Raw genomic sequence first — 288,358 nt, 5'->3', positions numbered from 1 at the left:
CAACTTCAAGGAGAGCGGTTCAATTGTTGTGAAGAAGGCTTCAGGGCGCCCAAGAAAGTCCAGCAAGCGCCAGTACTGTCTCCTAAAGTTGATTCAGCTGCGGGATCGGGGCACCACCAGTACAGAGCTTGCTCAGGAATGGCAGCAGGCAGGTGTGAGTGTATCTGCACGCACAGTGAGGCGAAGACTTTTGGAGGATGGCCTGGTGTCAAGAAGGGCAGCAAAGAAGCCACTTCTCTCCAAGAAAAACATCAGGGATAGACTGATATTCTGCAAAAGGTACAGGGATTGGACTGCTGAGGACTGGGGTAAAGTCATTTTCTCTGATGAATCCCCTTTCCGATTGTTTGGGGCATCTGGAGAAAAGCTTGTCCGAAGAAGGCAAGGTGAGCACTACCATCAGTCCTGTGTCATGTCAACAATAAAGCATCCTGAGACCATTCATGTGTGGGGTTGCTTCTCAGCCAAGGGAGTTGGCTCACTCACAATTTTCCCTAAGAACACAGCCATGAATAAAGAACGGTACCAACACATCCTCCAAGAGCAACTTCTCCCAACCATCCAGGAACAGTTTGGTGACGAACAATGCCTTTTCCAGCATGATGGAGCACCTTGCCAAAAGGCAAAAGTGATAACTAAGTAGATATATAAACATCGATATTTTGAGTCCATGGCCAGGAAACTCCCCAGACCTTAATCCCATTGAGAACTTGTGGTCAATCCTCAAGAGGTGGGTGGACAAACAAAACCCCACAAATTCTGACAAACTACAAGCATTGACTATGCAAGAATGGGCTGCCATCCGTCAGGATGTGGCCCAGAAGTTAATTGACAGCATGCCAGGGCGGATTGCAGAGGTCTTGAAAAAGAAAGGTCAACACTGCAAATATTGACTCTTTGCGTCAACTTAATATAATTGTCAATAAAAGCCTTTGACACTGATGAAATGCTTGTAATTATACTTCAGTATTCCATAGTAACATCTGACAAAAATATCTAAAGACACTGAAGCAGCAAACTTTGTGAAAATTAATATTTGTGTCATTCTCAAAACGTTTGGCCACGACTGTACACTACCGAAATCTCCTTGTTTTTGGAAGAAAAGCACATTTTGTCCATTAAAATAACATCTAATTGATCAAAGATACAGTGTAGACATTGTTTATGTTGTAAATGACGATTGTAGCTGGAAACAGCATATTTTTTATGGAATATCTACATAGGCGTACAGAGGCCCATTATCAGAAACCATCACTCCTGTGTTCCAATTGCATGTTGTGTTAGCTAATCCAAGTTTATACTTTTTAAAGGCTAATTGATTCTTAGAAAACCCTTTTGCAATTATGTTAGCACAGCTGAAAACTGTTGTCCTGATTAAAGAAGCAATAAAAATGGCCTTCTTCAGACTAGTTGAGTATCTGGAACATCAGCATTTGTGGGTTCGATTACAGGCTCAAAATGGCCAAAAACAAAGAACTTTCTTCTGAAAATCGTCAGTCTATTCTTGTTCTGAGAAATGAAGGCTATTCCATTCGAAAAATTTCCAAGAAACTGAAGATCTCGTACAACGCTGTATAATACTCCCTTCATAGAACAACGCAAATTGGCTCTAACCAGAATAGAAAGAGGAGTGGGAGGCCCCAGTGCACAACTGAGCAAGAGGACAAGTATATTAGAGTGTCTAGTTTGGGAAACAGACGCCTCACAAGTCCTCAACTGGCAGCTTCATTAAATAGTACCGGCAAAACACCAGTCTCAAAGTCAACAGTGGAGGCAACTCTGGGATGCTGGCCTTCTAGGCAGAGTTGCAAAGAAAACGCCATATCTCTGTCCAATGTCTGTGTTCTTTTGCCCATCTTAATCTTTTATTTTTATTGGCCAGTCTGAGACATGGCTTTTCCTTTGCAACTCTGCTGAGAAGTCTAGCATTTCTTCTCTAACATCTGCAAGCAGTGTCTGAACATTAGAAAGGATGGCATTGTCTCCCTCAATTCGTGCAATGGCACTGCTATAGGTTTCAGTAGTTTCAGGCTGCTTACCACTCTCTCCCAAAATACATCATCCAGGAGGATGCTCTTGATGGGGCTGTCCATATCAGCAGACTGTGATATGGCCATTTCTTGGAGAGACTCCTTCCCCTCCTGGAGACCCCAACGGGTGTTGCTGGGCAGCTTCAATATAGTGCTCTTATTCTTCTCACTTTGCTTGGTGAGGTAGATTGCTGGTACACTCAGTTTTTCACAATTCCTGACATTTAATCCTAGTAAAAATGTCAAGTCTTAGGTCAGTTAGGCTCACCATTTAATTTTCAGAATGTGACATTTCAGAGTCATAGTAGAGAATGATTTATTTCAGCTTTTATTTCTGTCATTCCATTCCCAGTTGGTCAGAAGTTTACATACACTCAATTAGTATTTGGTAGCATTGCCTTTAAATTGTTTAACTTGGGTCAAACGTTTTGGGTAGCCTTCCACAAGCTTCCCATAATAATTTGGGTGAATTTTGGCCCATTCCTCCTGACAGAGCTGGTGTAACTGAGTCAGGTTTGTAGGCCTCCTTGCTCGCACACGCTTTTTCAGTTCTGCCCACACATTTTCTACAGGATTTAGGTTAAGGCTTTGTGATGGCCACTCCAATAACTTGACTTTGCTGTCCTTAAGCCATTTTTCCACAACTTTGGAAGTATGCTTGGGGTAACTGTCCATTTGGAAGACCCATTTGCGACCAAGCTTTAACTTCCTGACTGATGTCTTGAGATGTTGCTTCAATATATCCACATAATTTTCCTTCTCATGATGCCATCTATTTTGTGAAGTGCACCAGTCCCTGCTGCAGCAAAGCACCCCCACAACATGATGCTGCCACCCCCGGGCTTCATCGTTGGGATAGTGTTCTACGGCTTGCAAGCCTCCCACTTTTCCCTCCGAACATAACGATGGTCATTATGGCCAAACAGTTCTATTTTTGCTTCATCAGAGCAGAGGACATTTCTCCAAAAAGTACGATCTTTGTCCCCATGTGTAGTTGCAAACCATAGCCTGGCTTTTTAATGGGGGTTTGGAGCAGTGGCTTCTTTGCTGAGCAAAGAAGCTTCTTTGTCGATATAGGACTTGTTTTACTGTGGATATAAATACTTTTGTACTTGTTTCCTCCAGCATCTTCACAAGGTCCTTTGCTGTTGTTCTGGGATTGATTTGCTCTTTTCGCATCAAAGTACATTCATCTCTAGGAGACAGAACACGTCTCCTTCCTGAGCGGTATGACGGCTGTGTGGTCCCATGGTGTTTATACATGCGTACTATTGTTTGTACAGATGAACGTGGTACCTTCAGGTGTTTGGAAATTGCTCCCAAGGATGAACCAGACTTGTGGATGTCTACCATTTTTTTCTGAGGTCTTGGTTGATTTCTTTTGATTTTCCCATGATGCCAAGCAAAGAGGCACTGAGTTTGAAGGTAGGCCTTGAAATACATCCACAGGTACACCTCCAATTGACACAAATGATGTCAATTAGCCTATCAGAAGCTTCTAAAACCATGACATAATTGTCTGGAATTTTCCAAGCTGTTTAAAGGCACAGTCAACTTAATGTATGTTAACTTCTGACCCACTGGAATTGTGATATAAGTTAAATAATCTGTCTGTAAATAACTGTTGGAAAAATTACTTTTGACATGCACAAAGTAGATATCCTAACCGACTATAGTTTGTTAACAAGAATTTAGTGGAGTGGTTGAAAAACGAGTTTTAATGACTCCAACCTAAGTCTATGTAAAGGCAAGGCAATCAAACAAGCAAAATACCGGTACAGGGACAAGGTGGAGTCGCAATTCAACGACTCAGACACGAGACGTATGTGGCAGGGTCTACAGAAAATCACGTACTAAGCCCCCCCTCTCCTTCTCAGTGGCTGACGTGAGTAAAACATTTAAACTTGTTAACCCTAGCAGGGCTGCTGTCCCAAACAGCATCCCTAGCCGTGCCCTCAGAGCTTGAGCAGACCAGCTGGCTGGTGTGTTTACAGACATATTTAATCGCTCCCTATCTCAGTCTGTTGTCCCCACATGCTTCAAGATGGCTACCATTGTTCCTGTACCCAAGAAGGCAAAGATAACTGAACTAAATGACTACCGCCCCATAGCACTCACTTCTGTCATCATGAAGTGCTTTGAGAGGCTAGTCAAAGGATCATATCACCACCACCTTACCGGCCACCCTAGAACCACTTCAGTTTGCATATCGCCCCAACAGGTCCACAAATTATGCAAATGCCATCACACTTCACACTGCCTTATCCCATCTGGACAAAAATAATACCTATGTAAGAATGCTGTTCATTGACTACAGCTCAGCATTCAACCCCATAGTACCCACCAGGCTCATCATCAAGCTGGAGTCCCTGGGTCTCAACCCTTTCCTGTGCAACTGGGTCCTGGACTTTCTGATGGGCCGTCCCCAGGTGGTGAAGGTAGGAAACAACATCTCCACTTCGCTGACCCTCAACACTGGGGCCCCACAAGGGTGTGTGCTCAGCCCTCTCGTGTACTCCCTGTTCACTCACGACTGCGTGGCCATGCACGCCTCTAACTCAATCATGAAGTTTGCAGATGACACAACAGTAGTGGGCTTGATCACCAACAACAACGAGACAGCCAACAGGGAGAAGGTGAGGGCACTCAGAGTGTGGTGTCAGGAAAACAACCTTTCACTCAACATCAATAAAACAAAGGAGGTGATCGTGGACTTCAGGAAACAGCAGAGGGAGCACCTCCCTATTCACATCGAAGGGACAGTAGTGGAGAAGGTGGAAAGTTTTATGTTCCTGGGCATACGCATCACAGACAAACTGAAGTGGTCCACCCACACAGACAGTGTGGTGAAGAAGGCGCAACAGCGCCTCTTCAACCTCAGGAGGCTGAAGGAATTTGGCCTGTCACCCAAAACCCTGACACACTTTTACAGATGCACAATGGAGAGCATCCTGTCGGGCTGTATCACAGCCTGGTATGGCAACTGCACCGCCCTCAACCGCAAGGCTCTTCAGGGGGTGGTGCTGTCTGCACAACTTATCACCGGGGGCAAACTACATGCCCTCCATGAAACCTATAGCACCCGATGTCACAGGAAGGCCAAAAAATATAATCAAGGACAACAACCACCCGAGCCACTGCCTGTTCACACCGCTATCATCCAGAAGGCGAGGTCAGTACAGGTGCATCAATGCTGGGACCGAGAGACTGAAAAACAGCTTCTATCTCAAGGCCATCAGAATGTTAAATAGCAATCACTAACTCAGTGAACCTGGTTCCTACACTGAGACCCAATCACTGGACATTTTAATAAATGGATCACTTTAATAATGTTACATATCTTACATTACTCATATCACATGTATATACTGTATTGAGACCCAATCACTGGACACTTTAATAAATTAATCACTAGTCACTTTAAACAATGTCACTTTAAATAATGCCACTTTAATAATGTTTACATATCTTACATTACTCATATCACATGTATATACTGTAATTTATACCATCTACTGCACCCTGCCTATGCCGCTCGGCCATCGCTCATCAGAATACTTATATGTACATATTCTCATTCACCCCTTTAGATGTGTGTGTATTAGGTAGTTGTTGAGGAATTGTTAGATATTACTGCACTGTTGGAACTAGAAGCACATGCATTTCGCTACACTCGCATTAACATCTGCTAACCATGTGTTTGTGACCAATACATTTTTATTTTATTTTATTTGTTGCACTAAAAATGCAAACATTGATTTGAAATACAATTTAAGATTGTAAACATTGTATAACTTTATGTAAACATTGTCTAACTTCATATAGAACAAATTGCACTTGAAAGTGACATTTCTTTAAAGATATTGCAAATAAATTCATATTTTCACTTTTTTTCTGAGACAATCACTGATTAGATTTCTTCATCTTTAAAAGCAGTATTTGAGATGTTATGTATGTCTATCAAATCAAAACTGGAATTTCTACTCAAAGCAAAGGTTTTAAAAGTATACTAGACATTTATAGAATAAATCATACCCAGTTTGATGATTCGGTCATAATCAGTGAAAACGTTATTGATTTATATAGCTTTAAATGGCATTTTATAGATGTTATGCATTTCTATAAAATCAAAACTGGAATTTTTCCTCAAAACAAATGTTGTAAAAGTATGCTAGCCATTTATAAAATAAATAATACCTAGTTTGATATTTATGTGATAAACGGTGAATGATGTATTGATTTATACCGCTTTAAATGCATTTTATTGATTGTATGCATTTCTATCAAGTCAGAGCTGGAATTTCTACTCAAAACAAACTGTGAATTAGTGGCGAATGATTTTGGCGAATGTCTTGAATGTCTCCTGAATGTCCGAATGTGTGAATATAAAACCAATTTTACCTCGGTCTATAACACGCCAAGACTTGCAGAAAATCGGAAATCCTCTAACATATTGACGAATTGCACAGTGTCTGTTCAAGGAACGAGCCAGAGACAACAGCGTGTATCCTATGTAACTGAAGTTCGTATGTTATGAAAGTCCATAGGTTATATTCAGTTCCCATAAATGACACACATGCATGCAGATATTATTCCCTATCTAAATCCTTTATCTGACACTGTATACGTTTAAATAGCCTACCCCAGCAAAGGGTTCCGTTTGATTTCCCCCAAATCCTCGGCTTGATTTTCACTCCCGGGGAAGCCGCAGTGCGCAGTTCCTCTTCGCGGTTAACGAATGCACACGACGAACACTTAGGATACCCTGTTATGTCTAATAGTAATCGACTGCCAACTGTTGCCAATGGAGATATTATTTCGTGTACAGTCGAAGGCAATTCCTTTCTTCTGGACCTTCACGCTCTCTGTCCTTCGATGTTGAATAATAATGGATACAATATTGCAGTTTCCCGACTCTGTACTCTTATCTCTTGACAGTGTGTCGAGTATTAGACTCTTAATTACGGACAATAATGCGAGTCTCAATATTAATTGACTATATTTCGTATGAAAAAAACGTAGAGTGCGTTCAAGCTGTATTGGGGTGGCAGGGGTTATGGAATTAAATTGTAATCGAGCTTTTCAGTCTTGTCTTACATAAGGGTTACAGCTGCAAAGTTACAGCTTTACTCTATGGCATAATCAACTTTCAAAATAAGGGTCCCTAGGGAGTATTACAAACTCTGCAACATTAGGGAAAAGGTGGACACACCACACCAAAAGCAGGTTTCAGTGCATCTTTTTGTTTATTGGCACTATCAATTCAGAACAATAGGCTAGTTTACAAAATAAATTAAACCATGAAATTGTAGCCATTTCTGCTAATGACAGTATAGCCCGCATTGCAGGTCTCCACCATAGGCAGACTACACTGCTCAAACGGAGTGGATAATGTAACAAACCTTGCCTAACCTGTTACAATCCCCCCTAAAAAGGGTTAACCCAGGGTTTCCTCGGGACCCCAAGGGGTGCACGTTTTGGTTTTTGCCCTAGCACTACACAGCTCATTCAAGTAATCAACTAATCATCTAGCTTTGATAATTTGAATCAAAGCTGGCCTACCTAGGCAAGGTTCGTTATACTACAATAGGCCAAGCATGTCTACTGAAACATAATAACATTATTACACCTAATATTTAGGGCTGGATCTAATCTGTATTGCTGAAGTTTAGCGTTGAAGGGTGATTGAAATGTAAAGGCAATGTTGCAGTGTTAGTTGAGACTGCCTTCATGGTAAATGCTAAATATGTCAGCTCAATTAGAAATTACCTTTACATTTCGATCTGCAGATGTGACGCTTGGCATTCGGGCCAAAGAGTTCAATCTTGGTTTCATCAGACCAGAGAATCTAGTTTCTCATGGTCTGAGAGTACTTAGGTGCCTTTTGACAAACTCTAAGCGGGCTGTTGTGTGCCTTTTACTGAGGAGTGGCTTCTGTTTGGCCACTCTACCGTAAAAGCAGCATCAATGTTAGTGCTGCACCAATGGTAGTCCTTCTGGAAGGTTCTTCCATCTCTAAAGAGGAACTCTAGAGCTCTGTCAGAGTGACCATCGGGATCTTGGTCACCTCCCTGACCAAGGCCCTTCTCCCCAGATTGCTCAGTTTGGCCGGGCGGCCTGCTCTAGGAAGAGTCTTGGTGGTTCTTAACTTCTTCTATTTAAGAATGATGGAGGCCACTGTGTTCTTGGGGACCTTCAATGCTGCAGACATTTTGTGGCACCCTTCCCCAGATCTGTGCCTCGACACAATCCTTTCTCGAAGCTCTACGGACAATTCCTTCAACCTCATGGCTTGGTTTTCGCTCTGACATGCACTGTCAACTGTGGGACCTTGTATAGACAAGTGTGTGCCTTTCCAAATCATGTCCAATCAATTTAATTTACCAGATAATCCGAGATTATAGTCCATAATCTCATAACCGATTTCTCCATTGCAAAGCACATGCTGGGCATGTTTAATAGAGATTGGAAATAATGGTGATGGCAGCTATGCCAATAGTGAGATAAGAGTTGAAGATTCGACTCAGAGGTGTCATGTGCCTAGTTCATTCAGTGGACACCAGGGTTGGGCTCAATTCAGAATTCAATTGAGAATGCCTCATGAATTCCAATTCAATTCTTAAATTTGAATTGAAGTAGTAAACATGATACGGAATTACAATTCTAATTTGAATGAAAGGGAATAGAATTGAATTCAGTGAATTCAAATGCCTAGGGGTAGTCTATACAAATGTACAATACCAGTCAAAAGTTTGGACATACCTACTCATTCCAGGGTTTTTTCTTTACTGTTACCATTTTCTACATTGTAGAATAATAGTAAAGACATCAAAACTATGAAATAACACATATGGAATCATGTTGTAACCAAAAAAGTTTTAAACAAATCAAAATGTGTTATATTTGAGATTCTTCAAAGTAGCCACCCTTTGCCTTGATGACAGCTTTGCACACTCTTGACATTCTCTCAACCAGCTTCATGAGGTAGTCACCTGGAATGCATTTCAATTAACAGGTGTACCTTGTTAAAAGTTCATTTGTGAAATGTCTGTCCTTCTTAATGCATTTGAGCCAATCAGTTGTGTTGTGACAAGGTAGAGGTAGTATACAGAAGATAGCCCTATTTGGTAAAAGACCAAGTCCATATTATGGCAAGAACAGCTCAAATAAGCAAAGAGAAACGACAGTCCATCATTACTTTAAGACATGAAGGTCAGTCAATACGGAACATTTCAAGAACTTTGAGTTTCTTCAAGTGCAGTCGCAAAACCCATCAAGCACTATGATGAAACTGGCTCTCATGAGGACCGCCACAGGAAAGGAAAACCCAGAGTTACCTCTGCTGCAGAGGATAAGTTCATTAGTTACCAGCCTCAGAAATTGCAGCCCAAATAAATGCTTCACAGAGTTCAAGTAACAGACACATCTCAACATCAACTGCTCAGAGGAGACTGCGTGAATCAGGCCTTCATGGTCAAATTACTGCAAAGAAATCACTACTAAAGGACACCAATAATAATAATAATAATAATAAGAGACTTGCTTGGGCCAAGAAACACGAGCAATGGACATTAGACTGGTGGAAATCTGTCCTTTGGTCTGATGAGTCCAAATTTGAGATTTTGGAGGAGGAGTGATGGTGCTTTTCTGGTGACACTGTCTGTGATTTATTTAAATTTCAAGGCACACTTAGCCAGCATGGCTATTTTTGTTTCATCAGACCAGAGGGCATTTCTCCAAAAAGTACGATCTTTGTCCACATGTGCAGTTGCAAACCGTAGTCTGGCTTTTTTATGGCAGTTTTGGAGCAGTGGCTTCTTCCTTGCTGAGCGGTCTTTCAGGTTATGTTGATATAGGACTTGTTTTACTGTGGATATAGATACTTTTGTACCGGTTTCCTCCAGCATCTTCACAAGGTCCTTTGCTGTTGTTCTGGGATTGATTTGCACTTTTCGCACCAAAGTATGTTCATCTCTAGGAGACAGAACGCGTCTCCTTCCTGAGTGGTATGACGGCTGCGTGGTCCCATGGTGTTTATTCTTGCATACTATTGTTTGTACAGATGAACGTGGTACCTTCAGGTGTTTGGAAATTGCTCCCAAGGATGAATCAGACTTGTGGATGTCTACAATTTGTTTCTGAGGTCTTGGCTGATTTGTTTTGATTTTCCCATGATGTCAAGCAAAGAGGCACTGAGTTTGAAGGTAGGCCTTGAAATACATCCACAGGTACACCTCCAATTGGCTCGAATGATGTCAATAAGCCTATCAGAAGCTTCGAAAGTTATGACATCATTTTCTGGTATTTTCCAAGCTGTTTAAAGGCACAGTCAACTTAGTGTATGTAAACTTCTGACCCATTGGAATTGTGATACAGTGAATTGTAAGTGAAATAATCTGTCTGTAAACAATTGTTAGAGTACAGGGCCCATATTTTTCAAGTGTCTCAGAGTAGGAGTGCTGATCTAGGATCAGGCCCTCCCTGTCTGATCCTAGATCTGATTCATTATGATTCATTATGATGTATTAAAGGAAAACTGATTAGAGATCAGCACTACTTTGAGACGCTTGATGAATATGAGCCCAGAACAATCCCTGGACACTACAGGGAGGAACGGAACCTCTCCCACTGTACTATATGTACCATGACAAAGGTCACAGACACTGGGAAGACTATTGAGAAACATTTTTGTCTCAACTCTCAATGGGTGTGGGCTGCACAGAGGCCAAGTCGGGACCACACTGAAATAGTAACAATGTGTTTGATCAACTCTTACAAGACAGTTTGTTCACTCAAAGAGTAGCCATCATCCCATGATTTTTTTTTAGAGTTGATATGAACACATCAATAAGACCACTGCCAGGCTAGGAGCAATTACAATTACATTATGAGGAGAGCTCCATTCATGGGCATGAGGGACAGGCCTGAAGTAAGGACCCGACAAGGCAATTCATTAATTAACCGCTCGATCAAACAAAGATGTGGATGGTGTATGTGTGCGCACATGTAAAATCAACCAGTTAAATGGATTTGGGCATGAATAAAGCATGCAAACACACGCTGACTTGCTGACAAACATGCACATTCTGTTTGAAGTTCAGCTAAATACATTTGCAAATTTAACATACACAGTGTACAAAACATTAGGAACACCTTCCCAATATTGAGTTGCACCCCCTTTTGCCCTCGGAACAGCCTCAATTCGTCAAGGCATGGACTCCAGGCACTTAAATCTTTTGTCTTGGCCATTCACCCTCTGAATGGCACACATACACAATCCATGTCACAGTTGAGTACTACAGTATGAGTCATAATACCCATAAAACCTAGTGGGGAAATGGTTCCAATCATTTTTCCACCATTAATTTTTCCCATGGGGGATTTTAGAAACATGCTGTGTTTAATGTAGGCTTACCCCGGCGTGACGTTTTGATAACTGTGTGAATCTCTCTAAGACAATGTGACTTTTCTCAATATATTCACCTGTATTTACCCCCAACAAATAAAATGCTAATTATCTACTAATGTGGTTATCATCAATAACTACAAATGCCATGATGATCTGGACGGGACTGACGAATCAAGGCAAAGGTAAGAATCAGTCAATCAGTCACCTGTTCCATGTACATGGCTCATTTTATTCGCTTCGGGGTAAAACATTTCATATGTCCCATGTGGCTCAGTTGGTAGAGCGTAGCACTTGCAACACCAGGGTTGTGGATTTGGTTACAATTTGGGGACCAGTGCAAAAATGCATGATTTCACTCCTGTAAATTGCTCTGGATAAGAGTGTCTGCGAAAATGTAAATCTCTGGATTAATTATCTAAATCTAGTAAAGAATCAAATGTATTTAAATTGACAAGTTTGTGAACTGTCTTGTGCAAGTTTTTAATTGGCACAATACCTGTTAGCAAAGGTGTCAGCTAGAGATGATGTGCAGGAGCTTGCAGGGATTTGTAGTTTTGCATGATGTCTACTTTGATGCTTATAAGCATTTTCAAATCTAAGAGTAAATTAAGGTAAATATGTTGATAAAAGTCACCTTGTCCAAGAAAGATTTACATGGTTATAAAAATGTCACGCCAGGGTAAGCATGCACAAAGCACGACCCTTATTTTAAGGTATTCTAAAATCCCCTATGGGAAAAATGTACTGTATGGTGGAAAAACCATTTGAACCATTTCCTTGTTTGACCTCTTTGTTTTATGGGCATTATGACACCTCCACTATTGTCTCAAGGCTTAAAAATCCTTCTTTAACCTTTCTCCTCTTCATCTACACTGATTGAAGTGGATTTAAGTGACATCAATAAACTATCAAAGCTTTCACCTGGTCAGTCTATTCACGGAAAGAGCAGGTGTTCCTAATGTTTTGTACACTATGTACAGTGCCTTGCGAAAGTATTCGGCCCCCTTGAACTTTGCGACCTTTTGCCACATTTCAGGCTTCAAACATAAAGATATAAAACTGTATTTTTTTGTGAAGAATCAACAACAAGTGGGACACAATCATGAAGTGGAACGACATTTATTGGATATTTCAAACTTTTTTAACAAATCAAAAACTGAAAAATTGAGCGTGCAAAATTATTCAGCCCCCTTAAGTTAATACTTTGTAGCGCCACCTTTTGCTGCGATTACAGCTGTAAGTCGCTTGGGGTATGTCTCTATCAGTTTTGCACATCGAGAGACTGAATTCTTTTCCCATTCCTCCTTGCAAAACAGCTCGAGCTCAGTGAGGTTGGATGGAGAGCATTTGTGAACAGCAGTTTTCAGTTCTTTCCACAGATTCTCGATTGGATTCAGGTCTGGACTTTGACTTGGCCATTCTAACACCTGGATATGTTTATTTTTGAACCATTCCATTGTAGATTTTGCTTTATGTTTTGGATCATTGTCTTGTTGGAAGACAAATCTCCGTCCCAGTCTCAGGTCTTTTGCAGACTCCATCAGGTTTTCTTCCAGAATGGTCCTGTATTTGGCTCCATCCATCTTCCCATCAATTTTAACCATCTTCCCTGTCCCTGCTGAAGAAAAGCAGGCCCAAACCATGATGCTGCCACCACCATGTTTGACAGTGGGGATGGTGTGTTCATTGTGATGAGCTGTGTTGCTTTTACGCCAAACATAACGTTTTGCATTGTTGCCAAAAAGTTCAATTTTGGTTTCATCTGACCAGAGCACCTTCTTCCACATGTTTGGTGTGTCTCCCAGGTGGCTTGTGGCAAACTTTAAACAACACTTTTTATGGATATCTTTAAGAAATGGCTTTCTTCTTGCCACTCTTCCATAAAGGCCAGATTTGTGCAATATCCGACTGATTGTTGTCCTATGGACAGAGTCTCCCACCTCAGCTGTAGATCTCTGCAGTTCATCCAGAGTGATCATGAGCCTCTTGGCTGCATCTCTGATCAGTCTTCTCCTTGTATGAGCTGAAAGTTTAGAGGGACGGCCAGGTCTTGGTAGATTTGCAGTGGTCTGATACTCCTTCCATTTCAATATTATCGCTTGCACAGTGCTCCTTGGGATGTTTAAAGCTTGGGAAATATTTTTGTATCCAAATCCGGCTTTAAACTTCTTCACAACAGTATCTAGGACCTGCCTGGTGTGTTCCTTGTTCTTCATGATGCTCTCTGCGCTTTTAACAGACCTCTGAGACTATCACAGTGCAGGTGCATTTATACGGAGACTTGATTACACACAGGTGGATTGTATTTATCATCATTAGTCATTTAGGTCAACATTGGATCATTCAGAGATCCTCACTGAACTTCTGGAGAGAGTTTGCTGCACTGAAAGTAAAGGGGCTGAATAATTTTGCACGCCCAATTTTTCAGTTTTTGATTTGTTAAAAAAGTTTCAAATATCCAATAAATGTTGTTCCACTTCATGATTGTGTCCCACTTGTTGTTGATTCTTCACAAAAAAATACAGTTTTATATCTTTATGTTTGAAGCCTGAAATGTGGCAAAAGGTCGCAAAGTTCAAGGGGGCCGAATACTTTCGCAAGGCACTGTATATGGTTTATTGTTGATTAGCCAATCATTGTTATTTACGGTGTCCTACCTAGCTGAAATGGATCCATTAGAAGGCTACATAATTATGTAGCCAACAGTGGTTAATTAAGACTAATAATGAAATATGTCATTTTAGACAGTGACATAGGAGTCTACTGCCAAGTCTCACAGAAAACCATGTTGGAAATCTGTCTGTTCTCTGCTAGTCTTTGAAGTATATGAGGTGCGTTTGAAGTTGTTTGAAGCTGCTCCAGAGGTAACCCAGTAAGACCTGTGTGACACCAGCAGGCACCTGTTCCATGCACATGGACCATTTGATCCTCACCGGGGTGAAGTTTCCCCTCCCTCAATCCTAACCTTAACCATTAGTGGGTAGAATGCTAATGATTCAAGAAATAACACACAAAAATAAAAAAATGCTGCAAAGTTGCTTAGTAGCTAGAAGCAGAGATGCCATGTCTGTCGGTGTCATCTTGACACTGGCCCAAGATCAGCATCTAGGGGCAACTTCTGCCTACTCCGTTTGATCCACAACAGCACACTACACCAACACCTGGATGCAGAGAAACATTAGAATTAAGACAAGTATACCTGATAGAAGTTCCATAACACAAGTCATAACCAACCTACAAATCACAGCAAATCAAAAGTGTGATTTAATACAGGTTATTATGAAATGCTGCCTTTGTTCTAGGACATTGCACATTTGTTTTAGTTTGTTGATTGTTTTGAGTTTGTTGCTCGTGTATGTGTCATGGGGGTCCATATGTGCAGTATACAGTAGGTTAAAGGTCACAGTACCTTTAGGATAATGAGCTATCTTTATTGTAACCACACACTCATAATACCCTTTTGACAAATGCTGCTTTGCAGAAACAGTTGAGCAACCAAATCTTTGTTACGTCCCAAATGTTACCCTACTCACTATATGGAGAACTACTATTCACCAGAGCCCTATGGGCCATAGTGCACTACTTTTGACCAGGGCTCATACCCAGAGCCCTATAGGGCCTAGTCAATAGCAATGCAGTATATAGGGCTTAGGGTGCCATTTGGAAAGCAACCTGTGTTTTCATTACAGCAATGTTAGCGAGAAAAAATGAGGGGAGATATCGGTGCATTTGGAAAGTATTCAGACCCTTGTACTTTTTCCACATTGTTAAATTACAGCCTTAATCAAAAATTGATTAAATAAAAATAAATCCTCAGCAATCTACACACAATACCCATAATGACAAAGTGAAAACAGGTTTTTAGAAATGTTAGCAAATTTATTAAAAAATAAACAGAAATACCTTATACCTTACATAAGTATTCAGACCCTTTGCTACGAGACTCAAAATTGAGCTCAGATGCCATTGATCATCCTTGAGATGTTTCCACAACTTAATTGGAGTCCACCTGTAGTAAATTCAATTGATTGGACATTATTTGATAAGGCACACATCTGTCTATATAAGGTCCCGTAGTTGACAGTGCATGTCAGAGCAAAAACCAAGCCATGAGGTCGAAGGAATTGTCTTTACTGTTCCGAGGCAGGATTGTGTCGAGGCACAGATCTGGGGAAGGGTGACAGAAAATGTCTGCTGCATTGGAGGTCCCCAAGAATACAGTGGTCTCCATGGAAGAATGGAAGAAATTTGGCACCACCAAGACTCTTCCTAGTGCAGACCACCCGGCCAAATTGAGCAATCTGGGGAGAAGGGCCTTGGTCAGGGAGGTGACCAATAACCCGATGGTCACTATGACAGAGCTCTAGAATTCCTCTGTGGAGATGGGTGTCTTTCTGGAAGGTTTTCCCATCTCTGCAGCACTCCAGGCCTTTATGGTAGTGTGGCCCGACGGAAGCCACTCATCAGTAAAAGGCACATGACAGCCCATGATTAGCATTTTCAACAGTAACATCCTGTCAGAGTTAATAGTGGTGGTGCCCATGCAATGAATTGCTCCACAGGGTGGTTGAGGAACTGTCTTCTTCACAGGGAGTCTGACTGGGACACAACTGCTGCTTGCTCACAGCTCAGCCTGAGTGTTGTGTCTTTACTATCATTAAACTGAAGACTTAGTTTTTAATCAAAGGTTCTCTGTAATTAGTTACTTGATTAAACGGAATAATCATGGAACTGTAATTAACTAGGAAGTTGGGGCACCAAGTATTCAGATTACAAAGTTATATTTTCCCAATATAACCTTTCAGATATTTTCATATCTGATCAATAGTCTTCTGATTAATGATTTATTTAACCTCACGTTAGTCTCATTCCAAACGTTGTAAATTGTTGGTTATTTGCACGAACCCAGTCTTCACTACGAGTCATCCATACATCAATTGTCTTAAATCATTTATTTATTACAAACTAAGTAATTCACAGAAATGCATACACAAACAGTAAATGTGGTTACATGAAATGATAGAATGTGCCCTAGTGGGCTGACTACGCGGCTTGTTTGACAAAAGGGGAGTGGGGGTTTTACCAAGAAGTCACTACAGAGTTAATTATAACAATTTACACATGAACGCTCACTCATTCGGGAACAATTGCAATCAATATATATATATATATTTACGCTCAGTGTGTCGTCTTGATCGCTGGTGAAAAGTCTTTATTTTGTAGAATTGTCCGTCTCCCTCTCTCTCCCTGTCTTGGTTAGAGGGGATAGTTCAAAGTGACGTTCGTTATAGAATGGATGTTTCGGTGGTTGTCGTTCTTCGCGTTCAATGATGCAGAATTCCTAGCTGCAGACTAGTAATCAATATCAAAGACTTGTTCTTATTCTGTCGGTATCGATAGTCTAAGAGTTTAGCCACGTGGTATGGTTAAAACGATTCAGCAATGGTCTACACCTTTAGCCCTCTCGTAATTGAGGTAAGCTTGGTCTGCTGATAATTTCTCAAAGTTGGGTTTTATTCAGAATGGCAGAAGAGGGCTGTCCCAGGATGTCTGACCCTAACTGGGCTCAGGGGCGGTCCTCTGATTTAGTTCAAATCAAAAGGGAATTGTATTTCTCTTCATTCAACAGTCCACAATCATATTACACAATTACACAAACAGTATCATACTCACTCATTCATCTTATGCAACAATTAGATGTAAACCTCATATCTGAGGCTATTATATAAACAGCGTTATGGTAATGTGGCCACACCGTCTCTCTTGAGCTTCCCAAGTTGTGCCAAACGGACCAGTTCGTAGCTGGATTCTTCACCGATCTTTTACACTTTCTCTGGAACATGAAATTTGTTCATACCTCAAGTTCTGTGAGGTGGAAGGATTTCCTTTGTCTCCATGAAAAACTACTCTATAACTGTGTGTCCATGAGGTCTTCTCAGGAATTTACGACCTCTGACCACAGCAGTCTGGTTGTAGAAGCAGAGAGCGGGGGATGGTGCTCGCTGTACTCAAAGAGGGCAACGTCATGACAACAGTGACTGCAGGAACATCAAGTCCCTCACCAATGCTTTTCTCTGCTTTGTGTATTAGGCCTCTTGGTCAATTATGTTCAGTGACATTCTTCTGAAAGTGAGGAATCATTTGTGAAGGAGAGTTCTGGGAAAGTGTGTATGTGAGATTCAAAAAATTATCATGTGTAAATATGAAATGTCAGACTACAAATTGCAAGAATAGATCACTTTGGGGTCATATGTTAACAAAGTGTAATTTATCCTAATAAACAAAAAATATGTTTCAATTGAGAAGGTCTGATGCAGAAAAAGAAAATTATTGCCAAAGTCAACCATATGTTATTTTTTTAAAGTAGTGTGAATGCCAATGTCATCCTCCCCACTTTCATGTTGCCATGAAAGGCAGTGGCGACCCATCATTCAGGGAAAGGGGGATACCTAGTGTCGTAACGTTGGATTGAGTAATGTGACGACTGCTGTTCATCGAATGGTTAACTGTTTATAATTACGTGATTAAATTAATCAGGTAATTATTAACTCAGTAACCTGGGGCATCATGGGAAAGTGTGGTTTTATTGAGTTTCTATTTCCCAAATTAACTAAAAGAATATCAGAATATCGATTTTACAACCGTCGCTAATTAATACATTTCCTCTACAGTCTCATTGTGAACGTCGCATAATCCGTGAATCTGCACAAACCCGAGTTTCACGATATAATGATGTAATTACGTGTCGAAGGTCTCCGATGGGGTATTTCCTCATGGACAGAGTTCCAACTTCTCCTCTGATGGTGACACTTCTGTTGTTTCCGGGTGTAACGTTCTGATTGTCCACACAATGTCCGTGTCCTTTCTCTTAGCATATCTGTTTCCTCGCAGCCATATAGGTGGTTCCAGCGTGGGATTGAAAGCAGTGTAGACACACAATTCCTTGGAGAGTGGTAACCGGGTGGTCCTGCCTGAATTCACCCTCTTAGACACAGCTACTTACTTATATAGCATAGATTGTTAAAAGGTTCCTTTGTCTTCTTCAACCTCATGTTGCGGTTTGGGGTTACAACTAATCGGACCTTGGCTGCAGCTCGTGGTCCCTAGTCATAATGTTTACTCTTAACTTAAATGTTTTATACTCTTGGATCAGAAAAGTGCGTTTCCGCCTTTAGGGCAAGTTATCTGGGCATAGCTAGTTACGAGGCAAGGCTGGATTTGACTCAAATCCAATTTAGACAACTAACTTCACATTTCATCTTGACAAAAACATTCTCTTTGATCTGAACATTTTCCACACAACGCAAACATCAGGTACATATTGCGAAAAAGTTACGATGTTTTTGTTATAATGGTTGCCATTGAATTTTTAATAACATAACAAAAATGACATTCATTTTCATATTGCATCTATCGTCATTACTACCATTTTGGCTGACGAAACATATTGTCCCGAAGTCCATTTATTGCATGTTACTATTGTGAGGTAGGTTTGCCATAGGCCCATCATACATGCCATTCCTCCACAGTAAGAGGACAAAGGGATTTTGTCTGCTGCTTTAAGATTTACAATGGGTGTGAGGTGTCATAAAATGAGAGAAAGATATGTCTCTTGTAGGAGTGTGATCCACGGTAACCTGACCCAAACAGGCCAGTCATGACACAAGTCAGTTGTACAACTGAATGCATGAAATGTGTCTTCCGCATTTAACCCAACCCCTCTGAATCAGTGAGGGGGCTGCCTTAATTGACATCCACGTCTTCGGCACCCAGGGAACAGTGGGTTAACTGCCTTGCTCAGGGGCAGAACGTCAGATTTGACCTTGTCAGCTCAGGGAATCAATCCAGCAACCATTCGGTTACTGGCCCAACACTCTAACCACCAGGCTACCTGCCGGTATGTTTTTATATATGTTTTTTTGGGGGGGGGGGGGGGGGGGGGGGGGGGGTTTGCCTGTTTTCCATATTATTTTGGCACTAACACGTGTCACATACCAGTTTGCAAACAATGTAAAAAATGATTTAATAAAGCCTCTGTACAAACATGGCCTCTTTTTTGCTTTCTTGAGTAAGGCAGCTCCAAAATGCAGGTTTTCAACCTAGCTCTGTGCTTTCTGTGGTGGTAGGGCAGCCAGAGGAAAAAACGGAGCATAGGGGTTGGTAATGTTCTCTAATTGTGCCGTGATTGGCTCAGTTTTCTGTTGCTCATGTGGACACAAATAATAAATATTCAACATTGGCCATGCTATCAATCCAGCATGATTTCTGCCGCACCTCAAAACAACTGCTAACTCAGAACTGGGAAATCTGACTTCCGTGAGTTCAAGACAACTGGGAACTCAGGAAAAAAATGAGCTCCGAATGGGAAAATACGTTTTGAACGGTTGTCCACCTCGGAAATGTAAGTTCGGAACTCAAGCCTCTTTATTGAGCTACGACCTGAAGATCACTGGCGTCATCATGAATCGACTGGGAATATTCCGAGTTCCCAGTTGTCTTGAAAGCACCATCAAATCAGAGAATGCCAGACTTTGATGGCATAGTTTGATGACAAAATTTGCACCTCCTTCCTGTTCAAGTGAGTACAGCACAACAAGGTGAGTCCAAACATTTATTGTATGCTGCTGCATAAATTATGTAATATGCTAGGGAGATATGTATACTGTCGCTAAAAAAGTAATAAGAAGTATATGTTGTGTAGTAAGCTGTTAGTAGCCCATGTGCCTCACCCTAATAATTTGGTCTATTTTCCCCCCTTAATTTAGCCTACTGTTCTGAATTGGTTTTAGAGAAATGTAATTATTGAAAATTACAAGGGCTATGTCCTGGGAATGTATTGTCTGCTTATATGCCCCCTTTATTTATGCTACGATTCTGACTTGGTGTACAGGGAGAACACTGTAGGAACGGCCCATGTTCCAATTCTGTCGATGTACATTTCAAAAGTGCTGAACAAATAGTTATATTAAGCGGGATCGGTGTCCCCCGCGGGACGGTTGAGTCAATGTAGGCTAATGTGATTAGCATGAGGTTGTAAGTAACAAAATAAATTCCCAGGACATAGATATCTCTGATATGGGAAGAAAGCTTAAATTATTGTTAATCTAACTGCAGTGTCCAATTTACAGTAGCTTTTACAGTGAAAGAATACCATGCTATTGTTTGAGGAGAGTGCACAATTAACTTAAATGTATTAATAAACCAATTAGGCACATTTGGGCAGTCTTGATACAACATTTTGAACAGATATGCAATGGTTCATTGGATCAGTCTAAAACTTTGCACATACACGGCTGCCATCTAGTGGCCAAAATCTAAATTACCCATCTGTGACTAAGCTTTAACTTCCTGACCGATGTCTTGAGATGTTGCTTCAATATATCCACACAATTTTCCTACCTCATGATGCCATCTATTTTGCAAAGTGCACCAGTCACTCCTGCAGCAAAGCACCCCCACAACATGATGCTGCCACCCCCACGCTTCACGGTTGGGATGGTGTCCTTCGGCTTGCAAGCATCCCCCTTTTTCCTCCAAACATAACAATGGTCATTATGGCCAAACAGTTCTATTTTTGTTTCATCAGACCAGAGGACATTTCTCCAAAAAGTATAATCTTTGTCCCCATGTGCAGTAGCAAACCGTAGTCAGTCTTTTTTATGGCGGTTTTGGACCAGTGGCTTCTTCCTTGCTGAGCGGTCTTTCAGGTTATGTCGATCTAGGACTCGTTTTACTGTGGATATAAATACTTTTGTAACCATTTCCTCCAACATCTTCACAAGGCCTTTTGCTGTTGTTCTGGGATTGATTCACACTTTTCACACCAAAGTACGTTCATCTCTATGAGACAGAATGCGTCTCCATCCTGAGCGGTATGACGGCTGCGTGGTCCCGTGGTGTTCATACTTGCATACTATTGTTTGTACAGATGAACGTGGTACCTTCAGGCATTTGGAAATTGCTCCCAAGGATGAACCAGACTTGTGGAGGTCTACAATTTTTTTCTGAGTTCTTGGTTAATTTCTTTTGATTTTCCCATGATGTCAAGCAAAGAGGCACGGAGTTTGAAGGTAGGCCTTGAAATACATCCACAGGTACACCTCCAATTGACCTAAATGATGTCAATTCGCCTATCAGAAGCTTCTAAAGTCATGACATCATTTTCTGGAATTTTCCAAACTGTTTAAAGGCACAGTCAACTTAGTGTATGTAAACTTCTGACCCACTGAACTTGTGACAGTGAATTATAAGTGAAATAATCTGTCTGTAAACAATGGTTGGAAAAATTACTTGTGTCATGCACAAAGTAGATGTCCTAACTGACTTGCCAAAACTATAGTTTGTTAACAAGAAATTTGTGGAGTGGTTGAAAAACGAGTTTTAATGACTTCAACTGTATATATTGAACTTCCATCCTCTCAGGCAAGAATACTTGCCAAAATTACAGTTAAAATCATTGGCCAGTATGAAGAATTAAGAAAAACCACATGTCCAAATCCCTAACGCCATCCATGGCTAATTTAGCTTGCTACAACATAACGAGATGCAACAATTACAAATGTTTCTGTCAATGACGTTTGGTTTTGATGTGATGTGATTGGTGTGAAGCCAAATCCAAACTGGAATCCCTTGACACTTTCTTTGATGCGCCAGGACTATTCACAGTTTAGCTCGCTCAGTTTAGCTCAATGCTGATTGTTTTTTTGTGTTTTTTATTTTTATGTATCAAGGGAGGCTAAATGCTCACTGGCTTCCTTTGCATTCAATGCTACTGGCGGCAACAATATCATTTTCTTTTTTACCATGAAAAGATAATGTTTTGGGGAAGCCTGGCTTCCCTTGGCATCCATGAAAACACGTCACTAGTGGCGACGGGACCAAACCGTTGTTTGTAGGGTAGGATGTTTGAAGATTACACGAAGAAGCATTTACTCTGATCAGTTCGGCAAGGTGTCACCCATTCTTTGGAGACTGAAGCTCCACCTGTAACAAGAACAAATTGTTCCAATGATAACCAAGCAATAAAATCGAGGGGGGGGGGGGTTGCTCACACTACAGATGGCTATATCGGTCTGCTAATACGAGTCTAGTAAAGGCCCAGTACACTACTTTTGTGAAGAAATAAATAATGAAATATTTTTTTTATTTCTTATTATTCTGATTTTTCAGTGGGTGCTGCTTCACCCCTTATCACCCCTACTTGCCTGTGACCTTCCCTGTCTGGAACTGCGAGGAACAGCATAGCCTACATTTTTACCATGACAAAGACCAAAGCCAGTGGGAGTACTGTTGAGGACAGTGGTGTCTCTCTATAACAGGTGAAGAATCTTTTAAATTAACAAAAATAGTTGGTTCAAATCATTCCCTAAGTTCTTGACCTCAGCTGAATCTGGTAATGAATGGTGTGGCTGTTGAACAAGTTCAAGAGACTAAACTACTTGGTGCTACCTTAGATTGTAAACTGTCATGGTCAAAACATATAGATTCAATGGTTGTAAAGATGGGGAGAGGTCTGTCAGGAATAAAGAGATGCTCTGCTTTCTTGACACCACATTCCAAAAAGCAAGTTCTGCAGGCTCTAGTTTCATCTTATCTTAATTATTGTCCAGTCAAATGGTCAAGTGCTGCAAAGCTACAGCTGGCCCAGAAAAGAGAGGCACATCTTGCTCTTCATTGGAATCAGAAGGGCTAATATTAATACTATGCATGCCAGTCTCTCTTGGCTAAGAATTGAGGACAGACTGGTTGCATCACTTCTTGTTTTTATTTTAAAAAACTATTTGTTTGAATAGTCAACTTACACACAGCACTGACACACACTTACCCCACCAGACATGCCACCAGGGATCTTTTCACACAAAAATTCAAGGGAATGTACAGTACTATACAGAGCCATGAGTGCATGGAACTCGCTTTCATCTTATATAGCACAAGTAAACAAAAAACACCTCAAGGCACAACGCTTCTCCCTCATGTGACCTACTTGTTGTGTGTATGTACTGAAATGTATGTGTAACTGATAGATGTGCACACACGCACACGACATGTTGATGTTTGTAAATGTATGTAAAGTATTTTGTCTGTAATGTCTATTTCGTTTCGTGTCGGACCACAGTAAGACTTGCTGTCACCATTGGTGTCGACTCATGGGGATCCTAATAAATGAAATAAAAATTTGTAGAGTCCAGTCCTATACAACCAAGTAGCTCTAAACAGCACTTAGCCTGTGAAGATCAGTGCACAGGAGTTCTCACGTCCGGCAGGGCAGAACCATTGATTACATGACATTCCATACATTGAGCCACTACCAACAGCAGAGATGCTCCCCTTTCCCTATAGAGGATAGCTAAATTGCAAAATAATGTTTGACACAAGAAAATGTTGTTTAGCAAACAGCCACATTAAGGCTGGAATATCAGTTTTTTTGGGCTGCCAGACCAAATTCACATAGAAATATGAGTTATAAATCTGTCATTCTCATTGAAAGCAAGTCTAAGAAGTGGTAGATCTGTTCTATGTGCACTATTTTTGTTTTTGCGTCTTTTACTTTCGGTTTTGAACACAAGCTTCAAACAGATGAAAATACAATATTTTTGCATACTCAAGAGATACTTTACAGCGGTTTAGATGGTACAATGATTCTCTACAAATTGCTTGCTTTGTCACAAAATCAAATTTGGCATACTATTAGAATTTTAGCAACCAGGAAATGGCAGAGCAATTTCTGCATATTGCACCTTTAAGATATTTGTTGTAATGGTGTTGATATTTCCCGCCTTGACCGCAGAGGGCGCACTTGTTAATTGTAATGGCCTTTACTGTCACTCCTTTGCTCCGAGTCCACTCATATCCAATCATATAGCTGTGAACAGCATGATGAGAAGGTCAGAGGTCCCTCTCCCCTCACCTTATTCAATGGGTTTTGAGAAGGAGGCGAGGAGAGAGGACGTGAGGAATGAAGGAATGCAATTGTGATTCTCCCCTTGTTTCCTCACCTCCCTCTCAAAGCACATTGGGGGAGAAGAGGGAAGGTTCCACCCCTTCGGGCTCCAATGCACTTTCAAGGAGAGGCAAGGAGTGGAGGAAACAAGGACAGTGTAAGCAAGAATGTGACATAGTTTTCACACATAAACAGACCTGGCTACTAGGCATGACAAAGAAACATACAGTGTCCATGTTTCATTTGACATTTTGAATGACATGTAGATGTTTTGTTGTTGCTCAGAGTTTTTGTCTCATTGTGCCTATCTAGACACTTATTCCTGTAACTTAACATGTGAAGCTGCAGGAAAACCATATCAAACCATTTTTAAAATGTGACCCTGTTGTCACACATTGGGCCCTTTATTTATAGAAAGACCCATGTAAGCCCTGATAGATTTGGATATCTCCGTGCACTTCCTTCAATATGCAATGTGACACAAAACAACATATTGTTTATCAGACTGTCCTAGTGGGTCTAAAAATGCCTCTGAGACTATTTGTAAACATGCATTTACAATGCTCCATCTGGATCTGATAGTTGAAGTGAATTAATTTATATTAACTTTGGGATGAAGGCTAGACATGCGGCCAGCATGATGAGGGAATAAATATGCCGCCAGGGACGAGTGATACTTAAGTGGCAAACGTCGACTGGGCAAGGAGCCAACAGTCTTGTGCTTGACTAAGCTGGGAGATGAGAGCTATCCCCAGCAAATTGAAATACAACAGACAATGATGATTGGTCCGAGTATCCGGGGTCCACCCCTTGCATCGATTTGCGCAAATAATTCTACAGTTACCAGCTCAGCAACAATGAATTCTAAAATAAGCCATCGAAATGAGCAACAATTCCCACACAGAAATGCGATGTGCCATGCTCATAGCCTGAAATTAACAGGGGTATGACATTCCTCACCCTTGCTAATAAGAACAGAGGAAGAGACGTGATGCTAAGCTGATGGCGTAACATGACACTACCCTATAAATACCTGCTATGCTGAAGAGTGAGATAGGAAGCGATGTGAATTATGAGTTTACAAAATGAATAAAAAGATCCATTCAGACCAGCCTTACAGATCAAATTTTCATAACTAGATTACACTATAAATGGGTCTAGTTTTAGCCCGCGGGTGATTTGATTTGGCCCCCCAAGTTCTGAGCAAAAAAAAAACTTGTTTTTATAAAACTTTTTTTTTTATGGTTGTAAATAAAAGACTGTAAAAACACCAACAAATTAGCTCCAAGTGATTTTAATTTTGGAAATTTGTTCCAAACTATTCCCATGCATATTAGAGAGATATACAGTGCCTTGCAAAAGTATTCATCCCCTTGGGGTTTTCCTAATTTGTTGCATTACAACATGTGACATAAACGGATTTTTACTTCTATTTCAGTAAACTAAAAATACACAAAATAGTCCAAATTGGTGAAGTGAAATGAAAAAAATAAATGAACTGAAAAGTGGTGCGTGCATATTTTTTCACCCCCTTTGCTATGAAGCCCCTAAATAAGATCTGGTGCAACCAATTACCTTCAGAAGTCACATAATTAGTTAAATAAAGTCCACCTGTGTGCAATCTAAGTCTCACATGATCTGTCACATGATCTCAGGAAATATACACCTGTTCTGAAAGGCCCCAGAGTCTGCAACACCACTAAACAAAGGGTACCACCAAGCAAGCGGCACCAGGAAGACCAAGGTCGTCTCCAAACAGGTCAGAGACAAAGTTGTGGAGAAGTACAGATCAGGGTTGGGTTCTAAAAATAATATCAGAAACTTTGAACATCCCACGGAGCACCATTACATCTTTTATAAAAAAAAATGGAAAGAATATGGCACCACAATAAACCTGCCAAGAAATGGCCGCCCACCAAAACTTACGGACCAGGCAAGGAGGGAATTAATCAGAGAGGCAACAAAGAGACCAAACATAACCCTGAAGGAGCTGAAAAGCTCCATAGCAGAGCTTGGAGTTTCTGTCCATAGAACCACTTTAATCCGTACACTCCACAGAGCTGGGCTTTATGGGAGAGTGGCAGGAAAAAAGCAATTGCTTAAAGAAAAGAATAAGCAAACACGTTTGGTGTTCGCCAAAAGGCATGTGGGAGACTCCACAAACATATCGAAGAAGGTACTCTGGTCAGATAAGACTAAAATGGAGCTTTTGGGCCATCAAGGAAAATGCTATGTCTGGCGCAAACCCAACACCTCTCATCACCCCGAGAACAACATCCCCACGGTGAAGCATGGTGGTGGCAGTATCATGCTGTGGGGATGTTTTTCATCGGCAGGGACTGGGAAACTGGTCAGAATTGAAGGAAGGATGGATGGTGCTAAATACAGGGAAATACTTGATGGAAACCTGTTTCAGTCTTCCAGAGATTTGAGACTGGGACAGAGGTTCACCTTCCAGCAGGACGATGACCCTAAGAATACTGCTAAAGCAACACTCGAGTGGTTTAAGGGGAAACATTTACATGTCTTGGAATGGCCTAGTCAAAGCCTAGACCTCAATCCAATTGAGAATCTGTGGTATGACTTAAAGATTGCTGTACACCAGTGGAACCGATCCAACTTGAAGGAGCTGGAGAAGTTTTGCCTTGAATGGGCAAAAATCCCAGTGGCTAGATGTGCCAAGATTATAGAGACATACCCCAAGAGACCTGCAGTTGTAATTGCTGCAAAAGGTGGCTTGGGGACTTGGGGAAGTGAATAGTTATGCACGCTCAATTTTTCCGTTTTTTTGTCTTATTTCTGGTTTGTTTCACAATAAAACATATTTTGCATCTTCAAAGCGGTGTACATCAAATGATACCAACCCCCCCCAAAATCTATTTTAATTCCAGGTTGTACGGCAACAAAATAGGAAAAACGCCAAGGGGGGTGAATACTTTCGCAAGCCACTGTATGTGATTGTATACAAATGTAAGCAAGGTTTGAAAGGCTCATGTTTTAGTCAAATATATCCGTTTGGACTTCTTGCGTTCATTTTTAGTCTACAAATGATATGAATGTGAGAAGAACTAGCCTACTGAGATGTCAACCTTCAGCCTTTGCTGTTCCCCCCCATCATCTCAGGGGTCATATTTCAGGGTCTGTTTTCAGCCCAATCATGGCCTTCTCCATCCAGTTCCCCTGCAGTGGACACACCTTCCTGGAATACGCTTTTGTCTACTGGCTGGGACCAGTCATATGTGCTATTTTGCCTACTGTTTGTAGGAAAATGGTAGCCTGGTCTTCATTTTACCTCACTTCGTCATACTTTATATTATGTGAAGTGAAAGAGAATGTGAGCTATCGCGAGATCAGTCTGGTTCCACTAGGATAAAGAAATGGTAGCCTGGTTCCAGATTGGTTTGTGCTGCACAATCTTGGACCAGGCTAGAATTTTTTTTTTAGGGGGGGTAAGATAATTGAGTTTCACCCTTCCCTGGGGCTCAGGACAGGGTTGGTCTATAGAGAAAAACTTGCTCCTAAGTGGACCCTGTCTAATCTCTCTCTGTATTTACAGGCAGGGCAATGTGCATCCTGCTCTTTGACAAAGTCATCCCACTCCTGTCTGGGAAAAGCACAATGGGCCTTGACATCCCTGTTGTCCAGAAGAAAAATGTTCAGTAACACAGATACCTGAGATTGTGGCTTTGGCCCTCTTTCTATGTGGGTTCTGGGGCGGCCATTAGTTTTTGGTTATAGTATGGTCCCCTTTGCCTGACTAGGTCTAAGGGCTTTCACACATACTAAGTCTTAACATTGTGAGAATTTTACTCACCCCAAAAAACTAGTAAGGGGCACCAATATGAAAAATCTATATCTTATCTATTGAATTCTTGATATTGGTGCCCACCATTTAAAAAAACAAACAAATGCAAACCAAACCCAGCATTCTGTCTGTGCTAAGGACTACATGTCGCCCATGCAATTTAAACAGTTTCTACAAATGTTTTAATATTGACACCCTAAACGTGCCATAGTATTAGTTATTTCCAGTGGTTGAAAACTATTTAGGACAATAACGCAAATTAATGTAAAGCTTTACAAATCATGGAAGCTTTTGATATGGGACTGTGTGCTGTAAATGTTCATTATGAGTGGTTTTGTGAATGATTGTGTCCTATCAAAGCTTTTAATATGGGAAAAGTGTCCCTGGACTTTTCCTCACTATGCAAAAGCATTCATTTTAGTCACTAAAATAACCTTTTCCAAAGCTGTCATGAGCACATGAACTCAAATGAACCTTGTACTCTGGATGACTACAGCATTGGCACACCATGTTGTTGCAGTATGAAATGAGATTAACCTTCAGTTACTACATCAATACAACATACTCAAGATGACTGGCGGGACTGAGCAGACTTGAAAGGAAGACCAGACATGTCCCTTATGCCATCAGTCATTGATACAGTGCCTTGCGAAAGTATTCGGCCCCCTTGAACTTTGCGACCTTTTGCCACATTTCAGGCTTCAAACATAAAGACATAAAACTGTATTTTTTTGTGAAGAATCAACAACAAGTGGGACACAATCATGAAGTGGAACAACATTTATTGGATATTTCAAACTTTTTTAACAAATCAAAAACTGAAAAATTGGGCAAGCAAAATTATTCAGCCCCCTTAAGTTAATACTTTGTAGCGCCGACCTTTTGCTGCGATTACAGCTGTAAGTCGCTTGGGGTATGTCTCTATCAGTTTTGCACATCGAGAGACTGAATTTTTTTCCCATTCCTCCTTGCAAAACAGCTCGAGCTCAGTGAGGTTGGATGGAGAGCATTTGTGAACAGCAGTTTTCAGTTCTTTCCACAGATTCTCGATTGGATTCAGGTCTGGACTTTGACTTGGCCATTCTAACACCTGGATATGTTTATTTTTGAACCATTCCATTGTAGATTTTGCTTTATGTTTTGGATCATTGTCTTGTTAGAAGACAAATCTCCGTCCCAGTCTCAGGTCTTTTGCAGACTCCATCAGGTTTTCTTCCAGAATGGTCCTGTATTTGGCTCCATCCATCTTCCCATCAATTTTAACCATCTTCCCTGTCCCTGCTGAAGAAAAGCAGGCCCAAACCATGATGCTGCCACCACCATGTTTGACAGTGGGGATGGTGTGTTCAGCTGTGTTGCTTTTACGCCAAACATAACGTTTTGCATTGTTGCCAAAAAGTTCAATTTTGGTTTCATCTGACCAGAGCACCTTCTTCCACATGTTTGGTGTGTCTCCCAGGTGGCTTTTGGCAAACTTTAAACAACACTTTTTATGGATATCTTTAAGAAATGGCTTTCTTCTTGCCACTCTTCCATAAAGGCCAGATTTGTGCAATATACTTGGATTGTTGTCCTATGGACAGAGTCTCCCACCTCAGCTGTAGATCTCTGCAGTTCATCCAGAGTGATCATGGGCCTCTTGGCTGCATCTCTGATCAGTCTTCTCCTTGTATGAGCTGAAAGTTTAGACAGTATCTCGGACCTGCCTAGTGTGTTCCTTGTTCTTCATGATGCTCTCTGTGCTTTTGACGGACCTCTGAGACTATCACAGTGCAGGTGCATTTATACGGAGACTTGATTACACACAGGTGGATTGTATTTATCATCATTAGTCATTTAGGCCAACATTGGATCATTCAGAGATCCTCACTGAACTTCTGGAGAGAGTTTGCTGCACTGAAAGTAAAGGGGCTGAATAATTTTGCACGCCCAATTTTTCAGTTTTTGATTTGTTAAAAAAGTTTCAAATATCCAATAAATGTCGTTCCACTTCATGATTGTGTCCCACTTGTTGTTGATTCTTCACAAAAAAATACAGTTTTATATCTTTATGTTTGAAGCCTGAAATGTGGCAAAAGGTCGCAAAGTTCAAGGGGGCCGAATACTTTCGCAAGGCACTGTACATACCTCAATAAGGCAGTGTGACATACTGTTCCTTAAAGTAAAAATAATTAATTAATTAAATTTGTGAAGCAAATTTGGAGCCAGGCGTTTGCAGCACCCGAAAAGGTTCTGTAACATATGATGGAGTACCATAGTCTTTGCTTGTGTGCTGGTTTTGGCAGTGCTTCAACTGTCCAGTTTAAGTTGCCATAGGCAGAGGGGAAGAGGCGAAGTGAGGTTTTACTCCGCCCAACATGTGTCCGTGAACATAAGCCCACAAAGTGAGGAATGTTTGTATGGAGGTCAATGAGAGTGTCAAATTTGGTCATCAAAAATGTCATTGCTGGGCCTCCAGGGTGCCGCAGTGGTCTAAGGCACTGCATCGCAGTGCTAGCTGTGCCACCAGAGATTCTGGGTTCGAGCCCTGGCTCTGTCGCAGCCGGCTGGCCCAGTGTTGTCCGGGATAGGGAGGGTTTGGCCAGCAAGGATATCCTTGTCTCATCGCGCACTAGCGACTCCTGTGGCGGACCAAGCAGTGCACACTGACCAGGTCGCCAGGTGAACGGTGTTTCCTCTGACACATTGGTGTTGCTGGCTTCCGGGTTGGATGTGCGTTGTGTCAAGAAGCAGTGCGGCTAGGTTGAGTTGTGTTTCAGAGGACACATGGCTGTCAACCTTCACCTCTCCCGAGTCTGTATGGGAGTTGCAGCGACGAGACGACTGTAACTACTACCAATTGGGGAGAAAAAAGGGGTAAAAAAATATATATATAAAATTGCTAATTTGCTATATCAGGCTTATTTGATCTAATTTTTGTAATGGTTAGGTTTTTATTAATGCACTGTGTCAAGTGGATGCATGTTGCCGCATATGTGGACGCATGTGGTATTTCAGCAACTTTGAAAGAAAGGGATTTATATATCAGTTGTGCCTGTTGTCAGAGCAAGAGGACTCATCATGGATATAACCAGTTTTAGCATGTACATTGCCATTGAGGGCTTCCACCATTTTAAAGTAGTCAACTGGGTGGGGATTCCTATGAGTTGGGAGCAATCAGCCAATGAATAAGAAAATTGAAACTTTAAAATGGAGGTAGCCTCAATGGCGTTGCACATGCTGTCACAGATGCTATAAGGCACAACGATGAGTCTTCTATCTCTATTGCCTGTTCTTCATATGCATATCTGCTCTCTCATTGGCTAGAATGGTCCCACCTGATCTCGAATGGTCCTAACTGATCACGCCACCTCACGCCTGCCTTCCATTTTTGAGGACATGTATTTCCATTGTTAGAGCAGTCACTCGAATATCTTTGCAATAGGTAAACGTTCGCTTTTGCTTTTTGACAAAAGAGCAAGCTCAGAATGTATAGTCAGACCCTGGCATTACCTCACTGCAGTTATACAACAGTGACTGTGTATGGAATGGCATCATATTCCCTATATAGTGCACTGCCCTATGGATCCTGGTCAAAGGTAGTGCACTATACAGTGAATAGGGTGCCATTTCCGACATAGCCATAGACATGCCTCCAGACTTAAATCACTACTCAACTTCTATCTTGTAAATAACAGTTCTATAATGTTGATTCTGTAAGGAATTCCATGGTGTTGTTTGTCTGGCAGCACCTCAGTAGCTTCTCAGGCCAAAAACTAGTATTCAATTTGTTAATGATACATTGGGTTTGGTTTTGTTTTATTCTTTAAGACGGAGCGTGGTGATTGTTTTACATAGTTCAAAAAAATTGTTCAAGCTGCCTCAATTTTCAGTGTTCTGCCGCTATTAAGATGGGTGAATGGTACATTGAATGAATCTACAGAACACATTTCTGCTTGTAGGTACAGTCATTTGAGACAAATATACCTTTTTGATGCTTTAGCTGCACAGAAGCTTATATTAAGTTAAAGAATTGAATTCATGTTCAACATTTTGAAAATAAACATTCCATGTGAAGAGTTGGCCCATTCAATGTAAATGTTTTGCAATTTAATCAAATTATCTGAAATATAGAGAATAGCTCAGAAAACAACATCACAATATTCCCGCATAGCACATATTCGTAACACCCAAAAGGAATAATGGGGATGGGAAAATACAAATGTTTAACCTCTACTGGGCAATTCTTCCACCAGAAAAAAATTAACATGTTAGCCTATAATCAGTATTATAGTCTCTGAGGGAGGCAGTAAACTGTGTATGGATTGTCCGTCCAGTACAGTTGGCCTTACAGATCCCATCTCCATAATTAAGCATGATTAACTAAATAAACAACACAGGAAAACATCCTTCACTGTAGAACTTGTTAGCTTAAACTCTGGTCCTAAAGATGACTAAACAGTGTTTAAACTGTTCACTTTTGTGAGGTGCGAGTCAGAGTCCTTTTGGTGCCTTTTGGAAAAATCCAAGCGGGCTGTCTTGCCTTTTACTGAGGAGTGACTTCCGTCTGGCCACTCTACCATTAAGACCTGATGGGTGGAGTGCTGCAGAGATGGTTGTCCTTCTGGAAAGTTTTCCCATCTCCACACAGAAACTCGGGAACTCTGTTAGAGTGACCATCGGGTTCTTGGTCACCTCCCTGACCAATGCCCTTCTCCCCCAACTGCTCGGTTTGGCCGGCCGGCCGGCTGGCTCTAGGAACAGTCTTGGTGATTCCAAACTTCTTCCATTTAAGAATGATGGAGGCCACTGTGTTCTTGGGGATCTTCAATGCTGCAGACATTTTTTGATACCCTTCCCCAGATCTGTGCCTAGACACAATCCTGTCTCGGAGAACTACGGACAATTCCTCTGACCTCATGGCTTGGTTTTTTGCTCTGATATGCACTGTCAACTGTGGGAGGTTATATAGAAAGGTGTGTACATTTCCAAATCATGTACAATCAATTGAATTTACCACAGGATTGACTTGTCATTTCAATAGGCATGGTCTACATACTAAAATCTGGGCAGTAGCCCAGACAATGTGTAGTAGGCAAGAGGTAAACTCAACGATTTAGTTTGCTTAGCTCAAATTAACAGACATTTATTCAACATGAATAGCAAGGTGATTTCGAGGTAAGAAGTGCTTGTGTTGCCCAATAGCCTGCTGGAATAGGCTACTGAGGATGGGGTGTAATTTCAATCACTGAATTAAATATTAATAATATGTAGATATGCTTGTCAACAACAGCCAGTGTTTATTTTGTCGATTTTTTTTGTTTTACCTGTATCTGTCACGCCCTGACCTTAGAGAGCCTTTTTATTTCTCTATTTGGTTAGGTCAGGGTGTGATTTGGGTGGGCATTCTAGTTTGTATATTTCTTTGTTGGCCGGGTATGGTTCCCAATCAGAGGCAGCTGTCTATCGTTGTCTCTGATTGGGGATCATACTTAGGAAGCCCTTTTTCCCCACATTCAGTTGTGGGATCTTGTCTTTGTTTGTTGCATGTTTTTGCACTACGAAGCTTTACGTTCATTGTGTTGTTTATTATTTTTTTGGTGGAACATTAATAAAGAAAATGTACTCCTACCACGTTGCACCTTGGTCCGGTCATTCTACAAACGAGGAGCGTAACAGTATCCTAATCTGACTAATGTTACCGGCAATCTAATGCGTTCTAACAATTGATTGGCAATTGCGATAGAGCTTTGTTAATTTACAATTTAATCAACTAAACATACCATTAATATTATTTACATAAAAACTACAATAAACTGAATTTATAGGCTATTTATTACATTGGTTTGCCAGCTCCAGGTAGGCTACACAAGTGGCACATTGATTTGTAATGACTCCAGTGATATCATCATTTCAACATGTTTATTGTATAAAATTGGTAGCCTACAATGGCGTATACATTAATAGGCTACTTGATTCTCCACATTTGTCAGTTTCATTGAGGACTTTTCCTCATTAAAAAAACCAGCGCGGGAAATCCATAACTTCCATATCAAATTTCCACACGGGCAGCCCCAGAGAGCCAAGAACTGAGCATGCATAAAGTAATTTGCTTGACACCATTTTCTTTAAGCAAAGTCAACATTAGAATGCAGTTTAAACCACCACTGAGCGAATTTATGTAATGTACTCTAGTGTGCCCAAAGTCATTTTCCAGTGCTCTGTCTCCATTAATATTGATGTTCATATTTTCTAGCATATTAATGTTTAATGGGAAAAAAAAATACAAATAAAAATAAAATATGAGTTAATAATGACAATCTAAGTAGCCTACCTACAACTGGTCTAAATTTGTCACCATGTGCGCACGCTGCTGCCTCTCGCTAACGTGACTCAGTCAATAGCTGTATTGCTCTCTTAACACATATTTATTTTATTTAACCTTTATTTAACTAGGCAAGTCAGTTAAGAACAAATTCTTATTTACAATGACGGCCTACCAAAAGGCCTCCTGCGAGGAAGGGGGCTGGGATTAAAAATAAATAAAAATATAGGACAAAACACACGACAAGAGAGACAACACACAACATACAGTGCCTTGCGAAAGTATTCGGCCCCCTTGAACTTTGCGACCTTTTGCCACATTTCAGGCTTCAAACATAAAGATATAAAACTGTATTTTTTTGTGAAGAATCAACAACAAGTGGGACACAATCATGAAGTGGAACGACATTTATTGGATATTTAAAACTTTTTTAACAAATCAAAAACTGAAAAATTGGGCGTGCAAAATTATTCAGCCCCTTTACTTTCAGTGCAGCAAACTCTCTCCAGAAGTTCAGTGAGGATCTCTGAATGATCCAATGTTGACCTAAATGACTAATGATGATAAATACAATCCACCTGTGTGTAATCAAGTCTCTGTATAAATGCACCTGCACTGTGATAGTCTCAGAGGTCCGTTAAAAGCGCAGAGAGCATCATGAAGAACAAGGAACACACCAGGCAGGTCCGAGATACTGTTGTGAAGAAGTTTAAAGCCGGATTTGGAAACAAAAAGATTTCCCAAGCTTTAAACATCCCAAGGAGCACTGTGCAAGCGATAATATTGAAATGGAAGGAGTATCAGACCACTGCAAATCTACCAAGACCTGGCCGTCCCTCTAAACTTTCAGCTCATACAAGGAGAAGACTGATCAGAGATGCAGCCAAGAGGCCCATGATCACTCTGGATGAACTGCAGAGATCTACAGCTGAGGTGGGAGACTCTGTCCATAGGACAACAATCAGTCGTATATTGCACAAATCTGGCCTTTATGGAAGAGTGGCAAGAAGAAAGCCATTTCTTAAAGATATCCATAAAGTGTTGTTTAAAATTTGCCACAAGCCACCTGGGAGACACACCAAACATGTGGAAGAAGGTGCTCTGGTCAGATGAAACCAAAATTGAACTTTTTGGCAACAATGCAAAACGTTATGTTTGGCGTAAAAGCAACACAGCTGAACACACCATCCCCACTGTCAAACATGGTGGTGGTAGCATCATGGTTTGGGCCTGCTTTTCTTCAGCAGGGACAGGGAAGATGGTTAAAATTGATGGGAAGATGGATGGAGCCAAATACAGGACCATTCTGGAAGAAAACCTGATGGAGTCTGCAAAAGACCTGAGACTGGGACGGAGATTTGTCTTCCAACAAGACAATGATCCAAAACATAAAGCAAAATCTACAATGGAATGGTTCAAAAATAAACATATCCAGGTGTTAGAATGGCCAAGTCAAAGTCCAGACCTGAATCCAATCGAGAATCTGTGGAAAGAACTGAAAACTGCTGTTCACAAATGCTCTCCATCCAACCTCACTGAGCTCGAGCTGTTTTGCAAGGAGGAATGGGAAAAAATGTCAGTCTCTCGATGTGCAAAACTGATAGAGACATACTCCAAGCGACTTACAGCTGTAATGGCAGCAAAAGGTGGCGCTACAAAGTATTAACTTAAGGGGGCTGAATAATTTTGCACGCCCAATTTTTCAGTTTTTGATTTGTTAAAAAAGTTTGAAATATCCAATAAATGTCGTTCCACTTCATGATTGTGTCCCACTTGTTGTTGATTCTTCACAAAAAAATAGTTTTATATCTTTATGTTTGAAGCCTGAAATGTGGCAAAAGGTCGCAAAGTTCAAGGGGGCCGAATACTTTCGCAAGGCACTGTAGCAAGTCAGCAACACATGACAACACAGCATGGTAGCAACACAACATGACGACAACATGGTAGCAAATCAACATGGCAGCAGCACAACATGGTAGCAGCACAAAACATGGTACAAACATTATTGGGCACAGAGAACAGCACAAAGGGCAAGAAGGTAGAGACAACAATACATCATGCAAAGCAGCCACAACTGTCAGTAAGAGCATCCATGATTGAGTCTTTGAATGAAGAGATTGAGATAAAACTGTCCAGTTTGAGTGTTTGTTGCAGCTCGTTCCAGTCTCTAGCTGCAGCGAACTGAAAAGATGAGCGACCCAGGGATGTGTATACCTGGTATAACTAAATAACTGTAACTCTAAATAACTCTAAATCAGTTTACATCTAAATGTTGTAAAACATATGATTAAATACAAAACTATTTGTGAAAAGAAAGCAAGGTTATTTTAGCCTTCTAAATGAGATAATTGTTGTATAAAGTTTTACCCAGTCAGTAACCACGCCCACATGAGCACAGACATTATGCAATTTAAATAGAGACCAGCGTGACCGACAGTGTGAGCTGAATGTTTACGAAATGGTTAGAAACTCAACACGAGTGAAGATGATAAAGACTACATCGGAACATTCAGTCTGCAGTTCTTTAAGTACAATAGTCTAGTAAACTCAGCCGAGGACCACCATGTGTGTACCTTTGGACCCAGTCTAACGAACACTGAGGACATTGTGACCTCTGGTGGACAACCAGAGACTTACATAAGCCAGAGACTTACATCAAACTACTCACCATAGATGGACAAGTGGTTTCAACAGAGAGAAGACAAAGGCATACAAGCGTAAATATATGTGTTGCATTTCTTTTCAAATCAGCGGTTGTTCATGTACGAAGTACTCATTTTTCATAAGCATAGCTTCCACATGTATGTACCAGCCCACTCTCTTTATCTTACCCCTCCCCTTCCATTGTGTAACAAGCCATCATATCAGGTTAGTCCACTAGGGACTTGTGATTGTATTATGTTAGTAATCAAGTCAACGTATACCGTTTGTGTGTTTATGTATTTCTGTGTGGTTATTTAGTTAGTAACTAAATAAGCCAATTAGTGTATTGCTGAATCATCATTTAGACTAGGGTTCATGCAGATATCCAAGAATTTTGCAACGTTCAGAATGAGAATGATATAAGGTAATAATGATTCATGGATGACTGGTACGATAACGATATATTCTGAAATGTGACGACCCTCCCACTCTGTCTGCCAAATTCTCTCTCTTTGCTCATTTTCCTTAACTTCTTGATGCACCCATCCCGTTAGCGGGATCATTTGTCAACCACCGCTGAATTGCAGAGCGCCAAATTCAAATTAAATTACTAAAAATATTACATTTTCATGAAATCACAAGTGCAATATAGCAAAACACAGCTTAGCTTGTTGTTAATCCACCTGGCGGGTCAGATTTCAATAAAGCTTTTTGGCGAAAGCATACCAAGCGTTTATGTAAGCACATCTCGCTCAGTAGACAAAATATTACAAACAGCTAGCAGCCAAGTAAATTGGTCACGAAAGTCAGAAAAGCAATAAATTAAATCGCTTACCTTTGATGATCTTCGGACGTTTGCACTCACGAGACTCCCAGTTACACAATAAATGTTCCTTTTGTTCCATAAAGATGATTTTTAAAAATCCAAAATACCTCAATTTGGTTGGCACGTTATGTTCAGAAATCCACAGGCTCGAGCGGTCACGACATCTGCCGCTTGTAAAAAAACAAACAAATAAAATGTCTGTGTCGCCGCCAAGCTCTCAAATACCGTGCCCGTCCCGCACTCTATGAACAGTCACTGCTATCCTGATTCCTTGGGAAGTCACTACCCTGAACCTTACACTATAACCCTTAACAGTAAACTTAACCATTTTATATTTATACTTAATTGGAGGTAGGGACATCAAGGATTCCGAATAGCAGACACTGAAAGCCATGGACACAACTCTTATTGGTTGTCTGGTGTAGGCTACTGGGAACTGGAAACACAGTCTGTGATTGGCTAACAACATTTAGATCTGTATACAGCGAGATAAGATAAGGGAAAGACAGATGACCTATTAGACTGGACATATTTTCAATGCAATTAGCGATAACAGGAAATACACAAGCCTAAGGCTACACTATAGCTCAAGGTGGCTACTTCGGAATGTTGTCTTGCACGGACAAAAACGGTACGTTTCTAACATTTATGGTTGCTATTTAATTAATATAAACTATGACTTTCATTAACACGCAAACGTTAGTATGACATGTTAGTTACCCGCAGACGTTAGTAAGGCTTTGGTGTCATGTCAGTCAGGTGTTCAATGGTAGACGACAGCCACGCGGTGGTACGGTTGCCTAGGCTTAATTCTGGCATGTATCACCCCCCATACACAGCCCTCCCGCCCTTCCCACCACTCACTCAGCAACAGCCTGCCTCACAGTCAGCAGGTCACAGTGAAATAAATATTTAAGACAAATGCCATGGCTGCCGCGGTGTAACTTTCAAAGTAGCCTAATTTTCAGGAAAACAGCGAACATGGCAACACTGAGCACATTCACTAATTTGTTTGTAAACAATTAACAGGCTAGTTAACTACCACATGTTCTTGTCTAACTGTCAACAGAGTAGCTAGCAAGCAACAAGATACGCCAAATACAGGCACCAGTCTAAAACTGGTGGTAAATGTATCATATTTGTCCATACAGACAAGTCACATGGCCAGGAATCAGATTTGTAGGTGGTTTGAAATGTGACGTGAAATATCAGATTCCACGCGCTTTTTGGCTGTTCAGGCTGCAGGAAAAAGAACAGATTCAAATATGCAAATAAATAGGATTTGAGTTACTTCAAAATGCCAACGTGAACACGGCTTTAACACAGCCTTCTAGTCCTACCTCGCCTTACCTTCCAAACCAGTTTCTGCAGTTGACAGAGTGTAGCCAAATTGAGGTTACCTGGACAGGCATCCCATTTATCCTCTGAGCACTGCAATTGGTGGGTTATAAAAAAAACTATACTGAACATTTACAACTAGGGGTGCTCTTGAGCCGAAAAGGATCCCCTAAATAGACATAAAAAGTACCTGACAGACATTTGATAGAAAGGGGCACACATCTCCACACCCATTCGAAAAAAGAGACTGAATCTGATTTAAGATATCAATATATAATTTGTAAATAAACCATACAGCCAACACGAGTCAACATTTCTGAAATTAAAATAAAAAAAAGCAATTAAACTTCCATGAATGCATCTTTATGGACATCCCTCACCACTTTTTCCAGAGGTTTATGTGGATACGCCTGCATTAGTCATAAAGCTAATAATTTCACATTTATTTGAACAATATTTCACACCACAATGATGTCCTCTCCCTTTCGCCGACAGAAAACAAGTACGCCTACCATACCAGGTAAAAACCTTTTTATTATGACAAATGTACAAGATCGTATTCGTGAAAGAAAATACAGGACAGTTAACAAAAAGGTCTTGAAGAGGAACAGAAAACATAGGCAACCACTCGAGGGGCTTATATTTATACCCCGGACCTGTAGTGGCATCCTCAATCCTCCATATCTACCCGTAATAGACAATAATGAACAAACACTTTTGAATCATTGGCACCAACCCCCAGGCAGAGGACAACCTGTAGTGGCTGACTGACACTGCCCCTCCCAACTACTGTCTTTCTACCATTGATTTAAAAAATGCCCACTAACTATGTCAAACTCATGCATACAGTTAAGAAACTTCATATATTGGGAACATCATACCAGAAATCGTAAATTTCTTCATCCCAAAACAATGGTAAACCAACCCTAGTATTTTTTTGTCAAATTCCCACAATTTAACTGCCAGTAGAAGCAGTACAACTAATCTTGTGGTAACTGTAGTTAATATTACCATGTTGAGTGCATTGCAGGCAGCACAGAAATAGCATTTTGCCTTGGAAATCATCCTTTACTTCAAACTGTATCAAACATTGTGATCAACCAAAAATAATAAGATGAGTTTACCATCAGTGAAGAACACATGCCAAAACTATTTTACAAAACAGGCCTAATTTCTTAATTGGAGCGCATTTATCTTGAACTGTTCCTAGGATTCTGACAAGGGTCTTCTTTATTGGGGCACAACGGAAAACAAAAACAAGCGTTTCTTATTGGACAAGTTCAGTTCGTATCTCCCCAATTCACCACATTTTCTTCCATTTTGTGCCTACTGAACACAACCCAGCAGTCCTCCCAGGTATTGTCCATGCCTCCAATGGTTGGTTTATGCTCTCCTGTCCAGTAGCAGGACTCAATGAACACTGCTGAGCAAAGGAATTTAGAGGTCTGTGGTTATTGAACCTCACAAATTCGTAGGGCGGTCGGCGCATAGGTCTGCACATAACAAAATTATATCCAACAAAACATGCCAGGTCTCCGATTAATTCATTACGAAACAGTTGTGCCAATATCACAACTCCTCTACAAGGAAAACAATTATAAAGAGACAGAATTGTAAAAAATTGCCAAATAGTTTTTTCAATGATAAAAAAAAAAATGCCTCTAAATATCTAGGCCTGTTACAGTAAAAACTACACACAGACACGTCAATTTAGTTCCTACTGAGGTTTTTCTATACCATTTTCCAAACAAAGATCAATCCAGCATGCCTTTAATTCATAATCCTCTTGATTTGAGGCGAGGGCCTGTATTCACAGCCTCAGAAAAGTAGTGCTAATATAGGATCAGTTTTACCTTGTAGATAATAATGAATAAGATATGGACAGCACTCCTATACGGGCCCAGAAAGTCAGTGATTTAAAAAACTGACCTCAAAATGTAACCTTAAAACCAAAATGAGCTCATATTTCAGAACAGACAAAAGGGTAGGCTTTCTGAGATCAGAGAGAGGTTTATTTAGTTGATTCAGTAAGATGTAGAGGGGAGACTAGAGCAAGCGTAGTGTTCTCTACAATCAACACTGCACACTGGTGGTGGCAGAGGGTTACGAAAAGACCAGGGAAGAAAGACAAAAATAATTACTTCAAAATAGTCTGATGAACAAGACAGGTAGTAATCAGTAAGTACATCTAGTTTCCAGGTTTTGAACCTACACACAGTATTGACTAGAAGGTACATAGGAAACATTATGCCACTTGATGGTTTGCTAGGGAGGAAAACAATACACGTGAAGGAGGGTTTGATATAGAAAGAAAAACATTATAAAAATGCAACGCAAGATAATGGTTAAAATGCTGACATGGTTATACTAAAATCTCATGATTTGATGGACAAAGAAAATAGGCAGAGTTTTCTGTAAATACTCAGTGATTTCACACATAACAAATCCCTTTAAATATTAGCATATTAAAACATTTGTCTAAAACATGGGCATTTAATCCATTTATAGTGTTGGCAGCACACACTTTAAAATAATATTTATATATGTATACAGTATACAAAAACTAAACTAGGGTTTTTAGAAACAGGTGCATGCGCACACATTAGATGTGAGAAGACCAGGATTGGTCTACTCTAGTTGGTCACATTATATACAATCAAACTTTTATTTAAAAAGGAAAGTCTTGTAAATGTGGTGGTGAACAGATTTGAATGTTGACTAAATGACACCTGTAATTTGGCATGATGCACTGAGGAGCTGCCTTGATATTGTTTTGTATCAATAATGAATTAATTAAACAGTCAATACCACTTCATGAAAACATTTGATTAAAAACAAACAAACAGGATATACAGTTGAAGTTGGAAGTTTTACATACCCTTAGCCAAATACATTTAAACTCAGTTTCACAATTCCTGACATTTAATCCTAGTAAAAATTCCTTGTCTTAGGTCAATTAGGATCACCACTTTATTTTAAGAATGTGAAATGTCAGAATAATAGTAGAGAGAAAGATTTGTTTCAGCTTTGATTTCTTTCATCACATTCCCGGTGGGTCAGAAGTTTACATACACTCAATTAGTATTTGGTAGCATTGCCTTTAAATGGTTTAACTTGGGTCAAACGTGTCAGGTAGCCTTCCACAAGCTTCCCACAATAAGTTAGGTGAATGTTGGCCCACTCCTCCTGACGGAGCTGGTGTAACTGAGTCAGGTTGGTAGGCCTCCTTGCTCACACACACACCTTTTCAGTTCTGCCCACAATTTTTTTTATAGGCTTGATGTCAGGGCTTTGTGATGGCCACTCCAATACCTTGACAATGTTGTCCTTAAGACATTTTGCCTCAACTTTGAAAGTATGCTTGGGGTCACTGTCCATTTGGAAGACACATTTGCAACCAAGCATTAACTTCCTGACTGAGGTCTTGAGATGCTGCTTCAATATATCCACATAATATTCCTCCCTCATGATGCCATCTATTTTGTGAAGTTCACCAGTCCCTCCTGCAGCAAAGAACACCCACAACATGATGCTGCCACCCCTGTGCTTCACGGTTGGGATGGTGTTCTTCGGCTTGCAAGCATCCCCCTTTTTCCTCCAAACATAACGATGGTCATTATGGCCAAACAGTTCTATTTTTGTTTCATCAGACCAGAGGACATTTCTCCAAAAAGTATGATCTTTGTCCCCATGTGCAGTAGCAAACCGTAGTCTGTCTTTTTTATGGCGGTTTTGGACCTGTGGCTTCTTCCTTGCTGAGCGGCCTTTCAGGTTATGTCGATATAGGACTCGTTTTACTGTGGATATACATACTTTTGTACCGGTTCCCTCCAGCATCTTCACAGGGTCCTTGCTGTTGTTCTGGGATTGATTTGCACTTTTCGCGCCAAAGTACGTTCATCCCAAGGAGACAGAACGTGTGTCCTTCCTGAGCGGTATGACGGCTGCGTGGTCCCATGGTGTTCATACTTGTGTACTATTGTTTGTACAGTTGAACGTGGAACCTTCAGGCGTTTGGAAATTGCTCTCAAGGATGAACCAGACTTGTGGAGGTCTACACATTTTTTTCTGAGGTCTTGGCTGATTTCTTTTGATTTTCTCATGATATCAAGCAAAGAGGCACTGAGTTTGAAGGTAGGCCTTGAAATACATCCACAGGTACGCCTCCAATTGACTCAAATGTCGTCAATTAGCCTATCAGAAACTTCTAAAGCCATGTCATCGTTTTCTAGAATTTTCCAAGCTGTTTAAAGGCACAGTCAACTTAGTGTATGTAAACTTCTGACCCACTGGAATTGTGATACAGTGAATAAGTGAAATAATCTGTCTAAACAATTGTGGGGAAAATGACTTGCGTCATGCACAAAGTAGATGTCCTAACAGACTTGCCAAAACTATAGTTTTTTAACAAAAAATTTGTGGAGTGGTTGAAAAATGAGTTTTAATGACTCACGGAACCCAAACCGACTGTGCGTGTGCGCCATCGTGCCGTAAATGTATTTTGTACACCCACACCAAATGCTATCACGACACGCAGGTTAAAATATCAAAACAAACTCTGAAACAATTACATTAATTTGGAGACAGGTCGAAAAGCATTAAACATTTATGTCAATTTAGCTAGCTAGCTTGCATTTGCTAGCTAACTTGTCCTATTTAGCTAGCTTGCTGTTGCTAGCTAATTTGTCCTGGGATATAAACATAGTTATTTTACCTGAAATGCACAAGGTCCTCTACTCTTCCAATTAATCCACACGTAAAACAGTCAACCGAATCATTTCTAGCCATCTCTCCTCCTTCCAGGCCTTTCCTTCTCTTGATGTTATATTGTGATTGGCAACTTTCATAAATCAGATGCATTAACGACACTGACCTCGTTTGTCAGTTAGTTACCTACGTCGGTATAACCAATTAGGAGATCCCACATGGGTACCTGCTTATATAAACCAATGAGATGGGAGAGGCAGGACTTGCAGTGCGATCTGTTGGCACGAGCGAGCAGTGTGGGTGCAATAATTGAAAAACACATTTCTAAATATATTTTGCAGCGCACGAGACACGAGCGGTGTAATCAGCCTGTTAGTGTATGTAAACTTCCAACTTCAACGCTACGTGACAGTAGAACGTTACAATACTTTGGGTAAAAACAATTGAACAAATCTGTGACAAATACTCTTTTGGAGATTGTAATTACAAGAAAGTATGGGAATGGTTGTGGGTTCTGGTCACCCAATCTGTCTATTAAAAAAAGCTGTTTCTAGCATGATGGTTCTGTGTCCGGTTTTCTCAAGGGAAACTCTGTTGCGCTCATGCTTTTCATCCAATGCTTGTTGTATATGGTCTTAAGGTGGGTGGGAAACCTGTTTAAGGGTTAAGTCAAAAAACTGACTAATAGAATTTAACACACCAAAACAAATCAATTGTTTGAGGATTAAAATGTAGAAATCAAATATCAAAAAAAGTGAAAGACATTGATATTAAATGTTTGGGGAAAAGAGTGGGGGATAAAAACAATGATTGGTTTCCAGCAGCTGATCCACAAAACTAACGTAAATTTAAGTTGTAAATGGAAGCAGTTTGACCCCTTACCTCTGCCATTTTCTATTCTCATATACAAATTTAGAAATCTTACAAGAGGTATACAGACTAAACAATACAAATCTACGAGAATGGCTTACCAATAAAAAAAAAGAATTCGGTCAGCCATTCTCGTGACTTTTGTCGCTGTTGAGCACCCCTCAATTCCTTTGTTTGCTGAAGCTTAGGCCCACCTGAGCTAAAACACATCTACTTCCTACAAACAATTAATTATATCCTACAATAAGACATCCTCTTTCCCAGGCAGGAACACTGAGGAGCTTCTCAAGAGAACAGGTTTTCATGGGTAGTGTTCATTAAGTCACACAACAGAAAACAAAAATGAGTGTTTATTGGACAAGTCTAGTTAGTCCCTCCCAGTTTCTGTCTGCTTTCTTCCGTTTGGGGCCTAATGAACAAAACCATGAAGTTGAGAGATGGATTCTTTGTATGGTGGGGTCATGTGGGGTAGTGGACATACCCCTGAGTAGGAAACCCTGGAAGTTGGCTGGAGAAACAGGTAGGTTCATTTGTAGTCAAGTATCTGACCCGCATGTCCATCGGTGACAGAGTACAGAGGATAAGACAAAGCTAATTCACGTACCACAAAACAACCTTTAGAGTTAGTGCTCTCAATGACTGTACAATCCAACTGCGAGAGGTGCGAAGAGTGAAGAGAATTAACTTCTCCCCGTAAGGCATCCAGTTCATATGGATGGATGGGGCCACACTGAGGAGGGGACAAGGAGGATGAATTGAAAAAAAACTACGAACAAAAAAACACAAGAGGAGAGGACAGGAATAAACGGTGGACGACTTCAGTGGAGAAAAAAACATAATATAAAAAAAATACAATACTACAGAAATGAACAAACGTACAACTTTGTTTTACAACACATCACTATTGCAGACAAAGTCCACTAGGTCTGTGACCCCCAGCAGGTCATCTTCATCATCGTCCTGTGGCGCCAACTCCAGTCCGTTGGGGGCTATGGTGACGGCTGTGGCTCCAGGTTTTTGGGGCCCAATGTGAGCCAGGCCCTCCAAGGCCTTGATGGGACTCTGTCCGTTGGTAGGGGGGTGCAGTTCCACCAGGTTGTAGTCCAATGGGCTGGCTCCCTTCCCCAGCACCCCCCCTTCCTCCTCTTCCTTTGTTTCTTCCTTCTCCTCCTCCTTGTCAGAGTCGTCCGAGTCGATGCGGTTCACACGCTTGCGGACCGGACGCTCTCCCTCCGATGATTCATCGGAATCGTCATCGTCCTCCTCGGAGGCTCGCCTCCGTTTTAGCGAGAGGCGTCTGCGGCGCTGCTGGGACTCTTCCTCAGACGAGTCAGCCCTCCTCTTCAACCTAGTCCTCTCCCTCTTGCCGTCGTCCGAGCCTCTGGAGGAGCTTGCTGAAAGAGCAAGGCATGAAACGGTGGACGTTAGGTAAAACCATATTGTTAATATCAGTTAAAGTAATGGCCAGTGAGGACTTGCTTAAGAATCTAATTCATATGACTTACAGACACACTACAGAAAACATACGCTAATAGCAGTGGCAGTGAGGCAAAGAGTGCGTGTCTAGAAAAAAAAGTCTGGCTGACCTTCGCTGTCGGAGCTGGCGAGGCGCCTCCGCGGTTTGACTTTGTCCCGGTTGGTGCCGGCCTTTGAGCCATCGGAGTCGCCGGACGACTCGCAGTAGTTGACCTGCCTCTTTGTATGACTACGGCGGGATCGGCGTTGGCTACAGTCCAGGTCGCTGTCGCTGAACTCGCTGGAACCCTCTGACACTAGTTAAAAAGGTCAGCAAAGAGAGAGAGAGCCAGTCAACACAGAGAGCCACGTCACAGGGCCGCCAACACATACTTATTGGTCTTTAAAAGGACAATTACAAAATCAATACTTAATGTCATATGTTTTCAGACCTTAAGATTTTTATAATATCAAGATGGATCCATGTCCCACCCAAGCAGCTGTCTAACCACTGTAACAAAGGCCTAAAGCACAAATTAGCCACAAAGGACCTTTTCAAATTATTTTGGGTTGTGGCATAAAGCAGAATCCACAAAACAGATGGCCTGGAACTTGTCTCAGGAAAAGACCACTTTTGAGATCTGAAAACATCTAACAAAGTGTAATTCTGGAGAGTGATGTCCCTTCAAACAACAAAGAGGAATTGACGACACCAACGTACTAATTTCGTCCTCATCTTCATCACTCGTCTCCTCCTCTTCATCGTCTGAGTACCCTCTCGCTCTGCGGCGCCTTCGCGGCCGAGTGCTCCTTTGACATTTGGCCGGCCTCCTTGTCCTGGCAGTTCTGCGTCGCGTGCTGCCGAAGTCACTGTCGTCGTTAGAGTTGACTGCCGCTTCGCTCTCTGCGTCGCTCTTGTCTGACGCCACAAACTCCTCTTCCTCCGTACTACGCATAAAAGTGTGCAGGGGGAGAGAAGAAAATGATAAATTATTTCAACACCCCTTTGTGTCACACCTTTCTGGCTGTAATAGCTGTCAATAAAGTGGTACCTTGGGTTGTGTTCATTATGGCACCCAACAGAAAACATTTTTAAAAAGTGAACGTAGTCACTCCGTGTTTCAGTCTGTCGTCTTCCATTTGGTGCCTTATGAACACAACCCTGTCGTCCTTGTCCTGACTTATGCACCCCTACCTCCCACCCACCTGATGACCCTACCTGTCACTGAGACGGAACTCGTCCTCGCTCTCCTCCTCCTCCACAGTGCTGTCGCTGTCCAGGTCGTTGAGACGCCGGCGCTTCTTCCTGCGCTGGCCGGCGTTGGGCCGTGGCGGGCGTCCATTCTCCTTGCCCTCACCAACCTCGCCTGCTGCCAGGATGGTGGACATGTCCTTCCCCCTGCTATGGCCTGTGATGTTGGCCATGTCCTTGCCCCGACCAGCTCCTGTAGAGGGCAGTATACGTCAACATTTAGACAATCCAACAGGCACACATTAACCCCCTAGAGTCAATTGACAAACCGGTGCATCAATCAAAGTTACATAACAAAATAATTCCCATCAAAATCTGTCAGTTTAAGCTAGAGATCGTACTTCCGCATCTGGGTGAAAGGTAGCAGAGCTAGAGAGGTGTTTGTCAGACCATGAGACATCCCAAAACTATTCTATGGAAAGGAGAGACTCATGAACACGATGGTGTTCTTTCTTTTGCTCTACGACTCCCACACGTGTCACGCAGCACGTCAACGTAACCGGTACAGTTTATTTTTAAAAATGTTTAAAGAATGGAAGCGTGAAGGTAGTTTTGTGCCTACCCCCACACATAAAAGGGGTTAAATGTGCTAAAATAAATAGCTATTCCATCCAGAGTAATGGTTGCTGATAATGGGCCTCTGTACGCCTATGTAGATATTCCATTACAAATCAGCCGTTTCCAGCTACAATAGTTATTTACAACATTAACAATGTCTACACCGTATCTCAGATCAATTTTGTTATTTTAAATGACAAAACAATTGCTTTTCTTTCAAAAACAAGTGACCCCACACTTTTGAACGGTAGTGTACTTTTCTATACCTAAAGGGGTCCTAAAATTCAAAATAGCTAAATTATACATAGTATGACAATCTTAAAACAATTCCAAATGTCAGCTTAGCACCCCCCCCCCTCCCCCAATGTCTTAGACTAAAGAATGAAAGATTGTTTGCAGGCGACATGAGTTAAAAAGGCTCTCAGGCTGTGTTTCATTCAGGGTAGATGTTCCCTCCTTTGCCCTCGTTTACGCTCCTTGACAGATCTAAAATGAAACGCAGCCTCAGACTTGACTCTTCATAACCCTTCTTAAAGCTTGAACAATGCACAATTACCAGGGGGCGCACACGTGAAATGCTGCAGCCAGAAGTCATTTCAGAACAAAACTAAGAGACATTGAATTAAATTCATAATTCTGTGACTTTGTTGCCAGATTCCATAATGTCCAACTGTACCTCCACCATCAGCCTCTCTGATGTCTTCTTCAATTGCCTCCTCGATAGCCTCATCAAATTCATCAAACCTGCAAACAAGATGTCGAAATTATTCAGGGATTTAACAGCCACCATACTGAAACAATAAAGACCAACCACACACACACCACAGGCTTTTCTAATAACCCTGAGTTTAGTACAGACTTCATACCTGTAACTTATGCTTTTCTTTGCCCTTGTCGACCTTCGACCCCAGCTCTTGCTTTTCTCTTTCTTCTCTTTCTTCTCCTTCTTCACTTCTTCCTCCCTTTCTTCCTCCTTTTCTTCCTCTACCTCCAACTGAAATGAGAGTAGGCAACGTGTCAGTACACTATAGGAAGCAATCAGTCTAGGCTGGGCAGTGAACAGTGTGACAGACCATTTTACAAGGACGTCCAACACACACACTGAATTCTGGATGTTTTGCAATGGACTTTCATGATGGTATATAACCATAACAACCAAATTCTACTTACAGAGGGAGTGATGATGTTTTCGACACTTATTCCAACATACACCAAACGTTCTTTTCTGGAGGGAAAAAATACAATCTTATTTAAAACAACTTATGATAGAATAAACAAATAAAAAACAGTTTTCCCATTATCAGAGGCCCACTGCCATTGTACAACAAGAAATGTCAAGCAATGTAAGCTCCATTAAATGTTTGAGATCGATACACAGATCAGGGTGATTGTACCTATTCTATTGTCGAACCAATGCAATTCAGTGTAGAATTGCATGCGTTGTGGACTGAGCCTCATGTTATTTAATAAGAACCACCCAACTAAATGTATTTATCTTCCTGTTGTCATTTGCTGTTTTACACCAAGGGTCATGGTTCAGAGGTTCTCACCTTCGCTCAGCGCGATCCCTCTTTTTCAGGGCAGCATCGAGATTAGCAAGCTGCTCCTCAAGCTTGTCACAGAGTAGCTTCTGCAGGGGGTCACCAGGAGATGGGTAAGAATGACAGAACACCACACATACACTCCCCTACATGTTTATTTGGACAGTGAATCTAAACCTTTTAATTTGGCTCTATACTCCAGCATTTTGGGTTTTAGAAGCGACAGTACAGAATGCCACCTTTTCATACATACAGTGCCTTCAGAAAGTATTCATACCCCTCGACTTATTCCACATTTTGTTGTGTTGTAGCCTGAATTCAAAAGGGATTAAATTATTATTTTTCCCCTCACCCATCTACACACACAATACCCCAATAATGACAGAGTGAAAACATGTTGAGATTTTTTTTTGTTGCACATTTATTGAAAATCAAATCAGAAGAAATCTATTTTACATAAGTATTCACATCCCTGAGTCAACTGTTTGTAGAAGCACCTTTTGACAGCGATTACAGCAGTCAAGTCAAAGACGTTTTCACTCCTGTATTGTGCAACATTTGCCCATAATTCTTTTCAAAATTCTTCAAGGTTGTTGATCATTGCTAGACAACCATTTTCAGGTCTGGTATATATTTTCAAGTAGATTTAAGTCAAAAATATTATTCTTGGTAAACAACTCTAGTGTAGATTTGGCCTTGTGTTTTAGATTATTGTCCTGCTGAAAGGTGAATTTGTCTTCCAGTGTCTGGTGGAAAGCAGCCTGAACCAGGGTTTCCCCTAGGATTTTGCCTGTGCTTATCTCCATTAAATGTTTATCCTGAAAAAGTCCCCTGTCCTCCCATACCCATGATGCAGCCACCACTATGCTTGAAAATATGGTACTCAGCAGTGTGTTGTATTGGATTTGCCCCAAACATAACATTTTGTATCCAGGACAAAAAGATAATTGCTTGGTCACATTTTTAGCAGTATTACTTTAGTGTCTGTCTTGTTGCAAACAGGACACGTTCTTTGGAATATTTTTTATTCTGTTCAGGCGTCTTTCTTTTCACTCTCAATTATGTAAGTATTGTGGAGTAACTGCAATGTTGTTGATCCATCCTCAGTTATCCTATCACAGCCATTGAACTCTGCAACTGTTTTAAAAAGTCACCATTGGCCTCCTGATAAAATTGTGGAGTAATCCCTGAGCGGTTTCCTTCCTCTCCGACAACTGAGTTAGGAAGGACACCTGTATCTTTGTAGTGACCTGGTGTATTGATACGCCATCCAAAGTGTAATTCATAACTTCACCATGCTCAAAGGGATATTCAATGTGTGCTTTCTATTTTATTTTGACCATCTACCAATAGGTGCCTTTCTTTGCAAGGCATTGTAAACCGTCCCTGGTGTTTGTTGCTGAATCTGTGTTTGAAAGTCACTGCTTAACTGAGGGACCTTACAGATAATTGTATGTGTGGGGTACAGAGATGAGCTAGTCATAAACAAATCATTTTAAACGTTATTATTGCACACAGAGTGAGTCCATGTAACTTATTATTTGACTAAAGCATAACAGAAGAACATTTTGAAAAAGTCAAGGGGTGTGAATACTTTCTTTAGGCATTATCTGTTTTACCATTTAGAAATTAAAGCACTTTATTGATCTAATCCCCCAATTTGAAGATGTCCTAAGTATTTGGACAAATTCACTGATAGTGTATAACATTTATTCAAAAGTTGAGTATATTTATATATATATATATATATATATATAGTATAGTATATATAGTATATAGTATATATAGTTGAGTATAGTCCCATATTCCTAACACGCAATGTTGACATCAAGTGACTACATACTTGTTGGATGCAATTTCAGCTTGTTTTGGTTTGTTTTGTCATTCACAAGTCACTTTTATTGTAAATAAGAATAGAATATGTTTCTGAACACATCTACATTAATGTGGATGCTACCATGATTACGGATAATCACGAATGAATCGTGAATAATGATGAGTGAGAAAGTTAAGATGCACAAAGATCAGGGCCCCAAAACATGCTAACCTCTCACCATTACAATTAAAATGACATGACAATCTCAGAAAAAGGCTGTGTCGTTATCTTCGCAAGGGGAGTGCTAGAGTATTGAAAACAGGGGTGCCATCTTTGAGATTTTTTTTATTTATTACTTGGTAAAAAATTAATTTATAATCTCTGCCAATTTTTGGGAGCATACAATATACTGTAGCGCCGTATTTGTATTATTTATTTTATACAGTATTTTCTTGCTCATATTTATCAAGGGTGCCAGTAATTATGGACCGGACTGCATGTATGAAAATACCCTCAAATAAAAGGTGACATTCTGTATTGTCGCCTCATAAAAATTTGATCTCAAATGGAAAAGGTTGGAGTAGAGGCAAATTAAAAGTATTAGCTTCACTGTCCAAATAAATATGATGGGGAGTGCATAATTAAGCCATTAGTTCAAAACATAGTGATGTGGCTAGCATCCAAACTGTAGTGTGAGTACCGATTGTTTAGCATCTGGATGTTACTTACATGTTGGCAGGGTGAACAGAACCACTCCCCATCTGGGATGATCATGAGAGGGGGTCTGAGGCAGGCCGTGTGGTAGCCACTGTCACACGAGTCACATAGCAAGATCTGTGGAGGAAACACATTATATGGTAGGTAGTCTTATCTGTCAGTGGAGATAAATATTATGAATATAGTATATTTTTACAAAAAAAAATGTATTCAACCTTTATTGAACTAGGCAAATCAGTTCAGAACAAATTCTTATTTACAATGATGGCCTACACCGGCCAAACTCGGGCGGCGCTTGGGCCAATTGTGCGCCGCCCTATGAGACCGTGATACAGCCTAGTATAACCATGATTACAGCCCACCAGGGTTGGGGTCAATTCCATTTCAATTAAATGCTTTTCAATGAGGACCCACCAGCTCGGGATGGTTGGGGAGGCCGCAGTGTTTGCAGGGGTCTTCGTTAGGAGGGAGGTCATCATCCGAGGAGGTGTCAGAGTCGTCGCTGTGCCTTTCTCTGTTCCGGTTCCTCCACCTCCTCTTGCCCTTCTCCACCTTAAAGCTCTCATCACTGTCATCCTCCTCACTCTCCTCTTCGCTTGATTCGCTTTCATTGTCATCACCAGAACCATTCTTTTTGCGCCGTCGTGTTCGAGTGTTGGACCACCGGGTCTTTCTCCTCCGTCGCCCCTGAAAACAAAAGAAGACCTCACCTCATTTTTGGATTTCATGAGGCTAATGTAGCACAGCATACACATAAGTTACTGAAGGCTGACACTGTGGATCCCTGATTTAAAAGATACTGTTGATCCAAAAACATGCATTCACAATCCACCTGTAATATTAAATGTAGAAATATCTGCAGTTACTGAAAGAACTTACCTTAGATTTGGACTGTCCATCTTGATCAACCTTTTCTCTCGGTTTCCTCTGAACAGTTTCCTCCTCCTCGTCCTCTTCCTCCTCAGGGGGCGTGGTCTCTTTTTTCTCCAGCCTCCTGTCCTGGAACTCCACCCCCTTAGCGGTTGGCCTGCAAATCCTGGGTGACCTCCTCAGGGATCTCCCAGTCTCACCAGTATCGGACCCCGAGTCCCTCTCCGTTCTCTGGAGCTCAGCTCTCCTTCGATGAGTAATTCCCCGTATTTTCAGGCGAATCCCCTCCTCTTGAATCTCTGATGTTGTTCCTGCATCCTTTTTTTCCTCCTCTTTATTCTCAGACCCTTTACTTGCTTTTGCCTCACCCAGTTTCTCTGCTGCAGTTGAGTTATCTTTCTCAGCACCATCATCCTCCTTTTGGTCGTTTTTCTTAGCCTGATCATCTTCCTTCTCATCCTCTTTAGGGCATCCCTGTGTTGTGGCATCTTCCTTGATTACTTTGACCTGGCTTTTGTCTGTCTCACCTTCAGCATCAGTGAGAGATAATGCCTTCTTGCTGGTAGCCTGTTTTTCTGATGGTGCATTACAGTCCATGCGGTTTGAGTCTTTGATAGGCTCGCTCTCAGAATTCTCTCCACTTTTAACTGACTTCTTTGTCCAGCCTTTATCGGCATGTCCCCTAATAATTACATTGTCATCTGTTGACTTTTCCGAACTTATTTCCATAGGCTCTTCCTGTTTCCTCCCCACTGGGACAGACTCTTTGACAGAAGGTAATTGCTTAGAATCCTCAAAGGCAACATGTTTCTCTCCTTTTGCTGCAGCTGGCATTATGTCTGCCAGTTTCTCAGTTTCTTTAGAGGCATCTGGTTTCTGTCCTTCACAGATTGTGAAATCTTCAATCTTTTTAGAAGCAGTCTCTGTGTTTTTAAGGGTAGCCGATTTCTCAGTGTCTTTAGTGTTAACCGATTTCTCCGCTTCTTCAGGAGTAGCCAATATCTCTGTGTCTTCAGGGATAGGTATAGCTGATTTAGCTGAATTCTCAGCGTCTGTAGGGGTAGCAGATTTCCCAGCATTTTCAGACATAGCCGATTTAGGCAATTTCTCCGCGTCTTTAGGCGTAACCAATTTCTCCGTGTCTTTAGGCGTAGCCAATTTTTCCGCGTCTTTAGGCGTAGCCAATTTCTCCGCGTCTTTAGGCGTAGCCAATTTCTCCGCGTCTTTAGGCGTAGCCAATTTCTCCGCGTCTTTAGGCGTAGCCAATTTCTCTGCGTCTTTAGGCGTAGCCATTTTCTCAGCGTCTTTAGGCGTAGCCATTTTCTCCGCGTCTTTAGGCGTAGCCATTTTCTCCGCGTCTTTAGGCGTAGCCATTTTCTCCGCGTCTTTAGGCGTAGACATTTTCTCCGCGTCTTTAGGCGTAGCCATTTTCTCCGCGTCTTTAGGCGTAGCCATTTTCTCCGCGTCTTTAGGCGTAGCCAATTTCTCTGCGTCTTTAGGAGTAGCCAATTTCTCCGCGTCTTTAGGCGTAGCCAGTTTAGCAGATTTCTCTGCGTATTTAGGCATTATCGATTTCAACGTGTCTTTAGGGATACCCAATTTCTCTACCTTTTTGGGTCCTTCCAGTTGGGATTGGTTTGATTTCTCAAAGATGTCTGCCATCTCCATGTCTTTAGGGCCAGATTGTGTCTCAGTCACTGCTGCAACAGCTCTCGTCTCATCTTTACAGATGGCTGTTTTCTTAGAGTTTTTCTCCAGGACGTTTTTTTTCTTCACCTCAGGGGCAACATTTGTATTTGTGCTTACAGCACTGACAGCAGGTTTCTCCTTGGTGAGAGCTGACATAATGTCTTTAGTGGTATCACATTTCTCTGTATGTTTAGATGCCTCTGGTTTCACTGTCATTTTAATGACCAACGATTTATTAGTCTCTTTAGTGCTCTCCAGTTTCTCTGCTTCTTTATTGGGAACTGGTTTGTCTGCCTTTTTAAGTAATGAGGACGTATTGGTCTCTTTAGAGCTGGCCAGGTTCTTGGCATCTTTACTCTTTTCTGAAATCTCTGTCTTTTTAATGACAGAAGATGTTTTGATATCATTAGAACCATCACATTTCTCTGCGCTCTCTTTGTTAGATGGATTCTCTGTATTTTTTATGACTGCTGGCGACTCAGGGCGTTTTGAGCTTTCTGGTTTATCTGTAATGGGATCAGGTCTCTCGGTTTGTTTAGTGATGACTGATGTTTCTGGGTTTTTAGGGTTCAACAACTTTTCTGTGGCTTTTATGATGGATGTTTTTTCCATCTCTTTCACTACAGAAAGGGGACAACTGTCTTTAGGGACAATTGTTTCCTTAAAGGCAGACAAATTTACCTCTTGAAATGCAATGGATGAATCTGTTCCTTTAGTTTCATCTGGTTTCTGTGACTTACTAGATAAAGGGTTTTTATCTGTTTCTATTGATGTGGATGTCTTGTGTTCTGTACGACGCACTTTCACATCCCACTTGGATACCTTGACTTTTTGTTCCTCTTTAAGATCAGAGGACTTTTCCGGTGTGCATGTTGCATCCTTAGATGAAGTCAATGGCTTTGTCAGAGGGGATGAAGATTTAGCCTCTTTTAGGGATGATTTATTCAGTGCTTCAGTGCTTTCCTTCTCTGCCTTTGGGGCTGGAACAGTTTTCTGTAGGTTAGTTTCATCGGCCATGGCCACCTCCATGGGCTCCTCAGCATTGCTTGCCATCTCCCCTTCCTTTTTGTCCATGTCCAGGGACAGATTTGTTTTCTCTTTTTCACTAGCTTCTGCTGCTTCACATTCTTCCCTAGCAACAGCTTTTGTTTGCTGTTCTTTGCTATCAGCAGATTCTCTCTGTATTCCCATCTCTTTAGGAGATTCTCTCATTCCCTTATTGACACTTTTTTCTGTGACAGGCTGAGCATCACCATTCACTTGATCACTTTTAGTCTCCATCGTCCCCACCAGGGCAACAGAGACCTCTTTACTTGTCTCCTCAACTTTAGGAGCTTCTTTGACAGGAGCAACAGATGGGTTACGCACAATGATTCTACTGCCACCGCCACTACTATTATCAAAATCTTCACTAAGTTTCATCTCTCTCTTTTTCAAGGGGATTTTGGCCTGCTGGTCATTCTTCATCACCCTTTGGAGTTCCTCTGCAGTCTTCCTCTTGGCTTCCTCAGTCTGTTCTGTCTGTGGCGTCACACAATGTTTCTCCGCAAGAGGCTCTGTAGCACTTGTGGCTGTGCTCTCCTTGGATTCTGACACCTCCATCAGCTCTTCTTTGATGGCCTGGGTGTTAATGGTGGCCTTGTCATCCACCATTGGCTTCTCGGATTGTCTTGTTGACTCTGACTCGACTTGGTTGTCTTTGAGGCCATTCGATGGGGATTTGACATCTGATTCGTCCAGCTTCGATTCCTCTTTTGGGGATTTTCTTTCTGTATTATCTGTTTTTGGGGACACTAAAGAAGCTGTATCCTTGGAGAGTTTGTCCTCTTCATCCCCGGAGGTATCCTCTGTCTTTTTAATTTCCCCTAATGGACAAAGGTATTATAAATAGAAAATACAAGTACAACATTTATAACTGCATCTGTCAGTGAAATACATGGATAAAATAGGATAAAATAGATCCAAGGCAAATGACTGAACTCATGCAATATCATAAATATGTCTGAGTAAACAGCAAAAAACAGATGTCATATGACATTGACATAACAAGCATTGTCCATATAACTTTACCTTCTCCGCCAGTCTTCTTGTTCTCATCTTCCTCCTCTCCTTCTTTCTTTGTCAACAGTGCTGGGTCGATTTGAGTCTTCAGCTGTGCCAGGATCTCAGCCAAGCTGTTTCTGTCTCTACATAGAGATGGATAATTAAATTCAATCTTTCCAGTTTGGCAGACAGACATTCTCAGAAGTCTTGTGGTAAAATGACATATGAACCAAGTAATCTATAATCCACATGAAATACAAGACTTGACATTTAGGCTCTGCAGTACAACAGTATGCCTCTTTCATCCCCTAAAGCCCCCCCCACAAAAAAAAAGTTCCATAGTACCTGACAATGCACTTCCAGGAGGACCCGTCCAGGTCGTCCTGCTCCTCCACATAGACCCTCACATTGTTATCCTGGTCAAGTTGGAACCAGTACATTAGGCCATCCTTGTCCTTGCCAATGGGATGGAGCCGCATCTTATCAGGATCCTCCTCATTAATTGCAGTCTTGAACTTGACATTGTCATCAAACTGGCACTCACATAAGTGCTGGACAGAGAAATAAAAAGTATGAGAAAGGTTTCCTTTGGCAAAAACAAAAATCCGATGTTAGTAGGGCTGCAAGATATGGACAATTTTTTTAAATGGAATATTGCGATATGACTAGCAACACAACACACTTGAGTGAACTGAATAAGATCTGTGCCGCCACCACCACTGGTAACCACTATTTTCAGAGAATTAACTTTTGTATCACACATAAAATATGTTGATTTATTTAGGTGAAAAGCGGGGTCCTTTTTACCACCTGCATCTTGTTTGGAAATATATGTTGAAATGTTTGCATGCAGAACTAGCCTAATTATAGCTACAGTGCATTCGGAATGTATTCAAGCCTTTGACCTTTTCTACATTTTGTTACGTTACAGCCTGTTACGTTAATTGTTTTTTTTCACCTCAATCTACACACAATACCCCACGATGACAAAGAAAAAATATTTATTTTTATTTAGCAAAAATAAATACAAAAACAGAAATACCACATTTACATAAGTATTCAACAAAGTACTGAGTAAAAGGTCTGAAAAACTTTTGGTAGCGAATACAGCCTTGAGTCGTTTTGGGCATGACACTACAAGCTTGACATACCTGTATTTGGGGAGTTTCTCACATTCTTCTCTGCAGATCCTCTCAAGCGCTGTCAGGTTGGATGGGGAGTGTTGCAGCACAGCTATTTTCAGGTCTCTCCAGAGATGTTTAATCGGGTTGAAGTCCGGGCTCTGGCTGGGTCACTCAAAGACATTCAGACTTGTCAAGAAGCCACTCCTGCTATGTCTTGGCTGTGTGCTTAGGGTCGTTGTCTTGTTGGAAGGTGAACCTTCACCCCAGTCCGAGGTCCTGAGCAGAGCAGGTTTTCATCAAGGATCTCTGTACTTTGCTCCATTCATCTTTCTACAATCCTGACTAGTCTCCCAGTCCCTGCCACTGAAAAACATCCCCACAGCATGATGCTGCCACCACGCTTCAACCGTAGGGATGGTGCCAGGTTTCCTCCAGACACTTGGTAATCAGGCCAAAGAGCTCAATCTTGGTTTCATCAGACCAGAGAATCTAGTTTCTCATGGTCTGAGAGTCCTTCAGATGCCCTTTTTTTATGCTTCCGTCTGGCCACTCCACCATAAAGTCCTGATTGGTGGAATGCTGCAGAGATGGTTGTCCTTCTGGAAGGAAGGTTCTTCCATCTCCACAGAGGAACTCTGGAGCTCTGTCAGAGTGACCATCGGGTTCTCGGTCACCTCCCTGATCAAGGCCCTTCTCTCCCGATTACCCAGTTTGGCCAGCTCTAGGAAGAGTATTGGTGTTCCCCAAATTCTTCCATTTAAGAATGATGGAGGCTACTGTGTTCTTGGGAACCTTCAATGCTGCAGACATTTTTGGTACCCTTCCCAGATCTTTGCCTCGACACAATCTCGGAGCTTTACAGACAATTCCTTCGACCTCATAGCTTGTTTTTGTCTCTGACATGCACTGTAAACTGTGGGACCTTGTGCAGACAGGTGTGTGCCTTTCCAAATCATGTCCACTCAATTGAATTTACCACAGGTGGAATCCAATCAAGTTGTAGAAACATGTCAAGGATGATCAAGTAAAAAGGATGCACCTGAGCTCAATTTCGAGTCTCGTAGAAAAGGGTCTGAATAATTATGAAAATAATGTATGTTTTTAATAAAAATTTAATACATTTGAAAAAACATTCTAGAAACCTGTTTTCGCTTTGACATTATGGGGTATTTTGTGTAGCTAAAAAAATAAAAAGTTTTTTGAATAAGGCTGTAATGTAACAAAATGTGGAAAAGGTCAAGGGGTCTGAATACTTTCCGAATGCACAGTATATGGCAAACTCTTGCAATATAACGGACATGTCAATATTGAGATTTTGATAGAAAATAAACAGTGCATCCCTAGAGGTTAGGCCTACTAATTACAAAGACTGGCCACTTACTTTGAGGATTCCAGTCTTACACTCCACAGACATGTCTTTGTATCCTTTATTTTCAAGTTCCCATGCCCAGGTACTGTTGAACTCATGGCACACCTGTAAGGAAACACATTCCATCAGCCATTGGTTAACCTCTAAAATATACAGAATCATCTTTCAGAACGCCCAGAGTTATGCTGCTGCCTGTATTTTTATTCAAATTAAATAGATTGATAGTTGAATCAAATCAAACTTTGTCACATGCACCGAATACAACAAGTGCAGAGATTACAAGCCCTTAACCAACAGTGCAGTTCAAGAAGTGTTAAGAAAATATTTACCAAATAAACTAAAGTAAAAAATAATAAAAAGTAACAAAATAATAATACGAGGCTATATACAGGGGGTACTGGTACTGAGTCAGTGTGCAGGGGTACAGCTTAATCATCTATAAAGTTAAGCCTAACTGTATCGGAGTGTGAAGAAAAATGACCAGCCTTGTTGAGCTCTATTTACCTTCACAATGTACTTTTCCCATCTGTCTGCGGACACCGACTTGCCAATCTTCCTCAGCAACTTCACATGAAGGTCCACCAAGAGCTTTGGAACTGAGGGGAGAGGTGGGATAATGGCACAATTTCTCAACAACACATCACATTCAGATATTGTATAGGTAAGGCCAGTTGTTTTTAGTGTTTTTGTTTTGTGTGACCGGTATATCCAGCATTATCCACTAGGTTTGCTGCAGGTAGAAAATCCTAGAAAATGTCATTTAATTGACTCAAGCGGTCTCCAATCAATCAATCGTCTGGTTGCCCATGAGTGTTTTGGTCCCAAACAATCAAAATCATGTTATTTTCTTCAAGGTTGACAATATTTGGATGAATCCAGTTCAAAGTAAGGTGCCCAAGAATGAAAAGTGACTGCAGCTCTTAAAAATAAAAGATCATGTTTGAACATAAAGTTACCGGTCCCCTCCCCCAGTGTCCAAAACTTAGATATAGGAGGCAGGCATTATCAAGGATTTACTTCCGGCTTTGGTAGCATCTTATCTTTACTAATTGAAATATGTACCGCCTAAAAACAGTCATCACATATATACCTTGCTTTGGTTTTGTTTACAGATCGTAAGATAGCTACTAGTGTAAGACCAAAGATACTGGTATTTTTTAACATTTATTTTTACCTTTATTTAACTAGGCAAGTCAGTTAAGAACAAATTCTTATTTTCAATGACGGCCTGTTCAGGGGCAGAACGACAGATTTGTACCTTGTCAGCTTGGGGGTTAACTGACTTGCAACCTTTCGGTTACTAGTCCAACGCGCTAACCACTAGGCTACCCTGCCGCCCCGGTAACCTTTCATCTGTGGTGTGACTTAGCTAGCAAGCCAACAGTCATTTCACTTTCCATCACCTTTTGTCTTTCCACTATCATCAAGCAGTAATGATAGGCATTTTAGAGAAATCAACATCTGTCTGCACAGCTTCTCAGGCAACCACCGCAACAGGAATGCCGTGGTACAAAATCAGCTTTCCCAAAGGCAAAGGGGGGGGATATGCTGTGAAGCCTGTGCAGAAAGACCCAACATAGTTATTCATTTCAAATCTGCATCAATTGAGCATACCAACATTTCCAAATACAAACATTGAGAAGTTTTTAAAAAAAGTGCACAACCAAATATTGCATATTTCAAATTTAGTACTTCAAAAATACATTATCGAATGAGTAGACCACTACAACAGTAACTCAGAACATTAAATAAAAGGAAATTAAATATACTACCCATTTAACAAACATTTCTCTTTTCAAAAACATTACAGGCTACGTGGACAGGCTCCTGGATCTCCTCTTCAATGAGGTCACCCTTGATCCATCGCCGTATGTGGGGAAGCTGTGCGGGCTGTCCATCTCAGGACTCGTCTGCCCAGTGTGAGAACCCTGACAAGGACGCCATAGCTGGATTTGTATCCCGTTTCAACCTTGGGGGTGACTGAAGCCAAGTGGCTGACTGAAGCATACTTGATTGAAGCAAGGTACATGGTTCCCCTTCCTCGCTTGATCAATCTCTGTAATTGGTTGCATTTCCTAAAGACTAAGTAATTCACTTTTACGTAATATGATAATCACATTTTGTTACTTTGTCATTTTTTTCAAGCATTCAGATGGGAGATGAGTTTTAAAAAATGGTAAGAATCAACAGGTCTTGCACACTGCATGGCAGCCAGGTGCCTATATTAGGCTTATGGCTGTAAGAAAAAAAAGTAATGATGTGTGTTCATGTTGATCAATATTTTGGCTATGCTGGCCAATTGTAAATGATCAAATAAAGGTCTGATCAATACACACAATTCTGAACATATGGCCATTTGTAAAATGCTAATGCAGCAGCACCAATAAATTGTCCAGTACACTTATTGTATGCTGTTTTTGTGTACATTCATATCAAAGCGTCTAAGGTGACTGAGACTTTACTAATTATTGTGAAGTGTATCAGTGAACTAACTGTATTCTGTAATTAGTTACAAAACAACAATAATGCAATTGTGTATTGCTGCGGTTTGTCTGATATCCAACAGTCTATGATCCACCCTGCTGAACATGAGAGCATTTTGTAGAAAAAAAAATGGGTTGAGGCATACTATTTAGGGTAAGAATGACATGTGGTCCATTGTTTACCTTGTCGTCAATGACATGTGGCCCATTGTTTACATTGTTACCTGGCAACGACCACAAGGGCATTTCAAAGAGCTTTCAGTCAAGGCGAGCTCATTAACATAAGCTCAGCCTGCTCTTTCAGGCTTTCTGATAGTTAGAGAGAAAAGGTACGATAAATTCAGAGCATTTTAATAACGTAAAAATAATATGGGTGACGTTTTGATAATTCAAAGGCTATTTTTACTTGAAGATGTTTGGTGCAGTATGCATTTTAATAATGTAAAAATACTATGGGTGATGTTTTGATAATTCAAAGGCTATTTTTACTTAAAGATGTTTGGTGCAGTATTTCTCTAGTGAAAAAAAATGTAATAAAAACTAGTAGTCTGTCATTGAATGACAACCCACATTTCAAAAATCCCTAATGTTGATCAATCACCAACGAAGGGGCGTAGGCTTCGGCTACCGAACTTCAACAAGCCCTCAAGATTTTTGTTTTGCTCGAACAGCCGAAAAAAATAAGAAAAACCCCCGCTGAACACCAAAACAAACTTAATAAATGTTGTCATAGTATAAGGCGGAGCCCTACTAATTATTTGACAGAGAATACCATTTGAAGATCAGTGATTATAAACCTCACTTTGCTCAAGCTGATCCTCTCCAACAGACTTGGGTAAATGGGTAAATTAGGGGCAGTTTACATGGGCACAGTATTGTGGGTGGTAGCTCATATCCCTCTTAAGGTCTTATTTGGGATAAGCTGTTTACATACACCTTTGATATCCTGCTCATGAGTATCCCTGTATCCATGAATAAACAGAATATTTAAGTTCATATGGGTTAAATGTAATAGTAACTGAAATACGGACACTGACTAGCTAATATAATATTAACTCCTGCAGAATGATGCAATTCTTGCAGTGAAATTACACAACAAATGTTCATTTTGTCGTCTCGGGAACAGGAGTTAAGAAATATTACATTTCTTTAAGCATTTCTTGAGAAAATGTGAACGCACGTGTAATGTATTATCTTTGACACTGATGGTGCATTCAGATCTCTTCCCCTTTTCGTTACTTTACAGGCATATTATAAAATGATTTCCCTCAATCTACACACAATACCCATAATGACAAAGCAAAAACAGGTTTACAAATAAGACAACAGATATACCTTATTTACATAAGTATTCAGACCCTTTGCTATGAGACTCAAAACTGAGCATAGGTGCAACCTGTTTCCATTGATCATCCTTGAGATGTTTCAACTACTTGGAGTCCACTTGTGGAAAATTCAAATGATTGGACATGACTTGGAAAGGCACACACCTGTCTATAAAAAAAAGGTCAAAGTTGACAGTGCATATCAGAGAAGAAAAAAAATGAAGCCATGAGGTTGAAGGAATTGAGACAGGATTGTGTTGAGGCACAGATCTGGGGAAGGGTACCAAAAATGTCTGCAGCATTGAAGGTCCCCAAGAACACAGTGGCCTCCATTCTTAAAATGGAAGAAGTTTGGAACCACCAAGACTTCTCCTAGAGCCTGGCCAAACTGAGCAATCGGGGGAGGTGACCAAGAACCCGATGGTCACTCTGACAGAGCTCTAGAGTTCTTCTGTGGAGATGGGATAACGTTCCAGAAGGAAAACCATCTCTACAGCACTCCACCAATCAGGTCTTTATGGTGGAGTAGCCAGACGGAAGCCACTCCTTAGTAAAAGGCACATGACAGTCCGCTTAGAGTTTGCTAAAAAGGCACCTAAAGGACCGAAATACCATAAGAAACTAGATCCTCTGGTCTGATGAAACCAAGATTGAACTCTTTGGCCTGAAAGCAAAGCATCACATCTGGAGAAAACCTGGCACCATTCCTACGGTGAAGCATGGTGCTGGCAGCAATATGCTGTGAAGATTTTTTCAGCGGCAGAGACTTAGTGACTAGTCAGGATCGATGGAAAGATGAACGGAGCAAAGTACAGAGAGATGCTTGATGTAAACCTGCTCCAGAGTGCACAGGACCTCAGACTGGGGCGAAGGTTAACCTTCCAACAGGACAACAACCCTAAGCACACAGCCAAGACAATATAGGAGTGGCTTCGGGATAAGTCTCTGAATGTCCTTGAGTGGCCCAGCCAGAGCACGGACTTGAACCAGATTGTACATCTCTGGAGAGACCTGAAAATAGCTATGCAGCGACGCTCCCCATCCAACCTGACAGAGTTTGAGAGGATTTGCAGAGAAGAATGAGAGAAACTCCCCAAATACAGGTGTGCCAAGCTTGCAGCGTCATACCCAAAGAGACCCGAGGCTGTAATCACTGCCAAAGGGGCTTCAACAAAGTACTGAGTAAAGAGTCTCAATACTTATATGTGATCAGTTTTTTACTTTGAATAAATTTGCAAACATTTCTAAAAACAGTTTATTCTTTCTCATTATGTGTGTGTAGATTGATGAGGGGGGGAAACTATTTTATCAATTTTAGAATAAGTTTGTAACGTAACAATGTGGAAAAAGTGATGGGGGCTGAATACTTTCTGAATGCACTGTACGCAAGCAGACAGCATTTCAACCACATAAAATATGCCTCCAAGACGAACGTGTTCATTTACCAGAAACGTGTTCACTCGTTTTCTCAGCTTTCATTTCTTAAAACCGGTCAAACTGATGACATTTGGACATTTTGCACAGGACCAAACTTCCCACTGTTTGGAGTTATTAGGTTCTCTCCCCGGTACCTAAACGGAACATACAACTTTACCAGCGGTAACTAGCCTACTTATGCATTCATTCTATCGATGTTTGACATTATTCTATTCTGGTGAGCACTAATGTAGCCTTCTGGGGCAAACGGGATCTGACGCGATTGTTAAGCCAACACACTGACCGTTACGCAAAGAGGTTTGGATTACTTGGCATAATGGTTAAGGTGTTGGCTTGACAGTTGCGTCAGAAGTGGGATGCCGCCAGTAAGGCCAATGAAGAGGTGGGTAAACACGAGGGACTTGATATAGAGAAACGTGAAGAAGCAATCTTAAGCCAACACATAGTGAGACCTGGTCGGGGCTACCCAGAGTTCGCTACATCATAATTCCATGGTCAGACTCTCCCCTTGAACTGCCCTTAATTTACCAATTTCTGTAGAATCTACAAATAGTATTCCCTGCCAAATAATAGGCTTTGTGCAATGAACGTCTGGCACTGCAGGAGTCCCTGGCGGTGTAGTGTGTTACTGATGGTAGGCTTTGATACTTTGGTCCCAGCTCTCTGCAGGTCATTCACTAGGTGTGTTCTGGGATTTTTGCTCACCGTTCTTGTGATCATTTTGACCCCACGGGGTGAGATCTTGCGTGGAGCCCCAGATCGAGGGAGATTATCAGTGGTCTTGTATGTCTTCCATTTCCTAATAATTGCTCCCACAGTGGATTTCTTCAAACCAAGCTGCTTACCTATTGCACATTCAGTCTTCCCAGCCTGGTGCAGGTCTACAATTTTGTTTCTGGTGTCCTTTGACAGCTCTTTGGTCTTGGCCATAGTGGAGTTTGGAGTGTGACTGTTTGAGGTTGTGGACAGGTGTCTTTTATACTGATAACAAGTTCAAACAGGTGCCATTAATACAGGTAACGAGTGGAGGACAGAGGAGCCTCTTAAAGAAGAAGTTACAGGTCTGTGAGAGCCAGAAATCTTGCTTGTTTGTAGGTGACCAAATACTTATTTTCCACCATAATTTACAAATAAATTCATTAAAAATCCTACAATGTGATTTTCTGGATTTTTTTTTCTCATTTTGTCTGTCATAGTCGAAGTGTACACCTATGATGAAAATTACAGGCCTCTCTCATCTTTTTAAGTGGGAGAACTTCCACAATTGGTGGCTGACTAAATACTTTTTTGCCCCACTGTATGTGTTTGGGTAAAATGAACATTTTTGTTTATTTCTATAAAATACTGAAAACATTTCTCCCAATGAAGGTAGGTAGGTGCTTTACTGCTAACCTACAAAGCATTACATGGGCTTGCTCCTACCTATCTCTCTGATTTGGTCCTGCCGTACATACCTACACGTACGCTACGGTCACAAGACACAGGCCTCCTAATTGTCCCTAGAATTTCTAAGCAAACAGCTGGAGGCAGGGATTTCTCCTATAGAGCTCCATTTTTATGGAACGGTCTGCCTACCCATGTCAGAGACGCAAACTCGGTCTCAACCTTTAAGTCTCTACTGAAGACTCATCTCTTCAGTGGGTCATATGATTGAGTGTAGTCTGGCCCAGGAGTGGGAAGGTGAACGGAAAGGCTCTGGAGCAACGAACCGCCCTTGCTGTCTCTGCCTGGCCGGTTCCCCTCTTTCCACTGGGATTCTCTGCCTCTAACCCTATTACAGGGGCTGAGTCACTGGCTTACTGGGGCTCTCTCATGCCGTCCCTGGAGGGGGTGCGTCACCTGAGTGGGTTGATTCACTGATGTGGTCATCCTGTCTGGGTTGCCCCCCCCCCCCCTCCCCCTTGGGTTGTGCCGTGGCGGAGGTCTTTGTGGGCTATACTCAGCCTTGTCTCAGGATGGTAAGTTGGTGGTTGAAGATATCCCTCTAGTGGTGTGGGGGCTGTGCTTTGGCAAAGTGGGTGGGGTTATATCCTTCCTGTTTGGCCCTGTCCGGGGGTGTCCTCGGATGGGGCCACAGTGTCTCCTGACCCATCCCGTCTCAGCCTCCAGTATTTATGCTGCAGTAGTTTATGTGTCGGGGGGCTAGTGTCAGTTTGTTATATCTGGAGTACTTCTCCTGTCCTATTCGGTGTCCTGTGTGAATCTAAGTGTGCGTTCTCTAATTCTCTCCTTTCTCTCTCTCGGAGGACCTGAGCCCTAGGACCATGCCCCAGGACTACCTGACATGATGACTCCTTGCTGTCCCCAGTCCATCTGACCGTGCTGCTGCTCCAGTTTAAACTGTTCTGCCTTATTATTATTCGACCATGCTGGTCATTTATGAACATTTGAACATCTTTGCCATGTTCTGTTATAATCTCCACCCGGCACAGCCAGAAGAGGACTGGCCACCCCACATAGCCTGGTTCCTCTCTAGGTTTCTTCCTAGGTTTTGGCCTTTCTAGGGAGTTTTTCCTAGCCACCGTGCTTCTACACCTGCATTGCTTGCTGTTTGGGGTTTTAGGCTGGGTTTCTGTACAGCACTTTGAGATATCAGCTGATGTACGAAGGGCTATATAAATAAATTTGATTTGATTTAATGAAAGTAGTCATTGAAAATCAGGGTTATTCTACCAAATATTTATTTCTGAACTCTTCCTACATAAATCATTAGTATTGTGTTTAAAAATGAATATCAACTTATTTTCTTCGCATTATTCAAGGTCTGACAATAATGCATATTTTTTGTTATTTTGACCAGTTGTCATTTTCTGCAAATAAATGCTCTAAATGACAATACTTTTATTTGGAATTTGGGAAAAATGTTTTCAGTAGTTTATAGAAAATAAACAAGAAAAACATTGTTGTACCCAAACACCTACCTATAAATAGTAACCAGAGGAACTGGTCATTTTTCAGTGGTATATATCTTTTTTTATCCTAAAAAAAAACCAACCTCTGTAGTCCTTGCCGATGACAAGAATACTCCTAACATGATGCAGCAACCACCATACTTTAAAATATTGAGTGGTACCAGTGATGTGTTTGCCCCAAATTTAACACATTCTATTCAGGACATGAAGTTCACTTCTTTGCCACATTTTTTGCAGTTGAACTTTTGTGCCTTCTTGCAAACAAAATGCAGGTTTTGGAATCAGTGGCAGTCAGTATTGTTTAAGATAAGGGAGGACAATTTTGTTTTTATGAGCATGGCCTTATTTCTATTACAGCATATTGGATGGCTGTCATTCATATTCCATTCACCCAGCTCAATATAACACCAACATATTTAGGCTACTACACCTTACTCAAAATTTCTTTATAACAATCATGAGGTTACTACAACCTAGCCTATGAATTCAAGTTTACAACGTAGGTGCACAGGTTGAGAGAAACATTTGAGTAATCAAGGTGACAGACAGTGACCCATTTAAAATTGCCTTGCATACATCTAGCTGATTAGTCCAAGAGTTTCTATTGGACAAATTCAGGTGTGTTTATACCCGTTTAAGAAATATTTTTCAACAGAAGAATTGGACGAATTAGTACACCCCTGATCACATGCAAACACTGTTTACTTACATAGCAGCCACATATAAACAGCATGATCACTATGCTCGTTGTATTCCTTCTCACATCTATGCGCTCTCACCTTTTCCCTATGCTTGGGGACTTCAGTGCACAACACATCAGTTGTCTGTGACCAGGCAAAATAAAAATAAGACTTTCCAAGCCAAACCTTCATATCATAATTGCTGCACACAGCCTACATTGTCGTCACCATATTAGAGAACATCATAGTCAACATAGCTACTTGACCTGACATGTTAGTAAACCCGCTACAAGCAAGCCATTTAGCAGTTACACCGGCAGGCCCGGTGACAATAAATGAATAAAACGAAAAGGTTAACTTGAAAGAGTTCCAGTGTTAGACATCTATAGACAGCTAGCTAACATGGCATCCCTCTCTGAGCCGGGTGTTTGAGTAGGCTAAACTAGCTAGCTGCATTCGCTAGCTAAATAAGATAAATTTAGCTAGATCCCTCTCCCTCGCGCTTCTCCTTCATTTTTCAATAAATTAATTTGTTCAAAACTGTTAAACTATTGTCTCGCTCAGAGTCAACTACTCACCAGTTTTGATGAACTACGGTGCTAGCTAGCTGTAGCTTATGCACATTATCTGATCCTTTGATGGGGTGGACAACAGTTCAGGCTGCAAGAGCTCTGATAGGTTGGAGGACGTCCTCTGAAAGTTGTCATAATTACTGTGTAAGTCTATTGAAGGGGGAAGGAACCATGAGCCTACTCGGTTTTGGATTAAAATGTACCCAGAGGACAGACGGAAACTAGCTGTCCTCCAGCTACACCATGGTGCTAACCTACAGAGTGTTATTAAGGTTAATGTCAGGGAAGAAAACTGGTGACACTGTTTTTTTTACACTGAAACCTGCAAAAAAAATCTCTGCTAGGGAGAAATGCAGGTCAACTAATTAAACAACAAAATATTATGATCTACATGATCATTCTGTGTAAAAATAAATAAATACGGGAGGTTAAAGTGAACCTAACTGCTAAAAAATGTTAAGAAAGCAATCCAATGTTATTTGTTGCCTAGACTTCACTGCGAATGACACTCCAGTCTTGAGAAAAAACAATACACCAATATTGCAGTTACCATGACAGCCTTTATTATAGAAATATTGCACTTGGGGGAAAAAGTAGAAATAGAATGAAACAAAACAGGCATTCTATATTTGCTCTATTATAGTGGCCACTACAGTAGACGTCGATCAAGTGCACAAGGCTACATGTGTGCAGAAATAACGTTGAGTATAAAAAAAGAGAGTATCACCTCACTCACACACAAAAGTGTTACTGTCAAGTTCAACACAACAAAAGCAATATCTTTGGGCTACACATCATTACATTACACATTCTGCCTGTGGACATCTGTTTTACAACGTGCCAGCAGAGCATGATACCCTTTGTTGGCATAATTGATCTCTTTCAGGCAGAGTACACCTGGCATACCCCTTTTAATCCACTGTACTGAAAAAGTGAGAAAGAGGGAAGGTTTGTAGTGTTCCTTTCAACTCTATAGTGGCATCCAGCTTAAGCCAGGTCCAGCTACACATTATCCCCGCATCCACTTGCTTAAACTTTTGCGGGTAGGGGGCAGTATTCTTGTTTTTGGCTAAAAAAAAACGTACCCATTTGAAACTGCCTATTTCTCAGCCCCAGAAACTAGAATATGCATATAATTGTCATATTAGGATAGAAAACACTCCAAAGTTTCCAAAACTGTAAAAATATTGTCTGAGTATAACAGAACTGATATTGCTGGCGAAAACCTGAGGAAAATCCAATCAGGAAGTGCCTCTTATTTTGAAACCTCTCTGTTCCTATGCATGCCTATCCTCCATTTAAAGGGATATCAACCAGATTCCTTTTTCTATGGCTTCCCTAAGGTGTCAGTCTTTAGACAGTTTCAGGCTTTTATCTTGAAAAAATTAGCGTGAAAGATCACATTGCGTAAGTGGATAAGTGGGGGCTCTTAGAGTGAGTTTTGCGCTACAGAGTAAAGCGGCCATTATATCTCCCGGTGTTATTGAAAACCCTACACACCCGTTTGATATATTATTGAATATATATTTTAAAAACAACCTGAGGATTGATTATAAAAAACGTTTGATATGTTTCTGTGGACATTATGGATATTATTTGGAATATACGTCTGCGTTGTTGTGACCGCTCTTTCCTGTGGATTTCTGAACATAACGCGACAAACAAACGGAGGTATTTTGGGTATAAAAATAATCTTTATGGAACAAAAGGAACATTTGTTGTGTAACTGGGAGTCTCGTGAGTGAAAACATCTGAAGACCAAAGGTAAACGATCAATTTGGTTATTTTCTGAAGCAATGCCTCATTTTCACCTAATTCTCTCATTCTGAAAATTAACCACATACTTTTGAAAAAAAACAGAAGTTCACTGATAGTAGTTAGTTTGTTAGCTAGTTAACATTTCACAGATTGCCAGGGTCCAGTAAGCACCTAACGCATTATAACTTGAGGAACAGCAAGGAGTCATATACCAGTTAATACTATAGCGAATTGGTTAGGTTACTAATGTTACCTCACCTGATGTTGTAACGTTAGCTGTCTGCCTTCATTAGCCAGCTAATTTTTACACCATAAACTCAATTACTTGATCAGTGAAGTTGGCTAATGTTGTTCAACATTTCTCTGGCTAACTAACAGAGAATTCAATCCAGCTAGCAAGATACTTAACAATGCTTGTTCCACCACACTTTCTCCCTCATCTCAAACTTTCCAAATGCCAGTTGTTTTTCGGTTACAGCTCATGAAGTATGCACCATCACCTTCTCGCCCAGGCCTCCGTGGGCAGGCTTCTCACCTAACTCTTTGTTATTGTTCAGGGGACAAGCTGCTGTAACTGGAAAACGGACTTTACACTCTCCCGCTGTCTTTCCAAAGCGCGCGGTGATGCGGAAATTGGCAAATTGGTTGTCTCTTCAGTCGCGTGCTGCATTCTGTTATATGAACGATTGTCTGAGCCTTGGATACAGCCAGTAGTGATCCAAGCGCCCCACCAAACTTTTCTCATCGGATCTACACGAATCACATAAGCCACCTATTTTAGATTCAAAACTGAGACATTTTGCCAAAAGGTGACTAGTTTGCATCCCCTGTAATGTAGACCTTCATAGTAAAACAGTATGTTTTAAAACATTGTTGGGTGCCCTGAATATACACTGCTCAAAAAAATGAAGGGAACACTAAAATAACACATCCTAGATCTGAATGAATGAAATATTATTATTAAATACTTTTTTCTTTACATAGTTGAATGTGCTGACAACAAAATCACACAAATTATCAATGGAAATCAAATGTATCAACCCATGGAGGTCTGGATTTGGCGTCACACTCAAAATTAAAGTGGAAAACCACACAACAAGCTGATTCAACTTTGATGTAATGTCCTTAAAACAAGTCAAAATGAGGCTCTGTAGTGTGTGTGGCCTCCACGTGCCTGTATGACCTCCCTACAACGCCTGGGCATGCTCCTGATGAGGTGGCGGATGGTCTCCTGAGGGATCTCCTCCCAGACCTGGACTAAAGCATCCGCCAACTCCTGGACAGTCTGTGGTGCAACGTGGTGTTGGTGGATGGAGCGAGACATGATGTCCCAGATGTGCTCAATTGGATTCAGGTCTGGGGAATGGGCGGGCCAGTCCATAGCATCAATGCCTTCCTCTTGCAGGAACTGCTGACACACTCCAGCCACATGAGGTCTAGCATTGTCTTGCATTAGGAGGAACCCAGGGCCAACCGCACCAGCATATGGTCTCACAAGGGGTCTGAGGATCTCATCTCGGTACATAATGGCAGTCAGGCTACCTCTGGCGAGCACATGGAGGGCTGTGCGGCCCCCCCAAAGAAATGCCACCCCACACCATGACTGACCCACCGCCAAACCGGTCATGCTGGAGGATTTTGCAGGCAGCAGAAAGTTCTACACGGCGTCTCCAGACTGTCACGTCTGTCACATGTGCTCAGTGTGAACCTGCTTTCATCTGTGAAGAGCACAGGGCGCCAGTGGGGAATTTGCCAATCTTGGTATTTTCTGGCAAATGCCAAACGGTTGGGCTGTAAGCCCAACCCCCACCTGTGGACGTCGGGCCCTCATACCACCCTCATGGAGTCTGTTTCTGACCGTTTGAGCAGACACATGCACATTTGTGGCCTGCTGGAGGTCATTTTGCAGGGCTCTGGCAGTGCTTCTCCTGCTCCTCTTTGCACAAAGGCGGAGGTAGCGGTCCTGCTGCTGGGTTGTTGCCCTCCTACGGCCTCCTCCTGTGTCTCCTGATGCACTGGCCTGTCTCCTGGTTGCACCTCCATGCTCTGGACAGTGGCTTCCTTTTTTCACTCTGTCATTTAAACTAAAATATAAATATGCAACAATTTCAAAGATTTTACTTAGTTACAGTTCACATAAGGACATCGGGGCTGAATTAATTCATTTCAATTGACTGAACTATGAATTTCACAACTGGGAATACAGATATGCATCGGTTGGTCACAGATACCAAAAACAAAAAAAGGTAGGGGTGTGGATCAGAAAACCAGTCAGTATCTGCTGTGACCACCATTTGCCACATGCAGCGCGACATCATCTCAGAGTTGATCAGGCTGTTGATTGTGGCCTGTGGAATGTTGTCCCACTCCTCTTCAATGGCTGTGCGAAGTTGCTGGATATTGGCGGGAACTGGAACTTGCTGTTGTACATGTTGATCCAGAGCATCCCAAACACGCTCAATTGGTGAGACGCCAGGTGAGTATGCAGGCCATGGAAGAACTGGGACATTTTCAGCTTGCAGGAATTGTGTACAGATCCGTGCGAAATTGGGCTGTGCATTATCCTGCTGAAACATTAGGTGATTGAGGTGAATGAATGGCACGACAATGGGCCTCAGGATCTCGGCACTGTTTCTTTGCGCATTCAAATTTCCATCAATAAAATGCAATTAATGTTAGTTGTCCATAGCTTATGCCTGCCCATACCATAGTGCCCCATGGTGGGGTTTACAATATTGACATCAGCAAACCGCTCACCCACACGACGCCACTGTCTGCCATCTGCCCGGTACAGTTGAAACCAGAATTAATCCGTGAAGAGCACACTTCTCCAGCAAGTCAGTGGCCATCGAAGATGAACATTTGCCCACTGAAGTTGGTTATGAAGCTGAACTGCACAGGTCAAGACCCTGGTGGGGATGACGAGCATACAGATGAGCTTCCCTGAGAAGGTTTCTGACAGTTTGTGCAGAAATTCTTCAGTTGTGCAAACCCAGTTTCACCAACTGTCCGGGTGGCTGGTCTCAGACGATCCCGCAGGTGAAGAAGCCGGATGTGGATGTCCTGGGCTGGCGCCATTTCACATGGTCTGCGGTTGTGAGGCCGGTTGGATGTACTGCCAAATTCTCTAAAACGACGTTGGTTGATAAATGAACAATCAATTCCCTGGCATCCGCTCTGGTGGATATTCCTGCAGTCAGCACACCAATTGCGTGCTACCTCAAAACTTGAGACATCTGTGGCATTGTGACAAAAATGTACATTTTAGTATGGCCTTGTCACCAGCACAAGGTGCACCTGTAATGATCATGCTGTTTAATCAGCTTCCTGATATGCTACACCTGTCAGTTGAATGGATTGTCTTGGCAAAGGAGAAATGCTCACTAACAAATGTAAACCAATTTGTGCAGAAATGCTGAAAAGATTTTGGAGCATTTCTGGGATCTTTTATTTCAGCTCATGAAACATGGGACCAACACTTCACATTGCATTTATTTTTGTTTAGTCTAGGTTAGTATTTGGAGTAACTACAATGTTGTTGATCCATCCTCATGTCTCTCTTATCACTGTCATTAACCTCTTGGATTTAGGGGGCGCTATTTTAAATTTTTGGATGAAAAACGTTCCCGTTTTAAATAAGATACTTTGTCACGAAAAGATGCTCGACTATGCATATAATTGACAGCTTTGGAAAGAAGACACTGACGTTTCCAAAACTGCAAAGATATTGTCTGTGAGTGCCACAGAACTGATGTTACAAGCGAAACCCAGATAAAAATCCCACCAGGAAGTACCGCATTTTTTGAAACCGCCTCATGCCAATGACTCCTTATATGGCTGTGAATGAGCTACGAATGAGCTTACGTTTTCCATGTATTCCCCAAGGTGTCTACAGCATTGTGACGTCTTTTTACGCATTTCCATTGAAGAATAGCCGTAAGGGAGCATACTTAGTAAGTGGTTACATGGTGTCTCCCGCAGAAAATCTTGCGTAAAATAATGAGGTAGCCATTTTTCCAATCGCTTCTTATGAGAAACCAATTGCCTCGACGGATATATTATTGAATATATATATATGTTAAAAACACCTTGAGGATGGATCCTAAACAACGTTTTCTGTGTTTCTGTCGATATTATGGAGTTAATTTTGAAAAAAGTTTGGCGTTGTAATGGTAGCATTTTCCGGTCGATTTCTCAGCCATGCATGATGAACAAACGGGAGCTATTTCGCCTACAAAAATAATATTTTTGGAAAAAAGGAACATTTGCTATCTAACTGGGAGTCTCCTGAGTGAAAGCATCCGAAGTTCTTCAAAAGGTAAATTATTTAATTTGGTTGCTTTTCTTATTTTCGTGAAAATGTTGCCTGCTGCCAGCAGAGCTAGCATAGCATTATGCCATGATAAACTTACACAAATGCTTGTGTAGCGTTGGCTGTAACACATATTTTGAAAATCTGAGATGACAGTGTTGTTAACAAAAGGCTAAGCTTGTGTTTGAATATATTTATTTCATTTGCGATTTTCATGAAAAGTATTTATGTCCGCTGCGTCATGCAAATTCGTTTGAGGCTATGATTACGCTCCCGGATCCGGGAGTGTCACCATTGGCCTCATGGTGAAATCACTGAGCGATTTCCTTAGTCTCTGGCCAATGAGTTAGGAAGGCTGGAAAAACCCTCCCTGGTGTTCATAGTTGAATCTGTGCTTGAAATTCACTGCTCGACTGAGGGACCTTACAGATAATTGTATGTTAAACATTATTATTGCACACAGAGTGTGTCCATGCAACTTGACAAAAGCACATTTTTACTATTGAACTTAAGGCTTGCCATCACAAAGGGGTTGAACATTTGAGTCAAGATATTTCCATTTTTCATTTTTTATTAATTTGTAAAAATTACAGGTGGGTTCTATGTGGGGTTCTTAAAAACACTTATGGGGTTGTCCACTAAATTGACTAGCAACAACAACTGGGACCTAAAAGACACCCACCAAGAGCACCCACTATACCTGCCCAAGAAAAGATAAACAAAATTAAAACCTACACCAAACTTGAAGACAAAGCAAACCAATAAGTAGAGCAAAAATACCACACAAAAAAACAGGAAGGAAGATCAGATTGGGATAGATATATATACATACACAGTGGGGAGAACAAGTATTTGATGCACTGTCGATGTTGCAGGTTTTCAGCCATGCCTCCTTGCCCGTCCAACATTTCCTTATCTCCCACCCCTTCTAAATTGACTAGCCCAAACACTCCTCCCTATTTTTCCCCTGCCCCGCTACAAAGTTTCTCCCTGCAGGCGGGCACTGAGTCCGAGGTGCTAAAGGGGAGCCCCTATCAATGCCAAGTCTACAGTGGGGAGAACAAGTATTTGATAACCTGCAAAATCGGCAGTGTTTCCTACTTACAAAGCATGTAGAGGTCTGTACACTTCAACTGTGAGAGACAGAATCTACAACAAAAATCCAGAAAATCACATTGTATGATTTTTAAGTAATTAATTAGCATTTTACTGCATAAGTATTTGATACATCAGAAAAGCAGAACTTAATATTTGGTACAGAAACCTTTCTGTTGATGGGGCTGTCGATGGGCAATACGGACTTTCAGCTCCCTCCAAATATTTTCTATTGGGTTCAGGTCTGGAGACTGGCTAGACTACTCCAGGACCTTGAGATGCTTCTTACGGAGCCACTCCTTAGTTTCCCTGGCTGTGTGTTTCGGGTCATTGTCATGCTGGAAGACCCAGCCACGACCCATCTTCAATGCTCTTACTGAGGGAAGGAGGTTGTTGGCCAAGATCTCGCGATACATGGCCCCATCCATCCTCCCCTCAATACGGTGCAGTCGTCCCGTCCCTTTTGCAGAAAAGCATCCCCAAAGAATGATGTTTCCACCTCCATGCTTCACGGTTGGGATCGTGTTCTTGGGGTTGTACTCATCCTTCTTCTTCCTCCAAACACAGCGAGTGGAGTTTAGACCAAAAAGCTCTATTTTTGTCTCATCAGACCACATGATCTTCTCCCATTCCTCCTCTGGATCATCCAGATGGTCATTGGCAACCTTCAGACTGGCCTGGACATGCGCCGGCTTGAGCAGGGGGACCTTGCGTGCACTGCAGGATTTTAATCCATGACCACATAGTGTGTTACTAATGGTTTTCTTTGAAACTGTGGTCCCAGCTCTCTTCAGGTCATTGACCAGGTCCTGCCGTGTAGTTCTGGGCTGATCCCTCACCTTCCTCATGATCATTGATGCAAGATCTCACCTCGTGGGGCATGGAGCCCCAGACCGAGGGTGATTGACCGTCATCTTGAACTTCTTCCATTTTCGAATAATTGCGCCAACAGTTGTTGCCTTCTCACCAAGCTGTTTGCCTATTGTCCTGTAGCCCATCCCAGCCTTGTTCAGGTCTACAATTTTAAACCTGACGTCCTTACACAGCTCTCTGGTCTTGGCCATTGTGGAGAGGTTGGACTCTGTTTGATTAAGTGTGTGGACAGGTGTCTTTTATACAGGTAACGAGTTCAAACAGGTGCAGTTAATACAAGTAATGAGTGGAGAACAGGAGGGCTTCTTAAAGAAAAACGAACAGATCTGTGAGAGCCAGAATTCTTACTGGTTGGTAGGTGATCAAATACTTATGTCATGCAATAAAATGCAAATTAATTACTTCATACAATGTGATTTTCTGGATTTTTGTTTTAGATTCCGTCTCTCACAGTTGAAGTGTACCTACGACAAAAAATTAGACCTCTACCTGCTTTGTAAATACTTCCGATTCGCGTTCCTAGGAAACTATGCAGTTTTGTTTTTTTTACGTGTTATTTCTTACATTGGTACCCCAGGTAATCTTAGGTTTCATTACATACAGTCGGGAAGAACTACTGAATATAAGAGCAACGTCAATTCACCATCAGTACGACCAGGAATATGACTTTCACCCAGAACAACGGAATGGATCCCAGCCTGCGACCCAAAACAAAGACGTCGTAAAAGGCTCCGGAGAGGCTCCGAAAAATCCTACAATGTGATTTTCTGGATTTTTTCCCTCATTTTGTCTGTCATAGTTGAAGTATACCTATGATGAAAATTACAGGCCTCTCATCTTTAAGTGGGAGAACTTGCACAATTGGTGGCTGACTAAATACGTTTTTGCCCCACTGTATATTTTTAAGGCCCCCACATGAGGCCCTCACATGTACCACTCGAGGCATAATAAAAAAATACTCATCGGTTTAAGCTTGAGATATGTTCTTTTGCATGGGCTCCGTCTCAATCCATCACATCTGGCAATGTTGACCTTCCACATCTGAGGTGGAAGGCGACCGAGCTACAGCAGTGTTTGTCAGACCAGGAGACATCCAGAATACGGGTCTTCTCACGAAAACATCTGTAGCGTCAGAGCACACTATTATGACCCCTCTATGGAAAGATGAGAACCTCACGAACACGATGTTCTCCATTTTGCTCTACCCCCACAAGAGTCACGGGACTCGTCTGAAGGTAACCTGATAACATACGAAAAATAAATGGAAGTGAACAGGGCATTTCCATGTAAAATATATATGGGTAGTTATACTGTAAAATAACACATTTCAGGTGCTGCTGATAATAGTGCCACCGACACCGAGGCAACGGACATGTGTAGCCCATGTACGGTGCCTATAGAAAGTCTACACCCTCTTGAATTTTTTTCACATTTTGTTGCGTTACAAAATAGGATTTAAATGGATATTCATTTTACAGTCATCGATCTACACAAAATATTCCATAATGTCAAAGTGAAAAGAAAATTATATTATTAAAATGTGATTCATAAAAATGGAATAAAAAGTAGTTGCATAAGTATTCACCCCTTTTGTTTAAGCAAGCATAAGTTAGTTCAGAAGTCGAATTTGGCGTAACAAATCACATAGGTTATACGGATTCACTGTTTGAAATAATTGGTGGTTGACATGATTTTTGAATGACTACACCTTCCTCTGTCCCACATACATACATACATACATACATACATACATACATACATACATACATACATACATACATACATACATACATCTGTAAGGTCCATCAAGTACTGATTTTCAAGCACAGATTCAACTACAAAAGACGAGGTGCTTTTTAAAAGCCTCAAAGCAGGGCAGTGATTGGTAGATAGTTAATAAATCAGACATTGAACAGATCTTTAAGCATGGTCAAGTTCATAATTATGCTATGGATGATGTATTGAAACACCCAGACACTTCAAAGATGTAGTTGTCCTTGAGGCCAACTACAGAATTCAATGGCTGTGATGGGAGACAACTGAGGATGGATCAACAACATTGTAGTAACTCCACAATAATTACCTAAATTACAGAGGAGATACAAATACACATAATAAAAATATTCCAAAACATGCATGTGTAAAGTATTACTGGGGAAAAAAACAGCAAAGTTACACACTTCTTGGCATAAATCCAAAGCATTATGTTTGGGTGAATTCCAACAACACTGATTTTCAAGCATGGTAGTGGCTGTGTCATGGTATAGGTAGGTATACTTGACATTGGCAAAGACTGGAAAGTTTTTCAGGAAAAAAAAAACCGGGTTGGAGCTAAGCACAGGCAAAATCATGGAGGAAAACCTGCTTCAGTGTGCTTTCCACCAGACACTGGGAGATTAATTCACCTTTCAGCAGGACAATAAACCTACAACACGAAGCCAAGTCTACACTGGAGTTACTTACCAAGAAGACATTGAATGTTCCTGAGTGGCTAAATTAACATTTTGACTTAAATCTGCTTGAAAATCTATGGCAAGATTTGAAAATTGCTGTCTAGCCATAATCCCCAACACCTTGACAGAACGTGAACATTTTTGAAAATAATTATGGGCAAATATTGGACAATAGTGAACCGTTTCAGGAAACTGGGCGTATGTGGCGCGTCACTACTTCACAGGAGCTCCATTTGAACGTAAACAATTTAAATCAACAAAAAAAAATTGGGCAGAAATATATTCTCAAATGTGAAATTACATGTGCCTTAACTTGTATGCAATCTGTAAATACGAATAAAATTGTTAAAATTATGAGCCAAGTTGATTTAGCCATGGGAAAAAAACCTCAACCTTCCCGCTAGCCATGATATGTTGAGCTAATGAGTGGGCTGGACATGCCGAGAGATGAGTTCGGATTGATCTGCCATGTAGCATGTTTCTCTCTTTAATATGAGCTGGCCAAGTATGTGTAGGTAATCCTTTCTAACATGGCTTTTTTGAAAGATATCAAGTAGTAAAACTGCATAAGTGTTGTTCTCCACCATCTGGAGGACCGAGTTTTGAAATCAGTGGAATAAGATTATGATAGCTAGGAAGCTGGAGAATATTCTGGCCTTTGATTGCAAACATGCAGACGGAGTCGAAAAGAGAACACACAGAAGGCTCCGGACGACATCTTCAAACTAAGGGCAAACATGGCATCGGTGACAAAGAGGGAGAAGTGTCCATCCATGTATGTATATGGCTAAGACAATCTAGTTAGCTACATTGTCAGATTTTACACATTTCTAATTTAGTCAGAAATTCATTTTCATTTCAAGTTAAAGTGAAACTGTTAGCTAGCTAGCTAATGTTACATGTATGATCTGTGTAGTAATATTATTCTTATTTCAGAGCCCTTTGCATTGCTAGGTAAGCCTGATGTTAGCTAGCTAACATTGAACCTGGTTGGTTAGTTACCTGCAGATTCATGTAGGGTCGTAACGTTGAGTTGGGATTATGGTTCATTGTTTAGCTAGCTACATGTAAAAAATTTTTTTTAAAAAAGTACAAAAAAAAAAAAGACTCCACTATGCAAGTATCTATTTCAATAGAATGTTAATGTCACTACAAAACTATCGATAGACGTAGCTGGTAAATTCGTTCTGCCCGTCTACTCCGATTTCAGAACACTCTCGTCAGTGTGCCAGAGCGCAGAATAACTGACAAATTTACAAACGCTCAACACCAGTTGAATATGGCCAGTATCAGTAAACATTGGCAAATAAAAGCATAATTGGATTGTTGCCAGCAGCACAGTTGCAGTCACCAATGCTCTGGACAACATACAAATCAGCCTAACCAGATCTGCCAGGGCAAGTAAAATTGTCAGAGTGAGCAGATCTTTCATTTGTGTCTGGATGTAAACTCAGCAAAAAAAAGAAACATCCTCTCACTGTCAACTGCGTTTATTTTCAGCTAACATGTGTAAATATTTGTATGAACATAAGATTCAACAAATGAGAAGAACTGAACAAGTCCCACAGACATGTGACTAACAGAAATGGAGTGATGTGTCCCTGAACAGAGGGGGGGGGGGGGGGGTAACAGTCAGTCTCTGGTGTGGCCACCAGCTGCATTAACCTGATTGGGATAGGGGGCAGTATTTTCAAGTCTGGATGAAAAGCGTGCCCAAAGTAAACTGCCTGCTACTCAAGCCCAGAAGCTAGGATATGCATATCATTTTTACATTTGGATAGAAAACACTAACATTTCTAAAACTGTTAAAATAATGTTTGTGAGTATAACATAACTTATTTGGCAGGCAAAACCCCTGAAACCCCCAGAAAAAAAACACTTGGTGACTTTTCTATTGGTTTGCTATGGGGAACTAGCTTATGAGGCACCTGGTTGCAGTTCCTATGGCTTCCACTAGATGTCAATAGTCTTTAGAAATTGGTTGATGTTTTTCCTTTGAGAAATTAAGAAGTACGGCTGTTCAGAATGAGTGTCAAGCCAAGTGTACTCTCTTGTTTGGTGCGCGCTCCACGTTAATTTTATCCACTATTGAACACAGTATATTCCGTCTTAAATTGTATCGATTATTTACGTTTAGGACACCTAAAGTTGGATTAGGAAAGTTGTTTGAAATGTTTGGACCAAGTTTACAGGTAACTTATTAGATAATTTGTAGTCATGTTGGGCGAGTTGGAACCGATGTTTTCCTGAATCAAACGCGCCAAATAAATTGACATTTTGGGGATAAAATGTATTACTTTATTGAACAAAAGGACCATTTGTGATGTTTCTGGGACATATTGGAGTGCCAACAGAAGATCTTTAAAGGTAAGGCATGAATTACATCGTTATTTCTGACTTTTATGTCGCACCTGCTTGGTTGAAATATGATTTTCATGTGTTTGTATGGTGGAGTGCTGTCCTCAGATAATCGCATGGTTGCTTTCGCCATAAAGCCTTTTTAAAATCTGACACGGTAGCTGGATTAACAAGAAGTTAAGCTTTATTTTGGTGTACTGCACTTGTGCAATTGTCCGCTAGCAGAACGTCTAGCCGTAACAGGTTAACTTCTTTGGGATAGGGGACAGCATTTTCAGTTTTGGATGAATAGTGTGCCCAGAATAAACTGCCTCCTACTCAGTCCCAGATGCTAATATATGCATATTATTAGTAGTATTGTATAGAAAACACTGAAGTTTCTAAAACTATTTGAATGATGTCTGTGAGTATAACTGAACTCATATGGCAGGCAAAAATCTGGGAAAAAATCCAAACAGGAAGTGGGAAATCTGAGGCTTGTAGTTTTTGAACTCAGCCCCTATCGAATTCACAGTGGGATATGGGTTATGTTGCATTTCCTAAGGCTTCCACTAGATGTCAACCGTCTTTAGAACGTTGTTTCAGGCTTCTCCTGTGAAGGGGGGCCGGATGGGAGCGGTTTGACTAAGGGGACTGCCAGCAGCCTTGTTCTCAGTCACGCGCATTTCACATGAGAGGTATCTCTCGTTCCATTGCTTTTCTACAGACAATGGAATTCTCCGGTTGGGACATTATTGAACATTTATGATAAAAACATCCTAAAGATTGATTCTATACTTAGTTTGACAAGTTTCTTCGACCTGTAATATAACATTTTGAACTTTGTCCGACTGGACCTGAACGCGCTTTTGGATTTGTTTACCAAACACCCTAACAAAAGAAGCTGTTTGGACATGAATGATGGACATTATCGAACAAAACAAACATTTGTGGATCTGCGATTCCTGGGAGTGCATTCCGATGAAGATCATCAAAAGGTAAGTGAATATTTATAATGCTATTTATGACTAATGTTCACTGCGCAACATGGCGGATATTTATTTTGGCTGGTTTGGGCTCTGAGCGCCATACTCAAATTATGCTTTTTCCTTCAAGTTTTTAAAAAATCTGACACAGCGGTTGCATTAAGGAGAAGTGTATCTAAAGTTCCATGCATAACACTTGAATTTTCATCAACATTTATGAGTATTTCTGTGAATTCATGTGGCTCTCTGCAATTTCACTGCATGTTTGTGTGTGTGGATGTTTAGGAATTATCTTTGAAAGACAGGGTCCTGAAAAAGGGACGGTTTTTTTTTGTTGCTGAGTTTAGCTAGCAAGCTAGTCAATGTTAGCGTGGGTGCTTGACTGCTGTTATGTCAGAACGCTTGGATCAACCCTACTTTTCGGCCAGAGCATCCAGTGTGCACTCCGAGAGCGAAACACTCAATTTACAAATGGACAATCTGACAACAGTTTATTTACACCCAGAGCAAAATCTTGCACACCAGTAGAGGTCGACCGATTAATCGGAATGGCCGATTAATTAGGGCCGATTTCAAGTAATCGGAAACCTCTAATCTTTATTTAACTATGCAATTCAGTTAAGAACACATTCTTATTTTCAATGACGGCCTAGGAACGGTGGGTTAACTACCTCGTTCAGGGGCAGAATGACAGATTTTTACCTTGTCAGCTCGGGGGATTCAATCTTGCAACCTTACAGTTAACAAGTCCAATGCTCTAACCACCTGATTACATTGCACTCCACGAGGAGACTGCCTGTTACGCGAATGCAGTAAGCCAAGGTAAGTTTCTAGCTAGCATTAAACTTCTTATAAAAAACAATCATAATCACTAGTTAACTACACATTGTTGATGATATTACTAGTTTATCTATCCATGCGGTGCGTATCGTTGCTCCAATGTGTACCCAACCATAAACAGCAATGCTTTACTTAAAATCAATACACAGAAGTATATATTTTTAAACCTGCATATTTAGCTAAAAGAAATCCAGGTTAGCAGGCAATATTAACCAGGTGAAATTGTGTCACTTCTCTTGCGTTCATTGCACGCAGAGTCAGTGTATATGCAACAGTTTGGCCCGCCTAATTTGCCAGAATTTTACGTAATTATGACATAACATTGAAGGTTGTGCAATGTAACAGGAATATTTAGACTAATGGATGCCACCCGTTAGATAAAATACAGAACGGTTCCGTATATCCGTATTCGACCATATTAATGACCGAAGGCACGCATTTCTGTGTATTATTATGTTATAATTAAGTCTATGATTTGATAAGAGCAGTCTGACTTAGCGATGGTAGGCAGCAGCAGGCTCGTAAGCATTCATTCAAACAGCACTTTCGTGAGATTGCCAGCAGCTGTTTATGACTGCAAGCCTATCAACTCCCGAGATTAGGCTGGTGTAACCGATGTGAAATGGTTAACTAATTAGTGGGGTGCGCTCTAATAGCGTTTCAAACGTCACTCGCTCTGAGACTTGGGAGTGGTTGTTCCCCTTGCTCTGCATGGGTAACGCTACTTCGAGTGTGGCTGTTGTCGTTGTGTTCCTGGTTTGAGCCCAGGAGCGAGGAGAGGGACGGAAGCTATACTGTTACACTGGCAATATTAAAGTGCCTATAAGAACATCCAATAGTCACAGGTTAATGAAATACAAATGGTATAGAGAGAAATAGTCCTATAATAACTACAACCTAAAAAACTTCTTCCCTGGGAATATTGAAGATTCATGTTAAAAGGAACCACCAGCTTTCATATGTTCTCATGTTCTGAGCAAGGAACTTAAACGTTAGCTTTCTTACATGGCACATATTGCACTTCCACTTTCTTCTCCAACACTTTGTTTTGGCATTATTTAAACCAGATTGAACATGTTTCATTATTTATTTGAGGCTAAATGGATTTTAATTGATGTATTATATTAAGTTAAAATAAGTGTTCATTCAGTATTGTTGTAATTGTCATTATTACAAATAAATTATTATTATTTTTAAAATCGTCCGATTAACCGGAATCTGCTTTTTTTGGTCCTCCAATAATCGACGTTGAAAATTCATAATCAGTCGACCTCTACTCCAGATAAAATTTACGAACACACACGTAGTATAAACTAGCCTTTAGTGTTGAAATCTTTGGTTGTTTAGTACATAGCCGCAGATGGGAAATGTGCCATTTTGTCAAAAGTGAGGTTACAAGTTTATCAACTTTCAATGCAGAATTACTTTCCCATTGTTCCTCAACTGAAGTGTATGAGATAGCTAGAAAATGTTGATTCTCTACTTTTATCCAATGTAAAACACACCATTTCAAGACCGAATCAAGCCGGTCGGTCACAGGTGTGCAAAGCTGTTATGAGACCCAAGAAGACTCACAGCTGTAATTGCTGCCAAAGGTGTTTCTACCATGTACTGACTCATGGGGGTGAGTACTTAGCTAATCAAGGTATATACACTGCTCAAAAAAATGAAGGAAACACTTAAACAACATAATGTAACTCCAAGTCAATCACTCTTCTGTGAAATCAAACTGTCCACTTAGGAAGCAACACTGATTGACAATACATTTCACATGCTGTTGTGCAAATGGAATAGACAACAGGTGGAAATTATAGGCAATTAGCAAGACACCCCCAATAAAGGAGTGGTTCTGCAGGTGGTGACCACAGACCACATCTCAGTTCCTATGCTTCCTGGCTGATGTTTTGGTCACTTTTAAATGCTGGCGGTGCTTTCACTCTAGTGGTAGCATGAGACGGAGTCTACAACACACATAAGTGGCTCAGGTAGTGCAGCTCATCCAGGATGGCACATCAATGCGAGCTGTGGCAAGAAGGTTTGCTGTGTGTCAGTGTAGTGTCCAGAGCATGGAGGCGCTACCAGGAGACAGGCCAGTACATCAGGAGACGTGGAGGAGGCCGTAGGAGGGCAACAACCCAGCAGCAGGACCGCTACCTCCGCCTTTGTGCAAGGAGGAGCACTGCCAGAGCCCTGCAAAATGACCTCCAGCAGGCCACAAATGTGCATGTGTCTGCTCAAACGGTCAGAAACAGACTCCATGAGGGTGGTATGAGGGCCCGACGTTCACAGGTGGGGATTGTGCTTACAGCCCAACACCGTGCAGGACGTTTGGCATTTGCCAGAGAACACCAAGATTGGCAAATTCCCCACTGGCGCCCTTTGCTCTTCACAGATGAAAGCAGGTTCACACTGAGCACGTGACAGACGTGACAGTCTGGAGACGCCGTGGAGAATGTTCTGCTGCCTGCAACATCCTCCAGCATGACCGGTTTGGCGGTGGGGCATTTCTTTGGGGGGCCGCACCGCCCTCCATGTGCTCACCAGAGGTAGCCTGACTGCCATTAGGTACCGAGATGAGATCCTCAGACCCCTTGTGAGACCATATGCTGGTGCGGTTGGCCCTGGGTTCCCCCTAATGCAAGACAATGCTAGACCTCATGTGGCTGGAATGTGTCAGCAGTTCCTGCAAGGGGAAGGCATTGATGCTCTGGACTGGTCCACCCGTTCCCCAGACCTGAATCCAATTAAGCACATCTGGGACATCATGTCTCGCTCCATCCACCAACGCCGCATTGCACCACAGACTGTCCAGGAGTTGGCGGATGCTTTAGTCCAGGTCTGGGAGGAGATCCCTCAGGAGACCATCCGCCACCTCATCAGGAGCATGCCCAGGCGTTGTAGGGAGGTCATACAGGCACGTGGAGGCCACACACACTACAGAGCCTCATTTTGACTTGTTTTAAAGACATTGCCAAATCCAGACCTCCATGGGTTAATACATTTCATTTCCATTGATATTTTTTGTGTGATTTTGTCAGCACATTCAACTATGTAAAGAAAAAAGTATTTAATAAGAATATTTCATTCATTCAGATCTAGGATGTGTTATTTTAGTGTTCCCTTTATTGTTTTGAGCAATGTATTTTATTTTCTTCATTAATCTTTAAAAAATATATATAGAGAGAATTGTTTTACTTAGAGAGTAATGTGTAGATCGTTGACAATAAAATACAATTAAATCCATTTGAATTCCACTTTAACAATAAAATGAAGAAATAGACTTTCTATAGGCACTATCTGATGCGGTCTGCCCAAAAAGATTTTGGCATCAGATACATGGTACAGTTACAGTAAGACAGAGTGGCGATGTTTCAATCACTCTGATGCTTTCTCCAATGAGATAGTTTCAGTCACTTGTGAATTGAAGGAAAGTTGGCAGTTGTTCAGATGCTAGAATTATTTTTGGATTAATGTACTATGGTAACATTTTTTTCTCTCAGCAAATAACTTCAAAAAGTGACTGGTTCATGTTCATGGCACATTAAAAGCTAATACATTTTTACAGTTAAATTACTCTTCCTTATAAATTAAAACAATTGGCAGGGGGGGGGGGGGGTGCTCTGCCTGGGACCTCCAAATCACTACTGCATCGGACCCAAATATGTTTTTTTATTTGAAGCATCGAAATCATACATTTGTATTTTTATTTTAAACCTAACCATTAAGATTTGTTGACAATTTGGACTTTGTGGCTACTATACAAGCTAATTGGAACTTAATTACTGAAGGAGTCCATTGAGCAGGAAGACCAGGTGTGCGCGTGCGCAATACAGCGCGAGCGAACCACAGCAAAAATATTACTTAACGGTAAATACAAATTGACAATTGTCCTTATCACAACATACGTCATAACCCGAAGAACAGGTGTGCCCCATACTTTCAAATGTTAACAGCAATTAATCTTTGTGCAAAAGCTCAAAGCAGTTTATGTAGGATGTGATATCGTGCAATTCGGTCCATGGCAGATAAAGGCTGGAAAATAAATTCAATCATTTTAAAATCTGCAAATTACACCGAAGTCTTTCAGTCTTTGAAAAGTTCGGAGTTAAACAGTGCAAAAACAAAGTATCTGACTCACCAGGGATCTTTCGTATGAATTTGGGACAGCAAAAATGCATAGAAAACGTTTGGAAAACACACAATAACAACTAGCTAGCTGGGACAAACGACACAGAACACTATGCAATGGTGTGGAGTCGCACGTCCCCCACAGCAGCTCGCGCTTTTCAAACTATACCTGAAGATGTGTCTTGGAGATATCTCTCCAACTGCGGAAATGTGAGCTCCGGTAGATCCAGCAAAGCTCCATAACGCTCTAGAAAAGAGCATATCACGGCGTAGCTTGGGCACAAATCGGAGAAACCCACCGATGGAGCCGAGGCAGCCATCTTTTCCAATGGTGGAGCAGCACTCGAAAAGCTCGGAGGACCAATGATTGCCCACAATTCACCGCGAAAAAGAAAATAGCAGCCCAGAGGTCTTTGCGGTAAAAAGTAAAATTACTAATGTAAAGAGTATGCGCGGGGAATGATCCTTCAGTGATAATTTAGGCACTGGTGAAGGTGTTAACAGTTTCACATTCTTCCATAGTTAGGCAATTTAGCCCCAAAGAAATACATGGTAAGTCTGCCATACAGTGGCTCGGACGCAGCTGCCATTTTGTAGCTTGAATAACTTCTACAATGTGATACACTGCCTGTCTATTGACAAGTGTATCAATTCATCCACTTATAACGCCACGAACAATCAGTGGGGATAAAAGTACCGGAGCACCATAGAAAATGGCTCAAAAAATGAAAGTCACCCAGTAAAATACTACTCGAGTTAGTCTAAAAGTATTTGCTTTTAAATATACTTATGTATCAAAAGTAAACGTATAAATAATTTCAAATTCCTTATAAAAAGCACACCAGATGGCATCGTCTTTTTTTTTTTTTTTTTTACAGATAGCCAGGGGCATGCTCCAACACTCAGGAATAATTGAAAACAAAGTATGTCTTTAGTGAGATAAGGGGCAGTAGGGATGTTATCTTGATAAATGTGTGATTTGGGCAATTTTCCTGACCTGCTAAGCATTCAAAATTCAACGAGTACTTTTGGGTGTCAGGGAAAACGTATGGAGCAAAAAGTACGTTATTTTCTTTAGGAATGTGGTTAAGTAAAAGTTGTCAAAAAATAAATAGTGAAGTACAGATATCCCAAAAAACGGAAGTATTTTTTTAACTTATTTGTCCGTTGGATGAGTCTCCACAGCAAAAATATAATTTGGGGAAAACTATAGAATTATAGATTCAAAGCTTAACCACCATGCAAAGCTGTCTTTCACCCAACTAAAACATGATTTTGCTAATGATTTAGAAGTCAATTACACTGATTTTTCGAATGCAATGAGTGATGGTAAATACTGATACAGGTAATGTAACAAAAGTATGTGGACATCCCTTCAAAATGAGTGGATTCGGCCATTTCAGCCACACCCGTTGCTGACAGGTGTATAAAATCCAGCACAACCACGCACTCTTTAGACAAACATTGGCAGTAGAATGGCCTTACTGAACAGTTTAGTGACTTTCAATATGGCAGTCATAGGATGCCTTTCCATCAAGTCAGTTTGTAAAATATCTGCCCTGCCCCCTTCAACTGTAAGTGCTGCTATTGTGAAGTGGAAATGTATAGGAGCATCAAAGGCTCAGCCACAAAGTGGCAGGCCACACAAACTCACAGAACTGAACCGCCAAGTGCTGAAATGCATGAAAATAGTCTGTCCTCAGTTGCAACACTCACTACCGAGTTCGAAACTGCCTCTGGAAGCAACGTCAGCACAAGAACTGTTCGTCGGGAGCTTCCATGGGAGAGCAGCCGCACACAAGCCCAAGATCACCATGCCAAGTTTCGGCTGGAGTCTTAAAGTTCGCCTCCATTGGACTCTGGAGCAGTGGAAACGAGTTCTCTGGAGTTATGAATCACACTTCACCATCCGGCAGTCCCGACGGACCAATCTAGGTTTGGTTGATGCCATGAGAACGCTACCCGATCGGAGGCATAATGGTCTGGGGCTGTTTTTTCATTATTTGGGTTAGGCCCCTTACTTCCAGAAATCTTAATGCTACAGTATTCATACATACTAGATGATTCTGTGCTTACAACTTCTTGGCAACAGTTTGGGGAAGGCCCTTTCCTGTTGCAGCATGACACAGCTCCCATCATGCACAAAGCGAGGTCCATACAGAAATGGTTTGTTGAGATCAGTGTGGAAGAACTTGACTGGCCTGCACAGAGCCCTGAACTCAATCCCATCGAACACCTTTGGGATGAATTGGAACGCCGACCGCGAGAAAGGCCTAATTGACCAACATCAGTGCCTGACCTCATTAATGCTCTTGTTGCTGAATGGAAGCAAGTCCCACAGCAATGTTCCAACACCTAGTGGAAAGCCTTCCAAAAAGAGTGAAGGTTGTTGTAGCAGCAAAAGGGGGGACCAACTCCATATTAATACCCATGATTTTGGCATGAGCAGTTGTCCATACTTTGTCATACAAAATGTTCCAGATACATTTTTTTTTTACATTACTCATGCAATTCACACAGCCACTTAAATTGTTAAATTGCTAACTTTTTAACCACCATTATGACAAATTAAGTAAAAGTAACAGTTTGGCAATAGGTTGCAACTACATTCTAGATGCTCTGGGGTGGGTATCAAGATACCCAAAGTGACTTTAAAGGGCAAAGGCTCAGTTTTAAAGCAAGCATTGTGTAACTTCCCATAGTGAAAGGCAATTTGGTCAAATAATTTCAAAGAAAACATTTACAGACACTTATTATTTTTTTATCAACAATTGAAAAAAGGTATTGGAGAATTTCCAGATGACTCATGAAGACCTGTTAAATTATTATTTTTTTTAATAGGGAAAATTAGATCAGACATTTTGCTACCTTAACCTTTTTAGCACTCCCTTTAGGCTATGCTAACAAAATGCATAGATTTATGTCAACGGGCGACGTGGTGTCTGAAACCAAGCGTCCCTGCCAACTGTGGGATGCAGACAGACCGAGATAGTAGGAAACAGGGTTTCTGTGTTCAGGGGGAATGACAAAGCAGCACTGTGCAAGCTGTACTGGAACTTATCCTGCCTTTTTAACACTTCGCTAAACCTGCCTTACACTGGGAAAATTGTGACTCTGGTTTGGGGCTCCCTCATGGTTATGCTGTAGGGACGGGTGTCGCAGGTGCGACGGCAGCGGCCTCCGGCTTGGCTCCCTTCTGCTCTGAGATGGGAGTTGAAGGGACCTGCTCGTCCTTGGGTTCCACGATGCTCACGTGGTCGGGGAGAGGCTTCTTGGGGCCGATCTTACCGCTGGGATCCCAGGGCAGCATGATCTTCACCTTGATCCCCAGCACACCTTTGGACAGGCAGAACAGATTGCACCTCAAATATGACACCATTTCACCACTTATCATTTCTGGTCCTGTTCCATAAGACAATTCGTCTTGATTAGTGTTGTCACTATACAAACCTTGTACTAACGATACCAGGCCAATTATCACGATACCAAGCAGTATTGCGATACCATAGGGGGAAATCAGCAGCCTAGTGTCCTGTTCACCCCCCACAGACGCGTGTTCCCGGTTTCAGGATTCGTACACACAGTGGCAAGTCAAGTAAGGACTTTCAAGTACTAATATCTATTTTCAAGGACCATCAATTTGTAACAGTTAATATTATGCGATTGTTTCTAGTTGCCACCAGGTGGCAATATATTGCCACAACCTCATGGGGGAAAAACAGTATTCATCACTACCTTACAAATTCCACTAAATAATAATACGATGTTTCACTACATGAGTGTTAAGTCAGTACTAATGATTTTGTAATTTGAGTAATGAGGAGCAGAGTTGAGACATGCCTACTGGTGAACACATTTCCTATTCACAATTCCAGCTGAATGACTGTTTTTATTGGGTATTTGGGAATCTACTAATTAATAGTTACAGAAAAACATCTTGCGTCCGACTGCAGCTTTAGTGTTGCTAGTTGGGAAAGAGCGGGTGGCTTGTGAGGGGAAAATGGCATGCGAACGGCCACCAGAACAGCAGGGACATGGCTGCCGCTTGATAAAGCAGAATATCGCGGGCGCCCCGCCCCGTAAATAGAGCTATTGGCAACAAAGCTGGAGGTTGTTGCAGAGAAGTGTGGGGTGATTGGGTCCAGTGATGTATGGGGAGGTAAAAAAAAAAAACTATACGGAACAAAAATATAAGACGCAACGTGTAAAGTGTTGGTCCAATGTTTTCAGAGCTGAAATTAGAGATCCCAGAAATGTTCCATACCCTCAAAAGGTAGGATTAAATCTACATTTGCCTAGCATTTTAGCTATCGATGTGACGTTGCCAGGCAGGTACAGTCAGTTCTGTACCTGCCTGGCTGAGTGGATGGGATGAGCGAGCTCACCTGGCAACCACAGCATGAAAGACGTGAGGAAATAAAACTCAGTAGTCTGCCTGGAAATTAATTTGTAAAACAAATACATTTTTCTAATATTTTTCATGAACATATTTGGTTATTATCTATTCTCTCATTTTAATCCAAGTACTTTTCAAGTAACAACTTGAGAAAATGTCTGATTTAAGGTATTCCAATACATAATCCCAAATTCAAGTACTCTAAGCACCTTGTGCAAACCCTGCGTTTTCTAAACGTTCTACGTATGTCCTACGCAAAAAGCGGTCACAAAGTCACACCTATTCAATACAACACATTCAATTTAACTTCACTGTTCAGTGTATAATAGAATGGCTGATTTGCTCATATCTGCAAAGGCCTACCTGTGATTTGGTTGGAGGAATATACATGCATAATGAGCTGCATGTCATTGTGGCAGTAAGGGTAAAACACTGCATGAAACGTTCTTTACTCTTCAGTTAAAATACCCTCTCCCGCCCTTCCTCACACTCTCCCACAAACACACGCACATTGCTCACAGCTTAAAACATTAGGCACCAAACAGAATTTAAGGAGCAAAAGAAAGATTGATTTTGTATATACAGTGAGGCAAAAAAGTATTTTGTCAGCCACCAATTGTGCAAGTTCTTCCACTTAAAAAGATGAGGCCTGTAATTTTCATCATAGGTACACTTCAACTATGACAGACAAAATGAGAAAAAAAATCCAGAAAATCACATTGTAGGATTTTTAATGAATTTATTTGCAAATTATGGTGGAAAATAAGTATTTGGTCAATAAAAGTTTCTCAATACTTTGTTATATACCCTTTGTTGGCAATGACAAAGGTCAAACGTTTTCTGTAAGTCTTCACAAGGTTTTCACACTGTTGCTGGTATTTTGGCCCATTCCTCCTTGCAGATCTCCTCTAGAGCAGTGATGTTTTGGGGCTGTTGCTGGGCAGCACGGACTTTCAACTCCCTCCAAAGATTTTCTATGGGGTTGAGATCTGGAGACTGGCTAGGCCACTCCAGGACCTTGAAATGCTTCTTACGAAGCCACTCCTTCGTTGCCCGGGTAGTGTGTTTGGGATCATTGTCATACTGAAAGACCCAGCCACGTTTCATCTTCAATGCCCTTGCTGATGGAAGGAGGTTTTCACTCAAAATCTCACGATACATGGCCCCATTCATTCTTTCCTCTCTCTAATTCTCTCTCTCTGAGGACCTGAGCACTAGGACCATGCCTCAGGACTACCTGGCATGATGATTCCTTGCTGTCCCCAGTCCACCTGGCCGTGCTGCTGCTCCAGTTTCAACTGTTCTGCCTGCGGCTATGGAATCCTGACCTGTTCACCGGACGTGCTACCTGACCCAGATCTGCTGTTTTCAACTCTCTAGAGACAGCAGGAGTGGTAGAGATGCTCTTAATGATCGGCTATGAAAAGCCAACTGACATTTACTCCTGAGGTGCTGACTTGCTGCACCCTCGACAACTACTGTGATTATTATTATTTTACCATGCTGGTCATTTATGAATATTTAAACATCTTGGCCATGTTCTGTTATAATCTCCACCCGGCACAGCCAGAAGAGGACTAGCCACCCCTCATAGCCTGGTTTCTTCCCAGGTTTTTCCTAGCCAACGTGCTTCTTCACCTGCATTGCATGCTGTTTGAGGTTTTAGGCTGGGTTTCTGTACAGCACTGAGATATCAGCTGATGTACAAAGGGCTCTATAAATAAATTAGATTTATAGCCTGTTGCTTAAAAGAAACAGACTTCATAACATGTTTATAACCGACGCCAGCAGGTTCTTTAAAATCGGTAGGGCTGAAAAATGTGGTAGTATCATGAAACGGTACTACGGTATTCTACAATTTTGGTAACATAAGTATCATGGCATTTTGGTATCGTGATACTACTGTGGTACCGGTATACTGTGCAACACTAGTCTTGACCTGGCCCATTTAATGCCCGATCCACACTATAGGGCCGATCCGAACCATATGGCGATAGCTTGGGTCATTTCTTCTCACTGTGTGCATCCCAATAATATCGCCTTTCTCTTGAAGTGTGCATTCATTGCCTACTTCCAAAAAAAAAAAACGGAAGAGGGAGTTTCCACCATGTCTTATAGCAGTCATTTCCTTTCAAATCAGTTAAGGGAAGTAAACAAGCAAGCATTACACACTTTGGGATGATTAAGAGATCATTGGGACATTGCCACATTGGAACTGCTGGAATGGACAGCAACCACAGTGGATGCGTAAAGAGGCCAATCCAGACAGCTTGGGCCTATAGTGTGAATCAGGCATAAAACCCCAGGGTGACCTCACCTTGACGGAGCAGCACATGGCGGACAGCAGTGTCGACGTAGTAGTTAACGGGGTCTCCGCTGTGGATCATGAGGCCATCCACGAACTTCATAGATTTGGCCCTCTGACCCCTGAGCTTTCCAGAGACCACCACCTCGCAACCCTTGGATCCGCTCTCCATGATGAAGCGCAGGACACCATAGCAGGCTCTGCAACACCAAAACAAGCAGAATTAAAACACCATATATTCTTACAAGTCCCAGGTCTTCAACTCTGCCAGACAGTGGCATGAAAAATAATATACAACAGATAATCGCAGTCTTGATCTCCTAAACTCTATTCATCCCACCCTTTAGAGTAGTGTGTAAAATATTGTAAAAGATGATTGTGCTCAAACACTGGGATCTTCCAGTTTCAACTAACACCTAAAATAATAACTGAAGTCACAAGAGGTATGCCATACCACTGCATCACTTCACTATCTTTTCAAGGTTTAACAGGATGGGTATTAAGAATGTCCATTCAAGTACTCATGAAAAATATTAATTTGCGTTTTAAAAAGTGAAAAAGGGCTTAAAGCAAAAAGCTTACAGTACACAACTGAAAACAAAAGGTAACATTTTCACAGCACTTGACATACTCCAAACATCTTAGAGTTTGAAATGTTGCCAGTGCTTATACATTTTGCCCGCTAAATAGTTGCATTTAAAAAATATATAGCAGGGATTTTTTGCCATTTAAATATTTGGCAGGGCCAGTATAGTTGCATCTCCAAATTTAGAGCAGAGTAAAAAAAAAATATATATATTTTTTAAATGAACACAACTTCTCAGGATGAAAAACACTTTCAGTGGAAACTTAAAACCCCTAAAACCAGACTGAGCATGTATGAAAGATAAATGGACCATTTAAAAATATATATAATCTTTGATAACTAACAATCAACAAAATACAAAACTAGTCAGGGAGAATTGAACATTCCAAAAAGTTAATTTAGCAGTATTGATTTTGTTAATTATGTTTGATCAAAAGAACACAGCATTAGCCGTAGAAAAATGCATAGAATTGCAGGACATCTTTAAAAGTGCAACATTTTCTCTCAGCTCCTTTGCAAAATGTGTAGAATTGCAGGAAAATTGCTTTAAAGCTGGAGAGAAAAAAATACTCAATCATTAACACTAACTGACAGTTGTGGCTACTTTGCATGATGTATTATTGTCTTTACCTTCTTGTCCTTGTGCCGTTGTCTGTGCCCAATTATGTTTGTACCATGTTGTGTTGCTGCCATGTTGTAGTCATGTTGTGTTGCTGCTATGCTATGTTGTTGTCTTAGGTCTCTCTTTTCATGATGTGTTTTGTCCTATATTTTTTTAATCCCAGCCCCCATCCCCGCAGGAGGCTTTTTGCCTTTTGGTAGGTTGTAAATAATAATTTGTTCTCAACTGACTTGCCTAGTTAAATAAAAAAGTAACTAATACAAACCTTTAAGTACTAACCATAGTTAGTACGAGAAAACACAGGGCAAAAATCCTCACCTGCGGACAGCCAGACCCCCAAGAAGCTTGTAGCGCAGGGACTCTGCCTGGGCGATGGCGCACAGACCACGAGTAGCAACCTTCTCAGCATACAGCTGATGGCAAGAAAAACAGACAAGGACAGTTATATAACCACACTCACAGTATGTTGCAAACTTTCAGAGTAGAAAGTGTTTAGGGGACCAGATGACAATGATAGAATTTCTGGTAGTATTTGACAAGGAATGAGCCACAAGCAAATATTAACTTTATAGTCATCCACCACCCCTAAAATATGATCCTGAAGCAATGAAAACAAAAATGTAGAGATCTATCATGCCCATAACATGACAATGGGTGTCTGAAACCAAGCCTCCCTTACCTCAACACTGCCCTCTGGGAAGCCAAACCTCTTCTGCACCACTGCAGTCAGCTCACGGATACGACGCCCCTTCTCACCAAGAACGTTTTGTGTCCTGGAGAAAGAGTATTTGGTCTGTTGGCACCTCAACAGTTTGAGTCAATTCACTGGCTCTCAACAGCAGTGTTCAGGCATGTAGCTAGACATGCACAACCAAGTGTGGATTCATCTTGACAGACTACTTGAGGTCAAAACATCTGACAGGCATTGATTTGGACTAGTCCTGTGGTTTTGATCTCCAGGTTTTTGGACTCACCTGGTAGCCAGGATGATGATTTCAGTCCTGGTTGGGGTGACACGAACCTCCACACCGGAGTAGCCATCCTCAGCGAGCTCTCTGGTGAGGAACTCGTTCAGTTCAGCTTTGAAGATGCCATCAGCGACAAACTGTAAAAATATGAAGACAGGAGGAGTGTGAGTGAGGTAATCAGCAAGTAATTTAGCAGGGCCCGTTTGAAATACAGCCTCCTGGCTGCTCATTGCAACAATCAGTAGACTTACCAAGGACACGTCTAACCAAAGTAAAGATTGGAATGTAACATGTACACTTTGATCACATTAGAAAATACAGTTTAACTCTCCTGGTCGAACCGAGAAAACCCCATCTATCCGGAGGCAACTTATTTTACCGACGCACACATTATCTGGCATCACGGTGGCATGTTGTTGTTTTATGGAAAACTGGCATAGTAATATTGTACGAACTAAACTTGCATGGCCAGGAGAATACCCTGCAGGTTGGGGATTGATTGACATTTTGAAGCTGTAGATAAGAAAGGTACCAATGGGTTAGCAAAGTAACTAGTTAGTTAACATCTTTAGAAAACTACACTGGTCAATGAAGAATAGATTTAAACACTACAGTATGGGATCATGTGCGCGTGCTGCCTAGCATGCTAGGTCACCAGCCGTAGCTTTAAAATAATTAAAAACTTTGGAAAATTGTACATCTAATCACAGGACATGTTACCGCAGTAACTAACTTCTTAACTATAAGGGTGTTTTCTATATATGTGAACTGAAATCTCTAAAACTAAAGAAATCGGTACGAACCTTCCTCTTCTTAGATATTTGCACTGCCATCTTTGGAGTGTCATAGACCGGAAAGACTGTTCCTGCTACCCGGAAATAACCATATGCTATTGTTTTCATTTAAACGCATGCACATTGCACATCCTCACTGCGTTAGAATAGCTGAAATACGTACACAATGTAATTGATCTGGAATGTTATACAATTCTATTTCCGTCAAGTAGTGTACGTTTTAGTTTGTCTGTTTGTTTTAGCTCTGTTGTCTTTGGTTTTGCCCCAACACTACACAACAGATTCAAACACAGCTGAAAGTATATATTTTTTTAAACAACAAAGCTAAAACGGACAAACTTAAACGTACACTACTTGACGGAAATAAATCGAATGGTATAACATTCCTGATCAATTACATTTTTACGTATTTAAGCTATTCTACCTAAACACACGCTTAAGGTGTGTTTACTGTGAAAGGAAGACACAAATGTTAGCTAACATGCAGACGTTAGCATGCCACTAGAACAGGAGTGGGCCAATAAGGCCCTCGGGGACTGGTTTCACACGTGTTCTCCATCCCTAGCAAACACAGCTGATTAATCAAATTGCATTCTAAACTAAAGATCATGATTAGGTGATTATTGGAGTCAGGTGTGTAAACTGTGGAAAAACTGTGACACCAATCAGGCCCTCGAGGATGGAATTGCCCACCCCTGCACAATAACAAACTCAACAACAACGGAACAAAGTTGGATTGTATTAGCTGGCTAGCAACTGTTGGGTTTGTGTGGTCCTAACCTATTTGCATACTGTCAAGGCAGGGATTCACTAATCAAGGTTTGATCATTTGAATATCTTGTGTATTATTGGGGAAAAAACAAAATGCGCACCATTGGTGTCCGAGTTTGGGAAATATGAGTTAAAATGTTGGATATTCTGACGTTTTTTCAGTGCAATATGAGTTTTATTGGTCAGTATGGCAATGTAACGTTATTGATCTGTCAGTTTCCCTAACTAAATCCCTACTTTTCACAGTGATACAGTAACAAACAGCTCAAATGTTATAGGTTTCACTGTCATGGTGCACAGTAGAGGTCACTGTCATGATGCATGGGACAGCAACACTTGCTATGTTTTGCATAGGCCTATAGGATATAGCTTACCTTTTAGGAGGACGATTTGTTAGCAGAGACAAATGGGTAAATGATACTTCTTAAAAAAGAAAAAGGAGCAACACTTGCTCACCATAGTAGCCTAACCAGTGGCGGATTTAGGTATAGGCGACATGGGCACACACCCATGGGGCGCCTGCACAAAAAAAATGTGGAATGGTGACATTTGTGTGATTGTTTTTCTATCGCTCATTTGCACGTCAAGTCAATGATATCATGTCACCGTGTGGGACTGTGGGTCAATTAACCTTGTCGGAGTGGGCACCTTTATTCTAGTTTGTGAGCTAGGCAGGCTACTGCCTGGGACGGTCTCCCACTCAGAAGTACGAGATGGGGCATGTTGACCTCAGGTCTCCCCACTGGAAGGATGGGTTCGCCCAGGGTGGGTTCGCGCTGAAGGGTGAGTTTGCCCAGGGAGCCATACAAGCTAGAACAACTGTAGGTTAGGCTAAGTGGCGGAAGTCTGAAGTTTACATACACCTTAGCCAAATACATTTAAACTACATTTTTCACCATTCCTGACATTTAATCCTAGTAAGAATTGCCTGTCTTATGGCACTTAGGATCACCACTTTATTTTAAGAATGTGAAATGTCAGAATAATAGTAGAGAGAATTATTTATTTCAGCTTTTATTTCATTCATCACATTCCCAGTGGGTCAGAAGTAGCATTGCCTTTAAATTGTTTAACTTGGGTCAAATGTTTCGGGTAGCCTTCCACAAGCTTCCCACAATAAGTCTGGAGAATTTTGGTCCATTCCTCCTGACAGAGCTGGTGTAACTGAGTCAGGTTTGTAGGCCTCCTTGCTCACACACGCCTTTTCAGTTCTGCCCACTATTTTTTTTATAGGATTGAGGTCAGGGCTTTGATGGCCACCTCAAAACCTTGACTTTGTTGTCCTTAAGTCATTTTGCCACAACTTTGGAAGTATGCTTGGAGTCATTGTCTATTTGGAAGACACATTTGCAACCAAGCTTTAACTTCCTGACTGATGTCTTGAGATGTTGCTTCAATATATCCACATCATTTTCCTACCTTATGATGCCATCTATTTTGTGAAGTGCACCAGTCCCTCCTGCAGCATAGCACCCCCACAACATGATGCTGCCACCCCCGTGCTTCACGGTTAGGATGGTGTTCTTCGGCTTGCAAGCATCCCCCACTTTCCTCCAAAATTTTTGTTTCATCAGACCATAGGACATTTCTTCAAAAAGTACGATCTTTGTCCCCATGTGCAGTTGCAAACCATAGTCTGGCTTTTTTATGGCGGTTTTGGAGCAGTGGCTTCTTCCTTGCTGAGCGGCCTTTCAGGTTATGTCGATATAGGACTCGTTTTACTGTAGACATAGATACTTTTGTACCTGTTTCCTCCAGCATCTTCACAAGGTCCTTTGCTGTTGTTCTGGGATTGATTTGCACTTTTCACACCAAAGTACATTAATCTCTAGGAGACAGAACGTGTCTCCTTCCTGAGCGGTAAGACGGCTGCGAGGTCCCATGGTGTTTATACTTGCATGCTATTGTTTGTACAGATGAACGTGGTACCTTCAGACGTTTGGAAATTGCTCCCAAGGATGAACCAGACTTGTGGAGGTCTACAATTTATTTTGAGTTCTTGGCTGATTTGTTTTGATTTTCCCATGATGTCAAGCAAAGAGGCACTGAGTTTGAAGGTAGGCCTTGAAATACATCCACAGGAACACCTCCAATTGACTCACATGATGTCAATTAGCCTATCAGAAGCTTCTAAAGCCATGACATTAATTTTCCAAGCTGTTTAAAGGCACAGTCAACTTAGTGTTTGTAAACTTCTGACCTAATGGAATTGTGATAGTGAATTGTAAGTGAAATAATCTGTCTGTAAACAATTGTTGGAAAAATTACTTGTCATGCAAAGTAGATGTCCTAACCGACTTGCCAAAACTATAGTTTAACAAGAAATTTGTGTAGTGGTTGAAAAACGAGTTTTAATGACTCCAACCTAAGTGTATGTAAACTTCAGACTTCAACTGTATGTGCGTTTTCCATGATTACGTTTGTTGATTGTACTTTGTTTACTCATGTTGGTTGAGCACCCTCCACCTCTTTCCATTATCAATATTTATATACAGATACTGTAGTAAACTACAGTCTAATTATATTGAAGTTAATTTAATATTCAAATTATCTGCCAAATGCTTCTCCACCCATGTAGGCAGCCTACTCTGGGTGAGATCCAAACACTTAAGACACACCCTCGTCCACTTACCCTCACCTTATGCCCTTGGGGATATCCCCATCGCCATCTTGGAGGGTGGGCCGAATGATTAGCGAAGCAAAGGAAGTTTGCAATGTAAGCCCCTCAGCCCACGTGTTTTAGTCGGCTCTGCGAGTGTACAATTATGTTCACTACGGGGCCTGAAACTCCCCATAATTCAATTCTCGACGATTGTACATCCGCTAAAACCGCAACTTAAACAACATCAATGGAGAAGTCAACATACAAGTGTAAGTAAAAACAAATGCAAATAAGTAGCACATATAAAGCACCCACAAGCTGCCGGTGGCTGAAAACACAATCATCGAGGGATGAACAAGTGACGAATTTCCGGCCAAGGGTGGTCCATTTAAAAATCATTCCTTCTTCCCTCACCCTGCAAGTGTATACTCGTCAGACGTGTCCACTTAATTTGAGGGCTGAGGGGATAGGGTGTCTTTTAAGTGTTTGGACCGCAACCTCTATTTCAATGAGACCACACATGCTATGGGGCGCTTAAACTCTCACGCCCAACTAGGAAAGGTAGGCTACTGAAGTTGAATCAGCGAATTCTGTCTGTATAAATGTGAAAAATGTGCTTTTAATACAATAGGGAGGACACCAAATATTTTCATCTCACATTTGTCTTACCGCCCGCTCCAACCTGCAGCATGAAAAATGCAGACCGCAGTAATGATCTCTGTTGGTCCCTCAGGCATCCCGTGGGATTTAAACTCTAGTGCAGTCAGTACACAACAGTATGCTCATCACGTCTTAGCAGGATCAGGTAGCCAGGGAAGACCAGTCTACGGAGGTCAGGTGAATTTTGCAGTATATTAACAATATCAGTGAATGGTACAAAGTAGAGGTCAACCGATGAGTTTTCAAAGCCGATACCGATTATTGGAGGACCAAATAAAAGCAGATACCGATTAATCTGACAATTTTTTTATTTGTAATAATGACAATTCCAACAATACTGAATGAACACTTATTTTAACTTAATATAATGCCTCAAATAAATAATGAAACATGTTCAATTTGGTTTAAATAATGCAAAAACAAAGTGTTGGAGAAGTAAAAGTGCAATATATGCCATGTAAAAAAGCTAACGTTTGAGTTCCTTGCTCAGAACATGAGAACATATGAAAGTTGGTGGTTCCTTTTAACATGAGACTTCAATATTCCAAGGTAAGAGGTTTTAGGTTGTAGTTAATTTAGGACGGGTGTTCCGCTAGCGGAACCCCACCTCAACATTCCGCTGAAAAGACAGTATGCAAAATTCAAAAATATTTTTTATAAATATGTAACTTTCACAAATTAACAAGACCAATACAGCAAATGAAAGATAAACATCTTGTTGAAACATCTACCCATGGTGTCCGATTTCAAAAAGGATTTACAGCTAAAGCACCACATGATTGTTAGGTCATAGTCAAGTCACAAAAACACAGAAACTTCGATCAAATTAATCACTGACCTTTGATGATCTTCATCAGATGACACTCATATGACATCATGTTACACAATACATGTATGTTTTGTTTGATAATGTGCATATTTATATAAAAAAAATCCCAGTTTACATTGGCGCGTTACGTGCAGTAATATTTTGATTCCAAAACATCTGGTGATTTTCCCAGAAATACTCATAATAAACATTGATAAAAGATGCAAGTGTTTTTCACAGAATTAAAGATAGACTGATCCTCTATGCAACCGCTGTGCCAGATTTCAAAAAACCTTTACGAAAAAGCATAATCTGACATTGGTGCTCAGTACCTGCTTATAAACAACTAGACAATTCTGCCATCTTGGAGTCAACATTAGTTCGAAAAAGCACTATAAATATTCACTTACCTTTGATCATCTTCATCAGAAGGCACTCCCAGGAATCCCAGTTCGACAATAAATGACTAATTTGTTCCATATAGCCCATCATTTAACCACCTGTTGTTAGCGTGTTCCGTCCAGTAATCCATCTTCATGGAGGCGGGACCATTTCCTCCATGACAAAAACTCAAAAACTTCCGTTACAGTTTGTAGAAACAAGTCAAAACATGTCTGCAATCAATCTTGAGGATGGATGTTTTTAACAAATATCATTAATAAGGTTCCAACCGGACACTTTCATTGTCTGCATAAAAGCCCTGGAACGAGAGGACACTCTCTCGTTAATATATTATTTATAGGACTATTTCTCTCTATACCATTTTATATTTCATATACTTTTGACTATTGGGTGTTCTTATAGGCACTATAGTATTGCCAGTTTAACAGTATAGCTTCCGTCCCTCTCCTCGCCCCTACCTGGGCTCGAACCAGGAACGACAGCCACACTCGAAGCAGCATTACCCATCGCTCCACAAAAGCCGCGGCCCTTGCAGAGCAAGGGGAATAACTACTCCAAGTCTCAGAGCGAGTGACGTTTGAAACGCTATGAGTGCACCCCGCTAACCCTTTCACATCGGGTACACCAGCCGTTAGGCTTGAAGTCATAAACAGCGCTGTGCTTGCGAAGAGCTGCTGGCAAAACGCACTAAAGTGCTGTTTGAATGAATGCTTACGAGCCTGCTGCTGCCTACCATCGCTAAGTCAGACTGCTCTATCACATCATAGACTTAATTACAACATAACACACAGAAATACGAGCCTTTGGTCATTAATATGGTCGAATCCGGAAACTATCATTTCGAAAACAAAACGTTTATTATTTCAGTGAAATACGGAACCGTTCCGTATTGTATCTAACGGGTGGCATCCCTAAGTCTAAATATTCTTGTTACATTGTACATCCTTCAATGTTATGTCATAATTGCGTACAATTCTGCCAAATTAGTTCGCAATGAGCCAGGCAGCCCAAATTGCTACATATACCCTGACTCTGCATGCAATGAACGCAAGAGAAGTGACAATTTCACCTGGTTAATATTGCCTGCTAACCTGGATTTTTTTATAGCTAAATATGTAGGTTTAAAAATATATACTTCTATGTATTGATTTTAAGAAAGGCATTGGTGTTTATGGTTAGGTACAGTCGTCCAACGATTGTGCTTTTTTCGCAATTGCGCGTTTGTTAAATCATCCCCCAGCGTTGCATCGATTATATGCAACGCAGGACACGCGAGAAACTAGTAAGATCAACCATGTGTAGTTATAACTAGTGATTATGATTGATTTTTATAAGATAAATTTAATGCTAGCTAGCAACTTACCTTGGCTTCTACTGCATTCGGATAACAGGCTTCCTTGTGGAGTGCAACGAGGCAGGTGGTTATAGCGTTGGACTAGTTAACTGTAAGGTTGCAAGATTGGATCCCCGAGCTGACAAGGTGTCGTTCTGCCCCTGAACAAGGCAGTTAACCCACCGTTCCTAGGCCGTCATTGAAAATAACAATGTGTTCTTAACTGACTTGCCTAGTTAAATAAAACAAATAAAAATAGGCAAAATCGACACCCAAAAATACTGATTTCCGATTGTTGAAAACTTGAAATCGGCTCTAATTAATCGGTCAACCTCTAGTACAAAGTTCCATCTTAAATTGATGGGTAGAACTACAGTAGCTACAGGACAACAGGACCTAGACCTAGTCTGGGATATGAGAGTAATGGTAATTTCAATTATTGAACCATTGATTCTATTCTTGGATAATATAATGTATAAATATACACCAAGATAATTCTTTGTCATGCCTCATTTTAGGAGGATCAGATGGTGACAGGTGTCTCAGCAGGGTCAGGCAGCCAGGCAAGACCAGTCTGTGATGGAGGTAAGGTGAATTTTTGCAGATACAACACTTTTCTCTCTGTGCAGCAAACACTGGACAAGCCAGATGTTATTTTAAGGCAGTCTGACAAACCTCCAATGTTGATTTCCAAAATGTGGTTGATAGAGTCTTTTCCAGATGACAAAACATATCAAACAAAAATGTGAGGAAGACCTGGTAGAAGCTATTGATGATGATGAATGGATACAGATATATTTCAATGCCCAGTCATGTTCATATCATCTCAGACATAAAGTACTGCAGTTTAAGACCATCAATAGAATGTACTATTTGCCAATGAAACGGAATATCATGCACTCAGAGATGTAATTCCTCTGCTGGAGGTGTAAAACACAAAAGGGGACATATATTTGCATATGTTATGTGTTGTGAAGGCTGGCTGAATTCTAGCAAAGAGTATGTTCTTTAATCTCAGTATGTCTAACGATTCTCCCTTCTCCTGTTTTTGTTTGCTTGGAGATGTTGATACTGGAGACTTATCTGTAGAAACTGTATAACTAAGCCTTTATAACAGCTAAGTAATGCATTGCCATTAATTGGAAAGTTGGTTATCCTCTCACAATGTCACGTTATGTATCACTAGAATTGATTTATTACCAGATTAAGGGTATACTGGGCAACTTTCATAAGGTCTGGATGCCTTATTTTGAATAAAGTACGACTAAATGAGTCTGTATTGACAACATGCCCAGGGGAGATACCTATTTAGCCAAACCCAAGCTAATGGGCTGCTCAGTCCTGGCCACGGTGGTCTGTCGTGCTATGGGTTGTCTGTACATAAGCATAATAATACAGCCTGTATCACATTTGAACACTTCTTCCAAAGTGCTTTTACCTTAAGACTTAAAAACAGGCCTAAAACAGGTAATGCTAGCTTGAAGTGGTTGGTGAACGCATTTGGTCAGTAGTGAATAGATAAATCTCATTTTGTCTTATATTGTATAAGCTAAAAGCTAACATTATTTGATTTTGGATCACAGGTAAAATGCTGCAATTACATTTACTTGTATTACTCATCAAGAGAAGGGGAAAGGGAGTTTCTTCAACTAAACCCATCTACAGCCATCTATCATCATCATCCACTCTCCCCCCACATCCCTCCATACAAGTGCCATCTGTCAACGTTACGTAAAAAACCCACTTGAAGCAAATTTAAACATTGAATTAAACTAATTTGAACAAGAGTGAGCAAAATTTTGAATGAGGGGGTGCCAACAGCAAAGCAACTCCCCTAATGTATCCTGTAGAGAGAAAGAGCATGTGGCAGTTAAGGGATCATGCAAATTATATGAGAGGGACACAGTATTAGAACACAAAGTTAACACGTAAATAACTTGATGTGGACAACCATTCACAGGCAAACAATTTGAAACTGTCTAAGAGTCATCTATACAGTGCAGTAGGAAAGTATTCAGATCCCCTGATTTGTTCCACATTTTGTTATGTTACAGCCTTATTCTAAAATTGATTCAATTAAAACATTTCATCAATCTACACACAATACCCCATAATGACAAAGAGAAAACACATTTGTTGAAAATGTTCCAAATCTCTCTCTCTCTCTCAAAAAAAAGATACCTTATTTACATAATTATTCAGACCCTTTGCTATAAGACTTGAAATTGAGCTCAGGTGCATCCTGTTTCCACTGATCATCCTTGATGTTTCTACAACTTGATTGGACATGACTTGGAAAAGCAAAAACCAAGCCATGAAGTGGAAGGAATTGTCCGTAGAGCACCGAGACAGGATTGTGTCGAGGCACAGATCCGGGGAAGTATACCAAAACATTTCTGCAGCATTGAATGTCCCCAAGAACACAGTGGCCTCCATCAATCTTAAATGGAAGAAGTTTGGAACCACCAAGACTCTTCCTAGAGCTGGCCGTCCAGACAAACTGAGCAATCCGGGGAGAAGGGCCTTGGTCAGGGAGGTGACCGAGAACCCGATGGTCAATCTGACAGAGCTCCAGAGTTCCTCTGTGGAGATGGGAGAACCTTCCAGAAGGACAATCATCTCTGCAGCACTCCACCAATAGGGCTTTTATGGTAGAGTGGCAAGACGGAAGCCACTCCTCAGTAAAAACACGACAGCCCGCTTGGAGTTTGCCAAAAAGCACCGAAAGACAGACCATGAGAAACAAGATTATCTGGTCTGATGAAACCAAGATTGAACTATTTGGCCTAAATGCCAAGCATCACGTAATGTCTGGAGGAAACCTGGCACCATCCCTACGGTGAAGCATGGTGGTGGCAGCATCATGCTGTGGGGATGTTTTTCAGCGGCAGGGACTGGGAGACTAGTCAGGATCGAGAGAAAGATGAACGGAGCAAAGTATAGAGAGATCCTTGATATAAACCTGCTCAGGACCTCAGACTGGGCTGAAGGTTCACCTTCCAACAGGACAACGACCCTAAGCACACAGCCAAGACAACGCAGGAGTGGCTTCGGGACAAGTCTCTGAGTGGCCCAGCCAGAGCCCAGACTTGAACCTGATTGAACATCTCTGGAGAGACCTGAAAATAGCTGTGCAGAAACGCTCCTCATCTAACATGACAGAGCTTGAGAGGATCTGCAGAGAAGAATGGGAAAAACTTCTCAAATACAGATGTGCCAAGCTTGTAGCGAGGATGTAATCGCTGCCAAAGGTACATCAACAAAGTACTGAGTTAAGTATCTGAATACTTATGTAGATGTTCCTGTTAACATTTATCAGAGAGATATGCTGATTTACAGCCATGGGGCCAGGCTTATTGCTTCGCACCAGGGTGTTGTAGGAGACGGTAGTGCAGGACCTTGAGAATATCATGTCCAATGGATAGGGCTGAATGACTGAACTGTGTGAATGGTCCTGTGGGTGGGAGAGAGAGAGAGGAGAGAAGGGTCAGTAATCAAGTAATATCAGACTGGCTACGTATCATTAATCATCAGCCCCCCCCCCCCCCCAGACAAGGGGTATACATTCCAAGAAAAAATCCAATTGTAGTGAGCAGGTAGGATGTTTGTGAAGTATACCCATAGCAATAAAAAGGCACATTTTAACTTACTGTATCGGCTGATGTAACTACATGAAGTGCATGATTATCTGCTCAGATGCCATACTGTGCCCTTCTCCTGCTGTAACATTCAGGACACACACACCAACTGCTACTCTGTTATTATCTATGCATAACCACTTTAATAACTCTACCTACATTTACATATTACCTCGACTGGCTGGTGCCTCCGCACATTGGCTCTGTACCGGTACCCTGTATATAGTCTCCCTACTGTTATTTTACTGCTGCTCTTTCACTACTTGTTACTTTTATTTATCATTCATGTTTTTATAACTGCATTGTTGGTTAGGGGCTTGTAAGTAAGCATTTCACTGTAAGGTGAACCTGTTGTATTAATATAGCTTGATATATAGCTCACTGGATATTGTTGCATGTGTAAGCAATAGCAAAGTGCCAGATAGTTAAAAGTGACAGATATTACTGAGTAATAATGAACAGCAGTTACTAAGCACAGCCAGAAGGTCTAGGTCTAAATTAGCTACAGAAAGAAATGGAGAAATCTCACCTTTCTTCAGCAGGTAGCTCTGGCCTGGCAGCTTAATCTTGTAGCATGTTGAGGGGCTAACTAACTTCTACTTGAACTACTAGTAAGCATAGCCAGTGATCATGTTGGGCTAGCTACTGCAAACCAACTTTGTCCCGATGTAGAGATTGTTCTATTGGCAAGCTATCTTCTGCATTTTAGCTAACATTATCATTTTTATCTTCCTGTCACACAATAAATAATTTGTGCTGTAAACACCACCCCCCCCCCCCCCCCCCCCCCCCCCCGCCCCCAAACAACTTGAATATTCTATAAGGGAGTGAGTACTTCCGGGTATGAACAAAACGAAAATCGGAATAAAGTGTTATTTGTTTTCTGTTATTCCATGCCCATGTTTTGACCCAATAAAGGAGAAAACAAGTCTATTTCCGATTTTCGTTTTTCAAATTCAGAAACGGGCCGTTTTCGTTTTTTTCACGTCGTCTTTTGAATCAATTAACCAATGAATGGTAGATACAGACCAAACCAGTCTGCCACAATTCTGGTTGTCACTAGTTACCACAGCCACAAAGTCACAAACCACAACTATTTCTACCATTTATCTTATTAATACGTTTTATATCTAACCTTAAAATATTCATTAAAACAATTCGATTTTTAGTTTATGATCAAATACGTGTTTAGCAGATGCTATTGCGGATGTAGCGAAATGCTTGTGCTTCTAGTTCCGACAGTGCAGCAATTATCTAACAATTTCACAACAAATACCTAATACACAAATCTAAGTAAAGGAATGTAATTAAGAATATATAAATACATGGACGAGCAATGTCAGAGCGACAGACTAAGATACAGTAGATATAGAATACAGTATACATATGTAAACATTAAAGTGGCATTATTAAGTGACCAGTGTTTTATTTATTAAAGTGGCCAATGATTTTAAGTCTGTATGTTGGCAGCAGCCTCTGTGCTAGTGAATGCTTATTTAGCAGTCTGATGACCTTGAGATAGACGCTGTTTTTCAGTCTCTCAGTCCCAGCTTTGATGCACCTGTACTGACCTCGCCTTTTGGATGATAGCGGGGTGAACAGGCAGTGGCTCGGGTGGTTGTCCTTGATGATCTTTTTGTCCTTCCTGTGACATCGGGTGCTGTAGGTGTCCTGGGGGGCAGGTAGTGATGCGTTGTGCAGATCGCACCACCCTCTGGAGAGCCCTGTGGTTGTGGGCGGTGCAGCTGCCGTACCAGGCAGTGATACAGCCCGACAGGATGCTCTCGATTGTGCATATATAAAAGTTTGAGGGTTTTAAGAGACAAGCCACATTTATTCAGCCTCCTGAGGTTGAAAAGGTGCCGTTGCGCCTTCTTCCCCACACTGTCTGTGTGGATGGACCATTTCAATTTGTACGCTGATGGAACTTACCTTGCCTCCTTCTCCACTGCTGTCCCATAGATGTGGATAGCGGGGTGCTCGCTCTGTTGTTTCCCGAAGTCCACAATCATCTCCTTTGTTTTGTTGACGTTGAGGGAAAGTTTATAGCCAATGTTGACTTCGTGTCTGTGGCATCTAGTGGAAACCCACAATTATTTTGTGAAATGTTGAATAAAACAGAACAAAATGTGATTTCAGCCAATTTTATTCCATATTTATTTTAACAAAAAAAATTCTTAATATCCAATTAAATAATTTAGATTTTCTGCTATTGCTGCAGATGCTACATCAGTGGGCCATTTGTTTCTACCGTATCTCTGAAGATCCTGATTTATTTTCAGTAACATAATGACAAACTACTTCATGTTTGCGTCAAAGTATTTCACAACCACATGTATTTTTTCAATATAACAGGGTAAACTTCAAAATAAGTTTGACATTCAAATCTCAAGGAGATCAACGAGAACACAGCAACGTGGCTGACAGATTCCTGATTTCCTATGATCAACAATTTATACGTTTCCGTATGTTTTAATCCTTAATGTAAAATTGCTGCACAGCTATCCATCTCAAAGCTCTGTAAACTATTAATATTTAAATGATACAATTAAAAAGCATACATCAAATAAAATCAATCATACCTCCCAACGTAAACAAATATATATATTTTTTGGCGACATAAATCAAATGCATTTCACAAGGAGAACAATACTCATACCGATATAGATGGAGCAAAAAAAATCTAAGTAGACAAACAATGCAGCAACCACGAGAGAGACCAAGCAGCAATACTGAAAAGAGCATTAACAGAATATCAAAAAAGTGCTTCAGTATTTCAGTCAGTTCACACTTCCTGTAGGGAATTAGGAACTATGGAGATTCTCTTCCGGTAACTTTAAGGCACGTCTGACTCATGGTCTGACCCAGGGACGCACCGCACAACTGCAAATCACCTTGCGATGCTTTCCGTCTTGAACTGCGACCCAGTCTGCATTCCTGACTGAAAAAACTATTCTCACCAGCAACTATTATTGGCTAGTTTACGCCTAGATTAGTATTGATGACAACATAGTTAGATCCTTGTTTTTACAACAAAAAGTAGCACAAAAAGTCTACATTTACTCATACATACACTATAGACTGCCCCTGGCAATCTTGAAATGTCCCAAGTTTTAACACAAGGAAGTTGTACAAATACATTTAGAAGAGAAGTAAATTTACATGTCAGGGGCAGTGTTGTTCTAGTTTCACAGTGTGACCCAGATTTTGCCCTCAATGGGGCTATTCCTATCTTAAACAATTACACCCCTCCAAAATTGCCACTTTTCCCTTGTTTATGAAATGTTGGAAACACTTTTTAAAGACGTATTTCAGGTACAGGAGTGATACCCGACTCTACCGTGTTGTCAATTTCCCTGAAATGTGCGGAGACAACATTAACACAATCTACCAAGAACCAAACAGAGATCTGGCTTGGAATTTAGCTGTGTTTTTAAAAAAAACATAGTGACAGATGTACAATCCTCTCACAAAATTAGCAACACTTTGTTGAATAGTAATCCAATGGCGATATCTTGCGCGAACAACAAGGCAAGACCCCCCCCCACCCCCCAGTTATGAAGGCGAGGGAGCTAGCCAAAGAGAGAAAAAGAGAAAGAGGTTGAGAGAGTAAGAAAACACAGTTAGAATACAGCACAGAGAAAAAGAGGTATTGACCAAGGAAAAATATGGGTAACAGAGAAAAATAATAAAGTGAACTAGAAAATGGGATGTGGGGTTGGAATTTGGAAACAGTGTCAATTGCACAATTATTTGGGTTCTCCGCACCGCACAACATTTCAGCCCTACTGGCTTTGGACTGTGTGGAGGGAGACAAACCAAATTTCGGGCTACCTCATGGAGCCTCTCCGGTGGGGAGTGGGGATAACCCCTGATTGGTTCAGGGGCTCTGGAGCCTGTTGTCTCTCCCTGGGGGGGTGGGGGGGGCAGGGCAGTCGGTCAGGTCTGATCTGGCTGTGGGTAGCAGCCACGGCGGCGGTGTTACACCAGCGTGATCTCCACTTCCTCCCTCTTCTTCACCTGGCCACGAGGCTGCTGCGGCTTGGGGGGCGGCGGTGCAGCGCGGACCTGTCCATAACATACAAACAAGCTAGGTTATTCCTTTGAGTGCCAAGTGGAACCTCAACAACGAGTCTTTTCAAACCGGACAAGGGTCAGTATCCATACAGTGTGACTTACAGGTCGAATGGTGCCCCCCGCACCACCATCTGTTGGGTACCTGGGGGGCTGGGTGGAGTTCTGGGCAGGACCTGAAGGTGAGGGGGGCAGACAGAGTCATCATCACCACGTCTTGGCATAGAAATCACTACAGGGTAGTGACATTGTGCCTTAATGAAAACAACCCAGATGTGTCAAATCTCAGAATGAGGACTCTTAAAATCCATGTGGTTGTTTATTACTTGTCCACATCCCTACTTTTTTTACATGGTCTATTTTGTGTGCATTTATTATGATAAATAACATAGCCTGGTCCCAGATCTGGTTGTGCCGTCTTACCAACTCCTATGTTTGTTGTCATGCCATGGACTATAATACAGCACAAAACAGATCTGGGACCAGGCAATGAATGATATGAAATTGCAATAACGTTTGAAGTGCAAAATAATAAATAGTCAGCCTTTGAGGAGTGGTTCTTACTTTGCAAGTGGCCTTTGAGTGGTGCGGGCGGTGGCCTATGGTGGCCGTTGATGGAGGGGGGGCGGGGTATGGGGGAGGCGCTGGCACTGGAGGGGCTGGACTGGGGCGAGGGCAGAGTGGGGGTCAGAAGGGGGCTGCTTTGACAGGGGCTGCTATGGAACGGGCCCAGAAGGAAGGGACTCTGTGGAGAGCACTCGGAAAGAGGAGCGGGGGACGCCTGGAAGACAGCGCACACCACAGAATTAAATAAAACAGTAATATATTGATATATTGATACTGTTATACAGTATCTTTATGACGTATACTGTATGGATGAGAATGTGAGCCGTGAGAACCTTTTTTTCTCCATTCATTCCCTCATGGATTCATGTGTGTAAACAGCATATAGATAGATAGAGGACATAACATTGTATCTGTCCCATTATGGCATCTGTGATATCATGGGCAGCGCCGTTGAGGCCATCTCCATTTTGTAGTGGTACATTGTTTACGAAGTAGTAGAAGACAAACTGAAAGGATGCATACTGCCACCTGTAGTGTGTTGTTTGAACAGCTATAAAGCAAAGGTTGGCTCCTGATAAGGAAGGATCATATAATTCCATCCAGGTTAACCCATAGGAAGTCCCACCCAGTTCAACAAAATGGTGAAAATCCTCAATGGTGCTGCCCATGCTAAAACTGGCTTTTGGGCACTAGTCCTCTATCCATCTGTATGGTAAACAGCTCCTAGGGTGATTGCATACATGTGTGTACCTGCGGATTGCTGCTGGCCTCTCCTGAGACGTCGCCATTCTCGCTGTCTCCACTGGCACCAGCCGCTGCCAGAAGGTCCTCCACAAGCACAGCAGGGAAGACACCCACGGTGCCATTGAACTCGCCCTCCCAGAAACCGTCATCCTCGTAGGTCTCGCGGCTCAGCACACGGATGATGGCGCCCTCAGGGAACGAGAGCTCCTCACCTGTCTGGCCCGCGTAGTCGTACAGGGCCTTGGCGAAGCACACTGAGGGAAAGAGAGAGCAAGGAAGAGATCAGAATGAAGAGAACATTTAAAAAATAAATGGTCACAACATCTCAATGACATTGTTTATTCAATGTGGGGCGAATCCTAACTTTTACTTAAGTCCAATTTCCTTTCATCTCCCACTGACATCAATGCATGACTAAGTGAAAATCGGACTTGCTCCTAACGTTTCGGCAAAATTCACTGTCTCTCACCACCACTGGAGTCTCCGTTGGCGATAGGTGTGCCCGGCGTGTGCAGCTCTGACTCGGCCAGCTCGGGCTCGGTAGAGTTACTGGAAGAGTGGGAGCGAGCGTCCAGGGCGGCCAGAGACTGGAGCATGCTCATTAGGCTGTTGGACGAGGGCAGCTGCAGGTACTTCTCCGGGACATAGCCCACCTGGCCTGTCTGGTTCCTGGCCTGGAGACAATGTTGGAACACACAGGGTTATCATTAGTGATAGTAGGGCACACTGCTGCAACATGTTTTGTAATGGAAAACATAACAAAGTTCTTATTGAACAAGTTGAAGTAGTACCTCCCTATTTCACTCTGTTTCAAAAAAGTTCCCTCCCCACTGGACACAACCCCTGATGTGTACAGTAGGAGTATGATATGACTTCAGAGTACCTCTTGCTTTATTCTAGTTAAAACACAAACTGAGGTAGCGCCACTCTTGAAAAGCGCTCTGTACCTTGACCCAGTCCTCCATGTCCCCATCATCGATAACCTCCAGCACCTCCTGTTCCTCGATGGTCAGCTCGTCTGGCTGAGACGCCTGGGAGAGAAGAGAGAGGAAAGAGGTCATGTTTCATTACTGCAAGACTGCCCCAGTCAATTCCGTTAATATATTATAGGTTGGAGCTGCGTGCTGCTCACGGGACCTACAGTGGGAAGAACAAGTATTTGATACACAGCCGATTTGGCAGGTTTCCCTACTTACAAAGCATGTAGAGGTCTGTAATTTTTTATCATAGGTACACTTCAACTGTGAGAGACGGAATCTAAAACAAAAATCCAGAAAATCACATTGTATGATTAAGTAATTAATTAGCATTTTATTGCATGACATAAGTATTTGATACATCAGAAAAGCAGAACTTAATATTTGGTACAGAAACCTTTATTTGCAATTACAGAGATCATACGTTTCCTGTAGTTCTTGACCAGGTTTGCACACACTGCAGCAGGGATTTTGGCCCTCTCCTCCATACAGACCTTCTCCAGATCCTTCAGGTTTCGGGGCTGTCGCTGGGCAATACGGACTTTCAGCTCCCTCCAAAGATTTTCTATTGGGTTCAGGTCTGGAGACTGGCTAGGCCACTCCAGGACCTTGAGATGCTTCTTACGGAGCCACTCCTTAGTTTCCCTGGCTGTGTGTTTCGGGTCGTTGTCATGCTGGAAGACGCAGCCACGACCCATCTTCAATGCTCTTACTGAGGGAAGGAGGTTGTTGGCCAAGATCTCGCGATACATGGCCCCATCCAGCGTCCCCTCAATACGGTGCAGTCGTCCTGTCCCCTTTGCAGAAAAGCATTCCCAAAGAATTATGTTTCCACCTCCATGCTTCACGGTTGGGATGGTGTTCTTGGGGTTGTACTTATCCTCCTTCTTCCTCCAAACACGGCGAGTGGAGTTTAGACCAAAAAGCTCTATTTTTGTCTCATCAGACCACATTACCTTTTCCCATTCCTCCTCTAAATCATCCAGATGGTCATTGGCAAACCTCAGACGGGCCTGGACATGCGCTGGCTTGAGCAGGCGGACCCTGCGTGCGCTGCAGGATTTTAATCCATGACGGCGTAGTGTGTTACTAATGGTTTTCTTTGAGACTGTGGTCCCAGCTCTCTTCAGGTCATTGACCAGGTCCTGCCGTGTAGTTCTGGGCTGATCTCTCACCTTCCTCATGATCATTGATGCCCCACGAGGTGAGATCTTGCATGGATCTCCAGACCGAGGGTGATTGACCGTCATCTTGAACTTCTTCCATTTTCTAATAATTGCGCCAACAGTTGTTGCCTTCTCACCAAACTGCTTGCCTATTGTCCTGTAGCCCATCCTAGCCTTGTGCAGGTCTACAATTTTACCCCTGATGTCCTTACACAGCTCTCTGGTCTTGGCCATTGTGGAGAGGTTGGAGTCTGTTTGATTGAGTGTGCGTACAGGTGTCTTTTAAACAGGTAACGAGTTCAAACAGATGCAGTTAATACAGGTAATGAGTGGAGAACAGGAGGGCTTCTTAAAGAAAAACGAACAAGTCTGTGAGAGCCGGAATTCTTACTGGTTGGTAGGTGATCAAATACTTATGTCATGCAATAAAATGCGAATTAATTACTTAAAAATCATACAATGTGATTTTCTAGATTTTTGTTTTAGATTCCGTCTCTCACAGTTGAAGTGTACCTATGATAAAACATCACAGACCTCTACATGCTTTGTAAGTAGGAAAACCTGCAAAATCGGCAGTGTTTCAAATACTTGTTCTCCCCACTGTATATGGTAAGAGGTACGGTACCATACTGCACCGCATCCAAGGTGTTGAGTTAATTGTCAGCTTAAAGATAATAGGAAAGCACTGTGTGTGTGTGGGTACCTTGTATGAGTAGAGCACTTTGCAGGTGAGGGGGTAGTTCCTGAGGGTACTGGAGGGGCTGGAGCTGCTGTCGTCCAACACCTCTCCACTATCTTCATCCTCCTCCCTCTCTAGGTCACCTGTACCCTAAAAAACACACACACAGCAAGTTGTAGAGGATCCCTTTGAGCAAGGGAAGCCGCAGAATCTATAATTTCGATCACCTAGTGCAGGAGTGTCAAACTCATTCCATGGAGGGCCTAGTTCCTGCTGTTTTTTTTGTTTATCGTTTCAATTATGACTTAGACAACCAAGTGAGGGGAGTTCCTTGCTAATTAAAGACCTTAATTGATCAATCAAGTGCAAGAGAGGAGCGAAAACCTGCAGTCACTCGGCCCTCCGTGGAATGAGTTTGAGACGTGACATAGTGAGAAGGTGGTTTGTAGATCAGTGACTGCAAAATTTGTAGCCTTGTTAAATCATCCTGATCTCGCAAGCTCACATGCTGTTAGCTTGGTTTCACAAGGCTAGTCAATCTCAAAACACAAACACAGCACAGGCTAAGCTAGCATCTTAAGGTTGAGCAACAGTGTCTTAAAGACGCACCTCAGCTCCCTTATGGGATTTACCTGAGACCGGCAAATTCCAGTAGGCAGGTATAAAGGGGACAAAATGACAAATCGAGATGCGTTTGTGTGTATAAAATGTTGTCTCGTATTTGAATACATAATGTGTGTTTTGTGACTCACGGAGAGTGAAAGATCATGGGCATTTAGGTTGGCCCACCGCTCGTTCTCCAGCTCCTCCATCACCTGGTTCATGGCGCTCTTCAGCCACGTCTCCACTGTGATGCCTGCCTCTCTCAGTAGAGCCAGACGAGCATCTGCCTTCAGCTTCACGGTCTGGAGTTAGTGACATATGAATTTCATGCTTATTCCCTCCTAATTCCAGGAATCTACGAACTGGGATTTCTGGAAAACCTAGGACTTTGCAACCCTAGTAATGACTCTGATGCTATAATAAAAAGCTGAATTAGAACTATGTTGGATGTATTCTGCCTTATCCACCAACAGGGGGAATCAGAGGCAAGAGAGACTAAGGTGAGACAACCTGCTGGCCCACTGATAAACAAACCTCAGTAAGGGATCACACACACACGTGAGCACTGGTGGAATCATAACCATGGTCTCCTGCTCAGGAAACCAACGTCTCCTTCTTGGGCCAAGGGTGACAGATTTGAAGCAGCAGGCAGGGCTACCTCATTGCTCTCGAGTGGCGCAGCGGTCTAAGGCACTGCATCTCAGTGCTAGAGGCGAGACCCTGGTTCGAATCCAGGCTATATCACAACTTGCCGTGATTGGGAGTCCCGTAGGGCGGCACACAATTGGCCCAGCGTTGTCCGGTGTAGGCCGTCATTGTAAATAAGAATTTGTTCTTAATTTGTTCTAGTTAAATAAATAAAAAATAAAATCACAATCCTACTAAACTTCACTACACACACGCACAAGTTTACCTCTGCTCTCCGCAGGTTCTCCCTGGCCTCCTCCATCTTGAGCTCTAGCTCGCTGCGGTTCTGCTCCGAAAGCCCCTGTTGGGTCCCATAGTCCTCCAGGGCCTGAAAGGTCACAGGTAACATGTAGAGAACAAACCAATCTTAATGGCTGCGTCTGAAATGGCACCCTATTCCCTGCATAGTACAGTAGGGAATAGGTTTCCATTACAGACAAAACCTATGACAAATCTTAAAAGAAACTATACCACCACACAATGAAAAGGAGGAACCAAATCAAAAGCAGGAAAAGCTAAAACAATAGGGCCATGAAAATGAGAAACGCTGAAATAATCAAGCAATAAATGGTAGACAACATTACAGTGAATAGAAGAAATTGTAAAACTCTCACAGATAAAGCATGACTCATTTAATATAATTTCAAGTAACAGGGTTGTTAAAGGGCCATGTTACATCCTGGTTTACTGGAAAACACTTGTCAGAGTTTGGCCAAGAACTACCTACATCCGTTATCTTATCACCAAATTTGAACAACAAACCATCAGGCCAGTAGGGCGATGGTTCGAACGTTTCCTAAACGTTATCACTTCCCTTCCCTCTGACACAGTGCAAGCATCATAAAACTGATTAATTATTAGTATTTTATATTGGAAGTGTACTGAAGTTGAACAAATCTGAGCCCGTATTCATAAAGTCATAAAGTCTATGAGTCCATGTAATCTTATCTAAAAGGCAGAAAACTTTTCCTAGATCAGCACTCCTACTCTGAGACACTTTCTGAATAGGCGATCTCTCGCTTCTTAAAGGTTCCATCCCTTTCTCTTTTCCTCCCTCTCTCTCACCCTCTGACTGTGGATGATGCTCTTGTGTTCTCGTGCCACTCGGGTCGCCCACTTCCGTGCCTCCTTATCCAGACTGTGCTCCTCCACAGTGCCACTCTCCTTCTGCAACTGCCCCACCTAGTGACCAGGGATGATGTATAGGGGAGGGAGAGAGAGAGTTGAATGATAATATTCAGCTAAACATATTCAGCATCCGTATCTGTCCGTGCATCTATTAAAATAAGTCAAAAATACTTATATATAATATATGGTACATATAAAACAGACATATTCACCTAAATATTTATGGTTGGAAATTGGAGCTGATATTCGTTTGAGGGTGAATGTTGGCAAATATTATGAAATTAGATTTTTGAGGAATGAACTCAAGGCGGCATAGTAAAAAACGTTCCACTATTGAGGCTATCTAAGGAAAACAACCTAGAGGAAAGCACTTCCTCTATGGATGACCTCACAAGAGGAACACAGCCAATCCACATCCCAATGGGATGAGGCAAGGTCTCTAAATCAGGGATGTAATCAGTGCAATGTGAAATGTCTGATATTTGCTCGGGGGTAGGTTGATTCCAATAATATAGGATTAGAAGGCGATCAGAAAAACATAAATTCCAGATTTAAAATGGAATAATCTTGTTCTTATTTCGCTCCACAACTCATCTACAAGGCCTGAAGTCTCAGTCCAGGCCTCTCTGATGTGTAATGTGATATGTTCTGAACTAAAAATAAAAAATACTAAAAAATATAAAGGAATAGAGCTGACACGGTTCTCTAGTCTACATGACCTACAATCATATTTGTTCTACATAATAGACTTATATCAGAACGTTCTGTAACACTAAGTGTTCATTATCCACCAAACAGAAGAAAACGTACTGAAACGGGGAGGGACGTCCCTGGACTTGTCTAATAATCAAAACGCTAATTTTTGTTTCCTAATACAAAATGATTTTAAACATTTTCCACTGTACTCGGTAATGAACAGAGATCACTGGCCATCTGATGGACACGCGCAACAGGACCACAAAGTTTGGTCTCACCTCTCCTCAGGAGGTGTATAGGTCAACTCCTATGACTGATGATGACCCCTGGCATGATTCATGCGCACACAGCTGATTAATCTCTAAGCCCTGACAAAATAATAAACACAGTCCAAATGGCTAAATGTATAATTATGAGTACATTCAGCGAGAGAGAGCGAGAGAGCTCTTCGGTCACAATAATATGCGCTTTTATCTATTCTAAAACACAGACACCCCTACCATTTGTATTTCAAATATTTGCACATTGTTAAATCACTGTACACAGCTGATAACATTAGAAATGCCTTTATCTTTCAGAAACCTTGGTGTATGCAATATTTAAATCAAATTTTATTGGTCACACAAATAGTTAGCAGATGTTAATGCGAGTGTAGCGAAATGCTTGTGCTTCTAGTTCCGACAGTGCAGTAATATCTAACAATTCCCCAACAACTACCTAATACACACAAATCTAAAGGGGTGAATGAGAATATGTACATATAAATATCTGGATGAGCGATTGCCGAGTGGCATAGGCAAGGTGCCATAGATGGTATAAAATACAGTATAAACATATGAGTAATGTAAGATATGTAAACATTTTTAAAGTGGCATTGTTTGAAGTGACTAGTGATCCATATATTAAAGTGACCAGTGATTGGGTCTCAGTGTAGGCAGCAACCTCTGAGTTAGTGATTGCTGTTTACTGTTCATTTCTAGTTTGTTTTGTTTCTTTACATTTTTATGTTTTGAATTACATGTCAATAAAACCCATTTCAATTACATGTCAGTAAAGCCCCTTTGAATTGAGAAAGTGATACCGTGCGAGAAAGAACGAGCCAGAGCAAAAAAGAACAGAAAGCCAGCGAGGGAGAGTGCGAGGGAGAGAGCGAGAGCCAGCGAGGGAGAGAGCGAGAGCCAGCGAGGGAGAGAGCGAGAGCCAGATACGGATACCTCTGTCACATTGTTTAGGGAGAGGAAAGGGGGGGTAGGTTTGAGGGAGGTGGAGGGTGCAACTGCATCACTAAATGTTTTCTTTAGGAACAGGCCACAGCTTGTTTCACTACCAACGGAAAACAACGAGGGTCTTGGAGACAAACACCCTCTGCAGGCGGCAGAGGATGCGGACAAGTGCACTGGCGAGCAGACGGACTGACTGGCAGGCTGGGTCAGTTGAGAACATGTTCCTCTGGGGCTCGCATGCACACCATATACATACACACCATAAACCATACAAACAAACCTGCGTGCAATGAATTGATACGCAAAACAACGCCGGATTCAAAACTTTGAATTTTTCAATTTAAACTACTATACAAAATTCTTGCAATTAATATAATGTTATATATATGGGGGATACAATCTTCCCAGCTCTGCAGATTCTGCTGTGAGGAGGCAGAGTCATTAGATCATGTATTTTGGTATTGTACATATGTAGCTTGTTTTTGGTCACAGGTCCAGGAATGGCTAAAGAATTGCAACATTTGCCTAGAACTAACGCTACAGATAGCAATACTGGGTGGTTTGAAAAGCCATAGTCAAATCAATCAATAATATAATAATTATTTTAGCAAAAATGTTTATTTTTAATTTACAATCTGTAGAAGCTATGAGAATAGGAAGGTTCAATTATTTTGTGAAGCATCACAGCACAGTTGAAAAATATATGGCAAATAGAAATTCGAAATGGATGATGTTGAGAGATAGATGGGAGGGGTTGAATGGAGCTGAAGGGTGGGACTAAAAACAAGATAAACATTGTAAAGCATACAGGATCTGTAAAATGTATATAGGTTCGGAACTTTTGTGAAATAGCATAGTTACAAATAGAAATCAAACTGGATGGACATCAGAAATAGAGGAAGGACTAAGAACAAACAAGAGAGAACTATTGTAAAGTAGACTGTGTCTGTAAAATGTGTATAAGATGTATAAATTGAAGGTAAAAGCAGAAGTGTTTATTAGTTTACTCCAATTGGGGGATCGGCGGTAGGGTTTGCAGGGAATAATAATAAAGGTATATTCTTTAAAAAAAGTGTCTATATAGGTATGTATATATGTGTATATGTATGCATGTGTTTATGGATATATATATATTTGCAAAAACAAAATACCGGGGATTGGAAATGATGCAGACAATTACATTGGAAGCGAACATTCTTTCCGCAATTTTAAACTGATCCACCCCTTAAAAAAAAAAAACCTGCGTGCAACACAAACACACTCACCAAAACACAAGCATTGCATGTAATGGACGTCACTGTCATTTAACAGCTTGCTTCCTCCCTCACAGGTCCACTACTGTGATGGATTTTACAAATCCCAATCCTGTCTCGCAATGCCTTAGCCAGCTACGCCAAAGAAAAGCTAGCAATTCAATGGCATGGGTAGAGGCATTTCAAGTTGAGGAGTGAGCCTACAAATTCAACTTGGTTACACATATGCACAAAGCATGTACGGTAGAGCAGGTTAGCTAGCCTAGCGGTGAAGAAGGACCAGTGGTTCTACAAGAGGGTAGTTTTAGCATAGCTAGTGTGTAGCGTAGCACTAGCCAACACGTTCCATGAGAGAAGTAGCATTAGCGTAGCATTAGCATAGCATTAGCGTAGCATTAGCGTAGCACTACTACCCACCGTGTCAGTGTTGATGGGCTGGAAGAGGATGGCTGGGGTACTGTGGAACACTTGGTTCTGCTGTACAAACTGCTGCTGGTGAAAGTCCTGCATCATCTGAAGAGAACACACGAACATACGCAGATGCACACACACATGCAGACACGCACACATAGCCATTTAGTTAACCTCATAATACAGCACAATAGAAGCAACTGATAATCTGAAAGAGGCATAAAGGGATTAGAATAGATAAAACTCATTATCATGACAGAGGCCTATGTCATCGGCGAGTGACCACACTGCTCTTATTTAAGCCAGGGCCATCAAAGGACCACTGACGGTCAGAGCAGAGTGCAGCATGACCTAAAGTCACAGGGGAGCATTCACGGTCACCTCAAGGGTCATAGGAAGATTACCAGAGAGAGGTCAAAACTATACACCCACACACACAGCCTGCTGTGGCGTCACAGTGAAAGAGGAACTATATGAGTCAGCCGGTAGAAATCTGACCCCTCTGTGGGATCTGGCACCTACAGCTCACTGCCTCCCTGCATATACACAGTACCAGTCAATAGTTCGGACACAACTACTCATTCCAGGGATTTTTCATTATTTTTTACTATTTTCTACATTGCAGAATAATAGCGAAGACATCAAAACAATGACATAACAAATATGGAATCATGCAGTGTTCTTCAAAGTAGCCACCCTTTGCCTTGATGACAGCTCTGCACACTCTTGACATTCTCTCAACCAGCTTCACGAGGTAGTCACCTAGAAAGCATTTCAATTAACAGGTGTGCCTTGTTAAAAGTTCATTTGTGAAATTTCTTTCCTTCTTAATGCGTTTGAGCCAATCAGTTGTGTTGTGACAAGGTAGAGGTGGTATACAGAAGATAGCCCTATTTGGTAAAAGACCAAGTCCAAATTATGTCAAGAACAGCTCAAATAAGCAAAGAGAAACAACAGTCCATCATTACTTCAAAGACATGAAGGTTTGTCAATCCGGAACATTTCAAGAACTTTGAAGGTTTCTTCAAGTGCAGTCGCAAAAACCATCAAGCGTTATGATGAAACTGGCTCTCATGAGGACCGCCATAGAAAAGGAAGACCCAGAGTCACCTCTGTTGCAGAGGATAAGTTCATTAGAGTTACCAGCCTCAGAAATTGCAGCCCAAATAAATGCTTCACAGAGTTCAAGTAACAGACATCTCAACATCAACTGTTCAGAGAGACTGTGTGAATCAGGTCTTCATGATCAAATTGCTGAAAAGAAACCACTACTAAAGGACACCAATAAGAAGAAGAGACTTGCTTGGGCCAAGAAACACAAGCAATGGACATTGGACCGGTGGAAATCTGTCCTTTGGTCTGATGAGTCCAAAATTGAGTTTTTTGGTTCCAACCGCCATGTCTTTGTGAGACGCAGAGTAGGTGAACGGATGATCTCTGCGTGTGTATTTCCCACCATGAAGCATTGAGGAGGAGGTGTGATGGTGTGGGGGTGCTTTGCTGGTGACACTGTCTGTGATTTATTTAGAATTCAAGGAACACTTAACCAGCATGGCTACCACAGCATTCTGCAGCGATACACCATCCCATCTGGTTGGCGCTTAGTGGGACTATCATTTGTTTTTCAACAGGACAATGACCCAACACACCAACAGTCTGTGTACGGGCTATTTGATCACTCAACCTCAACCCAATTGAGATGGTTTGGGATGAGTTGGACCGCAGAGTGAAGGACAAGCAGCCAACAAGTGCTCAGCATATGGTGGAAACTCCTTCAAGACTGTTGGAAAAACATTCCAGGTGAAGCTGGTTGAGAGAATGCCAAGAGTGTGCAGAGCTGTCATCAAGGCAAAGGTTGACTACTTTGAAGAATCTAAAATATATTTTAACACTTTTTTGGTTACTACATGATTCCATATGTGTTATTTCATAGTTTTGATGTCTTCACTATTATTCTACAAGGTAGAAAATACAAAAAATAAAGAAAAACCCTGAATAGGTGTCCAAACTTTTGACTGGTACTGTACGTTCATGCTGGGTTGAGCGGAAACTAACTGTAAACTACAGTCGGGTTACAGAAACACAAGATGACCCCAAGAGCCCAGGACTAAGATCGCTGAGGGGTAACTGAATAGATAGGAAGACAACAGCGTATTGGGATAAGTAATCTCTAAATCTTTAAAGCTAGATTCCATAGTTGCTACATACATTTTTGGACTTAAATGATATTATACCCATAGATTTGTCAAGAATATCATTTATTAATGCCTCATGAGCTTTGTTTAATGGTCGTACCCCATCAGAACCCAAAATATAAGCTTGCCTCACTCCACTGGTTGGAAACAACGTAAACAAACACTTGTATAGCCTCAAAACATGGTTAAAGCTATACATTTGATATCATGGATGGTCAGTCGTTGCATGCATAACTCTCTAGCCCCATCCCTGAGCTTTTTAGCAAAACAGGGGTGGGGAGATGCTTTGTTTTGTTTAAATGAACAATTCTAGCTTAAAAAGAAAAATATGGAACTAAACAATGGTATACATGCTAACTTGACCATCTGGGTTTTGAACCTGGGTCTCCTGCACACTGAGCTAAAGCCTAGGCATTAGCTTGGGGGAGTTCATGCAATCCTTCAGCTTTCAGACAAGGTTCTGGACTAACCACCTGTTACACCGACTTCCCAGCATTCTCTGCATAGAAGAATGCTGGGGAGAGAAAAAAACTCCAATATTAGCCTGGTTTGTGCTGTATAGCCAATATCATTAGACCATAGGAGTTGGCAAGACAGCACAAACAGATCTTGGTCCAGGCTAGTTCAATGAAGGATAATACCTGGGGCCATTAGTATCAAGCATCTCACAATTCCCCGTTCAAGTTCCATTTCCTATCCATTTTTTCATCTAAAAGGCTAAACTGATTCTGGATCAGCGCTCCTTGGAGACACTTGACACACGGTCACTGGGCTAGTTTGCGTGCGCTCACCCCATTGGAGTTCTCCAGGAGGATGTTGAAAGTGTTGTGAACAGCCTGATAGGACTCAAGCTCCATCTGGCACAGAGAGACCAGGTAGTCCTTCACCTGCTCATAGATGCTCCCATCCAGGACCTGAGGAGCGCAGTAAACAGGGAAATAACTTAACTTGTAATTTACCAGTAATGGAGCAATAACCCTCCATCTCACACACTCGCACACTGGTGGTGGCATTCCAGGTAGCCTGTTTTTGCAGTCTTGCTAACTATGACACAGCAATCACCTGAGATATGAGGCAACTGCAAAAAAAAAGTACCTGGAATGCCGGCATACTTTGTGTGTGCCAACGCCTCACCTTAATGCAGTCGATCAGGTCAGTGTCGTAATAGCGCTGCTGGTGAGCGTTAGCCGCAGCTAGCGTGAGGAGATAGTCGTTCCTGGCATGGGTGGCTTTGGAGTTACACTCACTCCTCTTGGCTTTCAGCTGAAAACATGCACGTCAGTAACTTAGTTTGATAGTTGTACTTTTTTTCTCCATTCCCATATGCACTTGAGTTTGTAGTCATGGCCAATTGGCCATACATAAAATGGATTCATTTAATTCTCTCACCTTTACACTTGCCCTCTGCAGACTGGACCTTGATTGGAAGAGACTCAGTTTGGACCTGGACAGAACAGAGGGAGAGATGGAACATATATGTGAACAGAGTCACACAAGACCAATGATTCCCTATAGTCTTTTACATTGTCACTCCTGTACATTCGTGAGGATTGGATAGGTAGCATTACGGCAATAGCTCCACCTTTCCCTCAGATTTGTTACCCATCTGATCCTCTCAAATCTCCACAAGGCCGTAGGGGTAGGATTTTTTAGTTTGTGTGTGTGCGTGCACATACTTGGCGTCCTGCTCGGCCTTGTCCCTGACGGCCTGGGCCATGGTCTCTGTCTCCTGATACTTCTTCCTGGTCTTAGCCAGCTCCTTCACCGAGTCCTGCAGCTCTGCCTGCACCAGCATCAGCTGGTCAATACACTGAACAAATAACCAGAGGGCATACAGTCAGCTGGTCAGTACACTGGAGAATAGTGCTGAGCAATTAACCAACTTTTCTGGGGGTTTTCTGTTATTAAACAACTAATTGACTGATGTCGGTTCAATTACTTGAATTCCATTTAGACAGACGGCTCAGAGAGGAAGAGGCAAAGTGAGAGGTTTCACTTTGGCCAAGATCTGTCAGAAATAAGCCCAATGCGAAGTCTATTGGCTTAGTTTGGACCTAAGCTTGTCGCCTGCATTCCCGCCTTTGGGACAACAACTCCCATTGTTAGGCGGTAAACGGGAGCATCTCGTCATTATATACAGATCTTTGGACGGATACATTTTACACCTGCTACATTAGGTTAGATACACAGACTGCATAGACCACATGAGAGAGTAATGTACACAACGACAAGAGGGACAGAGACAGTTCGTGAAAGTATGCCTGATCAACTTTGAAGAACTAGTAAAATGATTGTCAGACAGCTCTGCAGCATAATATGCAGTTTGGCAAAATACGAAGACCGTACAGTATGGGGAGCACATAGGTGTTATATGGCCTGGCTGCATGCTACTGCCTGAGCAGAGATGATTACTTTAAGGAATGAACAATAATAAAGCCATCAAATAAAAACTAAGTAGCTGAAATATTGCATAGTAATTTCCTATTGATGTCTACCCAATGTGGACCTGACAGAGACAATGAAATATTATCAATGTTCACTATTTATGGCGTTGGAATTTCCAAAAAGTTCTAAAATCAATGTAACGTCATTATCTCATAATGCATTTCATGTTTAAAAAAAATAGTCGCAACCAAAAACCGTGATAATTTGTTAAATAATTGAACTGAAACCTAAATAGACCTAAAAAAGCACTAATAGCTCAGCACTACTGGAGAAACAACCAGAGGACATACAGTCAGCTGGTCAATACACACAGTCAGCTGGCACAGTATGGCTCATGTGGTGAAACATGTCAAATATCCTGACTCATTGCTAATACAGTTACCCGAGCCATGGTTCACTTCCTTCACTCAGACAGTACAGGACTATCAGGGCAATGACTGGCCAATAGCTTCTACCCCCAGACCATGAATAGCCACTAGGCAGCTACCTGCTCCCCCCACCCTGCAATTACATCTGTGTTCCTGTACATGTGACTAACAACATACCTGGACAAGCATGCCTGTTCCACTGGTAGCCATTCTAAGATGTTTGTACTAAGAATAAATATTATATTCATATTAGGTCAGTCAGGGTGAACAAGAGGGTGCTAGCTGATGGTAGCCAGCGGAACATGGATAGAGATAAATAGAGAGCAAGTGTTGGCCAAAGCCTGACATCCAGTGATCATATGGACAGGGCGGCCATGTGGCCAACTCTTAGCTGATATCGAAGCAAAGCATCCAGGCTTGGGCATGTTCAGTAGGGCGAAAACGTTTCAAAATGGACTAAAACATGGAGGTAAGGTTTTGCTCCAGTGTGCCAAACTGAACATGACCCAGTATATGAAAAGAGCATACCAGGAAAAACATTGTTTGCTGAAGTGTGAAGGCCTACCTGAACTATGACCCAGTATATATTAATACAGTGTCTTGCAAAAGTATTCAGACCCCCTTGGATGTCTTCACTTTTGTTACAAAGTGGGATTAAAATTGATTTAATTGTCTTTTTTGTTGTCAATTTACACACAAATACTCTGTATTTTCAGTGGAAGAATTCTAATTTATTTAAGATAAATTCAGAACTAAAATAGTCGTAGCAGAAGTATTCAGCCATTTTGTTTAGGCAAGCCTACATTTGTTTAGAAGACAAATTTGGTATAACAAATCATATAAGTTACATGGACACACTTTTTTTAATGACTAACACTTCCTCTGTCCCCCATACATATAACATCTGTAAAGGTCCCTCAGTCAAGTATTGAATTTCAAGCATAGATTCAACTACAAATATCAGGGAGCTTTTCGAAAGCCTCAAAGGGCAGTGATTGTAAATTGATAACAATAACAAAAATCAGACATTGAATCTCTCTTTAAGCATGGTCAAGGTAATAATTATGCTGTGGAGTATGTATTAAACCACAAAGACACAGGGGTCTTACCATGAGGCCATTGGGGATTTTAAAACAGCTACAGAGTTCAATGGCTGTGATGGGAGAAAACAGGATGGATCAACAACATTGTAGTCGACTCCACTCTTAATGACAGAGTGAAAATCTATGGCAAGACTTAAATTGCTGTCTAGTCATGATCCCCAATATGTTGACAGAGCTTGAAGAATGGTTAAAATAATGGGCAAATATTGCACAATGCAGGTGGGCAAAGCTCTTATAGACTTACCCAAGAAGACTCACAGCTGTAATCAATGCCAAAAAGTGTTTCTAACATGTATTGACCCAGGGAGTTGAATACTTATGCAACGACTATATTTTATAGTTACTTCATTGTTATTATTATTATTTTTAAATGTTACTATTTTTCCTTCCACTTTGACATTAGAATATTTTGTGTAGATTGTAGACAAAAAAAGTACAACTCAATCAATTTTAATCCCACTTTGTAACACAATAAATCCAAGGGGTCTGAATACTTTTGCACAGCCCTGTATATACAGTGCATTCGGAAAGTATGCCCCTTGACTTTGGGGCGGCAGGTAGCCTAGTGGTTAGAGTGTTGGGCCTGTAACCGAAAGCTAAAAATTTGTTGTTCTGCCCCTGAACAAGGCAGTTAACCCATTGTAAATAAGAATTTGTTCGTAACTGACTTGCTTAGTTAAATAAAATATGTACACATTTTGTTAGCCCCATCAGCCCCTCGATCCTGGCTGTTCTCCCAGTCCCTGCTGAAAAACATCCCCCATCGCAATGCTGCCACCACGCTTCACCGTAGGGATGGTGTCAGGTTTCCTCCAGACGTGATGTTTGGCATTCAGGTCAAAGAGTGCAATATTGTTTTCATCAGACCAGAGAATCTTATTTCTCATGGTCAGAGTCCTTTAGGTGCCTTTTCAAATCAACTCAAAATGTATTGGTCACATACTCGTGTTTACCAGATGTTATTGCGGGTGTAGCGAAATGCTTGTGATTCTAGCTCAGACAGTGCAGTAATATCCAACAGTTTCACAACACAACAACAAAAATACACGTAAATCTAAGTCGGGTTGCAAAGGGTCAGAAACTTCCCGGGAAATTTTCCATAGGAAGTTAAGTCCTGGAATTTTGCATAAATCCATCAAAAAAAGTTAGCTTATAACAGTGAACCTTTTTTTTGTGGGATACACATAAGGCAATTCTAGGTCTTGTGGCATATTTTGGTTAAACTAACCCCAATTCAATAGAATTGCAACTCTCTGCATGCACAGTACATTCTTCCATCACATGTCCAGCTGATTCCCAAGATCTTGCACACTAATGAGATGCTATTGACCCCAAACTATACACTTTCTGAGCCGAGGACTACATGCTTTCTGGTAAGTTTTGATTACAATACTGAGTGGAGTGAATATAACTCAGCAAAAAAAGAAACGGCCCTTTTTCAGGACCCTGTCTTACAAAGATAATTCGTAAAAATCCATATAACTTCACAGATCTTCATTGTAAAGGGTTTAAACACTGTTTCCCATGCTTGTTCAATGAACCATAAACAATTAATGAACATGCACCTGTGGAACGGTCGTTAAGACACTAACAGCTTACAGACGATAGACAATTAAGGTCACAGTTCTGAAAACTTAGGACACTAAAGAGGCCTTTCTACTGACTCTGAAAAACACCAAAAGAAAGATGCCCAGGGTACCTGCTCATCGGCGTGAACGTGCCTCAGGCATAGTACAAGGAGGCATGAGGACTGCAGATGTGGACAGGGCAATAAATTGCAATGTCCGTACTGTGAGACACCTAAGAGAGTGATACAGGGAGACAGGACGGACAGCTGATCGTCCTCACAGTGGCAGACCACGTGTAACAACACCTGCACAGGTTCGGTACATCCGAACATCACACCTGCGGGACAGGTACAGGATGGCAACAACAACTGCCAGAGATACAACAGGAATGCACAGTCCCCCCATCAGTGCTCAGACTGTCCGCAATAGGCTGAGAGAGGCTGGTCTGAGGGCTTGTAGGCCTGTTGAAAGGCAGGTCCTCACCAGACATCACCGGCAACAACGTTGTCTACGGGCACAAACCCAGCGTCGATGGACCAGACAGGACTGGCAAAAAGTGCTCTTCACTAACGAGTCACGGTTTTGTCTCACCAGGGGTGATGGTCGGATTCGTGTTTATCGTCGAAGGAATGAGCGTTGCACTGAGGCCTGTACTCTGGAGCGGAATCGATTTGAAGGTGGATGGTCCGTCATGGTCTGGGGCGGTGTGTCACAGCAGCATCGGACTGAGCTTGTTGTCATTAAAGGCAATCTCAATGATGTGTGTTACAGGGAAGACATCCCTCATGTGGTACCCTTTCTGCAGGCTCATCCTGACATGACCCTCCAGCATGACAATGTCACCAGCCACACTGCTCGTTCTCTGCGTGATTTCCTGCAAGACAGGAATGTCGGTGTTCTGCCATGGCCAGCGAAGAGCCCGGGTGTCAATCCCATTGAGCACATCGGGGACCTGTTGGATCGGAGGGTGAGGGCTGTGGCCAATCCCCCCAGAAATGTCCGGGAACTTACAGGTGCCTTTGAAGAGTGGGGTAACATCTCACAGCAAGAACGGGCAAATCTGGTGCAGTCCATGAGGAGGAGATGCACTGCAGTACTTAATGCAGCTGGTGGCCACACCAGATACTGACTGTTACTTTTGATTTTGACCCCCCCTTTGTTCAGGGACACATTATTCCATTTCTGTTAGTCACATGTCTGTGGAATTTGTTCAGTTTGTCGCAGTTGTTGAATCTTATGTTCATACAAATATTTACACATGTTAAGTTTGCTGAAAATAAACGCAGTTGACAGCAAGAGGACGTTTATTTTATATGGCACACATGATTGTGTTAACTAGTAAATAGTAGCCTACAGCAAAGTGTGTTTAAATCATTTTTAACTTGTTAACTTCTTGACGCACCCATCCCGTTAGCGGGATCATTTTCATCAACACCTGCTGAATTGCAGCGCGTCAAATTCAAATTAAATAACTAAAAATATTACATTTTCGTGAAATCACAAGTGCAATATAGCAAAACACAGCTTAGCTTGTTGTTAATCCACCTGGCGTGTCAGATTTCAATAAAAGCTTTTCGGCGAAAGCATAACAAGCGTTTATGTAAGAACATCTCTCTCACTAGAAAAAATATTGCCAAGTAGATTGGTCACGAAAGTCAGAAATAAGTCTCTCACTGTTGCCGCCTGCTACCGACCCCCCTCAGCTCCCAGCTGTGCCCTGGACACCATTTGTGAATTGATCGCCCCCCATCTAGCTTCAGAGTTTGTTCTGTTAGGTGACCTAAACTGGGATATGCTTAACACCCCGGCAGTCCTACAATCTAAGCTAGATGCCCTCAATCTCACTCAAATCATCAAGGAACCCACCAGGTACAACCCTAACTCTGTAAACAAGGGCACCCTCATTGACGTCATCCTGACCAACTGGCCCTCCAAATACACCTCCGCTGTCTTCAACCAGGATCTCAGCGATCACTGCCTCATTGCCTGTATCCGCTACGGAGCCGCAGTCAAACGACCACCCCTCATCACTGTCAAACGCTCCCTAAAACACTTCTGTGAGCAGGCCTTTCTAATCGACCTGGCCCGGGTATCCTGGAAGGACATTGACCTCATCCCGTCAGTTGAGGATGCCTGGTCTTTCTTTAAAAGTAACTTCCTCACCATTTTAGATAAGCATGCTCCGTTCAAAAAATGCAGAACTAAGAACAGATATAGCCCCTGGTTCACTCCAGACCTGACTGCCCTCGACCAGCACAAAAACATCCTGTGGCGGACTGCACTAACATCGAATAGTCCCCGCGATATGCAACTGTTCAGGGAAGTCAGGAACCAATACACACAGTCAGTCAGGAAAGCTAAAGCCAACTTCTTCAGGCAGAAGTTTGCATCCTGTAGCTCCAACTCCAAAAAGTTCTGGGACACTGTGAAGTCCATGGAGAACAAGAGCACCTCCTCCCAGCTGCCCACTGCACTGAGGCTAGGTAACACGGTCACCACCGATAAATCCATGATTATCGAAAACTTCAACAAGCATTTCTCAACGGCTGGCCATGCCTTCCGCCTGGCTACTCCAACCTCGGCCAACAGCTCCCCCCCCCTCGCAGCTACTCGCCCAAGCCTCTCCAGGTTCTCCTTTACCCAAATCCAGATAGCAGATGTTCTGAAAGAGCTGCAAAACCTGGACCCGTACAAATCAGCTGGGCTTGACAATCTGGACCCTCTATTCCTGAAACTATCCGCCGCCATTGTCGCAACCCCTATTACCAGCCTGTTCAACCTCTCTTTCATATCGTCTGAGATCCCCAAGGATTGGAAAGCTGCCGCAATCATCCCCCTCTTCAAAGGGGGCGACACCCTGGACCCAAACTGTTACAGACCTATATCCATCCTGCCCTGCCTATCTAAGGTCTTCGAAAGCCAAGTCAACAAACAGGTCACTGACCATCTTGAATCCCACCGTACCTTCTCCGCTGTGCAATCTGGTTTCTGAGCCGGTCACGGGTGTACCTCAGCCACGCTCAAGGTACTAAACGATATCATAACCGCCATCGATAAAAGACAGTACTGTGCAGCCGTCTTCATAGACCTTGCCAAGGCTTTCGACTCTGTCATTCACCGTATTCTTATCGGCAGACTCAGTAGCCTCGGTTTTTCGGATGACTGCCTTGCCTGGTTCACCAATTACTTTGCAGACAGAGTTCAGTGTGTCAAATCGGAGGGCATGCTGTCCGGTCCTCTGGCAGTCTCTATGGGGGTGCCACAGGGTTCAATTCTCGGGCCGACTCTTTTCTCTGTATATATCAATGATGTTTCTCATGCTGCGGGCGATTCCCTGATCCACCTCTACGCAGACGACACCATTCTATATACTTCTGGCCCGTCCTTGGACACTGTGCTATCTAACCTCCAAACGAGCTTCAATGCCATACAGCACTCCTTCCGTGGCCTCCAACTGCTCTTAAACGCTAGTAAAACCAAATGCATGCTTTTCAACCGTTCGCTGCCTGCACCCGCACGCCTGACCAGCATCACCACCCTGGATGGTTCCGACCTTGAATATGTGGACATCTATAAGTACCTAGGTGTCTGGCTAGACTCTAAACTCTCCTTCCAGACCCATATCAAACATCTCCAATCGAAAATCAAATCAAGAGTCGGCTTTCTATTCCGCAACAAAGCCTCCTTCACTCACGCCGCCAAACTTACCCTAGTAAAACTGACTATCCTACCGATCCTCGACTTCGGCGATGTCATCTACAAAATTGCTTCCAACACTCTACTCAGCAAACTGGATGCAGTTTATCACAGTGCCATCCGTTTTGTCACTAAAGCACCTTATACCACCCACCACTGCGACTTGTATGCTCTAGTCGGCTGGCCCTCGCTACATAATCGTCGCCAGACCCACTGGCTCCAGGTCATCTACAAGTCCATGCTAGGTAAAGCTCCGCCTTATCTCAGTTCACTGGTTACGATGGCAACACCCATCCGTAGCACGCGCTCCAGCAGGTGTATCTCACTGATCATCCCTAAAGCCAACACCTCATTTGGCCGCCTTTCGTTCCAGTTCTCTGCTGCCTGTGACTGGAACGAATTGCAAAAATCGCTGAAGTTGGAGACTTTTATCTCCCTCACCAACTTCAAACATCTGCTATCTGAGCAGCTAACCGATCGCTGCAGCTGTACATAGTCTATTGGTAAATGGCCCACCCATTTTCACCTACCTCATCCCCATACTGTTTTTATTTATTTATTTTTCTGCTCTTTTGCACACCAATATCTCTACCTGTACATAACCATCTGATCATTTATCACTCAAGTGTTAATCTGCATAATTGTAATTATTTGCCTACCTTCTCATGCCTTTTGCACACAATGTATATATAGACTCCCCTTTTTTCTACTGTGTTATTGACTTGTTAATTGTTTACTCCATGTGTAACTCTGTGTTGTCTGTTCACACTGCTATGCCTTATCTTGGCCAGGTCGCAGTTGCAAATGAGAACTTGTTCTCAACTAGCCTACCTGGTTAAATAAAGGTGAAATAAAAAAAATAAAAAAATAGATTAAATCGCTTACCTTTGATGATCTTCGGATGTTTGCACTCACGAGACTCCCAGTCACACAATAAATGTTCGTTTTGTTCCATAAATTTTTTTTTTATATCCAAAATACCTCCATTTGTTTGGCGCATTATGTTCAGAAATCCACAGACTCGAGCGGTCCCGACATCGTAGAATAAAATTCCAAATAGTATCCGTAAATGTCCACAGAAACATGTCAAAAGTTTTATTATAATCAATTCTCAGGTTGTTTGTAAAATATATAATCAATAATATATCACCCGGGACTGTCGCTTTTTCAATAGGAGAAGGAGAGACAATGGCTGCCCCACTCTGTTGCGCAAGGAAAACTCTGCGAACACCCAGCTATCCACTGACGCGATGTTATCTTTCTCGCTCATTTTTCAAAATAAAAGCCTGAAACTATGTCTGAAGGTTAATATCCCTGGAGGCAAGGCATCCAATGGAACAGAGAGCTTTCAGGAAAAACAGCACTTCCTGGTTTGATTTTCCTCAGGTTTTTGCCTGCAATATCAGTTCTGTTATACTCACAGACAATATTTTGACAGTTTTGGAAACTTTAGAGTGTATTCTATCCTAATCTGACAATGATATGCATATTCTAGTGTCTGGGCCTGAGAAATAGGCAGTTTCAAATGGGTACATTTTTTAGCCAAAAACGAAAATCTTGCCCCCTACACTCAAGAAGTTAACATTTTATGCTAGTTAGTTTTTGCTACCATGTCGATTTTAGCTTGCTTGAGCCTGCTAATATGAATCCTACAGACGAAGAACCATATATGTGACAATTTTTCCATTTTAAGATAATCAGTTATTTTTATATTATTAATTGTGTGTACCACATTAGGTGTTTTATGGTTGACAAATAATTCACCATACCCATATCTTCCAACAACAATTTATATTTTTTTGTTATTTCAAAAAATACTTTTTTTATTGCCGTTTTAATTTTAAGAATGTGGAAGAACAGTATATCTCCAGTGATGATTTCAGTTTGTGGAAGAACAGTATATGTGACATTTTGCATTACTCTTGTAAGATGTCCTTTTTTAACACCTGATATGATGTTTTAAGTACTTTCAAGTACAGATGCCCTTCATGTAAATAACTTAAATGCAATATGTAGTTAATTCATTTGTATGGAGGTTCATTTAAAGGTAGTCTATCAACTTTAGCAATGATGACTTTTCTTAAAAGTTGAGTCATGAAATCTTAGTCTCATTTAAAATGAAGCCCTCAATGTGAACATACCATAGAACTACAAAACACTCCCAATCTATACACAGAATGAGTTTGTATTGCACCATTGTGTAACACAGCACTTTTAGAGTTAACGTTAATGTACGTTAATGTATCATTACTGTCAAAGTTAAACTATGCAAGTGTTCAATATAGCTATTATAATAATAGGCGTTTTGTCTTATTTCTAACCTGTTCTAAGCCGGAGAGAATCAACGCTTGTTGTTTCTCGTATGGGACAGTGTAGAAACTGTTGAACAGATGCAGCTTGCGCTCATCAGTCACTTTCCACACTCCTTTCTGCACGTCGTGGAACACGCTCTTCCCTGCAGGATACAGTGTAACTGGCTAGCTACTGTAGCCATGTCGAATCATCCGGTGGATGGAGAAAAAGTAGCTACCTATGTTTCTTCTATAATCTAGCAATAACATTTGTAACGATAATGTATGAGTTATTAGCCAACGAACTTTAGCTAATATGTTTTCTCTATAGTTACAAATTAGACAACCCACAACATACATGTTAGTTACTGTAGTCTATAGCTAGCTAGCTTGATTGTTTGATATACGGTTCTTCCACATACCTCTTTTGGACAGCTTTTCCCAGTTTTTTCTTGGCCCTTACGATTTGTATAGGGTTTTCCCGCATCCCGTAAGATCTTCCTTTGCCTGTCTTTCCATTATTTTTGTTTTGTTTTACGTTTCTTTCCCAAATTTCTGCGATTTTCATCAGCAACAGAAAGGTTGTGCGCTTGTCCGTCCATTCTGAGTGGTGCACATAAACGGTTATTCCACCAGAGCCTATCTTTAAATTTAAAATGATTGTTAATTAGCGCGTGGAAAGATTGTGAAACCGGTTCACTATAGAAAAAGGGTGTCCAATAATGATTGTTCATGTATATCTCATTTTTTTTGTAAATGTCACATATATGGTTCTTCGTCTGTAGGATTCAATTGAGGAGTGTTAATTCACCCGTTTGTGAATGTTTATTTTAAAACATTTATATTACAAAGGAGTTGTTTAATATAACTGTTTAACTATTTATCTGTACATGGAATTGTATGTTTCTTTTTACAATTTTTTTCGAATCTTTACAAGAAAATGGATGCATTTCACTGCAGCTAATGTAGAAAAGCTGTGTACATTCGCAAATACTGTGCTAAGTCATATGTGAAAAATGCAACAAAGATACAAAAATCATTTGGCCAAGTGCCTAAAGTTCCCTCAGCGCTCACAACAAGCAACTTCTGACAAAAGTCCCTCTAAATCTATTCAAGGTGATAATGATGAATCAGACACCTTATCGATAGCAACAGCTCATGGTCCTCCTGGAATCAGAAGTTTTTTTTGACTCAATGGAGGAACGTAGTCAGAGAAATGGTGATGAATGTCTTGCTCGAGCTGTATATGCAACTGGTTCACTTCTGATGCTCACAGGCAATGTGTATTGAAAGAGATTTCTGAGTAATGTTCGCCCAGCATACACCCCTCCAACCAGACATGCTTTATCTACTAATTTGCTGGATACAGAGTTCAACAGAGTTAAAGTGAAGGTCAAGAAAATCATAGAGAAAGCAGACTGTATGTGGACAAGGAATAATTAACTATATCATCTCCACCCCTCAACCAGTATTCTACAAGAGCACAGACACAAGGGACAACAGACACACCGGTCTCTACATTGCGTATGAGCTGAAGGCAGTCAATGACCTTGGACCAAAGAAGGTATTTGCACTGGTGACAGACAATGCTGCGAACATGAAGGCTGCTTGGTCTAAAGTGGAGGAGTCCTACCCTCACATCACACCCATTGGCTGTGCTGCTCATGCATTGAATATGCTCCTCAAGGACATCATGGCACTGAAAACAATGGATACACTCTACAAGAGAGCCAAGGAAATTGTTAGTTATGTGAAGGGTCATCACGTTATAGCAGCAATCTACCTCACCAAGCAAAGTGAGAAGAATAAGAGCGCCACATTGATGCTGCCCAGCAACAGCCATTGGGGTGGTGTTGTCATCATGTTTGACAGTCTCCTGGAGGGGAAAGAGTCTCTCTAAGAAATGGCCATATCACAGTCTGCCGATATGGTCAGCCCCATCAAGAGGATCCTCCTGGATGATGTATTTTGGGAGAGAGTGGTAAGCAGCCTGAAACCTATAGCAGTAGTCATTGCATGGATTGAGAGAGACAATGCCATCCTGTCTGCTTGCAGATGTCAGAGAAGAAATCCGTACTGCCCTGCCCACTTCACTGTTGCTCCAAGCAGAGGAAACTGCAGTTCTGATATACATCAAAAAGCATGAAGACTTCTGCCTGAAGCCCATACACGCCGCAACTTACATGTTAGACCCCAAGTATGCTGGCAAGAGCATCCTGTCTGGTGCAGAGATTAACAAGGCCTATGGTGTCATCACAACTGTGTCTCGCCACCGTGGCCTGGATGAGGGCAAGGTTCTGGGCAGTCTGGCGAACTGGTCCTTGTTTGGGAACACATACACACCAAAGCAAGCAACAGGCTGACCAAAAACAAGGGTTGAAAAATTGGTGGTCATCTGGGCAAATTAGGCTTTTTGAGCCCAACAACATGCCATCCTCAACAAGGTTGGAAAGTGACAGTCAAGATGAGGCCTCAGAGTCTGATGTTCAAGAGGTGGACATTGAGAAGGTCCAGGGAGAAGACATGGAAGCCTGAGAGGTGGACAACCAAAGCTTTAGTTTCTAGACTATCATTTTACAGATGTATGATATAAACGTTTTTGGGAGATGCATTTTTTTTTTTTTTGGGAGATCCCATGTGAAGAGTCAACTCATTTAATTAAAGTTAAATTCCTAACTAAAATGTTTTTTTATTTATATTGGAAGGATTTAATCATTTTCAAGTATGTCTACTTATGATAAGGTAAAAGGTTTATGTTTCTGTCTCCATATGATATGGTAAATATATCCAATGCATTTAAATTGTATTAATATTAATTCCCATATATTCCCACAGAAAGTTTCCACCTCTAAATATTCTCAATAATGTGCATCCCTAAATCTAAGTAAGGAATGATTTAAGAATATATATAAATGTGTCAATGCGGCATTGGACTAAGATACGGTGGCATAGTATAGAGTACAGTTTCATTTCCTTAAAGTGGCCAGTGACTCCTAATCTATGTCTACAGGCAGCAGCCTCTGATGTACTACTGCTGTTTAGCAGTCTGATGGCCTTGAGATAGAAGCTGTTTTTCAGTCTCTCGGTCCCTGCTTTGATGCACCTGTACTGACCTCACCTTCTGGATGATAGCGGGGTGAACAGGCAGTGGCTCGGGTGGTTGATGTCCTTGATGATCTTTTTGGCCTTCGTCTCCAGGAGGTGAGAAGTTTGCCCCCTGGTAATGCGTTGGGCAGATCGCACCACCCTCTGGAGAGCTTTGCGGTTGTGGGAGGTGCAGTTGCCGTACCAGGGGATGATACAGCCCGACAGGATGCTCTCAATTGTGCATCTGTAAAGGTTTGTGAGGGTTTTAGGTGTAAAGACAAATTTCTTTAGCCTCCTGAGTCCTTTCGGCAAACTCCAAGCGGGTTGTCATGTGCCTTTTAATGAAGAGTGGCTTCCGTCTGGCCACTCTACCATAAAGGCCTGATTGGTGGAGTGCTGCAGAGATGGTTGTCCTTCTGGAAGTTTCTCCCATCTCCACAGAGGAACTCTAGAGCTCTGTCAGAGTGACCATCGGGTTCATGGTCACCTCCCTGACCAAGGCCCTTCTCCCGATTGCTCAGTTTGGGCAGGCAGCCATCTCTAGGAAGAGTCTTAGTGGTTCAAAACTTATTCCATTTAAGAATGATGGAGGCCACTACAGACAATTTCTTTGACCTTGGTTTTTGCGGTGACATGCACTGTCAACTGTGGGACCTTATATAGACAAGTGTGTGCCTTTCTAAATCATGTTCAATCAAATGATTTTACCACAGATGGACTCCAATCAAGTTGAAGAAACATCTCAAGGATGATCAATGGAAACAGGATGCACATGAGCTCAATTTTGAATCTCTAGGGAGTTTTTCCTACCTACCGTGCTTCTACATCTGCACTGCTTGCTGTTTGGGGTTTTAGGCTGGGTTTCTTTATTGCACTTTGTGACATCTGCTGATGTAAAAAGGGCTTTATAAATGCATGTGATCATAGCAAAGGGTCTGATTACTTATGTAAATAAGGTGTCTGTTTATTTGTAATACATATTGAATAATGTAGAAAACCAGTTTTGCTTGTCATTATGGGGTTTTGTTTGTAGATTGATGGGGAAAATGTTTGATTTAATCCATTTTAGAATAAGGCTGTAAAAAAAAAGTAAAAGGGGTTTAATACTTTCCAAAATGCACTGTATACACTGGTTTGTATCCAAAGAACAGCAGACTTCTCCTTTAGAAAGCACATATCCTGAAACTGCTTCAGTCATTTCAACTCATCAGCTGTATAAATGGAGACATGCGTCACATAATCTAAACCATGTGAGAGAGCAAGAGGGCGAGCGAGATTGAGGATAGAGTCGGGGTGGGGGGAGTCTAAACTATGGAAAGCTCAGCAGTTTTGTGGTGATTTGCGTTCCATACCTTCCTGAGCTGCTGCTCCTTCTGCAGCCTGGCAGTCTTGGCAGGGTCCGACACTTGGTTCCTGTAGTTCTCACAGGCCGTGATCCTGGTTTGGCTCACATGCACTATGCCCTCCAGGTATGCCTTCCACAATGTGTACATGTTCCTGTGACAACAGACACACAATAGGCAGTGTGAATACTGGTAATATCCCTGATATTTTTTTATGTTCATGGTTGTGACGACACAATACAACAACTGTTGGTTCAGCCAGTTAATCTTTTGCACAATAACCTTTATTTAAAAGGCAATGACAATTCGGACATGAGATGACCTGGACTAAAATCAGCACAAAATATCAAAGAGTCTAGCAAAAAATGCCAAATAACAATATGTAGCTTTCAATAATACACACTGATACTGGTAGTACTATTACGGAAGAACACTTGAGAAAATTAGAGACATTTCTGACGCTGCTGATACAATAATGGTTCACTCTTTGGCTAGAGGTCTTACCCGTGGTCTGTTGGCTCATCTGATAGGCTGTCCGGCCATTCTCTCTTCAGGTACTGATTGGCAAGCTTGTGTAGAGCCTGGGAGGGAGGAAGAGGATTGATGACCTTTAATCTCTGAACTCCAGACCCACTTACTGTGCCCCACTTCCTGATCTTACAGTTGAAGTCGGAAGTTTACATACACCTTAGCCAAATACATTTAAACTCAGTTTTCACAATTCCTGACATTTAATCCTAGTAAAGATTCCCTGTCTTAGGTCAGTTAGGATCACCACTTTATTTTAAGCATGTGAAATGTCAGAATAATAGTAGAGAGAATGATTTATTATTTCAGCTTCTATTTCTTTGATCACATTCCCAGTGGGTCAGAAGTTTACATACACTCAATTAATATTTGGTAGCATTACCTTTCAATTGTTTAACTTGGGTCAAACGTTTCAGGTAGCCTTCCACAAGCTTCCCACAATAAGTTGGGTGAATATTGGCCCATTCCTCCTGACAAAGCTGGTGTAAATGAGTCAGGTATGCAGGCACATGCTTTTTCAGTTTTGCCCACAAATTTTCTATGGGATTGAGGTCAGGGCTTTGTGATGGCCACTCCAATACCTTGACTTTGCTGTCCTTAAGCCATTTTGCCACAACTTTGGAAGTATGCTTGGGGTCATTGTCCATTTGGAAGACCCATTTGCGACCAAGATTTAACTTCCTGACTGATGTCTTGAGATGCTGCTTCAATATATCCACATCATTTTCCTCCCTCATGATGCCATCTATTTTGTGAAGTGGACCAGTCCCTCCTGCAGCAAAGCACCCCCACAACATGATGCTGCCACCCCCGTGCTTCACGGTTGGGATGGTCTTCTTTGGCGTGCAAGCTTCCCCCTTTTCCTCCAAACATAACAATGGTCACTATGGCCAAACAGTTCTATTTTTGTTTCATCAGACATTTCTCCAAAAAGTATGATCTTTGTCCCCATGTGCAGTTGAAAACCGTAGTCTGATTTTTTTATGGCTGTTTAGGAGCAGTGGCTTCTTCCTTGCAGGGCGGCATTTCAGGTTATGTCGATAAAGGACTCGTTTTACTGTGGATATAGATACTTTTGTACCTGTTTCCTCCAGCATTTTCACAAGGTCCTTTGCTGTTGTTCTGGAATTGAGTTGCACATTTTGCACCAAAGTACGTTCATCTCTAGGAGACAGAACGCATCTCCTTCCTGAGTGTTAGGATGGCTGCGTGGTTCCATGGTATTTATACTTGCGTACTATTGTGCGTACTATTGTTTGAAAGGATAAACGTGGTACCTTAAGGCATTTGGAAATTGCTGAAATCTGATGTCTTGGCTGATTTCATTTGATTTTCCAATGATGTCAAGTAAAGAGGCACTGAGTTTGAAGGTAGGCCTTGAAATACATCCACAGGTACACCTCCAATTAACTCAAATGATGTCAATTAGCCTATCAGAGGATTCTAAAGCCATGACATTTTCTAGAATTTTCCAAGCTGTTTAAAGGCACAGTCAACTTAGTGTATGTAAACTTCTGACCCACTGGAATTGTGATACAGTGAATTATAAGTGAAATAATCTGTTTGAAACAATTGTTGGAAAAATGACTTGTGTCATGCACAAAGTAGATGTCCTAACTGACTTGCCAAAACTATAGTTTGTTAACAATTAATTTGTGGAGTGGTTGAAAAACAAGTTTTAATGACTCCAACCTAAGTATGTAAACTTCTGACTTCAACTGTACATACTGAAATGCTCGATTTCGCTTTCCATTACAAAATGTTTTGCTACGGTATGCCCTAATGAACACGACACTAAACCGTAATCTGTGTATAGAGCCCTACGAGCCCTGGTCAAAGTAGTGCAGCACAATATAGGGAAGAGATTGCCATTTCAGAAACAGCCATGGACTCATTCACCTGTACTATGTAGAGCTTTCTGGTTTTCTGTTCTACCTGATAATGAATTATACACACACACACACACACCTCTTGTCCCAGTTTGAAATCAGTCCCTGATTAGAGATGAACAATGAAAAAATGCAGTGCAACTGGCTTCGAGGTCCAGAGTTGAGTTAAACCAGAGCAGCACCCCCGGAAATACCGTGGGACGGCAGTAAGGTTGAGCTTTGAGGAACTGAAATAGCGTTGCAGAGAAAACAAAGAACATACATGTTTACATTTATTTATTTCTGGACTTTAGCATGCAATAGTGATGGGGGGGGGGGGGGGGGCCGCTACAGTTGACAATATATTGTATCGTTTTGACAATATCGCAATATTATTTTCACACTAGTTGGCTGTACCGGCACCAAAACTCCAGTATTTTCCATTCATAGCTTGTTCTCCATCTTGTTAAATAGGGAGCCAATTTGTTTCTAGCACTTTTATTTCCATGACTGATCAAAACTCATTTTCTCATGGCTCTCTCGTCCCTCTGCAACAGACATATGGTCAGCAATATGTTTGGAACATCAAATCGCAATAAAATCACAGTATCGAATCGCGAGAGAGAATTGCAATAGATATTGTAGCGGTGTAACAGTGTTGCTTCAGTCTCTCTCCTCGCCACTACCTGGGCTCGAACCAGGGACCCTCTGCACACAACAATTGACACCCTCGAAGCATCGTTACCTATCACTCCACAAAAGTTGTTTCCCTTGCAGAGCAAGGTCTCAGAGCAAGTGATGTCACCGGTTGAAACGCTATTAGCGCGCAGCCCGCTAACTAGTATCATGATAATATCGTATCGTAAGGTCTCTCAGAAATTCCCAGCCCTAGTATGCGAGGGGGCATTTGTTCGCAAAAACGTGCACACGCACGCACGCACGCAGGGCCATACAGAGCACATTCTCAGCTGAACAGAAAGACAGGTGATCTAAATTGGGACTTAAAGTTCATGCAGGGCGGTCAGATCCATCTAGCCAACTCCTATGGTCATTGCCATACCAGAACTATTTGAGTTGGCTATACAGCACCAACAGATGGGACCAGGCTAAAGTCAATCCACAAGGGACACACTTTAGGCCCAGTCTCTAAACCCTTTGGTCTCTCTGGGTTCTGGTGTCAAAGCCCCAAACGGCAGAATCTACCACCACAAACCCAGCCATTGTGGGAGTCACAGAGAGTGCAGCCAGCATGGTGTGAGGGAAGAGGGGATGGCAGGATGGGGTAAGAACAAGGGACAGAGTGTCATTTCATCACTTACTGTGATTTGAATATCAAATCGGGTCATGGCAGCATGCAGGTGTTAAGAGATGAAAAAGAGAGGGTTAGTGAAGAAGAGCCAGAAGGAGGAGGGGTAGGCTAAAGGAAAAGAAGAGTTTCAGAGTCCACTGTGACCCACTTTGATTTAACAGTCTAACCTCTAGTCTCTAATTTGGCGCCAAAAAACAGAGGATGCCATTTAACCTGCACAGGCCCAATAAAGACATCTGCTGCTTGTACCAAGGTCCTGTTCATTACGGCAAACGTTTTGAAACATTTTGCAATGGAAAATTAATTAGTATTCTGTTTGTCTCTTTTCTTCCATTTTATGCCAAAGGCACACAACCTAATAGTTCAGAGACCAAAGTAGAAAGCCGAGTGAGAAGAATACTGTTGTATTATCACAACTGTCTGTCATTGAAACATATTGGGAAAGTCATATTGATTGCATGTACCGTCAATCCTCATTGATGAACAACTATACAGTGTGTGCTCTTGGTGTAAGGGAAAGGTGCCCTTAGACGCTGATTTTGAGTCCGTTTTTCATTCTCCCGACTAATGGTCAAAGGAACAATCTGCCGTTCAAACAATAAAGTGGTCACACCCCACCACTGATTTGGTAAACAGCTGATGGTGCCACTCAAATTCATGGGCAGAGTTATGGATGCAAGGACTGACTATCTGTGAGATCTAATTTATATAAGCCTTGTTATGAGCCTATAGTTAAAAAATAAAAATTAAATACAATGTTTTTACAATTACAATGTTTACAAACATTGGAGTAAACAAGCGCATGAGGCATTTCTAAGTTATCTCCCTCAACAAATCAATGGGTAGTGCCGAAGTCTGGTGATAGCGGACCACAAATGCCCCCTGGCGACGAGGGTTCGAGACCCATCTTGGCCACCTTCTGTCTATGCCCTCATCTCTACATTTCCCGCTGTACTGTGAAAAAAATATATATAATCCTTCAAAATATGTTTTACAAAATAATCAAATGGGTATTAACAATATAAAAGTAAAAACAATTATGTAGCAATCACAGAGTGCCACTTTAAGGTTAGGATTGGGTGAGGGGAAGCTGATCCTAGGGGAAACTTCTCACCACCAGAGATTTTTATATAACTAACCCAAGATATACCACAGCCTGTCAATTCCAATGGGAGCAAATGAATCATAGAGCAGGCAAGCAGATCCCAAGCACGTGCTAGCGGGATGCTATTGGCGCGTTCTAGCATGTATTGGCATATTTCAGTTATGGAACGCCTACTCTGAAGTGTGCATATGCAATAACTACATTCGCTCTTGCGTGCCTAAACAACAACATTTTTGAAAACTTTGGCAAAGGGTAAAGTCTACAAAACTTAGTGCACTCGGTTCTTAACAGATTTTAGTTTTGGGGAAAAACTGAATTGAGATTAAATGTTTTGGCAATGACAGAAATCCATCTCCTCCCACTGGGCTTCCTCTCATCATCATATTTGGTGGAAATGCCAACCGGATTCCCCTGAGCAAGGCAGTTAACCCACTGTTCCCCATGCGCCGAAGACGTGGATGTCACGTCATCATCAGTGATCAGGCCTACCACCAATGCGTCATCGGCAAACTTAATGATGGTGTTGGAGTCGTGCAAAGCCACGCAGTCGTGGGTGAACAGGGAGTGCAGAAGGGGACTAAGCATGGCACCCCAGAGGGGTCCCCATGCTGAGGGTCAGCGTGGTGGATGTGTTGTTGTCTCTACTCACCACCTTGGGGCATCCCGACAGGAAGTCCAGCATCCAGTTGCTGAGGGAGATGTTCAGTACCAGGGTCCTTAGCTTAGCGATGAGCTTGGGGGGCACTATTATGTAAGCTTGGGGAGCACTGAGCTGTAATTAATGAACAGCATTCTCACGTAGATGTTCCTTTTGTCCAAGCTGGAAAAGGCAGTGTTGAATGCAATAGAGATAGCATCATCTGTGGATCTGTTGGGGCGGTATGCAAATTGGACTGGGTCCAGGGTGTCTGGGATGATGGTGTTGATGTGAGCTATGACCAGCCTTTCAAAGCATTTCATGGCTACAGATGTGAGTGCTACGGGGCGACAGACATTTCGACAGGCTATCTTGGCCTTCTTGGGCACAGGGACTATGGTGGATTTCTTGAAACATGTGGCTGCACTTCACAAAGCGGTTTCATAACTAACGCTATCTGCCCAGTTTCTCTGAACTCACTGTTTGCGACCTGAAGCAGGGTCATATTCACTAAGCAACAAAGGGAAGAAAACAGACTGAAACAGGGATGGACTACCTGGGATTTTTTCATTAGCGCACATCATTGCGAAACATTTTGCAATGAAAAATGAGTTTAGAAAACTAAGTAGGTCCCTCCCAGTTCTGTTCGCTATAATTTGGTTCCTAGTAAGTACACACACACACACACACACACAGTGACAGGATATCAACAGCAGGGCTGCGTGATGACCTTCAACCTCTACTGGGATGCCAGCACATTGCTGTGATGTCCTGAGTGTCTTGGTAAGAGAGAGAGACATATACAGAGAGACAGAGCGAAGACAGCTAATGTCTGCAAGAGTAGCCTAAGTATATATTCTTTCAATAAGTTTTGTTGGTATAGTCTGGCTAAGTCAATTCTAGTTAAGTGCTGCCCTTCTACATTTAGTAGCCTGTTTAATCATTGATTTGAACAACTGAATGCTAAGTACTTGTGGCTGCGAAGTGTTGGGAACATTGACTGGTTTCAGATCAATTTGTGATAGCTTTCTGATAATTGGCAGATGAGTGTTAGAGGGGGTATTTTTCATCTCCTCTGCTAGGCAATCATCAAATAGTTATAGTACTTCAGTTGCCCCTATTTTTTCAGCGGTGGCGTTGTCACCCAAAACAAAGACGTTCTGCAGAGTTATTCGAGGAAGGAAAGAGCCAAAGGCTTCACGGCACTCTCTCACTTCAGTATCTTATGTAGTTATTTTCAGATTCTCATTTTTCTCTTTTGGAACTTTGTCAAGTATGTGTGTAATTTCTATCCCTGTTCACTCCTCTCAGTATGTTTTACAGATGCTCCCCACCCAGTGGATGCAACCCTTCTAATCTAGTGTACCCTGTGAGCACAACCCATAATTTCCAGACGATGGCTCACCATCGTGATCGTGGCAATGTCAACCTCCTGGCGCCGACTCATTTCTTTCCACCTCTATTTCCTCTCCTTGCCTTTTTGAACTCACCCTGACCTCCCAGTCGCCTCCCACTCATAATGCAGGGAATATTCTTGACTTCATCTTTACTAGGGGCTGTTCGATGACTGATCTCACGGCAACCCCAATCCAGGTCTCTGATCCCTACTTTGTTTTTTTTCCCTCTCCCCCTCTCCTCCAACCTTACCCACTCAGCCCCTACCCAGATGGTCATGGCGTCGCAAACTTCGCTCTGTCTCTCCTCCTACCACCCCTCTTCTATCCCATAATCTCTTCCTTCCGCTAAATCGTTCTCCCACCTGCCTCCTGTCTCTGCCTCCTCGACCCTCCCTTTCCGCCTCTGACTCCCACTGTCCCCTTTCCTCCTAGGCGGCTCAACCCTCCCCTCCTGCTCTGTGGCTGAGTGACTCACTGAGTCGTCACAGAACAGGGCAGCAGGCAGCTGAATGACAATTTGGGAAAACAAAACTCCACAAGGACCTAGCATCCCTCCTCTCTACCTTCTCTTCTGTATCCACTTCTAAAGGTGCTTCCTATCACTCTAAATTCCAAGCCTCTGCCTCCAATCCCCATAAACTCTTTTCCACCTTCTCCCTCATTAATTCTCCACCACTTCCCCCCTCCGCAGACGGCTTTGTCAACCACTTTGAAAAAAAGGTTGACAACATCCACTCCTCATTCACTCAGTCTACTGAGTCCAATGGTCCTACTCACCCAGAACTACCCTACGCCTTGACCTCTTTCTCCCCTCTCTCTCCAGATGAAATATTACAACTAGTGATGTCCAGCCACCCGACAACCTGCCCACTGGACCCCATCCCTCTTCCATACTATATCTGGAGATCTACTCCCATTTCTCACCAACTCATCCCTGATTACTAGCTGTGTTCCCTCTGACTTCAAGATTGCCAGCCGCTCCCCATCACAAGAAACCAACACTCGACCCATCTCATGTAAAAAACTACAGACCAGTTTCCCTTCCTTCTTTACTTTCCAAAACATTTGAATGTGCCGTCTCTCTCGTTATCTCTCATTATCCCGCTCAGAGCGATCTTCTAGATCATAACCAGTCAGGCTTCAATACGGGTCACTCAATGGAGAATGCTCAGCCAAAGTAGACTCTCTCTCCTCTGTTCTCATCGTCCTGGATCTATCCACTGCCATCGACAGTGTGAACCATCAGATCCACCCCTCTACCCTCTCAGGGCTGGGCGTCTCAGGCTCTGCACACTCCTGGATTGCATCCTGACTGGCAAGACGCTCCTACCAGGTGGCGCGTAGAGAATCCTTGTCTGTACCACATGCCCCTACTACTGGTCTCCCCCAAGGCTCGGTTCTAGGCCCTCTTTTCTCTATACACCACGTCACTCGGCTCCGTCATATCCGCTTATGGTCTCTCCTATCATTGCTATGTGGATGACACTTAACTACTTTTCTCATTCCCCCCTTCTGACACCTAGGTGGTGACCCACATCTCTGCGTGCCTAGCAGATATCTCTGCTTGGATGTCAAGCTCAACCTCGGCAAGACGGAGCTGCTCTTCCTGCCCGCTCCTCTTCCGGCCTGCCCGCTCCATGACCTCTCCATCACGGTCAACAATTCCACTGGGTCCCTCTCCCAGAGTGCAAAGAACCTTGGCGTGATCCTGGACAACACACTGTCGTTCTGTTAAAACATAAAAGCAGTGATTCACTCCTGCAGATTGATGTTCTACAATATCAGTAGAGTACAACGTTTCCTCACACATAAAGCTGCGCAGGTTCTATTCCAGGCACTTGTTATATGGGCTCCCCGCTTGTGCCATCAAACCCCCGCTACTTATTCAGAATGCCGCAGCCTGTCTGGTGTTCAACCTTCCCAAGCACTCCCATGCTGCTCCGTATACTCTACTGGCTCCAGCTGAAGCTCGCATTGACTACAAGACCATGGTGCTTGCCTAAAGAACAGCAAGGGGAACTGCTCCTCCCTACCTTCAGGCTATTCTCAAAATCTACATCCAAACCTGAGTACTCCGTTCTGCCACCTCTGGTCTCTTTGCCACCCCACCCCTATGGGAGGTCAGCTCCCGCTCAGCCCTGTCAAAGCTCTTCTGTCCTAGCACCCCAATGATGGAACCAGCTTACTCCTGATGCTAGGACAGCAGAGTCCCGGGCACATCTTCCCAAAAACATCTGAAATCCTACCTCTTCAAAGAGTATCTTAAATAATACATCTCTTAATGTGTGTGCATCTATAGCAGCTCACAGGATTGGTTTTAGGGCAGATAGAGACAGGCGGCACAACACAGCTACTAGCACAACAACGCTATTCATGAATAGATAATGTGGTGATGGGAATTGTTCAGTGCCCTTCTTCAGCAGGCTCACAGTGTGTGCACGAAATACTTGGTTTTCTTGTGTGGCACCCTGAATCTTTAGCCGACTAGATAGTGTTGGTTGGAGAGTGGGTGTGAGAAAGTGTCTTGGAGGCACTCTGTCTTGGAGGTGACTCTTGATATATAGAAGACTGTAGTACATATAAATGGCATGTGAGAAAGGATATGAATGAAATCCTTGAAATACACCCCCCCACAAAAGTGTCTGGGTAGTGCCTGGTTGGGGTTACTCCCAAGCCAGAACCCTCTTTTAATCACAGTAATGGTTCACATTCAACACGGGGATGCAACGCCAGAATAGACCAAAGCAGGAGCATAGGGGGGTTTTGAAACAGTACATTTATATTCACAGGAAGCTGTGGCCAAAACAACTCCACAACAAGGAAGTGGGCCACACGAAAACGCCACAACTGAGACAGAAGACTTTAGAGCTGACACACATCGCATCGAATGAGGATCTTGTGGTCGTCTGATTTAGGGACCACCCACTGTACCGTATGACTAGCAACATTTTCACGAGATTCTACATGTGAAGTAGGTGCGCACTCAGTTCGCAAATTACGTTCGGGAGGTGCTAAGTACGCTCAGCCAGCAAATGTGTCTGAGCCCTTAGAGTGGTACTCTCAGATAGAGGAGTAATCCATCAGACCACAACTGAGCCCTGATCCTCCCAACGACACCAACCGTAACTATACCCAAACCTCGTATGGTGGCGCAGCTGGTCGCTTTGTGTGTCATTATTGGAAGATTCTTTTTTTGGCAACACAAATAAGACGACAGCAATGCCACAATATAATGTCATTCAAATGCAGAAATGAACACGCCTCCAGAGTGATAGAGAGAGCGAACTAAGGATGGAGAGAGAGAGAGAGAAGACTCACCTGGGCATAGTCCCTCTCTACAGCGGCTTTCTTCTGACTGAATGTCCTACAAGGAACGAAGGTAGAACAGAATTATATACACCATATAATAATTAACTGGGAAAAGAGACTGAATGGACACTACAAGACTATATGTGTTAAGCAATGCATGGTACATTTAGATTTAAAAGCCAATGACATGCTAGGCATCATAACTACATGACCAAGAGTATGGGGACACCTACTCGCCGAACATCTCATTTCAAAATCATGGGCATTAATATGGAGTTCGTTCCCCCTTTGCTGCTATAACAGCCTCCACTCTTCTGGGAAGGCATTCCACTAAATGTGGGAACATTGCTGTGGGGACTTGCTTCCATTCAGCCACAAGAACATTAGTGAGGTTGAGCACTGATGTTGGGCGATTAGGTCTGGCTCTCAGTTGGCGTTCCAATTAATCCCAAAGGTGTTCGATGGCGTAGAGGTCAGGGCTCTGTACAGGCCAGTCAAGTTATTCCACACTGATCTTGACAAACCATTTCTGTACGGACCTCGCTTTGTGCACGGGGGCAGTGTCATGCTGAGTCAGGAATGGGCCTTCCCCAAACTGTTGGCACAAAGTGGGCTTCCGGGTGGCGCAGTTGTCTAAGACACTGCATCTCAGTAATAAAGGTGTCACTACAGACACCCTTGTTCGAATCCAGGATGTATCCGGCCATGATTGAGAGTCCCATAGGGCGGCGCACAATTGGCCCAGCGTCGTCCGGGTTTGGCCGGTGTAGGCTGTCATTGTAAATAATAATTTGTTCTTAACGGACTTGCCTAGTTAAATAAAAAATAAAGCACAGAATTGTCTAGAATGTTATTGGCTACTCTAGCGTTACTGGAACTAAGTGGCCTAATCATGAAAAACAACCATCCACCAAACTTTACAGTTGGCACTATGCATTGGGGCAGGTAGCGTACTCCTGGCATCTGCCAAACCCAGATTCGTCTGTTGGAGTCCAATGGCGGTAAGCTTTACACCACTCCATTACACATGGTGATCTTAGGCTTGTGTGCGGCTGCTTGGCAATGGAAACCCATTTCATGATGCTCCTGACGAACAGTTCTTGTGCTGATGTTGCTTCAAGAGGCAGTTTGATACTCGGTAATAAGTGTTGCAACCGAGGACAGATGATTTTTACACGCTTCAGCCCTTGGTGGTCCCGTTCTGTGAGCTTGAGTGGCCTACCACTTTGCGGCTGAGCCGTTGTTGCTCCTAGGCGTTTCCACTTCACAATAACAGCACTTACAGTTGACAGGGGCATCTCTACCAGGTCAGAAATTTTATGAACTGACTTGTTGGAAATGTGGCATCCTGTGACGGTGCCAAGTCGAAAGTCACTGAGCTCTTCAGCATGGCCAAGGAGATTGCATGGATGTGTGCTCAATTTTATACACCTGTCAGCAATGGGTGGCTAAAATAGCCAAATCCATTAATTTGAAGGGGTGTCCACATACTTTTGTATATATAGTGTATCAATCCGATATCTAATGAATGTGATGGCTTGTTATTAAATTGTGACAAATCGTTTGATTGATCAAAATAGTAGAGTGGTGCATATAACTATGCAGTGTAGACGTGCTGTAATATTTTTACTATTTTATTTTTCTATTTCACTGCTTATCAAGGTCATATTCATTAGGGCATGCAACAAAAAACACTTACAACAGAAAACAAAGATTCAAATGCATTATTGGTTAAAATATTCCCTCCCTGTTTCAGTCTGTTTTCTTCCATTTGATGTCTAATGAATAATCCCCAGGGTCCCAGTTGTGTTATTGTCTTTACAGTTCCAGGAGTGAGCAGAGTATGGCACAGCTTGTTCTCTCTCACAGTTGGAGAACCACAGCGTCTACTGAGCTATGTCCTTCCCTCCACTCTCACAACAAAAATAATCCGAATTCTTTCAGTAACTGTACTTATTTTTCCTCCCGTTCCAGGGCCACTAGTCCCTCCTTTCTCCCGGCCTCTCTCCCTATTCCAGGCTCTGTTCTATGCAACTGAATCCAGGACTTCCTGACAGGCAAACCCCAGGTGGTGAGGATAGACAACAACACCTCTGCCACACTGACCTACAACACAGGGGCCCCCCAGGGGTGCGTGCTCAGCCCCCTCTTGTACACCCACGACTGTGTGGCCATGCACGACTCCAACACCATCATTAAGTTTGCCAACAACATGAACGTGGTGGGCCTTATCCCCGACGGCAACGGGAGCCTAGAGGAAGGTGGTTAGAGCCCTGGTAGAGTGGTGCCAGGAAAAGCCTCTCCCTCAATGCCAGCAAAACCAAGGAGCTGATCGTGAACTTCAGGAAACAGCGGATGCAGTGGACGGGGCTGCAGTGGAGAGGGTCAAAAGCATCAAGTTCCTCAACGTGCACACCAGAGGACCTAAAATGGTCCAATCACACCACCACCGTTACAGTGTCTCTTCAACCTCAGGTTACTGAAGAAATGTTGCATGGGCCCTCGGGTCCTCAAGAAGTTCTATAACAACTGAGAGCATCTTGACCGGCTGGATCACCGCCTGGTACAGCAACTGCACTTCCCTCATCTGGAAGGCTCTACAAAAGGTGGTGCATCACTGGGGGCTTCCTGCGTGTTCCCTACCCTACAGCCTCCTTGATTAGAGGACGAGAGCCTCTGAGTTCTAGGGCCACAGTCAGACACCCTTGCTCGTGAGTCTTCTTTTCTAGCACACGTTCACTGGGCATTTTATAGTAAATTACAGTGCGTTAATATTTGTCTGAGTGCTCCAGTATACAGCAAAGCCAAACTGACACAACAGATCCTTTCCCTCTGCATGGGTCGTGTTCATTAGAGAACATTGATTTAAAATTCTGTGCAATGGAAAACGAAAATGAATTTCTTATTGGAGTCCAGGCAGTCCCTCCTTGTTTCAGTATGTTTGGTACCTAATGAACACATCCCTGCCTCCCTATACTATATCACTGCCTGTCCCTATCAATCTCCCTGTGACATGTTTTTTATTTTATTCTGGTAACTTAATCGAAATCCCATTTGCAGGATTCCTGATTATTACATCCTGATCCCAGGAATCTTTGGGAATGATGCCACTCTTATTTTAACACTGAAAGGTATTTTTATCCAACTTCGATTTTCCTCCAAGAGTGACTGGCTGAACATTTCGGGCTTGTTCGATCTCTAGGTATTTTTCTTCTCTTTTTGTTATCCTCTCTTCCCCCCCCCCCCCCAACAAACTACTTATGGCAGCCAGAACATCTGGAGTGGAGGCCCTCCTTGCTTTTCACTTCCAGCTGTTTAGTGTGGGCGGTGCCACCTCACCCAAGCCAAAGAAAAGAAAGCGAAACCCAAGACTACCGTTACATTCCAAATAAACCCTTAGCCTCCCTGCCAGGGTACTTCATATCATAGACATGTACAAAGATCAGATTGGTATTAGTGGCTATCCCCCCCCCCCCAATGAATTGTCATTGATTATATCTATCCAAGCCTTTCACAACTACGCAAGTGCCTAGGTAGTAGGGGTTGATTTGGAACTGGGGATAGAGACGCAGCCTCAATTGCCATGCACCGGCTCCCTCCACCACCCAACTTCCACCCTCCCCTTACTTCAGGTCCTCTAGTAGGTCACACTCTGTCTGGTGTTTGATGTGTAGTCTGCTCATCTGCTCAGCATGAGTATGCTTTAGCTCCTGTGTAACCTTGACCTGAGGGAGAAAAGAAATGTCAGAAGAAATGGACTAGACAACCAAATCCATCTTTTGGTGAAGAAAGCCGTAAACTCCTAAAAAGTGCACTGAATGTCATAAAAGCACAAATACATTATTTTTAACAGTCTCTGTATATCTGCATGTTTCCGGTTGACGCATTAACAGGGGCAAGTCGTTGAATTGATCAGGGTCATGTTCATTAGGGCACACTGTAGCAAAAACAATTGCAACAGAAAACTTAGCATAACATTTTTAAAATGAAGCCGCTTGCGAGAATGCCAAGAGCATGCAAAGTTGTCATCAAGGCAAAGGGTGCCTGCTTTGAAGAATCTCAATATAAAATATATTTTGATTTGTTTAACAATTTTTTGGTTACTACATGATTTCATGTGTTATTTCTCGAGGTGGACCAATTAAAATTAGGGCTGATTTCAAGTTTTCATAACAAATCGGTAATCGGCCTTTTTGGACACCGATTATGGCCGATCACATTGCATTCCACAAGGAAACTGCGTGGCAGGCTGACCACCTGTTACGCGAGTGCAGCAAGGAGCCAAGGTAAGTTGCTAGCTAGCATTAAACTTATCTTATAAAAAACAACCTTCACATAATCACTAGCTAAGCTAGTAATGTCATCAACTATGTGTAGTTAACTAGCTTGTCCTGCGTTGCATATAATCAAGGTGGTGCCTGTTAATTTATCATCGAATCACAGCCTACTTTGTCAAACGGGTGATGATTTAACAAGCACATTTGCAAAAAAAAGCACTGTAGTTGCACCAATGTACCCAACCATAAACATCAATGCCTTACTTAAAATCAATATACAAGTATATATTTTTAAACCTGCATATTTAGTTAAAAGAAATTCATGTTAGCAGGCAATATCAACTAGGGAAATTGTGTCACTTGTCTTGCGTTCAGTGCAAACAGAGTCAGGGTGTATGCAACAGTTTGGGCCGCCTGGCTCGTTGCGAACTAATTTGCCAGAATTTTACATAATTATGACATAACATTGAAGGTTGTGCAATGTAACCGCAATATTTAGACTTAGGGTTGCCACCCGTTTGATAAAATACGTAACGGTTCCATATTTCACTGAAAGAGTAAACGTTTTGTTTTTTAAATTATGGTTTCCGGATTTGACCATATTAATGTCCAAAGGCTCATATTTCTGTGTTTACTATATTATAATTAAGTCTATGATTTGAAATATCAGTCTGACTGAGCGGTGGTAGGCAGCAGCAGGCTCGTAAGCATTCATTCAAACTTTACTGCGTTTGCCAGCCGCTCTTAGCAATGCTTGATCACAGCGCTGTTTATGACTTCAAGCCCATCAACTCCTGAAATTAGGCTGGCAATACTAAAGTGCCTATTAGAACATCCAATAGTCAAAGGTATATGAAATACAAAATGGTATAGAGAGAAATAGTCGACGCATCATAATTCCTATAATAACTGCAACATAATATTTATTTACAGGGAATATTGAACCACCAGATTTCATATGTTCTGAGCAAGGAACTTAAATGTTAGCTTTTGTACATGGCACATATTGCACTTTTACTTTCTTCTCCAACACTTTTTGCATTTTTGCATTATTTTAACCAAATTGAACATGTTTCATTATTTACTTGAGACTAAATAGATTTTATGTATTATATTAAGTTATAAAAGCGTTAATTGTTCATTCAGTATTGTTGTAATTGTCATTTTTTCAAATATATATAAATATAAAACCCGGCTGATTAATCTGTATCATCTTTTTTTGGTCCTCCAATAAATCGGTCGACCTCTAGTTATTTCATAGTTTTGATGTCTTCACTATTATTCGACAATGTAGAAAAAAAGTAAAGCTAAAGAAAAACACTTAAATGAGAAGGTTTCCAAACTTTTGTCGGGTACTGTATTTATGTGTGTACACACACACACACACACACACACACACACACACACACACACACACACACACACACACACACACACACACACACACACACACACACACACACACACACACACACACACACACACACACACACACACACACACACACACACACACACACACACACACACACACGTTCAGTTTGGGGTCACTTAGAAATGTCCTTTTTTAAAGAAAAGCTCATTTTTTGTCCATTAAAATAACATCAAATTGATCAGAGTAGACATTGTTAATGTGTAGACATTGTTAATGTTGTAAATGATTATTGTAGCTGGAAACGGCAGATTTTTCAATGGAATACCTACATAGGCATTCAGAGGCCCATTATCAGCAACCATCACTCCTGTGTTCCAATGGCATGTTGTGTTAGCTAATCCAAGTTTCATTTTAAGAAGCTAATTAATCATTAGAAAACCCTTTGGCAATTATGTTAGCATAGCTGAAAACTGTTGGTCTGATTAAAGAAGCAATAAAACTGGCGTTTAGACTAGTTGAGTATCTGGCGCATCAGCATTTTTGGGTTCGATTACAGGCTCAAAATGGCCAGAGACCTTTCTTCTGAAACTCGTCAGTCTATTCTTGTTCTGAGAAATGAAGGCTATTCCATGCGAGAAATTACCTAGAAACTGAAGATCTCGTAAAAGTACTACTCCCTTCACAGAACAGTGCAAACTGGCTCTAACCAGAATAGAAAAAGGAGTGGGAGGCCCCGGTGCACAACGGAGTAAGAGGACAACTACAGTGTCTAGTTTGAGAAACAGACGCCTCACAAGTCCTCAACTGGCAGCTTCATTAAATAGTACCCGCAAAACACCAGTCTCAACGTCAACAGTGAAGAGGTGACTCCGGGATGCTGACTGTTCTTTTGGCTACCGCATGGCAAACAGTACCGGAGCTCCCAGTCTAGGTCCAAAAGGCTCCTTAACAGCTTCTACCCTCAAGCCATAAGACTGCTGAACAGTTAATCAAATGGCTACCCAGACTATTTGCACACTACTGCTACTCGCTCTTTATTATCTATGCATAGTCACGTTACCCCTACCTACATGTACATACTACCTCAACTAACCTGTACCCCACATTGACTCAGCACCCTGTATATAGCCTCATTATTGTGTTACAATTTTTTTTTTAAACTTTTTTCAACTATTTTAATGTGTAAAAATGTTATCAACTCTTAAATGCATTATTGGTTAAGGGCTTGTAAGTTTTTCACAGTATCTGTTGTAATCGGTGACAAAATTTGATTTGGCAGATGCCAGGAGAACGCTATTTGCCCCAATGCATGGTGCCAACAGTATAGTTTGGTGGAGGAGGAATAATGGTCTGGGGCTGTTTTTCATGGTTCGGGCTAGGCCCCTTAGATCCAGTTTAGGGAAATCTTAACGCTACAGCATACAATCACATTCTAGACCAGTAGTCGCCAACCGGTCGATCACTATCGACTGGTCGATCTTCAAGGCATTCCTAGTCTATCACCAAATATTTCTGTAGAAATTATTTGACACTATTACAAAATGCGCTTCTGAGTAGCCAAGTAGATAGCCCTGCGTTTTATTATTATTAACAGCTCGTCATGTCGATTTTAATATTAAGGAATATTTAACTTTCTCTGGTCATAGGAACAACATGAATTTGTGCATGAGGCAGACGCGGTGTGACTTGAGTTTCACCATCAGGTGGAAGACGGTGTCCCCTCTCTGGTCAGTCTCACCGGTGGAAAGGAAGGATCAATGATCATCCAACTCGGAATTCCAAGTCGGAATCTTTCTAGAGCTCCGACGTTTCGACCTGAAGATCACTGACGTCGTGATTTGACCTTGTTGACCATCAGATGCAGGTACCATCAGTCAAGTAAAATAAAAAAGCTGATTTCAATTCATGCTCCACAGTGCCTCACAAGCGCTAAACCAACTAATCTATTTTGTTATCAAAGCTCGAGTTTTGAAATATAATATGGTCTGATTAACAATATTGGCAGGCCAATCATGTAGCCAATATGCTGTGATAATGTATTAGGCCTACTGCCCAAACATAATTTCTACAAAACTGTTTGTGTGAGGTTAATGTAAAAAATATATCTATATATATTTTTAAAAATCTGAGCAGTAGATCTCAGCTTGCTTTTTGACTGTGAAAGTGATCTTGACGCAGAAAATGTTGGTGACCACTGTTCTAGACGATTCTGGGCTTCCAACTTTGTGGCAACAGTTTGTGGAAGGCCATTTCCTGTTTCAGCATGACAATGTACACAAAGTGAGGTCCACACAGAAATGGTTTGTCGAGTGGTGTGGAAGAACTTGACTGGCCTGCACAGAGCCCGGACCTCAACCCCATTTAACAACTTTGGGATGAATTGGCACACCGACTGAGAGCCAGGCCTAATCGCCCAACATCACCCTATTTTACCTAGATATGATGTGTGTATGTATTGATATGTAGGCTGTGTGTGGCATTTTTAAATGTATGTAGTTCTGTCCTTGTCTATTAATGTTCTGTATTGTCATGTTCTGTGTGGACCCCAGGATGAGTAACTGCGGATTTCACAACAGCTTATTGGGATCCTAATAAAATACGAAATACCAGTGCGAAACCTCACTAATGCTCGTGGCTGAATGGAAGCAAGTCCCCACAGCAATGTTCCAACATATAGTGGAAAGCCTTCCCAGAAGAGTGGAGGCTGTTATAGCAGCAAAGGGGGAACCAACTCCATATTAATGCCCATAATTTTGAAATGAGATGTTCGACGAGCAGGTGTCCATATACTTTTGGTCATGTGGTGTATATTAAATTCAGATTTTCCTACTTCCCACAGCTTTGACCTTATGTTATTTTTAGTGCTATATTGAGTAGTGCAGTGTTGGGTTTGGAGCATGCAAGAAAGGAATGTCAATGTAATTGTGCACGTGACATTAAAAACTTGAAACTAATGGTTAGGTCGAACACTATTCAATGATCTCACACGAGCATTAGCTGTCTGACTAACACAGCCGATCATTAGGGGAAAATATACTGAGGCTAAAATAAAGCTATATTCAGACAACTACAAAAACAGGTCAAGTGGTTGATCTAATAGGCCACGGTGTTTCTATTTCAGGAAATGAATCATCTGTAGCGCTACCACTGACATCTGAATGGCTTTAGCCTATTCCTCAGCAATTAGTATGCTAAAGCTCCCCCGTTTGTGAGAGAAATGTAATCCGTAAACAATCATCAACATAACAATTGGCAAATGTACTGTAACAGTGATAATTCATACTTTACAAAAATAAACACAACATGCAATAATTTCTAAGACTTTACTGAGTTACAGTTCATAAGGAAATCATTTAATTGAAATAAATGAAGTAGGCCCTGATCTATGGATTTCACATGACTGGGCAAGGGCATAGGCCCACCCACTTGTAAGTCAGGCCCACCCAATCAGAATGTTTTTCCCCACAAACAAGCTTTATTACAGACGCAAATACTCCTCAGGGCCCCCTCAGACAATCTCACAGGTGAAGAAGGCAGATGCGGTGGTGAGGCCAGTTGGACATACAGCAAAATTCTCTAAAATGGATGTTGGAAGCGGCTTATGGTAGAGAAATGAACATTCAATTATCTGGCAACAGCTCTGGTGGACATTCCTGCAGTCAGCATGCCAATTGCATGCTCCCTCAACGTGAGACATCTGTGGCATTGTGTTGTGACTGCACATTTTAGAGTGGCCTTTTAATGTTCCAAGCACAAGATGCACCTGTGTAGTAATCATGCTGTTTAACCAGCTTCTTGATATGCCACACCTGTCAAGTGGATGAAATTCTAACAGGGATGTAAACAAATGTGTGCAAAAAATTAGAGAAATTAGCTTTTTTGTGAATATGAAACATTTCTGGGATATTTAATTTCAGCTCATGAAACCAACACTTGTTGCATTCATATTTTTGTCCAGTATAAAATCAAGTTATATTTCATTAACAACAACTCTTGACTCTAAATAATTTGATATAGTTGAACCTCGACTGTACGAATTCTAACAGAAGTACAATTTCTTATCCAAACAGCAACAGACTTCTGTGTAATGTTTTTGGAAGATGATATATAACAGGACTCCCATATGTTTGTTGATTTTTTAGTTACCTTTAATCTTTAGAGGTCTAAATTCTGCCATCCAGCACCGCGTTCGCTTGTAACAACTCTCCACTAAGACTGTTACAATGTATGTATGTATATATATTTGTATAGTTTAATCCAAGCAAAAGCTACAATTTGGAACCGTGAGAACATTCGTGTTTTTTATTGAATTGAGTACCATTTTACCCAGGACATTTCTTAGGCTATTTTGGAACATAATACAAATATTCAAGTTTAGAATATCTAAAACAACTCACTAACCAAAAGGTCGTGTTTGCGTTTGATAAGAACTGACGTTATAACACGTTGTGCCGACCTGGTGGTTGCATATCTTAAAATTGGACTACAACAAAGCGTGCATCTTTCAACAGTTAGGCTACATAAGCAACATTCGTCGAAACATTTGCAGAGAAAAGTAAAACCGGGCCAACTCACCTTTCTTGGCGGAGGCTGCATGTTAGAATTTTTACATGGATGTTTTCCCCCCTAACAAATATTGAAGTTAATCCGCAAAAAAACTTTCGATTGTATGTAAATTACAGAATGAGAACCACGCACTGGGTAAATTTAGTCTGGTTCAGGCGGCCATGACGACCCAACTCAACACACCGATGAAGTCCTGTTGAAAATCGACTGCCTCCGGGAACATAAAAGCGAAGTTTGCGATACAGCAGGGTTTCCGGTGGAGGAGAGATGGGGGATGGCGGCACACTGAGGAAGTACACGGGATTTTTCGTGGGGATTGCATTGCTTATTGTTGGGAATTTGTGATGTAGACTCACCGTGGCCATGTCCGCTACATAAACATGGGGATTCGTTGGAGATGAGGTGAATCATATCTGACCACTGCGTTGAAATCTATGCTGTGGCCCTCAGAAAAACACCTATTTTATAATTTCCCCTCAATTATCTCAGATTAATTTAGAGATTTATTCCTACAGATAAGTGACATGTCAAGGCAAAAGTATACAGATTCAACATGGTTGAGTAAAACAATTTCCAAGTTGTTTTGTACAGGCCTACTATTATGATTATAGGCTATCAGCAGATAGCAGTGCACTGAGTCTGATAAGAGATTCATGGGAGAATGCAATTGCATTGCAATTGTGAACAGGGACAGACTTGGACCAGAAATTGGCCCCGGCATTTCCTCAAGGCTCCCACACCGGCTCATTCAATAGCATAGCGGCTGTTAGAAATCTGATGTGTAGTGTACATCTTATCCCTTGAATGTTTGCTTTTTTTTGCAGTTTAGTCAAAACAATCATTTACAAATCAAGAGAGGCCACAACGTTCCTTTATGATGAATTGGCGCAGGACACAAACACGTAAAAGCTGGGCTTTTTGGGAAATATTTTAATAGTTATTGAATGTTCTACATCGTACAGTAAGTATTATACAATTACAAACTTGCCTTGTCACCAGGACCACTATCCATCCGATCCTCATTAGAACAACAAAATCAAAAACAGATTTACACTTCATATACACAAGTCTGATGTGGGTCTTTGCTTCAAGAACGTCCCAACCGCATGTTATAAAACGTTCTGCCAGCATTGCTGCAACGTAGTGACAGAACTTAAAATTGCAGACTGAGTTTGCTACGTTGCAGGGATGTTTCACATAACATGAAGTGAACAGCGGTGAAACATACTGTAGCAAAAGGAGTTTTGATCCCCGTTTACAAATCTCATGTCTCAATCCACAATCTCTGGACCCATACCCTTTAGCATTTTTCAATAAACATGAATTGTAGTGTAAGGACTTGACTCCAGGCTAGATTTCAGTCTACAGTATGTCCAGTTAGCACATTCGGTTCCCTAGATTTTTCAGGGAACATCTGTTTAGGGTGTCAGTTAGGTTCTGGGAACATTTCTCGTATTTCAATGCCCTGGGCGTTTGAGGGGAAAGGCCAGCGAGTGGGGACTGTATGCCAGTCGTTTCTGACCAGGTTGCCAGATTGTGCCCCTCCCCACATCTGCTCCACTCATCCTACAGACTTGTGTTCTGAAATGCCCCCTGAAGCCCTAAGAGACAACCCACATCAGCTCAACCATAATGATCTTCTATTTTAAGAATAATAAACATCAATCAATCAACAAAACCTTAAATAACACTTATGGTAAAAAGCTCTTAAATTACATACCAGAAATGAAAAGTGTATCATAATTTTAATCCATTTTTTTTTTTTTTTTAAACACAGAGGTTATACTCGTAGTACACATGGTTATTTTGGAGGTTTTGAACCTCCAGATATTTAGCACTCAGCATAGCATTCACATAAATTTGGGCCTGTGCAACTAGTCATATGCCTTGTTCAGTTCTTGCATCACATTACATGTTCTAGTGAATAGCACTACAAAACAATATTTGTCAATGGTCTCAAAAAAAAAGCTGTCTGGTTGTTTGTGTTTCTTTGCTCTAATGCCCCCCCCTCCCCAAAAAAATGTAGCACAATAAATGTACATTTGAGACTTCAATGTTCTTGTCCTATTTGGCTTTGTGATATGCTACTGACAGGGGAAAGTGGAGGTTGGGCAACGTTAGCTCTACAGCCTGACCAGTGCAATTTTGGGAGGAAATTCACACAGGACTGCATACATGCTTCACACGCACAGACACACACGGACACACTACACGGGAGGTGAGGGGCTGATACCACACTGCCCACTGATAACTTTCCTCACACAGTCAACACACACATCTATACCCCATTCACTAGTGAATGATACTCTATAAATTGTAATATTTTGGGTGCAGGATACCTTTATGTTCTTTTTTTTACTGGCGAGGTAACGTGGCATCAAATAAAATAGCATTTTGAATTGTACGTAGTGGTTAACTAATTGTAACAGATTGAAAGAAGCAGTAGCAATTATTCACAACAGATATCTTAAATGTACAGTTGTTTATTGAGACCAAAGAGTACACTATCAAAATGCACTGAACTAAATTAACTCTTAAGAAATCGTAAGATGTCTCTTAAAAGATGAGCTAAGTACCTGTTATTTAGCATAGATTATTACTTTTAGATGTTTGTGCAATACATTTTTTACACACTCACATGATAACTGATATGTGGTCATGACACAGTAAGCTAGTGTTGAACCATAATAACAGAGTATGGAACTCCTCCTCACAACCCAAGCTGAACTCAACCCAAGCTGAACTCTGTTTCCTTGCCAACTCCATTTATAAATTCCAAATGGATCGCTAGCCACTCCTGTGGATCTAGGCGGACTGGGTCAATATACCGTACGCGTTACTGTAAAAGCTTCATCTTGCCTTCTGATTGGCTAGGTAGAAATGTCAGCCATATTGCATTCACCTATCCCAATCTTCTCAGGTCTGCAGTTGTAGGGACTAGGGAGGGAGTTGAGGCTAGCAGTGTTGGGGTTACTTCCACTAATTCAATTCCCTCTCCCTGTAAATTCCAATAAATACAATTCAAATGCCAGGTCAGTCATTGAATCCAGAGATAATTAAATTCCTCTCAATTCCAATGTTAGGTCAATTCCAATCATTCAATTCATAATTCAATATTATCCCCAAAAATTACATGTTGAAATGATTCAACACAAATCCTGCAGTCCATTTTTTTATACTAAGTACATTAGTTCCATCAACTAACAAATATTCAATTACAATTCCATAAAATTCCAAATATTTTTTTTAATTCAAAGTGAATTCAACAAATTCTCTATTTCATAGTGAATTCAAGAATTTAATTGGAATTTTAAATAAAATTGAGCCTAAACCTGGGGGCTAGGGTTCGATTTGGAAGTCAACACATGTCCCACACGGACCTCTCCCAACCCAGTGCCCCAGTCATAGAGTTTTTGCCCCACAGACTAAAGGGACATGAAACCATTTCATTTTTTCCCTCCAATTTCCTGTTTCAAAAAAAAAAAAATCCCTCATACGCATGATTCCCTTCATGATCCTAACTTCCTTCCATGGTGTCTGCCCTGGAAACAATGATGTCCTGGGCCTGTTCTATTAGCTACTCTGAAGGGAGGGAGGGCAGAGGAGGGAGGGCCTAGCAAGGTAGCAGGTTGACCAACATGCAAACAAAATGTTTCCTTTCACTAATTGTATGAGACCTAGGTCCAAAATAAAGTGTTTTTCCACCTGCCATTGTTTAAAAGCATTCACCAGACTGGTGAACTAGTTTCAATTGCATGGACTATTCAGAAACATACACATAGAGACCAGATGACAATTCTCTGGAACACAATTCTCTTGGGACACATCTGTGTTGAGGTCAGTCAGGTTTCTAAAACCTATTCCCTATATAGTGCACTACTTTTGACCAGAGCCCTATATTGGTAAGGAATAGGGGGCCCTGCACCCCTCACTTCTGCCCTCTCCTGGTCACCTGAGGAACTGATGACACTCTGATCAGGGGCTAAATCTCTATTAAACATGTAAACATGACATCACATGGAATCTTTATTGCAAATAACACTTATCTCTAGCCTGTAAGATTTATGGGAGGCATGCAGCACAGGGCTATGGGTATTGATACTTGACCACTAAACAATTTAGATTATTTTCTTCCTTTTCCCCCTTGTACTCCTTTCTCCCTCTTTCAAGTCTGCTGTTCTTATGTGTGTCGGCCAGCTATTGACTTTAAAATCCCTTTTGAATCCTTTGACTTAGCTATCCCTGGTCCTACTGACAATTTGCCTCACCCCTCAAATTCCATGCACCTTCGTTGATACGACACCAGAACTGGATTCAGTTCACAACATAGCCTGCAAGGTACGAGGGAGACCCTATCCAGTCATCGATCCATCGCATCCTATACCATCTACACTTTTAAAATGTGTGCGATGTCCTATACATCTGTAATGTATATCTGTGAACAAGTGTGTCAGTGCGCACCTTACGCATGCCAACTGAAATACCTAAATGCGAGTGCGTTTGCATGTTCGGCAAGCTTTTATGTGTACAAAAGAACTACAAACGCGCACAGGCGCTCGCTGTCACATCAGTATACCTATATATAATATAGTCATGTATAGATATTTCAATTTCTTACTCTACTCTAGTAGACTTACAAGCTAACTATGTCCACTGAACTTACTGAAAATATCCTCTACATGGTGTGTAACTATTATGGTACTTACGGTATTAGTCTTTCTCCTTGTGCAGGGTTTCCCAAAGTTGGTTCCGGGGTCCCCTCTGGGTGCACATTTAATTTTTTGCCCTAGTACTACACAGCTGATTCAAATAATCAAAGCTTGATGATGAGTTGGTTATTTGAATCAGCTGCGTAGTGCTAGGGCAAAAAAACTAAAATGTGCACCCAACTTGACTGATATAGTGGGTAAAATATTAAAGAAGCCAAGTTAATGCACTGTTGCTACAAGCTGGAAGACGACCCTTATTATCTTGTGCTGGAAGATGATTGTGTGTGAACGTAAACACAAATGGGAAGGCAAATCAAAAAGGGTGAAAGGAAATTGAGGCGTAACACTTGTACGGTGCTCCCCCCCCCCCCCCCCCAAGAATGACTGGAAAATAAACGACCGGTACTCGCCTGAAAAAGTATGATTTTTTTCTCCAACATTAGAATTTGGCAGCATACAAAGACGTGTACATTCTCACGGCGAAGGGACTGGCTTTGCGTCAGAACCAGTGTTCAGAACACAAAAATACACACACACACACACACACACACACACACACAAACATAAAAAATAAGCACAAATGTACAATAAATGTACCATACTGTTGGTCAGTGTGTGTCTGGATTATAAGAGAGAGTCAAAATCAAAGAAACTAATCCCCAAAAAACTGAGGCTGGTCAAAAATAATAAAAACATGAAAAAGCAGCTTTTCCAAATCACAAAAGAATGCATAAAGTGATCCTTGCACTTTAGTTTTTTGTTCTTGCAGACAGACTTGGTGCTTGTATGCCAGGCCTCCTGCACCAATGTAAGACTTGAGTTATTGTGAGTGATATTGACTCCCGATCTGAGGGGAAAGAGGTACAGAGAGAGATGGAGAGAGGAAGAGAAGTGGAGGGATGGAGAAGAAAAATTTCACATGAACAATGTATTATATACAGTGCATTCGGAAAGTATTTAGACCCCTTGACTTTTTTCACATTTTGTTACGTTACACCCTTATTCTAAAATTGATCAAATAGTTACATTTTTCTCAATCTACACACAATACCCCATAATGACAAAGCAAAAACCAGATTGTTGAAATTTTTGCTAATTTATTACAAATAAAACACCGAAATAACATTTTCATAAGTATTCAGACCCTTTAAATAGTACTTTGTTGAAGCACCTTTGGCAGTGATTACGGCCTTGATTCTTCTTCAGTATGACGCTACAAGCTTGGCACACCTGTATTTTGGAAGTTTCTCCCATTATTTTCTGCAGATCCTCTCAAGCTCTGTCAGGTTGAATGGGGAGCGTCGCTGCAGAGCTATTTTCAGGTCTCTCCAGAGCTGTTTGACCGGGTTTAAGTAATGTCCTGTCCCAGTCTGAGGTACATGCTTCACCATAGGGATGGTGCCAGGTTTCCTCCAGACGTAATGCTTGGCCAAAGAGTTCAATCTTGGTTTCATCAGACCAGAGAATCTTGTTCCTCATGGTCTGAGAGTCAGAGTGACATGTGCCTATTACTGAGGAGTGGCTTCCGTCTGGCCACTCTACCATAAAGGCCTGATTGTTGGAGTGCTGCAGAGATGGTTGTCCTTCTGGAAGGTTCTCCCATCTCCACAGAGGAACTGTCCAATCAATTGAATTTACCTCAGGTGGTCTCCAATCAAGTTGTAGAAACATCTCAAGGATGATCCATGGAAACAGGATGTACCAGAGCTCAACTTCAAGTCTCATAACAAAGGGTCTGAATACTTTGTAAATAAGCTATTTCTGTTCTTTAGTTTTTATTTATTTGCAAACATTTCTAACCTGTTTTTGGTTTGTCATTATGGGGTATTATTTAATCAATTTTAGAATAAGGCTGTAACAAACTAAATGTGGGAAAAGTATATACAGTGCATTCGGAAAGTATTCCCTTTTCCCACACTTTTTTATGTTAGTCTTATTCTAAAATTGAATTATTATTTTTTGTTCATCATCCATCTACACACAATATCCCATAATGAGAACGCGAAAACAGGTTTTTTAGAAATGTTTGCAAAAAAAAATACAAATAAAGAACAGAAATACCTTATTTACAGTATTTGGACGTTTTGTTTTGAGACTCGAAATTGAGCTCAGGTGCATCCTGTTTACATTGATCATCCTTGAGATGTTTCTACAACTTGAATGGAGTCCACCTGTGGTAAATTCAATTGATTGGACATGATATGGAAAGTCACACTTGTCCATATAAGGTCCCACAGTTGACAGTGCATGTCAGAGCAAAAACCAAGCCATGAGGTGGAAGGAATTGTCCGTAGAGGGTCGAGACAGGATTGTGTCGAGGCACAAATATGGGGAAGGGTACCGAAACATTTCTGCAGCATTGAAGGTCCCCAAGAACAGTGACTGGCATCATTCTGAAATGGAAGAAGTTTTGGATCCACCAAGACTCTACCTAGAAATGGTCGTCCCGCCAAACTGAGGAACCGCGGAGAAGGTCCTTGGTCTGGAAGGTGACGAACAACCCAATAGTCACTCTGACAGACCTCCAGAGTTCCTCTGTGGAGACAGGAGAATCTTCCAGAAGGACAACCATTTCTGCAGCACTCCACCAAATCAGGCCTTTATGGTAGAGTGGCCAGACAGAAGCCACTCCTCAGTAAAAGGCACATGACAATCCGCTTGGACTTTACCTAAAGGCACCTAAAGACTCTCAGACCATGAGAAACAATATTCTCTGGTCTGACGAAACCGATATTGAACTTTTTGGCCTGAATGGCAAGTGTCACGTCTGGAGGAAACCTCGCACCATCTCTACGGTGAAGCATTGTGGTGGCAGCATCATGCTGTGGGGATGTTTTTCAGCGGCAGGGACCGGGAGACTAGTCAGAATTGAGAGAAAGATGAACGGAGCAAAGTACAGAGAGATCCTTGATGAAAACCTCCTCCAGAACACTCAGGACCTCAGACTGGGGAGAAGGTTCACTTTCCAACAGGAAAACAACCTTAAGCACACAGCCAAGACAACGCAGGAGTGGCTTCGGGACAAGTCTCTGGATGACCTTGAGGGGCTCAGCCAGAGCCCGGACTTGAACCCGATCGAACATCTCTGGAGAGACCTGAAAATGGCTATGCAGGGTTCTACCCATCCAACCTGACATAACTTGAGAGGATCTGCAGAGAAGAACAGGTGTGCCAAGCTTGTAAAGTCATACCCAAGAAGACTTGAGGCTTCAACAAAGTACTGAGAAAAGGGTCTGAACAGTTATGTAAATGTGATATATGTGATATATGTACAGTGGGGCAAAAAAGTATTTAGTCAGCCACCAATTGTGCAAGTTCTCCCACTTAAAAAGATGAGGCCTGTAATTTTCATCATAGGTAAACTTCAACTATGACAGACAAAATAATTTAAAAAATCCAGAAAATCACATTGTAGGATTTTTAATGAATTTATTTGCAAATTATGGTGGAAAACAAGTATTTGGTCAATAACAAAAGTTGATCTCAATACTTTGTTATATACCCTTTGTTGGCAATGACAGAGGTCAAACGTTTTCTGTAAGTCTTCACAAGGTTTTCACACTGTTGCTGCTATTTTGGCCCATTCCTCCATGCAGATCTCCTCTAGAGCAGTGATGTTTTGGGGCTGTTTCTGGCCAGCACGGACTTTCAACTCCCTCCAAAGATTTTCTATGGGGTTGAGATCTGGAGACTGGCTAGGCCACTCCAGGACCTTGAAATGCTTCTTACGAAGCCACTCCTTCGTTGCCCGGGCGGTGTGTTTGGGATCATTGTCATGCTGAAAGACCCAGCCAAGTTTCATCTTCAATGCCCTTGCTGATGGAAGGAGGTTTTCACAAAAAATCTCACGATACATGGCCCCATTCATTCTTTCCTTTACACGGATCAGTCGTCCTGGTCCCTTTGCAGAAAAACAGCCCCAAAGCATGATGTTTCCATCCCCATGTTTCACAGTAGGTATGGTGTTCTTTGGATGCAACTCAGCATTCTTTGTCCTCCAAACACGACGAGTTGAGTTTTTAACCAAAAAGTTATATTTTGGTTTCATCTGACCATATGACATTCTCCCAATCTTCTTCTGGATCATCCAAATGCTCTCTAGCAAACTTCAGACGGGCCTGGACATGTACTGGCTTAAGCAGGGGGACACGTCTGGCACTGCAGGATTTGAGTCACTGGCGGCGTAGTGTATTACTGATGGTAGGCTTTGTTACTTTGGTCCCAGCTCTCTACAGGTCAGTCACTAGGTCCCCCCGTGTGGTTCTGGGATTTTTGCTCACCGTTCTTGTGATCATTTTGACCCCACGGGGTGAGATCTTGCGTGGAGCCCCAGATCGAGGGAGATTATCAGTGGTCTTGTATGTCTTCCATTTCCTAATAATTGCTCTCACAGTTGATTTCTTCAAACCAAGCTGCTTACCTATTGCAGATTCAGTCTTCCCAGCCTGGTGTAGGTCTACCATTTTGTTTCTGGTGTCCTTTGACAGCTCTTTGGTCTTGGCCATAGTGGAGTTTGGAGTGTGACTGTTTGAGGTTGTGGACAGGTGTCTTTTATACTGATAACAAGTTCAAACAGAGAGCCAGAAATCTTGCTTGTTTGTAGGTGACCAAATACTTATTTTCCACCATAATTTGCAAATAAATTCATTAAAAATCCTACAATGTGATGTCATAGTTGAAGTGTACCTATGATGAAAATTACAGGCCTCTCTCTCTCTCAGCTGACTAAATACTTTTTTGCCCCACACACTACACACGTCTATCTATACACACAGTACAGGTAATTTTCAAAGAAAATATCACATTTGTCTTGCAAATCATTTTCCAAAAGCAAATGTAACAATTACTCAAAATTAGTTATTATGAGTTATCATAATAAAAAATTTATACAAAATCTAAGCACTTACGCATCAAAGCATCGACCCTTAACTCTCCTAACCATAGACTGGGATAACATTGGGTTATAGGAACAGTAACTTACATGAATGGGGTCCAGTGGGGTCTACCAGTGAGGAGGCACATAGCTATACCCAGGCGTCCCCTGGGGCCGGTACGTTGGCAGGGTGACCGGATGCCCACCGATGTGCTGAGTGGCATGCTGAGGCGTGGTCAGCAGAGTACCTGGGCAGAGAGGGTCAATCAGACATACAGAGGTCACCATGGTAACAATGGACAGACAGTTATCATTAAGGAAACACGCTGGTTGCCGAGTACTGTTATAAAGTTGTTATAAACACAGAGCCTTCACCCCAAACAGAAACATGACTGCAAATTATAGTGTGAACAATTTTTTTGAGTTGTTTGTAGAGTTGAAAATTCAAGTACCTTTCCCAAAATTCCCAGGTTTTTACAGAAATCTTGGTTGTAGTATTTCCTAGTTATTACCTCCTGATTCCACAAATATTCCAATTGGGATTTCTGGAAAATCTGGGAATTTTGAGTGTTGACTTCTTACCAGCAGACATGGCCATGGTTGTGCCGGCTACCATGCCCATGGCCATATGGCCGTTGGAGCGGGGTTGTTGGACGGGGGCAGGGTAGAGGGTGGAGGGGATGCTGTTGGGCTGCACCACTGTTGTGTGGTGGATAACGTGAGGCTGAGCCGCATACATCGGCTGTGTGTAGTACGCACCCTGAGAGAAAGAGAAGATAGAAGTGGTTTTTGGAATATTGCCGTGGCAATATTCAATATTGAAGAATGTATGTCATGGCAATAAAGCATCTTGAATTGATCTGAGATAGGGAGCGAGGGGAGAGAGAGGAAGAAGGTAGAGAGAAGGAGATAATACAATAAAGGAGCGAGAGGGCAAGCGAGAGGGTGGGCAGAGAGAGAGAGAGGATAGGGAGGAAGAGAAAGAAGTGAGAGAAAAGGAACAAAGGGAGAATTGGCCTATCTTACTTTTATAGCACAGATAATTTTACTCAGCAAGCTAGCAGTCTACTAACAATCCAAAAACAAGTACAGGGAGTAAATCAATCACGTCTTATAGAGGCAGATAGGCGATATTAACAGACAACCAACCCCAGTGAATAGAGCCCATGTCAGATCCTTACCTGAGCGTAGAGGTTCTGTTGGGGATAGGCACTTCTGATTGGGTACATGGCTGTCTGGTAGGGGTTAGGGGATGGGGAGTACGGAGGGGGCGCCCCATTGGACTGGCCAGGGGGCACCTTGTAGGGTGTCCCAGCAGTGTATCCTAGATGTGAGAGAAAGCGGGGGAGGGGGGGGGGGATGCAGAAAGAGAAAGCGAGGGGCAGAAAGACAGAGGGGAAGAAAAGATGGGGTGAGAGACCTAGTTTCAGTTTTCAGATCATTTGTCATTCTCTTGAGATTCAGTGTCTCATTGAAGGAGCAGAACAGTCTCACTGACTAAATAACACGAAAACATTCTGCCTGCTCCAAAGCGCTGGTTGGGCAACTTTTTTTGTTTTGCGATTACATACTCACAAAACATTGTGATATACGATGGTAATGCCCTCTATTGGCCAACATAATCATACATATATATTTTATAAATAAAATGCAGCTAAAAAAAACCATTGGGCTATAGCGCAAAAACACATGCTACAACTGTACGAATCATGAGAGATAATGTTTTTGGAACCCTGGACAGAGACTACTATAAGTGCCTTTCTGGCGGAGCTTCAGCATGAAACAAGTTTGTGTGCGTCTGTCTGCATGTAACGATGTGCGCTGAGAGTCGGGAAGCAAGTTCAGGGAGTGAGTGATTTAATCAATAAACAAAACACGAATAACGCACAGACATGAAACAGTAACAATAATGCCTGGGGAAGGAACCAAAGGTAGTGGCATATAGAGGGCAGGTAATCAAGGAAGTGATGGAGTCCAGGTGAGTCTGATGATGCGCAGGTGCGCGTAACGATGGTGACAGGTGTGCACCATAATGAGCAGCCTGGTGACCTAGAGGCCGGGGAGGGAGCACACGTGACACTGCATCTGTGTGGCACGCACATTATGGAGAAAAGTGACAGTCAACTGATGAGGAACGGGCTGTTTACCTTTAGTGAGTTAAGTTATAAATCATGGGCTGGATAGAAGCAAAGTCTACTGTCTTCAGAACTGGATAGTAATGACTATTTGCCTCATCCTCCTCTCTTAGTATTGTTTGTTCAATCTCTTGATCTCTCAGAAATCTGTGATTGAGAATAGCCAATGTGTCACATATACTCCCTCTCCAGCCTCTAGTTCATTAGGCTGCTGATTATCCCGCATACCTGTCACCATCGTCTAGCGCACCAGCGCCTCGTGACACTCACCTAGACTCCATCTCTTTGATTATCTTCCCTATATCTGTCACTACCCTTGGTTCTTTCCTCAGGTGTTATTGACTCTGTTTCATGGCGGTGCGTTGTTTGTGTTTCATGGTTTGTTAATTTATTAAAAACACTCACGCCCTGAACTTGCTTCCTGACTCTCAGCGCATTCCTTATACTATGCCTAGGCCTGTAGACGGGTTGGTTGTTTAGCAACAAATCCAATGTGTGCGCAACTACGGGGCAAAACAGACAGGGCTGGCTTAGATTGACAACATGTAAAATATATGGTCTCCAACGTTTATTTAAATCAAATTAAGTTGCACAATGAGCACCTGATTCTCAAATACTTCATTACAGTTGTTGGATATCTAATTTGAGCCATATTAGCATAGACATGACATCAGTGAAAACAACTCAAAACAATTCATGCTATTAAGAACAAGATGAAACGAGCCACTTTAAATTCCCCACATGGCAGTTTGTCATTGTTGTTAGCTATCTGCTAGTTACACATGGCCTTCTGTCCTATTGAAGCTTGCACATCGTTTCCGTGATGTTCTCAGCTAACCTGTCTATAGACTGACTAATTATTTTTTTATTTTTAAAGTAGCAACTTTAGGACATGGAACTCCGTTAGATTCATTCATTGTTTGATCTGGAGAAAGCCATGGATGCATAAAACACTGAAGTGTAGAGTAGCCTTGCCCAAAATCATATAAATAGCCTATTGAATGGAGAGAGAAGGGAATTTAGGCCTATCCTACGTTTATTAAAAGAGAAAAAAAAAAAAAAAAAAAATGATTGGTGACAGGGGGCAGTATTTTCACGTCCGGATGAAATGCATGCCCAAATTCAACTGCCTGCTACTCATCCCCAGAAGATAAGATATGCATAGTATTAGTAGATTTGGATAGAAAACATTCTGAAGTTTCTAAAACTGTTTGAATCATGTCTGAGTATAACAGAACTTATTTAGCAGGCGGAACCCCGAGGACAAACCATTCAGATATATATTTTGAGGTCACTCTTTTCAACTAGTTTTCATTGGGAATCCAGATTTCTAAGGGACCTTCTTGCAGTTCCTATCGCTACCACTGGATGTCAACAGTCTTTATAAATTGGTTGAGGTTATTCCTTTTTGTAATGAAGAAGTACGGCCATCTTGAACAAGGGTCACTTGAAGTAGATAGAGGTGCGTAACCAGAAAGCATGCTACAGTTTGTTTTCTTCCTGTATTGAACACAGATCATCCCGTCTTCAATTTTATCGATTATTTACGTTAAAAAATACCTAAAGTTGTATTACAAAAGTCGTTTGAAATGTTTTGGCAAAGTTTACAGGTAACTTTTGAGATATTTTGTAGTCACGTTGCGCAAGTTGGAACCAGTGTTTTTCTGGATCAAACGTGCCAAATAAATGGCCATTTTGGATATATAGACGGAATTAATCGAACAAAAGGACCATTTGTGATGATTATGGGACATATTGGAGTGCCCACAAAAGAAGCTTGTCAAAGGTTAGGCATGAATTATATTTTTATTCTGCATTTTATGTCACGCCTGCAGGGTTTAATTAATGGTTCCTCTCTTTGTTTATGGAGGTGCTATCCTCAGATAATAGCATCGTTTGCTTTCACATATCCCAGAGAGGTTAAGGTATTTTCTGCATATGCATTGTTCTTTCGAAGGCCAAACCCACCACCTGTAACTTATTTTGTACATGATGTTGCTGCTACCGTCTCTTATGACCGAAAAGAGCTTCTGGACATCAGAACAGCAATTTACTCACTTCGAATTGGACTAATAATTTTTCTTTAATGAGTCGGACGGGAAGGATATACTCCAAACACCCAAACAGGCCCTCATCCCCGTCATTTGCTGGAGAAAAACTGAGATTTTTGGAAAGATATTGTGGTGCCTTGTACTGTTAGCTAACGTTCAATCGCTGGAAAATAAATGGGACGAACTGAAAGCACGTATATCCTACCAGCGGGACATTAAAAACCGTAATATCTTATGTTTCACAGAGTCGTGGCTGAAAGCCGACATCGATAACAAACAACTGGCTGGTTATACACTAATCGGCAGGATAGAACAGCAGCCTCTGGTAAGACACGGGGCAGGGGCCTGTGCATATTTGTAAACAACAGCTTGTGTACGATATCTAAGAAAGTCTCAAGGTTTTGCTCGTCTGAGGTAGTGTGGTCTACAGCTTATCATGAGATACAGATAAACTCTCTAGGTAGATAGAGTATTTTTCGTAGCTGTCTACATACCACCACAGACCGAAGCTGGCACTAAAACCGCACTCAATGAGCTGTATTCCACCATAAGCAAACAGGAAAATGCTCATCCAGAGGCGGCGCTCCTAGAAGCCGGGGAATTTTAATACAGGGATATTTAATTAAATCAGTTTTTACCTAATTTCTAACAGAATGTTAAAAGTGCAACAATAGGGGTACTCCACACACAGAGACGCATGCAAAGCTCTCCCTCACCCTAATACAGACTACAAAGGGAAGCACAGCCGAGAGCTGGCCAGTGACACGAGCCTGCCTACCAGTGGAGCAGATTGAGAGCTTCAAGTTCCTTGGCATCCACATCAACAACAAACTAACCTGGTCCAAGCTAGTGATGCACCGCTATGACATTATTGGCTGATACCGATATCCAATATTTTCCTTACCAAATAAACACAATACCAATAAAATATATTTTTTAATTTTAGCAGCCATTTAAGCAATCTAGTACAGTTAAATAGAAACACACAAACATACACAGTGGTCTAAGGCACTACATCTCAGTGCAAGAGGCGTCACTACGGTCACCGGTTCGAATCTAAGCTGTATCACATCCGGCTGTTATTGGGAGTCCCATAGGGGCGGTGCACAATTGGCCCAGCGTCGTCCGGGTTTGGCCAAGGTAGGCCGTCATTTGTAAATAAGAATTTGTTCTTAACTGACTTGCCTTGTTAAATAAAGGTTACACACACACACCAAAAAGTTATTTTGTTGGCATTTACGTATGTCCCCATTACCAGTAAAACATAATCAAACCTATTTCTTTCACCTACTTGCTGTGCTGTTTCGTTGTTCATTTGTTCAGTCGTTTCATTCTCAACCAGGATTTCTCATACTATGGAACGCTGTTTGGGTCTTTGCGTGTCAAATAAGCTTGTTGACCAATCAGGACCTGAATATGACTGCATGTCACATAATAATTTAATGCGTTCATAACATTTTTACGTAGTTATTACACATTGATTACACTACCACTCGTATTTCAATTATCACAACTATTCATCAATACGTACGCTATGATGCTGGTAAAAGTTGTCTTGCGCACCTACAGTGCTGGTCATAAAAAGCTCATGGGTGAAAACAATGTTCTTCCACAAAAACATAGCAAAACAACTATCTGTTTCAGAAGCTATAGTTACCTAACTAAACTCAGGACATCTTCAGGACCCTGTCTTTCAAAGATAATTCGTAAAAATCCCAAAACTTCACAGATCTTCATTGTAAAGGGTTTAAACACGGTTTCCCATGATTGTTCAATGAACCATGAACATGCACCTGTGGAACGATCGTTAAGACACTAACAGCTTACAGACGGTAGGCAATTAAAGTCACAGTTATGAAAACTTAGGACACTAAAGAGTCCTTTCTACTGACTCTGAAAAACACCAAAAGAAAGATGCCCAGGGTCCCTGCTCATCTGCGTGAACGTGACTTAGGCATGCTGCAAGGAGGCATGAGGACTGCAGATGTGGCCAGGGCAATAAATTGCCATGTCCGTACTGTGAGACACCTAAGACAGAGCTACAAGGAGACAGGACGGACAGCTGACCGTCCTTGCAGTAGCAGACCACGTGTAACAACATGCACAACTCGCCAGTAGGTGTACCAAAACATTCAAGGGACTTTTTTTTAATGGGGTTGATCAACTTTCAAAGCAGAATTACTTTCCCCATTGTTCCTCAAATGCAGTGTATGATATATAATTTTCTAGCTCTACTTTAATTCAATAGGTGCATCCTGTTTCCATCGATAATGCTTGAGATGTTTCAACAACTTGATTGGAATCCACCTGTGTTAAATTCTATTGATTGGACATGATCTGGAAAGGCACACACCTGTCTATGTAAGGTTCCAAAGTTGACCGTGCATGTCAGAGCAAACACCAAGCCATGAGGTCGAAAGAATTGCCCATTGATCTTCGAGACAGGATTTTGTTAAGGCACAGATCTGGGGACGGATACCAACAAATGTCTGCAGCATTGAAGGTCCCCAAGAACACAGTGGCCATCATCATTCTTAAATGGAAGAAGTTTGGAACCACTAAGACTCTTCCTAGAGCTGGCTGCTGGGACAAACTGAGAAATTGGGGAGCAGGGCCTTGGTCAGGGAGGTGACCAAGAAGTCGATGGTCACTCTGATAAAGCTCTGGAGTTCTTCTGTGGAGAGGTCAGAAACTTCCAGAAGGACAACCATCTCTGCAGCACTCCACCAATCAGGCCTTTATGGTAGAGTGGCTAGACGGAAGCCACTCCTCAGTAACAGGCACATGACAGCCCTCTTGGAGTTTGCCAAAATGCACCTAAAGGACTCTCAGACCTTGAGAAACAAGATTCTCTGGTCTGATGAAACCAAGATTGAACTCGTTGGCCTGAATGCCAAGCGTCAAGTCTGGAGGAAACCTGGCACCATCCCTACAGTGAAGCATTGTGGTGGCAGCATCATGCTGTGGGGATGTTTTTCAGTGGCAGGGACTGGGAGACTAGTCAGGCTGAGGGAAAGATAAACGGAGCAAAGTACAGAGAGATCCTTGATGAAAACCTGCTTGAGAGCACTCAGGATATCAGACTGGGGTGAAGGTTCACCTTCCAACAGGACAACAACCCTAAGCACAAAGTCAAGACAATGCAAGAGTGGCTTCGGGACAAGTCTCTGAATGTCCTTGAGTGGCCCAGCCAGAGCCCGGACTTGAACCCAAACTGACATCTCTGGAGAGACCTGAAAATAGCTGTGCAGCAACACTCCCCATCCACCCTGATATAACTTGAGAGGATCTGCAGAGAAGAATGGTAGAACCTGCCCAAATGTCATACACAAGAAGACTCAAGGCTAGGAATCACTACAACACTTATTATATGACCTCTTATACACTATATTAGGCCCAGCCTTTGAAACTTTGGTTTTCCTAGATATGGCTACTATATAATGATCACTAAATCCAATGGATTTGGATACTGCTTTAGAGCAGATTTATGCAGCATTAGTGAAGATGTGATCAATACATGTGGATGATTTTATTCCTGTTCTGTTTGTAAATGCCATGGTAGGTTGACTGATCGATAACCTGAACCAGGTTGCAGGCATGGTTACAGTTTGAAGCTTTTTCTTGAGTGAGCAGCCAGTCAATATTAAGATCACCCAGAAAATATACCTCTGTTGATATCACATATATTATCAAGCCTTTCACACATATTATCCAGATACTAACTGTTAACACTTGGTGGTCTGTAGCAGCTTCCCACCAGAACGGGCTTTAGGTGAGGCAGGTGAACCTGTAGCCAATTACATTAACAGCATTTGACATGAGATCCTCTCTAAGGTTTACAGGGTTGAGATCTGGTGACTGTGCCGGCCATGGTATATGGGCTTACATATTTTTCATGCTCATCAAACCATTCAGTGACCACCCCGTGACCTGTGGATGGGGGCATTGTCAACCCTTGGGGTCATAGCCACGGTAGACAAAATAATGGTCTACCCAGCATTTTAATACATGACCCTAAGCATGATGGCATGTTAATTGCTTAATTAACTCAGGAACCACACCTGTGTGGAAGCACCTGCTTTGAATATACTTTGAATCCCTCATTTACTCAAGCGTTTCCATTATTTTGTCAGTTACCTTTGGCAAAAATATATAAAATATATCATTATACAATATACATATAAATTAATTAGTCCATTTGTAGTGATAGCTTATCTAGGCCTAACTTGGGAGATACAAGGTGACTACTCATCTTCTACCATTAACCCCTTTCAATGATACAAAATGATGAGGGCTCAAGACATGTAAATGATGTCAACCATGCATATAAGTGTATGAGGTTATCTAGTCCCTGGACCATGGAGTTGGTCATGCAGAACTACACTACCCATGAACACTATCTGCTGAGTTTCTTCCACAGAGGTAGATATAGGACTCTAGAGCCCAAAAGCCTGTTTTAGCATGGGCAGAGCCACTGAGTACTTTCACGTTTTTGAAGTAGTCAACTGGCTGGGACTTCCTATGGGTTAACTTCTTATGGCTGGGGGCAGTATTGAGTAGCTTGGATTAATAAGGTGCCCAGAGTAAACTGTCTGCTCCTCAGTCCCAGTTGCTAATATATGCATATTATTAGCAGTACTGGATAGAAAACACTGAAGTTTCTAAAACTGTTTGAATGATGTCTGTGACTATAACCAGAACTCATATGGCAGGCAAAAACCTGAGAAAAAATCCAAACAGGAAGTGGGAAATCTGAGGCTTGTAGGTTTTCAACTCAGCCCCTATTAAAGATAGTGGGATACTGGTTGTTGTACATCCTAAGGCTTCCACTAGATGTCAACAGTCTTTAGAAACTTGTTTGAGGCTTCTACTGTAAAGTGAGGCCAAATGAGAGGGAATGAGTCAGAGGTCTGGCAGAGAGCCACACGCTGGTCACGCGCATTTCACATGAGGGAGCTGCGTTCCTTTGCTTTTCTACAGACATAGGAATTCTCCGGTTGGAGCGTTATTGAAGACTTATGATAAAAACATCCTAAAGATAGATTCTATACTTAGTTTGAAATGTTTCTACGACCTGTAATATAACTTTTCGTCCGACGTTCGGCTGGATCTGAACGCGCGTTTGGATTTGTGCACTAAACACCCTAACAAAAGAAGCTATTTGGACATAAATGATGGACACTATCGAACAAATCAAACATTTATTGTGGAACTGGGATTCCTGGGAGTGCATTCTGATGAAGATCATCAAAGGTAAGTGAATATTTATAATGTTATTTCTGTTGACTCCAACATGGAGGATATATTTATTTGTTTTCTGAACGCCGTTCTCAGATTATTGCATGGTTTGCCGTTTCCGTAAAGCTTTTTTGAAATCTGACACAGCGGTTGCATTAAGAAGTATATCTCTAATTCCATGTATAACACTTGTATTTTCAGCAACATTTAGGATGAGTATTTCTGTAAATTGATGTGGCTCTCTGCCAAATCACCGGATGTTTTTGGAACTACTGAACGTAACGCGCCAATGTAAACTCAGATTTTTTTTATATAAATATGAACTTTATCAAACAAAACATACATGTATTGTGTAACATGAAGTCCTAGGAGTGTCATCTGATGAAGATTATAAACGGTTAGTGATACATTTTATCTCTATTTGTGCGTTTTGTGACTCCTCTCTTTGGCTGGAAAAAATGGCTGTTTTTCTGTGGCTTGGCTCTGACCTAACAATCGTTTGTGGTGCTTTCGCTGTAAAGCCTATTTGAAATCGGACACTGTGGTGGGATTAAAAACAAGATTACCTTTAAAACGGTATATGTTTTAATTTAATTATGAGATTTCTGTTGTTTTGAATTTGGCGCCCTGCACTTTCACTGGCTGTTGTCATATCGATCCCGTTAACGGGATTTCAGCCCTAAGAAGTTTTAAGGAAGGATCACATAATTCCATCCAGGTCCCCCTGAGGCATCAGCCAATGAATTATACTCCATAACTACAGGTGACAAGTAAATTGCCAACCTTGGCTTTATACTTGTTCAAACAACAGACTCTAGATGGCAGTGTGCACCCTTTCAGTTTGCCAACGCATAGCAGTAAAATAAAAAAGGTCTCAATGGCGTGCTGCCCATGCTGTCACAGACGCCATAATGGGACAGATATAATGATGCATTGTCTATCTAAGTCTATGGTTTCCATAGACTTGAAGCAGAACCAGCGGTATGAATGCCCAAAGTGTTTTTCATCATGAATCTTGTTCAGAAAACAGCTCTGCAGTTGTCACTAGCTGGCAAAGCCACAAAATCTGACTTTAAACCTAACCCGAATCACACTGCTAAACCTAATGCCTAACCCTAACCTTAAATTAAGAGCAAAAACATAATTTTTGCTTTCATGAATTTTTAACAATATATCAAAATGTTGACTTTGCAGCTGGCCTTTCTAAGGGGAAATCCCTCAGTTCTTCCCCCAGGACAAGACTCATTACAATAAACCTCAACCTGCTGGGTTTGTTCGACATTGCAGCAGACGTGATGCAGTTTTGGTAAATTGTGACCGACTGATCTACAAATAATAATTAGTAGTTATTGTGGCGCACGGTAATTTGTATATTTATCAGTCGGCAGTCAACTGCAATGGTGAACATTTCACATGTTAGACAACTTAGCGATGACTAACTACACACAGAATGTTAACCAAAACAAATAATACTCAAAACACCCACAGGCACACGCACACACATAACTGTCCGTTCTGGTGGGTGACAGGACACCACCAAATCACTTTCATGACTGAAACACACATTACCTATCCAACTGAAACATTGTTTTCCTATATGAGAAGAACGTTTGCTGCAGTAGCCAGCATGCGTGTTATATGATACAGCACAGCACAAAACCAAGCATGATGCCAACACACAGCCCCTTCCCCTAAGATGTCACTTGCCCCTGTGATTTCACTCACTACCTCACATCTTTATACGGCCTGTCCTACTCCAAACCTTTTCCTAACCCATTTCCCAACAGCTCAAAAACCCAGTCCAGCATTGAATGTACCCCAGCCATGCCAGCGTGTGCAACATGTGTGTACATACATCTGTGTGTGCGTACAAACGTGTGTGTATGTCTGTGTGCATACATATAGGATCTGTGTTTGTGTGTGAGTGTGTAGAGTACATAGGGTCATATTTACTGAAAGCTGCGGCTGAGGCCTGGTACTGGCGGCCCTCTGAGCCCGCGTCCATGGCCAGGTCATAGGAGCCCTCTAGGGCCCCTGCAGCACCGGAGGCCTGGGGCCAGCCCTGCTTCACCAGCAGCACTGTCCCAGACACAGACACAGAGAGATTACACACACACCCACACACACACACATACAATAGAACACAGAGAGAGAGACACAGAAGACAGACATGGATAGATAGTAATATAACACACACCGCATGCAAATGAACTCACACAAGCACTCACAGAGAATTCACACAGATTAAACAGTACACATACAGTCACTAGAGAAAGTCTACACACCCCTTGCAGTCTTAAAATTTTTCTGCCTTGAAATTATTATTATTTTTAAATGTAACAAATTATAATTTTCCTACCAATCTATAGAATTTACTCTACATTTTCAAAGTGAAAGAAAAATAAAATATTTTCTGGTATTTTAGTGGCAGCATCATGTTATTGGTATGTTTGTCATTGGAAGGAAACTGGGGAGTTTGTTAGGATCAAAATAAATATGAAAGGAGTAAACCCCAGATAAAAAGTTAGAGGAAAACCTGCCTCAGTCTTCGGAATACCTAACCCTGGGATTTTTCAGCGGGAAAATTACAAATGTTTATGCCAAAGTCACACCAGAATGGTGTCAACTGTTCATCAATGGTCCAGTCTCAGTCCTGACTTTAACCTGTTTGAAAATCAGAGATAATTTGAATGTTGCTGTGAATCAATGACTCCCAACCAAATTTACTGAGCTTGAGCAATTTTGACAAAAACAATGGATATATGTTGACCTAAGAGTTTTGCAAAGTTTGTTGAATCATATTCAAAATTATTCACAGCTGTAATGGCTGCCAAAGGTGCTACCACCAAGTATTAACTCTGGGGTGTGAAGACATACACAATCAATACATCTTTGTTTTATAATTTGTATTAATTAGGAAAATGTTGTATAATTTATATTTAACTTTGAAATGTGGAGTACGTTGTGTACATTGGAAGGAAAACATTTTCAAATACATTTTTAGATTACATTTTAAGGCAGCAAAATGTGAAGACTGTAGACTTTCACTAGGCACTTTACACACACACACACACACACAGAAATATAGTACATACACAAAGTGTGCACACACAGAGAGTACATACACAGAGAGTACACATATACAGTAGAATACATAACGTTTCACACAATCAACACACACACTCATCTATTGCAGAACTTGGGCTTAGTTTTGGACGTATTTTCTTGTGTTTCATGCCTAGTAAACATGACCCATCCCAGTAAAGGCAGTGCTGCACTGCACTGTCGACGACAACATGGCACAGCTGTCACAGCTCTCACTGACCTATTTCACTACACTCTTTGAAGCCCATCAAACCCACTGGAGCTCCAGGAGAAATGCAGTAAAACCACTACACATAACAAATATGGATCACCACCAACCACGACACAAACTACTAGCTACCACAGCTAGGGTTAATTCCATCTCAGTTCAGACAATTCAGGAAGTAAACTGAAATTTCAGGTACAATTTTTTCTCATAGAGAACCATGGATGACATTTGAATTGAAATGTACTTACTGAATTTAAAAGGAATTGACCCCAACCCTTGTATCTACCTAACCCTTCCCTCTCCATGCACAGGGGTTGAGAGATGCATTACATTGGAACTATATTCATGTGTACTAGCTAGCACAAGGAGGTGATAGAGAGACCTGCTTCTAGCCATCTCAATGATAAATAGTATTACAGTATTTACGATAATAAAAAGCCAATTCAACCCCAGGTTATTTCAGTTTCACTAAGTGACAAACATCTCAAGCCATCATCTAACAACAAAGGGCAAACTTAACCAACAACCATACTAAGGCCTACATCTGAAAATCGTTTATCCAAATAAAACAGAAAATAAATTAGGAATTATCTTATTAACAATCTTTTTTGTGGCCATGGCCAACATGTATTCCCTATGACTTAACACACAGCACACAGCACACAGCACACACACACACACACACACACACACACACACACACACACACACAGGGAATCTGAACAGAACTTTCTAGAGCACTGTGTGGATGCAATATGAACAAAGCCTCTTTAGCAGCTCTACATAAGAGTACTCAAGGCATTGTGAAGGCTCTGGGGTGAAGTTTCCCATAGGTACAGGTCTTGGATCAGCATCCTCTCACCTAATCTTAACCATTAGTGGGGAAAATGCCAAATTGATCCAAGATCAGTGTCTAGGGGCAAATTCACCTTTTCCTTCCACGTTCTGAGTAGGTGCCAAGATTAGACACATGACAATGTCTAGATCCCATTCCATGAATACTGTGAATATGTGGATTGAGACGTTCTGGCGTTCTGCGGGAGTGCTGTGAGTGATGCACTCAAGAACTGTGCATGCAGGTGTTCTTACCTTTGAATAGCATGCACCAGCAATCTGATTCATGTAGTGTGTGTTCTATTACATGTGTGTATATTCTTACCTGCGGAGATAGAGTGGATTTCTAGTTTGATAAAACTGTGTGTGCGCAGGCTTGTCTGTGCTTATGTGCATGTCTGTGTGTGCTTGCAAGCATGTCTGTGTGCTTGCGCGGATGTGTGTTTCCGCGGATGTGTGTTTCCGTGTATGTTCATGTGTGCATGTGTGTTCTTACCTTGGGGATAGCCTGGGCTGCCAGTCTGGTAGAGGTTGGGTGTGTAGGTAGGAGCCTGAGGATAACCTGCAGGATAGCCTGAGGACAGAGAACAGAAGCTATTTAGAACATCATCCACTGACTGAGTGAGTGAGTGAGTGAGTGAGTGAGTGAGTGAGTGAGTGAGTGAGTGTAGCACGCGTGTGAGTGTGTATATGTACATGAATGCACATTAGTATACAAGTGAATGTGTGTGTTGTGAGATGGAAGGGCAAAGGGAGGACAGCAAAAAGACAGTGTTCCAGAGTGCCTGTGTGGAGGAGAAAAATCAGTTTATTACTCTATGGAGCCTCCATCTCCCCACATCCCTGTCACAGTGATTTACAGCCCTAAACCACCCTCCTGCACCGGATTCATAAAACATATGGATTGGGCAATGTAGTGGATGCAACCCATCCACGTATAATGCTCCAAAGTGGCTCAGTGGTCTAAGGCACTGCATCTCAGCGCTAGAGGCATCACAGACCCTGGTTCGATCCCGGGCTGTATCACAACCGACCGTGATCAGGAGTTCCATAGGGCGGTGCACAATTGGCCCAGCGTCGTCAGGGTTAGGGGAAGGTTTGGCCGGAGTAGGCCGTCATTGTAAAATAAGAATTTGTTCTTAACTGACTTGCCTAGGTATATAAAGGTTAAATTAAAAATACATACATTAAGAGAGTATTCAGGTCTGTTGGGTTTTTAGAAAATGAATTAGAATCTTTCTCTTGGCTTTTTCCACATTTTTTTTACATTACAGCCTTATTCTAAAATGGATTAAATTGTTGTTTTTATCATAAGCAAACTACACACAGTACCCCATAATGATAAAGCATACATTTTTGCAAATGTATTAAAACAACTGAAATATCACATTTACATAAGTATTCAGACCCTTTTACTCAGTACTTTGTTGAAGCCCCTTTGACAGCGATTACAGTAAAAAATACTTCTTGGGTATGACGCTACAACATTTTTCATCAAGGATCTCTCTGTACTTTGCTCCGTTCATCTTTCCCTCAATTCTGACTGATCTCCCAGTCCCTGCCACTGAAAACATCCTCACAGCATGATGCTGCCACCACCATGCTTCACTGTAGGGAGGGTGCCAGGTTTCCTCCAGACGTGACGCTTGGCATTCAGGCCAACGAGTTCAATCTTGGTTTCATCAGACCAGAGAATCTTGTATCTCATGGTCTGAGAGTCCTTTAGGTGCCTCTTGGCAAACTCCAAGAGGGTTATCGTGTGCCTTTTACTGAGAAGTGGCTTCTGTCTGGCCACTCTAGCATAAAGGCATGATTGGTGGATTGTGCTGCAGAGATGGTTGTCCTTCTGGAAGGTTCTAAACTTCTTCCATTTAAGAATGATGGAGGCCACTCTGTTCTTGGGGACCTTCAATGCTGGGGATGAGCATGCGCATCTTCAATATGTACCCATTGTTCCTCAGTGCATTTAACTATATGTTATAAGTAAAAGCCTTGGGTAGCGAGTTAAAACCACCCTAAGAATTAGGAAGATGTAAAACTTTCCTTTTTATTCTCAGAATTTTATTTGCCCATATAAAAAAAGTCTTATGACCGAGTATACTTTTTTAAAATGATGTCTTCGGTGGGGTAATTGGTAGAACAGAGAAGAAAAAAAGTTTTTTGTGGTCTTAAAGGATTGCTGTAGATCGAGTTAATATTTTTCTCATTGCCATTATTTCTTTATTTTTTCCCATGTTAACTTTATAACAGGAGGTTTTTTTGTATTCTGAAAATATTTTTTGCAAAGGGGACATTGAGTTCAGTATTGGTCAGGTATATCAGGTGATGCAAATTAGTTTAGTTTAAATTCATGTTTACCAATACTGGAACCTGTTACGTTTGGGTCCTGTCATTTTCTTTCTGCAACTGGTTCAATACAGTACAAACAGGAGGGGGGACATCCCTGTCTTGTGCCGCTTTGTAAAGCAATATAATAAAATAATGTATTATTTGTGTATATTTTTGCTTTAGAACATTTATACAATATTTATTAATTTAGCTGGAAGTTGAAAACTTCAACGTTTTGAATAGAAAAGGCCATTCAAGACGATGTGAAGCCTTTTCCACATCAACAGCCATTATTGATAAATCTATATCCATTTTTTTTGCGTATTGTACGTCTTAAGAATCAGACCAGTTTTTTAAATTTTTGCCTAAAATGACATACCCAAATCTAACTGCCTGTAGCTCAGGACCTGAAGCAAGGATATGCATATTCTTGATACCATTTGAAAGGAAACACTGAAATTTGTGGAAATGTGAAATTAATGTAGGAGAATATAACACATTAGATCTGGTAAAAGATAATGCAAAGAAAAAAATCCATGTGTTTCCTATTATTTATTTTTGTTTCATCATCTTTGAAATGCAAGAGAAAGGCCATAATATAATATAGGAGTCTAGAGACATATTTGATCTTGGCCAGGAGATGGCAGCGGTGTGTGTGCAAAGTTTCAGATTGATCCAATGAAGTGTTGCAATACTGCACAATATTTTCTATCAAGTCTGCCTAAAAATGGTCAATTTATACATTTTCATGTACAGAACTATAGAGAACATACAAAAATGATATGGTAATACAAAATGTAAGTTTACACACTCCCAGAAATGTCATGCATAATGGATCATTAGCTTATACACTAACTTTCACACATCTAGATGGCCGGGAGGGGTGGGTGTGGAGCCAGAGACAGCAGGGCTTCAAACTGTAGAACCCAGTTCCCACATTTGAATATAAAAACTGATTTTATCGAACAAAACTATGCTACATTTTTATCTCTGGGACCCTCAGGATGACAAATCAGAGCAAGATTACTGAATGTAAGTACATGGTTTACCTTCAGAGGTGAATGTATCAAACCAGTTGCTGTGATAAGTGTTTTGTTGTTGTGCACTCTATACAAACAACGAAATGGACAGTGCAGTTAGATTAACAATAATTTAAGCTTTCTGCCCATGTAAGACATGTCTATGTCCTGGAAAGTTTGCTGTTACTTACAATGTCATTCTAGTCACATTAGCGCACGTTAGCAACAACCGTCCCGGTATAGGGACACACCGATCCTACGGAATCCTTAAGGAGGTTTAAACTGGAACATGTTCTTGTATTTGTTTGTACAGTAAGTGTCTATTTTTAACCTCTGATCTCTAGGGGCGCTATTTCATTTTTGGATAAAAAACGTTCCCGTTTTAAGCGCGATATCTTGTCACGAAAAGATGCTCGACTATGCATATTCTTGACAGTTTTTGAAAGAAAACACTCTGAAGTTTCAGAATCTGCAAAGATATTGTCTGTAAGTGCCCCAGAACTCATTCTACAGGCGAAACCAAGATGATGCGTCAACCAGGAAATGAGCAGAATCTCTGAAGCTCTGTTTTCCATTGTCTCCTTATATGGCTGTGATTGCGCAAGGAATGAGCCTACACTTTCTGTCGTTCCCCCAAGGTGTTAGCAGCATTGTGACGTATTTGTAGGCATATCATTGGAAGATTGACCATAAGAGACTACATTTTCCAAGTGTCCGCCTGGTGTCCTGCGTGGAATTCGGTGCGCAAACGCCAGCTGCTTGTACTTTTCCATTTGATTGAGGGGAGAAACCATGCTTCCACGAACGATATATCATTGAAGAGATATGTGAAAAACACCTTGAGGATTGATTCTAAACCACGTTTGCCATGTTTTCAGTCGATATTATGGAGTTAATTTGGAAAAAAGTTCGCGTCTTGAGGACTGAATTTGCGTTTTTTTTTTGGTAGCCAAATGTGATGTAGAAAACGGAGCTATTTCGAATTCACAAAGAATCTTTTTTGGAAAAACTGAGCATCTGCTATCTAACTGAGAGTCTCCTCATTGAAAACATCCGAAGTTCTTCAAAGGTAAATGATTTTATTTGAAGGCTTTTATGTTTTTGTTGAAATCTTGCGTGCTGGATGCTAACGCTAATGCTAACGCTAAATGCTACGCTAGCTAGCCACTTTTACACAAATGATTGTTTTCCTATGGTTGAGAAGCATATTTTGAAAATCTGAGATGACAGTGTTGTTTACAAAAGGCTAAGCTTGAGAGATGGCATATTTATTTCATTTGCGATTTTCATGAATAGTTAACGTTGCGTTATGGTAATGAGCTTAGGTCTGTAAATAGAATCCCGGATCCGGGTTTGGTAGACGCAACAGGTTAATAAACCCAGTTTGATTAATATGTATCAAGTCTGGTAATATTTTTGCCATTCTATTGCTTATAAGCTTTGTTATTATTTTATTGTCACAATTAATTACATTTATGAATCAGCAAGGGACTCCAGATTTTCCTGGTTTTAATATAACTGAATTAACTGTTTGATACATGCAACTAGGGAGTACTGAATTAAGTGACGTGTGTTGTCATGTGTAAATAAGGTGGCTACTTTGTCACAAAATGTTGAATAGATTTCTATGAGAAAGCCATCCATTCCTGGTGCTTTTGTGCAGGCAAATGTTTTAACAGTATCTAATATTTCATCCTGGGTGACATGTTTTTAATGATTATTTTTTTTGTCTGCTGATAGTTACTTCAGAGTTGTTGAGTCTAAGAAGGCTATAGGATCCATCCAACTGTTGTTTAATTCTGATTTATATAAATGTTCATAGAAACTTTAAAAATTATCATTAATCTCATTGTTGTTTCTAATTACCTCTTTTGTCTCTCTAAAACCCACGCCTTGTCACATTTCTCCCGCCCACACACATCCACTCTCCCATTCATATGCACAGACACATACCCACACATACACCCACTCACACACACACAGAACAATTGACTTACATGCTATATTTACTATTTTATATTGTCCTTTCAGTGCCCATGTATCTGATTGGCATCAGCTAAGTCTATTGATACTTCCTAGAGAAAAACAGCTACTTGGGGACAAGAGTCTAAATTGTATTAGGGGAAGGGGGAGGAATGTTGTCTCAACTTACAATAAGCTGGTCTTGGGCATCACTGTATGTAGCCTAGTGTGCTTATCTGTTTTTTTCTGCTTCTGCCTCTCCTCAGGGCACTGGGCTCTCTTTCAACTGGAAAGCTTTCCTGCAACCTGTTCAGGGCTTCATCGATGCTTGTGAACTCCATTCTCTGTGTTCCCTTCCATACCCACAGTACTGCCGGGAATCGGAGTTGAGACTTGATTCCTTTTTCCTCCAGTGACTGTCCAATAGAAATTAATTGCTGGAGTATTTTACTCAGTCTAGCAGAAAGGTCCTGGATGAATCAAATGGACTGGCCCTGGACCTTGATGTCCTTCCCCTCCTGTGTCCTAAGAATGTTTAATTATTTAGGGTTCTTCTGGTTCATGCTGATCCGAAGACATCGCTCCAGACCATCCGGTGACATAATCCATGCCAAGCTCTTCTGATATAAGCTGTATATGCATATCTGACTCGATAGACTACTTTCCTTTCGAGCAAATCTACTTTTTTAACAACAGATTTAGAGAGGATTTTATGGATATAATTCAGCTGGCAGCTGCTCTTATTTGCGTCTCCAAGTTGTTCTTTGACTTTTCCTCTAAGGGAAGCCATGGCGTGCTGGTTTCGAGTCTCAGTGTCACTTTACTCACAGATTGGTTCACTGTTGTGAATACAGTGCCTTGCAAAAGTATTCATCCCCATTTGGTGTTTTTCCAATTTTGTTGCATTACAACCTGTAATTTAAATCGATTTTTTTTTGGATTTCATGTAATGGACATACACAAAATAGTCCAAATTGGTGTAGTGAAATGAAAAAAAGTATTTGTTTAAAAGAAAATCCAGAAAATACAAAACTGAAAAGTGGTGCGTATATATGTATTCACCCCCTTTGCTATGAAGCCCCTAAAAATATCTGGTGCAACCAATTACCTTCAGAGGTCACATAACTAGTTAAATAAAGTCCATCTGTGTGCAATCTAAGTGTCACATGATCTCAGTATATATATACACCTATTCTGACCAAGGAGCTCTCCAAACAGGTCAGGGACAAAGTTGTGGAGAAGTACAGATCAGGGTTGAGCTATAAAAAAAATACCAGAAACTTTGAACATCCCACAGAGCACCATTAAATCCATTATTAAAAAATGGAAAGGAGGGCATTAATCAGAGAGGCAACAAAGAGACCAAAGATAACCCTGAAGGAGCTGCAAAGCTCCACAGTGGAGATTGGAGTATCTGTCCATAGGACCACTTTATGCCGTACATTCCATAGAACTGGGATTTACGGAAGAGTGTCAAGAAAAAAGCCATTGCTTAAAGAAAAAAATAAGCAAAAGGCAGGTGGGAGACTCCCCAAACATATGGAAGAAGGTACTCTGTTCAGATGAGACTGAAATGTAGCTTTTTGTCAATCAATGGAAATGCTATGTCTGTCGCAAACTCAACACCCCACCATCACCACAGTGAAGCATGGTGGTGGCAGCATCATGCTGTGGAGATGTTTTCACTGGCAGGGACTGGGAAACTTGTCAGAATTTAAGGAATGATGGATGGCACTAAATACAGGGAAATTCTTGAGGGAAACCTGTTTCAGTCTTCAGGAGATTTGAGACTGGGACGGAGGTTCACCTTCCATCAGGACAATGACCCTAAGCATACTACTAAAGCAACACTTGAGTGGTTTAATGGGAAACATTTAAATGTCTTGGAATGGCCTAGTCAAAGCCTAGACCTCAATCCAATTTAGAATCAGTGGTGTGACTTAAAGATTGCTGTACACCAGCGGAACCCATCCAGCTGGAACAGTTTTGCCTTGAAGAATAGGCATAAATCTCAGTGGCTGGATGTGCCAACCTTATAGAGAAATACCCCAAGAGACTTGCAGCTGTAATTGCTGCAAAATGTGTCTCTACAAAGTATTGACTTTGGGGGGTGAATAGAATAGTTATGCACACTCAAGTTTTCAGTTTGTCTTATTCCTTGTTTGTTTGACAATAAAAAAAATATTTTTCATCTTCAATCATCTGGGTGTTTAATCAAATGATATAAAGACCCAGAAAAATCCATTTTAATCCAGGTTGTAAGGCAACAAAAATAGGAAAAATGCCAAGGGGTTGAATACAAAACTGAATTGGTCCACCCACACAGACAGCGTGGTGAAGAAGGCGCAGCAGCGCCTCTTCAACCTCAGGAGGCTGAAGAAATTTGGCTCGTCACCAAAAGCACTCAAACAGATGCACAATCGAGAGCATCCTGTCGGGCTGTATCACCGCCTGGTACGGCAACTGCTCCGCCCACAACCGTAAGGCTCTCCAGTGGGTCGTGAGGTCTGCACAACGCATCACCAGGGGCAAACTACCTGCCCTCCAGGACACCTACACCACCCGATGTCACAGGAAGGCCATAAAGATCATCAAAGACATCAACCACCCGAGCCACTGCCTGTTCACCCCGCTATCATCCAGAAGGCGAGGTCAGTACAGGTGCATCAAAGCAGGGACCGAGAGACTGAAAAACAGCTTCTATCTCAAGGCCATCAGACTGTTAAACATCACTCATTCATATATCTTTATGTACATATTCTTCATCCATTTCCACTTGTGTGTATAAGGTAGTTGTTGTGAAATTGTTAGGTTAGATTACTCGTTGGTTATTACTGCATTGTCGGAACTAGAAGCACAAGCATTTCGCTACACTCGCATTAACATCTGCTAACCATGTGTATGTGACAAATAAAATGTGATTTGACTTTTGCAAGCCACTGTAACGGACCGCTCACTCTCTCCTGGTTACTTGGATATATATTAATCTATCGGTTTCTTCATATAACCACAATCTTGTCGGTACAAAAAGGAGCTACTCTCTCCCAATACGTCCTATCGAATTGAGGCTGTTCTGAGGGCAAAAAGGGGTGCAACTTAATATTAGGAAGGTGTTCCTTAATGTTTTGTACACTGTGAATAGTGCACTATATACTACGCTAGTAATCTAGGCATAGAAGTGTCTTTGGTGCATCCCAAATGGCACCCTATGCCCTATATAGTCCATTTATTTTTACCAGGGCCCATTGGGCTCTGGTCAAAGCTAGTGCACTATATAGGGCATAGAGTGTCATTTGGGATGCATCCAAAGACACTGCAAAGCCTAGATTATAGTATAGTCAAAAACTTATATACTTATATATTATGAATGTATGCCTTCTCTATACTATAATGACAGGTGCTATTGATATGACTATGAATTGTACTGATCGCATAGCAATCACACTAAAACAAAGTAGCCTATTAATGGAAATAACATTGAATGCAGGAGCAGCCTGTGTGTGTCTCAATCCTGAGGCTACACAACACCTACGCAACCTGATCCGATAGCCCACACGCACACACAGTCAGAGCCTCAGTATTTATACACACACACACACACTAATTAGCCATCGTATTTATGGAACAGTGTGACTGTGGACTAATTGTGAGCAAAAGAGAATCAGCCAGAGACAATTAGAGCAAGAGGTAGAGAGAGAGCAGTAGAAAGAGAGTGACACTGAAAGGGAGGGAGGAACTGAGGGAGGAATGGAATAGAGGGAGGGATCCCTACTGTCAGCAGTAACTGAGAACGACAACTGCACTCCCTTGGTCTGCTGTCCCCAGGGGTGTGTGTGTACATGTGTGTCTGTGTATGTGTGTGAGCTCCTGCATATGTACCTCCTGCCTCCCTCCACACAGCATCCATAACACAAGCCTACTGCAACCACTGCAAGCGTCTGTCCTTTCTCTTAACTCCCTGATCAGCTGTAACTTAAGGACGAGCAGCAATGCATTGTGGGTAGGAAGAAGCGACTAGAGAACAAAAAAAACATTGAGAGCTGAGGGCACCTTTAAAATAATCTCTCTCTTATGAAAGCCAGTGATGTGGTAACAGCCTGGCCTATGAATCACAAGCCAAGTAACCAGCCCTGCCCTCCTGAGCCAGTGGAGGAAAACACCACCAGAGAAATCACATTTCTATTTCCACCTTTCCTGCCTTTCCTTTTTTCACCTTTCTTTGGACATACCATGTGAATTATTATTTTGTTGCACAGACAGCTCATTCGATGCATAGACTCATCCGGTGGTGGATGCACTACTTCTACATGCATATGGTTCATACATCCTAATACAGTATGTGACAGAGGCGGTGACACTGACATTTGGCTTTCGGTGACAAAACAGCCCATTATCCCAACCAGCCATTAGAGGAGCTTACTAATCATTACCATTCTTACTACAAGGGTCTGTTTTGTAAACAGATCACAATATACCACCACTACACCATTTCCGTACATAGGTTTTCCCCTTCAAAAATCTATTGAAGGCACCCAATCGTTTTATGACCCACATTAGACTGCTTAATGGGGAAAAGGGGAGGAGGGACTAAGAAACTGCAAAGTTTGTATCAGTGGGGACACCTTCAATGCTGCACTGTCCTTGTAAAACGAAAAACAATTCATCTCCATTGTAAACCCAGTCATGGGGATGACAGGAGAGAAAATGGAAAGCAACTGAAATGAATTAAAGCGCAAAAGAGAGTAAGTCATTTATTTATTTTCAGAAAGAGAGCAGGGAAAGGATATGGAGTGGAGTCAGAAATTATTGACACCCTTGATAAAGATCAGCAAAAATTACTGTATAAAATAATTCAATTACTGAGCTATACTTTATGCTAAAAAATATATATCATACAATACTAGTACTCAGAGAAAGAGATTTTGTTTAGAAAATAACACTTTTCTTTTCGAAAAGGGAGGTCAAAATGATTGACACCCCTGTTTTTAATACCTCGCCTTGGGAGGATACCGACCTCGCCTTCAAGTTTTTATTGTCACATGCACAAGTACAGTGAAATGTCTTTCTTGCGAGCTCTTTCCTAGCAATGCAGTAATCAATATCAGTAGTACTATAAAAATACAAAAGTTAAGTAGAACAAAAACACACGAGAAATAGAAGAAAAACACGAGAAAATAAGCAATCTATATACAAAGTCAGTTCCAAGGTCAGTGCCAAAATCATATTTACAATGTACAGGGCTGGTATACTGGTAGTGGTAGATACAGTGCCTTCAGAAAGTATTCACACTCAGTGACTTTTTCAACATTTTGTTGTGTTACAAAGTGGGATTAAAATGGATTACACAAAATACACTAATGTCCAAAAAACTCTAACATTTGTAAAAACATTTACGAAGAATAATACACTAATATGTCTTAGTATTCAACCCCCTGAGTCAATACAAGTTGGAATCTCCTTTGGGGCCTCCCGGGTGGTGCAGTGGTTAAGGTAGCTTGGATTGGATACCACGAAATTGGGGAGAAAAAGGGGTAAAAATTCAACAACAACAAAAAAATTAATCAAAGCGATTACAGCTTTGAGTCTTTCTGGGTAAGTCTCTAATAGCTTTCCACACATGGCTTGTGCAACATTTGCTCATTATTATTTTCAAAATTCTTCAAGCTCTGTCAAATTGGTTGTTGATCATTGCTAGACAACCATTTTCAGGTCTTGCCATAGATTTTCTAGCAGATTTAAGTCAAAACTAACTCTGACACTCAGGAACTCCATTGTAGATTTGGCCTTGTTATGGTTATTGTGCTGCTGAAAGGTGGATTCATCTTCCAGTGTCTGGTGGAAAGCAGACTGAACAATGGACTGTGCTCAGCTCCATTCGGTTTATTTTCTATCCTGAAAAACTCCCCAGTCCTTAACGATTACAAGAACACAATATGGAGAGTGGTACTCAGTAATGTGTTCGTGTTGGATTTGCCCCAAAAGATAACATTTTGTATTACAGACAAAAAAGTGAATTGCTTTGCCACATTTTTTGCAGATGACTTTAGTGCCTTGTTGCAAACAGATGCATGTTTTGGAATATTTTTATTCTGCACAGGCTTCCCGCTTTTCACTCTGTCAATTAGGTTATTATTGTGGAGTAACTACAATGTTGTTGATCCATCCTCAGTTATCCTATTACAACCATTAAACTCTGCAACTATTTTAAAGTCACCATTGGCCTCATGGTAAAATCTCTAAGCGGTTTCCTTCCTCTCAGGCAACTGAGTTAGGAAGGATGCCTGTATCTTTGTACCCATCTGCCAATAGGTGCCCTTCTTTGCAAGGTATTGGAAAAACTCCCTGGTCTTTGTGGTTGAATCTGTTTGAAATTCACTGCTCGACTGAGGGACCTTACAGAAAATTGCATGTGTGGGGTACAGAGATGGGATAGTCATTCAAAAATCGTGTTAAACACTGTTATTGCACACAGAGTGAGTCCATGCAACTTATTATGTGACTTGATAAGCACATTTCTACTCCTGAACTTATTTAGGCATGCAATAACATAGGGGTTGACTCAAGACAGTTCAGCATTCATTTGTAATACATTTGTAAACATTTTTAAAAACATAATTCCACTTTGACATTATGGGCTATTGTGTGTAGGCCAATGATAAAAAAAAATCTATATTTATTCCATTTTAAATTCAGGCTGTAACGCAACAAAATGTGCCACAACAATACTTGAAAATCAAAGACCAGTGGTGGGTTTGGCGTCGAAATAACAATGCATAAGCAGAAAATAACCATATACCTACTGTAAAATATGGTGGTGGATCTTTGATTTTCAAATATTGTGGTGGCAACACCATGTTATGGGTATGCTTGTCACCGGAAGGGACTGGGGAGTTTGTCAGGATCAAAAATATGAAAGGCGCTAAGCCCGGGTAAAATGTTGGGGAGAAAACCAGTCATAGTCTGCTGAAAACCTAACCATGGGATACAGTTATATTTTTCAGTGGGACAATTACACACGCTTTCCAAGAGGTATTGAGTGCTTCTTAATGGTCCAGTCTCAGCCCCGACTTAAATCCTGCTTGAAAATCAGAGACAAGGTTTGAACATTGTTGTCCGTCAACGATCCCCAAACAAATTTACTGAGAATATGTTACCGTAAGCGTTGTGCAAGATTGGTAGCATCTGTAATGGCTGTCAAAGGTGCTTGGAGACATGCAATCAATACTGGTCTATTTGTTTTGTTATTGTTATTATTTGCAAGATTTTCTATAATTTGTCTTTCACTTTGAAAATGTGGAGTAGAATGTGTAGATCTGAAGGGAAGAAATCTAATGTATTCCTATTTTGATGTCAAGGCAGCTAAATGTGAAGACTATGCAAAGGGTATGTAGACTTTCATTAGCGACTGTGTCTAGAACGTGAGTTTAATCCCTGACGAAGCATTATTGTTTTTATAGATTGAACGGAAAGCCAATGTGTTCCATTGAGCCCATTTCAGCCATTACTGGTGTGTTTGAGAGGTCATTAAACGTTTCCGCTGTCGTTACATTAACGGTAAAAAAAATAATTAAAAAAATGGCACAAGCCAGAGTGGGAAAGTGTAAAATGAAAGCAATCAATCCAGCGAGATTTAAGTGACAAGTAGATTTTGAACCCCTCAAACACAAGAAATAGGTGGGCGGGGCATGCGCACTCCTACACACATGCATACACACACAGTATTGGTATGGCATTGATGCGGTTATTGCTGATGTTGATTTGGCACTCACCTGCGTATGCTATGTTCTTAGGGTTGCCGTACGGTGTCCCGGGCTGGACAGGACTGTACACAGGATTCATGTTGGAAGATAGTCTACCCTTACTGCAAGGAGAACAAATAGAGAGAGAGAGAGACCGAGAGACAGAGCGAGAAACAAACATATGGTGAGAAGAAAGTCATGGCATTCAATAATTATTCATTGAGAATATGCATAAGCTCAGAGGTCTCCATCTTGGAAGTGTTCCATAGCCAGCTTAAAGACATCTGACATCTGAAAAACTAAAAGGTACTCCACAAAAACTACCGTTAAACTCACAATATTGTAGCAGGTCTGATTTTGAAAGTTGTTTTTTTCGATGTTCGTGAGAAGGCAGCAATTTATTTCCGCAGGATAAAAGTAAATCAGGTAGAAAATGCGAAAGCATACAATACAATTGTTGATAAATAAAAATGAGTAAAATACAAATATTTCTGTATTGAGTATTATGGTATTTCTGACTGTTTTGAACATCTTCAACAGTCACATAAGAAGACACTAGCACAAACATGACTGATGTAACAGTATAAATTTAAACCGTCCCCTCGCCCATACCCGGGCGCGAACCAGGGACCTTCTGCACACATCAACAACTGACACCCACGAAGCATCGTTACCGATCGCTCCACAAAAGCCGCGGCCCTTGCAGAGCAAGGGGAACTACTACTTCAAGGTCTCAGAGCAAGTGACGTCACTGATTGAAATGCTATTTAGCGCCCACGCTAACTAAGCTAGCCGTTTCACATCCGTTACACTCACCCCCCTTTTGACCTTCCTCCTTTTTCCGCAGCAACTAGTAATCCGGGTCAACAGCATCAATGTAACAGTATAAGTTTAAACCGTCCCCTCGCCCATACCCGGGCGCGAACCAGGGACCTTCTGCACACATCAACAACTGACACCCACGAAGCGTCGTTACCCATCGCTCCACAAAAGCCGCGGCCCTTGCAGAGCAAGGGGAACTACTACTTCAAGGTCTCAGAGCAATTGACGTCACTGATTGAAACGCTATTTAGCGCCCACGCTAACTAAGCTAGCCGTTTCACATCCGTTACACTGACATACTAGGACATTCTTCAACCTGAGCTCATTTGTTTGCAACACTTTTCTCCACCTCTTTCTCAACCTGTTTCCACCACCCATCTCTTTCACACGCATGCAAGAACTGAACCACACGCACACACATACTCTCTGTCTTTCTCGACAGCCATTCATATTTAGCTCGTTCAAGATTTCAAAGAAGGTTCGCGAGAGTACTCGTTCTCTCTCTCTCTCTCACACACACACACACAAGTTTGCAGACGACACAACAGTTGCAGGCTTGATTACCAACAATGACGAGACAGCCTATAGGGAGGTGTGTAATGTCAGGAAAAAAACTTGTTCAACATCAACAAAGGAGATGATCATGGACTTCAGGAAACAGCAGAGGGAGCACCCCCCTATCCACATCGACGGGACAGTAGTGGAGAAGTTGGAAAGTTAAGTTCCTCGGCATACACATCACGGACAAACTGAAATGGTCCACCCACACAGATAGCATGGTGAAGAAGGCGCAACAACGCCTCTTCAACCTCACAACCTCAGGAGGCTAAAGAAATTTGGCTTGTCACCTAAATCCCTCACAAACTTTTACAGATGCACAATCGAGAGCATCCTGTCGGGCTGTATCACTGCCTGGTACGGCAACTGCACCTCCCTCAACCGCAAGGCTTTCCAGAGGGTGGTGCGGTCTGCACAACGCATCACCGGGGGGCAAACTACCTGCCCTACAGGACACCGACAACACCCAATTACACAGGAAGAACAAAAAGATCATCAAGGACAACAACCACCCGAGCCACTGCCTGTTCACCCTGCTATCATCCAGAAGGCAAGGTCAGTTTAATAAATGGGTTTAGAAGGCAAGGCCACTTTAATAAATGGGTTTAATAAAAGGTATAATGTCACTTTAATAATGTTTACATATCCTACATTACTCATCTCATATGTATATCATCTTTGGGATAGGGGGCAGCATTTTCACTTTTGGATGAATAGCGTGCCCAGAATGAACTGCCTCCTACTCAGTCCCAGATGCTAATATATGCATATTATTAGTAGTATTGGATAGAAAACACTGAAGTTTCTAAAACTATTTGAATGATGTCTGTGAGTATAACAGAACTCATATGGCAGGCAAAGATCTGAGAAAAAATCCAAACAGGAAGTGGGAAATCTGAGGTTTGTAGTTTTTGAACTCACCCTTATCGAATACACAGTGGGATATGGGTTATTTTGCACTTCCTAAGGCTTCCACTAGATGTCAACCACATGAGAGCAACCTGCGTTACATGGCTTTTCTACAGACAATGGAATTCTCCGGTTGGAACATTATTGAACTTTTATGATAACATCCTAAAGATTGATTCTATACTTATATTACAGGTCGAAGAAACTTGTCAAACTAACTTTTTCAACTTTTCGTCCGACTGGATCAGATCACGCTTTTGGATTTGTTTACCAAGCGCCCTAACAAAAGAAGTTATTGGACATAAATGGACATTATCGAACAAAACAAGCATTTATTGTGGAACTGCGATTCCTGGGAGTGCAATCTGATGAAGATCAAAAGGTAAGTGAATATTTATAATGCTATTTATGAATAATGTTGACTACCCAACATGGCGGAAATTTCTCTGGCTGGTTTGGGCTCTGAGCGCCGTTCTCAGATTATGCTTTTCCCGTAAAGTTTTTTTTAAATCTGACACAGCGGTTGCATTAAGGAGAAGTGTATCTAAAGTTCCATGCATAACACTTGAATTTTCATCAACATTTATAATGAGTATTTCTGTGAATTCATGTGGCTCTCTGCAATATCACTGAATGTTTTGGAACTACTGAACGTAACACGCCAATGTAAAATAAGATTTTTGGATATAAATATGAACTTTACTTTGTATTGTGTAACATGAAGTCCTATGAGTGTCATCTGATGAAGATCATCAAAGGTTAGTGATTCATTTTATGTCTATTTGTGCTTTTTGTGACTCCTCTCTTTGGCTGGAAAAAATGGCTGAGTTTTGGTGGTGACCTAACAATCGTTTGTGGAGCTTTCGCTGTAAAGCATTTTTTTTAAATCAGACACTGTGACTGGATTAACGAGAATGTTATCTTTAAAATGGTACCTAATACTTGTATGTTTGAGAAATTTGATTCATGAGATTTCTGTTGATTTGTATTTGGCGCTAGCGGAACGGGGTTCAAGTCCTAGACAGGATATATGGTAATCATTGCATCTTGCCTATGCTGCACGGCCATCACTCATCCATATATGTACATATTCTTATTCCATCCATTTACAATTGTGTGTATAAGGTAGTTGTTGTGAATTAGATATTACTGCACTGTCGAAACTAGAAGCACCCACATTTCGCTATACTCGCATTAACATCTGCTAACCATGTGTATGTGACAAAAAACATTTGATTTGACACACACACACACACACACACACACACACACTTCTCTCTTCGTTCTAGGAGGCAGTTAACCGATAGGCTAAGACCATTGGGCAAGTAATTGAAAGGAAGGTCTCTGGTTTGAGTCCCTGAGCTGACTAAGTGAAAAATCTGTCGATGTACCCTTGAGCAAGGCACTTAACCCTAATTGTTCCTGTAAGTCACTCTGGATAAGAGTGTCTGGTTATTGACAAAAATGTATAAAATGTCCTGTTTGTAACCCAAGCAGCCAGGAGCCTATCCCCAGTCTAGAGGGTATACCAGGGAAAAAAGGACCTCCCTCACATTAGAGAGATCTCTCCTAGTGTGTGTGTGTGGAATTGAATCAAAGTTGTAAACAGTACAATGAAATGCTTACTTACAGGCTTTTCCTCAACAATGCAATAATATTAAGTCAGATAAAAAAAAATACACGAGAATATGTGTGCGCACTTGACGTTTGTGAGAAAATGCCTTCCTCAAGGGATCCATGTGACCTTTCACATGGACCCTGTCACCCTTCCACTCACAGCATGGTTGTATTCATTAGTGAACACCGTAGCAAAACATTTAGAAATGTAAAATGAAAACAAGCGTTTCTTATTGGAATAGTTCAGGTAGTCCCCATTTCTAACATCTCTGTCCAGAACTTAATCGAGCATCTGACACAAATACGCACGATTTTAGTTCTGAGTGTCTGAGATTACAACCATACATACAAACACATTGAGTCAAGCCAACAAAACAGAAAGCAAGTCTTTGTATAAAAAATCCCATTTAAATCAAGAAATTTTCTTTGCAGTCACTAAATAATCACGATCAAAATTGGAAACACTATCAAGAAGTGCAATATTATGGGCGCTCTCTCCTTTTTTGTATATGTCACAAAAAAATGTCATACACAAATATTTTTTCCTGATAAAAAAAATGCAAAAAAGAAAAAAAGTCAGTCCCCCATTGCCTAGATCGTTCCCTATATTGTACATGAATAGAGTCATTTAGAATTCTGTCCACTAGTATTTGGGTAGTTGCCATATAGCCAAAACAAAAGTTTAAAAAAATATTTATTCCATAATTAAAGTTTTTTTATACACAGTTGCAATGAACTGTCTAAACATAATGTTGTGGCCATCTTCAATTAATAAAAATATATATAATTTAAATGAACCATTTCAGGCTTTTAAGCCTTGATTTTGTCCTTTGGTGTGACAATTAATGCTAATATAAAAAGGTTTAATGATTCTCAAATAGACAAAATTATTTTTACTCATTAGCTACTTCTGTTTTTAAATCAGTAATTATATTCTGGAATTTCAGTTGTATAATGAAGATCAAGTAATTTGACAAAAAACTAGATAAAAAGCTATTTGTTTACTTGTGTATTATGATGATGTCACCTGCCTCATGCTTAACATTTTTTTTTGTATTTTGTTCAAGGCAACACTATTTATTGGTGTCACCCCATAGGACATTATGTCACACCGATGGACAATACACAAAAGGCAGTCCGAGTTTAAGGTTAAAACATAATTAATTACACTTTCAGAAGTTTCAGACCACTGTAAAATGCAACTTCTAAACATCAGCAATGGATCCTCATTAAAGGAATTAAAGCGTACTCATTCGAATTGTAGGGCCTCAAAAGAGTCCTGTATTGTTATTTTTCACCACTATCACCCAGAGTCAGCAGTGGGTAATTTGCGTGCCCGGTGCCTTCCTTGGATGTTGTAGCTCCCTCCCGGAATCTAACTCTGATTCCATTACCCGTGTTCACCATGGCATGCACATAAAGTTGATAGGGCTGATATTGGAAGTAGACGTCAGCGCATCACCGGTCGAGGTTATAGTCACCAAATGCGCCTGTGGTGCCCGCAAGTACCTGCTGCAGTCATCCAAATAACGTTGGAGCAATTAGAGGAACGATAACTAATTTAATGAGCCATTAGCAGTTTCACTCTACCGGCCATGTGTAATAAGAATTGCGTGGCTTAATCTTTGAGACAAGACTGGCAGGATCACTCAGGTAGACCCCCACAACATTGAGGTGTACCTGGCTGCGCAACAAGGCAAAATGGCACAGTCCTCTAGTGATGGAAAAGACCCAAGCACACCCAGTGGGAGGCCCAACAGCCGAAGCCGTGGGAGCAGAGGCACACACTAGATGACTGATAGGGGGCGCTGTGTTGAAGCCACTGTGCCTGTATCTTGGCACTCCACCACTATAGAATTGCATTCATTAATGTCTACATTAGTCTTTGCCATGTTTATTCTATTATTAAAGACACCTTAATGCATACTTTTAAATTACATAATGTGAGCTAAGAAAACAAACATTTTACTTTTTTATCACTTTTTTGAGATTACTAATATGTTAGTCCCCACGACAACAAAATACTGAAATACATGTAAGCCACATGGCTGACCAGCGGCTTCAAAGCCTCTCAATGGCCAAACCATAGCATCAGTAATCCAGGGTTTACATACATCATTGGTTCAGACCACGTGCTCCACTCATGTCTTCTGTGCCTCCCCATGCAAAGGTGCCCAAATGCTGGCTCATTGTTTAATCACATAATTCTGTCACACCATGTGGACATTGATTTTGGGGACAAAATGTAATCCATCATAACTATTTGGAAATATATTGAATAGATTTGGGGACTACTGTTTCTTGAAAATGCTTGTGTGTCATAAGAACAAGAGTGGGTGAAGGGAATTGTATTCATGTTTTCACTAATTAACTTTGAATTTAAGTTCCACAACCTTACCTGGGACAGTCACACCACTGCTGTGGGATTATTTCAGATACTCTTTAAAGGGTAGGGTTTCAGATGTTTTTGGGAAGATGGGCAGGGACTCTGCGGTCCTAGCTTGAGGGGGAAGCTGTTTCCACCATTGGGGTGCCAGGACAGAGAAGAGCTTTGACTGGGCTGAGAGGGAGCTGCTCTCCCATAGGGATGGGAGGGCCAAGAGACCTGATGTGGCATAACGGAGTACTCGGGTTTGGAGTGTAGAGTTTGAGCATAGCCTGAAGGTAGAGGGGTAGTTCCTCTTGCTGATTCGTAGGCAAGTACCATGGTCTTATAGTGGACGTGAGCTTCGACTGGAGGCTAGTGGAGTGTGCGGAGGAACAAGGTGACATGGGAGAGCATGGGAAGGCTGAACACCAGGCGGGCTGCGGCGTTCAGGATACGTTTCAGGGGTTTGATGGCACAAGCAAGGTGCCAAGCCAACAGCCAGTTGCAGTAGGCCAGACTGGAGATGTCAAGTGTCTGGATTAAGACCTGCGCTGCTTCCTGTGTGAGGAAAGGTCGTACTCTACGGATGTTGTAGAGCATGAACCTGCAGGAGCGAGTCACTGCTCTGATGTTTGTTTAGCAGAGAATGGCAGGCTGTTGCCCCGACGTCACGTCAAGGTTCATTGCACTGTGGAGTTGTCAACCGTGATGGAGAGTATTTCCCTGATGCCAATTAAATTAATAGTTTTGCAAAGGGGTGTAAAGATATGCATTCCAGATACAAAGGCAAGAATTTGGGCAAATGTATTAATGCATTTTGATCATTGTTGTTCTACTGTTGATACTTTGGACCTCAGTTCCAAAAAATGCTTTTATGCAATTGAGAAAAATGTAATAACCAAGAAACCGCTGCAGAGACAGAGAGATAGAGCAAAAGGAATGGACAGATAGAGGAGTGAAGAGATGGATGGGTTGTGTATGTGTGTGTGTGTGTGTGTGTGTACGCATGCGCTGGGGGAGTTTAAGAGTAATAAACAAATCAATAAGATAAACGATATAAAAAAATAGAGTGAAATACAAAAAGATGACTGACAAACAGAATAAAAAGACATGATCACATGATGGCCAGACAGTGGAGCTGGAAAGGTGGAGGAAGAGAGGTGACAGACAGATGAGATAAGGAGATGTTGAAAAAGACAGATTAGATGAGATGGGATGCTGGATTGATGCATGGACAAGGTGAGAAGAAAAGGTTGATGAACTGAAGGAGGGGTATATGAAAGAGAGAATATTTACAACTGGTTAGGGAAAGTCCAGGACAGCAGACAAAGAGAGGTGATAAACCAGACATATACACTCAGGTCCCAAAATATTGGCACCCTTGATAAAGATGAACAAAGAACGTACAATAGAGTTGAAGTCGGAAATTTACATACACCTTAGCCAAATACATTTAAACTCAGTTTTTCACATTTCCTGACATTTAATCATTGTAAAAATTCCCTGTCTTTGGTCAGTTAGGATCACCACTTTATTTTAAGAACGTGAAATGTCAGAATATTAGTAGAGAGAACGATTTGTTTCAGCTTATATTTCTTTCATCACATTCCCAGTGGGTCAGAGGTTTACATACACTCAAATAGTATTTGGTAAAATTAACTTTACATTTTTTAAGTTGGGTCAAACGATTCGGGTAGCCATCCACAAGCTTCCCACAATTTTCAATAGGATTGAAGTCAGGGCTTTGTGATGGCCAATCCAATACCTTGACTTTGTTGTCCATAAGCCATTTTGCCACAACTTTGGAACTATGCTAGGGATTCATTGTCCATTTGGAAGACCCATTTGCGACAAAGCTTTAACTTCCTGACCGATGTCTTGAGATGTTACTTCAATATATCCACATAATTTTCCTCCCTCATGATGCCATCTATTTTGTGAAGTGCACCAATCTCTCCAGCAGCATACCACCCCCACAACATGATGCGGCCACCCACGTGCTTCACGATTGGGTTGGTGTTCTTCGGCTTGCAAGCCTCCCCCTTCTCCTCCAAACATAAAGATGGTCATTATGGCCAAACAGTTCTATTTTTGTTTCATCAGACATTTCTCCAAAAAAGTACAATATTTTCCCCCATGTACAGTTGCAAACCGTAGTCTGGATTTTCTATAGTGGTTTTGGAGCAGTGGCTTCTTCCTTGCTGAGCGGTCTATCAGGTTATGTTGATATAGGACTTGTTTTACTGTGGATATAGATTCTTCTGTACCGGTTTCCTCCAGCATCTTAACAAGGTGCTTTGCTGTAGTTCTGAGATTGATTTGCACTTCGCGCCAAAGTACGTTCATCTCTAGGAGACAGAACACGTCTCCTTCCTGAGCGGTATGACGGCTGAGTGGTCCCATGGTGTCAACGTGTATGTAAACTTCTGACCCACTGGAATTCTGATACAGTGAATTATGTGAAATAATCTGTCTGTAAACAATTGCTGGAAAAATTACTTGTGTCATGCACAAAGTAGATGCCAAAACTATAGCTGGTTAACAAGTCAGTTAGGACAAGAAATTTGTGGAGTGGTTGAAAAATGACTTTTAATGACTCCAACCTAAGTGTATGTAAACTTCCAACTTCAACTGTATATATTACAAATACTGACCTTCACTGTATGCTCAAAAAAAATGGGAAATATTTTGTACTAAATAAAATTGTTCAGAGATTTTCGCAAGACACTGAGCCTTTTTCTCAAATGTTTTATGAGCTTGGACACACAGAGTGATCTTAGACTATTCCTTCATACAGAATCTTTCCAGATCCTTGAAATCCTTCCTCTGCGCCAATGGACTGCCCTATTCAAATTTCAATAGTTGACATTAAGAATGACCCCAGGACCAGTAGAAGCAAAATAGCACCAGAACACCAAAGATCCATGACCAAATACATTTTTATGGGGTTCTTTTCTGCATATGCATCTTTCTTTCGACACAAAACCAACCACTGATGTGCGTGGCCAAAGAACTCTATTTTCATGTCACCTGACCATAGAACTGGTTCCAATCGAAGTGCCAATGCCGTTTAGCAGATTCCAGGCATTTACATTTGTTGGATGACATGTACAGCCTGGCCAAAAGTGTTGAGAATGGAAATTAATATTTGTGTCACAACATTTGCTGCTTCAGTGTATTTAGATATTTTTGCCAGATGTTACTATGGAATACTGAAGTATAATTACAAGCATTTCATAAGTGTCAAAGGCTTTTATTGACAATTACATGAAGTTGATGCAAAGAGTCAATATTTGCAGTGTTGACCCTTCCTTTTTCAAGACCTCTGCAATCCGCCCTGGCATGCTGTCAATTAACTTCTGGGCCACACACTGATGGCAGCCCATTCTTGCATAGTCAATGCTTGGAGTTTGTCAGAATTTGTGGATTTTTGTTTCTCCACCCGCCTCATGAGGATTGACCACAAGTTCTCAATGGGATTAAGGTCTGGGGAGTTTCCTGGCCATGGACTCAAAATATCAATGTTTTGTTCCCCGAGCCACTTAGTTATCACTTTTGCCTTATGGCAAGGTGCGCCATCATGCTGGAAAAGGCATTGTTCGTCACCAAACTGTTCCTGGATGGTTGGGAGAAGTTGCTCTTGGAGGATGTGTTGAGTGAGCCCACTCCCTTGGCTGAGAATAAACCCCACACATGAATGGTCTCAGGATGCTTTACTGTTGGCATGACACGACACAGGACTGATCGTAGCTCTCACATGGTCTTCTCCGGACAAACTTTTCTCCAGATGCCCCAAACAATCTGAAAGGGGATTCATCAGAGAAAATGACTTTACCCCAGTCCTCAGCAGTCCAATCCCTGTACCTTTTGCAGAATATCAGTCTGTCCCTGATGTTTTTCCTGGAGAGAAGTGGCTTCTTTGCTGCCCTTCTTGACACCAGGCCATGCTCAAAGTCTTTATCTCACTGTGCGTGCAGATGCTCAGGAATGGCAACAGGCAGGTGTGAGTGCAAGCTCTGTATTGGTGGTGCCCCAATCCCGCAGCTGAATCAACTTTAGGAAATGGTCTTGGCGCTTGCTGGACTTTCTTGGGTACCCTGAAGCCTTCTTCACAACAATTGAACCGCTCTCGAAGTTCTTGATGCTCCGATAAATGATTGATTTAGGTGCAATCTTACTGGCAGCAATCTTACTTGCCTGTGAAGCCCTTTTTGTGCAATGAATGATGACGGCACATGTTTCCTTGCAGGTAACCATGATTGACAGAGGAAGAACAATGATTCCAAGCACCACCCTCCTTTTGAAGCTTCCAGTCTTGTTATTCAAACTCAATCAGCATGACAGAGTGATCTCCAGCCTTGTCCTCGTCAACACTCGCACCTGTGTTAACAAGAGAATCACTGACATGATGTCCGCTGGTCCATTTGTGGCAGGGCTGAAATGCAGTGGAAATGATTTTGGGGGGATTCAGTTCATTTGCATGGCAAAGAGGGACTTTGAAATTAATCTGATCACTCTTCATAACATTCTGGAGTATATGAAAATTGCCATCATACAAACTGAGGCAGCAGACTTTGTGAAAATTAATATTTATGTCATTCTCAAAACATTTGGCCATGACTGTAAATAGAGATCTTTAGCCACGCACATCAGTGGTGGGTTTGACATTGATAGAAAGATACATGCAACCTACCAAGTTAATGCAATATACAGGGAACTCAGAAAGTATTCAGACTCCTTGACTTTTTCCACATTTTGTTACATTACAGCCTTATTCTAAAATTAGGGTTAGGGTTAGGGCTAAGGTACCAAAAAATGTCTTCAGCAATGACGGTCCCCAAGAACACAGTGACCACCATCATTCTTAAATGGAAGAAGTTTGGAACTACCAAGACTCTTCCTAGAGCTGGCCGCCCGGCAAAACTGAGCAATCGGGGGAGAAACCTATGGTCATTCTCACAGAGCTCCAGAGTTCTTCTGTGGAAATGGGGAAACTTTCCAGAAGGACAACCATCTCTGCAGCCTTCCACTAGTCAGGCATTTATGGTAGAGTGGCCAGACGGAAGCCACTCCTCAGTAAAAGGAGCATGAAAGCCTGCTTGCAGTATGCCAAAAGGCACCTAAAGACTCTCAGACCATGAGAAACAAAATGCCTGAATACCAAGCGTCACGTCTAGAGGAAACCTGGCACTATCCCTACGGTGAAGCATGGGGGTGGCAGCATCATGCTGTGAGGATGTTTTCAGCGGCAGGGACGGGGAGACTAGTCAGGATTGAGGGAAAGATGAACAGAGCAAAGTACAGAGAGATCCTTGATGAAAACCTGCTCCAGAGCACTCAGGAAATCAGACTGAGGCGAAGGTTCACCTTCCAACAGAACAACAACCCTAAGCACACAGCCAAGACAATGCAGGAGTGGATTCGGGACAAGTCTCTGAATGTCCTTGATTGGCCCAGACAGAGCCCGGACTTGAACCCGATTGAACATTTCTGGAGAGACTTAAATAGCTGTGCAGCGACGCTCCCCATCCAACCTTACAGAGCTTGAGAGGATCTGCAGAGAAGGGGAGAAACTCCGCAAATACAGGTGTTTGTAGCGTCATACCCAAGAAAACTCAAGGCTGTAATCGCTGCAAAAGGTGCTTCAACAAAGTACTGAGTAAAGGGTCTGAATACTTATGTAAATGTTATATTTCAGTTTAAAAAATGTATATACATTTGCAAAAATGTCTAAAAACCTGGTTTTGGTTTGTCATTATGGGGTATTGTGTGTAGATTGATGAGAGAAAAAAAACAATTTAATCAAATTTAGAATAAGACTAAGGTAACAAAATTTTGAAAAAGTCTGTAATGCACTGTAGCTCAGAATTTGTATAATTTATTTCATACAGTCTTATTTGTTCATCTTTATCAAGGTTGCAAATCATTTTGGACCTGACTGTGTACTACATTGGCCATATACTACACATACGTTGACCATATTTCACAAATATATTTGCCATATTCTACAAATATATTGGTTATATGTTGCACATATACAGTGTACTACACATATAAATCATGCATATTATATAATGTACATATATTACCTAGCTTGAAACATACAATGATTCCCAGGTACAGCACTGCAGGGCTTCCAAGCTGCTACCCACTCACTGCAGTAAGGCCGGCATCTACCTCAGCCTTCCCTAAATAAACTGGTGGGTTCTTGCTGAGAAAAACAGGCTGCTCTGCTACACACAAAAAGCATCAAGACTGTGGGCTCAGAGGATTCATATGACAGCAGAGTGCCAGCGATTGGCTGTCCAAATATACACACACAAAATAGCACGGAGACGCTTGAAATCCCTTATGTTTTTTTCATACATAACTCATGTATGTTTTGTCCATGTATAGGATTATACTTCACTGTATAACAAGGCCTATACTCTGTCCCTGAGTATCAGTTAGAGAGATAGAGGAAGGATCATATACTTACGTATTCACGCAAAACACATGTATGTAGGGTGTCCGGTCAAAAATGCATATATTGACCAATGGGTCGAAAGCAAAATTTTTGTATATATATATACAGTATCGGTCAAAAGTTTGGAAAGACCCACTCATTCCAGGGTTTTACTTTATTTTTACATTGTAGAATAATAGTGTAGACATCAAAACAATGAAATAACACATATGGAATCATGTAGGTACCAAAAAAGTGTTAAACAAATTATTCAAGTAGCCATCCTTTGTCTTGATGACAGCGTTGCACATTCTTGGCATTCTCTCAACCAGCTTCATGAGGGAGTCACCTGGAATGCATTTCAATTAACAGGTGTGCCTTGTTAAAAGTGTATTTGTGCAATTTCTTTCCTTCTTAATGCGTTTTAGCCAATCAGTTGTGTTGTGAAAAGGTAGGGTTGGTATACAGAACATAGCCCTATTTGGTAAAAGAAGTCCATATTATGGCAAGAACACCTAAAATAAGCAAAGAGGAATGACAGTCCATCATGTCTTAAAGTAATGAAGGTCAGTCAATTCAAGAACTTTGAAAATGTCTTCAAGTGCAGATGCAAAAACTCTCATGAGGACTGCCACAGGAAAGGAAGACCCAGAGTTACCTCTGCTGCAGAGGATACGTTCATTAGAGTTAACTACACCGCAGATTGCAGCCCAAATAAATGCTTCACAGAGTTCAAGTAATGGACACATCTCAACATCAACTGTTCAGAGGAGACTGCGTGAATCAGGCCTTTGTGGTCAAATTGCTGCAAAGAAACTACTCCTAAAGGACAATAAGAAGAAGAGACTTGTTTGGGCCAAGAAACACAAGCAATGGACATTAGATCATTGGAAATCTGTCCTTTGGTCTGGTCTGACGAGTCCAAATTTTAGATTTTTGGTTCCAACCGCTGTGTCTTTGTGAGACCCAGAGTAGGTGAACGGATGATCTCCACATGTGTGGTTCCCACCGTGAAGCATGGAGGAGGTAGTGTGAGATTGTGGGGGTACTTTGCTGGTGGCACTGCCAGTGATTTATTTAGAATTCAAGGCACACTTAACCAGCATGGCTACCACAGCATTCTGCAGCGATACGCCATCCATCTGGTTTACGCTAAGTGGGACTATCATTTGTTTTCAACAGGACAATGACCCAACACACCTCCAGGCTGTGTAAGGTCTATTTGACCAAGAAGGAGGGTGAAGGAGTGCTGCATCAGATGGCCTGGCCTCCACAATCACGCGACCTCCACTCAATAGAGATGGTCTGGGATGAGTTGGACCGCAGAGCGAAGGAAATGCAGCCAACAAGTGCTCAGCATATGTGGGAAGTCCTTAAAGACTGTTGGAAAAGCATTCCAGTTGAAGCTGGTTGAGAGAATACCAAGAGTGTGCAAAGCTGTCAAGACAAAGGGTGGCTAATTTGAAGAATCTAAAATATATTTAGATTTGTTTAACACTTTTGGTTACTACATGATTCCATATGTGTTAATTCATAGTGTTGATGTCTTCACTATTATTCTGCAATGTAGAAAATAGTGAAAATAAAGAAAAACCCTTGAATGAGTAGGTGTGTCAACTTGTGACTGGTACTGTACATAAAGGTTGGGAAATAAAATAATGTCATAGGCAAAAAATCTCAAACACAGAAAAACAAGTAGCGAACATGTCAGGACATCCATCATCCACCCAAGCTTGTGACCGAGTAAATGCAGAAATAAAATTACAATATATTCAGTTAATTTGGTACCAACTCATTTTTGCATATACTGCAGAAGAAAAAAAAAAGGTGAAATTATATAACACCATTACATGCTGACCAGACCCGGAGGCGTCACATGCGCTAGCATTGCAAAATAAATGTACACATACATGTCATTAAATCATTGCACCCATACTGCTCGCGAGCATCTGCGTAGCTAGGCGCTAAAATACAACTTGGTTCTATTTGTGATGCTCGACACGCTGAAAGTCCTGCCTCTCCCATCTCTTCATTGGTTTTTAGGAGCATATAACCATGTACCATCACCTCAATGATTTTTAGGAGCATATACCCACATGGGTCATTGAAAGATGAACTGAGGTCCACACTCCAGTCGGTTGTGGTAATGCACCTTAAAGTTGGTTGCGAACCGCCATATAAAGTCCAAAGAAGAAGAAGCCTGAAGGAGGAGAGATGACTAAAAACGAACTCAGTTGACCATTTTATCGGTGGATTAATTGTCAGAGTAGAGGACCATGTGCGTTTCAGGTGAAATAACAACCCATTGTTTATATTCCAGGACAAATTAACAGCAATATATCCCAGGACAAATTAACAGCAAGCTAGCAAGCTAAATTGCCATAAATGTTTAATGCATTTCGACCTGTCCCCAAATTAATATAATTAGTTTGTTGTTTGTTTTGATATTTCAACCTGCTTGTCCTGATCGCGCCTGGTGTGGGTGGACAAAATCAACTTGCACACGCGCTGTCTGGTCAGCATGTTATACTGTAATATATACATACTGTAAGGACTTACGATGTGGTCATCCATTTTGCTAATTTTGTTTTCATCACTTTCAGATATTCATTTGGTGACATGTTTGGAGGTCAGCAAGGTCAAAGTTCGTGAACCTTAACCTCACACCTGTAGCCTATTCAGTGAGGTTAAAATTTTCAGAACGTTGCAGATAGAAGTGTAACGGATAGAGCCAGCACGATTCCCTATTCTACACAATCTATTTCTAGCTCAACGCTCTGTAACGTATTTCCGTTCCTGAACAGACTCTGGGCCATTTCATCACATTGGTAGGGGAGGATGGGGGGGTTAAAGCATCGAAGTTGTTCTACACTGACCTCTTCAGGTTCTGAGCACTTTCTGGTTGGTACAAGAAACTGAATTGGTCGGTGGGGTGCCCGCCGGCCATTCTCGGGGCAATGCTAGTGTAGGAGCGGAGGAGGAAATGGCAATGCAAATCTGTGAAAATGAACAAAAGAACCATGATTATAACAGAAGCAGAGAAACTGGGAGAGAGGTAGCAGTGAGAGGGTATGACTGTAGCATAAGCAGAGAGATGGAAGGAGAAAGAGACATTGAGGGGGGAAGGAGAGAGAGGGGGGAGACAGAAGGGGTAAAGAGAGAGGTGGAGAAAGAGTGAGGGAGATAGGTCATGATAATTGAACAGAAGAAGCCAAGGTAGGTCACCTCTAAAGTAGAAGCACAGAGCACACATATAGCAGCATGACAGATGCGCAAATGCAAAAAAACTGTGGGTAGAAGGAAACCAAACAAAGCAATATAATTGAATTTAATGATCCATGACACTTGAAAGCCATGCCACCAGAGTGTATTTAAGCAATAAGACCCGAGGAGGTGTGGTATATGGCCAATATACCATGACTAAGGGCTGTTTTTAAGCACGACGCAATGCAGAGTGCCTGGATACAGTCCTTAGCCGTGGTATATTGGCCATATACCACAAACACCCAACGTGCCTTACTGCTATTATAAACTGGTTACCAACGTAATTAGAGCAGTAAAAATAAATGTTTGCCCATGGTATATGGTCTGATTTACCACATCTGTCAGCCAATCAGTATTCAGGGCTCAAACCACCCTGTTTATAATACTGTGTAGAGGTCGACCGATTATGATTTTTCAACGCCAATACCGATTATTGGAGGACCAGAAAAAGCCGATACCAATTAAATCGACCGATTTTTTTATATTTGTAATAATGACAATTACAACAATACTGAATGAACACTTACTTTAACTTAATACATCAATAAAAATCAATTTAGCCTTAAATAAATAAATAAATCATGAACCATGTTCAATTTGGTTTAAATAATGCAAAAACAAAGTGTTGGAGAAGTAAAAGTGCAATATGTGCCATGTAAAAGAGCTAACGTTTGAGTTCCTTGCTCAGAACATGAGAACATATGAAAGTTGGTGGTTCCTTTTAACATGAGACTTCAATATTCCAAGGTAAGAGGTTTTCGGTTGTAGTTAATATAGTATTTATGGGACTATTTCTCTCTATACCATTTGTATTTCATTAACCTTTGACTATTGGATGTTCTTATAGGCACTTTAGTATTGCCAGTGTAACAGTATAGCTTCCGTCCCTCTCCTCGCCCGTACCTGGGCTCGAACCAGGAACACATCGACAACAGCCACACTCGAAGCAGCGTTACCCATCGCTCCTCAAAAGCCACGGCCCTTGCAGAGCAAGGGGAATAACTACTCCAAGTCTCAGAGCGAGTGACGTTTGAAACGCTATTAGCGTACACCCCGCTAACTAGCTAGCCATTTCACATCGGTTACACCAGCCATTAAGCTGATAGGCTTGAGGTCATAAACAGCGCTGTGCTTGCGAAGAGCTGCTGGCAAAACGCACGAAAGTGCTGTTTGAATGAATGCTTACGAGCCTGCTGCTGCCTATCATCGCTCAGTCAGACTGCTCTATCAAATCATAGACTTAATTATAACATAACACACAGAAATAGGAGCCTTTGGTCATTAATATGGTAAAATCCAGAAACTATCATTTCGAAAACACTATTATTTCAGTGAAATACGGGACCGTTCCGTATTTTATCTAACGGGTGGCATCCCTAAGTCTAAATCTTCTTGTTACATTGCACATCCTTCAATGTCATGTCATAATTACGTACAATTCTGACAAATTAGTTCGCAATGAGCCAGGCTGCCCAAACTGTTGCATATACCCTGACTCTGCGAGCAATGAAAGCAAGAGAAGTGACACAATTTCACCTGGTTAATATTGCCTGCTAACCTGGATTTCTTTATAGCTAAATATGCAGGTTTAAAAATATATACTTCTGTGTATTGATTTTAAGAAAGGCATTGGTGTTTATGGTTAGATACAGTCGAGCAACGAGTGTGCTTTTTTCGCAAATGCACTTTTGTTAAATCATCCCCCAGCGTTGCATCGATTATATGCAATGCAGGACACGTTAGATAAACTAGTAATATCGTCAACCATGTGTAGTTAACTAGTGATTATGATTGATTGATTGTTTTTTAAAAGATAGGTTTAATGCTAGCTAGCAACTTACCTTGGCTTCTACTGCATTCGCGTAACAGGCAGGCTCCTCGTGGAGTGCAATGAGAGGCAGGTGGTTAGAGAGTTGAACTAGGTAACCGTAAGGTTGCAAGATTGAATCCCAGAACAAGGCAGTAAACCCACCGTTCCTAGGCCGTCATTGAAAATAAGAATGTGTTCTTAACTGACTTGCCTAGTAAAATAAAAGGTGTAAAAAATATTAAAAAATAAAAATAGGCAAATCGGCATCCAAAAATACCAATTTCCGATTGTTATGAAAACTTGAAATCGGCCCTAATTAAATCGGCCATTCTGATTAATCGGTCGACCTCTACTGTGTATACCATACATCTACATAGATCTGATCCCATCCAGGATAATACCTTGATATTTAGCACAGCCAGGATTGAAGGTCAATGTGATGATTTGCACAATTCTGATAGCCTACCTTCAGAAGAACCTCCCAGAATTACTCATTCCTCACCCTATCACCCAGAACCTTCCTGAATTACCCATTCCTCACCCTATCACCCAGCACCATCTATTGCCTTTTATATTCTCCTTTTAGTAGCACACGCCACTGAGAGCAACACTTTAATAGATGTAGAGGAGAGACGACTGGAGTGTAGAACACTATTGCACACCAAGCTCCGGAACTTTGTAGGAGCGTTGTAGCGTAGCCGTGCATGATTGGAATGCGTTGCAGCCAGGACTACTCTACTCCTGATTGCTGTGGGCTGTCTGTCGCCAGGCCCCATGTATCGAACACAAGAGTGCCTCCAAAAAGGAGATAATTAATTCTTAACTTCTCTCTCCCTGACGGCAAACAAGTGTTTACCAGCCATGGGAAGCACGACAGAAGCTGTTCTAGTTCTCAGACGCTGACACTTGGATCAAGGTAAACAAAATGGCAGAGCGAGAGGGCTCCATAGTTTTTCTTTTTGTTGAGGTCCAGTGCTGAATCCTCAACTATAAGTGATGAGAAATTAGTAGAATTGTAAAGTAGAGATTTGTCTCTTTTGACATACCTGGCTGTACCTATGGAGACAAAGCTATGACCCTACAGGTTAAGAGCCGATAGGCATCCTAGGTAGGGCTGTTGTGGTGACCGTATTAACGCCACACCGGCGGTCACAAGTCATGAAGGCTGTCAAATTCCACATTACCATTTAGTCACGGTAATCAAGCTCTGATGCTGCTGCTGGTCATTAGTAGCCTACCAAATCATCATTAGAGTTTCATCATGCAGCCTTACAATGTATTAAAAATCAATACTGGACTAAAGCATCCGCCAACTCCTGGACAGTCTGCGGTGCAACGTGGCATTGGTGGATGGAGCGAGACATGATGTCCCAGATGTGCTTAATTGGATTCAGGTCTGGGGAACGGGCGGGCCAGTCCATAGCATCAATACCTTCCTCTTGCAGGAACTGCTGACACCCTCCAGCCACATGAGGTCTAGCATTGTCTTGCATTAGGAGGAACCCAGGGCCAACCGCACCAGCATATGGTCTCACAAGGGGTCTGAGGATCTCATCTCGGTACCTAATGGCAGTCAGGCTACCTCTGGCGAGCACATGGAGGGCTGTGCGGCCACCCAAAGAAATGCCACCCCACACCATGACTGACCCACCGCCAAACCGGTCATGCTGGAGGATGTTGCAGGCAGCAGAACGTTCTCCACGGCGTCTCCAGACTGTCACATGTGCTCAGTGTGAACCTGCTTTCATCTGTGAAGAGCACAGGGCGCCAGTGGCAAATTTGCCAATCTTCGTGTTCTCTGGCAAATGCCAAACGTCCTGCACGGTGTTGGGCTGTAAGCACAACCCCCACCTGTGGACGTCGGGCCCTCATACCACCCTCATGGAATCTGTTTCTGACAGTTTGAGCAGACACATGCACATTTGTGGCCTGCTGGAGGTCAATTTGCAGGGCTCTGGCAGTGCTCCTCTTTGCACAAAGGTCGGAGGTAGCGGTCCTGCTGCTGGGTTGTTGTCCTCCTACGGCCTCCTCCACGTCTCCTGATGTACTGGTCTGTCTCCTGGTAGCGCCTCCATGCTCTGGCCACTACACTGACACACAGCAAACCTTCTTGCCACAGCTCGCATTGATGTGCCATCCTGGATGAGCTGCACTACCTGAGCCACTTGTGTGGGTTGTAGACTGCGTCTCATGCTACCACTAGAGTGAAAGCACCGCCAGCATTCAAAAGTGACCAAAACATCAGCCAGAAAGCATAGGAACTGAGAAGTGGTCTGTGGTCCCCACCTGCAGAACCACTCCTTTATTGGGGGTGTCTTGCTAATTGCCTATAATTTCCACCTGTTGTCTATTCCATTTGCACAACAGCATGTGAAATATATTGTCAATCAGTGTTGCCTCCTAAGAGTGACAGTTTGATTTCACAGAAGTGTGATTGACTTGGAGTTACATTGTGTTGTTTAAGTGTTCCCTTTATTTTTTTCAACAGTGTATATATTTTAGGGCTATATTTTAAGTGTTTTCTAATTACCCATTTTAGCTATTCATATTTTGTTACATGCTCAATTGACAATTTGCACAGGTTCTAAATAAAATAATCATATGAGTAAGTACCTTTTCATTTGTTGAAAATCATTCAAAATGTAATAAGAAATCGGCCTTTACAAGTGGTAATTTAATATAAACTATTTATTCATTGAATTTACAGAAAATGTGCTATATTGTGATATGTATTGTTAACGGGATATGAAATTACCTATATCAGGATATGAGATTTTGGCCATATCATCCAGCCCTACTCAATGCTATTATTTTCTTCTGAAATATACATTTTCTTCATATCATGCTTCTTTAAACCCGTCTAAAATATATAATGGATTTATTGTGAAGGTGTAGGCTACATTACAAGTACAGTTGAAGTCGGAAGTTTAGATACACCTTAGCCAAATACATTTAAACTCAGTTTATCACAATTCCTGACATTTAATCCTAGTAAAAATTCCCTGTCTTAGGTCAGTTAGGATCACCACTTTATTTTAAGAATGTGAAATGTCAGAATAATAGTAGAGAGAATGATTTATTTCAGATTTCTTTCTTTCATCACATTCCCAGTGGGTCAGAAGTTTACATACACCCAATTAGTATTTTGTAGCATTGCCATTGCCATTAAATATGATTGGGGTCATTGTCCATTAGGTAGACCCATTTGCGACCAAGCTTTAACTTCCTCACTGATGTCTTGAGATGTTGCTTCAATATATCCACATCATTTTCCTACCTCGTGATGCCATCTATTTTGTGAAGTGCACCAGCCCCTCCTGCAGCAAAGCACCCCCACAACATGATGCTGCCATCCCTCTGCTTCACGGTTGGGATGGTGTTCTTCAGCTTGCAAGCATCCCCCTTTTTCCTCCAAATATAACGATAGTCATTATGGCCAAACGGTTCTATTTTTGTTTCATCAGACCAGAGGACATTTTCCAAAATACTTATTTTCCACCATAATTTTCAAATAAATTCATAAAAAAATCCTACAATGTGATTTTCAGGATTTTTTTTACTCATTTTGTCTGTCATAGTTGAAGTGTACCTATGATGAAAATTACAGGCCTCTCTCATTTTTAAGTGGGAGAACTTGCACAATTGGTGGCTGAATAAATACTTTTTTGCCCCACTGTATGTCGATATAGAACTCATTTTACTGTGGATATAGATACTTTTGTACCCGTTTCCTCCAGCTTCTTCACAAGGTCCTTTACTGTTGTTCTGGGATTGATTTCCACTTTTCGTACCACACTACGTTCATCTCTAAGAGACAGAATGCATCTCCTTCCTGAGCGGTATGACAGCTGCGTGGTCCCATGGTGTTTATACTTGCGTACCATTGTTTGTACAGAAGAACGTGGTACCTTCAAGCATTTGGAAATTGCTCAAGAATGAACCAGACTTGTGGAGGTCTACAATTTGTTTTCTGAGGTCTGGGCTGATTTCTTTTGATTTTCCCATGATGTCAAGCAAAGAGGCACTGAGTTTGAAGGTAAGCCTTGAAATACATGCACAGGTACACCTCCAATTGACTCAAATGATGTCAATGAGCCTATCAGAAGCTTCTAAAGCCATAACATTCTTTTCTGGAATTTTCCAAGCTGTTTAAAGGCACAGTCAACATAGTGTATGTAAACTTCTGACCCACTGGAATTGTGATACAGTGAATTATAAGTGAAATAATCTGTCTGTAAACAATTGTAGGAAAAATTACTTGTGTCATGCACAAAGTAGATGTCCTAACCGACTTGCCAAATCTATAGTTTGTTAACAAGAAATTTGTGGAGTGGTTGAAAAACGAGTTTTAATGACTCCAACCTAAGTGTATGTGAACTTCTGACTTCAACTGTATTTATTCGACTTTTTAAAATGGCTTGAAGGCTGTGTGTGTAAGCAAGGAGATGCTAAATGTGTTTATGTTAAATGGTCAATTACCGTGAGACCGACCGTTATTTGCTTGACAATCACCAGCCGGCAAAATGTTGTGACCGCCACAGCCCTAATCCTATGGGCATGTTACGGAGTCATTGTAGACTCGAACACACACCCTTTGGCAGCCTCCTCGACAGGGTTCAGAGGTACAACATTCCAAAAGAACAACTCCGACATTCCATCATTCCACAGGAGGAAGCCTACGGAACAGCAGCGGAGAATTCTGTACACACATTCCAGCAGATCTCCCCCACAGAAAATAACCCTGTGTCTGTCAGCTCCTCAGCTCTGCATCAAAACACAGCACACAAATGAAGGGAGGGGCTCAAATGAACATGTGGAGGTTAGGTGAAGAGACGAAGACAGGAAAGGAGTGAACCCATGACGTCAGCGGTAGAGAGGGGTGAGTTTTTTGTGCCTCCTTTACAGCAAAACAGAGCAGTTACAGGAACTGCAGGGCTGTGGGGGCTGTGGAGAGAGAGAGAGGATTACGATGCATCCGAAATGGCACCCTATTTCCCATATAGTGCACTAGTTTTTAATAGAGCCCGCATAGAACCCGCCAAGGAATCGCAATTTCTCTCTCTCCTCAATTTTGAGAATAGAAACCATCTCAAGATGGCTCTCCTCCCGGAGAAAATTATTCCTGTGCATACACACCTCAAAGTTATGAGGTTAAAAGTTATGCGTCCTCCGATGCACAACCCAACCAAGCCGCACTGCTTCTTAACACAGCGCGCATCCAACCCGGAAGCCAACCGCACCAATGTTTCGGAGGAAACACCGTGCACCTGGCAACCTTGGTTAGTGCACACTGCGCCCTGCCCGCCACAGGAGCCGCTGGTGCGCGATGAGACAAGGATATCCCTACCGGCCAAGCCCTCCCTAACCCGGACGACGCTAGGCCAATTGTGCGTCGCCCCTAGGACCTCACGGTCGCGACCGGTTACGACAGAGTCAGGGCGCGAACCCAGAGTCTCTGGTGGCACAGCTGGCGCTGCAGTACAGTGCCCTTAACCACTGCGCCACCCGGGAGGCCAGTGGTGGATTATTCTTGATACACACAGGAAATGGTTGAGTGTGAAAAATCCAGCTGCGTTGTAGTTCTTGACACAAACCAGTGCGCCTGGCACCTACTACAATACCCCGTTCAAATGCACTTAAATGCTTATGTCTTACCCATTCACCTTCTGAATGGCACACATACACAATCCACATCGCAAGGCTTAAAAATCCTTTAACTTGTCTCCTCTCTTTCATCGACACTGATTGGAGTAGATATAAAAAGTGACATCAATAAGGGATCAGTGTTAGCAGTTGATGTTACTCTTCAATAACACAGACGCCAAAGCAAATCAGGGTGAGAAACATAGGAAATATTCTTACAATAGCTTGCACCTGGATTCACCTGGTCAATCTATGTAAAGGAAAGAGCAGGTGTTTTTAATGTTTTGTATAGTCAGTGAATGTGTGAGAGAGTGTGTGCACTTTGCGTGTGTTAGAGAGAGAGAGAAATAACTTGTGTGTGTGTGTGTGTGAGTTGCAAATGCAAGTGTTTTTGCCTGCTGTGTGTTTGGGTTGTGCGTGTTCGACAGTATGCGTGTGTGGAGACTTGTTTCAGCGGCCCAGGGCTACCTAAGGTGAGAGAGAGTTCAGATTCCCTCTGACACATCTGTCCCAGAGGACCGAGCAACGAGCCAATCAGCTTCCTACTGCCAGGTCCAATCCTCCTACTGACCTGACCCCTCCCCTTCACTCTGCGATTGAATTTCCCCTAAGTACAGATTAATGATCAGCTCCCCTTCCTCCAATCTTAACTATAACTATTAGCGGATAAAACTTCAAAGCAACTTTACAGCACTGTGCCTTTCACTACAAACAGCCTGGCCACTGGCCAACAACACATTAATTACAATATACTATGTATGTATCCAGATAAAGGACTTGCAGAAACAACCGTTTTAACATGACATGGTGGAACAGGGTAGGCCTTAGTCATTTTTACATTTGACATTTTAGTCATTTAGCAGATGCTCTTATCCAGAGTGACTTACAGTAGTGAGTGCATACATTTTCATACTTTTTTTGTATTGGTCCCCCATGGGAATCGAACCCACAACCCTTGCATGCGCTACCAACTGAGCTACACGAGACATTAAACGATTAGTCATTAAACAATGAGAATCATTGTGTATCATTAACGAAGAAATCAGCCATTTAGACACATTAAAACAGTAACATGGGAACAAGTGCCTTTCCACAGAGTTTTCATTACATTGGAGCATCGCTACATCTCTGTGGTGTGTTTTGTCTCACTGCCCTCTGGAGCCCGGCAGATCACACAGCAGCACCCGCACTCACAGATGGTGGTGGTGGTGGAGCAGCAGATTCACCTCGCGCGACACAACACTACGCCACAGTGTACACCTGGAACATGTTCTGCAGGCCACAACGAAGTGGAACTGGACCGTTCAGGTAGAAATATGTTATGTAGAACAAACATGCCTCTGACAGGTGGAATAGGGATTCATGTCATTTCTATCTAAAATGTTCCACAATGTTTGCCTATTGAACATGGCTCTGCTGCACTGAAGGATGTCTTCAGGTTCATGACCATGTGGGGCATCATGTTTGATGTGACTTTCAGTCCTGTGGTGAGGACAGCATGAGCCTTTTCACACAACTACAAATCCCACAATGCCCTGCATTGCCAATGTGTCTGTTCACAGTGTCCAGTGCTAACCCAATGCAGTTTTCATTACATTTTTACAAGTCATCTCTGTAGATTCGCTTTATGGTAGATGTGAAACAAACCACAAAAAAAGCAGATTGTGACATTGAGACATTAAGCTAGACTAGTCTCAGTGCCTCTGCCCTAGGCCTTGCTGCATGACTCAGTGAGCTTTGGAGATCCCCATCAGCCTCAGGTAAACCAACTAGAAAGACACATACACAGCGTGGAGAGATAAAGTGGGATATAAATAAAACATTTGAAGAAAAAACAGCAAAGAAAAAAATCCTCAACATCCCTGGGGTGTCTTCAAAGACAGAGACAGGGGAATTGTTCAGTTGGTCATAGCCGCGGGCATGTTGGTTCATCACTCTCTCTCGTTCTCCTCTATTGCTCTGCTCAGTCATTATTTTCTCTCGCTCCCTCCCTTGTGTTGTTGGTAAAGGCAGGGAGAGCCCAAGGGGTGATTGTGAAGCACATACATGGTTTGATAAAGCCAGGAGAGGCAGGAGGAGTGTAGTGGGTTATATCACTGCAGATACAGTACTTGGCAATTGAAAACAACATTGAAAGTAGTTGATATACTCCCAAATCTCTATCTAGCCCTTCCTGTAAGCTACATCAGTTAACTGTAGTATCTGCAAGTATAAGTAACTGCAAGTGTAGCTACCAGTGCACAGTGAAAGGGATAGATCTCAAATACAGATGCTTGCATTTTTTTTTACACTAAATCTAAGTCAAAAGAGACAAGTCTATATGGATTCTGAGGTTTCATCAATCAACATCAACAATATAAAGATGACACTCATGCCAGTCCATCCTGTCCTTCCAGAACAATAAAGGGGTGTTACCAACCCAACACAAGGTGTGCATCCAAAATGGCACCATATTCCCCTAGCCCAAGGGTGCCATTTCAGATGCACCCCTTGTGCCGTCTTACTAACATCCCCTTAAGGCTCCCCATAGGGCTCTAGTCAAACGTAGTGCACTATGTAGGGATAGGGTGCCATTTCAGATGCACAAATGTGGCAAGCCTACACAGGCCTAAATTATGGGTTTAAAGTCCTAAAGCAAAGTGCATTGTCAATAAAGCAACATATTTGATTTTGTTAACGATTGCTCATCCTCTCTAAAGCAGCAGCAAATGACATCTACATTTTTCTAAATGTGAATTGTTTGGACATGCAACAGGCTAGTGAACTGTTCCTTCAAAATGAAAATCACAACTACAATATTTGTGGTATTATTCTTATTCTCGTTATATTGTAGTGTTATTACAGTATCATTTTTATTATGCATGCTTATATTATGAATATTAGGCGTTTTATTTTTATCACTGAACAGTTTAGATTTGATCATAGGCCTATTTTTTTACCTTGCACAAAGCACAATTTGCCCACCTAGGCCTATTGTAACTTCATAGCTACTTAAGGGGCTATTTTGCCATCGTACTAGCCTACTTTCCAAAAGCATAATCATCACCGCAAATAGAGAAAAGTAATAACAAAACATTTCCCTGGCAGCTATTGCACGCATAGGTCTACAACACATCAATGAATGTCAGCTCCTGTCCTATATCAAACTGAAAGATTGACTTGGATTCAGCTGATGTGAGAAAGTGAAATAAATAGTATTCCCTATCTGTCCTCTCTATCACGTGGACGCGGTCCTGGAATAATTACAGCGCTCAGAAATGTACTTGGTTTTTTTTATGTCACACATTCAACGTCCCGACACCATTTTGAGCAGCACGAACCTTTACCAACAGCCGAAATGTTGCTGCATGAGTAGGAAAAATGTATAGCCGGGACAAGAGGTCGGCAGCAATTCCTTTGCACTCACTCTCAGTCCCTGTCATGTTTTACAATGCATCATTTAGATCCAAAGCCGTTGCAACCGCGATAAGGCTACATTGTTGCACACATCAAGCCGCATTGCTACACACAAACACTATTGTCTTGTTTTATTTGCCCTTGGATCTATGGCGTGCAACGTGTAGCCTAGTTCATCCATGTGTAATATTTTGAACCATGCATGACCATTACATATTTTATATATGCATAACAAATCTATATATTTACATTCTTAGGGCACATCTGTCTAAAATATTAGATCACGTTATAATATCAAACTCACCAAATGTCAAAGGGAATTTGTTATCGTGGAGCACCTTGCCTTTAATTATATGCCGAGTTCGGTGTTGTCACTGTTTCCCCTTGATCAGTGCTGGCAGTTTTCTCCAAGGTTTACTTCGGTGGGTTCTCTAAGTAGCGTTTTGGTAACGTCGACATCCACACAAAGTGGGGGGATGGGAATATTGAGAGAGAGCAAAGGAGAGGTATCGGAGTGGCAGTAAAACCACAGAGTTTCTAAACCCAGAGGCGCAACATCGCGATACTTCCGGGAACGCTTGCGAAGCAGACCAAGCAGACCAGGCCGGTGTTTGGGGTTTGTGAAGTAATTTAGATAAGTTATTTTCAAACTGACAAGCTTTCGTCAAAAACAACTTTATATTGAAGGAGAGCCTTGATTTGACAGTCTGCATATGCGCAGTTCAGCGCGAGACGACCGTTAGAGCTGATGACTGTTTATGCGCATGATCTTAGCTAGCCAACGTAGTGTTCCATTTATTCCATTCCATTTAATTATCAGGTAGAACTGAAAACCAGTAGGCTAAGACCTCGTAGGCTATCTATTGAAAAATCAGTTTCTGTCTTCATATTGTACTGATTTGGGTAAAACCTTGCAAACACAATGGGAGGAACTTTTTCTTATAGGTGAATGTCAAACAGGGACCAATTCAGAAGTGTCGCTACCAGAGGAGACTGGTGGGAGGAGCTATAGGAGGACAGGCTCATTGTAATGGCTGGAATGGAATGTAAGGGTATCAAACATATGGAAACAACATGTTTGACTTGGTTCCATTTATTCCATTCTATTTAATTATCAGGTAGAACTGAAAACTAGCAGGCTACGGACCTCATAAGAAATATTGGAAATCAAATTGGAGATTTGTGCCAGATGACTTTGCAAAACATACTTAGCATTCCTGCCTTTTGAGCTCTGTTGTGTTTTCACTATTGCCATGGCAATCATGAGTGATGGACATAATAGCACTATAATATGTTTTGTATGCGGATAACAAACAGTGGGAGTCCCACTTTTTTTTGAGTTTTATAGAATCAGACAAACATGGCAAGTCAACAGAAAACCAAATTCTAACCTGTTTTTTTAAATATTTAACTAGGCAAGTCACCTCACGGCACAACGCCTCTCCCCTATTTGACCTAGATAGTTTGTGTATGTATTGATATGCAGGCTATGTGTGCATTTAAAAAACAACTTTGATGTAGTTCTGTCCTTGAGCTGTTCTTGTCTGTTGATGTTCTGTAATATGTCATGTTTTATGTTTTGTGTGGACCCCAGGAAGAGTAGCTGCCGCTTTTGCAACAGCTAATAGGGATCCTAATAAAATACCCCAAAATACCAAACTCAACAAAAACTCAAAAGCCTCAGCCCCAGAAAGCTACCAGGAGGTTAAGTAAAGGGACAAAAACATGCAACGGAATTTAGGGCCAAGCTTTACAGTGGCAACTGAAGATAAACACACCAGACAAAGAATCTATTAAGTTACCTTAGCTAGTTTGGTGTAAGGGTTTGATGTGAGGTGAGCTAGCAGCAGGTACAGTTGAAGTCAGAAGTGTACATACACTTAGGTTGTAGTCATTAAAACTTTACAAACAGTCCACAAACTTCTTGTGAAGAAACTATAGTTTTGGCAAATCGGTTAGGACATCTACTTTGTGCATGACACAAGTGATTTTTCCAACAATTGTTTACAGACAGATTATTTCACATATAATTCACAGTATCACAATTCCAATGGGTCAGAAGTTTACATACACTAAGTTGACTGTACCTTTAAACAACTTGGAAAATTCCAGAAAATTATGCCGTGGCTTTAGAAGCTTCTGATAGGATAATTGACATAATTTGAGTCAACTGGAGGTGTACCTGTGGATGTATTTCAAGGCCTAGCTTCAAACTCAGTACCTTTTTGCTTGACATCATGGGAAAATCAAAAGAAATCAGCCAAGAACTCAGAAAAGATTTGTAGACCTCCATATTTCTGGTTCATCCTTGGGAGCTATTTCCAAATGCCTGAAGGTACCACGTTCATCCGTACAAACAATAGTACGCAAGTATTAACACCATGGGACCACGGAGCCGTCATACCGCTCAAGAAGGAGGCGCGTTATGTCTCCTAGAGATGTATGTACTTTGGTGCGAAAAGTGCAAATCAATCCCAGAACAACAGCAAAGGACCTTGTGAAGATGCTGGAGGGAACAGGTACAAAAGTATCTATATCCGCTCAGCAAGGAAGAAGCCACTGTTCCAAAACCGCCATAAAAAAAGCCAAATTATGGTTTGCAACTGCACATGTGGACAAAGATCATACTTTTTGGAGAAATGTCCTCTAGTCTTATGAAACAAAAATAGAACAGTTTGGCCATAATGACCATCGTTATGTTTGGAGGAAAAAGGGGGATGCTTGCAAGCCGAAGAACACCATCCCAACTGTGAAACACGGGGGTGGCAGCATCATGTTGTGGGGGTGCTTTGCTGCAGGAGGGGTTGGTGCACTTCACAAAATAGATGGCATCATGAAGAATGGAAAATGATATGGATATATTGAAGCAACATCTCAAGACATCAGTCAGGAAGTTAAAGCTTGGTCGCAAATGGGTCTTCCAAATGGACAATGACCCCAAGCATACTTCCAAAGTTGTGGCAAAATGGCTTAAGGACATAATTTAATGTCATGGAACTCAGTGGGTCACTGCTGACTTTGCTGACCATGATCTTCAATACAATAGTGTGTGGTACTGATAGTGGTAGGAATAGGACCATCTAGTGGCCACAGAGTGTACAGAGAGAAAAAATAGAGTGTAGTTCAAGGTCAAACCCTGAGACAGGGGCTTCAGTTTGGTTTGGCAGGGTATGCTGACATACCCTAGCTCAAGACCAAAAAATGTAAAAGTAGGCGACAAAAATGTACACTAAAATCATTCCAATCTCGATTAAATCGCTCGGAGAGAAGCTGTCAGCCTGCACCCCTTTCTCTCACTTTAAGAAAGCAGAGCGCAGAGACAATGCCAGACAGTTTGCTTTGCTGGTCAGGCGTTTATTGCTTTGAATTTGAACTCAGCCAGCTGTTTTATGCACTGGTTCTTTCACATTGATGTTGGCATAGGTGGCACATCCAATAGGCTAGGAGAAGGTAAGCTTCCCCTAAAGTACATTTTATTAAATGTACCAAAATTAGCTATATCATTCAAAATACTAGACTAGAGAGCATGATTTGGCCACAGAGAATCATTAGCTTTAGATTGTTTTAAGTGTGTAATTTGGGCAGTGTGTGAAGCATATGGTCTACAAAATAGCTGATTGTTGAGTTGCAGCGGTCAGTGAAAGGCAGTTAAATAGGCCAATTGCAATATTTTACAATACAATCGTAAGAAAAACAAAGTTTAGAAAGCAAATGGCTATTGCTGAAAAGAGAAGACAAAGAAAATACTCTAATCTGTCCTCCAATTGACACCAGCATAGAGGGATTGAGTTACATTATTATCCTAAATTATGACTATGTGATCTACTCATCTTAAATTAGTCTAGTAATGCGATGATAGATGTATGCAATCGTTTTTTATAAAGATGCAATTTTATAGTGAAAAAATTTCTTCTCCGAACTTGAAACTCAAGTGCCGCGCCTATGGATATCGGCATTTGAAGTCGACCTTGTTGTGACTTGATAGCTGTATTATGCATCTACACTGAACACAAATATAAATGCAACATGTAAAGTGTTGGTCCCATGTTTCATCAGCTAAAATAAAATATCCCAGAAATTGTCCATACAGACAAAAAAGCTTATTTCTCTCAAATGTTGTGTACAAATGTATTTACATCCCTGTTAGTGAGCATTTCTCAATTGCCAAGATAATACATCAACCGCATGATCATTTCACAGGTGCACCTTGTGCTGGGGACACTAAAAGGCCACTCTTAAATGTGTAGTTTTGTCACACAACACAATGCCACAGATGTCTTAAGTTTTGAGGGAGCTTGCAATTGGCATGCTGACTGCAGGAATGTCCACTAGAGCTGTTGCCAGAGAATGTAATGTTCATTTCTCTACGATAAGCCGCTCCAACATAATTTTAGAGAATTTGGCAGTACGTTCAACCGGACTCACAACCGCAGACCATGTACGTGTATGGCGTTCTGTGGGCGAGCGGTTTGCTGATGTCAACATTGTGGACAGAGTGCCCCATGGTGACAGTGGGGTTATGGTATGGGCAGGTATAAGCTACAGACAACAAATGGCAATTTGAATGTACAAAAATATTGTGACGAGATCCTGAGTGTCACAACTTCCGCCGGAGTCGGTCCCTCTCCTTGTTCGGGCGGTGTTCGGCGGTCGACGTCACCGACCTTCTAGCCATCTTTGATCCATTTTTAATTTTCCATTGGTTTTGTCTTGTCTTCCTTCACACCTGGTTCCAATCCCATCAATTACATGTTGTGTATTTAACCCTCTGTTTCCCCTCATGTCCTTGTCAGAGATTGTTTTGTTTGTATGTGATGTGCTATTTAGTGTTGGTGTGCGACGGGATTTGTACCCACTTTGTTATTTTGTACATTTTGGATGTTTTGGAGTTTGGTCAGCATTTATTAAACAACTCCGTTTATACCAAGTTTGTTCTCCTGCGCCTGACTTCCCTGCTACCAACACGCACCCCTTACAGAATCTCCAACCCCCTATGGAGTCAGCAGGAGAAGGTACCCTGGTCATGGAGATGAAGGAGCACGTCCAGGAGCATGCGTTAATGCTTTACCATCTGGGCGCCGCCATGGATCGCGTTGTCCAGACAATGGACCACTGGGAGAGACAGGGAGTTCTTCCAGCGCCTCCACCAGCACAACCGGGGTCTATCCTGAGCGCCCCTTTCCCGCCTGAACCCAGTGGGATCCGTCTCTCCATGCCACAGGAGTACGACGGCAGTGCTGCCAACTGCCAGGGTTTCCTCCTCCAACTAAACCTTTATCTGACCACGGTTCACCCAGCTCCATCGGACTGTGAGAGGGTGTCCGCCCTCGTCACGTGCCTCACCGGGAAAGCCCTGGAGTGGGCCAACACCGTGGGGAGAGAAGGAGATGCAGCGTTGGACCATTTTGAGGAATTCACCCACCGTTTCCGGGCAGTCTTCGACCACACGCCCGAGGGCAGAGCAGCGGGTGAGCGCCTCTACCATCTGAGGCAGGGGATCAGGAGCGCCCAGGAGTTTGCCCTGGAGTTTAGGACCCTGGCGGGATGGAACAACAGGGCCCTGATCGACCACTACCGCTGCAGTCTGCGCGAGGACGTCCGTCGGGAGCTGGCCTGCAGAGACACCACCCTCACTTTCGACCAGCTGGTGGACCTGTCCATCTGGCTTGACAACCTGCTGGCTACTCGTGGACGTCCAGATCGGGGTCTGGTGGTTCCATCCTCCCGCACCTCCTCTCCGATACCCATGGAGCTAGGAGGGGCGGTGCGCAGGGAGACCGGAGGGGGTTTCCGCTTGTGCACCATCTGTGGCCGCAGAGGTCACACTGCTGGTCGGTGCCGGGTTGGTTCCTCTGGGAATCAAGGCAGCAGGCAGGGCACTCTGGCGTCACCCCAGTTGAGCTGGCACCATTCTCACCCAGAGTCCTCTGTTGCACATATGTTTGTCTGTCACTTTTCCTGAGTTTTCCCAGCATTCCCAGCATAAGGCGCTCGTAGATTTAGGCGTGGCTGGGAATTTAATTGATAGAGCGTTAGCTCATAGTTAAGGGACCCCCATTGTTCCCGTGGATGTGCCCTTCCCTGTTCACGCTTTAGATAGTCAACCATTAGGGTCAGGGTTAATTAGGGAGGTCACCACTCCTTTGGGCATGGTGACGCAGGGGAGTAACACAGAGAAAATTAGTATTTTCCTTATTGACTCTCCTGCGTTTCCCGTGGTGCTGGGCCTACCCTGGTTAGCTTGTCATAACCCCACTGTTTCTTGGCCACAGAGGACTCTCACGGGTGGTCGTGCTCAGGTAGGTCTCTAAAAAGAAGACGACTCAATAACCACTTCATCGACGGGGCAATTGTGCGATAGATCTCCTGGTAGACGCTGCACTTCCCAGGAGTCACGTGTATCCACTCTCACAGGCGGAGACGGAGGCTATGGAAACATATGTCTCCGAATCCTTGCGTCAGGGGTACATTCGGTCCTCCACTTCACCCGTCCCCTCAAGTTTATTTTTTTGTGAAGGAGGGAGGTCTGCATCCGTGTATTGACTACTGGGTCTAAATCAGATCATGGTGAGGTACCGCTCATAGCCACAGTGATAGAGTCAATGCACGGGGCGCGCTTCTTCACCAAACTAGATCTCAGGAGCGCTTACAGTCAGGTGCGTATCCGAGAGGGAGACGAGTGGAAGACGGCTTTCAGTACCACCTCTGGGCACTATGAGTACCTCGTCATGCTGTACGGGTTTATGAATGCGCCATCAGTCTTCCACGCTTTTGTAGACAAGATTTTCAGGGACCTGCACGGGCAGGGTATAGTGGTGTATATTGATGACATTTTGATATACTCCGCTACACGCGCCGAGCATGTGTCCCTGGTGCACAAAGTGCTTGGTCGCCTGTTGGAGCATGACCTGTACGTCAAGGCCGAGAAATGCCTGTTCTTCCAACAGTCCGTCTCCTTCCTAGGGTATCACATTTCCACGTCAGGGGTGGAGATAGAGAGTGACCGCATTGCAGCTGTGCGTAATTGGCCGAATCCCACCACGGTTAAGGAGGTGCAGCGATTCTTAGGGTTTGCCAACTACTACCGGAGGTTTATCCAGGGTTTTGGTCAGGTAGCGGCTCCCATTACTTCACTGCTAATGGGGGGCCGGTGCGCTTGCAGTGGACAGCTGAGGCGGACAGGGCTTTCAGCCACCTGTAGGCTTTGTTTACCTCGGCTCCCGTGCTGGTTCATCCGGATCCCTCTTTGGCGTTCATAGTGGAGGTGGACGAGTCCGAGGCTGGGATAGGAGCTGTGCTCTCTCAGCGCTCGGGTACGCCACGGAAGCTCCGCCCTTTTGTGACTTCTTCTCAAAGAAGCTCAGCCCGGCGGAGCGAAACTATGACGTGGGGGACCGGGAGTTGTTGGCTGTCGTCAAGGCCCTGAAAGCATGGAGACATTGGCTTTAGGGGGCTAGACACCCCTTTCTCATCTGGACTGACCACCGCAATCTGGAGTACATCCGGGCGGCGAGGAGACTGAATCTTCGCCAGGCAAGGTGGGCCATGTTTTTCACCCATTTTGTGTTTACCCTTTCTTACAGACCAGGCTCCCAGAACGTTAAGGCAGACGCATTGTCCCGGCTGTATGACAGAGAGGAGCGGCCCATGGATCCCACTCCCATACTCCCCGCCTCTTGTTTGGTGGAGCCGGTAGTGTGGGAGCTGGACGTGGACATTGAGCGGGCGTCACGTGCAGAGCCCACTCCCCCTCTGTGTTCAGCTGGGCGTCTGTACGTTCCGTCTGCAGTCCACGATCGGCTGATCTATTGGGACCATACGTCACCCTCTGGTCATCCTGGGATCGGTCAAACGGTGCGCTGTCTTAGTGGGAAATTCGTTATACCAAGTTCGTTCTCCTGCGCCTGACTTTCCTGCCTCCAACACGCACCCCTTACACTGAGGCCCATTGTGAGGCCCATTTTGTAAGGTATCTGTGACCAACATATCTGTATTCCCAGTAATGTGAAATCCATAGATTAGTGCAAAATGAAAATGTAAAAAATCCCTGTCTTAGGTCAGGTAGGATCACCACTTTATTTTGAGAATGTGAAATGTCAGCATAATAGTGGAGAGATTTATTTATTTAAACTTTTATTTAATTTATCACATTCCCAGTAGGTCAGAAGTTAACATACACTCAAGTAGTATTTGGTAGCATTGCCTTTAAATTGTTTAACTTGGGTCAAATATTTTGGGTAGCCTTCCACAAGCTTCCCACAATAAGTTGGATGAATTTTGTCCCATTCCTCCTGACAGAGATGGTTTTTAACTGAGTCAGGTTTGCAGACCTCCTTGCTCGCACACGCTTTTTCAGTTTTGCCCAGACATTTTCTGTAGGCTTGAGGTCAGGGCTTTGTGGTGGCCATTCCAATACCTTGACTTTGGTGTCCTTAAGCCATTTTGCCACAACTTTGGAAGTATGCTTGGGTCATTGTCCATTTAGAGACCCATTTGCGACCAAGCTTTAACTTCCTGAGATTTTGCTTCAATATTTCCACATAATTTTCCTACCTCATGATGCCATCTATTTTGTGAAGTGGACCAGTCCCTCCTGCAGCAAAGCACCCCCACAACGTGATGCTGCCACCCCCGTGCTTCACGGTTGGGATGGTGTTCTTCGGCTTGCAAGCATCCCCCTTTTTCCTCCAAACAAAACGATGGTCATTATGGCCAAACAGTTCTATTTTTGTTTCATCAGACCAGAGGACATTTCTCCAAAAAGTACGATCTTTGTCCCCATGTGCAGTTGCAAACCGTAGTCTGGCTTTTTTATGGCGGTTGTGGAGCAGTGTCTTCTTCCTTGCTGAGCGGCCTTTCAAGTTATGCCAATATATACTCGTTTTACTGTGGCTATGGATACTTTTCTACCCGTTTCCTCCAGCATCGTCACAAGGTCCTTTGCTGGGATTGATTTGCAATTTTCGCACCAAAGTACGTTCATCTCTAGGAGACAGAACTCGTCTCCTTCCTAAGCGGTATAACGGCTGCGTGGTCCCATGGTGTTTATACTTGCGTACTATTGTTTGTACAGATGAACGTGGCATTTGGAAATTGCTCCCAAGGATGAACCAGACTTGTGGAGAAATACATCCACAGGTACACATCCAATTGACTCAAATTATGTAAATTAGCCTATCAGAAGCTTCTAAAGCCATGACATAATTTTCTGGAATTTTCCAAGCTGTCTACCAACATAGACAGGGCTCTAACTCCTCTAGCTCCACAATGAAATAGGGCACAGGCTAGGCAGAAGGCTGTTAGCCAGCCTGCCAGCTTAGTGGAGTCTGCCACTAGCACAGTCAGTGTAGTCAGCTCAGCAATCCCCATTGAGACCGTGTCTGTGCCTCAACCTGGGTTGGGCAAAACTAAACACGGCTGTGTTCGCCTTAGCAATCTCACTAGGATAAAGAGCTCCTCAATTCCTGTCATTATTGAAAGAGATCGTGATACCTCACATCTCAAAATAGGGCTACTTAATGTTAGATCCCTTACTTCAAAGGCAATTATAGTCAATGAACTAATCACTGATCATAATCTTGATGTGATTGGCCTGACTGAAACATGGCTTAAGCCTGATGAATTTACTGTGTTAAATGAGGCCTCACCTCCTGGTTACACTAGTGACCATATCCTACGTGCATCCCGCAAAGGCGGAGGTGTTGCTAATATTTACAATAGCAAATTTCAATTTACAAAAAATAAAATTATGTTTTCGTCTTTTGAGCTTCTAGTCATGAAATCTATACAGCCTACTCAATCACTTTTTATAGCTACTGTTTACAGGCCTCCTGGGCCATATACAGCATCCTCATTGAATTCCCTGAATTCCTATCGGACCTTGTAGTCATAGCAGATAATGTTCTAATTTTTGGTGACTTTAATATTCACATGGAAAAGTCAACAGACCCACTCCAAAAGGCTTTCGGAGCCATCATCGACTGAGTGGGTTTTGTCCAACATGTCTCTGGACCTACTCACTGTCAGAGTCATACTCTGGACCTAGTTTAGTCCCATGGAATAAATGTTGTGGATCTTAATGTTTTTCCTCATAATCCTGGACTATCGGACCACCATTTTATTATGTTTGCAATTGCAACAAATAATCTGCTCAGACCCCAACCAAGGAGCATCAAAAGTCGTGCTATAAATTCACAGACAACACAAATATTCCTTGATGCCCTTCCAGACTCCCTCTGCCTACCCAAGGACGTCAGAGGACAAAAATCAGTTAACCACCTAACTGAGGAACTCAATTTAACATTGCGCAATACCCTAGATGCAGTTGCACCCCTAAAAACTAAAATAATTTCTCATAAGAAACTAGCTCCCTGGTATTCAGACAATACCTGAGCTCTGAAGCAAGCTTCCAGAAAATTGGAACGGAAATGGCACCACACCAAACTGGAAGTCTTCCGACTAGCTTGGAAAGACAGTACCGTGCAGTATCGAAGAGCCCTTACTGCTGCTCGATCATCCTATTTTTCCAATTTAATTGAGGATACTGATCCTGTCGCAAAGCTAACTAAAAAGCAGCATTCCCCAAGTGAGGATGGCTTTCACTTCAGCATTAATAAATTCATTAACTTCTTTGAGGAAAATATCATGATTATTAGAAAGCAAATTACAGACTCCTCTTTAAATCTGCGTATTCCTTCAAAGCTCAGTTGTCCTGAGTCTGCACAACTCTGCCAGGACCTAGGATCAATAGAGACACTCAAGTGTTTTAGTACTATTTCTCTTGACACAATGATGAAAATAATCATGGCCTCTAAACCTTCAAGCTGCATCCTGGACCCCATTCCAACTAAACTACTGAAAGAGCTGCTTCCTGTGCTTGGCCCTCCTATGTTGAACATAATAAACGGCTCTCTGTCCACTGGATGTGTACCAAACTCACTAAAAGTGGCAGTAATAAAGCCTCTCTTGAAAAAGCCAAACCTTGACCCAGAAAATATAAAAAACTATCGGCCTATATCGAATCTTCCAGTCCTCTCAACATTTTTAGAAAAGGCTGTTGCGCAGCAACTCACTGCCTTCCTGAAGACAAACAATGTATACGAAGTGTTTCAGTCTGGTTTTAGACCCCATCATAGCACTGAGACTGCACTTGTGAAGGTGGTAAATTACATTTTAATGGCATCAGACCGAGGCTCTGCATCTGTCCTCGTGCTCCTAGACCTTAGTGCTGCTTTTGATACCATCGATCACCACATTCTTTTGGAGATATTGGAAACCCAAATTAGTCTACACGGACAAGTTCTGGCCTGGTTTAGATCTTATCTGTCGGAAAGATATCAGTTTGTCTCTGTGAATGGTTTGTCCTCTGACACATCAACTGTACATTTCGGTGTTCCTCAGGGTTCCGTTTTAGGACCACTATTGTTTTTACTATATATTTTACCTCTTGGGGATGTCATTCGAAAACATAATGTTAACTTTCACTGCTATGCGGATGACATACATTTCAATGAAACATGGTGAAGCCCCAAAATTGCCCTCGCTAGAAGCCTGTGTTTCAGACATAAGGAAGTGGATGGCTGCAAACTTTCTACTTTTAAACTCTGACAAAACAGAGGTGCTTGTTCTAGGTCCCAAGAAACAAAGAGATATTCTGTTGAATCTGACAATTAATCTTAATGGTTGTACAGTCGTCTCAAATAAAACTGTAAAGGACCTCGGCATTACTCTGGACCCTGATCTCTCTTTTGACGAACATATCAAGACTGTTTCAAGGACAGCTTTTTTCCGTCTACGTAACATTGCAAAAATCAGAAACTTTCTGTCCAAAAATGATGCAGAAAAATTAATCCATGCTTTTGTTACTTCTAGGTTAGACTACTGCAATGCTCTACTTTCCGGCTACCCGGATAAAGCACTAAATAAACATCAGTTAGTGCTACATACGGCTGCTAGAATCATATTGATCATATTACTCCAGTGCTAGCCTCCCTACACTGGCTTCCTGTCAAGGCAAGGGATGATTTCAAGGTTTTACTGCTAACCTACAAAGCATTACATGGGCTTGCTCCTACCTATCTCTCTGATTTGGTCCTGCCGTACATACCTAATCAGACCGTCACAAGACGCAGGCCTCCGAATTGTCCCTAGAATTTCTAAGCAAACAGCTGGAGGCAGGGCTTTCTCCTATAGAGCTCCATTTTTATGGAATGGTCTGCCTACCCATGTGAGAGACGCAAACTCGGTCTCAACCTTCAAGTCTTTACTGAAGACTCATCTCTTCAGTGGGTCATATGATTGAGTGTAGTCTGGCCCAGGAGTGTGAAGGTGAACGGAAAGGCTCTGGAGCAACGAACCGCATTTGCTGTCTCTGCCTGGCCGGTTCCCCTCTTTCCACTGGGATTATATGCCTCTAACCCTATTACAGGGGCTGAGTCATTGGCTTACTGGTGCTCTTTCATGCCGTCTCTAGGAGGGATGCGTTCCTTGAGTGGGTTGAGTCACTGATGTGATCTTCCTGTCTGAGTTGGCGCCCCCCCTTGGGTTGTAAAGTGGCGGAGATCTTTGTGTGCTATACTCAGCCTTGTCTCAGGATGGTAAGTTGGTGGTTGAATATATCCCTCTAGTGGTGTGGGGGCTGTGCTTTGGCAAAGTGGGTGGGGTTATATCCTTCCTGTTTGGCCCTGTCAGGGGGTATCATCGGATAGGGCCACAGTGTCTCCTGACCCCTCCTGTCTCAGCCTCCAGTATTTATTCTGCAGTAGTTTGTGTTGGGGGGCTAGGGTCAGTTTGTTATATCTGGAGTATTTTTCCTGTCCTATCCGGTGTCCTGTGTGAATTTAAGTATGCTCTCTCTAATTCTCTCTTTCTTTCTCTCTCTCGGAGGACCTGAGCCTTAGGACCATGCCTCAGGGCTACCTGGCATGATGACTCCTTGCTGTCCCCAGTCCACCTGGCCGTGCTGCTGCTCCAGTTTCAACTGTTCTGCCTGCGGCTATGGACCCCTGACCTGTTCACCGAACGTGCTACCTGTCCCAGACCTATTATTTGACCATGCTGGTAATTTATGAACATTTGAACATCTTGGCCATGTTCTGTTATAATCTCCACCCGGCACAGCCAGAAGAGGACTGGCCACCCCTCATAGCCTGGTTCCTCTCTAGGTTTCTTCCTAGTTTTTGGCCTTTCTAGGGAGTTTTTCCTAGCCAACGTGCTTCAACACCTGCATTGCTTGCTGTTTGGGGTTTTAGGCTGGGTTTCTGTACAGCACTTTGAGATATCAGCTGATGTACGAAGGGCTATATAAATAAATTTGATTTGAGTTTAAAGGCAAAGTCAACTTAGTGTATGTAAACTTCTGACCCACTGGAATTGTGATTAAGTGAAATAATCTGTAAACAATTGTTGAAAAAAATACTTGTGTCATGCACAAAGTAGATGTCCTAACTGACATGCCAAAACTATAGTTTGCTAACAAGAATTTGTGGAGTGGTTGAAAAATGAGTTTTATTGACTCCAACCTAAGTGTATGTAAACTTCTGATTTCAACTGTATATACAGTACCATGGCATTGTTGAAAACTTGTTTCTGATTAGCTTGAAGGGCATTCTAGAGTGTGCATTATTTAAGTCATAATGCCTATGAAGCCGGTGTTTGGAGGATCTTCTTCAGGCTAGGGTCCTTTTTTCAGAATTTCTGCCTGACTGACGTGCCCAAAGTAAACTGCCTGTTACTCAGGCCCCAAAGCCAGGATATGCATATAATTGGTAGCATTGGATATAAAACACTTTGAAGTTTGTAGAAATGTTAAAATAATGTATTAGACTATAACACAAGTGATATGGTAGACGACAATCCAAAGGAAAAGCAACCAGAATTATTTTGTTTTTTTTAGGTCCCAGGCTCTTATAATGGAAAGCTATGAGTCCTATGCAATTCCAGATCCCAGATTGCAATTCTTATGGCTTCCAATAGATCAGGCTTATTTCTTCCAAAACAAGGTAGAATTTGGAGTTTTGGTACAGAGTCACAGTGGAAAATCAATCAGTGTGCGCGTGACAAACAGGATGCGCACTTGCTAATTTACCTTTTCTATTGAACATACTTCTTTCCGTATAAAATATTATAGTTTATTTAAATTTTGGGGTACCTGAGGATTAAATAGAAACGTAGTTTGACTTGTTTGAACAAAGTTTAGTGGAAGCTTTTTGGATTCCTTTGTCTGCATGTTGAACGAGTGGATTACTGAAATCAATGGCGCCAACTAAACAGACTTTTTGGGATATAAAGAAGGATTTGACCTAACAAAACAACCATTCATGTTGTAGCTGGGACCCTTGGGATTGCATACAGAAGACGATTTTCAAAAGTAAGTGATTATTTAATCGCTATTGGTGATTTTATGAAGCCTGTGCTGGTTGACAAATATGTTGATGTGGGGCGCCGTCTTTAAACAATCGCATGGTATGCTTTTGCTGTAAAGCCTATTGTAAATCGGACAATGCAGTTAGAATAACAATAATTTAATCTTTTAACCGATATAAGATGTTAAATATGTTAGATATGTTCATAATGTTTAATAATACGATTATTTATTTGAATTGCGCACCCTCCAATTTCACCGGATGTTGTCAACAGGTGTCCCGCTGACGGGTCCCCTATCCCTATAGGCCCAAGACGAAGGCACTTTTATACGACAGGTTACCAACATATTCAAATAATGATTGACATTATTCATGAAAAACAAAAAAACTATTTCATCCTTCCACAAGATATAGTCTAGGTCTAATCTAGGTTTGTTACCTAAACCAGCTGATCATTTGTTCTGACGGTTCCATTGCCAGAGACGCAACCCAGTCGTTCAGTCTTTTTGTTCTGTAACTATGGATGTGACCCACTCATTCGTTTAAAATGTTCCGTTGCCATACTGGCTGGCAATGTTCTTATCCCTTGCTTGCTAGCTAGCCAACTATGGCTAACTTACAGTCACGTCAAGAAGTGCAGCCAGAATAAAAGCAAAGTAGCTGCATTTGCATTTGTTTAAGATGTTTTATAGTAACATTTATTTGGATACATCCATAACAATGAGCGAACGAGATGCGACTTCGCCTGGCGTAGAAAATGTGCTCACTCGTTAGGACACTGTTGTTCAGAGGAGCTAGCCAATAACAAACTAAAGATGGAAAGACAGCAAGCTATTTGCTCTTCGTTTCATTTGACTTTTTTTCAATTTCTTTGTATATATAAAAAAAAATGATGCCAGCTGATTCATGATTTCGACTGGCTGAGAAACGTTGCATGCATGTCTGTATTATCCTGACTCGTTCATTACTATAGGACAATTGGAGATCGAATTTGAATATTGAAACAATGTTGCAAATGTTGGAGTGACAGACGGCAAGGTTTATACAATTCTACGCTGTTGAAAACTAAATGTTAGTCTATAAGAAATGTGAGATAATGTCAAGATGCTTTTTATAGTGGATATCAAGTTTATAAATTGCTTGGCTGGGCTGATGAGACAGTGGATTACGCAGTCAGATGGAACAGAGTAAATAGGCATTTTAACGTCATAGATTTAGCCAGTGGTAACTTGTGTCGGCTGGAATGCGGTTTTAACCAATCCGCTAGCGTGTTGTGGAACACACCTTCCTTGTCATTCATTATTTTCCAGAGAACACATAGCTCCTTGTTGATTATCCCTTAAATAATTAATGGCTGAGGAAACTGAATGGCGCTGGAGGAGATGGTTGCCGTTTTAAAGGCTCCTAACCAACTGTTCTATTGTGTGTGTGTCGTTTTGTGTTATTTGTAACTTATTTTGTACATAATGTTTCTTCCATTGTCTCTTATGACCGAAAAGAGCTTCTGGATATCAGGACAGTGATTACTAACCTCGTACTGGACAAATATTTTTTCTTTAATGAGTCGGACGTGAAGGATTTACTTCAGACACCCGACAAGGCCAACATCCCCGTCATTCGCATGAGAAAGAGATATCGGCGACGTAGGTTGGGGTGCCTTGTAAGGATCCGGCGGCGAGTGGATAATCTGCCTCTACCATCAGTCCTATTAGCCAATGTGCAATCATTGGATAAGAAAATAGATGTGCTATGATCACGAATATCCTACCAACAGGACAATAAAAACTGTAATATCTTATGGTTCACCGAGTCGTGGCTGAACGATGACATGGATAAATATAGCTGGCAGGGTTTACGCTGCATCGGAAAGTCAAACAGCTGCCTCCGGTAAGACAAGGGGTGGCGGTCTGTGTATGTTTGTAAACAACAGCTGGTGCTGTTGTTTATCTAATCTAATATTAAGGAAGACCCAAGGTTTTGCTCACCCGAGGAAGAGTATCTCATGATAAGCTGTAGACCACACTATTAACCAAGATAGTTTTCATCTATATTTTTCGTAGCTGTCTATTACTGCCACAAACCGATACTGGCACTAAGTCCGCACTCAATGAGCTAGATAAGGCTATTAAAAACCAGGAAAACGCTCCTAGTGGCCGGGGACTTTAATGCAGGGAAACTTAAATCAAACAGGAAAACGCTACTAGTGGCCGGGGACTTTAATGCAGGGAACGTAAATCCGTTTTACCTCATTTCTACCAGCATGTTAAATCTGCAACCAGAGGAAAACAAATCCTAGACCACCTTTACTCCATACACAGAGATGCATACAAAGCTCTCCCTCGCCCTCCATTTGGCAAATCTGACCATAACTCTACCCTCCTGATTCCTGCTTCCAAGCAAAAACTGAAGCAGGAAGCACAATTTACTTGGTAAATAAAGAAGTGGTCAGATGACGCAGATGCTAAGCTACAGGACTGTTTTGCTAGCACAGACTGGAATATGTTCCGGGATTCTTCCGCTGGCATTGAGGAGTAGAACACATCAGTCACTGGCTTCATCAATAAGTGCATCAATGACATCGTCCGCACAGTGACAGTACGTACATACCCCAACCAGAAGCCATGGATTACAGGCAACATCCGCACAAAGCTAAGGGGTGGAGCTACCGCTTCCAAGGAGCGGGACTCCAACCCAGACGCTTATAAGAAATCCTGCTATGTCCTCAGACAAACCATCAAACAGGCAAAGCTTCAATACAGGACTAAGATTGAATTGTACTACACTGGCTCCATCGCTCGTCGGATGTTGCAGGGCTTGCAAACTATTACAGACTACAAAGGGAAGCGCTCCAGTGATACGAGCCTACCAGACAAGCTAAATTACTTATATGCTTGCTTTGAGGCAAGCAACACTGAAGCATTTTTTTAAATTATTATTAAAAAAAATATATTAAAAAAACTTTATTTAACTAGGCAAGTCAGTTAAGAACAAATTCTTATTTTCAATGACGGCCTAGGAACAGTGGGTTAACTGCCTGTTCAGGGGCAGAACGACAGATTTGTACCTTGTCAGCTTGAGGGGGTTGAACTTGCAACCGTCCAGTTACTAGTCCAACGCTCTAACCACTAGGCTACCCTGCCGCCCCATGCATGCATGAGAGAATCAGCTGTTCCGAACGACTGTGTGATCACGCTCTCCATAGCCAATGTGAGTAAGACCTTTAAACAGGTCAACATTCAAAAAGCCTCAGGGCCAGACGGATTACCAGGACGTGTACTCCGAGCATGCGCTGACCAATTGGCAAGTGTCTTCACTGACATTTTCAAACTGTTCCTGACTGAGTCTATAATGGCAACATGTTTCAAGCAGACCACCATAGTCCCTGTGCCCAAGAACACTAAGGTAACCTGCCTAAATGACAACCGACCCATAGCACTCATGTCTGTAGCCATTAAGTGCTTTGAAAGGCTGGTCATGGCTCACATCAACACCATTATCCCGGAAACCCTAGACCCACTCCAAATTGCATACCGCACCAACAGATCCACAGATGATGCGATCTCTAATGCACTCCACACTGCCCTTTCCCACCTGGACAAAATTAATACCATCGTGAAAATGCTATTCATTGACTACAGCTCAGCATTCAACACCATATTGCCCTCAAAGTTAATCACTAAGCTAAGGACCCTGGGACTAAACACCTACTTCTGCATCTGGATTTCCTGACGGGCCGTCCCCAGGTGGTAATAGTAGGTAACAACACATCTGCCACACTGATCCTCAACACGGGGGCCCCTCAGGTGTGCGTGCTCAGTCCCCTCCTGTACTCCCTGTTCACCCATGACTGCAGGCCAGGCACGACTACAACATCATCATTAAGTTTGCAGACGACACAACAGTGGTAGGCCTGATCACTGACAACGATGAGATAGCCTATAGGGAGGAGGTCAGAGGCCTGGCCGTGTGGTGCCAGGTTAACAACCTCTCCCTCAAAGTGATCAAGACAAATTAGATGATTGTGGACTACAGGAAAAAGAGGACCGAGCACGCCCCCATTCTCATCGACGGGGCTGTAGTGGAGCAGGTTGAGAGCTTCAAGTTCCTTGGTGCCCACATCACCAACAAACTATCATGATCCAAACACACCAAGACAGTCATGAAGAAGGCCTGACAAAGCCTATTCCCCCTCAGGAGACTGAAAAGATTTGGCATTGATCCTCAGATCCTCAAAAGGTTCTACAGCTGCACCATCGAAAGCATCTTGACTGGTTGCATCACTGCCGGTATGGCAACTGCTCAGCTTCCAACCGCAAGGCATTACAGAGGGTAGTGCATACGGCCCAGTACATCACTGGGGCCAAGCTGCCTGCCATCCAGGACCTCTATACTAGGCGGGTCAGAGGAAGGCCCTAAAAATTGTCAAAGACTCCAGCCACCCTAGACATACAGTTGAAGTCGGAAATGTACATACACTTACGTTGGAGTCATTAAAACGCGTTTTCCACCACTCCACAAATGTCTTGTTAACAAACTATAGTTTTGGCAAGTCGGTTAGGACACCTACTTTGTGCATGACACAAGTAATTTTTCCTACAATTGTTTACAGACAGATTATTTCACTTATAATTCACCGTATCACAATTCCAGTGAGTCAGAAGTTTACATACACTAAGTTGACTGTGCCTTTAAACAGCTTGGACAATTCCAGAAAAGGATGTTATGGCTTTAGAAGCTTCTGATAGGCTCATTGACATCATTTGAGTCAATTGGAGGTGTACCTGTCTAGTTCATCCTTGGGGGCAATTTCCAAATGCTTGAAGGTACCACGTTCATTTGTACAAACAATGGTACGCAAGTATAAACACCATGGGACCACGCAGCCGGTATACCGCTTAGGAAGGATACACGTTATATTTTCTAGAGATGAATGTACTTTGGTGCGAAAAGTGCAAATCAATCCCAGAACAACAGCAAAGGACCTTATGAAGATGCTGGAGGAAATGGGTAGAAAAGTGTCTATATCCACAGTAAAAGTCCTATATCAACACAACGTGAAAGGCCGCTCAGCAAGGAAGAAGCCACTGCTCCAAAACCGTAATAAAAAAGCCAGACTACGGTTTACAACTGCACATGGGGACACATATCGTACTTTTTGGAGAAATGTCCTCTGGTCTGATGAAATAAAAATAGAACTGTTTGGCCATAATGACCATTGTTATGTTTGGAGGAAAAAGGGGGATGCTCGCAAGCCGAAGAACACCATCCCAACCGTGAAGCACGGGGGTGGCAGCATCATGTTGTGGGGGTGCTTTGCTGCAGGAGGAGCTGGTGCACTTCAAGTTAAAGCTTGGTCGCAAATGCGTCTTCCAAAAATTACCCCAATCATACTTCCAAAGTTGTGGCAAAATGGCTTAAGGACAACAATGTCAAGGTATTGGAGTGGCCATCACAAAGCCCTGACCTCAATCCCATAGAAAATTTGTGAGCAGAACTGAAAAAGGGTCTGCAAGCAAGGAGGCCTAGAAACCTGACTCAGTTACACGCTACTATTTTTCGGACATTTCACATTCTTAATTCAAAGTGGTGATCCTAACTGACCTAAGGCAGGGAATTTTTACTAGGATTACAAGACTGAGTTGAAATGTATTTGGCTAAGGTGTATGTAAACCTCCGACTTCAACTGTAGACTGTTCTCTCTGCGACCATACGGCAAGCAGTACCGGAGCATCAAGTCTAGGACCAAAAGGCTTCTTAACAGCTTCTACCCCTTAGCCATAAGACTCCTGAACAACCCCCCTGCTCCATCTTTTACGCTGCTGCTACTCTCTGATTATTATCTATGCATAGTCACTTTAGTTCTACCTCATGTACATATTACCCTAATTACCTCGACTAAACTGTGCCTTCGCACATTGACTCTGTACTGGTAACCCCTGTATATAGTCTCCACATTGACTCTGTACTGGTAACCCCTGTATATAGCCTCCACATTGACTCTGTACTGGTAACCCCTGTATATAGCCTCCACATTGACTCTGTACTGGTAACCCCTGTATATAGCCTCCACATTGACTCTGTACTGGTAACCCCTGTATATAGTCTCCACATTGACTCTGTACTGGTAACCCCTGTATATAGCCTCCACATTGACTCTGTACTGGTAACCCCTGTATATAGCCTCCACATTGACTCTGTACTGGAAACCCCTGTATATAGCCTCCACATTGACTCTGTACTGGTAACCCCTGTATATAGCCTCCACATTGACTCTGTACTGGTAACCCCTGTATATAGCCTCCACATTGACTCTGTACTGGTAACCCCTGTATATAGCCTCCACATTGACTCTGTACTGGTAACCCCTGTATATAGCCTCCACATTGACTCTGTACTGGTAACCCCTGTATATAGCCTCCACATTGACTCTGTACTGGTAACCCCTGTGTATAGCCTCCACATTGACTCTGTACTGGTAACCCCTGTGTATAGCCTCCACATTGACTCTGTACTGGTAACCCCTGTGTATAGCCTCCACATTGACTCTGTACTGGTAACCCCTGTATATAGCCTCCACATTGACTCTGTACTGGTAACCCCTGTGTATAGCCTCCACATTGACTCTGTACTGGTAACCCCTGTATATAGCCTCCACATTGACTCTGTACTGGTAACCCCTGTATATAGCCTCCACATTGACTCTGTACTGGTAACCCCTGTATATAGCCTCCACATTGACTCTGTACTGGTAACCCCTGTATATAGCCTCCACATTGACTCTGTACTGGTAACCCCTGTATATAGCCTCCACATTGACTCTGTACTGGTAACCCCTGTATATAGCCTCCACATTGACTCTGTACTGGTAACCCCTGTATATAGCCTCCACATTGACTCTGTACTGGTAACCCCTGTATATAGCCTCCACATTGACTCTGTACTGGTAACCCCTGTATATAGCCTCCACATTGACTCTGTACTGGTAACCCCTGTATATAGCCTCCACATTGACTCTGTACTGGTAACCCCTGTGTATAGCCTCCACATTGACTCTGTACTGGTAACCCCTGTGTATAGCCTCCACATTGACTCTGTACTGGTAACCCCTGTATATAGCCTCCACATTGACTCTGTACTGGTAACCCCTGTATATAGCCTCGCTACTGTTATTTTACTGCTGCTCTTTTATTTTTATTTCTTACTTATCTACTTTCTACCTAACACGTTTTTCTTAAAATTGCATTGTTGGTTAAAGGGCTTGTAAGAAAGCATTTCACTGTAAGGTGAAATACCTGTTGTATTTGGCACATTTTTGGCACAATTTTTTTTGATATGTGCTTGTTTTTGCTGTTCTCCAAATAGCATTTTAGAGTTTTTAAATAGTGTAGGAATGTAATAAATGAGCTTCAACATCCAGAAAATTCCTTGCAGCACATGAGCTTCAACTTCCCAAAATTCCCAGTTCCACCATGGCAGGGATGGACTATGTTATAGAGGCATTCATTGTGTACTATTACAGTATGATTAGTAATAATGCATCAATAAATACCTAATGTATGTATACTTCTATAAATACAGTTACTGATATTGTTTCGTACTTCTATAAATACAGTTATTGATATTGTTTTGCAATTTCTTATTGGCTATATCCAGATCATTCTAACCATCTCAAACTCAAACCCTCTATATAACGCACTGACCTGAGGCAGTGTCCATGATACAGGCAACAGAAATGAGGTCATCATTATACCTCCATGGGATTGGCTCACTTGGACAGAATAGACAGTCTTCTAGTAAGGTTTAAAATAGAGCCAAGGTGATTCCCTACTGAATCAATCTGATACGCCTTAGCATTTCCACTGGGTTCACGTCATATAATTGGCATCATGACTTCTTTCTCAGCAGACCCACATTTCTGCTTGTGAAAATACTTGGACAGCTTTCATAATGATATTACAACAGTGACTCAAGAATACTCGGGTCACAAGTGCATCTGAGCTAAAACAGGAAGCAGAAATGGACTGGCCATAGGGCAGTTTGAGAAAATGCCAGATGGGCTGGTTAAACTTTAGCCCAGTGGTCTGGTCCAAAAAAAAATGTATGCAGAAGGACCACTATTTGGCTAATAATGGGGGTTTAAGGAAAAAAGGTTCTCACTCAAACTGTAACAGTTATCTAATTCATGCAGGGATTAAGGTGTGTTAGTGTGGTATGCCTTTTTCACTACACACTATCAACATATGCAGTAGTCCAATAACCCTAGTTCCTAAAGGCAGATGAGATGATACATAAAATATAAATAGAGGCAAAGCAGAGTAAATAGAGGAGGAAGAAGAGGAGGTGGAGGAGACAGGAAGTGAGAACATTCCAGTCCGAGAGGGAAGAGGTAGATGAGTCAGGAGAAAAGGTGTGGCCAATCCAGGCCCACTAATCCCAAATTATCTAGTTTAGCCCCCGTCTCCGCCCCTCGCTCTCAGATTAGACGTGTGGGCCAGAATCAAAATAAAGGCACCGTATGTCCCTCTGTCTCTCTGCAGACAGCTCCTCAACCAAGAACAAACTCTCAACATACACAGGACAAACACTCCTGTCACAAACATATTATTTGGGGTGAGGAATTGTGTTGTGGACAGCTCACTGACCGTACCCATGGCTCTACTGAAGTCAGGCTGGCTCTGGAGACAGAGTGAGTACTGTAGCTTCAATGTCTCTCGAATAATGTCATGTTGTAGTCTAACCTAGTGTCTACATGTTTTGGTCTTGGATACAGCCTTAGCCTTTACAGGTACTATCTTTACCAAGTATAGACCTCAACGGCTCAACAAAGCATAAGAAGTTGTGTGGGGCACTAGTATAAGAGTGATATCAGCACTATATAGTACACTTTGAAAGACAGGTTAAGTGGCGTGTGAGGTCTGTAGAAATCTTTTCTCCCATTCGCAGTCCATGCCACTCACTCCAAAAACTGTTCTCCCATGTTCTTAAGACTGTTGATGCCATCAAGATCGATTGATTTGGACTTTTAAATAAGATCAGAATCATTCTAGAAGGTGAATGTTACGATGGTTATGAAATTCCAATCCTCACTCTACTTGTGCAGCCTGGCCATAATCTAATGAGCGTTAGCGAATCAGTGACTCACACAGACAGGCCACAAGCCAACCACAACCGCCGGAGAAAAACAACAACGGATTTAGAGCTTCAACCATATAAATACAAAACACTTAAAATGGCTGTAGGTCTACCCACTGTGCTGAATTGAGACAGAATCTGGCTGACGGTGCATTTCAGTTAATGTGAATAAATGAAATAGCTGGAGCATTTCAGTATGTGGATAAATTAAGTAGAGCATTTCAGTTAATGTGGATAAACTAAATACAAGTATACACAGTTGTCAAATTCGACCTGACCGATTGAAAACTAGACATCATAAACTAACCCCAAATCTACTCTACTCCACTTCACACTCCATCTACCCCTCCCTCTCTCCTTTCCTCCCTCCCTCTCTTCCTTACTTACTTCCTTCAGCCTCTATCCTAAAACACTGGAAGCTGAATTGGTGTGACCTGTGGATCGATGGAACCCTGGCCTTCTACAAGACGGACAGTAGGCGAGAATTTGAGCACCGAGTGGGCCTCAAGACCAGCTGTGTGAGCGTCAAGTCTGGCCTGGAGTGTGCAGGTGAGGAGGGAGTGTAATGGAAAGATTGGGGTGTTCAACAGACAATGGATGCTTCCGAAATGGCAAACTATTCCCTGGGCTTATAGTGCACTACTTTTGACCAGAGTTTCTTGAGACATGCTGTCCAAATATCTTTATTGACCTACAAAAGATTTGTGCCTTTGCTGTGGACCCAAATAAAGCATTGAAATGTACGGTGTCCATATTAGACTGACACAACACCAGTTTATACTGAGGCTGTCCTAATATGGACACCCTAATAATGTGTGTGTAAGTGTGTGTAACCCTATCTGTCTCTGTTGTTGTGCAGGTCTCTCTCCCCCAGAGAACCACCCCAGGGAAAACCTGGTGGTGGTGCAGCTTAGAGACAGTACCACAGTGATCCTGTGTGCCAACAGTGAGGACGAGGCACTGTGAGTCTGTATTCTTTCTCTTTCCCTCACGCACACGCACGCACGCACGCACACACACACACACACACACACACACACACACACACACACACACACACACACACACACACACACACACACACACACACACACACACACACACACACACACACACACACACACACACACACACACACACACACACACACACTCCCTTGGTTTTACAGTACACATTCTTTATTTCTCTCTCACTCTCTCTCTAATTCTCCCTTCCTTTCTTTCTCATTTTCTCATTCTGTTTTGGCAGAGCGTGGAAATTGACAATTCTAGAGGTGAGACGAAACCCAGTAAGTAACCCAGTATATTTCTACAACGTGCACCACTGAGTACTGTATCAATATATCCCATATCCATATACCCATAGCATACAGTATATGATCAATGTTTATTGGGATGCTCAGAGGACAGTCTTGTTTTATCCCTAGCCTTATCTTATCTTCTCATCCTTTTCAGTTTGTGTATGACCCGTATAACGACTCCTACCCGTCCGTCCCAATGGACGGCCACAACACCATCTACCTGGCTCCTGGATCAGGTAAAGACAACACACTTGAGCTCTGGGTCATATTCATTACTGCACACCGTAGCAAAACTTTTTGCAATAAAAAACAAAACATTGCTTATCACAAGTTCAGGTAGTCCCTCCCTGTTTCAGTCCGTTTTCTTCCGTTTGGTGCCTAGTGAATACGACTGATGTCAGCAAGTAAACAGTGTGAATCTAGCAATCCTTTCCAAGACTCCCTGAAATCAGTTGTTGAGAAAACTATCCTGGTTATATCAAATCCGGAAATTCTGATAAAACACACTCATATATTCACCTATGCTCCTGTATACAGTAGTACACCATATATTAAGCATCCTGTCTCACCCTCCATCTCTCTCAGGTACCCACCACATACTGATCCAGAGAGACCCATATGATGGCATAGGAGAACAGGTGGCACTGGGGCTACTGGCGGGCATGGCGGCAGGCGCTGCTATGCGCTCCTTTCTCTGGATGCCCTTCTTTTTCTGCTGATATAGGAGGAAGCAGGGAGGCACGGCTGGGAAATTCCCAGGCTCATATATGTAGGAGTGCTGCTGTAGGCATCACTCCTAAAAGTCTTATTTTCTTGCCATCCTTGAGTAAAAGTAATGATACCTTAATAGAAAAGGACTCAAGTAAAAGCGAAAGTCACCCAGGAAAATACTACTTGAGAAAAAGTCTAAAAGTATTTGGTTTTAAATATACTTAAGTATCAAAAGTAAAAGTAAAAGTATAAATTATTTCAAATTCCTTATATTAAGCAAACCAGACTGCACAATAAAAAATAAAAAAAACTTTTATGGATAGCCAGGGGCACACTCCAAAAAATAAATAGTAAAGTACAGGTACTCCAAAACACTACTTAAGTAATACTTTAAAGTATTTTTACTTAAGTACTTTAGACCACTGCCGTTGCAGAATATGGGTGCACGTGTTTGTGTGTGTGTGTATCATCATTTGTTGTACATTTGTCCTTAATGACATAGGCTAAATTCACACAGCATATTTAGTATGAATGTACAGTACCCGTCAAAAGTTTGGACACACCTACTCATTCCAGGTTTTTACTTTATTTTTACTATTTTCTACGTTGTGGAATAATAGTGAAGACATCAAAACTATGAAATAACACATATGGAATCATGTAGTAATCAAAAAAGTGTTAAACAAATCAAAATATATTTTATATTTGAGATTCTTCAAATTAGCTACCCTTTGCCTTGATGACAGCATTGCACACTCTTGTCATTTTCTCAACCAGCTTCATGAGGTAGTCACCTGGAATGCATTTCAATTAACAAGTATGCCTTGTTAAAAGTTCATTTGTGGAATTTATTTCCTTCTTAATGCGTTTGAACCAATCAGTTGTGTTGTAACAAGGTATGGGTGGTATCCAGAAGGAAGCCCTATTTGGTAAAAGACCAAGTCCATATTATGGCAAGAACAGCTCAAATAAGCAAGGAGAAACGACAGTCCATCATTCCTTTTAAGACATGGTCAGTCAATGACGAAAAGTTTCTTCAAGTTTCTTCAAGTGCAATCGCAAAAACCATCAAGCGCTATGTTGAAACTGGCTCTCTCATGAGGACCGCAACAGGAAAGGAAGACCCAGAGTGTCACGCCCTGACCTTAGAGATCCTTTATTCTCTATTTTGGTTAGTTCGAGGTGTGACTAGGGTGGGCTTTCTAGTTTCTTTATTTCTAGGTTGGCTTGGTATGGTTCCCAATCAGAGGCAGCTGTCTATCGTTGTCTCTGATTGGGGATCATATTTAGGCAGCTTTTTCCCACTTGTTTGTGTATAGTTGCCTTGAGCACTGCATAGTGTCACGTTCTTTTTGTTCTTTATTGTTTTTTTGCCGGTTCACGTAATAAAGATGATGAACCCAAACCACGCTGCATTTTGATCCGATTCTTACAACAACGTTCGTGACACAGAGTTACCTCTGCTGCAGAGGATACGTTCATTAGAGTTAACTGCACCTCAGATTGCAGCCCAAATAAATGCTTCACCGAGTTCAACTAACAGACACATCTCAACATCAACTGTTCAGAGGAGACTGCGAGAATCAGGCCTTCATGGTCGAATTGCTTAGAAGAAACCACTACTAAAGGACACCAATAAGAAGAAGAGACTTGCTTGGGCCAAGAAATAATGTCAATGGACATTAGACCGGTGGAAATCTGTCCTTTAGTCTGAATCCAAATTTGAGATTTTGGTTACAACCGCCGTGTCTTTATGAGACACAGAGTAGGTGAACGGATGATCTCTGCATGTGTGGTTCCCATCGTGAAGCACGGAGGAGTAGGTGTGATGGTGTCGGTGTGCTTGCTGGTGACACTGTGATTTATTTAGAATTCAAGGCACACATAACCAGCATGGCTACCAAAGCATTCTGCAGTGATACGCCATCCCGTCTGGTTTGTGCTTAGTGGGACTAACATTTGTTTTTCAACAGGACAATGACCCAAACCAGGCTATGTAAGGGCTATTTGACCAAGAAGGAGAGTGATGGATTGCTGCATCAGATGACCTGGCCTCCACAATCACCTGACCTCAACCCAATTGAGATGGTTTGGGATGACTTGGACCGCAGAGCGAAGAGAAAGCAGCCAACAAGTGCTCAGCATATGTGGGAACTCCTTCAAGACTGTTGGAAAAGCATTCCTCATGAAGCTGGTTGAGAGAATGCCAAGAGTGTGCAAACGTGTCATCAAGGCAAAGGGTGGCTACTTTGAATAATCAAAAATATTCCAAATATTTTGATTTATTAACATTTTTTTGGTTACTACTGTACATGATTCCATGTGTGCTATTTCATAGTTGTGATGTCTTCACTATTATTCCACAATGTAGAAAATAGTAAAAAATAAGGAAAACCCTTGAATGAGTAGGTGTGTCCAAACTTTTGACTGGTACTCTATATGAAACGTATACGTTATGCAACATATATGAAAAACATAAATGACCCGACCTGCATATTCAGCTGCTTGAGGTTTATGGCACCCCACAGAACCCTTGACTGCAATACTTTTTTTTACTTGAAACATTGAGGTGCAAACGCTGATTACATTTATTAACCTTAGATCCTTTACTTTATTTCAGGTACAGTTTTCCATTCACTATGTTTGAGTGCAATGCTGTTGTTACTTTCAAATTGAATAAAATAGTTTTAAAACCATGGCTATGAAAATGAATATAAGATGACAGAATACTTACTTGCATAATCGTAATTCCTATGTGGAATGTAAGGCTTTCATGAGAGTGCATCACTGTTGCCTGTATTCAGCCTGTCTGGTGATGGTGTTCCACAGTCCTTCATCTTCTTGGCTTTTCCTCCGTGTCTCTTTAGGGTAGCAGCTGTTTCTTTAATGATATAAAGCATAGAGAAATATGTATCAAATACACTCCCCTACTTATATATTTGGACAGTGAAGTTCATTTAATTTGTCTCTATACTCCAGCATTTTGGATTTCAGATCAAATGTTTTATATGAGGCACAGAATGTACAGAATGTCACCTTTTATTTGAGGGTATTTTCATATATATCTGTTTTATAGTTTAGAAATGAATGCACTTTATGTATCGCGTCCCCCCGCATTTGAAGGTGTCATAAGTATTTGAACAAAGTGCATTAAATGTAGTCCAAAGTTTAGTATTTGGTCACATATTCCTAGCATGCAATGACTAAATCAAGCTTGTGACTCTACAAACTTGTTGGAAGCATTTGCATTTGGTTTTGGTTGTTTCGGATTATGTTGTGCCCAATAGAAATGTATAGTAAATAATGCATTGGGTGATTTTGTAGTCAATTTTATTGTAAATAAGAATAGAATATGTTTCTGAACACTTCTGCATTAATGTGAATGCTACAATGATTACAAATAATCATTAATTACTAATGATCAGTGAGAAAGTTACAGACTCAACAAAGATCATGCTCCCATCATTGCGTGATAGGAATATGGGGCCAAATACTAAACGTTTAACCAAATGTAATATACTATAAGTGAATTTCTCCATATACTTACAGTATGACAACTTCAAATGGGGACTATATACATAAAAGGCTTTCATTTCTACGGTAAAACAAATATGTAAGAAAATACCCTCAAATAAAAGGTGACATTTTGTACTATAGCCATTGTATCTCATATCCAAAATGCTGAGAGAGCCGAATTAAAAGGTTTAGCTTCACTGTCCAAATAAATACATAGGGGAATAAATGTATAATTTATTAGACATCAGTTGTAGCCTACACACTCAATCAATCTATGTTGATGTAGTTTTTCTCCAAAACAATATGCACATGATGGTGAACTTCAGAGAAGCAGAAGCAAACCATACCACTAGAGGGAGACAGAGCACATGAAACCAATTTTGCTAGCCTAAGCGAATGTCTGTGCCTCGCATACTCCCCTAAAAGACCTTCACTTGAAATATTAGAAACAAGTGGCAATATCACTGTTTGTTACAAATATTTACAAATATTTTAAAACTGAATTCAAAAGCCTATTAAACTCTGCTTGTTCATGTGGTTTTTAGCATCGAGTCATAAATCAAGTCTGACCCTTCTACACCATGCCTTTCCACCATAAAAAAATAAACCATCCTACAAAATCAAGTGTTGTTTTTTGTTTGAATTAAATGTCAGTGGTTACAACTTCTTAATAACACTGTAATTCAGTGATCCGATTCATCACACACAATGGGAAGGCTGTTTTAAAGCAGACCTACAGTAAGGCAAATTAACAAAGTTATTTACTTAATCTCTAAACGATAAAATTATATTTTTTTATGAAGCTCTCAAATCAGCCATGATTAATCAACAAAACCTTAAATTATCCTTGATTTTCACTTTAAATGTCCATGACACTCACTTTGATGGTCAATGACACCAATCTGTGCCTCTCTCGTTTTTTCTTAACCCTTTCCCAGATTGTGTGGTTGTTTTGTTAGGGTTGCGCCAATTCGAATCTGGTATCTGGATAAGTATGACACTGAGTCACCGATTGTATACTATGTATTTTTTATTAGCTAAGCAATAAGTGGTAAATGCAATTTTCGTATATACGGGCTCTCTGTCCCACCTCGCAGGGCAAAACAGAGAACTAACTTGTTCCTGACAAAGATATTATAAATATACTCTTACAGAGGTAGTTCCTGCTTCCGAGCCGGCCTGTCAGAGTAAAGACTGGGCGTGGTTTAGACTCACCCAGCCTATCGTTGATTGTTGGCGCAGAGGCTGGTCCCAGCCCCCTAAGCGCTTCAGCGGTCAGTCGTTGTAGCTGTGTAGAATATACTGTTATCAGGCACCTGGCTCCTGTTATCTAACAATAGACCGTTTGTTCTCGCAACACTACGTTCTGAATGTGCCCCCCCCCAACTCATTGCACAGGTCCTGTCTTCATGTTATTCTGTATTTGTCCATCATGAGAAAGGCCCATGGCCCCGAAACTGTTAACAATGTCTCAAGTCAGCAATGTTGCATAACACATACATCCACACAAGCCAACAGCAGATAATATTCAATCACATATATGGAAACTGCTATATTGCATAACACAGAATCCTCATAGTTTTGAATATCTTGTATTTGCTTAATAAATTGTTAGCAAACTTTTATATGCCAGCTGATGCCTTATTGCATAATATAGGCCTACGTACATGTTTTAGCCTACAAATTAATGTAGGCTGTTGCAGTGAAAGAGGAGACTGCCTCTTTGGCATAGCACACGCTGTTGGAAAAGCAGACAGATAAAACTGTGGTTACTACCATATTCTTTCTTTCACGTCTAATTGATTGAGCACTTTAGGGTATTTCTTATTATATTACTTCACATTGATAGACAATTCACTAGAAAGCAATGCAAATGTTCCTTTCAGGGAAAGATTCAATCATCAGAAAACGGTGTTTACAAAAATGAAACACGTTGCATTATGGGAGTAGAATGATTGACACGGCAGCCATTTTCCTGCTGGACGCCGTGTTCCCACCATTGTGTGAGAGATAGTAAATACTGAAACTGCTAGACAACCATAACATTTATTTCCTTGCGAAAAAACATTTATATTCACGTCAGGTAAGTGGCATATTTTAGCATGTTGTTTTGTCTAAAACATTTAACCACATTTTTATATAAGTTTTAGATTGGTTAAACTTCATTTTATTTCAAAATATCCTTCCATTCCGTCGGTGTAGAAATGGAAAAGCGACTGCCGCGATGCCAGAGGCTTTCTACTTCCACTGGCGGAAGCAGATATAAAATTCTGATCCAATTTCATGTATAGTTTTACTTCGCTTGTACGGTGTAAACAAACATTCACATACAACTCAAAGCAACTTTTTGGATAGCTACAGTTGTCTACTTTGATGTTTTAATACTCGTAGTCCTGGTTTTTGCTTTGTTTTTATTCGAAGTTCATGTCCCGCTCTTTGCCAGTACATTGGTAGACTATTCGATTGCCTCTTCATCTGCGGCCATAATCTTGCGGTTAGAGGCGGCACAATGGTTTGTGGACCCATCCCTACGTTCTAAGTAGTGTATCTTGATTGGTCGACAGCGAGAAAAATGCCCACTGGATTGGATGTTTTTCGATAGGCGATCTGCATACTAGTTTGATTGGTTGGGCAGTATCTGAGTGTTCACGGGTAGGATACTGGCTCAGAGAAATAGATTTCCATGACTGGCCCACTGTTGCTGTAGCATTGCAGCTGTTCAGCAAAATAGAAAGTTGTCATAACAGAGTAGTACTCCAGATGGAACCATTTCAATCATCATTTCTCCATAATAGCAACATACTAGTTAGTCTGATTAAAAGTTAGTCTGATTAATCAGGCTGTAATACACAAAAAATTGGTATATAAACTTGAGACATTTGTTTGCAAAAATCGGCTAAATATCCCTTACAAGCCAGAATGTTTAATGAATTTACAATTGCTATACCGGTTGTACGTGTGGTTTGGCCTTTTGCTGCTCAAAATTTCAGACAGAATATCCACGGGAAAGTATTGTTTACCTGACTTTTTAAGAGAGCTTGTATATATATAAAACTATAAAAATATATATAAAACTAACTTTACCTAGGTCCCAAACAAATATAGGGCGCGTTCGCAAAGTATTCAGACGCCTTGACTTTTTCCACATTTTGTTATGTTGCAGCCTTATTCTAAAATTGATTAAATAAATAAATAAGTCTTCATCAATCTACACACAATACCCCATAATGACAAAGCGAGAATGTATTTTTAGACATTTTTGCAAATTTATTAGAAATAGAAAAACAGATACCTTAAGTATTCAGACCCTTTGCTATGAGACTCGAAATTAAGCTCAGGTGCATCCTGTTTCTATTGATAATCCTTGAGATGTTTCTACAACTTAATTGGATTCCACCTGTAGTAAATTAAATGGATTGGACATGATTTGGAAAGGCACACACCTGTCTATATAAGGTCCCACAGTTGACTGTGCATGTCAGAGCAAAAACCAAGCTGTGAGATTGAAAAAATTGTCTGGAGAGCGCTGAGACAGGATTGTGGCAAGGCACAGATCTGGGGAAGGGTAACAAAAATGTCTGCAGCATTAAAGGTCCCCAATAACACAGTGGCCTCCATCATTCTTAAATGGAAGAAATTTGGAACCACCTAGAGCTGGCTCCCCAGCCAGGTTCAATATCCAATGCAAAACAAGATTCTCTGCTCTGAGGAAACCAAGATTGAACTCTTTGGCCTGAATGCCAAGCATCACGTCTGGAAGAAACCTTGCACCATCCCTACAGTAAAGCATGGTGGTGGCAGCATTCTGCTGTGGGGATGTTTTTCCAGCGTCGGGGACAAGGAAACTACTCAGGATCGAGGGAAAGATGAACGGAACAAAATACAGAGAGATCCTTGATGAAATCCTGTTCCAGAGCGCTCAGGACCTCAGACTGAGGCAATGGTTCACCTTCCAACAGGACAACGACCCTAAGCACAGAGCCAAGACAACGCAGGAGTGGCTACGGGATAAGCCTCTGAATGTCCTTGAGTGGACCAGCCAGAGCCCAGACTTGAACCCGATCGAACATCTCTGGAGAGACCTGACAGAGCTTGAGAGGATCTGCAAAGAAGAATGGGAGAAACTCCCCAAATACAGGTGTGCTAAGCTTGTAGCGTCATACCAAAGAAGACTCAAGGCTGTAATCGCTGCCAAAGGTGCTTCAACAAAGTACTGAGTATAGTCTGAATACTTATGTAAATGTGATTTAAAAAAAAAAAAATTAAATGTGATTTTTTTTTTGTTATTGCAAATTTGCAAAAATGCCAAAAAATGTTTTTGCTTTGTCATTATGCGTGTAGATTGATAAAGGGTAGAAAACAATAAACATTTAATCCATTTTAGAATAAGGCTGCAAAATAACAAAATGTGGAAAAAGTCCAGGGGTCTGAATACTTTGCGAACGCGCCCTATATTTGTTTGGGACCTAGGTAAAGTTAGTTTTATATATATTTTTCCATCAGTAGCTATTGAAGCAAGCATGACATGACAAAGAAACTTGTATATTCTGAATCAGGGGAGGATGGAGAACAATCTTTTTTAATTTTTTAAAATTCAATTTCCAATATAAAACAAACTGCCTAGGTGCTGAACTGAACCATAAACCAGCTCTCTAAAAAGTCAGGTTAGCAATACTTTCCTATGGATGTTTTTTCTCATTTTGAGTAGCAGAAGGACAAACCGCACAGACAACTGGTACAGTAAGTTTAAATGTAATCTTATTTAACATTCTGGCTCGTAAGGAACATTTACAAGATTTTCCACACAAATGTATCAGGCTGTATATTCCAATGAATTGTGTATTACAGTCTGATTAATCAGACTAGTACGCTTAACACTTGAACATTTTTTATTTCAATATATTTGCAACTCACAGAATGTGTATAACAGAGCGTTGTTGACACATATTCAACGTGTTTCCAATGTGGTTTTTCCTGTCTTTCAAGTATAACTAACTCGTCATGGCTCGTACCAAGCAGACCGCCCGTAAATCCACTGGAGGAAAGGCTCCACGTAAGCAGCTGGCCACCAAGGCTGCCCGCAAGAGTGCGCCGTCCACCGGTGGGGTCAAGAAGCCCCATCGTTACAGGTAAAGCATCGGTTCACCCCTAGAAATAAAAGTTTGTGTTCAACATTGAAAGTACACACGTGGATACAGCCCTATTATGACATGTAGAGCTTGTGTGAAACCACACAGGTGCTACCAATCCATATTGTTATGGAAATGACTTGACAATCCTATAAGTCCCTGTGTGTCCGAAATGCCACCCTATTTCCTACATAGCGCACTACTTTTGACCAGGACACATAGGAAATAGGGGGCCATTTCAGACGCAGACACTGTTTTCAATTAGCCGTTCAACAAGCCTTATAACTAAGCAGTGACTGCTGGTAAACGGTCATCACCATTCAGTGTTTACCATGGCCAGAAACAACCAGGGCAGTAGCATTCTGCATGGGGATATGAGCAGTGAAGTACTATAGTAAAAGAGAAAAGAATATAATGACTTTTTCCCCCTAGTCATACTGACAGTGTGTTGGTTCCAGGCCCGGCACTGTGGCCCTGCGTGAGATCCGTCGGTACCAGAAGTCCACTGAGCTGCTTATCCGCAAGCTGCCCTTCCAGCGCCTGGTGAGGGAGATTGCTCAGGACTTCAAGACCGACCTGCGGTTTCAGAGCGCCGCCATTGGAGCACTTCAGGTCAGTGGCTGTGTGTGAGTGAAGCTCTGTTCCTCCTTACCCAGATCATGTCCTAATTGGCCTATACACATCTCAAAATTCCTATTTTTGTGCTGACCTACTGTTCACCATGCGTGTGTGTGTGTGAAAATGATTCTGTCTGCAGGAGGCGAGCGAGGCATACCTGGTGGGTCTGTTTGAGGACACCAACCTGTGCGCCATCCATGCCAAGCGTGTCACCATCATGCCCAAAGACATCCAGCTGGCACGCCGCATCCGTGGAGAGCGTGCTTAGATGCCGACCTTTCTTTTCTCCATTGTTTCAGCTCTATTCTCTTTTTTTCTTTACCTCTAACTGTCCTCACCTTCACTCTCTCGTTCCCCCCGCCCTTCCATCTCTCTCCTCAGCCCCCTCTCGCTGTATTCTTCTTGGTAGACTTTAGAGTAACAGTGATTATGATGAGATAGAAATGTGTTTGAAAAGTCTCGTCTCTCATAGTTTTTGTCTTCAGCAGATGCTTTAGGGTATATTTTTTGTGCATGTAGTAGGAGTCGCTGATCAGACAAATACACACACATGCTTAGAACCATGCATTCTCAGCTCTCCTACAACAAAACCACTCTGATTGACCAGGGGAGATATCAGGCATGTGTGTGTGTTTTGTGACAGGCATCGGGTTTCTGCAACACTCACACACACACAGGGGGGCAGACCATAGGGGTGTCGCCCGGGGCTAGTCTGCTTAAGGGGAGTGGCAACTTCCACAGCAGGGTGCTACTTAAACTAACCCCAGGGCCTCTGCCCTGTCTGCCCACCTCCCATTCTCACCCACTTCCTGCTCCATCCTCTACACCTGATCTGGGGTACTCTCCCCATGCACCCTCCTGCCCACCACAGCCAGACCCCTTCCCCGCCTACTCCCCTGATCCCTATCCAGCCCTTCCACACTCTCCTGCCCCTCTAAATTGATGGTCGGGGGGTGGTTGTCTGTGGAGCGCCATTAGTCTGTTGGTGTGAGAGCTCTGATCAGCCAAGCAAATTGTATTCAAAGGCAAACGAGTATCTCTTCTTGGCTACTTAATTTTTTGTATTATTATTATTATTACTATCATTGTGGATATGGTGTCATTAAAAAATATATATATATAATTCATACATTTTCTTTTTACAACTGCCAGAGATGTCAAAATAGGAATAAGGAGAAATAAAGTGATTGACGTTTTAAGACATGGGAAACTCTTGTTTTTACAGAATTATTTTTAAACCAATCAGGAAGAGCTCTGTTTCATAAGCAAGCTCCTGTTCCAATGGCAGCCACACGGGGCCGATATATACCAGCCGCCTTCCTATTTAGTTTTTCTCACTATCAGTTTGTCATTATCCATGATGCTACTCTCAATCTCTTTACCTGATCTCTGTCTCTTAAGATGAGCATTAGAGTTGTCACATCTGTATAAATTGACTTTGTAGTAGCAAGAGTTACTCTGCACGTTTGGGTTCTTTTCTGTTGCTCTCACGTCTCTAGCTCTGACCATAGAATCTGTCCTTTTCCTCGAAATTTGTGATACACAATATAACCTCATGTTTGTTTTCTTATATTTTTTCTTATTCCTCCAGATTTTCAGATGTTTAAATAAGCTGATGTTTGTATTTTCCAAATTTCTCATATTATGGTGGTAATAAATAGATATCCAAATGGGTGTCTTTGTCCGTTTCCTTTTCTACAAATGTTTCGCTCTTTACTTGTTGTGTGCGTAGTCTAAGAGATGTAGGGTTTTGATTGATGAAACATTCCGGTGAGCTACCCATTTTGATTTGAAAGAATATGACTTATAAATGCAACTAGATTACCGATGGGAACCTTTTGATGGGGGTGGGGGCCACAAAAAATCTGAAGTCATTGAGGGGCTGGGGTTGCTCACATGTCTGTATACCCACATGTGCATCGTGCAATTCTACTAATTTTGCTATGGGGCAGAGACGAAATAACTGTTTTAGAGCTAATTTCCTGTGATTCTACACATTTTGCCATAAACTGGAGAGAAATGTTTGCAGTTTTTAATATCTGAGTGAGACTGACAGGGCTCCCAAGTGGCGCAGCGGTCTAAGGCACTGTATCTCAGTGCTAGAGGCGTCACTACAGACCCTGGTTTCATTCCAGGCTGTATCACAACCGGCCGTGATTAGGAGTCCCATAGGGTGGCGCACAATTGGCCAAGCGTCGTCCGGTTTAGTGTTTGGCCGGGGTAGGCCGTTATTGTATATAAGAATATGTTCTTAACTGACTTGCCTAGTTAAATAAAAACAATCAATGTGGAAACCCTTGGCTGATAATTCAACCATGATTACTAAATTTAGATACCTGGCCGCTAGACTTATTTACCAATCTAAAAAATGTTAACTGACATGGGCTAATTGAGTGACTAGCAGTGACTGACATAAGAGAAACTTGCCGATTTCCCCCTCAGCAAACATAAAACATTTGGCATGGGTCCTGAGATCCTCAAAAGGTTCTACAGCTGCAACATCAAGAGCATCCTGACCGGTTGCATCACTGCCTGGAATGGCAATTGCTCGGCCTCCGACCGTAAGGCACTTCAGAAGGTAGTGCTAATGGCCCAGTATATCACTGGGGCAAAGCTGCCTGCCATCCAGGACCTCTACACCAGGCAGTGTCGGAAGAAGGCCCTAAAAATTGTCAAAGACCCCAGCCACCCTAGTCATAGACTGTTCTCTCTACTACCACATGGCAAGCTGTACCGGAGTGCCAAGTCTAGGACAAAAAGGCTTCTCAACAGTTTTTACCCCCAAGCCATAAGACTCCTGAACAGGTAACCAAATGGTTACCCGGACTATTTGCATTGTGTGCCTCCCCCTCTATCTTGCAACAGTAAGTTGAGACCCCGAATGAGTGCCTTCAAAAGGGGTGCGGTCCGCCGGCACCCAGTTGCCCATCCCTGCCCTGTCGTAACCAAAAAACTAAGGAGCTAGAACTCAAATGTTTGTTTTTGCAGGCACTGAGTTACTCTGCAGCAATGTTCCTATCTTTGCCAATAAGGCAAGGCAAACAAATGATATACAGCTTGAAATCATGTTTTTGAAAGTAATGTTGCTCTCATGGAATGTCATTCCTAAAGCACAATAGAAACCAATTGCTTTTTGCATGTGAATATGCATTGCAATCCTATGCTCCTTGCTTACACTTTTGTTAGTGGCCCACTCCAAGAGGAATTGTCGAAAATGTGCTATATAGCAGTGAAAGATAGCGATTCCCAAGTTAGATTAGGCTGTCAGAGCTTTGTAAATGTATTTATTTTTGTTACATCATCAGAGATCTGTGTGCGTAGGTAGACATGCCTGTTTTCTTTCCTAGTTCCTCTTACAATGCCTGATCAGAGGGGTAAGAAGTTGAACAGCAGTAGATTTGGCACAGTTTGTACTGCGCTACAGTTCCACCAACTAGTAGGGATATATAGTTGCCAAAAGTTTCCAAACGTGCGGTGGAAAATGAAAATGAGTGTTTCTGAAGTTAAAATAGTATCTCTCTGTTTTGGACTGTTTTTTTCCTTCAGTTTCTTGCTTAGTGAACACGACCCAGGTAGCCTATGTTTATTTCTTCCATTTTTTATTTAACCTTTATTTAAATAGGCAAGTCATCCTCCTACAAGGGCTAGGATAAAAAAAATTGAAATTACATCTCCGTAATCTAGCATGGGTAGGATGGTCATCTGAATCAGGGTTAGTTTGGCAGCTGGGGAAGGTAGTAGGACTTGCCCTAGCTGTTTGTGAAATATGTTGCCTCTATCACAAAAGGCACAAATTCTCTCAAATTTGATACTAATGAATATCAACCTGGTCCTGCAGAGGTACGGTGGTGTGCAGGGCTTTTCTCCGGCCAACACAGCACCTAAACACCTGGGGTGTATTCATGACGGAAACCATTTACTGTTTAAGAACCAAACGGAGGCAAACAGAGCAAAATTTGAGTTTATTTTGAACACATTCAGGTATGTCCCTCCCCGTTTCATTCCATTTGCTCCCGTTTAAGAAATGTTTTGCAACAGAATCGGTGGAATGTATACCACCCTGATACAGCTAATCAACTCAAGGTCTCGATAAACTCAGATGAATGAAGTAGTTTTGTGCTGGGCTGGAGGTAAAACCTCCACGTGCAGTAGCTCTCCAATGATCACCAGGGTTGGTGACCATTGCTTTACAATTGTTTGTTTTTTTAAACCGGTTTATACAGGTTTATGTTGTATACATATACTACTTGACCCACTCTTTATTTTGTGAATAGCGTTTATTGTGTGAATAAGTGTTTCTTTGCATTAGGGTACGCACATCTCGTCTGAACTAAGTTCTCCATCATTGAGTTAGAGTAGTCATTGGACTCAAAAGTTTAAACTGATGTGGTTGAGTGTTTGTGTTCCTTATTCCCTAAAGAGAAAGGAAATACTATATTTTAAGGGGTCATGATTTGGTGATTTAGGTCTTATGTGTTAAGGGTTTACAGTTTGTGAGTATACTTCAGAGAGAAGGGCACACAATGGGCAACATTTTAAAACTCTTTGCAATGGAAAACAAGAAATCAGGGTTAGTTTTGCAGCTGGGGTATGTAGTAGGACATTGTTGTTTGTGATGTTGTTTGTGATTGGACAACTCCAGCTAGTCCCTCCCTGTGTGTCTGTTTGGTGGTTAATGAACACGACCCACATTGGGAATGCTGTGTCTCTATATTCACCTTCCCCAAGGTCTGCTGAGTGCTGCTGTCCTTCCTCCATCCCCCACCACATCTGCTCCTTTCAGAGATTACCGGCAACATGTCTGTCTGTCTAAAACTCTCTGTGCTGATGACGGGCAGATTACAACCGCACTGCACCCTCTGAGAGAGATTAACCAATCAGGACCCAGACAGAGAGGGCAGGGATTAACCAATCAGATCACAGAGAGGGAGGGCAGAGGGATTAAAGTGTGGGATTAACCCAGCGAGTTGAGTGCGTATGTGGTGTCCGTATTTCCCTTTTACGTCTCAATGCTATACTCTATTATGTTTGTGTTCAAATGAACTCTTCATCAATTCATCATCCTCCTATGTTATTCACTAGCAACATTGTTAGATAAATATACTTTTGTTCCACTCTGAAAAACAAAGTTATTCTGTTCTATAAATTAATAGGTTTTTCATTTTTAGAGTCCATATTTGTCCAAGTTTAAAGTAACAAATTGCTACTCTGTCACCTAATGAGGAATCTAGTCATCTTCAGATACTGTAAAATATGTTATGGAATCCATCATTTGCAATGTCTAGATTCCAACACACATTTGTAATGAAGATGTCGTATTGGCAAAGATAGGAACATTGCTGCAGAGTAACTCAGTGTCCATCGATTTTATAACACACACGAACACACACACACACACATCGCATACACATTGAATACACATATTGTACTCACAAACAAGTATACACCCGCACACAAATGTCCACTTGTGGTCAAATTGCATGGCATGTAACCAGGTCAACTAGGGATTACTGAGTTGTCAGAGTTGTCAGAAGAGGGGGGTGAGGTGGAGTAGTGGGGGTGTGGAGGGAGGCAAAGGGGGATAAGAGGCTGGCAGAGATGAAGGAGAATAGATGGGTTTGAGGGAAGGGGTGGGATACGGCAGGAAGTAAATGTTCTTTGTGTTACCCTGAGGGACGATAGACAATACTTTATGTCACAGATGACAGCCTTGGTTGTTCTTTGGACATTGAACAATTTTTGGAAGGAAATAAATAAAGAGGAAGTGATGACATCTCTGAGTCACTCATTTTCCTCTATAGCAGAGTTTGAGTTGATCTGAAATATGTTTGAACCATGGCCTGTGTGTTTAAATCAGTTTCTAGTTAAGTCTTTCCCATATAGTATTATCATCAAGGGTGTCCTTCCTTCTTTTTATAGGGTATACTTAGCTTTTTTCAAGGAGAAAGGGAATAATTGAGACCATTGGTAGAGGAGATTGAGAGACATGTAGATGACCGACAAACAGGGAAAGAGACTGCGAGAGAGAAGGAAGAGGAAAAGAGGGGGAGAGATAGAGGTAGAGAGAAAAGAGAGAGAGATGGGGAGGGACTGAAGGAGGGAGAGAGATAAGGAAAGATAGATAGAGGGGGACAGAGGAGTAATCCTGACTAATTCACTTAGGACATTGCTAAAGGGAGGGTAAGAGGATTGGGCCACTCCAGAATCAGATCAGCAAAAATACCTGACAGCAAGACGCACTCGTGGGCCAAGGGGGCAACACAACAGAAACTACACGCACATAATATAACACATAACAACATGGCCACTTGTTAAGATCTGGGTCAGTTTTGTACTTCAACTCAACCAATTTAAAATCCAAATAGGGAATACCAATACATGATGTACAGTATATTTGAATGCAAAAAAACCTGAACCCCTTCATATAAATTGTGAAACGAAAATGTCACTCAAACTTGTAATCACAATGACGTTCGTTGGGCATAAATGTAGATTCAAAGTTAGCTTTAATATTTCACACAAAAAAACATAGAAGCCATTTTTTTTTCTCCCATCAAAATGTAATAGCAACGACGCTAGCCTAACACCATAGTAACATGTTAGCTCCAATAGCCTAAAAGTAACCAAATTAAGATTTAAATTGTAGCATATATAACAACAACTAAACTCAAATTAACACTGATAGTCTTTCAGAACAAAAAAGAGAGAGACTAAGAGAGTATTAAAGCCCTGTGAATATGATCTATTGATATGTTTCTTGAAAACAGCAGAAAAAAGAACAGAGGAATGATTGAGTATTGCGTGGTTGTATCAATAGAATTCTCTTGAGGATGTCTTTCCATGACAGACCAATCAATGCATCTGAACCATGGCCTGTGTGTTTAAGTCAGTTTCTAGTTGAGTGTCTTTCCATATAGTATGATCCTTCCCTTATACTGTATGAGAAATGAACTGGACCTGATCTCCTGCATTCACAGTCAGGAGGTATCAATTACATCCCTGCGTCTATCTTCTCCTCTCTCACCTGAATGGAAAACACATTCTACAGGGGTTGTAAAAACCAAGATTACAAATGAGAAACAAAACTTACAAACAAGAAATAACCAAAACAAAGTAATCTGTCAGAATAATTTGATCGTATTTGATCGTGTATCTGGTGAGGGCCTCATTCATTCACAACTCCTCCCACTCTTGTTCTTGTTCTTGTTCTTCTCTACAGCACCTGGAACTTCCACGAATTCTGGTCTTTGTGGTCCAGGCAGTCCATGGTGCTGAAGCCCAGCTTCCACGCCTGCTGGTCTTTGTAGTCCAGGCAGTCGACAGAGGTGAAGCCCAGCGAAGCGGCCGTGCCGTAGCCCTGGGAGGAGAGCGAGGCGGGTGACTGGCTCAGCGAGCCCCCCATGGAGGGCACGGTGATGGGGCTGAGGGCGCCGTTTGCCGACAGCTGTGAGTGCATGGGCGAAAGGTAGGCGCCACAGTCCAAGCCTGTGAAATAGGAGGAGGTGCCGGCGTAGCCCTGGGTGTAGGCCTGAGGCTGGCCGTAGCTCATGGGGTAGGCAGAGGGCCGCTGCATGCAGGGCGCCGAGGAGGCCAGAGGGTCAGGGAGTGGCGAGATGGCTGGGCTCCAGATGGAGATGGGTGCATTGCCAGGGTTGTTGCCGCTAGTGGGCAGGGAGGGGCCTGATGGGTCGGGGGAGGGGCTGTAGGAGCCAGAGGGGTTGTTGGATGAGGGGTCGGGGCCATTGCTGGGCTGGTCCTGGGCCGGTGACGCCTTCTTCTTGGGCGGGCGGGGCTTGGACTGGCCGCTGCTCTGCTGCTGCTGCTGGCGGCACTTGGCACGGCGATTTTTGAACCACACCTGCAGAGACCGAGACAGACAAACACAACCCCTTAGAATAGAGAAAGAAAATATGTAGAAATTCTGTGATTGTGAAAGTAAGTTGTTTGGTGGAGGGAAAAGGACATCATGTTACTACATAATTGTTGATATATCTGTCACTATGCCAATGTGCACCTACAGATGTAGGATCTTCATTTGATCACCCTGTTGCAAGAGAACTTTATTGAAATGAAAAAAACGTGTAGTGTATTTGAGGTTTAAGAAGGCTTTACAACTTTAAAACTTGTTGTATATTTGAGGTTTAAAAATGCTTCTGAAGTTGAATTTTCCCTTATGAAAATGTATCATTCCCTACAAAATTGTACATTAATTACCATTGAGAGTTCTAAAGGTACTCGCACTCAAATCATGAAAAGGAAGAATCAAAGGAGGCTGATATGCTAAAATAATATACTTTATTTAATCCATGCTTAAATGATATCAATCAGCCTCCTTGGGTTATTCCTTTGTATGGTTTGAGTGCGAGTACCTTTTGAACTGTCGATGGTAATGAATGGACATTTTTGTCAGGGTTGATTCATTTTTTTGTAAGGGAAAAACCTTTTGAACTGGATTTTTTTTCTCCTACGCACAACCCACCTTTCTTACTAGCTTGAAAGCAAACCCTCATACTGGCTGTCTACATTAATTATAATCCACATAATATACTGGCTCAATTTAAGATCCTACATCTGTATACTCTGTGATAGTGTTTGTGTGTCAAAACCGTGCCAGACAGAACTGTGTGCTAAACTGTCACGAGTGTGGGATGTGTATGTACGGAGCATTTAGTAGGCTACATGTCCTTCTACAGTCTTTACCACAACACTGGTGAATTGTACTCTGAGAGCACACTATCTCTTCTTTATATTTTCATATTGGCTACTTTATCTACAGTGCCTTCAGAAAGTATTCATACTCTGACTTATTCCACATTTTGTTGTGCTACAGCTTGAATTCAAAATGGATAAAATATATATTTTTCTCTCACCCATCTGCACACAATAACCCATGATGACGAAGTGAAGACATGTTTTTAGAACTTTTTGCAAAGTTACTGAAAATGAAATTCAGAAATATCTAATTTACATAAGTATTCATGCCCCTGAGTCAATACATGTTAGAATAATATTTGGCAGCGATTACAGCTGTGAGTCTTTCTGTGTATGTCTTTAAGAGCTTGGCACACCTGGATTGTCTAATATTTGCACATTATTCTTAAAAAAATTATTCAAGAGTGGTTAAGGGCACTGTACTGCAGCGCCAGCTGCGCCACCAGAGACTCTGGATTCGCGCCCAGGCTCTGTCGTAACCGGCCGCGACCGGGAGGTCCGTGGGGCGACACACAATTAGCCTAGCGCCGTCCGGGTTAGGGAGGGTTTGGCCGGTAGGGAAATCCTGGTCTCATCGCGCACCAGCGACTCCTGTGGCGGGCCGGGCGCAGTGCGCGTTAACCAAGGTTGCCAGGTGCACAGTGTTTCCTTCGACACATTGGTGTGGCTGGCGTCCGGGTTGGATGGCGCTGTGTTAAGAAGCAGTGCAGCTTGGTTGGGTTGTGTATCGGAGGACGCATGACTTTCAATCTTCGTCTCTCCCGAGCCCGTACGGGAGTTGTAGCAATGAGACAAGATAGTAGCTACTAAACAATTGGATACCACGAAATTGGGGAGAAAAAGGGGTAAAATAAAAAAATAAAAAAATAAAAAATTCTTCAAGCTCTGTCAATTTGGTTGTTGATCATTGATAGACAGACAATTGCAAGTCTTGCCATAGATTTTCAAGCTGATTTAAGTATAAATTGTAACTAGGCCACTCGGGAACACTCAATTTGTCTTGGTAAGCAACTCCAGTGTATATTTGGCCTTGTGTTTTAGGTTATTGTCGTGCTGAAAGGCGAATTTGTCTCCCAACGTCTCTTGAAAAGTCTAGGATTTTGCCTGTGTTTAGCTCTAGTCTGTTTCTTTTTAACCTAACGAACTCCCTAGTCCTTGCCAACGACAAGCACACCGATAACATGATGCGGCCACCAACATGCTTGAAAATATGAAGAGTGGTACTCAGTGTTGTGTTGTATTTGCCTCAAACATAACACTTAGTATTCAGGACATAAAGTTAATTTCTTTGCCACATGTTTTGCAGTTTTACTTTAGTGTCTTATTGCAAACAGGATGCATTTGATGAAATAGTCTTATTCTGTACAGGCTTCCTTTTTTCACTCTGTCATTTAGGTTAGTATTGTGGAGTAACTAACTCAGTTTTTTCCTATCACAGCCATGTAACTTTTTTTACAGTCACCATTGGCCTCAGGGTAAAATCCCTGAGCAGTTTCTTTCCTCTCGGGCAGCTGAGATAGGATGGACGCCTGTATCTATGTAGTGACTGGGTGTATTGATACACCATCCAAAGTGTAATAAATAACTTCACCATGTTCAAAGGGATATTCAATGTCTGCTTATTTTATTTGTACCCATCTACCAATAGGTGCCCTTCTTTGCGATGCATTGGAAAACCTCCCTGGTCTTTGTGGTTGAATCTGTGTTTGTAATTCACTGCTCGACTGAGGGACCTTACAGATAATCGTATGTGTGGGGTACAGAGATGAGGTAGTCATGAAAAAATCCCGTTAAACATAATTCCATCATCATTAGACCGTACCTGTACACGCGACTCGGGGAGGTTGATCTTGAGGGCCACCTCCTCCCTCATGAAGATGTCGGGGTAGCGGGTCTTGGAGAACATGGCCTCCAGGATATCCAGCTGGTTGCGTGTGAAAGTGGTGCGCTCGCGACGCTGCTTCCGCGGGGTGGCTGAGAAATCCAGAGACACAGAGACTGTGTGACAATAATGGTATGATGGAATGGCATTAATGGACAGTAGCACTCCTCAGTGCTCAAAGTGATTGACATTCACATTGCATTTCATTAGGCTGGCAAGTCATACAGTTCATTGGTAAAGGGATGTAGCTATATCTGTTGATAACAGTGGTATTGGTTTCAATATCTATCATGACCACTCTCTATGGTAAAACAAGTCATTGGGCAATGTCATAGCCTATAGTTTCTATTATCTTTATGGTATTTTGAGATATTCAAATGAATCATGGCAGGTATTAGCTTAGTAATAAAAAAAAGGCAAAAACAAGAAAGGCACATATGCTAATGTTGGCTATGTGAAAACTATTCGTTTCCTGACTAGTCTTTCCCCATATTTGGGAAGATATGGGTTACACTAAATGGTGATTGTGTGCTAGTTGAAGAATTGTTACAACTGGTGATGATGGTAATGGCAGATGCAAAAATAGAAATGTTGACACAGAAATGCATAGCCGAATGTAAAGGACTACTCTGACATTTATCCAACCTGGACTATCGACATTGTTTTTGTTTTATTCTCTATTCTTTTCAATTCTCACAATGATTTCATATTTTCTTTTTGAAAGGAATCACTTTTATTTGCTATTAGCCTACCCTTTGTTGAATATTGTCACATGAACAAGTCTCAAAATAATCTATTATAAGTAGTATTGATATTCTTATTGATATTATCATTGATATTCTTATTCTTATTGTTGTTATTATTATTATTATTATTATGTTATGTTGTTATACATTATTAAAATCTCTACAGGATCGGTGTCCCCCTGTGGGACGGTTGAGCTAACGTGCGCTAACGTGATTAACATGAGATTGTAAGTAACAAGAAAATGTCCCAGGAGATAGACATATCTGATATGGGCAGAAAGCTTAAATTCTTGTTAATCTAACTGCACTATCCAATTTACAGTAGCCATTACAGTGAAATAATACCATGCAATTGTTTAAGGAGAGTGCACAGTTATGAACTTGAAAATGTATTTATAAACCAATTAGGCACATTTGAGCAGACTTGATACAATATTTGTTACAGAAATGCAATGGTTCATTGGATCAGTCTAAAACTTTGCACATACACTGCCATCTAGTGGCCAAAATCTACATTGCGCCTAAACTGGAATAATACATTGTGGCCTTTCTCTTGCTTTTCAAAGATGATGGGGAGACCAGAGCTAATGTGTTATATTCTCCTACATTCATTTCACATTTCCACAAACTTCAAAGTGTTTCCTTTCAAATGGTATCAAGAATATGCATATCCTTGATTCAGGTCCTGAGCAACAGGCAGTTAGATTTGGGCATGTCATTTATGGCGAAAATTGAAAAAAAAGGGTCCAATCCTTAGGGGCTGAAAAATCCATGGTGCATGGACATAATGCATACACTGCGCACTGTTTTACACATGAGCAGCGTCAAGCTTTGGCCAATGTATCCTGAGAAAAAATATAAACGTAACATGTAAAGTGTTGATCCCATATTTCATCAGCTGAAATAAAATATCCCAGAAATGTTACATACGCACAAAAAAACGTATTTCTCTCAAAATTTGTGCACAACTTTGTTTACATCCCTGTTAATGAGCATTTGTCCTTTGCCAATATAATCTATCCACCTGACAGGTGTGGAATATCAAGAAGCTGATTAATCAGCACGATCATTACACAGATGCACCTTGTGCTGGGGACAATAAAATGCCACTTTAAAATGTGCAGTTTTGTCACACAACACAATGCCACAGATGTCTCAAGTTTTGAGGGAGCGTGCGATTGGCATGCTGACTGCAGGAATGTCCACCAGAGCTGTTGCTAAAGAATTGAATGTTCATTTCTCTACCATAAGCCGCCTCCAACACCATTTTTTGGCAGTTCAGACCTCACAACCTCAGACCACATGTAACCACGCCAGCCCAGGACCTCCACATCCAGCTTCCTCACCTGCGGGATCGTCTGAGACCAGCCACCCTGAGGAGTATTTCTGTCTGTAATAAAGCCCTTTTGTGGGGAAAAACTCATTCTGATTGGCTGGGCCTGGATCCCCAGTGGGCTGGCCTGGCTCCCAAGTGGGTGGGCCTATGACCTCCCAGGTCCACCTGTGGCTAAGCTCCTGCCCAGTCATGTGAAATCCATAGATTAGGGCCTAATGAATTTATTTGATTAACTGATATCCTTATATGAATAGTAACTCAGTAAAATCGTTTAAATTGTTGCATGTTGCATTTATATGTTTGTTTTCCAGGCCCAGCCAATCAGAAGGAGTTTTTCCCCACAAAAGGGCTTTATTACAGACATAAATACTCCTCAGGGTGGCTGGTCTCAGATGATCCCGCAGGTGAGGAAGCTGGATGTGGAGGTCCTGGGCTGGCGTGGTTACATGTGGTCTGAGGTTGTGAGGTCTATATATATATATATATATATATATATATTTATTTGAAAAATGAAAAAACATTGGTAAATTGAAAAAAATTTGGTAAATTCTTTATTATCTAAATGCTGAAAGTGCGTGGGCAATGGAGATAAACACAATGGTGCAGTTTGAGGCCATGTGGCCGAGAATGATATGTGCGCTGGAGATGGGGGTATGAGCAGGTGGGTCTGGGCATGGGTGATGTTATCGTCGTTTTATGTGTATGTTTTGTGTTGTATTTTTTTAAAGTCAATTCTGACAAAAAAAATACAAAAGGAAGTAAATGACAATAAAAAAAAGGTAATATTATTTTACTCACATGGGTATCCAGCGGTGGTGTGTAGCAGGTCCATCCCAGACATGTTCATGGCGTAATGGGGTTGCTTAATGTAGGACATCATCCTCGCACCGGGTTTTTATGCCTTCTCCCTCACTTGGTCGTCTCTCTGAACAGGCACACACGACGGACTTACTTGGCTATTTCCCACTAGTCCCTCTCCGTTGGTAATGTATTGAAGTTTAGGTCCCTCTCCAAATCGACCTCGCCAAGTGACAAAGGTATCTTGAGATGTCACAAAGTTATTTGCCTTTCTTTATTTTCCCTCTTACTCTTTCTCACTTGACTTGTCGAAAACACAAAAAATGTAAAGTGCAACCCTCGTGACAATTGCGCACCGCAGTTTAGGACATAGTAGAGTGCGCGGACTCTTATATTTTGGCGCGCCAGGAGCAGGTAAAGAGGTGCGTGCTGCCGGTGAGCGGGGTGATGCCACGACACTGACTTATTTTACAGACACGGTGAGCTAATTAAAGGTACCAAGTGGACGCACAGAACCCCCCCCCCCCCCCCCCCCTCTCTCTTTCTCGCTCTATTTTGTCTCTGCCCATCCCACTACACTTCATCGCATCATCTATTAAACTTTTATTCACAGATACATTTACAAACAATTTTGCAGATAGGGCTACTTTTTCGTAGTAGAAAACGAAATATGTCACATTAAGATTTTCGCATTCGTCACATTTCCATGGAACAAAATAAGCATTTGCTGATGTATACGCCCTGGGCTGATTTATCTTTGCTTAGTAATGGGTTGGGTAACGTTTTTTGTTTTTGTTGAACATATGTATATTTCAAACTATACATACAGGGCTGTAGCAAAAAATAATATTTAGTAGTCTACTTTTTCAAATGCGAGGATTTATTAACGACAACTGATAAACATTCGTTCTCTAAACATTTGAAATCGAGACATAATATTATAAATTATACAGCCGAGGACATATTTGACCTAGGCCTATATTAATATAGTAATTAAAATGACTGAATTGAGTCCATGGTTAATATATTGCATTACTCAAAAAGTATATTCCCATTAAATTCTCAAATAAGCCTATAATTTTACGTTTCAATTTGTAATTATAATTTGAAAATCAATGAGAAATTAGTTAATGTTGGTCCAGAGTCATTTCGATTAGGCTACTTTGGAATCAAATTAAAACGTTGATGTAATTAACTATCCTCTGAACCAACATTTTATTCATAATTTCTTTTGACTTTCAATTTTTTGTGATACGCCGAAAAATATTTCATATTCGTTTAATTTGATCTGCAAAAACATGTGTTTTTGCGAGGTTTTCACGGGATTTTTGTAGAGTTATGTTGGCCCAACTAAACTGCATTTTTATTTAGAATATGGTGGACAATAAACATGTTGCCAATAATTTGACAAATTAAGCAAATTAAGCCCTGATTTGCAGTTTTTTTCAGTTGCTTTGGTGCTATTTTCACAAGTATGTGGTAAATGTTCACAACTCTTACTACAAAAATAAAAACAGATAATCAAAAAGGCAGTTGTTTCAACAGCACATTGACTAAGTACAACACACAAAATCATACGGTCACTTTTCACCAAACTGAATCAGTGCTTCATTTAGAAATAGGCCTACATGTTTCACATTGCAATACATGTTCATATAAAATAATTGCCTTCCACATTACTTGAAATGATCCTCTTCTAATCTGTTAAAATACATTTTACTATGAATTAATCCGACTGCTCTTAATTTATAATAATTTAACCGTTTGGTAATCACATAGATTTTAAACTGGTTTGTCGATGTATGTCTATAGTGTATAAACATATAAAGTATGATATATACCGTAATGTATTATGATGATGATGATGAATATAGATTTTGCCTGACAGGTCTGGATTGATGTTATTGCATGCCTCATCCTTGCCCCCAAGGAGGGTGGGGCTCATGGGGATTACAATCATACATCTTCTACCTCTATTGTAATCATGTATTGTATTTTACAGTATTGTATTGTACTTATGTATTGTAGTGCTCCTGTACGTGGCTCAGTTTGTAAGAGCATGGCACTAGCAACAGCAGAGTTGTTGGGTTTGATTCCCACTGGGGTCACATATGAACATTTGTGGACTCTGTTGTCACTTCGGGTAAAAGTGGCTCCTACGTAAATGGCATATATTACGGTGTTACAGTATTGCATTGGCCAATGCAATTTTAGTAACGCAGTGTTACCTAACTCCCCATCAAAAAAACGTTATTTTGGATAGGGGATGCATTTGTTACATACAGTACAGTACATATCTGATCTTGTCAATATCAGATTTACATTTTGTAAGTGATTATCAATTAAGAGCAGTCATATTAAGCAATAGTAAAATGTATTTTAACAAATGAGTCATTTCAAAAATAATGTGAGCATTGCCTTGTGAAAGGCAATTACTTTATATTAACAGGAATGTGTATTTCTAGACGAAACACCAATTACATTTGATGAAAAAGTGTCTGCATGGTTTTGTGTGTTGTACTTAGTCAATTGAAAATGTGCTTATAGTTTTAAAACAACTGCTTTTTTGATGATATGTTTTGAATGTTGTACTAAGAGTTGGGAAAATGTACCACATACTTGTGGAAATTGCACCAAAGTGATTGAAAAAAACCTGGAAAAAAAGTTTTGAATATGAAACTTGCTCTGTTATAAGTGTTATCAGTTTGGAGTTTTGTAGTAAGAGTTTTGAAAATTCACCAGAAACTTGTAAAAATAGCACCAAAACGATTGAACACAACTGTAAACAGGATGGTGATTGTTGCACAATCTTCAATATTTTCTTCTGTTTAATGGTAATTTCAATGATATAACCATTCTCTAAGAATATAACTTATGCTTTATTAGCATATTACAACTTGTAGCCTAAATGTCCAAAATGTATATTTTGGTTTTTAGCCTGGCTGAAACGCAGGAATGTGGCTTCAACTTTGATTCTAAATTGCAACTCAAGGTTTTCAATCAGTTATTGAACAGGTGCATCACACATTAAATTGCTGTTCATCAAATCAAGCCTTTCACACATTCATTGACACATCATCAAAAGATTACAGTGAGCTGTAATAAACCAGTGTAAAAACAAACACACACTCACAGATTCACAAACATCCACAAAGCTAATTCGATTTAGCTATAATAATACACTTTATCTGAAAAGTAAGTATCTTATCTCCAAATAAAGTCAGGCAAGAAAGAGCAATCCATTCAGTGGCAGAGGGAGAGAACAAGGATAGAGAGAATGAGCTATCAGCTGATAGAATAAAGAGAAGTATAGACAACTTGGACAGACAGACAAGAAGACAGAATGGCATGTAGGTATAAAGACAGACAGACAGAGAGGTGTTGAGATGTACAGACAGCTGGCAGACAGATAGAAATGAAGAAAATATAGATATCTTCTACGCATGCAACTCAAAACAATAAAAGTTACAGCAACAAAAATACTTTACATAGACAGAAAAGACAAGTCACCAAACTCATGAAACGAGCGAGATGGAACAACGACCGCATTTTTGTGGACTAACATCATTGATGCCCATGTGTGTGTGTGTGAGTGTGAGTGTGCCAGTGCCAATGTGTTGGTCAACAGTTCAAGCTAAGAGAAAATTAACTACGTGGTTGTGGCTTTCGTTAGCTGTCTTTTTGGAGATCAATGTTGATTAATATTTGGACAAAACAATAATTTTAAGGCTGGATATTTTCCTCAGGATTTTTTTTGTCAAATAAATATTTGGTAAAATCCAATAGTTAACCACTTTTGTTCTAAACTTTTTTGATATTTCATTTTTATTGACAGTCAGCAACTATTCAGTGTCTACATATTGTCACAATACAGATGATTCAGACAGGCAGCCAGGCTAGATTGTGGAACAGCTGCAGGAGCAATTAGGGAAGTAGAGGAAGAGGACTGAGCCCCCGTAATCCTTGGCCACATGCTGCCACGTGCCGCACCCTACATGCACACACGCACTCACGCACGCACACACACACACCAAATTACGCTACGGGAGAGCTTTGGGATGGAATTGTTGAAGATGGTGCAGTTAGAGAGACAGGGAGATGGAAACAGATTGAGGACAGAGTGAATCAGGTGAGAGAGAGAAACCGAGAGAGAGAGAGGGAGGGGGACAGGTAGACAGAAGTAATTGCAGAGAATCGGCTAAGGCGGTCAAGGAGGAGGATAGGAAAGAGGAGGGGAGGAAAAACACAGGTAAACTAGTAGGGAGAGTTGGAGGGAGGAGGAACAAGGTGGCAGAGGGAAGATGGGGGTGAGGTGGATGGAGGGAGGGAGGGATGGAGAGGGGGAAGCAGGTGAAGGAATAAAGAGGGTGAAGGAGGGTGCGGGCCGTGTCCCCACTGACACACTGCAGTGGTTAATCCAGATTAGAGTGTCTAAAATGGGTCGGCTAAATCTGCTGGCCAGCCAGTAATGCAGACTGCTGTCAGTTCCAATCACACACACACGCACGCACGCACGCACGCACACACACACACACACACACACACACACACACACACTCACGCACACATCCCCAACCCAGTTGCAATTATATTGCAACAATTTTGCATAGATTTTTTGGTAGAGATGGAGACGTTAATCCAACATGTCAATTTCTAATTTGTAGACAAACTGAAATTAAAACCAGACTAAGTCATTGGCAGAGATGGAACTATCCAAGCAGAAGATACATCTCCTTCAAATGTTTATATTTGGTTGTGTTGACAATTCAATATACAGTTTGTCTACAAATGAGTCATTGATATTGTCGGATTCATGTCTCCATTTTAACCAAAAATCTAAATGAAAGAATAGGCCTAATTCTAATCTAATCAAACTTTAAATCCACTTTAAATTAAGTTTGATTTGATTTAGCCCTATTCTTTAACTTCGATTTTTGGTTGAGATGGAGACTTGAATCCAACATTAAAAATCCTTAATTAACATAATACAAAAAAGTCCCCATCAAAATCCACCAGTTTAATGATTAACTTGAAGATATATTTGAAATCAACCAAAGCTTGAAGTCCTAGGCTTATATGTATTGTCAATTAAAAAAAAAAATCTTGGGTTGAATTGAAACAATAGCTGTTGATGACTTTGCAAATGCTATATAGGCCTAAATAGTATTATTGATGATACATTACTTATAAAGTATGGTTACATTTCATTTGCTCTTTTTAACCTACCCTGATTTAAATAGCAACAGTGATTATATTTAGTTATTAAGTGATCTCTTAATAATCATTCTCATGATAGCACATTGGTAGTGGTCAGTGACAAATATCAAAGCTAAGCAGGCTGGGCTTGGATAAAACCCTGGTATTGTTGGTATTTGTTATTTATTAGGATCCCCCATTAGCTGTAGATAGATCATTTTTCAGTAGGATTTGATTTATTAGGATCCCCATTAGCCGACACCAATGGCAACAGGTAGTCTTATTTGGGTCCGACATATAACGAAAAATACATTACAGACAAAATACTCAATTTACATACATTTAAAAACATTATCATGTAATGTAGTGTGTGTGTGTGTGTGTGCATCTATCAGTTACACATACACGTCAGTATATACACACAACAAGTAGGTCACATGGGGGAGAGGCGTTGTGCCATGAGGTGTTGCTTTATTTGTTTTTTTAAAACCAGGTTTGCTGTTCTCTTGCACTATATAACGTGCATTCGGAAAGTATTCAGACTACTTGACTTTTTCCACATTTTGTTACGTTACAGCCTTATTCTAAAATTGATTAAATTGTTTTCCCCCCAATCAATCTACACACAATACCCATAATGGCAAAGCAAAAACAGGTTTTTAGAAATGTTTGCTAATTTATATATATATGAAATATCACATTTACATAAGTATTCACAGCATTGTACGAGATCTCCAGTTTCTTAGCAATTTCTCCCATGGAATGGCCTTCATTTCTCAGAACAAAAATAGACTGACGAGTTTCAGAAGAAAGTACTTTGTTTCTGGACATTTTGAGCCTGTAATCGAACCCACAAATGATGATCCTCCAGATACTCAACTAGTCTAAAGAAGGCCAGTTTTATTACTTCTTTAATCAGAACAACAGTTTTCAGCTGTTCTAACATAATTGCAAAAGGGTTTTCTAATGATCAATTCGCCTTTTAAAATGATAAACTTGGATTAGCTAACACAATGTACCATTGGAACACAGGAGTGATGGTTGCTTATAATGGGCCTCTGTACGCCTATGTAGATATTCCATAAAAAAACTGCCGTTTCCAGCTACAATAGTAATTTACAACATTAACAATGTCTACACTGTATTTCTGATCAATTTTATGTTATTTTAATGGACAAAAAAATTGCATTTCTTTCAAAAACAAGGACATTTCTAAGTGACCCCATACTTTTGAACGTCATTTTTTTCAAAACGTTGACAAATTACGTTCAAACAACATTGATTCAACCAGCTTGTGCCCAGTGGCTCTGTCCCTGCATTTGAACCCCAGTTCCCCATGAATGGTAATGTGTGTAATCAATCATTCAATCAATACACTTGAACTACTTTTTATCATTTGATACAGAATAATTAAAGGCACAATCCAGACATTCTCTGCTCCTTGCCTCAACAAGACGAAGAACAAACACAATCGACTTGAGACAAAGTAAAGGAAAACAAAACATGGTGTGTGTTATTCTTTATGTGTGGGTGTGTGTTTCTGTGACAGAGAGTGAGATGAGTAAGATAGTAATGTGCATACATATGTGTGTGTGTGCATGCCTGCGTGCATTTGTGTGTAAGGTGCATGTGTGTGCATGCTTGTATGTGTGTGTGTGTGTGTGTGTGTGTGTGTGTGTGTGTGTGTGTGTGCGAGTGTGTGCGAATGCATGTGTGTGTCTGCAGAGCACACCCTAGCCACTCAACTTACTTTTGAGAGTTAGAATAGTAGAACACACAAGGTGCAATTCTGGAATTTGGTTGTGCATCAGCAGTTTTTCTCTTTTTATGTCAGTCAGTGACAATCACTCAATTAGCCCATGTCAGCTCATTTTTTTAGATTGGTATGTTAGCTGACTGGACTATCTAAACTTGTACTAATCATGGTCGAATTACCGACCAGGCACACAGGGCACTTGCCCAGAGGCCCTGACCTCCAGGGGGCCCCCATTGATTTTATTCGTCACTCTCACTCAAATATCATATTAACGTGACATAACTCAGGGCAAGATTATTAGAATATCAATAAATTAGCTTCAAAACCTGCAAATACTGTCTCTTCACTCCATGGAAAAGGTGCAGAATTACAAGAAATTAGCTGTAAAACTGCACATTTGTCTCTCCACCCCATTGCAAAATGAGTAGAATTGCATGAAAACAAGTTATACAACTGAAACATCTTCTCTCTACTAACATGGGAAAATGTGTTGAATTGCAGTAAACTTGCTTAAAAACTGCATCACTTTCTCTACGCCCCATGGCAAAATGTGTAGAATTGCAGGAAATGTACTTTTTTTCTGTTTTGCTTAGGCCCCCAAAAGGCTCTCTCTCTCTCTCTGTGTGTGTGTGTTTAGTCAGAGGATGTTATATTAGGTGACAATGTGGTTGATTGATTACAGTGGACAGTAATCCTGCCTGGAGATTATCCAGGTGGTATTAGGGCAACTGGGAGTGTGGCACAAGCTATTCCTGAACTGGAGAACATAGTCCAACAGGAGATCTCACTGTCTCTACATACAACACACTGTTGTGGAAACTCTTAAACTGGGACATTCAAAGTCAATCTTAAATTAATCATTGTTTATTGTCAGCGCGTTGGAGAGGTTCCAACAAACTTGATGCACCAGTGTGAACATCTGTCAGGAGCGCTAACGGGGCAGTCCAGTTAGTTCTCTTCTGTACTGACAAGTCATATTTGCATGACTTAGCTTATTCATCATTCATGTTTGCTTCATTCCTGTGAAAAACCAATAATGGGTCATGCATGTGACAGACCAATACCTCACAAGGCTTCTTCTCTCTAAGTTGATACCTTGAAACTGTGATATGGTTCTCAAAACAAGGGTCTGGGCGTACTGCCAAATTGCAGATACTGATAGTGAGGATTCGTTCAATAAGTCACTTACATTAACACGGAAATTGGTTTATAGAAAAGCGCAAACATTGTACACAGAAATGTATAATATAGAAATGCACCAACATAACATTTTGCATCACATTCCGTCCTCTTATCACTTGGGTGATAATAGACATTACATTTTAATGTAGGCATTTAGATTTTAGCTTCTATATCAAAATATTCTATACTCCTTTTAAAGTAAGGGAAATCAACACAGAAACTTCATAATTCCAAACCCTTCATTCTCAGTTCTCCAAGTCAATTAGTATAGTAATTGTCACGCCCTGACCGTAGATTGCTTTGTATGTTTCTATTTTTGTTTGGTCAGGGTGTGATTTGGGTGGGCATTCTATGTTTGTATGTCTAGGTTTTTGTATTTCTATGTTTCGGCCGGGTATGGTTCTCAATCAGGGACAGCTGTCTTTCGTTGTCTCTGATTGGGAATCATACTTAGCTAGCCTGTGTTGCCATCTTAGTTTGTGGGTAGTTCATTTCTGTTTAGTGTTATTCACCTTGCAGGACTGTTTCGGTTTTCCTTTTGTTGTTTTGTTTATTCAGTGTTCAGTGCAATTATTAAAGATGAACACGTACCCTACTGCATTTTGGTCCGATGATTCCTCTTCTTCCGATGAAAGCCGTTACAGAACTACCCACCACAAACGGACCAAGCAGCGGGGTAACAGGGAGCAGAAAGTGTTGGACTCATGGACATGGAAGGAGATATTGGACGGCAAGGGACCCTGGGCACAGGCTGGGGAATATCGCTAATATCTCATACCAATGAGATTGGTATGCACCAGATGTCCAGTGCTCCCCCACAGCCCGGTTCGACCTGTGCCTGCACTCTGGAGGGGCCGGGCTTAAGTGGTCATCCAGCCTGGAGGAGTGGTGAAAAGGCTGCGCACCAGAGCTCCAGTGCTCCCCCACAGCCCGGTTCATCCGGTGCCTCTTCCACGCACCAGGCCTCCTGTAGGTCTCCACAGCCCTGTAGCAGCCCCACCCACCAGGCTGTCTCTCCGTCCTCTCCCTCCAGGTTCTCCCTTCACTCCGGAGCTGCCAGAGTCGCCGCCCTTCACTCCGGAGCTGCCAGAGTCGCCGCCCTTCACTCCGGAGCTGCCAGAGTCGCCGCCCTTCACTCCGGAGCTGCCAGAGTCGCCACCCTTCACTCCGGAGCTGCCAGAGTCGCCGCCCTCCTCCTGATCTGCCAGAGTCGCCGCCCTTCACTCCTGATCTGCCAGAGTCGCCGCCCTTCACTCCTGATCTGCCAGAGTCGCCGCCCTTCACTCCGGAGCTGCCAGAGTCGCCGCCCTTCACTCCGGAGCTGCCAGAGTCGCCGCCCTTCACTCCGGAGCTGCCAGAGTCGCCGCCCTCCTGTCCGGAGCTGCCAGAGTCGCCGCCCTCCTGTCCGGAGCTGCCAGAGTCGCCGCCCTCCTGTCCGGAGCTGCCAGAGTCGCCGCCCTCCTGTCCGGAGCTGCCAAGGTCGCCGCCCTCCTGTCCGGAGCTGCCAGAGTCGCCGCCCTCCTGTCCGGAGCTGCCAGAGTCGCCGCCCTCCTGTCCGGAGCTGCCAGAGTCGCCGCCCTCCTGTCCGGAGCTGCCAGAGTCGCCGCCCTCCTGTCCGGAGCTGCCAGAGTCGCCGCCCTCCTGTCCGGAGCTGCCAGAGTCGCCGCCCTCCTGTCCGGAGCTGCCAGAGTCGCCGCCCTCCTGTCCGGAGCCGCCAGAGTCGCAGCCCCTCAGTCCAGAGGCGTCCTTCAGTCCGGTGAGGGTCCCCGCTCTAGAGGCATCACCTAAGTGGGCCGAGCCAAAGGTGTAGCGGGGTCCACGTTCCTCACCAGAGCCGCCACCGCGGAGTAATGCCCACCCAGACCCTCCCCTGTAGGTTCAGGTTTTGCGGCCAGAGTCCGCACCTTTTTTTGGGGGGGGGGGGGGGGCACTGTCACGCCTTGACCGTATATTGCTTTGTATGTTTCTGTTTTTATTTGGTCAGAGTGTGATTTGGGTCGGCATTCTATATTTGTTTGTCTAGGTTTTTGTATTTCTGTTTCGGCCGGGTATGGTTCTCAATCAGGGACAGCTCTTTCATTGTCTCTGATTGGGAATCATACTTAGGTAGCCTGTGTTGCCATCTTAGTTTGTGAGTAGTTCATTTCTGTTTAGTGTTTTTCACCTTGCAGGACTGTTTTGGTTTTCCTTTTGTTTTGTATATTCAGTGTTCAGTGCAATTATTAAAGATGAACACGTACCCTGCAGCATTTTGGTCTGATGATTCCTCTTCTTCCGATGAAAGCCGTTACACTCCAACTTAAGCGTATGTAAACTTCCGAGTTCAACTATTTGTAAATGATGAATTACACCAGTATTTTTATATCAGATAAAGATACCCCCAAAACGTATAGTCATATTGAACTTGATAGACAACTGGTTCAAAGCAAATAAGTTGTCAAAAATGTGCATATGTGATTTCTTACCTAAAATTTAAAAAAACATTTCCATGAGGATATCTGCATGTCCAATATGCCATATACAATCTTCCAAGTTCCTAGGAATCCACAACTGGAAAGATCACATGTCATTTGTCTCTAATAAAATTGTGAAGGGTATTGGTGTCATCAGAATAATTCAGCATCTCATCTCCAGAAAAAAAAACATTTTGAATCTGTATAACACCATGACACAGTATATCCATTCATCTCCTAGTGCAATTTAAATAGCCTAACCTCAACAATACATAAAAATGTATCTTCTCCTAGTTTCTCTCCATATTCTTCTTCAATTCAATACTCAAGTTCATTATTACTCCGCAAGAATTGCCAATGATCTCACTGACTAATACAGGACAAGACAAAGTCCGTTTTTCATTAAAAACAGACTTCCTTTTTTTCTGGAACTGTCTCCCTGCTTGAACGGCCCCCCTCGGGCACCTATTGGTTCCTGCATGAACGCCTCACCGTCGTTAACAGAACTGTTGGAAAATAGTACCCATCTGGCAGGGGCAAAGGGCACTGTCTACTAGTCGCCCCTGCCACACGCTAGCACAGAAGGCGAGAGTTACAGAATTAACTAGTTAGCTAGCACACAGTGTGGCCCCCGCCTTCTGCCTACCGGTCGCTAGCTCAGCAGGCGGGAGGCTGGGGCACACTGTGTGTTGCCTAACTAGCTAGCTTGCTAGTTAGGGACACCATGTGCTAGCTAGCACGTGATAGATGCTAGCTAGCATCTATCACACAGTGTTGCCCCCGCCTGCTGTGTACCGGACTAGCTGGCTAAGCTAGCACACAGTGTTGTTCGCTAGCTATCATTGTCGCCCCCTCCCCTTCTTCGGTGGAGTTTATAGGCGGTTGGCATCCAACGTCATTGTGAATTAACGCCACCTACTGTAATGGTGCTCCCCCACCTGTTCTAGCTTATAAACTGACCAATAGAAGTATAAAGAGGGGTTCCAGCAGATGCAGGAATGCCCAAATGTAGGAATGCCCCAAATTGCAGGCAGCAATTACACCCTTCTCATTTTTTTTCACCCAACTTTAACCTAAGCCAACGTCATGGTGAATTTTTTTGTTGATTTCGCGTTGAATTCAGTTAGTTGACAACTCAACCAAATGTAAATGTTTAACTTGCACCTGTGCCCAGTGGGGTGTTTACGAGTGCAATTCACTATGGATGAGGCGACAGTCGTCAAGTCTCAGAGCACAAAATGATTCCACCCTATCTTTTCAGTCAGACCTGGATTCGACCTAGAAACCCTCCTGTTCCTTAGAGCCTTACTACATGGGTGCCAACTACAGGCCAATTGCCAAATGCTTTTGGGAATTTGGGCAGAAAATGTTAACACTGATCAACTGAGGCAAAAAGGACTATGTCAGAGTTTAATTCAATAAGAGAAAATCTGCAAAATGGAGAGTAGAAAATAAAGAGAAGGGAGGGCCAGAACAGTACCCTAATGTTTGGGAAATATGTTATGTGTGATGATTGTGAGGCACAATACAAATTCGACAGTCATAAGACGGGGACTTCAAATATGGCATGTCAAGGGAACTAGGCTAGGCTATTGTTCAGATGGGTTAAATGGAAAAGTAAATGAAATCTGGACACTGACTCTAGATCTATAACCTCTCACATAGCCTAATAAAATATGAACAAAATGAAGCAGTTCTTGGAAAAATTCTACATCAAATGTACATTTTGGGAACAGGGGTGGAGAAATGTGCTAGGGCCTATCTTTATCAACATCATAACAGCTAGTAGGCTATTTCATACAAATAAAATATGTATCGTTTTCACAGCTTTTAGTTCCCTTAAAACTGGTCAAAATGATCTCATTTGGAAATTTTGCATGGAATATATTTCCTGTTTTTTTGTTGTTGAGCTATTGCATGTTCTCCCCGGTCTGTAAATGTCTTTGCTGCTCAAGAGAAGCAGATATGAAAGATAACTTTACCAATTTCACTTAGATTAAAGCATTCTATCGATGTATGACATATTTTCTGGTGAGCAAGGGTTTAGGCTCTTTATCAATTCATCAATCAATCAAATGTATTTATAAAGCCCTTTTTTACATCAGACGATGTCACAAAGTGCTATACAGAAACCCAGCCTATTTAGTATTCTAGGGAAACAAGTAAAGACAGAAGAGCTGAATGTATAGACAAGTTGTCTAACATAGCCTACCAAATTGTCGGAAATATTAAGCAGGAACATAGGTCTATCTAAATAAGGCTTTAAAAAAGATCCTGCACCCCCTGTCAAAAAATTTACTGAATGTAAAGCGCATTTTATATTTTTGCGGGTTAGGGTCGGCTCAGGTCTCAGATTTTCACTTAATCACATATAGTCGGCCCGTTGTGGATGGGTTGTGAACAACTGACCTGCACATCACTAGCACACACACACACACACACTGATAACCATATTCTAAATTGTTTAAGCCTACTGTCTGATATGGGGTCTTCAAAAAACTCATCATTCAACTCACCTCCTCAATATAACAATTGTTTTAATTAGAGATGCTTGACTCACAGAGATATATGTAGAAATGTGTCAGGGACTGACTGGTGAACTTGGTTGTTACAGTGAGGTGTGCTCTCTGTAAGAAAGACAGTGATTTATTTAATTTTTTTATAAACGCCTGCTCAAGAGGAGAGCCCACATCCGATCAGAAGTAATAGGTATTATCCTGTCTTAAAGCCACAAATGAAAACCGTTTGAGGACACTGAGTCAAATAAGTCAATATATAAACTGAATAAACCAACGGATGACTTCTATTTATATACAACGCCAAGAAATTTGTATGCTTTTTCTTTCGTTGCTTTGGAACATCCACAGACAGGATCATATACTTTTTTATTGAGATTTTGCTGACAGCTAGTGGTTGATTTAAGAAATTGCTCTGCAGTGGCTAAACTGTGAAGTGAAGTGATTGGTTGAAGAACTACACGCTGATTTGCTAGAAGTCTTGACCATTTTACTCGTGGTCCCTCCCACACTCGGATGTTGTGCTTTTCGATTGCTCCTATGCCGGTGATGGGAAGTTGTGATTATTTACATGAGATGGTGTTTTGTCTTCACTCGTTTCCCCCCAGGACTCTGGTGACAAAGCCACTCTGTTCCTCAACATCTACTGTGACTACAAGCCATGGTCAGAGTTTAACCTGGAGTTCATTGCACATAAGTTATCTGTCATCCGCTGCAGTTGAATCACATAGAAGTTAACACACAATTCCCTTCTGGTATTCACGTAATTCTGCAGGGTTATGTTAATTAAGAACACCATAGTAAAGTGTTTCAAAATGTTATATGATGGAAAACAAGAGTTTCTTATTGGACAGTTCAGATAGTAGCTCCCCCTTTCACTTTGTTATGAATAATTTTATTCTGTTTAGTGCCTAGTGAACATGATTATAGCCTATTGCTTTGTCTTCTTAGAGAGCTGTCTGAACCTGGAGCTGCAGTTCACCCCTTTCCAGCTTTACCACAAAGAGTAGTATTGTACACACTACTGTGACACAATCTCAATCGCACTTCACACTGCCCTTTTCCACTATGTGAGAATGCTGTTCATTGACTACAGCTCAGCGTTCAACACCATAGTTCCCACAAAGCTCATCACTAAGCTAAGGACCCTGGGACTAAACACCTCCCTCTGCAACTGGATCCTGGACTTCCTGACGGGCCGCCCCAGGTGGTAAAGGTAGGCAACAACACATCTGCCACGCTGATCCCCAACACTGGGGCCCCTCAGGGGTGTGTACTTAGTCCCCTCCTGTACTCCCTGTTCACCCATGACTGCGTGGCCAAACACGACTCCAACACCATCATTAAGTTTGCTGACGACACAACAGTGCTAGGCCTGATCACAGACAATGATGAGACAGCCTATAGGGAGGAAGTCAGAGAACTGGCAGTGTGGTGTCAGGACAGCAACCTCTCCCTCAATGTGAGCAAGACAAAGGAGCTGATCGTGGACTACAGGAAAAGGCGGGCCGAACAGGCCCCCGTTAACATCGACGGGGCTGAAGTGGAGCTGGTTGAGAGTTTCAAGTTCCTTGGTGTCCACATCACCAACGAACTTTCATGGTCTATACAGACCAAGACAGTCGTGAAGAGGGCATGACAAAACCTTTTCCCCCACAGGAGACTGAAAAGATTTGGCATGGATCCCCAGATCCTCAGAAGGTTCTACAGCTGCACCATCGAGAGCATCCTGACCGGTTGCATCACCGCCTGGTATGGCATCTGACCGTAAGGCGCTACAGAGGGTAGTGCGTACGGCCCAGTACATCACTGGGGCCAAGCTTCCTGCCATCCAGGACCTACATAATAGGTGGTGTCAGAGGAAAGCCCGTAAAATCGTCAGACCCAAGTCATAGACTATTTTCTCTGCTACTGCACGGCAAGCGGTACCGGAGTGCCAAGTCTAGGACCAAAAGACTCCTTAACGGCTTCTACCCCCAAGCCATAAGACTGCTGAACAATTAATCAAATGGCCACTGGACTATTTACATAAAATGTATAAAAAAGCCTGGCATGATGATACCATGTTTATCACTTCCTTACATTGTTAATGACATGAATAACAACTCTGCCAGAGTGCAGTGTGGAGATGGATGCAGTGAGACAGTGTTTCTGCTCAGTGGTCATGACCAGTGGATTCATCTTTACAAGGAGGTAAGCCTATGTGCCTGTGTGTGTGTACAGTGAGTTTTGTAATGTTTGGTGTGGGAGACGAGTAAACATATTTTCTCTCCAATAGAACTCTTCCTTTCACCAATTTGAAGAGCAGCCAGTGTTCCCTCTGTCTGCTGTTGCCTCTCAGTTGTGTGTGTGTATTCACTGTTCCCTCTTTCTGCAGTGTGTTGTGGCTGGATGTGCTGAGTATCCCCGGCGGTCGTCGTCTCTCGGCCAGCTGTCAGAACAGCTGCGTGGGCCTGGCTCTGGTGGACCAGACTGTACCTGGTGAGGATGGCCTATACACAACTTACAAACTACCCCATCAAAAATTGTGCCCCAATTGGTACTTTATTCCATATTTAGTGGTCTACTTTTGACCAGCGTCCATAGGGCTTTGGTTAAAAGTAGTGCACTATATAGGGTTAAGGGTGCCATTTGCGACCTAACCTAACAGTGGCCACCTTGCTCACTCTCTCTTACTATGACTATACATAGCTAGCAAGGTAACAAAGGGGGTACTTTGAGTGGACTATCCCTTTCACCAAAAAAAAAACAAGGCTGGATGTTTAGCTACATCACTTTGGAATGCATTGAATTCCCGTGTTTGTTTGTTTTTTCCATTGTGGTCACCCATCCATCTTGTGTCTGTTTTTACATGCGTCCGCACGGATTAGAGGTTGTGTAGAGTCGGTGGGTGTAGCAGGACATTCCCATCTCCACTGTGCTGCTCATCCCTCTGCATTCCAGGGCAGAGCCGGCGAGAGGCGGGAGTGTACTGTATTTTTGAGCAGCACTGCTATGACCTTTGACATCTGGGTATGGTTGCGCCCAAATGGCAAGGAATAGGGTGCCATTTGGGACACAACCTATGATTTGCTGATACATTTCCTCTGGACATGTTCGAGAGCATCACATCACTACTGCAATCAATCTCAAACACCCACTTGGTTAAATCCCCCGTCTGAAATGATTAGATGGGAGGAGAGAGCATATGGTCAGAACCTCTCCCTAGCCTAACATTGGGCTAGGTGAACCTATTGGTATATTCAGGGATGCTAACTAGTCACCTTTCGGCGAAATCCGCTGTTTTGAATCCAAAATAGGTGACCTATGTGATTCGTGTAGATCCGATGAGAAAAGTTTGGGCGAGGAGTTGGCTTTGGATCACTACTGGCTGTATGCAAATGAGTGATGCGTGTTTGTGGCAATACTGGCTGTATCCAAAGCTCAGCCCATCGTTTACAGAACAACAGTATGCAGCACGTGACTGAAGAGAGAAGAGGCAACAATTAGCTAATTATAGCATCAGCGCGCGCTCTGGAAAGAGAGGAGAGGGGAATGGCAGTTTGCCAGCTAACAGCAGCGCGTCTCCTGAACGATAACAAAGAGGTAGGTGAGAAGCCTGACCATGGGGGCGATGAAGCGTATTTCATGAGCTGTAACCGAAAAACAACTGGCATTTGGAAAGTTTTAGGTGAGGGAGAAAGTGTGGTGGAACAAGTATTGTTACCATTGCTAGTTTGATCGAATTCTCCGTTAGTTAGCCAGAAAAATGTTGAGCAACATTAGCCAACTTCACCGATCAAATAATTGAGTTTATGGTCTGAAAATTTGATGGCTAATGAAGTCAGCTAGCTAACGTTACAACATCAGGTGAGCGAACGTTACTAACCTAACCAATTCGCTCTAGTATTAGCTGGTATACGGATCCTTGCCGTTCCTCAAGT

At 41.9% G+C, this 288,358-nt stretch overlaps 7 protein-coding genes and 1 long non-coding RNA gene across 12 annotated transcripts; 2 read left to right on the top strand and 6 right to left on the bottom strand.

Annotated features, from left to right (window-relative positions):
* Nucleotides 1-41,285: 41,285 nt before the first annotated feature.
* LOC139423244 (remodeling and spacing factor 1-like) lies at nt 41,286-88,760 on the bottom strand. 2 transcript variants are annotated; one of them, XM_071175049.1, is made up of 16 exons: nt 87,667-88,760; nt 59,811-59,902; nt 59,319-59,411; nt 57,159-57,364; nt 56,841-56,956; nt 53,091-56,635; nt 52,626-52,898; nt 52,224-52,328; nt 49,688-49,767; nt 49,308-49,362; nt 49,004-49,131; nt 48,814-48,881; nt 47,547-47,772; nt 47,049-47,275; nt 46,459-46,644; nt 41,286-46,266 (listed from the first exon to the last, which is right to left on the bottom strand). In XM_071175049.1, exons 1-16 carry the CDS (start codon nt 87,815-87,817, stop codon nt 45,761-45,763), a joined length of 6,057 nt encoding a protein of 2,018 aa, XP_071031150.1. In that variant the 5' UTR covers nt 87,818-88,760; the 3' UTR covers nt 41,286-45,760. The 2 variants fall into 2 exon arrangements, with proteins under 2 accessions (XP_071031150.1, XP_071031151.1); XM_071175050.1 differs by lacking the exons at nt 41,286-46,266; nt 46,459-46,644 and having other exon boundaries at nt 47,178-47,275; nt 47,534-47,772.
* A 1,481-nt stretch (nt 88,761-90,241) lies between these two features.
* Nucleotides 90,242-97,235, bottom strand: LOC139423252 (small ribosomal subunit protein uS3-like). The gene is made up of 6 exons (XM_071175062.1): nt 97,178-97,235; nt 96,381-96,511; nt 96,086-96,179; nt 95,725-95,819; nt 94,211-94,398; nt 90,242-90,833 (listed from the first exon to the last, which is right to left on the bottom strand). The coding sequence occupies exons 1-6, from the start codon at nt 97,205-97,207 to the stop codon at nt 90,634-90,636; spliced, it is 738 nt and encodes a 245-aa protein (XP_071031163.1). The 5' UTR covers nt 97,208-97,235; the 3' UTR covers nt 90,242-90,633.
* An 8,285-nt stretch (nt 97,236-105,520) lies between these two features.
* Nucleotides 105,521-108,168, bottom strand: LOC139423259 (uncharacterized). The gene is made up of 2 exons (XR_011635818.1): nt 107,912-108,168; nt 105,521-107,198 (listed from the first exon to the last, which is right to left on the bottom strand). It is a non-coding gene; the product is annotated as an uncharacterized lncRNA (long non-coding RNA).
* Nucleotides 108,169-109,512: 1,344 nt separating this feature from the next.
* Nucleotides 109,513-160,367, bottom strand: LOC139423245 (F-BAR and double SH3 domains protein 2-like). The gene is made up of 20 exons (XM_071175051.1): nt 160,066-160,367; nt 153,467-153,564; nt 149,849-149,894; nt 140,191-140,267; nt 139,696-139,840; nt 125,462-125,595; nt 125,175-125,229; nt 124,920-125,048; nt 124,577-124,699; nt 121,597-121,692; nt 117,945-118,061; nt 117,106-117,207; nt 116,342-116,494; nt 115,614-115,739; nt 113,715-113,798; nt 113,237-113,441; nt 112,774-113,021; nt 112,021-112,237; nt 111,562-111,632; nt 109,513-111,450 (listed from the first exon to the last, which is right to left on the bottom strand). Exons 1-20 carry the CDS (start codon nt 160,084-160,086, stop codon nt 111,364-111,366), a joined length of 2,334 nt encoding a protein of 777 aa, XP_071031152.1. The 5' UTR covers nt 160,087-160,367; the 3' UTR covers nt 109,513-111,363.
* Nucleotides 160,368-160,971: 604 nt separating this feature from the next.
* Nucleotides 160,972-224,074, bottom strand: LOC139423251 (protein FAM168A-like). Of its 3 annotated transcripts, XM_071175059.1 has the most exons (9): nt 223,394-223,600; nt 211,853-211,973; nt 196,288-196,379; nt 183,706-183,783; nt 181,016-181,141; nt 170,820-170,962; nt 170,221-170,398; nt 169,747-169,886; nt 160,972-165,612 (listed from the first exon to the last, which is right to left on the bottom strand). In XM_071175059.1, exons 2-8 carry the CDS (start codon nt 211,921-211,923, stop codon nt 169,768-169,770), a joined length of 807 nt encoding a protein of 268 aa, XP_071031160.1. In that variant the 5' UTR covers nt 211,924-211,973; nt 223,394-223,600; the 3' UTR covers nt 160,972-165,612; nt 169,747-169,767. The 3 variants fall into 3 exon arrangements, with proteins under 3 accessions (XP_071031160.1, XP_071031161.1, XP_071031162.1); XM_071175060.1 differs by lacking the exon at nt 211,853-211,973 and having other exon boundaries at nt 223,394-224,074; XM_071175061.1 differs by lacking the exon at nt 181,016-181,141 and having other exon boundaries at nt 223,394-223,606.
* Nucleotides 224,075-245,949: 21,875 nt separating this feature from the next.
* Nucleotides 245,950-250,884, top strand: LOC139423258 (pleckstrin homology domain-containing family B member 1-like). The gene is made up of 6 exons (XM_071175069.1): nt 245,950-246,138; nt 246,981-247,133; nt 247,444-247,546; nt 247,833-247,872; nt 248,039-248,120; nt 248,470-250,884. Exons 1-6 carry the CDS (start codon nt 246,102-246,104, stop codon nt 248,601-248,603), a joined length of 549 nt encoding a protein of 182 aa, XP_071031170.1. The 5' UTR covers nt 245,950-246,101; the 3' UTR covers nt 248,604-250,884.
* Nucleotides 250,885-253,826: 2,942 nt separating this feature from the next.
* LOC139423257 (histone H3.3A) lies at nt 253,827-259,532 on the top strand. Its single transcript, XM_071175067.1, has 4 exons — nt 253,827-254,194; nt 257,098-257,240; nt 257,699-257,852; nt 257,998-259,532. The coding sequence occupies exons 2-4, from the start codon at nt 257,113-257,115 to the stop codon at nt 258,124-258,126; spliced, it is 411 nt and encodes a 136-aa protein (XP_071031168.1). The 5' UTR covers nt 253,827-254,194; nt 257,098-257,112; the 3' UTR covers nt 258,127-259,532.
* A 5,253-nt stretch (nt 259,533-264,785) lies between these two features.
* Nucleotides 264,786-271,780, bottom strand: LOC139423250 (homeobox protein otx5-like). Of its 2 annotated transcripts, none has more exons than XM_071175057.1 (3): nt 271,333-271,780; nt 268,393-268,568; nt 264,786-265,716 (listed from the first exon to the last, which is right to left on the bottom strand). In XM_071175057.1, the coding sequence occupies exons 1-3, from the start codon at nt 271,412-271,414 to the stop codon at nt 265,072-265,074; spliced, it is 903 nt and encodes a 300-aa protein (XP_071031158.1). In that variant the 5' UTR covers nt 271,415-271,780; the 3' UTR covers nt 264,786-265,071. The 2 variants fall into 2 exon arrangements, with proteins under 2 accessions (XP_071031158.1, XP_071031159.1); XM_071175058.1 differs by having other exon boundaries at nt 268,393-268,544.
* Nucleotides 271,781-288,358: the final 16,578 nt, after the last annotated feature.

This window comes from Oncorhynchus clarkii, chromosome 12, assembly GCF_045791955.1.
Source record: "Oncorhynchus clarkii lewisi isolate Uvic-CL-2024 chromosome 12, UVic_Ocla_1.0, whole genome shotgun sequence".
Lineage (NCBI taxonomy): Eukaryota > Metazoa > Chordata > Actinopteri > Salmoniformes > Salmonidae > Oncorhynchus > Oncorhynchus clarkii.
The sequence above is the reverse complement of the archived record's forward strand: the minus strand, read 5'-3'. Positions and strand labels throughout refer to the sequence as shown.

Bases quoted from the DNA above. Each gene is read 5' to 3' on its own strand.
- LOC139423250 (XM_071175057.1), bottom strand. From the start codon at position 271,414: ATGATGTCCTACATTAAGCAACCCCATTACGCCATGAACATGTCTGGG. The intron at 268,569-271,332 runs GTGAGTAAAATA...ATTGTCACACAG, and splicing joins CACCACCGCTGGATACCCAT to TCTCTGTGTCTCTGGATTTC. The intron at 265,717-268,392 runs GTACGGTCTAAT...CGGTCTCTGCAG, and splicing joins TCCCCGAGTCGCGTGTACAG to GTGTGGTTCAAAAATCGCCG.
- LOC139423245 (XM_071175051.1), bottom strand. From the start codon at position 160,086: ATGCAGCCTCCGCCAAGAAAG. The intron at 139,841-140,190 runs GTAAGACCTCTA...CTGTTGTCACAG, and splicing joins GATGAGCCAACAGACCACGG to GAACATGTACACATTGTGGA. The intron at 118,062-121,596 runs GTGGGTAGTAGT...CCTGGTCACTAG, and splicing joins AGCCCATCAACACTGACACG to GTGGGGCAGTTGCAGAAGGA.
- LOC139423252 (XM_071175062.1), bottom strand. From the start codon at position 97,207: ATGGCAGTGCAAATATCTAAGAAGAGGAAG. The intron at 95,820-96,085 runs GTAAGGGAGGCT...TCTTGCCATCAG, and splicing joins TCCCAGAGGGCAGTGTTGAG to CTGTATGCTGAGAAGGTTGC. The intron at 94,399-95,724 runs GTGAGGATTTTT...TTGGTGTTGCAG, and splicing joins GGGGGTCTGGCTGTCCGCAG to AGCCTGCTATGGTGTCCTGC.
- LOC139423251 (XM_071175059.1), bottom strand. From the start codon at position 211,923: ATGGCCGGCGGGCACCCCACCGACCAATTCAGTTTCTTGTACCAACCA. The intron at 170,963-181,015 runs GTAAATATGACC...TCTCACATCTAG, and splicing joins GGCCTCAGCCGCAGCTTTCA to GATACACTGCTGGGACACCC. The intron at 170,399-170,819 runs GTAAGGATCTGA...TCTTTCTCTCAG, and splicing joins AACAGAACCTCTACGCTCAG to GGTGCGTACTACACACAGCC.
- LOC139423244 (XM_071175049.1), bottom strand. From the start codon at position 87,817: ATGGCTGCCTCGGCTCCATCGGTGGGTTTCTCCGATTTGTGCCCAAGC. The intron at 56,957-57,158 runs GTACTATGGAAC...ATCTCTATGTAG, and splicing joins TCCTGGAAGTGCATTGTCAG to AGACAGAAACAGCTTGGCTG. The intron at 49,363-49,687 runs GTGAGAACCTCT...TTTTCCCTCCAG, and splicing joins AGGGATCGCGCTGAGCGAAG to AAAAGAACGTTTGGTGTATG.
- LOC139423258 (XM_071175069.1), top strand. From the start codon at position 246,102: ATGGCTCTACTGAAGTCAGGCTGGCTCTGGAGACAGA. The intron at 246,139-246,980 runs GTGAGTACTGTA...TACTTCCTTCAG, and splicing joins AGGCTGGCTCTGGAGACAGA to CCTCTATCCTAAAACACTGG. The intron at 247,134-247,443 runs GTGAGGAGGGAG...GTTGTTGTGCAG, and splicing joins GTCTGGCCTGGAGTGTGCAG to GTCTCTCTCCCCCAGAGAAC.
- LOC139423257 (XM_071175067.1), top strand. From the start codon at position 257,113: ATGGCTCGTACCAAGCAGACCGCCCGTAAATCCACTGGAGGAAAGGCT. The intron at 257,241-257,698 runs GTAAAGCATCGG...TGTTGGTTCCAG, and splicing joins AAGAAGCCCCATCGTTACAG to GCCCGGCACTGTGGCCCTGC. The intron at 257,853-257,997 runs GTCAGTGGCTGT...TTCTGTCTGCAG, and splicing joins CCGCCATTGGAGCACTTCAG to GAGGCGAGCGAGGCATACCT.